This window comes from Pecten maximus, chromosome 2, assembly GCF_902652985.1.
Source record: "Pecten maximus chromosome 2, xPecMax1.1, whole genome shotgun sequence".
NCBI lineage: Eukaryota > Metazoa > Mollusca > Bivalvia > Pectinida > Pectinidae > Pecten > Pecten maximus.
In genome coordinates, this window is record NC_047016.1 from 22,766,510 (window position 1) to 23,054,867 (window position 288,358).

The following is a 288,358-nucleotide window of genomic DNA, read 5'->3' on the forward strand; positions in this document are numbered from 1 at the left end:
GGGAGTTTACATGTCACAGTTGGTTCACTACTCCAGAGTCTGTTCTAAGTATCGGGAGTTTACATGTCACAGTTGGTTCACTATTTCAGAGTCTGTTCTAAGTATCAGGAGTTTACATGTCACAGTTGGTTCACTACTCCAGAGTCTGTTCTAAGTATCAGGAGTTTACATGTCACAGTTGGTTCACTATTTCAGAGTCTGTTCTAAGTATCAGGAGTTTACATGTCACAGTTGGTTCACTACTCCAGAGTCTGTTCTAAGTATCGGGAGTTTACATGTCACAGTTGGTTCACTATTTCAGAGTCTGTTCTAAGTATCAGGAGTTTACATGTCACAGTTGGTTCACTACTCCAGAGTCTGTTCTAAGTATCGGGAGTTTACATGTCACAGTTGGTTCACTATTTCACAGTCTGGTCTAAGTATCAGGAGTTTACATGTCACAGTTGGTTCACTACTCCAGAGTCAGTTCTAAGTATCAGGAGTTTACATGTCACAGTTGGTTCACTACTCCAGGGTTTGTTCTAAGTATTGGGAGTTGGTTCACTACTCCAGAGTCTGTTATAAGTATCAGGACTATGTACGTAACGGTTGAATACCTATTCCATGACATGTTTTAATTGTGAAGTGTTTGTGGCTCCCTTTTTCACTGACTAAGTTGGAGTTAAGCCACCCAACTGTTCCTCAATGTCTGGTAGGTATTTTCTAATAAATAACAATAAGACATGCCTGTTGTTGGTTGCACATAATATATTTACATTTTTATGACACCTAAAACAATGTTATTCATTTCTATGATGTACTTGGTACCAGAACATTATGTGGTACAAAAATATGTTTGTCTTTGCAAAATATAACATATAGTAGATATGAAATAATGTGTAGATATGAGTAAATGTTGGTTAAGTACGTATGAATCACAAAGCCTACTTGCATAGCTCTTCTAATTTGCATAGATTTGCAAAGGGCAAGCTATATCTGTCTAGGACATCACACTTAGGTAGCACACCAATAAATTGGTTTCTACTTTCTTTAACAGTATAGCTACTTTGATACTTAATGTTTTTCTCAACTAAGAAATAAATCAATTTCATCAACTTATAATTGTTACATAAACTGTCATTGTACATATGTAGTGAAAATGTAAAAAAAAACAACATCAAATGTTTCTTTTGAAGTATCATTAAATGATGAAATAATTCAACACTGGCATGCTCTACTATCACATTTAGTGATGTGCTACCTATTACATATCAATTGTAGTTATCTCCCCTAGAGGCAGTTGCTATAGCAACCGCACCATACTGAACCCCATTTCTTGTTAACCCAGGGTAGGAAGCACCTTTGAACAAAGGGCACAAACAAATACAGGATAAATACTACACTATACATACACTTACAGACTTATACAGTACTCCTTATTTCCAGTTTCCAGACAAGATCTTATTGTCCAATTTGAAGACAAATGACATTGTAGAGTTTCCTCTAGCCCCAACACAATGTTACCCGACATCTGTCAGAATGTCTAAAGGCAGTGGTGTTGGATATGACATTACGGTCTGGTTAGCATGTTTACCTTATAACATCAAAAGTAGATATGGGAAAGACATTGTTGAACTGACAGAAAAATCAGTGGGTTTTTTGTTTTTTTTTTAGTTTATTTTGTAAGTACTCTTAGTACATTGATTACCTTTGATAACCACACAATGTTTAATAGCAATGAATGACCATATTGATGTCAGAACTCCAAAATAAACTGTCACTGACAGAACGATTTGATGTTTGAAAGGCTATTATGATACCTGTATGAACATTCTCAGAGATCCATATCAAAAAATAATTATTGAAATTGTATCTGCAAAATCAAGTATTTTCTTAACGAAAATTCAGTGAAATCCCAAATGTGCATGGCTTTCTCTAGGCCTCCTAAATGCTAAATTTATCCACAAATAAGCCCCCTTCAGTCAGCAATTTTTGAAAATTTTTTGAATACATGTAGTAAGCTAAAAACGATTTACAAAAAAATAAGCTCTCCCCAAAATTTAACACTTAACTTTTACACTAGGCGGAGGCTTGTTTGAGGATAAATATGGTACTAAACTTTTACACTATGGGTGGGGCTTCTTTGAGGAAAAAACTGTACAATGAATATCTAATTCCATTTCGTAAAGTGACAAAACATTTATGGGTACTGATCTCCCACAGTTATGTCACAAACGTATGACTTCCATAACTGTGACTACTTGTCCGACAATGATTTGAAAAATTTTACCCAGGTAGATAAATGACTTTTATTATCCGAGTACTACACTGGCCACAATGTCTTATTATACCTGGTCTGATATGTAAGTTACTTCAGAGACTTCCATTAAAACATGTCCATTAGATCGAAAGAATGTGCTGGAGAGGAACAAAAAAACGAGATAAAACAAAGGAAGAAAGTAGGTTTTGAATTTAAAATCATTTTAAAATGAAACAGTATATGTCTAAACACTAAAATAGTCCAATGTCTGAAAGGCTGGAAATGTGGACGGATACGTAACAGTAGCTCACATGTAGGATGGAAATCTTTTTATATTTACAATGGACATGCAGTTGAAGATGAACAATATATTCTAAAATATTAGTTTATAATTCTTATTCAGTGAAAATAAAAATATGACAAGTATTCTACAGTACACATAAAACATGGTTTCTCCTAAAAAAAAGAAAAAAAGAAACATGAGTGAAATTTTATTTCTTACTTGATTAGGCTGTAATATTGGTTATCATTACAAGTTCTATAGATACACTTGTCAAACTTTACGGAGGCTGCCTTCACTGCTTAAGAGCATTGTTACCATTAATATTTCCTATGGCTTGGCAGCTACAGCCAGTCCATAAGGAAACTGAAATCATGCAAAGAACATGCACTGCATTGCAGTTTACACCAACAACAGTTTAGGGGTAATATCAGAAATGTTTTTCTCTGCATTGTGTAAACATACAACGATTAGCTGCAATATTTTAGAATATTTCACCTCATGAAATTCAAGTGCTAAATTAACAGTAAATTTTCATGAAGCCTGTAGGTTCTAGGGCTACACATTTCCACATTTCATAAACATTATTACTAATAAAATTTCTAAACATAAAAAATACCCTCATAAAAGTCAGTCAAATAAGAAAAATAAGATAAAACTGAATGAATGACAACTTTCTGTCAAAAAATACCATTGAGTAATGTTGCGAGGTCAAAAAATTCCTCTGTAATGATTATTGGTCAAAGGGAAAAAACTCTAAAAAGGCATACATTTGTATTTCTCTAGCTAAACGGAGTATTAGAATGTTCAGTAAAAACACTGAACATCAATAACAATCTCAGAGAATTTAATGATCAAAATAAAACAGTAAAAATTAATTCTCGTTTCTTCAATAAAATCTCATCCTATTGCTAATTGTGTTGTGCACCAACTCAAATATGTTTTCCCTCTCATCTGGAGGAATTGGGGATTTATAAAGTATTATAGATCCCTGGAGAAACTATCACTTCCATTTATAACAGAAGAATAGCACTTTCATGATGCCTAAGGCATATTGTAAAAATGTGACAAAAAATAAAATTATGATAACATTTCCATTTAATTTTGTTTTGAAACACAATCCAGAATAGCACATTTTGTATATTGCTTAAATAAGGCACATTAGATGGGAACTAAGTAAAATATACGAAAAAAATATATGTAAAGCACCAATAATACCAGAGCTATTATATATTTCATCAATACTATCGACTTTGATTAGACTGCAATACTCATTACACGTCTTGTATCTGGTTTGTGTACGAGTAGTCTCCCCTTTCTTATGGATTCAGAAAAAAACAGGTGTCACGACTCATCAACCTGTAAATCTATCTAGTTTATATAGACTGATCATCTCTCATCAAGGTGAACAGCTAGAACTCTTATGGAGCAGAAAATGCATAATACTAGGTAGCTTGTATCCTTAATTCAGTCTTGTGATATTGCTAATCTCTGAAGGTTTCTAAATAAAAGTTCATATTTAGGAGTAAGAGTATTTCATAATGATGTTACGTACAAAAAACAATTTATACAAATTTGTAAATGGCACAATAAATGAGGAAGAAACCACAATTTAACAGATACGAATATGGGATCTGTAACGGAGATCATCGTTAAATCAGAAAAGTCATGTCTACAAACGTTCATCCTCTATTAATTCTCACAAGATTGACATTGTCTCCAAAGGTTCCTACGTTTATAAAAAATAAAGCAACATGTTCTGTTTTAATAGCCCACAATTATACTATAATTATTCTAGAATCTTAAGATGTCTATATTAAAAGATAAAAATACTGTCTCTACTCAAAATGTCGTAATCACTTTAACATTAACAGATAAAAGTGTTGGGGTATGTTTATAACTACCAATCCCGCTTTCTTCTTAATTAATGTTTTTCCTTTCAGGCTAGGTAATTACTTCATTCAGACATGTCTTGTTTAAAAATTTGATAATATTTTTTTTTTCATTTTAACCAACAAAAACAATACACAAGAGTTATATAATACTTCATTAACAAATATAAGTCACTGTACATTATGTCACTGTTAACATACAAATCACGATGCTAGCACTGAGCAAAACAACTGAGATTATTTTCTCCTCCAGAGTATAAACAAAACCTGTTTATACCTGACACATAATAACTTCACAGATGATAAAAATGTCCTCACTTCTGGTAAGTAATATGAGAATATACATGCATGAGTTTTAGCACTTTACAGTTTCTCAATTCACATAATATATATATATATTCACCAATTCATTCACCTATCAATCATTCTTTTTCATTCGTCCTTGAATTCACAGAAATCCTCCACAACTGTTAAATTCACTAGTCCATGCACAATTGTAATGAGATAAAAAATGAACAATCAAATATTGAAACCTCAGGAGGAAATATATAACATTCTCCAAGTTCACGGTTTTTTGTATTAAAGAAGATATGAAGTGATGTCGACACAGCTACAGTAATTTTAGCTATATCTAATTAGTCTTTGGAAAAAAAAGAATGAATCCTCTTTCACACAAATTATTCCATAATTATTATCAATGACGCATACTTAGGAATTTATTTTCCTCTGCTAACTGTGTTAACACTGAACTCATATCGTTCACTACCATGTTATTGGCGGGCAGTGACTGCGGATTATAGCGTGATGATGTCTGCGATGCTGACCGCTGATTTCCACCAGTGTACATGTTATTGTTTATGTTCTCCGTGGATATGGAACTGATATTATCCAGGAGGTTTTCTGAGGATATGGAATTAATGTTCTCCATGAATTCTTCGATGGGTGGAGCTGTGATTTCCTTTCGATCTGTTGAGCTGGTAACTTGATTGCACCCTGGGGACATTTCGAGGGGGTTGGGGTAAGTAGCCCCGGATGTCGGGGGTGGCTGGTTTTGTTGTTGATAAATGTTTGGTTTCAGTTGCTGATTGTGCTGCTGTTGGGACATCGGAGGGGGTTGTGGACCCCCAGGCTTGTGTGGGGGTCCTGGTGGGGGATGGGGGGCCATGTTCATGTTCTGTTGGGGGTACATAGGCACATTCATGTTACTTTGACCCATGTTGTTGTACATGTTGCCCCCATACCCCTCTACCATGTTGCCTGGGGCTGGGTACATCTGATTGTTGTTATTATATGTGTTATGATTGACCATCATTTGTTGTTGATGTTGACGCATGATCATTTGATTACGACTGGCTGCCTTGTTTTTAGATGGTATTTGTGATGTACTGATATGAGGAACTTGAACTTGCGGACTGTCGCGCTCCTGCTTACTAGATGGTGGTGGCCGTGGCACATGCTGCAGGTTGGGTGGCATTGGCTGCATGTTCGGAGACATGTTGGACTGTGGCATGTTCGGAGACATGTTGGACTGTTGCATGTTCGGAGACATGTTGGACTGCATGCTTTGCTGTTTGTTCATGTTGGGTGGATGAGGCATGTACTGCTGCTGTGGCATCGGCCCTTGCGGCATCGGCCCTTGTGGCATCGGCCCTTGTGGCATTGGCCCTTGTGGCATCCGTCCCTGAGGCATAGAGTTCATGTCACCCTGTCCATTATTACCCATCATCTGCCATTGGTTCATGTTGCCACCATTCATGTTGTTCATTATTCGATTACCCTGCTGCATATTTGGTATAGATCCCATATTTGATTGGTTCATACGTTGTTGTGGTGGCATTGGCACACCCTGTGGCATCTGCTGGTTGCTAGGAGGATGTGGCATGTGATTACCCATCATTGACATTCCTGTCTGGGCTTGGTGAGATTGCATCATCTGCCCACCCTTTGATGGTGGTTGCATGCCACCACTCACAGGTGGGTGCATCATGTTGCCACTTGTATGTGGTGGTGGTGGCATGTTTTGTGGCATCATGTTGCCACTTTGTCCCTGAGGTAACTGTGAAGGGTTGTTACCTTGCATCCCTTGTGGCATGTTATAATTAGGTGGACCACCTTGAGGCCACATCTGATTCACCTGCATATTTGGTGGCAGCCCCTGCTGATTGGGCATGCCACCTTGACCCATACTGGGTGGCACTGGTTGCTGCATGTTTTGTGGCATTGAACTACCACTACACATTTGTCCCTGATTGAATTGTTGTGTGCTCCCTCCATTATTGAATGTCATGCCTGGTTGCTGTGATTGGTTCATCCCTCCTTGGTTACCATAGTAACCAGGAGAGTGCTGCATGTCATTCAGATTATCTGGCATGGGTGTAGGTTGATTGGAGTATGAGTCCATTGACCCAACATCTTGATTTGAACTTGGAACATTGTTGCCCCTTGTCATAGGCTGTTCATCATTTTCAGGTACCACAGAATCTACTCCTAACAGATTTCCGTATCTTTCGTTTAAGAATCTCCTCATATCATCAGGAATAATCATATCCTCATTGTCCTCCAACATTTTCTCCATAAGTGCTGCCTCAATGTCAGTGTCCATACTTCCGTCATTTTGCCCACCAGGTGACCATTCCTCGTTTTCTGCAAGACTATGATCTGTCATAATACTACTCCTTGATGAATGGAACGTATTGTTAGATCCAGTCTTACTTAGCAGACTTTTCATGGACTGAGGAACAGGAAGGGGTTTCATCATATTTAGGCTGTGGAACCTTTGTAGTCTTTTTAGCACACTGAAGTTGGGGTCTAGTGTTCGTACGGGATCACTATACCTGCGCACATCCCTGTTGGGGATTTCGTGAGGTAGTGGAGTGCGACATGGAGTACTCGTTCGCGCACCATCCAGTTCGTTACGAGCAGCTAAGAAACGAGCCAGACGCTCGCTGGAATATTTACTTGAGGGACTACGTAGTGGCATGGCTTGGGACTGAACTATGAGGCTGGGGTTGCTTCCAAGATGTGCTTTCTGCAGCTGTGCAGCTACATTACTGATGTTACTGGCCTCGCTGGACCGTCGACTAGAACCACAATGTGGGCCATGGTGTGGCATATTCCCTGTAATATCATACTCATAAGGAGAGTTTGTAATGCTGAGACGTTCACTGAACTGGGATGCTTCACTAGATCGCCGACTTGAGAATTTGCTGCCGAAAGGAAAACACGGACTGGCCTCAGACCTCATACTACTGAGATAGGAGCTGATTGTACTAGTATTGCTGTCACGACGACTTCCTCCCAGGTAACCAGGCAACGGCTTGTCTCCATGACCTTTAACAAACAGAAACAGTGTCAAAGAAAACAATTCAAACTTTGAATTTTATACATCAACTATGGCAGAATTCTTCATGTGTTATGTTTTTCATTAAAATGTCTGCAAATTTGTAACAAGCATTTAATTGTGATGATCTCAGCAAATACTGGCTCCTAATTTATTCAGTCAAGGAATATATTTGATGTATTCTGGATTCAGTGTACACTTTAAACTCAATGATATAACAGTAATCTTGCTATAGATATTATTGATGGAAATGACTGTGATGTCAGGCTCCAGTAATTATGTGAAAAGGTCACTAAATGGAGTGAATGAATCACAAACATTTAAAACAAATTTTACTTTAGAGATGACCTTTGAAATTAAGAATATTAAAATAAACAGGAAGGTTATAAGAATTTTTTGTTATACCCACCATTGAGATCCATAATTCTTTTGAGTTGAGGATTTTTGACTTGTGAGGTCTTGTTGGACAGATCCGTCAGAGATGTCTGACTGTTTATACGATTATCTGGGGGGAAAATATTATAATAATTAATCAAAATTAAAATTACATTCAAATACATGTAAATACAATCAACTAGGACAAAATACTTTTTTATAGCATTATATAAACTTCTGTGGTAAAAAATAATCTGACTAATAATTTAAATAATTAAGATACAACTAATTTCTATGACATTATCAAGGGAATGCATGAATCCTCCTAAGATGTCCTTCACTAAAATACCTCCCCTGAATGTTGGTACTGATTTTTACTGCTGGGCAGACTAGAGATGATATATTTCCATTTGGATACCCAACAGAGATGACATAGCAGTGACAACAGGGTACTTACTGCCATTACCTGGAAGCTGAGGTAACGTAGAATTGTTTTTCCCCACCATTTTCCCTTTGATACGGTTCTGGTGGATCACATTGAGACGGTTGTTTCGGGCTATCACTGTCCCCGTCCCACCACCGGGCACCTGTAAACACACGTCTCAATATACAGTATCTGAGGCAAAAGCAGACAGAATTTCAAAGACCAGATTCTCAATATAGAATATAAGGCCAAAATAAAAATTTAATCGGTTTGGCGTAACCTGCCGACGAAGAAAAAATGTGCCTACTCAGAAAATTTCATTGTGAAAAATAAAATGTTTTTTTTTTTTGAATGACTTGACCATTTCGGATATTTATGTTTGGAAGTTGCTTTGCAAGTTTGAAAATAACCCAAAACCCAAATTAGCTTGGTGTGTGTTTCTTTTGTTTAAGATCGCAAAATAAATAATGATTTCTGAACAGTTTATATTCAGGTTTTTTTTTGTATTGAAGGTTGAAAATCTGTTTTCCGAGCTGTATAAAAAAAAAGTTCAGCACTACCTACCTACCCATATGTAAAACTCCCTGGTTGGGTTACAGCAAACCAAGATATTTTTAAAGATGGCCTAAGAGAACAAAAGGCACAGAACAATAGAAAGTGAGTATATGGTATATACTGTAAACCTACATCAGCCTCCTCAGGTTCAGGGATATCCACCTCCTCCTCCAGAGTAACCTGAGTTCCAGACCCCACATGTTCCTCTATTATCTCCGGCTGTATGGAGTTAGTAACATTCACCTCGGGACTACTCTGGGGTGAAGGCTGCTGCTGGGATAAAGCGTTACCAACATTGTCCTGTCAACAGAAATACATTTTACAGAATTTCTTATCTCAAAGTAAACCCTAAATATCACTATCAAATACAGTTACATTGATAACTTTATAAACCTTGTACGTTTTTACCTGTAATCTCCCCTTTAGCTTCAACCAATAAATTGTCAACTATGATCTCTCACCTCCTATTCCCCACCCCACCTATTCTCACCTGTGATCGCCTCCTCTTCCCCACCCCACCTATTCTCACCTGTGATCGCCTCCTCTTCCCCACCCCACCTATTCTCACCTGTGATCGCCTCCTATTCCCCACCCCACCTATTCTCACCTGTGATCGCCTCCTATTCCCCACCCCACCTATTCTCACCTGTGATCGCCTCCTATTCCCCACCCGACCTATTCTCACCTGTGATCGCCTCCTATTCCCCACCCGACCTATTCTCACCTGTGATCGCCTCCTCTTCCCCACCCCACATATTCTCACATTGATCACATCTTCTTCCCCACCCCACATATTCTCACATGTGATCGCCTCCTCTTCCCCACCCCACCTATTCTCACCTGTGATCGTCTCCTCTTCCCCACCCCACCTATTCTCACATTGATCACATCTTCTTCCCCACCCCACATATTCTCACATGTGATCGCCTCCTCTTCCCCACCCCACCTATTCTCACCTGTGATCGCCTCCTCTTCCCCACCCCACATATTCTCACATTGATCACATCTTCTTCCCCAACCCCACCTATTCTCACCTGTGATCGCCTCCTCTTCCCCACCCCACCTATTCTCACCTGTGATCGCCTCCTCTTCCCCACCCCACCTATTCTCACCTGTGATCGCCTCCTCTCCTCCACACCACCTATTCTCACCTGTGATCGCCTCCTCTTCCCCACCCCACCTATTCTCACCTGTGATCGCCTCCTGTCCCCCACCCCACCTATTCTCACCTGTGATCGCCTCCTCTCCTCCACACCACCTATTCTCACCTGTGATCGCCTCCTCTTCCCCACCCCACCTATTCTCACCTGTGATCGCCTCCTCTTCCCCACCCCACCTATTCTCACCTGTGATCGCCTCCTCTTCCCCACCCCACCTATTCTCACCTGTGATCGCCTCCTCTTCCCCACCCCACCTATTCTCACCTGTGATCGCCTCCTGTCCCCCACCCCACCTATTCTCACCTGTGATCGCCTCCTCTCCTCCACACCACCTATTCTCACCTGTGATCGCCTCCTGTCCCCCACCCCACCTATTCTCACCTGTGATCGCCTCCTCTCCCCCACCCCACCTATTCTCACCTGTGATCGCCTCCTCTCTCCAGACATGGCAGCGTGAAGTGGTGTGACAGTCAGACACTCCTCCATCTTCTTTGTGCTGCTGTCATCCTTTTTGTCTTGATCCTACATAAGAAAAATATATTTAGAGTTATCTCCCTTACACCACTTTTTCAATAAGAATAGAGAATAGATCTTTATGATAATATATTCGTACCATGAGACAAATAAACAGATCTTTACCTGATCAGATTCCATGTTTCTCTCCAGTTTACAGCTGTCTCCTTTGTGTTTCTTGTTTGCATAAAAGTCTGGACCATGAACAGTTTTCACATGTTTCCGTAGAGAGCTGGGGTCTGTGTAACGTTTTGTACATCCCATAGCTTTACACACATAGGGTTTCTGATGGTGAAAAATGAAAACCATTTAGATTTTCACAAAATATTTCAGTCTATATAAACATTTGAAAAGAAAAAGAAATAAATATCAAATGAATACAGTAGAAATACTGTAAGAATCCTGCTTTATCAAACAAAACTCTTAGTCCAAAGCTCTGACAACCTTTTTTCATCTTAATCCAACCAATTATTTAGAGGTGTTTACTATTTCTGAATCTTTGCTTTAAGATACTAATTTAAATCTTGCAGAAGAATTTGTGTCTAGAATCTCTGCAGGAGAAGGAATACTTACAGCATTTGAGTGAGTACGATTCTGATGCTTGGCACGGTCAGAGGCGTTACTGAAAGCTTTTGTACAACCTGGGTATTCACACATGTATGGCTTTTCTCCCGTGTGTGACCGTAGATGTGTCTTTAAGTTTTCTAACCGAGAATAAGCTTTATTGCATCCCTCAAACTGTGAAGAAAGTAAAAAGTTTTAACAGATAAAAATCACTAAAAAAATATCAAAAGAATGAAAATCATCCATTTCTGGCTTCAAGATTAATTCAATAAGAGATACTTAATCCATAGGCGTCTGTATCAGGTTAGTATTGATAGAAAACAAATATTAGCCCCTACTCCTACTATATCAACAAGGTGTAACACTCGAAGATGAAGATCGGACGAAGCATCAACTGTTGAGTGGAAGTAGGCTTTAAAATACAGCCTACTTCTGTTACGATGCATCGTCGGCTATCATGAAAGCTTTTGGTCAATTTTCTCATCTTTAAATCATTGTATTACAGCAACGAAGAACATGCATTGCTATTTAAGGATTCTAAACCAAGATACGTTACTGAAAATTGTGTGCATTTGATATTTCAGTTGGATTAAACTTAAATTCGAAGTGAATTGAAGCCCACCTCCCACTTTTGATTAAGTGTTTCACCTTGCTGATATAGTAGGAGCTAATGTTTTCTTTTTTTTTCTATTAATACTAACCAGATGCAGATGCCTGTGCTTGATAAAAAAATTAAAATGTTTCACTGAAATGTGTACAATTATGCAGTAAAAGGGCATGTGTGTCCATTACAGGGTACTAAGTGTACACTGGTATGTCCATTATGAGTACCATTATGTGGTACTTACTGTACACTTGTGGGGTTTTTCTCCTGTATGTCTGCGCATATGTACCACCAACATGTACTGAGCTTTGAACGGTTTGGACTCTCTTGTGCACTCCACCCAACGGCACACAAATGACTTTTTATTAGCTTGGATATGATCGATGTTGATATGCTGTAATGAAAAAATAAAAATTTCTTTTTGAATATATTTAGAACAAATGACCCCAGAAATATCTGTATCTGATATTAAATAAGGAGATTTCTGGCATATATTTGAACATGACTAATTGAATCAAAATACAGGCCGATTGAATTGAAATAATGATAACTACCTTGACTAGTTCATCCTGAGTTTCATACTCGCAGTTACAGCCTTCCCAATGACAGTTGGTTTCTATGAAGTCTGGCTCCCCCTCCACAGGAATATGACCGGCCTTCTCCATCCCCTCCCCATTGTGTTTCTCATCATCCTCATCATGTAGATCATCTGCTGAAACGTTTAATAAATACATGAACTTTACTTATTTTACAAAAATCACTAAATAAGTTGTATCAACTTCTATCAATTACATTTGTTGTTTTGTTTGGATGGAAACACAGGGTCTTAATGTTGGAGGAAACCGGAGAAACTGGGGGACACCGAGGTGGTGGGGCAGGAGTCCCCATACCTTTTCATATCCGATCTGGGAATCAAATCTTACCACTGAACCAAGTACCCTGCCACCATGTATTGGATATAAAATATAAGAAAATTAAATTTTTACAAATAGAAATTTATTGGGAGGTTACAGACAGAAAATTAGTTGGTGGTAGGTTACCGTTAGATACTTCATTGGTAGGTTACCGATAGAAACTTCATTGGGAGGTTACCGATAGAAACTTCATTGGGAGGTTACCGATAGAAACTTCATTGGGAGGTTACCGATAGAAACTTCATTGGTGGGAGGTTACCGATAGAAACTTCATTGGGAGGTTACCGATAGAAACTTCATTGGGAGGCTACCGATAGAAACTTCATTGGGAGGTTACCGATAGAAACTTCATTGGTGGGAGGTTACCGATAGAAACTTCATTGGGAGGCTTACCGATAGAAACTTCATTGGGAGGTTACCGATAGAAACTTCATTGGGAGGTTACCGATAGAAACTTCATTGGGAGGTTACCGTTAGATACTTCATTGGGAGGTTACCGATAGAAACTTCATTGGGAGGTTACCGATAGAGACTTCATTGGGAGGTTACCGATAGAAACTTCATTGGGAGGTTATCGATAGAAACTTCATTGGGAGGCTTACCGATAGAAACTTCATTGGGAGGTTACCGATAGAAACTTCATTGGGAGGTTACCGATAGAAACTTCATTGGGAGGTTACCGATAGAAACTTCATTGGGAGGTTACCGATAGAAACTTCATTGGGAGGTTACCGATAGAAACTTCATTGGGAGGTTACCGATAGAAACTTCATTGGGAGGTTACCGATAGAAACTTCATTGGGAGGTTACCGATAGAAACTTCATTGGGAGGTTACCGATAGAAACTTCATTGGGAGGCTACCGATAGAAACTTCATTGGGAGGCTACCGATAGAAACTTCATTGGGAGGTTACCGATAGAAACTTCATTGGGAGGCTACCGATAGAAACTTCATTGGGAGGCTACCGATAGAAACTTCATTGGGAGGTTACCGATAGAAACTTCATTGGGAGGTTACCGATAGAAACTTCATTGGGAGGTTACCGATAGAAACTTCATTGGGAGGTTACCGATAGAAACTTCATTGGGAGGTTACCGATAGAAACTTCATTGGGAGGTTACCGATAGAAACTTCATTGGGAGGTTACCGATAGAAACTTCATTGGGAGGTTACCGATAGAAACTTCATTGGGAGGTTAACGATAGAAACTTCATTGGGAGGTTACTGATAGAAACTTCATTGGGAGGCTACCGATAGAAACTTCATTGGGAGGTTACCGATAGAAACTTCATTGGGAGGTTACCGATAGAAACTTCATTGGGAGGTTACCGATAGAAACTTCATTGGGAGGTTACCGATAGAAACTTCATTGGGAGGTTACCGATAGAAACTTCATTGGGAGGTTACCGATAGAAACTTCATTGGGAGGCTACCGATAGAAACTTCATTGGGAGGCTACCGATAGAAACTTCATTGGGAGGTTACCGATAGAAACTTCATTGGTGGGAGGCTACCGATAGAAACTTCATTGGGAGGTTACCGATAGAAACTTCATTGGTGGGAGGCTACCGATAGAAACTTCATTGGGAGGCTACCGATAGAAACTTCATTGGGAGGTTACCGATAGAAACTTCATTGGGAGGTTACCGATAGAAACTTCATTGGTGGGAGGTTACCGATAGAAACTTCATTGGGAGGTTAACGATAGAAACTTCATTGGGAGGTTACCGATAGAAACTTCATTGGGAGGTTACCGATAGAAACTTCATTGGGAGGTTACCGATAGAAACTTCATTGGGAGGTTAACGATAGAAACTTCATTGGGAGGTTACTGATAGAAACTTCATTGGGAGGCTACCGATAGAAACTTCATTGGGAGGTTACCGATAGAAACTTCATTGGGAGGTTACCGATAGAAACTTCATTGGGAGGTTACCGATAGAAACTTCATTGGGAGGTTACCGATAGAAACTTCATTGGGAGGTTACCGATAGAAACTTCATTGGGAGGTTACCGATAGAAACTTCATTGGGAGGTTACCGATAGAAACCTCATTGGGAGGCTACCGATAGAAACTTCATTGGGAGGCTACCGATAGAAACTTCATTGGGAGGTTACCGATAGAAACTTCATTGGTGGGAGGCTACTGATAGAAACTTCATAAGTGGGATGTTACCGATAAAAACTTCATTGGTGGGAAGTTACCTATAGAAACTTCATTGGTAGAAGGTTACCGATAAAATTATCGGGAAGTTAACAATAGAAAATTCATTCGGAGGTTACAGATGGAAATTTATTTGGAGGTTATCGAAAAAAATTCTTTGGGAGGTAACCGTTGAAAATTCTTTTGGATGTTACCAATAAAAACTTCATTATGAGGTTACCGATGGAAATCTTTGGGAGGTTGCTGAAAGATCCACATTGAATAACATGGGATCATTGATGTATTTATTGTGTGTTGAAGTTATAGATTCATTTGATAAAACTGCTAAAATGCTAGGAATATGTGACGTTGCTGTCTAATGATGCAAAACAAGTGTAGCTCTCAGTTTCATCAAGCGATAAACAGAATACGAGACTTGTTAACATGATGATAGTACAGATCCATGTTTTCACATAGGAAAGGTAATGTTGCCTCTTACTATCAGTGATAAGCTCACTGTAAAAAAGATTCATGTTTTCAGAAACATATCATATTTGGTTCTTCTCTACAGCAGGAAATCAGCTCCTCACTGACAGGAGAGCTCTAATCAGATAGGTACATGTTTTCGAGAATTTGATCGACATGAAAGCAGGTGGAAATTCATGGGGAGCCATTAACAGTGGTGTTGGGAAATCTATCGGAGTGTGTATCTTACAACGATATAATTTAAAACATATTCATCATTTCGTGCCAGCAAGCTCTGAATTATTTTATCTAGAATTACATTGGATGCTAGACATAGAATGTAGTGCACCTCGTAGGCTTCTTTGTATACCCCAATGATTGTACCAAACTCATTTTACACGTTAACATAGTACAGGTGATACTTTTTCATGCTAGTAAACAACCTTTCAATTTGCTTAATAGCTATATATATTTCTTTATCACAGATATCGTGTTTTATAGACCATCACATTTCATTATTGTTGTATTTGATAAAAAAGGGACATTTTTATATATGACAAATACCAGTAAGTTGATGACATCAAGAAAGCGTCTATAACATTGTGTGAGCTATCACATTAATGTTCTGAAAATATTCCCCTCCTAAGTAAAATCTCCTCAGCATTAAACAGGATCATTCCATTCTGCACAAGGGGGAACAAGCTCATATCATAAATCATAGTCATAAATTTTAGGAAAAAAATTCCTTGCCAATGAGCTGACTTGAAATTTTCACTCCTTTCCATCAAACTAATCAGCCAATCAAGTGTCTTGTTACACAGACCTGGGCCATCAAGCCTGCCAATGAAGTATTCAGTTTCAGACAAGTGTTTGAATTTGCCTGGAGGCAGCCTTTTTAGTCTTGATCTTTCTTTGATTATTTTGACATAAAATTCACTTCAATCCTCATTTCTCATTCATCTTTTAAAATTCCTGAACAACACATAGGATGCTAGGATGGGTTCTGTGTCAGAAAACGCCTGCTATTTACATGTAACTGAAACAGATTTAACTGACTAGTGTTACTGACTTTAATAATGACTTTGATAAATATCTATCACATGTATATATTCACTTCTTAGAAACAAGGCGATAACATTATTGTATGCATGCTTGTTTAAACATCTAATTTGGTAAATTTAATTCATTTGTTGAAAAATATGTAAATTAATCAAGGTTTATGTTTGGAAAATAACATTTTTTCTCATCCGTCTTGTGATATGTACAAACAAATCCCACAATGGAGATTATCAGACGCATTTTATATACTAGGTATTCGCGTCCCCTGGTTTGGTGATCTTTATCGGGCTAATGAAAACCAGGTAGTAAATAATTCACTCAACATTCTCACTGCATTAGCTACAAACAATATCAGGAAAAGAGAACTTTACATTTTTGTCTTCATTGCATACTACGATAATCCGCTAAAATTAATTTTTTTTAATTTTTTTTTTTATCATGCACATAGTAAGAGAAATGAATTGATGAATATGTCTCTTGCCAATTATATTGATTATCATATACACAAATTATATCATAGTCACATTTTGATTTACCTAGACTCGGCATGTCTGCCTCCTTTTTAATTTTCGACCGCTTGCTCTCCCCCATAGCATTGTCTATGGTACTACTGCTCACCACACTACTGCCAGCCTCTTTGGTGGTGGTGGAGATTTGGGGCTAAAACAAAACCACCTAAAGGTCATTTCATTTAAACAAAACTAAAATCTTAAGATTAAAGTTTATTCTGATAATATCATATCTTCATCCGATACCTGTGTTTCAATTGTAGAAATTTGGTCCCTTCGTACACATTTTGGGTTCAATTTAAAAAAAAGAAATATTTGTAGAAAGGAATGGCCATGGAGACTGGCTTATTAACAGCAGACATTTTATTTCTGACATCCTAATGCTGTTGTTTATGAGTTGGATTAATTGTTATGTACAGAATGTTGGTGCTTACTGGTGGGTTGTGTTTAGGTTGTGGATGAATAGGTTGTGAATGTGAGGTAGGCGGTATGAGGGTCCCTGGCGGAATTCTCCCTGCTCCCATCATTGGAGGCATCATGGGATAGATGAAGGGAGAAGCGGCCATACTGCTGGGTCCTGATCGCATGTAAGGATTCATGGGATGTCCCATCTGCTGCATGGCGGGGCTGGCAGTTCCAAGGGAGGCTAAAAAGGATGTAACATGTTAAGGGTTAAAAGGCTGTTAAATAGGCACCACAGGAGCTCTAGCTTACTCAGTTACTTAAAACCAACAGATGTAATTTATATAGTAACTTACAATTAAATGAACATTTACTACACTACCTACAAAACAAAGGGGTAATTTACTGTGAAACTCCTCAAGTATAACTGACATACTTTTATGATATACACCAGTATGCGTAGACAATAGAGAGAGAATTTGGCATTGTAGTTATTCTCCAGATAACCTTGTACTCCCTTAGACTACTAACCATAGTCTCTAGTGTCTGCCAGAGATATAATTCTTACAAATGTTTGCTTTACTTAGGATGAACTTAACCTGATATAAACATATCATCCACTTATCAAGTATACTTTCCTTCCTCCATACATCAAAGAGTTCTGGTTACAGATCCAGACACAAGAATTTATCATAATTGTACAAATCAGCAAATTATCTGTTTGGATTTCTGACAAACAAATTGGGAGACTCAAATTGTCTAGATCCCATAAAAGCAACTTTTATGTAGAACTGACTGATTAGTTTGTAAACAAGATCTGACAGGCTTGTTTGTCTGTAAATAAGATCTGACAGACTTGCTTGTCTGTAACTAAGATCTGACAGACGTGTTTGTCTGTAACTAAGATCTGACATGTCTGTAAATAAGATCTGACAGACTTGTCCGTCTGAAAATAAGATCTGGCAGATGTGTTTGTCTATAAATAAGATATGACAAACTTGTTTGTCTGTAAATAAGATCTGACAGACTTGTTTGTCTGTAAATAAGATCTGACAGACTTGTTCGTCTGTAAATAAGATCTGACAAACTTGTTTGTCTGTAAATAAGATCTGACAGACTTGTTTGTCTGTAAATAAGATCTGACAGACTTGTTTGTCTATAAATAAGATCTGACAGACTTGTTTGTCTGTAAATAAGATCTGACAGACATGTTTGTCTGTAAATAAGATCTGACAAAACTTGTTTGTCTATAAATAAGATCTGACAGACTTGTTTGTCTGTAAATAAGATCTGACAGACATGTTTGTCTGTAAATAAGATCTGACAGACTTGTTTGTCTATAAATAAGATCTGACAGACTTGTTTGTCTGTAAATAAGATCTGACAGACTTGTTTCATGTCTGTAAATAAGATCTGACAGACTTGTTTGTCTGTAAATAAGATCTGACAGACTTGTTTCATGTCTGTAAATAAGATCTCACAGACTTGTTTGTCTATAAATAAGATCTGACAGACTTGTTTGTCTGTAAATAAGATCTGACAGACTTGTTTGTCTGTAAATAAGATCTAGCAGATGTGTTTGTCTATAAATAAGATCTGACAGACTTGTTTGTCTGTAAATAAGATCTGACAGACATGTTTGTCTGTAAATAAGATCTGACAAAACTTGTTTGTTTTAAATAAGATCTGCCACACTTTTTTGTAAATAAGGTTGATCATGTAACTATCCTTCGAAGCGATTTTGATCACAACTACCCCGTAGAGTGACTTGTACCACTACTGTAAGTGGGTACGTCGCCATCCCCAACAGTGACTTGAACCACTACTGTAAGTGGGTATGTCCCCATTCCCTACAGTGACTTGGACCACTACTGTAAGTGGGTACGTCGCCATCCCCAACAGTGACTTGGACCACTACTGTAAGTGGGTACGTCCCCATTCCCTACAGTGACTTGGACCACTACTGTAAGTGGGTATGTCCCCATCCCCTACAGTGACTTGGACCACTACTGTAAGTGGGTACGTCCCCATCCCCTACAGTGACTTGGACCACTACTGTAAATCGGTACGTCCCCATCCCCTACAGTGACTTGGACCACTACTGTAAGTGGGTACGTCCCCATCCCCTACAGTGACTTGGACCACTACTGTAAGTGGGTACGTCCCCATCCCCTACAGTGACTTGGACCACTACTGTAAGTGGGAATGTTCCCATCCCCTACAGTGACTGGAACCCCTTCTGTAAGTGGGTACATCCCCATCCCCTACAGTGACTTGGACCACTACTGTAAGTCGGTACGTCCCCATCCCCTACAGTGACTTGGACCACTACAGTAAGTCGGTACGTCCCCATCCCCTACAGTGACTTGGACCACTACAGTAAGTCGGTACGTCCCCATCCCCTACAGTGACTTGGACCACTACTGTAAGTGGGTACGTCCCCATCCCCTACAGTGACTTGGACCACTACTGTAAGTCGGTACGTCCCCATCCCCTACAGTGACTTGGACCACTACTATAAGTCGGTACGTCCCCATCCCCTACAGTGACTTGGACCACTACTATAAGTCGATACCCCCTTCCCCTACAGTGACTTGGACCACTACCGTAAGTCGGTATGTCCCCATCCCCTACAGTGACTTGGACCACGACTGTAAGTCTGTACGTCCCCATCCCCTACAGTGACTTGGACCACTACCGTAAGTCGGTACGTCCCCATCCCCTCCAGTGACTTGGACCACTACTGTAAGTGGGTATGTTCCCATCCCCTACAGTGACTGGGACCCCTTCTGTAAGTGGGTACGTCCCCATCCCCTACAGTGACTTGGACCACTACCGTAAGTCGGTACGTCCCCATCCCCTACAGTGACTTGGACCACTACTATAAGTCGGTACGTCCCCATCCCCTACAGTGACTTGGACCACTACTGTAAGTCGGTACGTCCCCATCCCCTACAGTGACTTGGACCACTACCGTAAGTCGGTACGTCCCCATCCCCTACAGTGACTTGGACCACTACCGTAAGTCGGTACGTCCCCATCCCCTACAGTGACTTGGACCACTACCGTAAGTCGGTACGTCCCCATCCCCTACAGTGACTTGGACCACTACCGTAAGTCGGTACGTCCCCATCCCCTACAGTGACTTGGACCACTACGTCCCCATCCCCTACAGTGACTTGGACCACGACTGTAAGTCTGTTCGTCCCCATCCCCTACAGTGACTTGGACCACTACTGTAAGTGGGTATGTCCCCATCCCCTACAGTGAATTGGACCACTACTGTAAGTCAGAATGTCCCCATCCCCTACAGTGACTTGGACTACTACTGTAAGCCGGTACGTCCCCATCCCCTACAGTGACTCCCATGAAGCCACATCAATTGAGACACTCCAGTTCCGCTAGTGTTATGTACAACCTCCATTTTTTTTCTGACTCCCTTAGCTACATCTGCATCACTTATGCATTTTTATTTCTGATTTTTGCTGTATGTTTCTGTCTTCTCTTTCTGGTTGGTTTGTTTGTGTACATGAAGCTCAGCAACTTCTAATGTGGATGGTATCGCCAAAACTGTTGTACAATTCATAACACCACGGGGGAGAGGGATATCTGAATGTGCAGTCTGTAATTTTTGGTTATTAGTCTTTATGGATATCAACCCATCTGATATTTTGCGTAGGTATTTTTGCCCCATGCGTCAACCTATTAGGTAATCTCCAACACGGGAGAGTTCTAAGGTTATTGGTGAAGTGTTATCAGTGTTTTGATGGGAGCTGAGTAGGTATCTGTTGCGGGTAAGAATCAGCATGGGTGGTATATCATGATAGATTGGTCTATTTATAGATAAAATTACCAAAAATAACACAATTATTGAAAGGTAATGGTCCCTGGAAACAGTGAATGAAAACCTGATACATGAGACTATTTTACAAGGAGAATTACATATAGCCTGTGTTACAGTATATCTCCAGGAATCTCATTATAACACTTGGCCAATTTCCTTCCTCCAATTATTTACAGAATGTAAATGATACTTGATTTATAGGCTACAACCTGTATATCAGTTTAGATTGTACGTCTGGGGTATCATTGTTCTTATTTTCAAAAACTGACAAAGAAGATATTTTACACATTATTTGGATTAAGATATCAGTCATCATACATTCATCTAGTACATTTCAGTTTAGTCTTCTGTTGTCAGAGTAACAACACACAACATTTGGTAAAAAAATAATAAAAAAAAAGTCTACTTAAATTCAAATTCCTTTTCTCTCAGGTCTTAATAGAGTTTAAGATTTAAATTACTAATTTATTTAATGAATACAAGATTTTACAACCTTTCTTACTCTTATGAAAATATAAGTACCCAGGAAGTGTCAATTAGGTCAAGGTGATTTAACAAAATTATCATCAAAGACATCATAATTATACTGTATATATTTCATTATTTACTAAATAAGCAGAATTTGAAAGTTATCCTTTGATACTACTATATAATTATATACCAAGTGCATCAAGTTTTTTTTAATTAATTATATAAATTATCTCAGAATATTATGTATAAAAAAAAGAGCTCCGAGCGAATAATTAATGGAATGAAAGTAATTAATTCAGCGAAGATTGTTTTAATGAGAGAAGATGACATGTAACTGTACAGTATTGGATAGCTAGCAGTTCTATATAAACAGGCTTACTCTAAAGGTGAAGCAGTGATTGGAATCAATCATCAAACTTGGAGTCTAGAATTACATATATATCTTTTTTAATTTATTTAATTACTAGAAGTAGTTTGATACAGGAAGTAGGGAGATGTGTGCCTCCTTGTAGGTACTCCTACCTCTGGCTGTAAAGAATCAATGACTACAGACAACCTTAGACATCAAGTGGTGAGAGGCACATTCAGGATCTCTCCGTGTAAATCATCTGTCCCTTAGGTTAGTGATCCCAGTAAGATCTGGCACGCTATTGTAAGCCTACCTGATGCACTAGACATAAATTTTCATTGAATCAATTGAATTTTTTTTTTCTAATTATTTCAATTTGCTTTTTAACATGAATAAGAAAATGTAAATATAATGTGAGTGCCTTTTTCATTCAAGTAATTGTAATTGACAAAATCAAATTTTTATAAAGAGTATTGATGGCCTGTGGTTCCAGAGTAGCCATGGCCTTGACCTTTGTATAAAAAAACTTTGTTAGTTAGCTTGTTCACTTTATAATCCTGTACACAGGCAGTGTCATTTTGACAGTGTCTCTTTTTAGTAGCTGGTGACTACCTCACTGAACATACATGAGGCCCACCAAATGGTAACCATAGCAACTGGGGTTAAGTATGTTGATGTCTAAGGGGAGGACAGTCCCTGATCACGACATCCAGAGAAACACTACAGGACATCCCGAGAAACACTACAGGACATCCCGAGAAACACTGCAGGACATCCCGAGAAACACTGCAGGACATCCCGAGGACATCCCGAGGACATCCCGAGAAACACTGCAGGACATCCCGAGAAACACTACAGGACATCCCGAGGACATCCCGAGGAACACTACACGACATCCCGAGAAACACTACAGGACATCCCGAGAAACACTACAGGACGTCCCGAGAAACACTACAGGACATCCCGAGAAACACTGCAGGACATCCCGAGAAACACTACAGGACATCCCGAGAAACACTACAGGACATCCCGAGAAACACTGCAGGACATCCCGAGAAACACTACAGGACATCCCGAGGACATCCCGAGAAACACTGCAGGACATCCCGAGAAACACTACAGGACATCCCGAGAAACACTACAGGACATCCCGAGGACATCCCGAGAAACACTACAGGACATCCCGAGGACATCCCGAGAAACACTACAGGACATCCCGAGAAACACTACAGGACATCCCGAGAAACACTAAAGGTCATCCCGAGAAACACTACAGGACATCCCGAGAAACACTACAGGACATCCGGAGAAACACTACAGGACATCCTGAGAAACACTACAGGACATCCCGAGGACATCCCGAGAAACACTACAGGACATCCCGAGAAACACTACAGGACATCCCGAGAAACACTACAGGACATCCCGAGAAACACTACAGGACATCCCGAGAAACACTACAGGACATCCCGAGAAACACTACAGGACATCTCGAGAAACACTACAGGACATCCCGAGGACATCCCGAGAAACACTACAGGACATCCGGAGAAACACTACAGGACATCCGGAGAAACACTACAGGACATCCCGAGAAACACTACAGGACGTCCCGAGGACATCCCGAGAAACACTACAGGACATCCCGAGAAACACTACAGGACATCCCGAGAAACACTACAGGACATCCCGAGAAACACTGCAGGACATCCCGAGAAACACTGCAGTATGAATCAAACCTACTATGGAAGAAAGCTGCTGATGTCACAGAAATGGTTCACAAATTTCTATAAATAGTAATGTCCTTGACCTTGTTATAATTTCCGATGATGACGTTATTAGATTTTGTTATTTGCAAAGAAATGACTAGAAGTAGTTATAACATGATTGTTTTTGTTATCTAAACCAAATATACAATTTATAAACTGTTTAATGTTGGGTTTCCTTTGTTCTAATTGAATCATTGTTGTCTTTGTATTGTTAGCCTGTTTCAGTTTCACAATAATTGGAGGCAATCCTCACCTGCAGATAAATGACCATATGATCCACTTGCCGCACTGGAACTCCTAGAGTTTGTACTATGTAAAAATGGAGTGAACTGTAGCGACCCTTCGGAACTCCTTGTGAGGCTTTGTATGTCCAAATAGTCGGAGATGGGAGAATGAGACAATGCCCGTTTGCGACTTTTACATATAATACTTGGGCGCGGACTTGTAAGACGGGAACCTGAAACATCATACATGTAATTTAATTAATAATCCATTTTTATACTATATCTATTATTTATGTTTATTCTATCATTGAGATAACAATTTTATGCGGAAGGTTTTGTCTGGTTCTTTTGCATTTGCAATAGAATTTGTTGAAATGAAATTAGAGGATATTTTTTTAAGAAATCTACATTTGGTTTTTGTTGGGATGTTTTAAATCATAAACCTACATCACTTCATAACATTTTATCGATTCATCTGTCTGCTTCTAAATATTTTGTTTTAAACAACAGAAATCTACAATAGATTTGTCTGAACAGCTCTAATCCATATACACATATATGGGCATTGATGAACATGCATTCCTTGACAAGCATAAATTCCTAACAAACATTCCATAATTGAAAAAAAAAAAAAAAATAAAGAAAAAAACCCTAAAAAAATGTATGTATGACTCAGCATATCAAAAGAAGAAAATGTTCCCATCTTTGTTTTCCGGACTACAATAACAGATATTTGTTTCAAGTATTATTCCTAGCTTTCATCAAAAGAGCATCAGAATTACATCTAGTTCCCAGGAGAAAATAAAGGCAACATTTATACAGAATAATATACTGTAAGGAAGTGTACAATATGCACCGAAATCCAGCAGCCGTGCTGCCTTGACTACAGGCCGTCAGTCTTTGATGTGTTGCTGTATGTTATCTGCACAAATCCTATCACCAGTACTTCGTTCCTTCAAACATTAGGCTAATGATTTAACAGTTTTCAATATCACAACTTTGTACGGGTTGCTAAATATTGCACAGTAAGCATTCCAAATATTTCACCTTATTTCAGGGAATGTTCACCACGCTTGGACTATTTTTAGTGTTGAGAGAGATTATACATCTGAAATATTCACCCTTCTAATAATCTTATACTTATGATGTTTTTTAAGCACTTCAAACAATCTCATGAAATTCTGCTCTTTGTTCAGTAAGTGTCCATTACAAACTACAGACAATATTTGGTGAGTCCAGTACCATTTTTTTTTTTAAATTTTTTTAATTTTATCATCAGAGACTGCTTTTCAAAATTAAAAGATTATACACAAAAATTCTTAATTTTAATCAATATTTTTGCATAATCCATGAAAAACACTTAAACAATCATTGAAAATACCAGAACATCTCAGATCTGATTTAGTATACAATGTCACTTGGCCAAAATACAGAAGACCTTGTTAATGAATTTTAATTTTTAATGACTGAAACACATTAAGATAAATTTTGATCTATAATAGCTTTTTTTTTCTCTCCCAGTTTTGAAATATTTGTTATTCATCCTTTGCATACGAAGTATATACACCAATTGTACTGTATATAATTTGACAATCAATGTGTACTCTCATTACCATTTGGCCTTCTGTAGTGATTTTCTTTCCTGAATTAAATTTTGATTTATTTCATACCTTTTTTATTATTTTTTTCATGGTTGTCTGTGTTAAAATTTAATGTAAGAAGCTCTATTCATTCATCAATATTACAATGATTAGAGATAATTTCTTCAAGAAAATGTATACTGCCAGGGAGATTAACATAAATGGTAAAATCATCCAATAAAATTATAAATTTGAAACTTTGATTCTGATGGTTAAAAATCTCCAATAATCTCCTAATTGGTAACGGTTTAACAGTACTAATTACTGGAGATGTGTGATTGTTGCTTACTTTCTAACGAGCCGGGAAGGGTGATGCTACCACTCCCCGGAGTGGGCGGGATGTCCCCAAACATACTCCGCCCACTATATGACACATGACTGGGGTAATCACTGTATACAGATCCAGGGCCACCAAGGGGTAGACCTAAAATAGGAACAAAAATAGGAACAAAATATGTTACTATGTCAAGGAACAACGAGAGGTAGACATAAAATAGGAACAAAATATGTTACTAGTCAAGGAACAACGAGAGGTAGACATAAAATAGGAACAAAATATGTTACTAGTCAAGGAACAACGAGAGGTAGACATAAAATAGGAACAAAATATGTTACTAGTCAAGGAACAACGAGAGGTAGACATAAAATAGGAACAAAATATGTTACTAGTCAAGGAACAATGAGAAGTAGACATAAAATAGGAACAAAATATGTTACTATGTCAAGGGATGTTGAGGGGTAGACCTAAAATAGGAACAAAATATGTTACAATGTCGAGGGCCATTGAGGGGTAGACCTAAAATAGGAACAAAATATGTTACTATGTCGAGGGCCATTGAGGGGTAGACCTAAAGAAGGAACAAAATATGTTACTATGTCGAGGGCCACTGAGGGGTAGACCTAAAGAAGGAACAAAATATGTTACTATGTCGAGGGCCATTGAGGGGTAGACCTAAAGAAGGAACAAAATATGTTACTATGTCGAGGGCCATTGAGGGGTAGACCTAAAGAAGGAACAAAATATGTTACTATGTCGAGGGCCACTGAGGGGTAGACCTAAAGAAGGAACAAAATATGTTACTATGTCGAGGGCCATTGAGGGGTAGACCTAAAGAAGGAACAAAATATGTTACTATGTCGAGGGATGTTGAGGGGTAGACCTAAAATAGGAACAAAATATGTTACTATGTCAAGGGCAACTGAGGGGTAGACCTAAAGAAAGAACAAAATATGTTACTATGTCGAGGGATGTTGAGGAGTAGACCTCAAAGAGAAACAAATTATGTAACTATGTCAAAATTTCAGAAAAAAACCTGTTACTATGTTAACAGTGATTTGTAGTTTAATTATATATCAAGTTATCATATCTATGATTAACAAGAGGCCAATAAGACCTGTATTGTTCAGGTGGTGACTTATTTCTATTCTGGGCTCGATTATTATTCCGAAATGAGAAACAACAGTACTAATATTTGAGTCAGCTTATAGTGTGTGTCAGTGACAGATATTTTGTCCACACAGATGATTAGGAGGGTGTCATTCAGCCATACCTGGTAGTGAGGAGGGACTGAACCGTCGCCCTGACAACGGACTCTGATAAAGGTAGTTCCGTTGGAGCTGTTCCCAGTGTATTCGTGCTGCGAGGCTCGTGACAGGCTCTCCTGGTGCTATCGGACTACGCATACTAAGCACCGAAACATCAGAGTGGGAGGGACTTGCAGCAAGTCTAACCAATGAAAAGCATTAATATGAGGTGAATTTACCTGACTGGATTAATTTCCTCCCTTTTCGTTTTTGTGCGAGAGGAAGTCCATATAATATCAAAAAACTTTAAAAAAAATCAATTCGACATGTGGAATTAAAGAAAGGAGGGGATGACCCTCAGACAGACCTAATGTGTGATCTCCAGACTTACTGTACCCTCAGACAGACCTAATGTGTGATCTCCAGACTTACTGTACCCTCAGACAGACCTAATGTGTGATCTCCAGACTTACTGTACCCTCAGACAGACCTAATGTGTGATCTATAGACTTACTGTACCCTCAGACAGACCTAATGTGTGATCTCCAGACTTACTGTACCCTCAGACAGACCTATAGTGTCTGATCTCCAGACTTACTGTACCCTCAGACAGACCTAATGTGTGATCTCCAGACTTACTGTACCCTCAGACAGACCTAATGTGTGATCTCCAGACTTACTGTACCCTCAGACAGTCCTAATGTGTGATCTCCAGACTTACCGTGTACCCTCAGACAGACCTAATGTGTGATCTCCAGACTTACTGTACCCTCAGACAGACCTAATGTGTGATCTCCAGACTCACTGAACCCTCAGACAGACCTAATGTGTGATCTCCAGACTTACTGTACCCTCAGACAGACCTAATGTGTGATCTCCAGACTTACTGTACCCTCAGACAGACCTAATGTGTAATCTATAGACTTACTGTACCCTCAGACAGACCTAATGTGTGATCTCCAGACTTACTGTACCCTCAGACAGACCTATAGTGTCTGATCTCCAGACTTACTGTACCCTCAGACAGACCTAATGTGTGATCTCCAGACTTACTGTACCCTCAGACAGACCTAATGTGTGATCTCCAGACTTACTGTACCCTCAGACAGACCTAATGTGTGATCTATAGACTTACTGTACCCTCAGACAGACCTAATGTGTGATCTCCAGACTTACTGTACCCTCAGACAGACCTAATGTGTGATCTCCAGACTTACTGTACCCTCAGACAGACCTAATGTGTGATCTCCAGACTTACTGTACCCTCAGACAGACCTAATGTGTGATCTCCAGACTTACTGTACCCTCAGACAGACCTAATGTGTGATCTCCAGACTCACTGAACCCTCAGACAGACCTAATGTGTGATCTCCAGACTTACTGTACCCTCAGACAGACCTAATGTGTGATCTCCAGACTTACTGTACCCTCAGACAGACCTAATGTCTGATCTCCAGACTTACTGTACCCTCAGACAGACCTAATGTGTGATCTCCAGACTTACTGTACCCTCAGACAGACCTAATGTGTGATCTCCAGACTTACTGTACCCTCAGACAGACCTATAATGTCTGATCTCCAGACTTACTGTACCCTCAGACAGACCTAATGTGTGATCTCCAGACTTACTGTACCCTCAGACAGACCTAATGTGTGATCTATAGACTTACTGTACCCTCAGACAGACCTATAGTGTCTGATCTCCAGACTTACTGTACCCTCAGACAGACCTAATGTGTGATCTCCAGACTTACTGAACCCTCAGACAGAACTAATGTGTGATCTCCAGACTTACTGAACCCTCAGACAGACCTAATGTGTGATCTCCAGACTTACTGTACCCTCAGACAGACCTAATGTGTGATCTCCAGACTTACTGTACCCTCAGACAGACCTAATGTGTGATCTCCAGACTTACTGTACCCTCAGACAGACCTAATGTGTGATCTCCAGACTTACTGTACCCTCAGACAGACCTAATGTGTGATCTATAGACTTACTGTACCCTCAGACAGACCTATAGTGTCTGATCTCCAGACTTACTGTACCCTCAGACAGACCTAATGTGTGATCTCCAGACTTACTGAACCCTCAGACAGAACTAATGTGTGATCTCCAGACTTACTGAACCCTCAGACAGACCTAATGTGTGATCTCCAGACTTACTGTACCCTCAGACAGACCTAATGTGTGATCTCCAGACTTACTGTACCCTCAGACAGACCTAATGTGTGATCTCCTGACTTACTGTACCCTCAGACAGACCTATAATGTCTGATCTCCAGACTTACTGTACCCTCAGACAGACCTAATGTGTGATCTCCAGACTTACTGTACCCTCACACAGACCTAATGTGTGATCTCCAGACTTACTGTACCTTCAGACAGACCTACTGTGTGATCTATAGACTCACTGTACCCTCAGACAGACCTAATGTGTGATCTCCAGACTTACTGTACCCTCAGACAGACCTAATGTGTGATCTCCAGACTTACTGTACCCTCAGACAGACCTAATGTGTGATCTCCAGACTTACTGTACCCTCAGACAGACCTAATGTGTGATCTACAGACTTACTGTACCCTCAGACAGACCTAATGTGTGATCTCCAGACTTACTGTACCCTCAGAACGACCTAATGTGTGATCTATAGACTCACTGTACCCTCAGACAGACCTAATGTGTGATCTTTAGACTTACTGTACCCTCAGACAGACCTAATGTGTGATCTATAGACTCACTGTACCCTCAGACAGACCTAATGTGTGATCTCCAGACCTACTGTACCCTCAGACAGACCTAATGTGTGATCTCCAGACCTACTGTACCCTCAGACAGACCTAATGTGTGATCTATAGACTTACTGTACCCTCAGACAGACCTAATGTGTGATCTCCAGACTTACTGTACCCTCAGACAGACCTAATGTGTGATCTCCAGACTTACTGTACCCTCAGACAGACCTAATGTGTGATCTCCAGACTCACTGAACCCTCAGACAGACCTAATGTGTGATCTATAGACTTACTGTACCCTCAGACAGACCTAATGTGTGATCTCCAGACTCACTGAACCCTCAGACAGACCTAATGTGTGATCTATAGACTTACTGTACCCTCAGACAGACCTAATGTGTGATCTCCAGACTCACTGAACCCTCAGACAGACCTAATGTGTGATCTATAGACTTACTGTACCCTCAGACAGACCTAATGTGTGATCTCCAGACTTACTGTACCCTCAGACAGACCTAATGTGTGATCTCCAGACTTACTGTACCCTCAGACAGACCTACTGTGTGATCTATAGACTTACTGTACCCTCAGACAGACCTAATGTGTGATCTCCAGACTCACTGTACCTTAACACTGGATATCATTTGACAGGTATACTTACCCTGGCATGGGCTGGTGATATGGACTAGATGGTGGCCAGTGGTATCGCCCCTCCAGTGTGTGGGAGTCGAGAGGGAGGGGCTGGTTTATGGGGTATGGGAAGTGACCATACGGAAATCCGTAACCTGGCGACAAGGAAATAGAAGTTTTACTATCTATGAACTGCCATAGCTCAGTTTCAAAACAACGAGGAGATAAAAACACATTAATTGAAGATGAATACGGCCAAGCTTCTATCTATCATTTACAAAGTTTTGGACATAATCTAAAATGATTATTCTCAAACCAAATATAATAATCACTTTATTACAAAATATGCATTTTTCAATAAATATCCACCATAACCACAAAGGAATATAATTTTAAACTTTGAAACATTTGTTGTATAAATTTTCCAACATAAGATACACATACTAAAGGTCCTACCATTACCGTATCCATGTTCGAGGAGTCCATTCCGGGGGTCTAGGAGCGGGTTGACAAAATATCCTGGGGCTGGAATGCGTGGCTCCCGTACATGGGGGTCCACATGAGGTGGGTGTGGTGTGGGTCCAACTCCACGGTCAACAGTCTCAACCTGTGATGCACGCCCCTTGTCGTCCTGAGTGGTCGTTGGTTCCTCGTCAACACGGGTCAGGTGACAGCTCGGGGGCCGGCTGACCACGAGGCCTCTACGAGACTTCTGTAGCGGGTCCGCTACAAATACAGCAAAACAACAGGTAAATAACACGGTCAAATTTGGGTCTAATATTATCATCCAGTACTTTATGGTTATACAGAAAACATACTTTAAGATTATAGCACATTTGAGCTATGTGACTTTGAATGTAGGTCAAGGTAATTTCTTTTCACAAATTTCATTTGACTTTATCCCCATAAGATACTAGCCACACATCAGAAGCTGTTTGAGTGTTGATGCAGCAAAGCTGAACCCTGTGACCTTGAATATGAGTCAAGGTTACCTCTTTTCAAAAAACTTTATTTTGAGCTTCATTCCAAGAAAGCTACAATGCCTCCTGGCACCAATGCAAAAACCAGATTGGTCCTTTGGGCCAATGAGCTTAAATGTCCTGTGATTTGAGTGGTTTACAAAACAAACTTCTTGAAATGGATTGAATCTGGATATCACATACTTTGTCTGCTTTCAAATTGTTTAATGAAGTATTCAATTTGTAGGGATGACAAGATTTGAACAATATTAGTATATAGGGAGAGGATTTGTACACTATTGAGATGATTTGTACAATAGTGCGATGATTTGTACAAAAGGGAGAGGATTTGTACAATACTAGTCTGTAGGGAGAGGATTTGTACAATACTAGTCTGTAGGGAGAGGATTTGTACAATATTAGCCTGTAGGGAAAAGATTTGTACAATACTAGCCTGTAGGAAAAGATTTGTACAATATTAGCCTGTAGGGGGAGGATGTGTACAATACTAGTCTGTAGGAAGAGGATTTGTACAATACTAGCCTGTAGGGAGAGGATTTGTACAATACTAGTCTGTAGGGAGAGGATTTGTACAATATTAGTCTGTAGGGAGAGGATTTGTACAATATTAGCCTTTAGGGATAGGATTTGTACAATATTAGTCTGTAGGGAGAGGATTTGTACAATACTAGTCTGTAGGGTGAGGATTTGTACAATACTAGTCTGTAGGGAGAGGAATTTGTACAATATTAGCCTGTTGGGAGAGGATTTGTACAATACTAGTCTATAGGGAGAGGATTTGTACAATACTAGTCTATAGGGAGAGGATTTGTACAATATTAGCCTGTTGGGAGAGGATTTGTACAATATTAGCCTGTAGGGAGAAGATTTGTACAATACTAGCATGTAGGGAAAAGATTTGTACAATACTTGCCTGTAGGGAGAGGATTTGTACAATATTAGCCTGTAGGGAGAGGATTTGTACAATATTAGCCTGTAGAGAGATGATTTGTACAAAAGGGAGAGGATTTATACAATAATAGCCTGTAGGGATAGGATTTGTACAATAATAGTCTGTAGGGATAGGATTTGTATAATATTAGCCTTTAGGGAGAGAATTTGTACAATAATAGTCTGTAGGGATAGGATTTGTACAATATTAGCCTTTAGGGATAGGATTTGTACAATACTAGTCTGTAGGGATAGGATGTGTACAATACTATCCTGTAGGGAGAGGATTTGTACAATATTTGCCTTTAGGGATAGGATTTGTACAATATTAGTCTGTAGGGAGAGGATTTGTACAATACTATCCTGTAGGGAGAGGATTTGTACAATATTAGCCTGTAGGGAGAGGATTTGTACAATATTAGCCTGTAGGGAGAGGATTTGTACAATATTAGCCTGTAGGGGGAGGATTTGTACAAGACTAGTCTGTAGGGAGAGAATTTGTACAATACTATCCTGTAGGGAGAGGATTTGTACAATATTAACCTGTAGGGAGAGAATTTGTACAATACTAGTCTGTAGGGATAGGATTTGTACAATATTAGCCTGTAGGGAGAGAATCTGTACAATACTAGTCTGTAGGGAGAGGATTTGTACAATACTAGTCTATAGGGAGAGGATTTGTACAATATTAGCCTGTTGGGAGAGGATTTGTACAATATTAGCCTGTAGGGAGAAGATTTGTACAATACTAGCATGTAGGGAAAAGATTTGTACAATACTTGCCTGTAGGGAGAGGATTTGTACAATATTAGCCTGTAGGGAGATAAATCAATGTTTGTTTCAAGAAAAGCATACTTATTGAACCTTGGGAGGCCCACCACTGATGTGAATCGGACACCAATGTATAGACAGTGCCATAACCATACACCATACCACACATACAAATATACTCAATAAATCACACTCCAGAACTATCATCACTAACCAAAAACAGGCTATTTAAGGCAACAGTCTGTATACTGATTACCAGCCGTAATGAAATCCTATTTACCTTGCCGCATAAAATGTAATGTCATTGATTAAATCCTTCAGTCATTTTCAATAAAGGATGGCCCCTGACAACTATTTCTATTTTTCTCATCTGTGACAATGACAAACTTTCTTTGTGGTATCAAATATCTTTAAACAAAATCCAACAAATTTTCTGACATAAAATTGACAAGGAACACATACACATTTGTGGGTCAAAAAGTGTGAAACAGAATTGATACCAGCAGCCATATTTAATGGCCTGCCATCTCGGTAACTACTGAGGTATAACAGGAGACAACATTTACTGCTACACAAATAGCTATTGTGTGAATGTGTGTCTGTGTTCACTGCTGTTTAATAATATTTGTCATCAACAAAACAGCTATTGAATGGAACCGACTTCCTGTCAGTAATGGTAAGGTCGGTAAGGTCGTGGACGGCTGTTGCCTGACATGACAACATAATACAACATAGTGTTATTTATTGTACGTTTCCTCCTCGTCAAACTTCAGTAGCTTCAATGATAGCCACAACTGTCAAGTCATTCGCAAACAGAGCAAAACATATTTCAACGTTATCCAATTTCACTTGCCACAAAATTGTTAAATTAGTCAAACTAATCAAAACTGTTGCAAAGGTCACGCCTCGTTTGTATATTGTAAGATTTTGTAAATGGTGTTAAGATTCATTTGACCGAAGTTTATGATCATGTATTTTTGTGAGATAACATTCACCTATAAGATACCTTTTAACTTTGATGTGCTTTAAAACTTTTCAACTTTCTAAATGTGATAGCCTTGTTTACCAACAAGTTTAAATACAGATAAGATAGTAAATTTCACTAAACCATGCCACTAATCCTGATCTTCCTTACTCTTGTTCAAATTCTTACTAGATTATATTTCTTCTTTAAATAAAGCTTCATTTTGATTCTGATTTGAAGCACGAAAGGTCAAAATTTTTGTTCTTAAGGACATCTTGTTAAAACAGATTTGATAGGCTAACTGAATCTTGATAACCTTCATCTACTTCCTGTGCAGAAAAACAACACTTAATAGTATAGCTACAAGGTACAGCATCTCTTTAACCAGATCCATACTGCATTTTTTTATCACAATTAAATACCTGCATCTGAAAATGACTCTCTGACAAAGGTTATTTTTACAGAAAAGAGAAAAAAAGAAGCATTTCACTAAATGGATATCATTACAACCAACACTTGTCTGACTTAATGGCTATTATAGTACTACTGCTTCTGCAAAATAATGTCATATTTTTTTTTTTGTAACTAAATGGCAAAATAGGCCTTTCATATCAGAAAAAAACACAAGTTTTTTGACGGCCTGTTGGGCACAAACTATAACCAGTGCTTCACAAATAGCATTATGATTTTCAAAGAAATATATCTTTTAAAAAATGATTGCAAAAGGCAGAAATCATTGCTATATATTTATTTTAAGATGTGATTTTTCAGAAGACACAAATGTTACAATATTGTATAGCATAATTCACTGGAAGTATTACGTCTCAAATTCTAAATAGTTATGAATTAATTATCTGGCATGCTGCTCTTACTTCTACTTGTAACTTAATAATATTGATGTCAACAGAAATGAAAAGAAACTGTTTAAGATGCCATTGAAAATCTGCATGGCTGACTATTGAAAAGGAACCTTCCATCATTATATAGTCAAGGACTGATCCTGTATAATACATTGTGATCGTGTATAATACATTGTGATGGTGTATAATACTATGTGATGGTGTTTATACTGGCTTTGATGTGAGTACTAGATAAAATAAGATCTGACAATGGGAGATCTATCAGTCAATCTCTCATATATATATATTACTTATATCCCATAACATTGCTACATATATCACAGCCACATCAAAGTATCCAGCTAACATTGGTGTATCTTGGGTCTGTCTTGGAAAAACATGTTCAATGAAATAAAAACCTTTTTATTTCCATCTCCCCTTTCTTTCTTTACACATATTTGTGAATTTATATGTTTGGGTGTTGGTGGCTTGGGGTGTTTGTCAGGGCTGGGGGTGGGGGTAGCTGAGGTTGTGGGGTGGGGGTAGAGTGGTTGTAGTTGTGGGGTGGGGGTGGGGGTGGGGGTAGAGTGGTTGTAGTTGTGGGGGTGGGGGTAGAGTGGTTGTAGTTGTGGGGGTGGGGGTAGAGTGGTTGTAGTTGTGGGGGTGGGGGTAGAGTGGTTGTAGTTGTGGGGGTGGGGGTAGAGTGGTTGTAGTTGTGGGGTTGGGGGTAGAGTGGTTGTAGTTGTGGGGTTGGGGGTGGGGGTAGAGTGGTTGTAGTTGTGGGGGTGGGGGTGGGGGTAGAGTGGTTGTAGTTGTGGGGGTGGGGGTAGAGTGGTTGTAGTTGTGGGGGTGGGGGTAGCTGAGGTTGTGGGGGTGGGGGTAGAGTGATTGTAGTTGTGGGGGTGGGGGTGGGGGTAGAGTGATTGTAGTTGTGGGGGTGGGGGTGGAGTTGAGTGTAAATAGGAGGATATCATACACAGAGAGCTACAACAACATGGTATATAACATACATTAAAAACTATATAAAACCACTTCAGCCTGTGTTTGCTGTATTTGTGTATCTGGCCATCATTAAGTACCTGAACACATGAACTACCTGTGAGCACAACCTCATGACCTGATGGTCTCCTATTTGATGGTGGTGTAGATTATCTACAAGCAATGCGCCCCCTGTGCCCCAGAGCTAGTTTAACACACAAGGCGAGACAACATTTTATTTTTCTGTAATGCTCCATAGTATCTAAAAGTTTACAAAGAAATCCAGTCTCTCACAAAAAATCTATAAAGTTGGTGAACCAGATACAGAATGGCTAGGTTATATATTTTAACACATACCAACCATAACACCTTTTCTACATTACATGTTGTAGCTATAAAAGACAACATTTCTTTTTTTCAAAATTCTTTAATTTTTCAAAGGTATATAGAACACATTCTAAAACTGCCTTTCATTTCCTCGATTAAATAAATAACAAAACCCTACAGCATCCTAAACATTCAGCGTACACAGCACGTTCTCTCCTGAGGATGTCATCAAATCATTTCTGGGGTCAGTCCTGTCATAAAAATATTCCTCCTTATCCAGGTGTTTTACTATACCTTGGTAAGTAATTTTACCTGTGGGTGTCGGGTCCCCGGTCCCCTGTGGGTGTCGAGTCCCCGGTCCCCTGTGAGTGTCGGGTCCCTGGTCCCCTGTGAGTGTCGGGTCCCCTGTGGGTGTCGAGTCCCCTGTGGGTGTCGGGTCCCCGGTCCCCTGTGAGTGTCGGGTCCCCTGTGGGTGTCGAGTCCCCTGTGGGTGTCGAGTCCCCTGTGGGTGTCGGGTCCCTGGTCCCCTGTGAGTGTCGGGTCCCCTGTGGGTGTCGAGTCCCCGGTCCCCTGTGGGTGTCGGGTCCCTGGTCCCCTGTGGGTGTCGAGTCCCCTGTGGGTGTCGGGTCCCCTGTGGGTGTAGAGTCCCCTGTGGGTGTCGGGGCCCCTGTGGGTGTCGAGTCCCCTGTGAGTGTCGGGTCCCCTGTGGGTGTCGGGGTCCCCTGTGGGTGTCGAGTCCCCTGTGAGTGTCGGGTCCCCGGTCCCCTGTGGGTGTCGAGTCTCCTGTGGGTGTCGAGTCCCCTGTGGGTGTCGGGTCCCCTGTGGGTGTCGAGTCCCCTGTGAGTGTCGGGTCCCCGGTCCCCTGTTGGTGTCGGGTCCCCTGTGGGTGTCGAGTCCCCTGTGGGTGTCGGGTCCCCTGTGGGTGTCGAGTCCCCTGTGAGTGTCGGGTCCCCTGTGGGTGTCGAGTCTCCTGTGGGTGTCGAGTCCCCTGTGGGTGTCGGGTCCCCTGTGAGTGTCGGGTCCCCGGTCTCCTGTGGGTGTCGAGTCTCCTGTGGGTGTCGAGTCCCCTGTGGGTGTCGAGTCCCCTGTGGGTGTCGGGTCCCCTGTGGGTGTCGAGTCCCCTGTGAGTGTCGGGTCCCCGGTCTCCTGTGGGTGTCGAGTCCCCTGTGGGTGTCGAGTCCCCTGTGGGTGTCGGGTCCCCTGTGGGTGTCGAGTCCCCTGTGGGTGTCGAGTCTTCTGTGGGTGTCGGATGTCCCCCCTGTCTATCCCACATCCCCAGGTCACCTGCCTGACCTTCAGTCTAACATACATCACCAGTTTCAGTCAGAGTCGGCTTGTTTATAGTCTGCTTTGTCATCTAAGAAATGTTTACTTATATTTATGACCCATTCAGCAGCTTACATGTTTCTTTACTAGATCTATTCTGCTGAAAAAAAAAATTTCATTTCTCAAGCCAAAATGTTATCGTTTTTCATACCCCAATTAAAATTGTTGATAAATATGGATGAGACCACCATGACCGAGTAAATGTTTTGTGCAATAAATTTTAATTATTTTCTGACCTGAGATCCATTCAGACCTGGAAATCTACCAGCATGGTTTGTTTTTGACACTAGGAATTTGTAACATTTCAGACAGAAATGTCATAATAAACCAAGTTTACAACGTTACCCTGATTACATGGTGTCACATTGTGTAACTCTATCTACATGTTTGTTTGTACAAACACTCCACCCAATTCCTGTACAACACATGCTGTACTCTGCCATTATAGGTCAGCAACAAAAAACTGGCTAAAATGTACAACTTAGAATCAAAACAAGAGAAAACATTTCAAGGGAGATAACTCTATACACATATTAATTCTGTGTAAAGTCAAATGGGTTTTTAAGTGGAATGTTGTAGATTTAGATCAATTCACCTTTTACATATATGATATTTTAAAAGTTCTCATCTAGGTACATGGATATTTGATACAATTGCAGGTGTATACATGACATTACAATTACACGTTAACAGTACAAATGTACTATCAGGCCTTAAGGACTGATGACAAAGGAAATACAATCCATTATAAACACTCCGACCAGCTCAGTAGTACTTTACAACTTTGTAAAGAAATAGCAGAAATAACTTCATTATTCCTAAACAGAGGCGAAATCCTTTGATTTAGAGAGGAATAAAATTCAGGAAATTGATGGGTGTCCTGTGACAGCTAATGACAGAGTTTAACACCGTTTTTATAATCCAGTCCAATAAAACGGGACAAACAGGTCATTATAATGTTATTGTGTCCAACCCCTGGGGAACCACCCACAATAGACCCACATCAGTTACCATGTAAACCAGTCCCCTTAGCGACAGTCAGACTTTCCATCAAACATGTCTAGAAATATACCTCAAGTCTGAAGGTAAGAAGGAGTAAAAGATTGATGAGAACATCTTATATACCACCGACATTTCAAGGTAAAGGCATAAAAAAAGTGTTTTTATCACTTAATGCCTTAGGCTGTTTAGACATGACTACACCCAGTCATATCCCCAACAGTGGCTGAAGTGATGACCATCAACTTGACCCAGTCTCAGGCCACTGGACAGTATGAATGGACCTGTCACAAAAGGACACAGGAATAGTTTTAGTCACCTACTTCAGAGTCCATGGATACCAGAGATCAAAATTGACCTCTAACAGTGTCCATTTACTATCCAGGTAGAGGTCAGTATTGTGTCTTAACAATGCCTTTTGACCGCCAAGTGTGAATTATGGCATGGTGGTCAGTATTAAAATGATTCCACCTCAGGGATGGGCGACCATGAACACTACAAACATCAGGGTAGAGGATACCACTCGCATTTTACATATAGGATAGGCCAACATCAAATTATAAAGAAATTCTAATTTTGTTACATTTATTCATTTTCATGTAAATTTTCATTAACTAACAAATTAGCAAATAAAAGTTGGACATCTGTGATAAAATGGCCATACACAAAGATCATAAACTTGTTCCCAGTTTCATGTTTTTAATATTAGCTATCTCACCCAGAGACCTATATACTAGGGATTCGCAACAAGCTCATTGGCTTACCAAACGTCACCGCCGAGCGGAAGTTCGGGTGATTTATCCCAGAGTGCATTGCTGCTCCTACTGTTTAGACGCCATATTGAAAGTACGCCTGAAACACGGTCAGCTTTATCACAGCTCATAGAAGACTATTGTCCGATAACCAATCACGGGAATCAAACGTAAGTGTAATTTTTTTATGTAAACTGGTGTTTCAAACGTATTCCGTCGTACTTTATGTTCGGAAGACTGCACATGTGACCGTTCAACTTCTTTTCACGGCGATTACCGTGCTGGTTAGCTTATGTCGGGCCGCTTATGTCTGGGGTTAAGGACAGTGCTACATGGTTTCAGTTTAACTCCTTTTTTATTTATTGACCAATTTCAAAATGGTTTTCAAATAAGTGTTGCTCGATAGTTACTGTATCGCGTTTAGTCAAATTTGTTGTGTAATTCATTGTGAACATTTAGTTATTGCCCAGTGAAAATAAGTAAACAAAACAAATGATGGTTATACTGTGAATGTCTGGTGTTAAGGACATGTACAGTGCTACATGGTTTCAGTTAAACTCCTTTTTTATTTATTGACCAATTTCAAAATGGTTTTCAAATAAGTGTTGCTCGATAGTTACTGTATCGCGTTTAGTCAAATTTGTTGTGTAATTCATTGTGAATATTTAGTTATTGCCCAGTGAAAATAAGTAAACAAAACAAATGATGGTTATACTGTGAATGTCTGGTGTTAAGGACATGTACAGTGCTACATGGTTTCAGTTAAACTCCTTTTTTATTTATTGACCAATTTCAAAATGGTTTTCAAATAAGTGTTGCTCGATAGTTACTGTATCGCGTTTAGTCAAATTTGTTGTGTAATTCATTGTGAATATTTAGTTATTGCCCAGTGAAAATAAGTAAACAAAACAAATGATGGTTATACTGTGAATGTCTGGTGTTAAGGACATGTACAGTGCTACATGGTTTCAGTTAAACTCCTTTTTTATTTATTGACCAATTTCAAAATGGTTTTCAAATAAGTGTTGCTCGATAGTTACTGTATCGCGTTTAGTCAAATTTGTTGTGTAATTCATTGTGAATATTTAGTTATTGCCCAGTGAAAATAAGTAAACAAAACAAATGATGGTTATACTGTGAATGTCTGGTGTTAAGGACATGTACAGTGCTACATGGTTTCAGTTAAACTCCTTTTTTATTTATTGACCAATTTCAAAATGGTTTTCAAATAAGTGTTGCTCGATAGTTACTGTATCGCGTTTAGTCAAATTTGTTGTGTAATTCATTGTGAATATTTAGTTATTGCCCGGTGAAAATTAGTAAACAAAACAAGAGAAAAAGATGGCTGGTATATATATATATACTATCGTCTATTTTGTTTTTAACTGGAAGGTGTATATAATTCAAACTATCCATTAATTATATTCAATTCAACTTTAATATCATATTTATGATTAGATTAGTGATTTGATAGCTATAATCTGTAGAATTTTATATAGTATAATCATGACTTCTGTTAACACTGATCTCATGAATAATAAAGCCATTTTTGAAAGAAATGCATTAATTGAAACTAATTGATAAAAGCATAAATCAGTCTAATGTAAATTAAATTAAATATTATACTTTTTGTAAATTATTTAGTGTTTCAACACAGATATTTGATACAGAATTGCAGGGATTGATCGAGGAATGAGTGTGTTGGGATATAATAGCTATATCTTTTGCACATAGCAAAACATTAAATACTGCGGTATATATTTTATTGTATTGTGTGGGAAATTAATAAAATCAAAATGTTATATATTTTTTTCCCCATTATGACCGATATATAACACAACACCCCCCCCCCCCCCCCCCCCCCCCCCCAAACCTTTGGGGCATTGATCACACCTCACCTTTGATAAAGACATTAACACCTAGTCATGGGGCATCTCCTAATAAACTCAAAGGGGGTCCATTCAGACTGTAGAGTATATACCTGTATGTACCTGTACTTCTGGGTCTACAGGAAAAAATATTGTCATGGTGATCACCCGGGCTGCCCCACTCCATCCAAACCATAAGGACATTGGCCACACCTTTATTACCTTTGAGATATACATCAATCAACAGGTGTGTCTCATTGTCAACACCTGTCCTGAGGCTGGCCATGTCCATCTCCCCAAAATACCAGAGTTCACTAAAGGCATACTGTGCAGTATACAATCTAAATATTTACCTGTACTCTGGAAGACAAAAATCCCTCAGGTGTGTCCTCATTCCCTAATTAAACTTTAATGTGTCCATTCATATTTAGATATATATGTTTTAGGTTAATTTTGAATTTACGAATCTGTTTAATCAACATTTGGGGTATATGAATTATCTGCAGGGTATTTGAAATTTGAATGTTTCAAATTTAAATCTTATAGAAGCTTCTCTGCCTATTCTATACCATAATGTATCAATACTTATTAAACTTGATTTTTTTTTCAGAAAGCCAAAGAAGAAAAGATCTACCATTGGCACATGACCTATCAAAGTTTTCAATACTAAATAATAAAATATTATCAATCATCAAACATGACGGTGTTTTTGTTTGTTTTTGTTTTTCATTTTACTTAAGACTTTTGCTATAGCATTTGTCTAATAAACAAGAAATATCTCTAAAAAAAGATAAAAGGCATAGTTTTATTGCTGGTTTTTATACTGTAAAACTGCTGGTGAAATAAATCAACGAATCACTGGTCTAGTGGTGGGTGCAGATGAGCTCTAAGGCCTATAGGTATATAAGATATATAACATTAAACAACTACAGATGTGTACAGGAGAGTGTTACATACATGTACATGAAAACTGTTCAATATAAAATTATCTACACTAATAAATTTTGTCTTTTGCAAGCCAAGTATAGATATTAACCTAAATTTGACAACTCTCTAACATTATTAACAGATAATAGTTGGATTAATTTAAAACAGAATGTCTTTTGTAGTAATATTGTTTTATACATTTTACCCTCAGACCTGTATATAATGGACACATCAAAATAAAATGAAACTCGCCCTCGATGTCACCCAAATCACAATTGTTACAGGTTCTATTTCTTTGGGTAATATTATTATGTCTACCTATTTCTATATTTAATTTATGTGAGGATGCTCCACATACATTTATATTTAGTTTCTATAGGTTTAAAACTGTACACAGTGGCTATCTATCAGATATCGATATATAATCTACCTTTCGAAGAACTAGATGTCTGTTAACATGTTTTGTTTTGTAACATCGGTCAATCTCTGCTCAATGCTTTTAAAAGCATAGTCTACTGGTGAATAAGAATAAAACATGTACTCAATACCTAAAGCGGCTAATTCATTCTTAATGTCACATATCCACACGTCATTCTCATTTACCATTTCATCAAGACATGTTTTCAATACCAGATTACCCGACTGTTTCACCAATATTTGAACACTCTTAATTTTCTCATAATAGTTAATGGTAATCTACCCAATTCACAGTAAACAAAGTCATTGCAAGTTGATTTAGGCACCTTATTAAGTTCAGTATTTTTTTTTTACAGAATTTCTAATGTACGCTTTCGACATCTGGTGCTTTATGAAATCCCTATATTTCCGATGCATAACGTAAAATACTGTTTACATACGAATCAAATATAGAACAATGAGTTTCTACATTCAAGCAATGATTTCTAAGAGAAGTTGTCAGAGAAAATAAAGCTTTTCTGCCTTGTTCTGCAAAATGTTTTTGTGTTTTGTAAAACTTCCCATTGTAGTTGAACAGCATACCCAATAATTTAAAACTGTCAACAATTTCTATATTGTCATTATTATTCATTATTATATTTCCATGGCTCATTATTTCTTATTTGTCCACAATTTCTAAACACCATGATTTTAGTTATATCAACATTGACCACCAGATTCCATTTTATGATATATGCATATAAAAGAATCCAACATAATTTGTAAATCTTCTGGGCAGTTAACAAATAAAGCCATGTCGTCGGTATACATTAGCAAGAAAAGATCAAGCATCTGTAATTCAATCACAGGGGCATGTCTAGTTTTATATTACAGAAATAGTCATAAATACCTATATATATTGTCAATATATATAGGTATTTATGACTATTTCTGTAATATAAAACTAGACATGCCCCTGTGATTCAATACTTGGACAGTTGTCATTAATAAAGTGTATTTAGATACAAAGAAAATAACACAGGTGATTATATTTCCCCTTGTAAGAGTCCGGTATAATTAGGGAAGCACTGACTGAAGTCAGTATCACTATCGAAAATATAAAAATCGTCGTCAGTATATTTCTCTATACATCTAAATTTAGATCATCGTCTAATGGCAGAAAATCGGACGACATTTTCCATGTTTTTCTATATAAATCTTTAACGGAAAAATGGTGCTTTTTTCGGTAAGACACTACTTAAATATCGTTGTTCACATCTGCCGATATACATTACAGTGCAAAGGTATAACTATCGCCAGTATGAAGTTATCTCGGCCAAACGCGGTGACACTCTTGGCACGGCACATATGTCACTAATATAAACAACTCTGATATCCACCTATTGCGCAGCCGCAGCGCTTGGTCTCGCTAGATCTCGTGCTAAATATACTTCCGGTCATGAGAACAAAAGGTGAGGTCGTGACTCTGCGAGAAAAGCGGTTGTCGCGAATCCCTAGTATATAGGTCTCTGTCTCACCTGAGTTTAAAACTTAGACAAAGACATATCCAAGATGTCAAAATTTTAAGTCTCAATATTATTTGGATTTTGAATAAAGTAAAGTCGACTGACAAATAAATTGTCTATAACAACAATGATCTGCTATAAATAATGTTTGGTTGACTTCCAAGAGCCAAGTTTGTACTTATATTCCTCTAGGTTCCATTATCTATACTCATTAAATCAGAAAAAGCCAAAACTTTCAGAAATTTATGGCCTTTTTTTTTGGTTCACAGGTGTTTGACAGCCACAATGGATTAGTTACTTGATCAGTGCAAACATGTGCAGTTGTCACTTTTGATATAAATTTTTATGATATATCCGTTTCACCTAACAGGTATGAATTACCAGATGGGGACTGCTATAGGTATTCACATATTAAATACAACACTGTTATTAACAGGTGGATGTTTATACATACATACAGGATTATTCCATTACATCAGGTGTATGTGTACAGGATTATTCCATTACATCAGGTGTATACAGGATTATTCCATTACATCAGGTGTATACAGGATTATTCCATTACATCAGGTGAATACAGGATTATTCCATTACATCAGGTGTATGTGTACAGGATTATTCCATTACATCAGGTGTATACTGGATTATTCCATTACATCAGGTGTATGTGTACAGGATTATTCCATTACATCAGGTGTATACTGGATTATTCCATTACATCAGGTGTATGTGTACAGGATTATTCCATTACATCAGGTGTATGTGTACAGGATTATTCCATTACATCAGGTGTATGTGTATAGGATTATTCCATTACATCAGATGTATACAGGATTATTCCATTACATCAAATGTGTACGGAATTATTCCATTACATCAGGTAAATACTGGATTATTCCATTACATCATGTGTATACAGGATTATTCCATTACATCAGGTTTTTACAGGATCATTCCATTACATCAGATGTATACTGGATTATTCCATTACATCAGGTGTATGTGTACAGGATTATTCCATTACATCAGGTGTGTACAGGATTATTCATTACATCAGGTGTATGTGGACAGGGTTATTCCATTACATCAGGTGTATGTGTACAGGATTATTCCATTACATCAGGTGTATGTGTACAGGATTATTCATTACATCAGGTGTATGTGGACAGGATTATTCATTACATCAGGTGTATGTGGACAGGATTATTCCATTACATCAGATGTATACAGGATTATTCCATTACATCAGATGTATACAGGATTATTCCATTACATCAGGTGTATACTGGATTATTCCATTACATCAAGTGTATACAGGATTATTCCATTACATCAGGTTATGTGTACAGGATTATTCCATTATATCAGGTGTATACTGGATTATTCCATTACATCAGGTGTATACAGGACTATTCCATTACATCAGGTGTATACAGGATTAATCCATTACATCAGGTGTATACAGCATTATTCCATTACATCAGGTGTATATTGGATTATTCCATTACATCAGGTGAATACAGGATTATTCCATTACATCAGGTGTATACTGGATTATTCCATTACATCAGGTGTATACTGGATTATTCCATTACATCAGATGTATGTTTCTTTTCCATGATGATTAATGTGAATTATATTTACTCAATAATGTTGAATAATTAGATTTAATAGTATGATGATAGAATTGAGAAATATATCAAATTAAGGTGTTTTGTCTGGTTTAAAAATGGATTCCTGTAATAAATATGATACATATATATGAAATGTGATTCGAAGGAAACCAACAATGAAATAAATCTAGCCCATAAATTCAACAATTCTTTAAAGAAATCTTTTCATCTGTGACATATCTGAAATCTCTCAATGATTACATTCTACAATCTCAATAAATTGATATCAGTATCATCAGGGCAGACAAGGAATTCAGAGGGATACTAACAGTACAGGTGATCAGGAAAGTTGTCAATAGACACGACAAATTATCACCGGACTACCAAATGATCAAAATGATACAAACATGTAAAACTCAAAATAGAACTGAATGTGAAATTAGTCAGGTGATGTTAGACTTTACTGATAAGATTTCAGCGTTCTGAATCTTGACTAGGTACAGCATTTTTCTGGAGTTTGTTAGACCTAGGTTAAAATCTAATCTGTGCTGTAGGCATTTCCATTTTCTAAACTAAAGTGGTCCCTATGACCAACCCTAGTTTCCAGATTATTCAATCATAGGTTTTTTTTTGTAGTGTTTTTTTTTTGTGGCCGTGAAGAGCGAGCAAAGGAGAGATCTATGTAAAGCTAGACAAAGGGTGACTACCAGTAAATAGGAAGTTCAGTTGTTCAGAGTATATGTACCTAGAGAGTCCATTTCAAATATCACATCAAATCTGTTAATATCTAATAATAGATTGAATCATAATATACATAATTATATCTATATTAGAGACATAGGGGATATTGAATGGTTCCCTGTTGGATATGTATATTTGTCATGAGTGTGAAGCAAGAGTGAAAAATAGTTTGTTACATTTTACAGAAATCCACTCAATTTTCTATCTATCTCATTTTTAAAGATGAAAAAATAAGAGAAAAAATGTATGCATCAAAAAATCTTTACAACATGAGAGCGTCATTTTGAATGGGCTGTTCAACGCTATTTCAGTGTTTTCTGCCTTTATCAGAAAAATCAGCAGGTATCAATGCAGTGAATAGAAAGCTCTGTTCCAATTGGTCGAAAACAAAAGTTATATCATTCACACTGATGATATAAAATTCTTTAGTGATGATAATAGTTTTGATCAAGTTGCTAATTTCTTATATTTCACTGGTAAAATGTAATAAATGTTGATATCTAATAATATCAGCTTAGAGACGTGTCAGTATCTGTTGTTCAACATGTAGCCACTTAAATATGGTAGAGGAACAATATAGTCATGAAGAAAACAGTCGATATAACAACATAAATCATCTGTACATATCTCAAGTCATAATTTTCCTGTCTGTGTGAGGAATTCTTAAAACTCAAATCCTATTAATAGACAATGATTGGGTAGTATATACATTTCTAATTTCTGACTATATTTCTGATTCTATCGTTGATGGTATCTACATCTCCATTGTAATATGAACAGAAGGTTTGTATCCTCCCACCGAACGTTTTGTACCACCTCGACTTTCACCCGCTAGTTGTGTAATAGGCTGTAGGAGCCCTGTATTTAATTATGGGTAATCGCAGTACAAACTCCAGGAGTGAGCTGATTATACCTGTAAGTTACACACAATTTACTGGGGTATAATAGGGCTGGTTATGATTAATATTTCTGGGGGGTACAAATCTACAGCATTTCTCTTCTCCATACATCTAACATGGAAATCTATCCCCAGTCTGGAACTAACACAGACTCGTTTCTTCATTAACTGTTTTTTCTAGATTAAGGTAATGTAATAAGATAAATTATCTATCAGTAGAGCACTTTTCATTGGCATATTCTTACCAGCCACTGGTTAAATCAACACACAAAAAATAATAATATCAAAAAAGAGATTAATGGTATATACCAGATGGGTTACTGAACATACAAAACTAAATCATATTTCTCTCATGTTGAATTATGTATCCAATGTTTTGTAAATTCTTCTTGAAGAAAACTACTATAAAGACATTTTTAATCTTTATTTGTGCAGCACGGTGGTCCAGTGCTAGGACTAGTCATAAGACACAGGTTCTGTATGGACATTGTATTGTATCCCTCAACAAGATTCTTCCTCCCTTGAAGGTGTTCCAGTCGACTCAGCTGCCCAAAAAATGTTATGTGTTAGCTGTTAGCCTTGAAATGGCAGCTTGGCTTAATGCTCCCCAGAGAGTTCAGAAAGACAATCACGGATAATAATTTGTGAACCAATTTGAGACGGCTATATTGCTGTGATTAATGGCACTATAAAGAACCTCAAATTATCAATATATTAATAAAATGTTTGTCTGAACGTTTTGCAATTACTACATTTTGATGAAAACTTGTGAGAGCTTATATTCGTCCATCTATGTGACATAATGATTCTTGTATGTTATTGGGGAGAACAAGATGGCGTGCCCTTACGTCATTAACAGTAATGTCATGCTTCACCACAACGCATGGAACTCGATACTTATTTGTTATAAATTATTGGTGCATTTTTCCTTTGAGCAGCCAAGCATACTAAATCGATAGTTATCGATGACATAGATATTCCCCCGATAAAAATGAGATATTTTACGGGTGAAGAGATATATTATACTACTGCTAAGGCTTTGTTTTTATCATAAATTGTATTCAGGCCTTCGTTGTGCTGTTGTATCAAAGTTTCCAGGAACTTAACCAGTTCAATTCCTTCACTTCACTGATTGTTCATGGATCATAGTTCATCTCTTTTCAAGCTCTTATTACTCAGAGAAATCCTGTCTTTTCCAAGATGGCAGACATCCCTAATCAATGATCTTTTATCAGTAACAAAAAAATACTTCAAAACATTTAAAGCTATGTGATTTGTGCAGAATAAACTTCAAACTTTATTTCAGCACTAAGTAAACTGTACAAATTACACAGATTTTTACATCCTACATTTTTGTATCTGAGCTATGTGACAGTGATGTAGTTTAAGATGTACCACTCCTAACTATACACAACAATATAATATCTAAATTTTATTTTACAATATTTGTTATATCAACTTATATTAATCTCACTTGTTGTCCTGAACAAACATTTCTATTTCTGATTTTGATGGTAAACCTGAGCATCAAATCACTTATTTTAGTAAGCTAAATGATATAAATTATTTTGATATTAAAATTGCATTTAATATGTCTTTCCTAAGTTTTGAAAGTCAGAAAAACTGGAACCGTATAAAAAGAATAAATTAGATTAAATGAGATGTTTTGATGAAATAAACTAAAACTGGAAAGTAAAAATAAAAATAACCACTGTCTACTGAAAACATGTTTCTTTCTAACAAGGAGATATTACCGATTCAAATGAGACAGAAATACCAGCATGGCTGGCCACCATCCAAACAGGTTCCCTTGGTGGGGCAGGATCTCAAATTATACCAGAGTCTCGAGGTGGGAAAGAGGTTGGATAATCAGTGCTGTGAGAGGAAGTTGAACCATTAAATCAGTAGTATCAAATCTAGACACACACACACACACCAATACATATGGCCCACCTCACATGCTAAACTCCTGTGCCTTTCCTACTTCCGTTTTTTAAGCAAAAAAATAATAAAAAGTAAACCACAACACACGTAAAAACCATTATATCACATGGTTCTTGTTAAAAAACAAATTCCTTTTGTAACTAAGGTATAAAGAAACCTAGCAACTCTGGCCTTTTAACCACATATTTCATGGACATATATATGCCAACCATGTTTTGATTTGTGTGAATCTTACGTCAAAAACAATCTCGCCCAGAATGTCAAAATGGTCTTGCTTAGAATGCTCACTTTGAAGACCGACACGACATACACACTTCATAACTCTTGGAGACTAGCTGTTTACTCACAAGTATCTCTATAAACATCAAAGACTTATATGAAATGATACCATCCCTGCCAATGCTGGCCCGAATACCAAATTTGATTAAGAGATGTACATACCATTTGTTCTGAAATGATGTTGATTAAGTTTATATGACTAAACATATTTTTTCATCTTTTCTATTTTTTTCCTATTTACTGTGTTTCAAGCTGCTGCATGGTTTCATTAAGACCATCACTGTTTTCTATCTGTATCATTCCTAAAACCACACAAAAACACACAGAAATTTTACAATCAAACACGTTTTGATGGATAATGGAGTAGATTTTTCATGTAAAGATGCGTCCATTAGAATCCTGTACCCCTGTGATGTACTCTTGCTGTGAGGGGTTTTCTCTGTGGACGCTTCCAAAAACAACAATAAATCTTGATTAAGAATATGGATGTTTGTGTCATGTAAATTATTCCACTCTCACGATAAAATGATCCAGACCTATTTCTGCTCAATGTAAGGAATCCAACACTTTTTCTTAGTGATACGGTAGTTTTAGGTCAAGGCCAATTGTTCATTATAATTCTTTGTTTTGTTGTCAGGTAACATGTCCAGTTATTACCTAATGTTTGGTATAAAGACCTAATACCCTGTACCTGGTATCCTCCATCCCTAGCCAAACCATAGCAGACTATTTATCCTCCATCCCTAGCCAAACCATAGCAGACTATTTATCCTCCATCCCTAGCCAAACCATAGCAGACTATTTATCCTCCATCCCTAGCCAAACCATAGCAGACTATTTATCCTCCATCCCTAGCCAAACCATAGCAGACTATTTATTGCCACCTCCTGCTCCTGCACATTTAAAATGATCCTTCAAAACCATGCTCCTCAGTCATCATTAACCCACTTGAGGTTTTCAGCAATCTAAGTATTGAGAATGATGACTTTAAGAAGTGGATATGACATCAATGAACTTTGTATGATTTTTTCCCCAGTTTTGTTGTCTGGCAGACAAAATTACACTTGTAATAAATTCTACATCAGCTTTACTGGAAGATATATGTGATATTTCACTGTAGTCATGAATTATTGCATTTACTTATAAGAATTCCTAAAATTTCTCAGAATCCTACATTAAGAATTAAATACATAAATGTTTTCCGACACTTTTAAATAATTAAAAGCTTGTCACCTGAAATATATTATACACACATGAAAAAAAAACAAAAATAGAAATAAATGAAAGTGATGGATTTGATCTGCATATAGCAGCATAGGTATGTGAATTATGTTTATTTGCGTGTAAAACTATTTTTTAATTGTTTTCCATTAAAAAGGATTTTACAAGGTTCAGAGCATTTGATGGACCAATTTTTTTTAGTACCTTACGAATCAAATCTTTGTGTATTTCTGGGATCAAATCTTAGGAGTATTATATATAATATTGGAACAACTGAGTACTTGAGTGACAATAATGTAGGTACACAAACGACCTTGAGTATTTTAGGGACCATAATGTAGGGCCACAAATGACCTTGAGTACTTTAGGGACCACAATGTAGTGACACAAATGACCTTGAGTATACTTCAGGGACCATAATGTAGGGCCACAAATGACCTTGAGTACTTTAGGGACCACAATGTAGGGCCACAAATGACCTTGAGAACTTTAGGGACCACAATGTAGTGACACAAACGACTTGGGTACTTCAGGGACCATAATGAAATGTAGGGACAGAAATGACCTTGAGTACTTCAGGGACCATAATGAAATGTAGGGACAGAAATGACCTTGAGTACTTCAGGGACCATAATGAAATGTAGGGACAGAAATGACCTTGAGTACTTCAGGGACCATAATGAAATGTAGGGACAGAAATGACCTTGAGTACTTCAGGGACCATAATGAAATGTAGGGACAGAAATGACCTTGAGGAATTTGTTTATTCATTATTATTGTTCAAAGCAAATCTGACAAATTCTTGTGTATGTTTTTTTGTGCAACTAAGATTAAGAAAAAGACCGATATTCTTTATTAGGCTGATTTTCCTTATTAGAATATTGTATGCCTCCAGCTGAACCCTTAGATATATATATATATAGTGATCGGTACAAATAATGTAGGTGCCAAAGGAGCCTAGTCTTCCTCCATAGGTTATCATTATCTTTACTGTTGTTCAAATATTGAACATCCAGAATTATTTAAGCGATCTGGACAGTCACTTGTTAAATTCTTACTACATCACTCCTTATTTTGTCACTTCCCTTAAATTTGAAAACAAAAAGAAACTTCTGGGAAGTATGTCATATATCAATCATGCAGGTAAAAGTATTGGACCAGTCCATTGCCAGTCAGTCTGAGGTGTGATGAATATGGAGACGTGATGAACTTGTGACATTGTAAAATGGACTGGAGACGTGATGAACTTGTGACAATGTACAATGGACAGGTCCGTTACTGGTCAGAGGTGTGATGAAGATGAACTTGTGACAAGGTGAATAGGACCAGTCCATTACCAGTCAGAGGTGTGATGAATTTATGACACTGTAAATAGGACCAGTCCATTACTAGACATTGGTATGTGCCTGTCTACTCACCTCTAATTTACTGAGCGACTAGTCATGTCACAGATGTGTAATTATTCTAAAACAGACACTTAATCCAGAATACTAATATGCATATAAGCAGTAAAATGACACTGAATACCAAAGGTTATACACCTCATATCTAAAACAAAACCCACCTACAAATGTATATCACACAGGTGGCCTACTAGTCCACTGTAGACATCTCCTATACTGTAACTAGTTATGTAAGACATGAATCCACACTTATATGCAAAGAACTTGGTGTTATGATTCTACTACAGTGAAAATATGAACAGATCTGTTTAGGGTTTCTCAAGGTATGACACTGATTCTGAACAAGACAGCTAGGACATAATGTCTCCAATTCAGAAAGGGTCAAAGGTGATCTTTGACCTTTAAACCTTGACCAATAACCACCAGAATATGATCAGGTGAAGAGTTTGATGTTGTGATATTATGTTGTAAATATGCCCCCCCCCCTAAAATGGCACTGGACAAGACAAAAAGGGTGTCTTATTCTCCACAACAACACTAGTCATTGTCTAAGTGTTACAATATGTCTAGCATATTCAGTAACCTTGGTAACAGATACCTAACCTTGACAATACTGTAACCATGGTTGCATCACCTTGACAATAATCCTAACAACTGACCGAAGTCTACCCTCGACAGGTCCTATAGAATATCATATTGAGGTAGTTGACTATAGGGAAGGTTTGCCCAGAACGGTGTGGCACACCTGTGTGGGGGCCCAGTATGGCATGGCACACCTGTATGGGGGCCCAGTACGGCATGGCACACCTGTACGGGGCCCAGTACGGCGTGGCACACCTGTGTACGGGGCCCCAGTACGGCGTGGCACACCTGTGTGGGGGCCCAGTACGGCATGGCACACCTGTATGGGGGCCCAGTACGGCGTGGCACACCTGTGTGGGGGCCCAGTACGGCGTGGCACACCTGTGTGGGGGCCCAGTACGGCGTGGCACACCTGTGTGGGGGCCCAGTACGGCGTGGCACACCTGTGTGGGGGCCCAGTACGGCGTGGCACACCTGTGTGGGGGCATGACAGGCACGTGCAGCAGGTTCAGTTCAGGGCAACTCACTGGTCGGGTCAAAGATGATGGAATGTTTGTATAAATGTTGTTGCAGGACTGTGTGTTGTGTGAGGCTAGAGTGCTGTGAAGAGCCCATGGGTGTTTGTTGTTGTCACCTAGGGGTGGGTCATTGGAGCCCATGGGTGTTTGTTGTTGTCACCTAGGGGTGGGTCATTGGAGCCCATGGGTGTTTTTTTGTTGTCACCTAGGGGTGGGTCATTGCTTCATCAGGAACATTTCAATTCTAACATTTGCTGTCTATCAATTCATAGTGTATCTAATCTGTCAATCCTCGAGTCGGACACAAGCTCAGCATTGTCACGGTAACAGATAACAGACAAGTTTATACACTTGGATCATTAATAGCAATTATAGCTACATTGTTCCAAATTATAATAACTCAGGCTATCAACAGGTTCCTCTCAAGAAATGTCAGGCGGCCATGTCTTGGTTCTCTGGAGTACCTGCTAACCTCACGCCAGACTTTTCTGATATACAGCCTGCCATAATCCTTATATTTATAAATCTTGGACAGAGGAGGAAGGGATAGTAACATTATATAACTTATAAACAGATGGATAAAATAGGGTTTGTTGTGTATATACAGAAAATGTCTGTTAGATGTCCTCATCAGGTCATTCTGTCTACCAACTCTGGGTGAGGACATCAGGTCATTCTGTCTACCAACTCTGGGTGATTAGGTGAGGACATCGTGTCATTCTGTCTACCAACTCTGGGTGATTAGATGAGGACATCGTGTCATTCTGTCTACCAACTCTGGGTGATTAGGTGAGGACATTGTGTCATTCTGTGTACCAACTCTGGGTGATTAGATGAGGACATTGTGTCATTCTGTGTACCAACTTGGGTGAGAACATCGTGTCATTCTGTCTACCAACTCTGGGTGATTAGATGAGGACATCGTGTCATTCTGTCTACCAACTCTGGGTGATTAGGTGAGGACATCAGGTCATTCTGTCTACCAACTCTGGGTGATTAGGTGAGGACATCAGGTCATTCTGTCTACCAACTCTGGGTGATTAGGTGAAGACATCAGGTCGTTCTGTCTACCAACTCTGGGTGATTAGATGAAGACATCGTGTCATTCTGTCTACCAACTCTGGGTGATTAGATGAAGACATCGTGTCATTCTGTCTACCAACTCTGGGTGAGGACATCAGGTCATTCTGTCTACCAACTCTGGGTGATTAGGTGAAGACATCGTGTCATTCTGTCTACCAACTCTGGGTGAGGACATCAGGTCATTCTGTCTACCAACTCTGGGTGATTAGGTGAGGACATCAGGTCATTCTGTCTACCAACTCTGGGTGAGGACATCGGGTCATTCTGTCTACCAACTCTGGGTGAGGACATCGTGTCATTCTGACTACCAACTCTGGGTGATTAGGTGAGGACATCAGGTCGTTCTGTCTACCAACTCTGGGTGAGGACATCAGGTCATTCTGTCTACCAACTCTGGGTGAGGACATCGGGTCATTCTGTCTACCAACTCTGGGTGATTAGATGAGGACATCGGGTCATTCTGTCTACCAACTCTGGGTGATTAGGTGAGGACATCGTGTCATTCTGTCTACCAACTCTGGGTGATTAGATGAGGACATCGGGTCATTCTGTCTACCAACTCTGGGTGAGGACATCAGGTCGTTCTGTCTACCAACTCTGGGTGAGGACATCGGGTCATTCTGTCTACCAACTCTGGGTGATTAGGTGAAGACATCAGGTCATTTTGTCTACCAACTCTGGGTGATTAGGTGAAGACATCAGGTCATTTTGTCTACCAACTCTGGGTGATTAGGTGAGGACATCAGGTCATTCTGTCTACCAACTCTGGGTGATTAGGTGAGGACATCGTGTCATTCTGTCTACCAACTCTGGGTGATTAGATGAGGACATCGGGTCATTCTGTCTACCAACTCTGGGTGATTAGATGAGGACATCAGATCATTCTGTCTACCAACTCTGGGTGATTAGGTGAGGACATCGGGTCATTCTGTCTACCAACTCTGGGTGATTAGGTGAGGACATCAGGTCATTCTGTCTACCAACTCTGGGTGATTAGGTGAGGACATCAGGTCATTCTGTCTACCAACTCTGGGTGATTAGGTGAGGACATCAGGTCATTCTGTCTACCAACTCTGGGTGATTAGATGAGGACATCGGGTCATTCTGTCTACCAACTCTGGGTGATTAGGTGAGGACATCAGGTCATTCTGTCTACCAACTCTGGGTGATTAGATGAGGACATCAGGTCGTTCTGTCTACCAACTCTGGGTGATTAGGTGAGGACATCAGGTCATTCTGTCTACCAACTCTGGGTGATTAGATGAGGACATCGGGTCATTCTGTCTACCAACTCTGGGTGATTAGGTGAGGACATCAGGTCATTCTGTCTACCAACTCTGGGTGAGGACATCGGGTCATTCTGTCTACCAACTCTGGGTGATTAGGTGAAGACATCAGGTCATTTTGTCTACCAACTCTGGGTGATTAGGTGAGGACATCAGGTCATTCTGTCTACCAACTCTGGGTGATTAGGTGAGGACATCAGGTCATTCTGTCTACCAACTCTGGGTGAGGACATCAGGTCATTCTGTCTACCAACTCTGGGTGAAGCAGTATCATTTAACGTTAGAGAAGGAGTTATGAGTTGTTCCCAAACAAACGAAAACAACCAATGAGAAAGCTTTGTATTCATTAAGACTTCTTAAAGCTAGTCCAAAGTTTGTTGTCTAGACTCAACTTCTATGTTTTTCTTAAGTTCATTATAGCTTCGAAAATAAATTCACTCACCTAATATCAACATCTTTTGTTTAACTTTTTTTGTGAAGACTGACAAGAAAAACCATTGTCATGAATACATTTATATGGCATTTTGTATTTCTCTTGAAAAGTCATCTTACCAGAATACATTACGAACTGTGACTTGTTTATATGATGCCATAACTATACTTGTTCTTAAAATAACTAATGTAAGTGCTACCCGACTAGGAAGATTTCAGAACATGTGTACTCAGTGAGCTAGAAATGTCTGTTCAATTGTGTAATTGTCACAATTTGAAAAATAAAAATGAATAAAACAAAAGATTTTATGAAAAAAAATGAAGTGGCCTTCCATGACTTGATCAGAGCCTCAGGAGGAAGTTACGGCCATCACCAGTCAGTTTCTGACAAAAAACAAAGCACTACCTTTGACAAATAAGTATTTCATTACATAAATCACACAGCCCGTGTAACATATATATCTGTGCTTACTGATATCCTGGCTCTTATTTCAGTATATCTTAGTCACATTATTATTTTTTTTAGATGCTATAAATGACAGTTTGTAACACTTCAGAAGACATTGTGAAGACTATCAGCCGATACCTCAATCACGGAACACTAATCTGTAGCGGTGGATTTCATAACACAATGTCATATCTATTTCAGTTAAACTTTGATTGAAATTTTCTGATTCAAATTCTTCTTAACTTAGTCATTTTATATTTAAAAATTTTACTTTAATTGTCAAATTTTTGTTTTTTACAGGACCATGAAACAAAGATTTTGCATTTTACATGAACATGAACCGAAGATACCTGCATGAACCAAAGATACCTGTATTTTACAGCACGATAAACCAAAGATACCTATATTTTACATGACCATGAACTGAAGATACGTGTATTTTACATGACCATGAACCAAAAATACATGTACAGTGGAACTTCGTTAACTCGAACTCGGATAACTCGAATACCCCGCTTAACTCGAAGTACCTCGCCGGTCCCGGCCGAATTCTCTCTTTATCTTAGTAAAAAAAACTCGGAAAATTCGAATTCGGATAACTCGAAAAACTCGGATAATACGAAGTAAAAATTTGGTCCCAACAATAAAAATCCTACTTGAAATGTTCGAATAACTCGAAGTATAATTTTCGACGATCGGTGGCAAACGCCGACATTTTTTAAGAGCTAAATTCCGTTTGTAATACTGAACATATCGGCACTACTAACCTACATGCTATTATAAGTGTTTCATAAATTCATAAAAGAAATTGTCGGTTGAATCTTATAACAACAAGTCTTGGTGATAAAAAGTACTGCTTTACTTACATCAGGTAATTTCCCAAGGCGGTCGCCGATATCAGTACACACGATAGTCAACAACTCATCTACCCGTTCGCTCAAGCGGAACTAATCTCTGACACACCGGTAGATCTACCCGGCTGATGTTTTTACAGGTGTCGAAATGAAACAGTCACCGGCACCTATTAAATCTTTAAACTGCTGAAACAATAGCGTAATTATTGCCGAGGTGTTCAGAGTACAACTGTAACGGTCAGTGCTGTCTATTAAATCGGATAAAACGCCAACTCAGTTACAGTAACATTTTATACGCACATGCGCAGCCCAACTTCCGGTGCTAATACACATGGAAATGGCGTGGTTATCAATAAAAAGTAAGTAGGCCGATCAAACAGTATTTTATATATGTCCAATAAAAGGTAATGGTTCTGTTACGTTTTGTATGCAATCTGTGTTAAACTTAAACGGTTATTTGTTTTGACATTAATAACTTGTTATTTTGTTGAATTCCGTTTTATCGTTTACCTTTTGCAAACATGACTTGCACATCAGATCGTTACTGAAGTGACTAAGTGAAAGAAACTTTATCGTGACTGTATATCGGCAAAACTACACCAAATTACAAGTGACATAACGAAACATTACATATATATTTACATGTATTGACCAGTCTTCACACTAAACTGATGAGCGACAGAGCGAAGTTATAATGATTATATAATGTTGACAAATATTGACCAACCTTTTCACCAAAAACGATAACTCGCTTAATTCGAACACTCGGATAACTCGAAGTTTTTTCGTGGTCCCGTCGACTTCGAGTTAACGAAGTTCCACTGTATTTTCTACAATCATGAATCAAACATACCTGTATTTTACTGAACCACGAACCAAAATACCTGTATTTTACAGGATAAGGAATAAAAAATATTTGTATTTTGAACTTTATCCATGATCATATTACTTGCATTTCACAGGACCATGAACCCAAGAGACCTGCAATTTCCAGGATCATGACCAAAAGATACCTGTATTCTACAGGACCATGAACCAAAGATACCTGTATTCTACAGGACCATGAACCAAAGATACCTGTATTCTACAGGACCATGAACCAAAGATACCTGTATTCTACATGACCATGAACCAAGGACACCTGTATTCTACAAGACCATGAACCAAAGATACCTGTATTCTACATGACCATGAACCAAAGATACCTGTATTCTACAAGACCATGAACAAAAGATACCTGTATTCCACAGGACCATAAACAAAAGATACCTGTATTTCACAGGACCATGAACTAAAGATACATGTATTTTCCACAATCATGAACCAAAGATACCTGTATTTTACTGAATCACAAAACAAAATACCTGTATTTTGCAGGATCAGGAATAAAAAATACTTGTATTTTGAACTTTATCCATGATCATAATACCTGCATTTCACAGGACCATGAACCAAAGATACCTACAATTTCCAGGATCATGACCTGGAAAAGATACCTGTATTATACAGGATCATGACCAAAAGATACCTGTATTCTACATGATCATGACCAAATGATACCTGTATTCTACAGGATCATGACCAAAAGATACCTGTATTCTACAGGATCATGAACCAAAGACACCTGCATTTCACAGGATCATGAATCAGGTATACTTGTATGAGAAATGATCTCGTTAATGTAAAACTAAGCAAGAACAGTCCCTTGGGAATGAACTGTTACAAGTTAATTAGTCGATAGTATGAGGGGTATGAATAATTGATGAGCTACTAAAGTATGTAATGAGACATTTGGAGACATCAGTATCAATGTCTAAATGAAAAGCCTTTATTGGCTGACTGTTATATCTTCAAAAATTAAATTAACATAATGAGAGCGAGATCTACAATGAGGGGTACTGTTCTGGAGAAGTCTATAGAATGTCTAGTTTACTGATATCATTCTACAAATCGTGAAAGTAAAAAATCTTAAACGTGTCAACTTAGTCCAAGATGAAATATTGAGTAACATATAAGATGAAAGGGTCTAATTAAGATATTCACAATGCATGAATTTAAAATTACGATATTATCCAGAAGATCGATATATCATCCACTTTCTTTAAACCTAAAAGAAATGGGATATTGTTCAAATTTTTCTTTCATGTGTATTTTGATAAATATGAATTTTGAAAATGGAATATTTTAATCCTCATGTCTGATTTGTTCAGGGTAAAAATATCCAAAAACAAGTGAAAAGAAGTGAATTTGTAATTTATTTACTATCTTATTTAAATCTTCGTTTATTTACAATTTGTCCAGCAAGAACCCAATGGATACACAATTAATTTTAAGCATTGATGTCATTTTTTTTTAGTTTCATCGGGGTATGAAACAAATTTTGTTTGCAAACTGTATGAATCCGCGTAGCGGATTCTTACAGAAGTTTGCAAACAAAATTTGTTTCACATCCCGATGAAACTAAAAAAAAATTGACATCAACGCTTATAATTAATTTTTGAAAATGATTTTCTAATTTAAAACATGTTTTATGTACAATTTTAGTGGTTTTAAATAGGATTCTTTTTCTCAAATCAATACGCAACGTCAATTGTCGTATTGTGACGTCACATTTTTCGCGCCATTCTCGGAATTTCTTTAGAATGAAAAGAATTTTTTCGACCAATCACATTTGAGTATTTACCATGAAAACAAAGAAAAATTAATTATAAAATATTATCCAGGTGAGGGGTTGAAGTGGCATGATAATATATCTTAATGTAAAAAACAATTTTTCTTAATTTTGGATTAAGAAAAGCAATAGTGTCATTTATCTTAGAAGAACCTCAAATACACAGACTGTTGTCGATAGAAGCATTTTCTGATTCTGGGTGAGGATATATATAAAACAAGTGCAAACCTATTTTACATACCAAATAAGGTTTATTGAAACATATTGATAGTTATTTCTGTTGACAGATTTATAAGAATTAGATAAAATGCAAGAAATGATAAATAAACAATATTCTTCATTACACAATGGTTCTTACAATAGCTATGATTTGTTTATAAATACATCAGGAAAGGACAAAATGCAAGAAAAGAAAACAGAATAAAATTCTCAAGATCTATAGGATTCCTTACACATCCTCCTCACAAGTGTTTTAACATATCTGTTGTTAATTTATTTCGTTGAAAATGTTAATATTTCTAGCTATTCTATATCTGTATAGATGATTCCGAACACAATTTATACAAATTATAACTTTTCTTACTAAAATAATTTTTGAAACAATGTGATAGCCATATTTAATTAATAACCATTAAGTAAAATGATTTATAAACCTTCCATTGTATACAATTTAAGAGAAATTAATATCCATTAAATTTGAAAATCTATTTAAATGTAAGAATTGTTTGCTAACCCCAGAAATCATAATTGGAAATTAAGCATAAAATATCTCACAATTAAATCTACATATTGTTAAAAATTTTACAATGGGTAGGAAAACAATTATGTTCAGGTAACAGTTTCCACATACCTGAGAAGATACGTGTTGACAGAGTTTAGGTACAAAAACCTAATGAGGATAATTTTCCATATGTTGCATTTTTGCAGTAATTTAATTACAAATTTTACAATTAACCAGCCGTTAAAATGATTATTTACAAACATCACAACCTCCTAAATATAATAATTATCACTTTTTCCAGCACATAATTTTACTTTAGTTTAAATTATAAGCATGTTTTTTATGGTAATTTGTGAATCGCTATGAAATTTATTGTCAAGATTTTCATTAAAATCTTCGTTATCAAATTTAGTTTCCTGAAAAATGAACATTTATGTTGGATAAATATACCTGGAGGAAATTTGGACAACTTTTAACACAGAACCTGTGAACATTCTTACCACGAACTTCAAATTTAACCTTGTCATGAAATTTAAAATTATCACTGTCAACATTTCTTACTTCAAAATTGACATTTCTTACATTTCAAGGCTAATTAATATGCAAAGGACTTGAACTTACCTAGGCTCAGAAACCGGCCCACCTCGGCTGTCGCAATTACTACGTTTACAAAACTAATCCAATGCTTAAAAACACAAAAAATCACCACAAAAGTAACTGAAATACGGAACCAACTCCTATCCTCACGTTGTTTTTAATTCGGCACTAACATTCTGCAGTATTTTCTGGAGAGAAAATATGTCGCACTTTGTGTGTAAAAGTAAGCATCATTCGGAGAAGGAAAATTATTTAGCTGGTTATAGACACAAAATCATATTCCTTTCAATCAAATGGAGGAATTTCTTAATAAACTAATCCACAACTTTCACTGAAAAATTCCTACCAGCTCCACCATCAGGTAGAATACCTTCCTTGCACAGGGGAAAGATATCTCCAGCCCTGCCACTCATCCAACAAATACACCAGGTAGGTCTTTTGTTGTATCCTGTCTGGAAATCAATCCGATCAGTCCAGATACTCCAGTTTACAGTCCTAATTATAACATTGTTCTTCAATTAACGATAACAAATTTGACACCAAATTTGAAGATGATTAGATAAGTGTTGTTTGTAAATTTTCTATGTGTATACCACCTAGACTGTGTCAGTCTGCAGCTCTCCCACATATGGAGGATACTCACTTAAAAATTCTTTTAAAAAATTAATCTTGGCTTAATCCAACTGGTAGGTTCCAAACATCCACACACTTGGTAATTAGCAATAATGTCCCTCAATTTGTAGATAAGACATGTCACAGAAATTTGGAGATATTTGATCTAAAACTATGGGTCTAAAGTAGATATTTGCCTTCGCCACCTTCAATGTAGACGTAGCTGACTGGTTGTGAGGGCTGTACGGTGTAGGAACACCAGCGGTGTGTAAATGCTGGGTGGTCCCAGCCAGCCCTTAGTACTATAATGTGTAGCAGGCAGTGTGTGAACCGTTGTTATCTCTATAAGGCATCCAGCAGATCGCTTTTTTAGACATTTTTCTATCACCCTACCTTAAGTATTTGATCAGCCATGCCACCTTAGGTTTCTTTTTCTTTTTTCTTCAAATGGAGAAACTAGTGGATTTAATCTCATTGCTGATGGATACAAATAATTTGTGAGTAAATTCAACAAGATCAGCTTCCTTTCCTAGTGATGATACCCGTCGGCACTCGAAGATCGGCCATTTTACACCTTATTCAATCATACATATTGCTATGCTTTTGGTTCCTGATACAGACATTAACATTTTTAAATGCCCAATTATCTCTGAAAAGTTGTTTTCATCATCTTCCTGTATCCAGGGAAGATTGACATCTCTTACCTATTGTGTGTATGTGAATAAATCAAAGGAGTTATGATCCATTCAGAAAGATGCAAAATGTGTTTTTTGTTGAACAATTTGTTTACATAATACAAGTTTATATAATATTCAACTCCAATTTCTTTTGAAAATTAAGTTTTGCATTAAATATGTTAATTTACTAATTTACTTAAGATAGTTGAAATGATAAATTTATATTCATAACTCATTGGTATGACAAATATTTATTACAAACACTCTTCTCTGTTTTTTTCCATTGTTTCTACAAACAATATTTGTCAGAGAAATTTTCCTTACATCTACAAACAATATTTAACAGAAATTTTCCTTATATCTACAAACAATATTTAACAGAAATTTTCCTTATATCTACGAACATTTAACTTGATTCCCTCCTCCCCAAACTTTACATATGGTAACACCCCCCCCCCCCCCCCTACTTTACCCCCCCCCCCTACTTTACAGGTGATACACCATCCCCCCCACCCTGACTTTACAGGTGATGCCCCCCCCCCCCCCCCCCCCTACTTTACAGGCGATACCCCCCCCCTACGTTACAGGTGATGTGACCCCCACTTACCTGTGTCCTTATAAGGATGTGCCCTGTACAGACAGGTGAGGTTAGTAACAATGTAAATACTGACATAAACACGTACTGACCATCAACTATCACTTTAGCTGTCAATATTAATAGCACACATCTTCACAGTAGATGTCTGCCATTTTATGCCATGTCATATCTGGGAATAGAACAATTAGGCTTACATATAGTTCCATTTGTTTTTGTGTTTTCACCTCTCTGTAAGTTCCTCTTTCCTATTATATATCATAAATACTGTTATATGTCTTTACACCAAACACAAGTTGCTTAAATGTTCCCCGTGTTTTTGGACACCTACTTTTAGGGCAAATTTTGGTTGATGTAGAACAAAACTTCCTGAGAAACTTGAGTTAATTTATCAAGTGATACCTGTGGCAAAGTAACCAGAAAAGTACCACATTAATGTTATTCTGCTTCTTTGTTGTATAATACAGCTAGAAAGATATATATCAAATAGTCACCACAAAATAATATATTACAGAGAGAGAACTGTTACCACATGTGGTACAAATAGTCACCACAACAAAAGATATTACAGAGAGAACTGGTACCACATGTGGTACAAATAGTCACCACAACAAAATATATTACAGAGAGGAAATTGGTTCCACATGTGGTACAAATAGTCACCACAACAAAAGATATTACAAAGAGAGAACTGGTACCACATGTGCTACAAATAGCTGCCACAACAAGATATTACAGAGAGGAATTGGTGCCACATGTGGTACAAATAGTCACCACAACAAAATATATTACAAAGAGGAAACTGGTACCACATGTGCTACAAATAGTTGCCACAACAAGATATTACAGAGAGGAATTGGTGCCACATGTGGTACAAATAGTCAAATAGTCACCACAACAAGATATTACAGTGAGGAACTGGTGCCACATGTAGTACAAATAGTCACCACAACTGGTACCACATGTGGAACAAAGAGTCACCACAACAAAATATATTACAGAGGAAATTGGTACCACATGTGGTACAAATAGCTGCCACAACAAAAGATATTACAGAGAGGAAACAGGTACCACATGTGGTACAAATAGTCACCACAACAAAAGATATTACAGAGAGAACTGGTACCACATGTGGAACAAAGAGTCACCACAACAAAATATATTACAGAGAGGAAACTGGTGCCACATGTGGTACAAATAGTCACCACAACAAAAGATATTACAGAAAGAACTGGTACCACATGTGGAACAAATAGTCACCACAACAAAATATATTACAGAGAGGAAACTGGTGCCACATGTGGAACAAATAGTCACCACAACAAAAGATATTACAGAAAGAACTGGTACCACATGTGGAACAAATAGTCACCACAACAAAATATATTACAGAGAGGAAACTGGTGCCACATGTGGAATAAATAGTCACCACAACAAAACATATTACAGAGAGGAAACTGGTACCACATGTGGAACAAATAGTCACCACAACAAAATATATTACAGAGAGGAAACTGGTGCCACATGTGGAACAAATAGTCACCACAACAAAACATATTACAGAGAGGAAACTGGTACCAAGTATCGTGTTTCCATCAAATCTAAGAATGGAAGTTACCAACAATCTTTAAGACAATGAATAAATCTTATTTTTCTCTGAATTTGTTGTTTTTTTCATGTTACTAAGAAGTAGTTGAAGAATACATGTAATGATTACAAGGCAACAAAATACATTTTCTATCTGTAGTCACCTCATAGAAACCTTTTTTTAGAACCATCCTATCCTCGGAATGTAGGCTGTACAGAAAGAGGAGACTAGGATGTAGTGTCAACAGATCTATTTTTAGAAGCTGGCAGCATACTTTGACATCTGAGGTCAACTCCATCACTGGATAGACATACACTAGGACATCAGTTTCCAGTAATCAGACACTCTACAGATTTACTTTTCATTCAGACTTTTGGCCAAGTCTGATTCAGAAGGAGAAAGCTGGCATTTGTTTACATTATAAACCTACCATAAAGTTTCAGATTTCAGAAAAGAGGAAAAAATATTCTTAGATATAATTCTCTCTTTTAATTCTTTATTTTACATGACTTTTAGAAATACCACAACCATGAACTGATGAAATAGGCTATTGGCCTGTGTTACAACAAAGTATCCCCATAAAAGAAGGTTTGTCCTATCAAAATGCTACTTAGGTAAAAGGCTCCAGGAATGGACATTGGCAGGCAGTCTGGTACTGGAGCTACCCGTGTTCCTTATACAGAGGGACATAAGCCTATCTCTACCCGTGTTCCTGATACAGAGGGACATAAGCCTATCTCTACCCAAGCTTTTCTCTACCCGTGTTCCTGATACAGAGGGACATAAGCCTATCTCTACCCGTGTTCCTGATACAGAGGGATATAAGCCTATCTCTACCCAAGCCTATCTCTACCCGTGTTCCTGATACAGAGGGACATAAGCCTATCTCTACCCAAGCCTATCTCTACCCGTGTTCCTGATACAGAGGGACATAAGCCTATCTCTACCTGTGTTCCTTATACAGAGGGATATAAGCCTACCTCTACCCGTGTTCCTTATACAGAGGGACATAAGCCTATCTCTACCCGTGTTCCTTATACAGAGGGACATAAGCCTATCTCTACCCAAGCCTATCTCTACCCAAGCCTATCTCTATCATGTCGTCATATACCTTCAGTTCATGTTGTCATATACCTTCCGTTCATGGCGTCATACTTTAAGTGTAGACATCATATACCTTCAGTACATGTCGTCATATACTTTCAGTGCATGTCCTGAAAGTGCAAAATACAGTGTCCACTTTGTAATATGGAGACAGAAAATACAAGTAAAAACAAGTGTCACGTAGAGCAATCCTTGTTTTAACCCATTAACATTAGAATATAATGTAACACTATTTTCAAACAAGTTCTATCCAATTCAATAGACTTGCAGTCTTAATCTGCTTTTTTTAAAAAGAAATTTGGAAGACCTACCTCTTTAAAATAGCAAAATGAAGACATTTTAATAAATAATTCTTCTGTATTACAGTGACCTTTTTTAAAAAAACTTTTTGTATCTAACAACAAGTGAAATGTTTATATTGTTTTCTGTTAAATACTTCAGATTTCCCCATAAACTTGCGGAACATTGTATGTTATATAGAATTGCTATTATACCTATAGTTCCCTGTAAACTTAATACACTGATTTACACCCTTGTATGATGTAGTGATTAAGTAAATGGTCTCTCTACAAATGTGCTATAAAAAGTGAGCTGTTTTTCACTGGTCCTGTCCATGGTAATATATAGGTCCCTTAGCTGAAGTCAGTGAGGTACAAAGCTTAACACAACACTTTGTCATCATTCATCAAATCTTCGTTTGATCAGGAAAGAATATAATTATCATGACACATTTTATTTATCTCTGTGTATGCGACTAAACTTTTGATTATTTTTTCCAGACACAGTGTCGTTTTTCTCTTTAGAAAGTCCATCTCATGGCTGGTTAGGTTCATGTTTGTGAATCAGTTATTAGACTGGTTTAAAATTGTAGACCTACTGCTACTCACACCTCACAGATTGATAATGGGATGCTCCAGTATGGATGCATAACTACTTAAACCTAAAATCTGAATTGTAAAATATTACTTGGACAGCCCCTGAAATACATAAATAGACTGTCTCCTTCAATGTATCTTCAGGTCCATTATGAATTACAAGGGATGGAAGGTATAATTTTGCATTAGGTTAAAGTCACTGTCATCTCACCAGTTTTGATATGTCGCCAACTTCTATAACTTATAGGTAGAGTGTTTATTGGCCTATATCCCACACCTTAGCCATACTTTTATAGACATGGTTACTGCCTGGCAGGCATTACTTGGGATCCATCATACTTTATGACTTTTATTGACATTTACAATACCAGAAAATAATGCAATAATGATTGCTAACTTTCCAGGGAAACAGTATGAGGTCTCCAGGGTAACAGTAGGAGGTCTCCAGGGTAACAGTTGTATGTCTCCAGGGTAACAGTAGGAGGTCTCCAGGGTAACAGTTGTAGGTCTCCAGGGTAACAGTTGTATATCTCCAGGGTAACAGTTGTAGGTCTCCAGGGTAACAGTTGTAGGTCTCCAGGGTAACAGTTGTAGGTCTCCATGGTAACAGTTGTATATCTCCAGGGTAACAGTTGTAGGTCTCCAGGGTAACAGTTGTAGGTCTCCATGGTAACAGTTGTATATCTCCAGGGTAACAGTAGGAGGTCTCCAGGGTAACAGTTGTATATCTCCATGGTAACAGTTGTACGTCTCCAGGGTAACAGTTGTATATCTCCAGGGTAACAGTTGTATATCTCCAGGGTAACAGTTGTATATCTCCAGGGTAACAGTTGTAGGTCTCCAGGGTAACAGTTGTAGGTCTCCAAGGTAACAGTTGTAGGTCTCCAAGGTAACAGTTGTATATCTCCAGGGTAACAGTTGTAGGTCTCCAGGGTAACAGTTGTAGGTCTCCAGGGTAGCAGTTGTAGATCTCCAGGGTAACAGTTGTAGATCTCCAGGGTAACAGTTGTAGATCTCCAGGGTAACAGTTGTATATCTCCAGGGTAACAGTTGTAGATCTCCAGGGTAACAGTATGAGGTCTCCAGGGTAACAGTTGTATGTCTCCATGGTAACAGTTGTAGGTCTCCAGGGTAACAGTTGTAGGTCTCCAGGGTAACAGTTGTAGGTCTCCATGGTAACAGTTGTATATCTCCATGGTAACAGTTGTAGGTCTCCATGGTAACAGTTGTATGTCTCCAGGGTAACAGTTGTAGGTCTCCAGGGTAACAGTTGTATATCTCCAGGGTAACAGTAGGTGGTCTCTAGGGTAACAGTTGTAGATCTCCAGGGTAACAGTTGTATGTCTCCAGGGTAACAGTTGTATGTCTCGAGGGTAACAGTTGTAGGTCTCCAAGGGTAACAGTTGTAGGTCTCCAGGGTAACAGTTGTAGGTCTCCAGGGTAACAGTTGTAGGTCTCCAGGGTAACAGTTGTAGGTCTCCAGGTAACAGTTGTAGGTCTCCAGGGTAATTAATAATATGAATAATATTATTTCACCTACCAAGTTTTGTTCTGTTAAAATGATGGAGACCTTTTTCTGTTCAGACCTGTCATCATTGTATAATCAACAATGTTGCAAATGATTTTTTATTCAAAAGAGATAAATAAATAACTAAATATAAATAAATGTGTGTTACATGTATAGCTAAATTTCAGTGTTACAAGTTTCTGTACAAAACATAAAAGTGGATTGTGTCGTGTATTAGTCCTATACAATGCTGTGTTTCTGTAAGGGATGGCGTACACAACATCTACATGCAATACCTTTATACAAGCTGCCTTTGATAAAACATTTTGACGCAAAGAAATTGATTTTAGAAACAAACAAACCTGTTTTCAACAATATGATACGATTTCACATGTGCCATACTAAAACGATATCTTGCAGATCATCAATCCCAAAACCTTTCATGTTTTGGTCTAGTTCACACTTTAAGTCAGACACAATTTCATAAGTACGTAGTTGATCGATCGGATCAGGTTCTTAACTTTCCAATCTTTCTCAGTTGTGTAATTGTGAATAAACATACAGGAACGCTTTTTAATACAAAATGCTAATTAGACAACAACACAATACTCTTGAAATGTAAACTTAAAATTGAATCAATATTTATTTGAAAGAACTTCCAGTGAAAGATTGTGGCTGAATTATAATACTGTGTTACTGTGAATACCACTATTCAGATTTGTATAAATGACAATGGCGAGAAGACTTACTCCGTATTTATACAGAGTGATCTTGACACAATGATGACATCAGGATGTCGGCTCAATTAAGTTCCCGGACCCGACGATGTCGTCAATGCTGACTCCACCCCATTCTGCGATTGAAACACGGCAGCTTGGGTGTTTACAAAACAAGTGTATCTCTCCCGGTGGGTCACGAACACACAGGCGAACACACAGGCCGTCACTCTCTAGGATACTGTCATCAAAAATATCTCGGAATAATGCTACACCTTTAATAGTCTTTAATCCTGGACGAGTCAGTGTCTTCAACAAGGTTCTAATGATTCACTGATCATGTGATAGTGTCAGATTGACTCAGTCTTAAGGGGGAGTAAACGATTGAAATTTATCTTAACATAACTGATAGAGGTTACTACTTGCCAACAGAAATAACTACCATCTAAAATTTTGATGATACAATATAACAACAATGTACAACAAAAACAACTACCATCCAATACTCTGACGATACAATTTAAACAACTACCATCCAATACCCTGACAAAACAATATAACAACACTGTTTACCAAAAGCAACTACTATCCAATACTCTGACAAAACAATACAGTTAAACAACATTGTATATCGCATGTTTGAGATCTACTATTGAACCTTGATCGTTACCTGACAAGGAAAAACACTGATCAGCTAAGAAACACTGTCTACTTGGGTCTTTATCCTACAGAAGAACCGCTCATGTCATAAATTACCATTAAGTACTTGTTAAAAGTCTTCTTTTCAACTCTTCAATAAAATGCTCTTATTTTTGAGAAATCGTTGTACACCGTTGACTGCGGTGATACTTGTCAGCACAAAGAGCAGGTAGATTTACCCAAATCAACCCAGTCATTATCCACAGAAACGCCACCAAAAAGTAATGACAGTCGTCAGCCAGCGATTCCCACTAATTCCATTTCTTGCTTCATGGGCTAGCCCAATATGTTGAAAGCCATCTCGACCCTACTTACGGGACGAAACGTGTAATCTTTAGCTAATAATGGGTATGACATGATGGCTTCACCGCAGGACACAGAATGGTGACACTATGCCACAAGTAGGGCGAGGAACAAATACAAGGTTTCATACGAGAAAATAATATCCTTTTGATGACTTTTGGAATGTTGAAATACATTTTTATTTTCCTGTAAGACGCCCATTAATTTCAAGTACCGAAAAACACTTTCAACAAAATTCTTTGAATTGCTTGGGAGAATATTTAAGTGAATCATGATTATATATTGGTACCTTATTAATTTCACTGAGTGTTAATTTACCAGGAAATAAAAGCAACTACATTCAAACCTTGAAGTCAGTGGGATCATGACAAAACTAAACCCAAGTACTGAATGTAACCAAGTATATATATATTTTTTTCTTCGAGTTAAGCAGGTCTTCCAGTTATCAGAGTTCAAGATTACAGAGTTTGACTTTATCAAGAAGAAATTATAATTATGTAGAACAATGGCTGATTGTATTATGATATCAATTAAAAAAATAAACCATCATAAATATGCAGGAATCAATTCCCATCAATGTTACTTTGTAAGGTCAACACCACACACGATATATACCACACGCATATACAAAATGTAGACTCCCATACCACAACTCCAGTACACAATATCAGATATATAATATAGACCGTCTCCCAAACCAGAACTCCAGTACACAATATCAGATACTCAGATATATAATATAGGTACATGTATAGCATTTCCTTTCATTATTCCTAATGCAGTTGAAATATCATTAGGTTTTCCAGCCCCACAGCGATTTTTGAAACTCTAATTATGATTTGTAATTTTACTAAAGATTCAGGTCATTGATTTCAATTTAGAATTGGATTATATTTAAAATGTTCTGTCTCAACTTCATATACCCAACTTTTGATATACATACATAAGACTGTATTGGTACAATTTGTTGCTATAAAACTATTACCTGTTTGAGAGCTAATTCTAATTACTGATGAACTCTGACCTTAACATATAGCTATATTGAAATCACATGCGTTAGCATCACAATAATCTTAATAACATTTATATGTAACATTTAAACTTCTTTATTATATAATGTGTATTTATCCATATTCTCATTGGCTAAATCGCTAACACGTGACTTTTGATAAATAGCGATATTAACTGGTTTCAAAAGCAAAACTAGTTAATATCAAAAAACCAGTTAATAATACCGGCGCTAAAAATAGATTATGAAAAACCAGTTAATAACACCTCAGCTAAAAATAGATTCTGGAAATACCCTACCGGAAGTTACGTAATACCATAGCAACGCATAGGCAATGTCTGCGTCTGCTGTTTCGCCGGATTCGAGTCCTAAAAAAATGCGGTTTGCGTCTCTAAACGATGAGAACATTAGCAAGTTAATGACAGAAAAGGATTCCATAAACACAAGAACAGCGACAGACTCGGCTGTAAAAAAAATTAAGGAATATTTAAAAGAAAAGAACGTGGCAGAGGACGTTGAGACTTTGGACTTTGAGTTGAGTACGTTTATCATTTCATCATATATACTTTGATTATATAATAAAACAGTTATAGACTTTTTACTTGGTTAATATGCTCTGATATTAACCAGAATGTAACCATATTGACCTCGGCTTCGCCTTGGTCAATATTATAGCTCCATTCTGGTTAATATCAGAGCATATTAACCAAGTAAAAAGTCCATAATTGTATAATATTGGACAACAAAATTCAAAGTTGTCAGTATATATTTAAACTTCTGTATTGGACAATGAAATTTAAAGTTGTCAAACTGCAACAACCAAGAAGGATTTTTTTTTTACATCTATACAGGTAGAGAAGGAGAAATTGTTTACATCTATACAGGTAGAGAAGGGGAAATTGTTTACATCAATGTAGGTAGAGAAGGAGAAATTGTTTACATCTTTTTAGGTAAAGACACAGGGAATTGTTTGGAACCTATGTCGGCATCTAACAAGTTAATATCTTGCCATCTATTATTACTTCCCAACAGTTGCTGCTACCCATTTATGTAGCTGGGAATAAAAGCAGTTCTGATGCATGTGGGCCATATTTCAAATCATATCATTTGTACATAAACTGAAGGATGTTCCTTCCTATGTAGGTCATATATGAATTTTATGAATTATCTAAGTGAAAAAAAAATACTGTTCTCATTATTAAGTTTACTGAAAAGAAAAAGGTAACATGTGTGATTTTATTTCCAAAAATAACTCAACAGGTAAGTATTAAATGCATACTTTGAAAAGAAAAAACTAATGGTTTTGCTGAGATTTGAAAAGATGTACATGTACATGTGAAGTATATTGTAAGCTGGTGATAGGTGCTTCAGATCAACAGTGTACAGAAAGATGGATGACACTTCAGTTCTTCTCATATCATATTACCTATACAAATCTGATCATCTACACTAAAATATATAGCCTGTATGAACACCTCAACAAAATATATATCACCTGTATGACCACCTCAACAAAATATATCACCTGTATGACCACCTCAAAATATATCACCTGCATGACCACCTCAACAAAATATATTACCTGTATGACCACCTCAACAAAATATATCACCTGTATGACCACCTCAAAATATATCACCTGTATGACAACTTCAACCTATTATATCACTTGTATGAACACCTCAACAAAATTTATCACCTGTATGACCGCCTCAACAAAATATATCACATGTATGACCACCTCAACAAAATATATCACCTGTATGACAACCTCAAAATATATCACCTGTATGACAACTTCAATAAAATATATCACGTGTATGACAACCTCAAAATATATCACCTGTATGACCACCTCAACGAAATATATTACCTGTATGACCACCTCAACAAAATATATCACGTGTATGACAACCTCAAAACATATCACCTGTATGACAACCTCAAAATATATCACCTGTATGACCACCTCAACAAAATATATCACCTGTATGACCACCTCAACAAAATATATCACCTGTATGACCACCTCAACAAAATCTAGCACCTGTATGACCACCTCAACAAAATATATCACCTGTATGACAACCTCAAAATATATCACCTGTATGACAACCTCAAAATATATCACCTGTATGACCGCCTCAATAAAATATATCACCTGTATGACCACCTCAACAAAATATATCACCTGTATGACAACCTCAAAATATATTACCTGTATGACCACCTCAATAAAATATATCACCTGTATGACCACCTCAACAAAATATATCACCTGTATGACAACCTCAAAATATATTACCTGTATGACCACCTCAATAAAATATATCACCTGTATGACCACCTCAACAAAATATATCACCTGTATGACCGCCTCAGTATAAAAAATGTAAACATAATTAGACAAGACACCTCTGTAACAGTTGGTAGTTTGATGTTAGCTATACTCAATTAACAATTAAAACTACATCTCAATATGAAGGAACCCAAAGTTACAATTACAGTTTATATATAGACGCCATTTTGTCAATTAAAAATATTTCCTAAAAATGAAAACAAGCATTTTCAAAATAGCTTTGCTTGATTTCAATAGCATGAAACACAGACACTAATATGAAATGGTGTTGAATACCTGTTGACGAGGTCTAAAGCTATTTATAGTCTGTACCTTTCACACACTAAAACCCCATCAGTGCCTTGCACACAATTCAACTGATCTTTAGAAAAGACTCTAAACCAAACAAAACTCTGTCTTCAGAAAGAAATCTAAATTAAAACTAATTCCATCTTGCTTTTCCATCAGCTCAACTTGAACACACCAGAAACAGGGATTATTACAGTTAAATATTCACAAGCCATTTGTTTGTTTTTCTGACAACCCCTATCCTCTCGAGTGGTCTGACCTTAAAAGGGCTGGTACGCCTAAACAGGATCCTAGAGGGATTTGTAAAAGATTCCGATACAAAGGAGCTCTTTAGTATTGGAGGAACAAACAGTGTTAAAACATTTTGTTTCCATGGTTGTTGGGATTGACAACTCTTGAGATAGCACAGTAGCATGTGATGTTTGATTGGGACTAGTTTTCCGATTCACCGATCACAAAGAACACCTAAGGTTTTATTTGCCTCGGCATTGTGGGATTTAATTGGGAAAAGGAAAAAATTGTGAATATTTGTCAATTGAAAATCGTAATTTGAAGGTGAACCATACCATAAAGTATTCTACACCAATGGTCACTTTATACTTGTGGTAAGATTTTGTCTGAATATTGCAGAAATTTTTCATCAATATCATATGATGTAACATATTTAAAATTGTTATTAGATTTCAAAGAGAGCTATAATTCACAGCTTGTTTTTTTTTTTATAAATAAAATTTCAAACGAACAACAGCAAAACAGTTGTACATTAAACAATAAAATATTTCTATAAACTTTAGCAAAGTGTTGCAGTATAAATTCCCTATAGATTTTGTCTTAAATGCTTGACTGTCCATAGTACAAAGTACTTTTCCATCATCCTTCATCAACATGTCACAACATCCGTACCAAATGTGTTCTATATGCATATTTTCATATGAAAATGTTCAGAACATTAAAAACATCCTTATTAGGCGGATAAAGGAGTGTAAGGGGAGACTGAAACCCATCACTAAACAAGTGGTTTGGGAAGATCTGTGGTCTATTATGGCCATATTCAAGCCCATTTTTCTTATCTGTTCAGAGACCATGTAAGTTAAATACTTTTGCTTTAAGCATTAAACCTATAATGTATTATCCAAAGTACAGTTAATGGTCAAATTTAAGGAACTATCCGTTTATAAATCTTATATCAAAATGCAAATAGGGTGATAGGAGATCGGTAATGTCCTATTTATATATAATATACAAGGTATATATATTCAGTTTTGCATAGTTTTACTTTTTTATTTTGTAATTAACATCATTCTGGGTCAGCAAAGGTCATTATGCTTAAAATTTTGAGTTTTTAGAGTAATAAATAATTTTGAAATATTAGAATACCCCTGACTAAATATGTTACATGTTTACCCTGTTCTGAAAATATAACCTGATCTCACAGCTTTTTCAATTAACATTCAATTAGGTCAGATTAATTATTTCACAGAAATTAAATATAATAAATAAAACGAATCTGTTCTGTAATGTTATGCTGCTTCTGACATTCACTTTGACAAAGTATTGCCTTAAAATGCCTAAGTGGAAGTCTGGAAGCCATTTTCTCCCCAAGGAGCTGTTTCCAAAGTGGCCTAAAAAGCAAATATGATATTGTTTCCTACATTTGAAAATATCCATTAAATTCCAACAATGTGTTTAAGCTAGGATGTAGCACCATTTTTGTTAGATTATAGTGAAGTGTATGTCTGAAGGCATGAACTTCGATAATACAAAGGCATTGAAGGAACGGATCGCTTGAATCAAAAGGGAAACAAATCTTTCCACCAACCCCTATGGAAAAAAATAACAAAGCTTTTAAATACCTAGTAACAAGAATCCATCTTCATACAGGTTCATACCTACATTATATACTCTGCCATCCACAGGTTCATACCTACATTATATACTCTGCCATCCACAGGTTCATACCTACATTATATACTCTGCCATCCACAAGTTCATACCTACATTATATACTCTGCCATCCACAGGTTCATACCTACATTATATACTCTGCCATCCACACTATACACTCTGCTGACAATATTTTTAAATTCAGTAAATATGATTTCATAATCAGATTTACTGAATATAAAAATATTGTCTGCAGAGTGTGTTTATTGTGTATTTTAATTTTTTGATGATAATTTCCTATCATAATGTTTTTATAGTCTATAATTTCCTATCATAATGTTTTTATAGTCTATGAATGGTCAATAGGGTTATTGATGATCTACAAATCCTAAAAAGCATCATTTTTGCAATATTATGTCTTTTCAGAAATTTTGTTAAATTGAGAGCATATTTTCACAGAAGAAATTTTTTTGGAAGGGATCATTCATAGAGTGTAATGTTATGTTACATTTTTGAAGATTTAAGTAGGAAATCTGACTTCTGTGGGGAATTTAATGGCCAAAACTTTTTATATTATAAAGAAAGAAATTTGAAAGGAAACAATTTAATTTGACCCAGTAGATGATATGCCTCACACAATGTGACGCATGTTTTACAAAGGGCAATAACTCTTCATATAGTGGTGCAGGAGACCTAATAATGTAGTAAGACATTTGAATTGCAATCTTAGGTTGCCATTCTTATCTAATAATTAATTTGGATGAATTATGCTGTATAAGCATGGACTATTTTAATTATATGCTTAATGAACTGTCAAAAAAAAAAAAGTACATTTGTAGATGCCCAACCAAAATTCAGACTGTCAATAATTATAAATCTATCGAATAATATCAAAGGGAAGCTCCTTTGATTTGTCTACATATTGAATACATCATGTCAAATTGGGTGAAAAGTTACCAAACAGTGTTTTAGTCTGTATACCAAGCAGAGTTCAATATGATAGAATTATCTATACACATATATACACTATAGGACAAATTGTTTCATGAATTAAGTGTGCTTCACTAATAGAGTGATCAGCCCAGAAATTAAGCATGTAGATAATATATCCACAATATAAAAGTAAATCTACTGTAAAAAATACCAAACAAGGTTATTGTAATTGTGACATATCATTGATCAAATGTAGATAATTAAAAAATAAAAAATAAAAAAATAAATAATTCCCCATTTCTTTCAAAAATAAGTAAATATCCAATTCTTACCTTGTTGAGTTAGAACTTCCAGGATTGACAAATATAATCCTATATCTTCACAAAGATTTGCCACTAAATGTTGCAATATATTCTATAATCTGGGCAATACAGACCAGGCAGCACAAAATCAATCACAGTGCATTACTCCAATGGGCAACAAACTGATCCAAATATCCAGATCGTTCACAAAAACAATACCAAAAAAGCCAAAATAAAAATTTAAACAAATTTGGTCTCCATGCTTCTACATCAGGATTACAGTTCCGGATCTGAATTGTCTGAATCTTGTAACTTTTTATCAGAACACATGTTTTTTTGAGAATATTTTAATTTTGTTCACTAATATTAATTTTAATGTTTAATTGTACCACATGTATATGGAATATATACTTTGTTTGCGAATAGTGAAGAATCTCTCATTGAATCGTTTCCTAAATTTCCAAAGTTGAAATGTTGACATGCGAGATGCAGGAATTTTTAAAGATTTTGATCAGCTATTGATTTAAGCAGATAATAGTTGTAATTATGAACCTTTAAACAGATTGATTCACAAATATCTTCAGGTAAATCCAAAAATCCATTAAGCAGCCATCTTTAGCACAAATCTGACTTGTTAGCAACACAAATCGACTCTTCTTTCAGACCATCACACTTGGAAGTTGGAGAAATAACACCATGAAAATGTTCCACCCAAAAAACATACATCCGAGGTATCAGACTTTCTTGGTTCCATCTAAACTCCATGTGAGTCACAAGCTTTGAAACCACTACGACCAGAATAAAGGGGAATCAAATGGGGAAGTGACTGAGATCTTCTAAATCCATTTAACGGGACCACCCACATGTAACTACAAAATATTTCCACCATTGAATTATACCATATTTAAATTGTCTTTTAAAAGCCTAAAATGTCAAGGTCTGCAGAATGTTTTGTGTATTTTTTAATGAAAATGTTTTTTTGAAATATGACTGTTTCCTCAGAGACCCCATCACAACCCCCATTCTGTCAGTTTGTAGATTCTTGTATATGACGTCTTATCTTTGCCCTCCTTGTATTTTTTAGCTGTGTACGTAGACCACCCAAGCTTGCAGAGATCCCTGCTTGGTAACTGGTATAGGTGTATGTCAGCACCCTAGCACTACTGTACAGGACCGACTACCCCCATGTTTAAGGTCAACCCAGAGTCATATACCCAAACCATTCATTACACCAAACAATTTTCAAAAAAATCTTTTTAATGGAAGAGGTTAATTTTTTTTAAAAAGATCACAAGTCTATTCTTCAAAACTATACGAGTGTAGAGTCGGGTTTTCTCAATGACTTGATTCCATTATCTGTGGTTAATGGTAGGAATCATTCGGATAAAGTCAGACATACCCAACGATTTCACAATATACCATAAATGATTGTCGCTTGCACGCAATGATCACAAGCTGATGTTGAGTGACAAGACGAAGGGTACACGTAAAATGTTATAATAAGTCTTCAGTTTCAAAAGTAATGTTCTCAAAGCAATTTCTACTTAATTTTTGGTAAAAATTATAGTAAACTTAATGACTAAAGGAAATTTAAGTTTTCCAAAAAGAAAGAAATATTTCTTACAGATTGTAACATGCTGGTATAGGTCATCGGGAATAAAAAGATTTTGCTGAATAAGTTGAATATATTTGCGTTTTAATTGTACCATATTTCATAATTGTGACAGAACACCAGCAAAATGTGAAACTATTTTGTTCAAATGTACGATATACATGTATACACAGGAGACCTCATTTGTCAAACCATCTTATAATCTATCTCAATGTGAAACCATTATATATTCTACCTCATTTGTCAAACCATATTATATTCTAACCTCTTTGTCAAACCATCTTATTTTCTACATCATTGTGAAACCATTATATATTCTACATCATTGTGAAACCATTATATATTCTACATCATTGTGAAACCATATTATATTCTACCTCAATGTGAAACCATCTTATATTCTACCTCAATGTGAAACCATCTTATATTCTACCTCAATGTGAAACCATTTTATATTTTACATCATTGTAAAACCATTATATATTCTACCTCATTTGTCAAACCATCTTATATTCTACATCATTGTGAAACCATTATATATTCTACATCATTGTGAAACCATTATATATTCTACATCATTGTGAAACCATTATATATTCTACCTCATTTGTCAAACCATCTTATATTCTACATCATTGTGAAACCATTATATATTCTACATCATTGTGAAACCATTATATATTCTACATCATTGTGAAACCATTTTATATTTTACATCATTGTTAAACCATCTTATATTCTACATCATTTTGAAACCATCTTATATTCTACATCATTGTGAAACCATTATATATTCTACATCATTGTGAAACCATTATATATTCTACATCAATGTGAAACCATCTTATATTCTACCTCACTGTGAAACCATCTTATATTTTACCTCATTGTGAAACCATCTTACATTCTACCTCATTGTGAAACCATCTTATATTCTATCAGACATTTTTTTTGCTCAAAAATCACTTTTTGCTGAGAAAACAAAAAGTCTTTTCTCTACTCTTTTGGCTAGTCAATAAAATTGAGTGACTTTTCTACTGCAACATTTCTGGTCAAATTAGATTTCATATTTCAAGATTCTAAGGCTGTAAATCATGAATCTGCCACAATTTGAAATTTACCACTTGATCAAATGAACAAATTCTTATCTATCTCACAGCTATTTCGTTTATGCATGGTAACATGTAATATTAGGTTAAGAAAATTATGTTTACATTTTGTAGTACACAGTGATTAAGTATTGAACTGGATACCTAAACAATTTAGAGAAAATTATAAATATGGTTCCACTAATGCATAAACAGTTTAGCTTTTAAGTTACATCTGCGTGCTGTACAAAGTTTACAATTTAGCGAGAAGTCGATTGAGAGGTTACTAACACGCAGACGGCTCCATTACCTCTTGCTTATCACTTCCATTATTTCACGTTAAACACCCTGAAATCTCATCCTTTTTACTTTATACAAAGAGAATATGTTTTTTAATATCTTAATTGTACAATATGCAGGTTTTCCTAATAAATGTTCTACTTAACTTTTCGCTTGATAACACGTAAATTAAAACAGATTTGTTCCAGTTTCGTCAATGTTACTAAATTCAAAAGAAATTCTCCTAACTGAAAGTGTCTGATGGGAAAGCATTATAGGTAGGAAAGATTTAAGTTAAGGACTTGTCTCAAGTTAAAGAGTATTGATGAAACTTGGTCCAGGTTAAGAAAACTTGGTCCAGGTTAAGTATGAGCTTTCAATCAAAAACTTGGTCCAGGTTAAGAATGAGTTTTCAGTCAAAAACTCGGTCCAGATTAAGAATGAGTTTTCAATCAAAACTTGGTCCAGGTTAAGAATGAGTTTTCAATCAAAACTTGGTCCAGGTTAAGAAGGAGTTTTCAATCAAAACTTGGTCCATGTTAAGAATGAGTTTTCAATTAAAAATCAAATAGTGATGAATTGATTAAATCACCAGCATTTATTTTGACTTTATTTTGATATCTTGACCATCAGCATTTATTTGGACTTAATTTTGATATCTGAAGTTTTTTCATTGCAAAAAACTAAAAAGCTGCAGAGGACATTAATCTTCACTGATTTAATGGAAATTACTGTGAAAACTCGGGGAATATCTTGTAATAGGCTTTCTTCTGTTGTTAAGATGCTTTGTCTGACCAGATCGACATCAACACCTTCCACTCCATGTTTTTCATTACTATGTGCTACACGTTACTCACTGTTCTTAGATTGATCCGTCTGAGATTTAAATTTCATCTGTTCTTTTTTTATACAATTGATGCCCACTGGGTCTATATGAGGAATAACAGTCCTTTGTTTTCCAGCGGAGGTTACCCAGTCAGGGTTCATGCAGGGTAAAGTCATTGACTGGAATACAGCATATGTTACTGTTGTGACCTTTGACCCTGTGTTGTGGTTTTCCTCCAGATTGGTCTGGTTTTATCATCTCCGAAGTCAGCTGCCGTAACAACATCCAGTGTCTGTATTAACACAGTATCTGTTTGCCTCTACATCAGCACTTCTATCATTCCCATTTACATTGTTATCTTCATCTACCTACACATCTACCTCCTCATCAACCCTAAACTGTTCTACCGGTCTGTAGACAGAACATGTGAGGACAAGTCTAATGACAGACACTCAGAAAGTATTTACAACAGTTTAGTACCTATGGTACCTACGTCATCAAACCTTTCTTAATCAGCTTCGTCATGAATACATCATCATCATCATCATCATCATCAGCATCATCATCATCAGCATCATCATCATCATTTTGTTTACAGAATATCCTTAAAGTCCCAGAATTACCACGTAATTAGCAGATGTGAACATCGATGAACATTAGACCTATCCTTATGTATATTTCCGTGTTAACTGTTTGTGTTTATTGTTATCATGATAATTAATCTCTGTCAACAACATTATACCAAACTATTCAAGAAAGCAGCATACAAAATAATTTGAATGGCACTAAATAGGAAATCTGAACAAAACATGACACGATGAAGGTTGAATTTGATTCTGTTGAATACGGTTACAACTGGCTGCCTGGTAGCGTGAGCAGCGGTGTCCCCCGTAATTAACCCTCCCATTACCAACAAGTGGAACCTTTGATCTCCACCTGTAAGGGTCATATCTTTGATTAAATGGCCATTTTTGTTCCACCAAGCATGACGGCCTTGAATATTGAAATGTTGACCTTTGACTTTAACAGGAGAAAGTCATGTCTTCAAATGGTTAATGCTTGAAATGTTCTTTTTTTAATACCAGAATTACAAAGCAGCATGTAGAAGTTTTTATCTGGTGGTGAGCCTTTATCATGGATCATGGCTGCTAAACTACGGCAGGTAATTGCTGTCTAGAAGAATGCACAAATAAGACCCAAGGCTTGAAGCAAATCCAACAGAAATGATCATTCAATGAAGATGACTCAACAACGACGATAATTAATTGTGACTTTGTCTTGACTTCGCAAAATATCAACGTGATCATTTCTCCGAAGTTTCATTTCTCCGAAGTTAATATGCTTAAATATCCACTCGCACTAATTTTCTAATCAGAATTTTACATTTTAATCTTTAGTAGATGGAACAATTTGCCATTTATAGAAATGTGGCTTTAACAGTTTAATTTCATCTAATGTAAACAAGCATGCTGGGTATTGCTTTACAATAAATCTCGCCTACCGGCCTCCACTAATAAGTGACTTTGACCTTGACCTTGAACCAAAAACCATGAAACTTGAATTGTCCAAGATATTATGGTCCTTTATATTGTATGAGGTTTGATCCAAATCCATCAAGGAATGAAGCTGTTAGAGTGCTGACGAACTTTGGCGTTACCTACATATGTACAAGATGGACGGATAAGAAACCAATAATCTCCTGGTTTCACTGGTAGACGACTCATTATAGCTATAAAACAACTCACACTTAAACATGATTAACATATATAACATTAAAAACTGCTTCAGAGAATATCCTCTTATATATACAAACTTCTCATTCAGAACACATTTAATACCTTTTCAAATATCAAAGCTGACTGTATCAAATATGTCTATTTTATATTCGAGAATTAACTGATGCAAACATTCGTGCCAGTTGAAGCATGGCTCCAACAAACTTGTACTTTTGTCAGATCCAGGTGTGCTGGTATCTCACCTTAAATTGCGTACCCCTTATAACCTCCACCAATACAGGTGAGATACAGGGGTCTCTCCGGAGGGGGGTCTGGGCACTTTTCATTTTCATAAAAACATATCACATAATAAACCTACAGAATCTCACCTAGATCTCCGAAAAAAACAACCATTTTCATTATTGTATTTATACAAATTCACTTTTAGATATCTTAAATATTGTAATCATCATTCTAACGAACAAAGAATTAGAAACTATTAGAAGTAATATTTGAAATCCAGAAGTATTTAAGGTTCACATTGATGCAAAAAACTTTCTGCTAAAATTCCTGAATTGAGGTTCCTTTGCTGAAAACAGGACTGAAACGTTTTTGCATTAAAGCAAGTTTAAAAAACAAAACCATGTATCTTGTTCCTTCCCCCTTTAGAGACCCAGCAAAAAGTCCCTACAAGGTTTGTGCCCAGAGATCCATCTTTCTCCATTTACAAAACCTCGACAGCCAACTGACATCTACAGCTGTGATTTCATTCCATCTGCTTTTGTTAATAATTTTTCAATTTCATTCTATGTATATATTTTTCTTCACTTGTGTATAGAAAGAGGTTGAAAGAAACGCACCCCTATCAGAATAAAAGTGAAAAGAGATGGGTAGCTCATCAAGAAATATTTACCCATTTTGAAAAGAAATTGCCTTCATTTTATGCAACATTCCATGGCAACTGAGTTGCTCTTTGTGGTGACGTGAAGACCAAAATACCCTTGACAGGAGTAACATGAAGCTGGGTCTACATGTGTCATACTTGGGAATGATTTCAACCCAGGCCAGGAAAAGTGTGGCCATAATTAGTGAAATTTTAAAAACTGTCATCAGCAAAAACAGCATTTAGTTTCCGCAAACATTTCTGGAGAGAAATCATAAAAACGTTAAGATTTTACCTCATAGAATTGTTTTTATAAACCAGTCTGATCTAAATATGATTCATTATTTTATAACTCCTCTCAATGACATTAAATGGTTATCAATCATAGAGTTTTTTTTTAGGATATGAATCAAAAGCTAAAATAAGCATGCCAGTCAAAACTCACCAGTGGTTCTCAGGGAAATAACATCAGAGTGCTATTATTATCATCACTCAATCATTATAAGTTAAAGTCTGACCACAAACATTTCTGTACACCAATAGGGTATAACTTGATCTTTTTGTTTTTAAAGTGTCAGACCTATTGTAACAATGGCTAATCATAACAACATACAAACTTTATCTGCTCTTGTTGGTCATAGACGTTTGCCAAAATTTTATTCATTCATTCATTTTCATCTAATTAGACAGACATATTGTTAAAATCTGACGTCTCGGAAGACAGACACAGCGCTAGTGTCACGAAGGTAAGTATTGTGCACGAAGCTGGTAGCAGACGCAGAGAAAACAGTGTAATCTAGGGTAGCAAGGAGTGCAGGAAACAGGTGACCTGAACAAGAACTCCACCACCAAAGTCATTACGCCCTGTACATAATATATCTGTCTTAGATCTAGTGTCTTGGAGGCCAAACGAGGGGAAGATTATCTGTCCATGTATAAAATAGTTATACAGAGATCACAAATGCTGACTAAAAACAAAATAAAATTTGGAGATTTTTAAATGTGCAAGCCAATTAAATTTTGGTTATAAATTAATATCCTGAACGTAATATTTTAAATGAAACTTTTATTTCATTTTTGGCAATATAATCTATGTAATGTTCACAAGTATTTTTACCACTTCTTACTGCAGTATTGGAATATCAGAAATTTTACAATTAATATGGACTAAATTTCATCCACAAACATGTGCTACAACTTAAAATCAGAAATATTTCCCGACAATATCTAATTGCTTTCTAATCAGATGTAAATTCACCTCCAGCCTGATACAGCAGTATCGGAATCTATAATTTTGCATTCCTTTGTATTCCCAGAGTTGTGCCCCACCGACAATGACTGACAGTTGTGATGGGATTGAGGCTTGCCATCACCCGTCAGATCATGGGTGAATGATGTCCAAACACCCCAGTATAACATGTCAGTCGACACATAATACCCCACAAGGGTACTGTTGACATCTCGTCACTGTCAGGTATGCGTCCCTAACACTAAAACGGGTTGATTTCCACGATCAAACTTTAACCCATGAGTCACCAGACATTGATCTTGGTTTTGTAAATGCTAACTTGTCTATTTAAATTTTGTCCTTGATGAGCAATGCATTAAATATCTTATCCAGTAGCAATGACGATCATATGTATCTCGTTTATCTCATATCGCATTGTCTTATGGTATGAAGAATCTTTGCCAATGAGATCCCATGGAGTGCTTTTTGAGTTAAAATGGACAAGTGACCTCCAAAAAAATGTGTCAAAAACCGCAAAGAGTTAATTCACCCCTTGGGAAGTTTACGTGGGCTGAAAAAACCCATCTGTTTTGTCATTTCATTTCCGATAATCAACATTAGTCTGATTAGATCTACCAAACTTAACATGAGTAAGATATAGTACCAGCTATAGAGTGCTTTAATATCCCTGCTCTCTTCTCCCCAAACTTTACATGAGTAAGATATAGTACCAGCTATAGAGTGCTTTAATATCCCTGCTCTCTTCTCCCCAAACTTTTATCTACCATTTGTATTGGGAGATTTAGGTCTGACCCTTGCCTATATTACCCTTCTGGAAGAAAACTGTAACAAACATATAATTTATACAGACACCCCTGTTTAAAACAAATCTAATGGGAAAATTCATATCCAATAACATGCAATCATAATCACATTTAAAGCCAACTTGGCATTATTTTGAAAGATTTTTTAATTTTTATTTTTTTATTTTTATTAATTCTCAAGTAAACAGAAGTTTTATTCTAAGCTGATCAGGTAAATCTATTCATAAGGAACTAATACACAATTTTTGACCTAAATTTCAGAGTAATAATTTAACATATCGTTTCACTTATAATTTAAAGAACAGTATCAAATACAAAATCAAATCATACATTAAAAGTTACCAGGATTTAAATCTCAGACATTTTAGTATCGATTACATGTGATCATGAAATGACATATTGAATTTTTTTTATGAAGTGCACGCCTTATCAAGAAAATACAAGTATGCCAAGCAACAACGTTAAGTTTAATTGGGAATTTAAACTTGGGTAAGAGCGTTGTAATTGTATATCCCAGTCAGAATTGTAATTATAGGTCATTGGACAAGAAAGGCCACAAAGACTCAGGGTCATTTAAACCAAATACCCTCACACAGTAGAATCAAATGTTTATACCCAGAACTGCTACCCGCATTGCATTTCAGAATTGAAATTCGGGTGGTTGAGATTTATGCGATAATTTAAGCGATAAAATGGAAAATAACTTTTGACTCATAACAACGCTTTGCATGGATCATACATTTTCCTGTAGTGAAAGGTGAGAATACAAGGAAAGGTAAAATCTTAAGATGGCTATCGATATCTGTTTTAATGACCATACATATAAATACTGCTTCATTATGATATGACCTTGGCACGTTTTCACATTTACCACTAGTCTGAAAATATCCAAATATCCGAGTACTGGCCAACACCTCATTTAAGGTCCATATCTACCAATAGTTATTTTAACACTTTTGTCCGACATATGTCCACATCTACCACTAGTTAACACTATTGTCTGACACATGTCACATCTACCACTAGTTAACACTATTGTCTGACACATGTCCACATCTACCACTAGTTAACACTATTGTCTGACACATGTCACATCTACCACTAGTTAACACTATTGTCTGACACACGTCCACATCTACCACTAGTTAACACTATTGTCTGACATATGTCCACATCTACCACTAGTTAACACTATTGTCTGACACATGTCACATCTACCACTAGTTAACACTATTGTCTGACATATGTCACATCTACCACTAGTTAACACTATTGTCTGACACATGTCCACATCTACCACTAGTTAACACTATTGTCTGACACACGTCCACATCTACCGCTAGTTAACACTATTGTCTGACATATGTCCACATCTACCACTAGTTAACACTATTGTCTGACACACGTCCACATCTACCACTAGTTAACACTATTGTCTGACACATGTCACATCTACCACTAGTTAACACTATTGTCTGACACATGTCCACATCTACCACTAGTTAACACTATTGTCTGACACATGTCACATCTACCACTAGTTAACACTATTGTCTGACACATGTCCACATCTACCACTAGTTAACACTATTGTCTGACACACGTCCACATCTACCACTAGTTAACACTATTGTCTGACACATGTCCACATCTACCACTAGTTAACACTATTGTCTGACACATGTCCACATCTACCACTAGTTAACACTATTGTCTGACACATGTCCACATCTACCACTAGTTAACACTATTGTCTGACACATGTCCACATCTACCACTAGTTAACACTATTGTCTGACACATGTCCACATCTACCACTAGTTAACACTATTGTCTGACACATGTCACATCTACCACTAGTTAACACTATTGTCTGACACATGTCACATCTACCACTAGTTAACACTATTGTCTGACACATGTCACATCTACCACTAGTTAACACTATTGTCTGACACATGTCCACATCTACCACTAGTTAACACTATTGTCTGACACATGTCCACATCTACCACTAGTTAACACTATTGTCTGACACATGTCCACATCTACCTCTAGTTAACACTATTGTCTGACACATGTCACATCTACCACTAGTTAACACTATTGTCTGACACATGTCACATCTACCACTAGTTAACACTATTGTCTGACACATGTCCACATCTACCACTAGTTAACACTATTGTCTGACACATGTCCACATCTACCACTAGTTAACACTATTGTCTGACACATGTCCACATCTACCACTAGTTAACACTATTGTCTGACACATGTCCACATCTACCACTAGTTAACACTATTGTCTGACACATGTCACATCTACCACTAGTTAACACTATTGTCTGACACATGTCACATCTACCACTAGTTAACACTATTGTCTGACACATGTCCACATCTACCACTAGTTAACACTATTGTCTGACACATGTCCACATCTACCACTAGTTAACACTATTGTCTTACACATGTCACATCTACCACTAGTTAACACTATTGTCTGACACACGTCACATCTAGCACTAGTTAACACTATTGTCTGACACATGTCCACATCTACCACTAGTTAACACTATTGTCTGACACATGTCACATCTACCACTAGTTAACACTATTGTCTGACACATGTCACATCTACCACTAGTTAACACTATTGTCTGACACATGTCCACATCTACCACTAGTTAACACTATTGTCTGACACATGTCACATCTACCACTAGTTAACACTATTGTCTGACATATGTCACATCTACCACTAGTTAACACTATTGTCTGACACATGTCCACATCTACCACTAGTTAACACTATTGTCTGACACATGTCACATCTACCACTAGTTAACACTATTGTCTGACACATGTCACATCTACCACTAGTTAACACTATTGTCTGACACATGTCACATCTACCACTAGTTAACACTATTGTCTGACATATGTCCACATCTACCACTAGTTAACACTATTGTCTGACACATGTCCACATCTACCACTAGTTAACACTATTGTCTGACACATGTCACATCTACCTCTAGTTAACACTATTGTCTGACACATGTCCACATCTACCACTAGTTAACACTATTGTCTGACACATGTCCACATCTACCACTAGTTAACACTATTGTCTGACACATGTCCACATCTACCACTAGTTAACACTATTGTCTGACACATGTCACATCTACCACTAGTTAACACTATTGTCTGACACATGTCCACATCTACCACTAGTTAACACTATTGTCTGACACATGTCCACATCTACCACTAGTTAACACTATTGTCTGACACATGTCACATCTACCACTAGTTAACACTATTGTCTGACACATGTCCACATCTACCACTAGTTAACACTATTGTCTGACACATGTCACATCTACCACTAGTTAACACTATTGTCTGACATATGTCACATCTACCACTAGTTAACACTATTGTCTGACACATGTCCACATCTACCACTAGTTAACACTATTGTCTGACACATGTCACATCTACCACTAGTTAACACTATTGTCTGACACATGTCACATCTACCACTAGTTAACACTATTGTCTGACACATGTCCACATCTACCACTAGTTAACACTATTGTCTGACACATGTCACATCTACCACTAGTTAACACTATTGTCTGACACATGTCACATCTACCACTAGTTAACACTATTGTCTGACACATGTCCACATCTACCACTAGTTAACACTATTGTCTGACACATGTCACATCTACCACTAGTTAACACTATTGTCTGACACATGTCACATCTACCACTAGTTAACACTATTGTCTGACACATGTCCACATCTACCACTAGTTAACACTATTGTCTGACACATGTCCACATCTACCACTAGTTAACACTATTGTCTGACACATGTCACATCTACCACTAGTTAACACTATTGTCTGACACATGTCCACATCTACCACTAGTTAACACTATTGTCTGACACATGTCCACATCTACCACTAGTTAACACTATTGTCTGACACATGTCACATCTACCACTAGTTAACACTATTGTCTGACACATGTCACATCTACCACTAGTTAACACTATTGTCTGACACATGTCCACATCTACCACTAGTTAACACTATTGTCTGACACATGTCCACATCTACCACTAGTTAACACTATTGTCTGACACACGTCACATCTACCACTAGTTAACACTATTGTCTGACACATGTCACATCTACCACTAGTTAACACTATTGTCTGACACATGTCCACATCTACCTCTAGTTAACACTATTGTCTGACACATGTCACATCTACCTCTAGTTAACACTATTGTCTGACACATGTCCACATCTACCACTAGTTAACACTATTGTCTGACACATGTCCACATCTACCACTAGTTAACACTATTGTCTGACACATGTCCACATCTACCACTAGTTAACACTATTGTCTGACACATGTCCACATCTACCACTAGTTAACACTATTGTCTGACACATGTCCACATCTACCACTAGTTAACACTATTGTCTGACACATGTCACATCTACCACTAGTTAACACTATTGTCTGACACATGTCACATCTACCTCTAGTTAACACTATTGTCTGACACATGTCACATCTACCACTAGTTAACACTATTGTCTGACACATGTCCACATCTACCACTAGTTAACACTATTGTCTGACACATGTCCACATCTACCTCTAGTTAACACTATTGTCTGACACATGTCACATCTACCACTAGTTAACACTATTGTCTGACACATGTCCACATCTACCACTAGTTAACACTATTGTCTGACACACGTCCACATCTACCACTAGTTAACACTATTGTCTGACACATGTCCACATCTACCTCTAGTTAACACTATTGTCTGACACATGTCACATCTACCTCTAGTTAACACTATTGTCTGACACATGTCCACATCTACCTCTAGTTAACACTATTGTCTGACACATGTCCACATCTACCACTAGTTAACACTATTGTCTGACACATGTCACATCTACCTCTAGTTAACACTATTGTCTGACACATGTCACATCTACCACTAGTTAACACTATTGTCTGACACACGTCCACATCTACCTCTAGTTAACACTATTGTCTGACACATGTCACATCTACCACTAGTTAACACTATTGTCTGACACACGTCCACATCTACCACTACTTAACACTATTGTCTGACACATGTCACATCTACCACTAGTTAACACTATTGTCTGACACACGTCCACATCTACCTCTAGTTAACACTATTGTCTGACACATGTCACATCTACCACTAGTTAACACTATTGTCTGACACACGTCCACATCTACCACTACTTAACACTATTGTCTGACACACGTCCACATCTACCTCTAGTTAACACTATTGTCTGACACATGTCCACATCTACCTCTAGTTAACACTATTGTCTGACACATGTCACATCTACCTCTAGTTAACACTATTGTCTGACACATGTCCACATCTACCTCTAGTTAACACTATTGTCTGACACATGTCACATCTACCTCTAGTTAACACTATTGTCTGACACATGTCACATCTACCACTAGTTAACACTATTGTCTGACACATGTCACATCTACCACTAGTTAACACTATTGTCTGACACATGTCACATCTACCTCTAGTTAACACTATTGTCTGACACATGTCACATCTACCACTAGTTAACACTATTGTCTGACACATGTCACATCTACCTCTAGTTAACACTATTGTCTGACACACGTCCACATCTACCTCTAGTTAACACTATTGTCTGACACACGTCCACATCTACCTCTAGTTAACACTATTGTCTGACACATGTCACATCTACCTCTAGTTAACACTATTGTCTGACACATGTCCACATCTACCTCTAGTTAACACTATTGTCTGACACATGTCCACATCTACCACTAGTTAACACTATTGTCTGACACATGTCCACATCTACCTCTAGTTAACACTATTGTCTGACACATGTCCACATCTACCACTAGTTAACACTATTGTCTGACACATGTCACATCTACCACTAGTTAACACTATTGTCTGACACATGTCCACATCTACCACTAGTTAACACTATTGTCTGACACATGTCCACATCTACCACTAGTTAACACTATTGTCTGACACACGTCCACATCTACCACTAGTTAACACTATTGTCTGACACATGTCACATCTACCACTAGTTAACACTATTGTCTGACACATGTCACATCTACCTCTAGTTAACACTATTGTCTGACACATGTCACATCTACCACTAGTTAACACTATTGTCTGACACATGTCACATCTACCACTAGTTAACACTATTGTCTGACACATGTCCACATCTACCACTAGTTAACACTATTGTCTGACACATGTCACATCTACCACTAGTTAACACTATTGTCTGACACACGTCCACATCTACCACTAGTTAACACTATTGTCTGACACATGTCACATCTACCACTAGTTAACACTATTGTCTGACACACGTCCACATCTACCACTAGTTAACACTATTGTCTGACACATGTCACATCTACCACTAGTTAACACTATTGTCTGACACATGTCACATCTACCTCTAGTTAACACTATTGTCTGACACATGTCCACATCTACCACTAGTTAACACTATTGTCTGACACATGTCACATCTACCACTAGTTAACACTATTGTCTGACACACGTCCACATCTACCACTAGTTAACACTATTGTCTGACACATGTCACATCTACCACTAGTTAACACTATTGTCTGACACATGTCACATCTACCACTAGTTAACACTATTGTCTGACACACGTCCACATCTACCACTAGTTAACACTATTGTCTGACACATGTCACATCTACCTCTAGTTAACACTATTGTCTGACACATGTCACATCTACCTCTAGTTAACACTATTGTCTGACACACGTCCACATCTACCACTAGTTAACACTATTATCTGACACATGTAACATCTACCTCTAGTTAACACTATTGTCTGACACATGTCACATCTACCACTAGTTAACACTATTGTCTGACACACGTCCACATCTACCTCTAGTTAACACTATTGTCTGACACATGTCACATCTACCACTAGTTAACACTATTGTCTGACACATGTCACATCTACCACTAGTTAACACTATTGTCTGACACATGTCACATCTACCTCTAGTTAACACTATTGTCTGACACATGTCACATCTACCACTAGTTAACACTATTGTCTGACACATGTCACATCTACCACTAGTTAACACTATTGTCTGACATATGTCACATCTACCACTAGTTAACACTATTGTCTGACACATGTCCACATCTACCACTAGTTAACACTATTGTCTGACACATGTCACATCTACCACTAGTTAACACTATTGTCTGACACATGTCCACATCTACCACTAGTTAACACTATTGTCTGACACATGTCACATCTACCTCTAGTTAACACTATTGTCTGACACATGTCCACATCTACCACTAGTTAACACTATTGTCTGACACATGTCACATCTACCACTAGTTAACACTATTGTCTGACACATGTCACATCTACCACTAGTTAACACTATTGTCTGACACACGTCCACATCTACCACTAGTTAACACTATTGTCTGACACATGTCACATCTACCACTAGTTAACACTATTGTCTGACACACGTCCACATCTACCACTAGTTAACACTATTGTCTGACACATGTCACATCTACCACTAGTTAACACTATTGTCTGACACACGTCCACATCTAGCTAATACTCATTCATACACCAATGGACCTAAATGTTTTATACAGTTTTCACAGTATCCTTTTACTGATTCAAATCAGAAAATGTATTTTGTAGCTCTATCATTCCAAAGATTGGTTTTTCATAATATTGGTGGCTGTTTTCAATTAAATGTCTATTTGTTTATTTCCGATGTAAACAATGTGTCATATTATTCTACTCAATGTAACACTGCCTCCTGTGTCTTTCAATTTACTAAACTGGAAAAAATAACAGCATTAAAAAATTAAGCACCACATTTTAAACGGTGGCTTGGGTCATTTAAATCTATGCTCCCCTGTGTGCAAGATGCATACATGAAATGAGTGTGTTTTGGGAGGCTGTGGTATATTCATGTGTTTCCTTGTGATAGCACAGAGCTGATGTCAACTTTATAGTGCTACCTCACTGAATCAACATTACTGCCAAAGACATCCAGCAGGACAACCCATCCGTTCACATTAAACTGACAACAGGCAAACAAGTCATTCCATTCCCAAAATACTGAGTGTTAGGCCAAAGTAGCAACTACCATTTTTATAGACTCTGGTATGTCTTGACCTGGGGACAGAACCCAAAGCCTTCCTCACAGGGGCGAACCCTCAACTAAAGTCCAAAAAGAAAAAAATTGTTTAGAAAGAAGAGATAATGTAAGATCCCAATTTAGTCGCCTCTTACTATCATGTAGTGGGGCAGCAGGTAGAGCTCGTACGCCCAACCTGCAGGACACTGAGATAAATGAATTAGGTTTGCTATCAAATTCAACAACAAATGAAAAACAGAAAGTTCTTCTTTTCCTTTTCTTTTTAAACAGAATAGTTCTTTATTGTCTGAATATCAAATAGGACAATTGTAAACATACAATTCAAGGATATACCTACATTTAGTGTAGAGGATCCTTCTACAACTTTTTAAACAATAAACGTAGTTAATTAGAATCGAATACTAAAAAGAGTTTGAATGAGGAGGGTTTGGTACTGATGAGCTGGATATAAGCTAGATAGAAAATCCATCCAGATTGGTGAAGAATTCAAAAGACCAGGCTATGAATCCTTGTCTGACCATTTTCCTTCCAGGGTATGCCAGGGTTCTTATGTACATCACCCTGTATCCAGGTAATAAAGACATCATCATTCAGATAGAAGTACATGGGATAGATAAGACTTCTAAACAAGCATGAAAATTAGCACATTTAGTCGACAAGTTAAAACATTTACTGAGAAAATTAGCTAAACTAATCTATCGACTGGTGCACCCCTCTGCTGGGACAACAGATACACCTGCAAACAGGTTTTTTCTTACACAAGTCTATAACCCAACCAAAGCTTTGTGTCTTGTTCTTTTATCAATCCAACAGCTTCTATACATACAACCCTCTAACCATAACACCAAGTGCCCTTCACACTTCGACCTTAGGTCCCAGTAATTACCAAACCCTCTAACCATAACACTAAGTGCCCTTCACACTTTGACTTTAGATCGTAGTAATCACCAAACCTCTCACTATAACACCAAATGGCCTTTGCACTCTGACCTTAGGTCTCAGTAATCACCTAACCTCTGACTATAACACCAAATGGCTTTTGCACTTTGACCTTAGGTCCCAGTAATCACCAAACCTCTAACTATAACACCAAATGGCCTTTGCAGTCTGACCTTAGGTCTCAGTAATCACCTAACCTCTGACTATAACACCAAATGGATTTGCACTTTGACCTTAGGTCCCAGTAATCACCCAACCTCTGACTATAACATCAAATGGCAATTGCACTTTGACCTTAGGTCCTAGTAATCAAATAGCCTTTGCACTTTGACCTTAGGTCCCAGTAATCACCCAACCTCTGACTATAACACCAAATAGCCTTTGCACTTTGACCTTAGGTCCCAGTAATCACCCAACCTCTGACTATAACACCAAATAGCCTTTGCACTTTGACCTTAGGTCCCAGTAATCACCAAACCTCTGACTATAACATCAAATAGCCTTTGTACTTTGACTTTGGGTCCCAGTAATCACCCAACCTCTGACTATAACACCAAATGGCAATTGCACTTTGACCTTAGGTCCTAGTAATCAAATAGCCTTTGCACTTTGACCTTAGGTCCCAGTAATCACCCAACCTCTGACTATAACACCAAATAGCCTTTGCACTTTGACCTTAGGTCCCAGTAATCACCCAACCTCTGACTATAACACCAAATAGCCTTTGCACTTTGACCTTAGGTCCCAGTAATCACCCAACCTCTGACTATAACACCAAATAGCCTTTGCACTTTGACCTTAGGTCCTAGTAATCACCCAACCTCTGACTATAACACCAAATAGCCTTTGCACTTTGACCTTAGGTCCCAGTAATCACCAAACCTCTGACTATAACACCAAATGGCCTTTGCACTTTGACTTTGTGTCCCAGTAATCAACCAAATGCTTTTCGTTACACATGGAGAGATATCAGAATCCAAGCAGATTCCAGAAGTCTAGATTAACACTTACACAGTACATGTACATGTGTGTCCAGACATCAGGTAATCTCTCATTTGTACTGTTAACTGTACTGTATGAAATTTGAACAAAATATACTTAAAAAACAACAACAACAAAACAAAACCTATTTGCCTGAAATCAACATTATCAATAATTTAATGATAATCAGATTTGTGGGTGGTATTTTCAATAAATGCCTTCGATAACTAGACAACAAATAAATGGCAGAAAAACTGTTTCTAAAGCTAATGTTCCTTTTTAAACTGGGGACCCTGCCAAAACGGAACTTGATCTACAAGCCTAACCAGTGATTAGTATAGATACACCCACATCAACACAGACAACATGCTATCATTAGCGCCATAATTGAATTTTTCATAACTTATTAGCCTCTGGTTGTTTCCTCGTTTTCTACAGTGATAGACCACGCTGCCAGGATTGTACTCCACACCTAAAATCTGGTAAAATCTTACTAAATCACCAGGGGTAGATATGTGCATTTGTTTTCCAAGATAACATCTGAATTTTTTAAATTGATACAAGAAAATGCCACAAGCCTAAGATATAGGATTCATGTTGCTATGGCAATGGACATTCCGTCTGTATCCTCAGCAAATTCGATCAAAATTAACCAATTACGTTAAGTTTATTTTCATTCAATATTGTACACTCAGAAGGTTTCAATTTTAAACCTTGTTTACGAGATCCAATTACAGATGCTGAACTAGTTCTGCTTTCCTACTTTTCAATAATGGGCTATCTAAGCCATTGATCTGGGCTAGTCTACTGTGTGGGGAGGGGGGTGTTCCATAAGTGGTATTCTTTCCTTTTTAGCAATGATATTTGCCTAAAACTAGACTGAGTAAAATTATCTGAGTGTTTGATATGAATTCCTTTAATAGGTTTTTATGAAGAACTACATGAAAGCTATGAAATATGATTGAAACATGTGCTGGGGATTGAGTTTATTGTGTATGACTGTTAGAATGCTTCATATTGTTTTTGTTCAGCTAAACAGACATTTATGGAAGCTTTTCAGCAGTTATCACAGAACAAAATCAGGTAAATTCACAGACAACAGGCAAATACACTTTAAAACACCATTCAATGAAATGTCAGAAAAATCTGATACCAACTGCAGGCATTTTAAAGAACTTCACCAATGATTTAAAAGTCAAACATTTATATGCAATCAAAAACAGATACAACTTAATTTGTCTTCAATAAAATTAAGTTATAGTTTTAATTTGAAAAGTGAAATTGTCATTTCTATTCCAGTTCTTTGTGATGCTATGCTGAGCTGTCCTCTCTGTACACAAGGTTTTGTGAGGTAGATGAATCCATTTGTGAACAAAACTATAGTAATTCGTACTGATTAAGAGAATTTCACACAGCTAACATGTACATTTCTTGTATATAGATATAAAATATCTACATAATCAGTCTCCTGTACAGACATCTATGACCATCATGTGTAGATATACAAGGACTTATGAGAAAATTACCCTAATGTCTTATTGAAAATTAAGTCACATCTTTTTCCTATTACAACAAACTTTATACAGAACAAGCTAAGTATAGACTGGATTTCTAACGTTTCTTCACCTTGAACGAGGAAATTCAGCATGTTAAACACCTGCTCTGATCTAAATTGTCCTGTAACAATATAAAACAAGCATACTGAGTATTGCTTAAGCAATTCATGTACCCTACCACCCCCACCAGCTATGTATACACACTGTAATGATTTATGAAGATGGCACCTTTGGTGTTAATTTGGGAAAATGAAAAGTGTGTAATCAGCTTGTAACTGATTTTAATGCAATAACAATAGAAATTGTAATGTTATCATCATGACAGAGGAATTATATGAAACTTGAATTTTCAAAATGTAGTAATGGTGACCTTGACCTTACAACCTGGAAACTCAAAGTTGTTCTGGCAATTACGGTCATTTACAAGTGTCTGAAGTCTGACTAAGCCTCTAAAGTGCTGACAAGGATTTTCTAAAAATAGTAACATTGACCTTAACCCAACAACTATAAAACTGATCTTGTCTGAGATATTATGGTTGTTAAGTTAATGTGTGAAGTTTGATGAGAATCCTTCAGGGAAAGAAGCTGGTAGAGTGCTGACATTAGGTTTTTAAAAAACAAGAATTTCACGGAAGTGGATGTGTTGTCTGAGCAGAAAGCTGGGTGATTACATGAGTTATTGCACGGAAACAATTTTTCTGTTTTTAGTAACAGTGACCTTGACCTTTGGCCTTCATACCTGAACATTTTCTATTTTGAGGTTACAGTGACCTTAATCTTTGACCTTTGGACCTGAAAAGCAATCCAAAGCAAGCACTTATGATTCCAGTATTCTTCTCAACTTCACCCCTCAGAACTCTCGGCTTCAGACTTACCTTCATGGCCAGTCTGGACACCCGTCGTTTCCTTGCCCACCTCGGAACTCTCGGCTTAAGTCTTACCTTCATGGCCAGTCTGGACACCCGTCGTTTGATTGCCCCCTCTGAACTTTCAGCTTAAAACTTACCGTCATGGCCAGTCTGGACACCCGTCGTTTCCTTGCCCCCCTCGGAACTCTCGGCTTCAGACTTGACATGGTTAGACTCTCCCTCCATTGACATCCTGTCGCTCACTCAACATTCCTCCTGTGACAAGATATCAAATTCTGATTATAAAATTACCGTTAATTCATGTTGTGTTTTCCTTATAGAAATAAGGGTTTTCCATACTGTCTGTAAATATAATCAAGGTAATATCAATTATATGAGAATCTCCTTACTATATATACTCTGGTGTAAATATAAGAACCACTTATTTTACAATATCGGGTAATGTTTTAAATGGAAGAACTTCTTACTCTTATCTGGTGTAAATATAAGAACTTCTCACTCTGATCAGGTGTAAATATAAGAACTTCTCACTCTGATCAGGTGTAAATATAAGAACTTCTCAATTTGATCAGGTGTAAATATGAGACCTTCTTACTGTACTCTCGTGTAAATATAAGTGACTTTCTCATAAGGTAATACCAATTATGAATATGAATAATATCATAAAATATCAGTCATCATAAACTTTCTGGGTTCTATTTATTGTTGATCTTTACTTTCATACAAAAATCCCAACAGCAAACAGTCTCAGCTTCATCTATATATATACATATATGTCTACGAAATATTCATTTCCATTTTTTGCAGATATTGGCATATGGAGATCTAATGTAAAATTTACATTATCTTATCTGAATGCACTTAACACTATGTAATTAAAAAACCTCATTATATAATCGTGAATATGACAGAACATAAACCAATCTATTGTGTAATATTGTTATATACCTGTCAGCTCTCCATCTTGTACCACAATTTTTACACAATTTTTACATATATTATCATAGTAAAACTTTAATAGCGATACATTTTCAAGATTCCAATTTATGTCCACCAGAAAAAGCAATTATAAACTTTAAAGTATTAATAATTTGTCAAATGGAAGCATATAAATGTACTTTTCTAAGGCTTCAATGTAAAAAATATCTCACCCATAGAAATTCCAAAAAGTTTGCTGTTGTCATATGAAATTCAGAATCATATTCAACAACTGGACTTTTTGTCCGCAAGTTTAGAGTTAGTTCCCTTTATGGAGGGTTAAGCATGTCCACACCAGAAAATTCCTTGACATTGTCAATTTTATTAGACAAAGAGCTGTCAATCATGATGACACCTATGGGCAAATTTGTCCTCTGAAGACATTAAGCTTGGGAGATGGTGTTGGATAAAAGCTAGTAAAATGTGTGTACTTGATGGTAACCCTTCGACATGCAGACACCTTGTGGCATTAGCAATACACACACTCAATGTTATTCTGACATAGTATATCTGACCAGGGCCCACTCTGAGATCTAAGATCAGGAGTCATTATGTGTAGGAATACATGTACATTATGATCAGTTCATTTGCTCTCAAACATGACAGCATTAATTAACTTCTATATTTTTGGAAGATCATTTCAAAAGAAGTTTCAATTCTAATATATTAAAATATTCATATGTAAACATTAACTTTCCATTACTGCATATATACGATAAATATGTTTATTTCACAAGTCCATATAGGATAAATATGTTTATTTCACATGTCCCTTGACAATGAATATGTTTATTTCACAAGTCCCTGTACGACAAATATGTTTATTTCACATGTCCCGGGCCTATATGATAAATATGCTTATTCACATTTCCCTAGACAATGAATATGCTAATTTCACATGTCCCTAGACAATGAATATGTTTATTTCACATGTCCCTGTACAACAAATATGTTTATTTCACATGTCCCTTGACAATAAATATGTTTATTTCACATGTCCCTGTATGATAAATATGTTTATTTCATGTGTCCATATACAATAAATATGCTTATTTTAAATGTAGAACAAGAGAATGCTGAATCAATGTTATTCTAACTCAAAATAATACACAAGAGCAAAACACAAGAGATGTACATGGAGATCAGGAGTCCCTTGTAAAACTATAAGGAAAGTCAGACCAGGTGTTCCACAAGAGTAAGCAGCTTCTGCTTCATCAATAACCCCCACCATGTCAATCTAGGTCAAATCCAGGTTTTGTCAGGTTTTCAACATGATAACCAAGGTGATGACAATGGAATCACCAGGCACATTAAAGAGCATCAACCAAGTCAAAACTTATATCTCACCACAAGGAAGTCAGATCTATAATAAGCTGTACTTATTTTCTATGTTAGACACATGTCTCACATTACGATCTACTTATTTTCTATGTTAGACACATGTCTCACCTTACGATCTTCTTATTTTCTATGTTAGACACATGTCTCACCTAACGATATACTTATTTTCTATGTTAGACACATGTCTCACCTTACGGTGTACTTATTTTCCATGTTAGACACATGTCTCACCTTACGATATACTTATTTTCTATGTTAGACACGTCTCACCTTACGATCTACTTATTTTCTGTTAGACACATGTCTCACCTTACGGTGTACTTATTTTCTATGTTAGACACATGTCTCACCTTACGATCTACTTATTTTATATGTTAGACACATGTCTCCCCTTACAATCTACTTATTTTCTGTTAGACGCATGTCTCACCTTACGATCTACTTATTTTCTGTTAGACACATGTCTCACCTTACGATCTACTTATTTTCTATGTTAGACACATGTCTCACCTAACGATCTACTTATTTTCCATGTTAGACACATGTCTCACCTTACGATATACTTATTTTCTATGTTAGACACATGTCTCACCTTACGATATACTTATTTTCTATGTTAGACACGTCTCACCTTACGATCTACTTATTTTCCATGTTAGACACATGTCTCACTGTACGATATACTTATTTTCCATGTTAGACACAATTATTTTTCAAAATTTGGTACTAACTAATTGCATTAGACTAAATGTATAAAGACAGATCGTGGTAAGTTGATATCACCAGTAGTCCCTGTGAATTCCTTAGTGTGGCTGGCCACAGGACACATTACATTTGTGATGAAGTAATAGATTATTTCATGTTTTTTTGGGGAGTGTTATGTAAACGACAAAGAAGTTTTAATGGGACAACTATAAACAAAAGTTTACATAATGGCATTTAAAAAGTGTATATCTTATTCATCACAGCAATGTACAACCTTAATTATCCTGAACAAAACAGCACAAATATATTATGCTAGTGTGCAATTATAGTAAATGTTTATCATGTCAAAAATGTTTTCCTCTGTTCTTCCCCTTCCTCATATTCTTTCTTGTCTATTCCATTTTCCCTCTCTCGTTCTACCTTTGCATTTCTCTCCCTTCTCATATTATCACTTTCTTGTCTCCGATGTGAAATCTTGCTGTCCTAAATGCAATTTCTGATATCCAAATTCCAAGATGTTGTCTCTCCTACCTCTGTCTGCTTGTCCCTTGTTTCCTTTCCCTTTGTCTGCTTGTCCCTTGTTTCCTCTCCCTTTGTCTGCCTGTCCCTCATTTCCCCTCCCTCTGTCTGCCTGTCCCTCATTTCCTCTCCCTCTCTGTCTGCCTGTCCCTCATTTCCCCTCCCTCTGTCTGCCTGTCCCTCATTTCCTCTCCCTGTCTGTCTGTCTGTCCCTCATTTCCTCTCCTTCCTCTGCCTTTGCCTTGTTTCCCCTCCCTGTCTGCCTATCCCTCATTTTCTCTCCTTCCCTCTGCCTGTCCCTCAATTCCTCTCCATCTGCCTCGTGTCCAATCCCTCTCCTTAGCCCTTCCCTCACACTACATTTGAACTTAGCCCTCCTTCCCTCTGCCTGTCCCTCATTTCCTCTCCCTCCCTCTGCCTATCCCACATTTCCTCTCCGTCTGTCTGCCTGTCCCTCACCCCACATTTGAGTTTAGCCCTTATAAGTCCCTGTTGCAGTGTGTTGTTCAGGCCTATTTAACAAAGGAGTATACATGCTTGAACACTTATGGAGGCCATTTGTCACTGTCTGTGTGACCCCCAGGCCAGGAGTCCTGTCATCTCATGCTCCACACACAAGACATCACCTCTTACTCCGGGGAATCCAACTACGTCTTCCTTATAAACTATCTACCTTAGCCCTGTTCATTGGTCATAAGGAACAATACATTGACACAGAAACTTCTGACTCAATTAACATACCGTAGTATGTACTGTAGGGACATGCATATGTAGAGTAGGAAAACGGATTTCTAATTATACTTTGAAAACACTGAGGTTACACAGTGTACCTAAAAACCCTACAGATGCAACACATTGGTTCCTGGAGAATAAGTTCAGGCCCCAGTGTCATCAACTTAAGGAAATACCTAATTATATAACTGAAATTTTTCCTTAGGAAAGCATTACAGAAAAAAAAAGTTCCTTCATTAAAGATGGGAATTCCATTGTATTTATGCTCAATTTTTGTTCTATTTTCAAAATAACTTCTATTTATCTGCGATTGCCCAGGACATGAACTTTGCGTTAATACCAAATTTCTAGTATAACTTGCAGAATAAGTAATAAAATTAAAACCTCAGATTTGATAGGTTCCCACCTTACATACACCTACTTGGTGTATTAGGTCAAGAAAAAAGGAATTTTCCAGATCTTACCATTTGGACCAACACAAGTTTTTTTTTATAAATCTACCTCCAAAGAGCCTCATAAACTACAGCAAAGTCCAGTAGAAAGGCCATTCTGTCTGGACTTTCTAATGAACTGTCCAAACATATTAGGTGGACTTTCTAATGAACTGTCCAAACATATTAGGTGGACTTTCTAATGAACTGTCCAAACATATTTGGTGGACTTTCTAATGAACTGTCCAAACATATCAGGTGGACTTTCTAATGAACTGTCCAAACATATTAGGAACTGCAATAATACAATTGAAAATTGTGTTTTTTTTCTGTACTATATAGGCTTGTAACATCGGGCATGTGCAAGACATTAATATGGATTCGCAAACTCTCAATTTTCACCTTTTGTATGATGTGCCACGGAGAGTTATAGCCCTGTGTTCAGTAGTAATTGTATGCTATGTACATGAATATATTATAGAACACGTGCACATTTTTTTCAATTGATTTAAAACAACACCTGGAGACTTATGCAAATTGTTAATTTAGTTTTAAAAATATACTTTATGGAGTTCACTTAAATGCCAAAACAAGAACGTCATATGAAGGCTCAGTACATGGATGGATGTACCCATATTTTACAGATGTCAATTTGATGTCTGACCTCTCAATCAAAATCATGTCCTGCAGGAAGTTTTGCGATTTCAATATGTAAACTCTATGCATGGGGATAATTTCGCCATTGATCCACCCATTTGTAGTTTGATATTAGGCAAACTTATACGGAGGGGAAATTTCCGCAATCAAAAGGGCTCTGCGTAATTAGCGTAAATTTCCCCCTCACGTAAATATCCACATTTACAGTATCATTTTTCTCACATGATTGTCAGTTAAGTTCCATATACATGGTTTTTGTAATTAGACGGTTCAACACGAAATCAGGGAAAACAGTTTTTCATTTTTTTTTTACTCATACAGTGAGTTACAGCTCATAACTTTGACAATCCAAGAAAAATACACAATTTTTTTCATGCAGAACACAGGTTTTAAGCTAATACACTTATAAATCACCAAATGATATAGTGAGTGTTTGGATTGTAACCTTTTAACTGATTAAACAAGCTAAACATTCTCATATTTATGTTGATCTTGACTTTTGACCCTGATAATCTCAAATCTAATCCTCTTGGTCTAATACTACACAAATTCAACTTCTGTGACCTAGAAATTGTGTCAAGGTCATTTACTTGAACAATTTTGATATTCCAGAGCAAACTACAGAGGAAATATCATGATGCTCAACCTTCTAGTAATGTACAGGTTCATACCCGAGGCTGTTGGTCACATCTGGCTTCTGTCAACTCTTAAGTAAGATATGGCGTTCAATCCATATCTTACCACTGGTGTGATGGACAACATTTTTAGTGGACAATTCACATCTCATCACTGGTATAATGGACAACATTTTTAGTGGACAATCCACATCTTACCACTGGTGTAATGGACAACATTTATAGTGGACACTCCAAATCTTACCACTGGTGTAATGGACAACATTTATAGTGGAAAATACACATTCTTACCACTGCCATTAGGGTTTTTTCTAGACTTTTTGGGGCTGTTAATGGGCCCCACCATTCCAAATTGGAATTATTTCATTTTCAAACCAAATTTCGCAAATTTGCAGTTTACTCACATTTGTCTCACACATTGTCACAGGAGACATTTTTCTCACACACAGACTGGAGGCTGTCACCGGAGACATTTGTCTCACACACAGACTGGAGATTGTCACAAGGAGACACTTGTCTCACACACAGACTGGAGATTGTCACAAGGAGACATTTGTCTCACATACAGACTGGAGATTGTCACAAGGAGACATTTGTCTCACACACAGACTGGAGATTGTCACAAGGAGACATTTGTCTCACACACAGACTGGAGATTATCACAATGAGACATTTGTCTCACACACAGACTGGAGATTGTCACAAGGAGACACTTGTCTCACACACAACTGGAGATTGTCACAAGGAGACATTTGTCTCACACACAGACTGGAGATTGTCACAAGGAGACACTTGTCTCACACACAGACTGGAGATTGTCACAAGGAGACATTTGTCTCACACACAGACTGGAAATTGTCACAAGGAGACACTTGTCTCACATACAGACTGGAGATTGTCACAGGAGACATTTGTCTCACATACAGACTGGATATTGTCACAGGAGACATTTGTCTCACACACAGACTGGAGATTGTCACAAGGAGACATTTGTCTCACATACAGACTGGAGATTGTCACAAGGAGACATTTGTCTCACAAACAGACTGGAGATTGTCACAAGGAGACATTTGTCTCACAAACAGACTGGAGATTGTCACAAGGAGACATTTGTCTCACATACAGACTGGAGATTGTCACAAGGAGACACTTGTCTCACACACAGACTGGAGATTGTCACAAGGAGACATTTGTCTCACATACAGACTGGAGATTGTCACAAGGAGACATTTGTCTCACATACAGACTGGATATTGTCACAGGAGACATTTGTCTCACATACAGACTGGAGATTGTCACAAGGAGACATTTGTCTCACATACAGACTGGAGATTGTCACAAGGAGACATTTGTCTCACATACAGACTGGATATTGTCACAGGAGACATTTGTCTCACACACAGACTGGAGATTGTCACAAGGAGACATTTGTCTCACATACAGACTGGAGATTGTCACAAGGAGACATTTGTCTCACATACAGACTGGAGATTGTCACAAGGAGACATTTGTCTCTCACACAGACTTGAGACATTGACAAGGAGACATTAAGTACAATGTATTAACAACTTTATCAACCTTTCACCAGGGTTCAATGATGTGTTTATCAGTTCAGGTTTTTTTCACATGTGTTGAAATCTATTTGAATATGTATGGATATCATCATGATATACCATGAGTAAATTTACATATTCATGTCTGTCAGGTAAATAAATCTACTTGCAAGTTATTTATTAATGAATGTTCTACAGGTATATAAAACTTCATCCAGAGTTATGCTGATGTAATTTTGAGGCAGTCTGGCCCCAGTGGACCATAAAGTCTACAGTATTTAACACCAGTGTGATTCTGGTATACTTGTCTCTTTGACCATGAAGTTTTGACAGTTCGACACCATACATTAAATTCTAGACTATGTACTTGTATGGGTACAGATACACAACTCTTGATATCAGGGGAACTGGATATGTAAAGGTCAAATCAATATCAGTCATATAAGTATTATATATGAAATTTTGGAAAGATAATGTCAGGGAGTCACTTGACCATTTGATAAATCAATACTGTAAAACTCTGAGACAACCAGTGGAAGATTCTGAGTGTTGATATTTTTATTTGAATATAAGCTATTTTGTCTCAATATTTCTTTCGAGTACAAGCCATTGTATCTTTATGTAATATTAGTTTCTAGATAAATTAACATAAACTGAAAAGGGCACTCCAGTATCCGGTGGGGCTTCATGTGACCTGACTTCCCTTGACAAAATGATGCATTGTGTGAAACAAAGGGCAACAACTCCAGAGGGGCATCATGTGACCTGACTTCCCCTGACAAAATGATGCATTGTGTGAAACAGAGGGCCACAACTCCAGAGGGGCATCATGTGACCTGACTTCCCCTGACAAAATGATGCATTGTGTGAAACAAAGGGCAACAACTCCAGAGGGGCATCATGTGACCTGACTTCCCTTGACAAAATGATGCATACAAAGGGCAATAACTCTATATACTCAGTGTAGGGTAAGATATCTGACTTCTAAAGATAGTAACACATTGTATACAAAGGGCCAGAACTCTGTATAACATGGGGCATTAGAAATCTTACATCCTACAAGGAAATTAAAATATATAGATATTGAGGTATGAAGTTGAAGCTTGTGTTGCTCATTTTTGCAAGGTTACATTTTCTGACGTTTGCAAAAGTAGACTGTGTCATCATTACATTACGGATTCAGCAATAACAGTCTTTTCAAACAAAAATGAATATGTAAGACATTGTACATATTGTACTAGGTACAAGACACATCTGATGGTACATAAGGTATTCTCATTAACTCAACTCCGGTGACTTCTTTTGTAGTTTAAATTACAAACTTTTCAAAGTATAATCAACTTCACATACAACTGTTAATGTGCAATGTGACACCCTCTACAATGTGATTCCCAGTGTTATGGTATAGCTAGTAAGTAACACAATATCAGTTGTCACTGTGTAATGTGACACCCTCTACAATGTGATTCCCAGTGTTATGGTATAGCTAGTAAGTAACACAACATCAGCTGTCACTGTGTAATGTGACACCCTCTACAATGTGATTACCAGTGTTATGGTATAGCTACTAAGTAACACAACATCAGCTGTCACTGTGTAATGTGACACCCTCTACAATGTGATTCCCAGTGTTATGGTATAGCTAGTAAGTAACACAACATCAGCTGTCACTGTGTAATGTGACACCCTCTACAATGTGATTACCAGTGTTATGGTATAGCTACTAAGTAACACAACATCAGCTGTCACTGTGTAATGTGACACCCTCTACAATGTGATTACCAGTGTTATGGTATAGCTACTAAGTAACACAACATCAGCTGTCACTGTGTAATGTGACACCCTCTACAATGTGATTCCCAGTGTTATGGTATAGCTACTAAGTAACACAACATCAGCTGTCACTGTGTAATGTGACACCCTCTACAATGTGATTCCCAGTGTTATGGTATAGCTAGTAAGTAACACAACATCAGCTGTCACTGTGTAATGTGACACCCTCTACAATGTGATTACCAGTGTTATGGTATAGCTACTAAGTAACACAACATCAGCTGTCACTGTGTAATGTGGCTCATTGTGTATTTTGACATCCTGTTTAATGGGATATTTTGTTGATTAAACCAGTAATACAGTTACTGTAATGGGACTTTCTGTGTAGTGTGTCATCTTGTGTTGTGTGAGCCCCTGCGTGTGTGAGACCTTGTGTTGTGTGAGACCTTGTGTGGTGTGAGACCCTGTGTGGTGTGAGACCCTGTGTTGTGTGACTCTGTGTTGTGAGACCGTGTTGTGAGTGACCCTGTGTTGTGTGAGACCCTGTGTTGTGTGACTCTGTGTTGTGAGACCCTGTGTTGTGTGAGACCTTGTGTTGTGTGAGACCTTGTGTTGTGAGTGACTTTGTGTTGTGTGAGACCTTGTGTTGTGTGAGACCTTGTGTTGTGTGAGACCCTGTGTTGTGTGAGACCCTGTGTTGTGTGAGACCCTGTGTTGTGTGAGACCTTGTGTTGTGTGAGACCTTGCGTTGTGTGAGACCCTGTGTTGTGTGAGACCTTGCGTTGTGTGAGACCCTGTGATGTGAGTGACTCTGTGTTGTGTGAGACTCTGTGTTGTACGAGACCCTGTGTGGTGTGAGACCCTGTGTGGTGTGAGACCCTGTGTTGTGTGAGGCCCTGTGTTGTGTGAGACCCTGTGTTGTGAGTGACTCTGTGTTGTGCGAGACCTTGTGTTGTGAGACCCTGTGTTGTGAGTGACCCTGTGTTGTGTGACTCTGTGTTGTGAGACCCTGTGTTGTGTGAGACCCTGTGTTGTGTGAGACCCTGTGTTGTGTGAGACCCTGTGTTGTGAGTGACCCTGTGTTGTGTGACTCTGTGTTGTGAGACCCTGTGTTGTGTGAGACCCTGTGATATGAGTGACTCTGTGTTGTGTGAGACCTTGTGTTGTGAGTGACTCTGTGTTGTGCGAGACCTTGTGTTGTGTGAGACCTTGTGTTGTGAGTGACTTTGTGTTGTGTGAGACCTTGTGTTGTGTGAGACCTTGTGTTGTGAGTGACTTTGTGTTGTGTGAGACCCTGTGATGTGAGACCCTGTGTTGTGAGTGACCCTGTGTTGTGAGTGACCCTGTGTTGTGTGAGACCCTGTGTTGTGTGAGACCTTGTGTTGTGTGAGACCCTGTGTTGTGTGAGACCCTGTGTTGTGTGAGACCCTGTGTTGTGTGAGACCCTGTGTTGTGTGAGACCCTGTGTTGTGTGAGACCTTGTGTTGTGTGAGACCTTGCGTTGTGTGAGACCCTGTGTTGTGTGAGACCTTGCTTTGTGTGAGACCCTGTGATGTGAGTGACTCTGTGTTGTGTGAGACTCTGTGTTGTACGAGACCCTGTGTGGTGTGAGACCCTGTGTGGTGTGAGACCCTGTGTTGTGTGAGGCCCTGTGTTGTGTGAGACCCTGTGTTGTGAGTGACTCTGTGTTGTGCGAGACCTTGTGTTGTGAGACCCTGTGTTGTGAGTGACCCTGTGTTGTGTGACTCTGTGTTGTGAGACCCTGTGTTGTGTGAGACCCTGTGTTGTGTGAGACCCTGTGTTGTGTGAGACCCTGTGTTGTGAGTGACCCTGTGTTGTGTGACTCTGTGTTGTGAGACCCTGTGTTGTGTGAGACCCTGTGATATGAGTGACTCTGTGTTGTGTGAGACCTTGTGTTGTGAGTGACTCTGTGTTGTGCGAGACCTTGTGTTGTGAGACCCTGTGTTGTGAGTGACCCTGTGTTGTGTGACTCTGTGTTGTGAGACCCTGTGTTGTGTGAGACCCTGTGTTGTGTGAGACCCTGTGTTGTGTGAGACCCTGTGTTGTGAGTGACCCTGTGTTGTGTGACTCTGTGTTGTGAGACCCTGTGTTGTGTGAGACCCTGTGATGTGAGTGACTCTGTGTTGTGTGAGACCTTGTGTTGTGAGTGACTCTGTGTTGTGCGAGACCTTGTGTTGTGAGACCCTGTGTTGTGAGTGACCCTGTGTTGTGTGACTCTGTGTTGTGAGACCCTATGTTGTGTGAGACTGCGTTGTGTGAGACCCTGTGTTGTGTGAGACCCTGTGTTGTGTAAGACCTTGTGTTGTGAGTGACTCTGTGTTGTGGGACCCTGTGTTGTGTGAGACCTTGCGTTGTGTGAGACCTTGTGTTGTGAGTGACTTTGTGTTGTGTGAGACCTTGTGTTGTGAGTGACTTTGTGTTGTGTGAGACCTTGTGTTGTGAGTGACTTTGTGTTGTGTGAGACCTTGTGTTGTGAGTGACTTTGTGTTGTGAGTGACCCTGTGTTGTGTGAAACCCTGTGTTGTGTGAGACTCTGATGTGAGACCCTGTGTTGTGTGAGACCTTGCGTTGTGTGAAACCCTGTGTTGTGTGAGACTCTGTGATGTGAGACCCTGTGTTGTGTGAGACCTTGCGTTGTGTGAGACCTTGCGTTGTGAGTGACTGTGTTGTGAGACTGTGTAGTGTGAGACCCTGTGATGTGAGACTCTGTGTTGTGAGACCCTGTGTTGTGAGACCCTGTGTTGTGAGTGACTCTGTGTTGTGAAACCCTGTGTTGTGAGACTCTGTGTTGTGAGACCCTGTGTTGTGAGACCTTGTGTTGTGAGTGACTGTGGTGTGAGACCCTGTGTTGTGTGAGACCCTGTGTTGTGTGAGACCCTGTGTTGTGTGAGACCCTGTGTTGTGTGAGACCTTGCGTTGTGTGAGACCTTGTGTTGTGAGTGACTTTGTGTTGTGTGAGACCTTGTGTTGTGAGTGACTTTGTGTTGTGTGAGACCTTGTGTTGTGAGTGACTTTGTGTTGTGTGAGACCTTGTGTTGTGAGTGACTTTGTGTTGTGAGTGACCCTGTGTTGTGTGAAACCCTGTGTTGTGTGAGACTCTGATGTGAGACCCTGTGTTGTGTGAGACCTTGCGTTGTGTGAAACCCTGTGTTGTGTGAGACTCTGTGATGTGAGACCCTGTGTTGTGTGAGACCTTGCGTTGTGTGAGACCTTGCGTTGTGAGTGACTGTGTTGTGAGACTGTGTTGTGTGAGACCCTGTGATGTGAGACTCTGTGTTGTGAGACCCTGTGTTGTGAGACCCTGTGTTGTGAGTGACTCTGTGTTGTGAAACCCTGTGTTGTGAGACTCTGTGTTGTGAGTGACTGTGGTGTGAGACCCTGTGTTGTGAGACCCTGTGTTGTGTGACTCTGTGTTGTGAGACCCTGTGTTGTGTGAGACCCTGTGTTGTGTGAGACCCTGTGTTGTGTGACTCTGTGTTGTGAGACCCTGTGTTGTGTGAGACCCTGTGTTGTGTGAGACCCTGTGTTGTGTGAGACCCTGTGTTGTGTGAGCCCCTGTGTTGTGTGAGACCCTGTGTTGTGTGAGACCCTGTGTTGTGAGACCATGTGTTGTGTGAGCCCCTGTGTTGTGTGAGACCCTGTATTGTGAGACCCTGTGTTGTGTGAGACCCTGTGTTGTGAGACCCTGTGTGGTGTGAGACCCTGTGTTGTGAGTGACTGTGTTGTGAGACCCTGTGTTGTGTGACTCTGTGTTGTGAGACCCTGTGTTGTGTGAGACCCTGTGTTGTGTGAGACCCTGTGTTGTGAGACCCTGTGTTGTGTGAGACCCTGTGTTGTGAGACCCTGTGTTGTGTGAGACCCTGTGTTGTGTGAGACCCTGTATTGTGAGTGACTCTGTGTTGCGTGAGACCCTGTGTTGTGAGTGACTCTGTGTTGCGTGAGACCCTGTGTTGTGTGAGGCCATATGTAAAGACACCCTGTGTAATGGTTGTTACACTTTTTGTAAAATATGCTGTGGTTTATTTACCTATGCCATGGTAGAAGATAATACTAATGCTAAGGTCAAAATGAAAGATGAATACCTAAAATCACATTGCAAGGGGAAGTAATTCTAAGCCAGAATTGCTCCATCTATTTTGCTCTTCTACATACTCCAAATAGAAAGTTAAAAATTAATTCTTCTTTGTCACCACGACTGGCACAGTGATACCATTTACCTGAATGACTTTAATCACCAACACCTACTAACTCTAAGCATCATTTTTTAACATTTGTTTTTGTTTAACATCAAGCTGACTTGTTTTCATGAAGGTAACAAAAGGGCCGAGTACACCTATCTCCATACATTAGAGATATAAACCTTTACTGTGATGTTCCATGAACCATGTAAATTCTTTGCTATGTTTACGGCCCTTTATTTGGACATTAAAATCATAACTGTGTCACCCACACCTGCCTCGCGGTCATTAGAGTGACTTAGGTACTTAATATCCCACCACAAGTTAAAGCCCTTCCTCAAAACACTTTAAAGATCAAGATCACAAGTATTAAAACTGTACACCCCATCATCCTTTAACTACGCATTTAAACAAATCAACCATAACAGTAAAATCAGAAGAATTCTGTTACTTCATACAGTATCAAACTCCCTGGTGCAGAAATTGATAATTTAAATCCTTGTTGTAACTGGTGTTTAACATTTAACCCTTTCAAAAAAAATTGAATCCTTGACTGACTTACTGCCAAATGGCTGTTGGTCCATCTTTTAGCTTCCAGAAGTTTAACTGACTGTGTTAGGTCTGTTGGTGATGTGTATATCCCGAACCCCCACTAACTAGTCCTGTTATGTCTGTTGGTGATGTGTATATCCCGAACCCCCACTAACTAGTCCTGTTAGGTCTGTTGGTGATGTGTATATCCCGAACCCCCACTAACTAGTCCTGTTAGGTCTGTTGGTGATGTGTATATCCCAAACCCCCACTAACTAGTCCTGTTAGATCTGTTGGTGATGTGTATATCCCCAACCCCCACTAACTAGTCCTGTTATGTCTGTTGGTGATGTGTATATCCCAAACCCCCACTAACTAGTCCTGTTAGATCTGTTGGTGATGTGTATATCCCGAACCCCCACTAACTAGTCCTGTTAGGTCTGTTGGTGATGTGTATATCCCGAACCCCCACTAACTAGTCCTGTTAGATCTGTTGGTGATGTGTATATCCCCAACCCCCACTAACTAGTCCTGTTAGGTCTGTTGGTGATGTGTATATCCTGAACCCCCACTAACTAGTCCTGTTAGGTCTCTTGGTGATGTGTATATCCCAAACCCCCACTAACTAGTCCTGTTAGGTTTCTTGGTGATGTGTATATCCCGAACCCCCACTAACTAGTCCTGTTATGTCTCTTGGTGATGTGTATATCCCGAACCCCCACTAACTAGTCCTGTTAGGTCTGTTGGTGATGTGTATATCCCGAACCCCCACTAACTAGTCCTGTTAGGTCTGTTGGTGATGTGTATATCCCGAACCCCCACTAACTAGTCCTGTTAGGTTTCTTGGTGATGTGTATATCCCGAACCCCCACAAACTAGTCCTGTTAGGTCTGTTGGTGACGTGTATATCCCAACCCCCACTAACTAGTCCTGTTAGGTCTGTTGGTGATGTGTATATCCCGAACCCCCACTAACTAGTCCTGTTAGGTCTGTTGGTGATGTGTATATCCCGAACCCCCACTAACTAGTCCTGTTAGGTCTCTTGGTGATGTGTATATCCCGAACCCCCACTAACTAGTCCTGTTATGTCTCTTGGTGATGTGTATATCCCGAACCCCCACTAACTAGTCCTGTTAGGTCTGTTGGTGATGTGTATATCCCGAACCCCCACTAACTAGTCCTGTTATGTCTCTTGGTGATGTGTATATCCCGAACCCCCACTAACTAGTCCTGTTAGGTCTCTTGGTGATGTGTATATCCTGAACCCCCACTAACTAGTCCTGTTAGGTCTCTTGGTGATGTGTATATCCCGAACCCCCACTAACTAGTCCCTGTTAGGTCTCTTGGTGATGTGTATATCCCGAACCCCCACTAACTAGTCCTGTTAGGTCTCTTGGTGACGTGTAAATCCTGAACCCCCACTAACTAGTCCTGTTAGGTCTCTTGGTGATGTGTATATCCCAAACCCCCACTAACTAGTCCTGTTAGGTCTCTTGGTGATGTGTATATCCCGAACCCCCACTAACTAGTCCTGTTAGGTCTGTTGGTGATGTGTATATCCCGAACCCCCACTAACTAGTCCTGTTAGGTCTCTTGGTGGTATTTTTTTACCTGGAGGGAAACTACCTCCCCTACAAATATCTTACTGTATATATGCTCAACATATTGTCAATAATAAATCACAGTTAAGACTTACATTGCCAGTTTAATGTCTAGTGCACGTCATCACCCAAATTATGGACTGTCAATTTGAGTATTGTATAATGTATACCACCTTACAGGCGCTCTGTATACACATACCTATTTCCCCACATCACTTACTGCACAAACTAGGCTTTCATAATTGTCCTTATATATAGCTTACCTATAATTCGACCTCAGTGTGAGAAAACAAACACCTAATGATTTCTATTGTATTTATCCTGAAATATTGAAGCTTCTTGTTCCAAGGGAATTGATTATTGGTTGAAACAGGATCTTAGATCTATTCTGTCTATACATAAATGTAGGAACCATGGTTTGTGTACAGGTTCTAGTGTTAAATGCTGCTTTTATCAAATATATCAAACAAAAATACCAGTCAGCCATTTGATAAGGTTACTGTTCAATTCATCTCTAAGCCTGATAAAACGAGGTACTTATGACAGTCTTTACCTTCAATTCTTTATTTATCAATAACATTTTAACCAAAAATGTCTATATTTAAATTTAACTCCCAATATACCTTTATACCCTTAATATTTTAATCTTCAATGATTTACCCACAATGCCTTTTTAATCCATAATGCCTTTACCCACAATGCCTTCACACAAAATGCTGTTACCCACAATGCCTTTACACAAAATGCCTTCACACAAAATGCGGTTACCCTAATGCCTTTACAAAAAATGCTGTTACCCACAATGCCTTTACACAAAATGCTATTACCCACAATGCCTTTACACAAAATGCTGTTACCCTAATGCCTTTACACAAAATGATGTTTCCCACAATGCCTTCATTTACAAAGAATGCTGTTATCCACAATGCCATTACACAAAATGATGTTAACCATAATGCCTTTTAACAGACTGCTGTTTCACACAATGCCTTTATACCGAATACTGTCACCCACAATGCCTTTACACAGAATGCTGTAATTACCCACAACGCCTTTACACAGAATGCTGTAATTACCCACAACGCCTTTACACAGAATGCTGTAATTACCCACAATGCCTTTACATAGAATGCTGTAATTACCCACAATGCCTTTACACAGAATGCTGTAATTACCCACAATGCCTTTACATAGAATGCTGTAATTACCCACAATGCCTTTACATAGAATGCTGTAATTACCCACAATGCCTTTACATAGAATGCTGTAATTACCCACAATGCCTTTACATAGAATGTCATTATCCACAGTATCTTTACCCATAACACCTTTGCCAGCAATGCTTTTACCCACAATGCCTTAATGCACAATGTCTTTTCCTCCAATATCTCTTCTTGAAATGTCATTATACATGGATTTTCTATGCCAGTTTTACAGTTTTATACAGGTAAAACCAATTTTAGTTTTATACAGGTAAAAACAACACAGATAAATCTTCTATACTTAAAAAGCTCCCGCCCTTTATCATCTTGATTGTTGTGATCTCTAACTGAAGTGCATTTCAATAGGTCATCAAAATCCATTTTGATATCTGGTACCACATATTATACCAAGAGAAACTATCATTCAATGTGCCATAATGCTCTCAAAACACAAACTCAGTTTGATGTCTGCAATTATGTGATATTGAATTAAAAAATGAAGGCTTGTATTTCATACCAGGTATGTTCCATTCATTTATCTTGATCAAGATCAATTTAACACAAGAATTAAGTTTCAGCATTGTTGAAAGGCATCCTGAAGTTTCCTACCTTGATCTATGACACCAATCTTAGCTTCCTTTACTTCCTTTTGACTTTATTTCTACTAAATGAAAATATGATCTTTATCAATACGGTATCTAGTCTCACTGACAGGTAACTTATATAACTGCTTACATGACCTTGATATAATTTATCCTCAATCTCCAATCACTAACTGTAAGAGGGAGGAAACACTTAAAACTACCAAACATTCCCCTACAGCCGTTACTGTGTATTGAGCTCTCAATTTTGATATTAATATCTTTCTCTAACCTTGACTATACATGTAATCTGCACAATCTGGATTTAACTCTCCCAAACAGAGATTTTCTCGAGTGGAGATAGATTCTCAATAACCTGTCTGATCAGATTTCAATTAACCCTCCTGAGCTGACATTGACTTTCCAAGTATGATCCAAACCTGTCTAATCTGACATCAATTATATGATCTGATCCAAACCTGTCTAATCTGACATCAATTATATGATCTGATCCAAACCTGTCTAATCCAACATAATTATATGATCTGATCCAAACCTGTCTAATCCAACATAATTATATGGCCTGATCCAAACCTGTCTAATCCGACATCAATTATATGGCCTGATCCAAACCTGTCTAATCTGACATCAATTATATGGCCTGATCCAAACCTGTCTAATCTGACATCAATTATATGATCTGATCCAAACCTGTCTAATCCAACATAATTATATGATCTGATCCAAACCTGTCTAATCAAACATAATTATATGGCCTGATCCAAACCTGTCTAATCCGACATCAATTATATGGCCTGATCCAAACTTGTCTAATCCAACATAATTATATGGCCTGATCCAAACCTGTCTAATCTGACATCAATTATATGGCCTGATCCAAACCTGTCTAATCTGACATCAATTATATGATCTGATCCAAACCTGTCTAATCTGACATCAATTATATGGCCTGATCCAAACCTGTCTAATCTGACATCAATTATATGGCCTGATCCAAACCTGTCTAATCTGACATCAATTATATGGCCTGATCCAAACCTGTCTAATCTGACATCAATTATATGGCCTGATCCAAACCTGTCTAATCCGACATCAATTACATGGCCTGATCCAAACCTGTCTAATCCGACATCAACTATATGGCCTGATCCAAACCTGTCTAATCTGACATCAATTATATGGCCTGATCCAAACCTGTCTAATCCGACATCAATTATATGGTCTGATCCAAACCTGTCTAATCCGACATCAATTATATGGCCTGATCCAAACCTGTCTAATCTGACGTTAGCTCTCCCAAGCTGACAATTTGACTTCCATGTATGATCCTAGTCTGATCCTAACCTGACAATTTTGAAATTGAGTCAATTTGACTCTCTAGCCTGATCCTAACCTTTTTAATGAGTCAATCTGACTCTCTATCCTGCTTGTAACCTTTATAATGGGTCAATTTGACTCTCCATATTCTGATCCTAACCTTTATGATACGTCAATTTGACTCTCTATTCTGATCCTAATCTTTATAATGAGTCAATTTGACTCTCTATACTGATCCTAACGTTTATAATGAGTCAATTTGACTCTCTATGCTGATCCTAACCTTTATAATGAGTCAATTTGACTCTCTATGCTGATCCTAACCTTTGTAATGAGTCAATTTGACTCTCTATATTCTGATCTTAACCTTTTTAATGAGTCAATTTGACTCTCTATGCTGATCCTAACCTTTATAATGAGTCAATTTGACTCTCTATATTCTGATCTTAACCTTTATAATGAGTCAATCTGACTCTCTATAGCCTGATCATAGCCTTTATAATGATCGAGTCAATAACACTCTCTAGCCATTACTGAATTGTAAATGTTATCATTCTCTAGTTCAAAATTGTTAGATATCATTATTTCGGTATCGATGCCTGGTTTACTACATAGATAACATGTCTTGGTAGACAATTTTTTTACAAAAATAATGAGAACCACATGGCTATAGAAATTCAAGATTATGATATATCTTTTCAGAGTAAAAACGTTATCATAAGATTTGGAATAAATATCTTTCAAAAGAAATATACATAATGTATCCAGATGTTGATCAGTCCTAGTTTCATTAATGAGTCATTAACTTCCATAAGCGACCTTGAAACACAAATTAAAGGACAGAAAAACGTGTAAATCTTAATTAGAGCACCTTTTCCATCACACAACTCTCATAAACTGAAGCCTTAAAACACAGCTCGACAGTAACTCACAAATCTACCACACCACTTTTAATGGTTGTTATAGCTTGTGCTTCTGGGTTACAAGGTTTTAGTGCAGAATTTATGTTAGTACAGGCAGATCGACCACAACCGAGACCTTCAGATCTCTAAACACCTTGCAGGAAAATGTATCCATGCTTATCTCAAAGTTCTTACAAAATTTATTGGTATACACTCCACAGTGTTGCAAAATTCTAGATTTTTTTTCCTGTTTTTATGTATTCAACTGTGTAATCCTATCACCAGTCCAGTCATATGGTAAATTCTCACAGACTTGTGTCAGACACTTTCCTCTAGATCTATCTACCCTTTTCTCACTAGGACCTGCCTTTATCGCTCTCTCAGACCTGAACCAGACAGTCCTCTATTTACCCTTTTTCTTTCACATACACAGACCTGAACCTCTCCTTGTTCAAATGCTGCTTTCCTCGGGTGAAATACAATGAATGCATCAGTTACCACAAGGGTGAAATTTCAATTTTCTTCTTTCTTGGGCAAAATGTCAGTGATCTCTTTTCCAGGGTGAAATATCAGTTATCACTTTACCAGGAAGAAATATCAGTTATCACTTTACCAGGGAGAAATGTCAGTGATCTCTTTTCCAGGGTGAAATATCAGTTATCACTTTACCAGGGAGAAATATCAGTTATCACTTTTCCAGGGAGAAATGTCAGTTATCACTTTACCAGGGAGAAATATCAGCTATCACTTTACCAGGGAGAAATGTCACTGAGCAGTTTCCTAGAGCGAAATATCAGAGACCACTTTCCTAGCATGAAATGTCGGTGATCACTTTACCAGGGTGAAATGTCAGTTATCAGTTTCCTAAGGTGAAATGTCAATGATCACTTTCCTGGGGTGAAACATCAGTGATCATTCTCCTAGCATGAAATGTCAGTTATCGCTTTCCCAGTGTGAATTATCAGTTGCACTTTCCTATTGTGAAATATCAGTCATCACTTTCCTCAGGTGACATATCAGTGTCCTTTTTCCTAGCATGAAATGTCAGTGATCACTTTCCTAGGGTGAAATGTCAATGATCACTTTCATAAGGTGAAATATCAGTGATCACTTTCCTAGCATGAAATATCAGTGATCACTTTCCTAGCATGAAATATCAGTGATCACATTCCTAGCATGAAATATCAGTGATCACTTTCCTAAGGTGAAATGTCAGTGATCACATTCCTAAGGTGAAATGTCAGTGATCACATTCGTAAGGTGAAATGTCAGTGATCACATTCCTAAGGTGAAATGTCTGATCACTTTCCTAGGGCAAAATATCAGTGATCACCTTCCTAGGGCAAAATATCAGTGATCACTTTCCTAGGGCAAAATATCAGTGATCACATTCCTAGCATGAAATGTCAGTGATCACTTTCCTAGGGTAAAATGTCAGTGATCACTTTCATAAGGTGAAATATCAGTGATCACATTCCTAAGGTGAAATGTCAGTGATCACTTTCCTAGGGTGAAATATCAGTGATCACTTTCCTTCGGTGAAATGTCAATTATCAATTCCCTAGGATGAAATGTCAATTATCAATTCCCTAGGATGAAATGTCAATTATCAATTTCCTATGGTGAAATGTCAATTATCAATTTCCTATGGTGAAATGTCAACTATCACTTTCTAAGGTTGAACTTTCATTTCATTAAATGTTAAAATTATTCATTAGGCTATCAGGAATCAGAACAGAAATTAATACCAGATGCAATTCATTGTAATCTATTGTCATTGCCATATACCTGTTAGATTATACAGTATACCTCTCAGATAAATCTTATACAGTATACCTCCCAGATAAATATAATACAGTATACCTCTCAGATAAATCAAATATAGTATACTTCCCACATAAATCAAATACAGTATACCTCTCAGATAAATCAAATATAGTATACCTCCCACATAAATCAAATACAGTATACCTCTCAGATAAATCAAATATAGTATACCTCCCACATAAATCAAATACAGTATACCTCTCAGATAAATCTTATACAGTATACCTATCGGATAAATATATTACAGTATACCTCCCAGATAAATCTAATACAGTATACCTCCCAGATAAATCTAATATAGTATACCTCCCAGATAAATCTAATATAGTATACCTCCCAGATAAATCTAATACAGTATACCTCCCAGATAAATCTAATACAGTATACCTCCCAGATAAATCAAATACAGTATACCTCTCAGATAAATCTAATACAGTATACCTCCCAGATAAATCAAATACAGTATACCTCCCAGATAAATCTAATACAGTATACCTCCCAGATAAATCAAATATAGTATACCACTCAGATAAATCCAATACAGTATACCTCCCAGATAAATCTAATATAGTATACCTCCCAGATAAATCAAATACAGTATACCTCCCAGATAAATCTAATACAGTGTACCTCCCAGATAAATCTAATATAGTATACCTCCCAGATAAATCAAATACAGTAAACATACCAGATAAATCTAATACAGTATACCTCCCAGATAAATCTAATACAGTATACCTCCCAGATAAATCAAATACAGTATACCTCCCAGATAAATCAAATACAGTATACCTCCCAGATAAATCTAATACAATATACCTCCCAGATAAATCTAATATAGTATACCTCCCAGATAAATATAATACAGTATACCTCTCAGATAAATCTAATACAGTATACCTCCCAGATAAATCTAATATAGTATACCTCCCAGATAAATCAAATACAGTATACCTCCCAGATAAATCTAATACAGTATACCTCCCAGATAAATCAAATACAGTATACCTCCCAGATAAATCTAATACAGTATACCTATCAGATTATCTATTACAGTATACTTCCCAGATAGATCTAATACAATATACCTATCGGATAAATATAATACAGTATACCTCTCAGATAAATCTAATACAGTATACCTCCCAGATAAATCTAATATAGTATACCTCTCAGATAAATCTAATACAGTATACCTCCCAGATAAATCGAATATAGTATACCTCCCAGATAAATCTAATACAGTATACCTCACAGATAAATCTAATACAGTATACCTCCCAGATAAATCTTATACAGTATACCTCCCAGATAAATCTAATATAGTATACCTCCCCAATAAATCTAATACAGTATACCTCCCAGATAAATCTAATACAGTATACCTCTCAGATAAATCTAATACAGTATACCTCCCAGATAAATCTAATATAGTATACCTCTCAGATAAATCTAATATAGTATACCTCTCAGATAAATCTAATACAATATATTTCCCAGATAAATCTAATACAGTATACCTCCCAGATAAATCTAATATAGTATACCTCCCAGATAAATCTAATACAGTATACCTCCCAGATAAATCTAATACAGTATACCTCTCAGATAAATCAAATACAGTATACCTCCTAGATAAATCTAATACAGTATACCTATCAGATAAATCTAAAACAGTATACCTCCCAGATAAATCTTATACAGTATACCTCCCAGATAAATCTAATATAGTATACCTCCCCGATAAATCTAATACAGTATACCTCCCAGATAAATCTAATACAGTATACCTCCCAGATAAATCTAAAACAGTATACCTATCAGATAAATCTAAAACAGTATACCTATCAGATAAATCTAATGTAGTATACCTCCCAGATAAATCAAATACAGTATACCTATTAGATTATCTAATACAGTATACCTCCCAGATAAATCAAATACAGTATACCTCCCAGATAAATCTAAAACAGTATACCTATCAGATAAATCTAAAACAGTATACCTCCCAGATAAATCAAATACAGTATGCTTCCCAGATAAATCTTATACAGTATACCTCTGTTTATCTAATAAAGTATATACCTCAGATAAATCTAATACAGTATACCTCCCAGATAAATATATTACACCTATCAGATATTAATCTACTATACATATCAGATAAATCTACTATACCTATATACTCTATATATACTCTAACAATCAGACAAACCTTCTATTAATATCAGACAAATCTACTATACTACAGTATCAGATTAACCTATTATGCCAATCAGAAAAATCTACTTTTCCTTATCTAATAAATCAATTATACCTATCAGATAAAAATCTACTGTACTTTCCAAATAAATCTATTACACCTATCAGGTATATATATATATAGACACATGCCATATAAATCTACTTCTCAGATAAATCAGTTTATCTTATCTTATCTTATGTATCTCTGATATTTATTCTATTAGAAATTGATCATCCAATTGGATATATATACTATATAAAATCAGTCTTTTTATCATATCTACTCATTAGATAAATCTACTGTCCATCAAAAATATATATCTATTGAATGTTTACTCCATCAGATAAATAAATCATCCGATCAGATCAATCTACTATACTTTTTATGAAAATATATTGAATCATTTTTTGTACTATCTTTTCTGGTTTTTTTTTAGAATAAGTCTATAGTAGGCTGAATAAAGAGAGGAATCAATCAACAATTGTTGGCTCTAGTTACATCAATTGTTGTTTTTAATTACATCAATTGTTCTTTTTAATTACATCATGTCCTTTTTAATTACATCAATTGTCCTTTTCATTACATAAATTGTTCTTTTCATTACATCAATTGTTGTTTTTTATTACATCAAATCTTTTTAATTACATTGTTTATGTTAATTTAATTATAAAAAGTTCTGCAATGAAAGGAGGTGCAGTATTAAATAGTTGTTTAAGTTCCGTCTTCAATAAAAATTGATGAAAAACGATATATTATATCGGTTCATTTCCTAGGTTTTTTTTTAATATAGTATAAGTACTAAATTGTTTGAAGCAACAGTATTTATTTTAAAATGATGCATTGATGGACAATTTTCTTGTTTATCAGGCTTTGGATATTAACCGAGTAAATTTGATAAGGAAGAAATATTAGTAAATTTCGGAACCCTTTCGACCACCACATGCTACATATTTCCTACTTACTTAGGATATTCCATCTGAGCTTACAGGGGGTGAAAGGCTCACATTTTTTACTGCAATTTTTTTTTTTTGCCATATGAAATAGAAAACTGTATCTATTACTTCAACATGTATATGGGTCAGATTTTGTTCTTTTCCCACTCAGAGAAGCCCCCCCCCCCCCCCCCCCCCCCCCTCAGTGCATTTACAACTCTTTCATATAGTGTCAATACCAGTACAACCCTTTTCATATTGAAAACAAATATTTTAATCCAATCCAATCTAATATGTATTTCTGAGGAAAACAATTCATCTGGTTGTAATTTTACAGGAGAATGAAATCGTATTTTTTTTCATTTCATATATAGCAAATCTTTGTCCTTCGATTTGTTTAAACCAAATAACAGTGATATTTTTCCCTTATTTAAAAAAAAGCAAAATTTTGCCATTTTTCTTGAACTGCAAGTAACATTCAAAGGCTCAAAATACACAATATAATATTTGATAAATGCAGATGGTGAAATTTGACCAAGAATAAATGTGTGAAATCTGATGCAGAATTTTCTAGACTTCAATTGTCTATATATATCCAATTAAATTAATGATGATTACATTGAGGGTATGTGGTATTTTTTGTATTTAATACCAATGAATGTCTGATCTACACACAAAATAATTCTTAATTTTTTTTGAAGTTTTAGAAATATAGGATAGAATTGAATTGTATTTAAGACTTACATGTAACAATGGTAACGTGGTATGAACACCTGTCCCAATGACATTAGTTAGTGCTATCAAACAGATTAGAATCTTTAAACCTTTCGATTTACCTGTGTATATAACATGATATGCTATTTTACTGTTGCTGGAATACCTTTGGCTGAAGTTAATGGCCTTAGATGAGAATTAAACCCCCCCAAACCAGCAATGTGTTTTAAACATTTAATGGGATTAAGAACAAGGTTTACATTTCTAAGTTTACTGCTAAACCTTGTTCCAGTGTAAAACACCTTTTTAGAATATTGTGTGAAAATGGAAGCAGAAAACACTGCCACGCTGGAAAATATTTGTCAGCAACTTGATATTTATTTCAAATTGTGTTATTTGTAAAAAAAACATTGAAGGGTCTCTTCTCAAAATACAGGAAACATTTAGTATTTTTTTTTTTTTTGCAAAAAGGATGAACTGACATACAATTTATTGTGAAAGAAAAACTAATTTTTAAACATATTCTAGGCTGGCTACCACACAGGACTTTCAGAATTTGAATAAAATAAATAAAAGAAAATGTTTCAATTTGAATGAATTGCAAGAGTGAAATTGTATTTTAAATGCGATAGCAGAATATCGAATCAGACCAGTCTATCAATTTTATCACAAATATATTTGATTAATTCAATATAGATAGATATTATCAAAATGTCATGCGTAAGTTATAATCCTGATGATAGGATATCAAAGGTCTGATCTTGTATGATATAAAAATATACATGTATCTTCAAATATCGTGATAATTTCAGGAAAATTACAGTAGATATTTACACATGAGTTGGTTTGTGAAACAAAACTTCCACACGTTTAATTTCCTCCAAATAAGCATGGCATAATTTTGCCAGTTTGCTAAATATAGAGGTGTACAATAAAATCGTCGGGCGTAACTCCATAAACTTAAACACTTCTCACCTCCTGAAGGATTGTCGTCGCTCGTCAATGCCGACAACTTTTTCTTCGTTTTAGATGCAATAAGGGGCTAGCACATTCCAGAAGTCGCATGAATAAAATTCCATGAGAGGAACAAAATAACTGATAATGACACACATTGGGGTTTACAGGTACACCATGGTACACATATTTATCCCTCGGACAAGCTATCCCCTTCTGTCTTCTGCACCATACACATGGAAGTTGATATCACACAACACACCGTGGAGATAAATTTCCTAAACTTTGGAATGGCCAGTGTAGTAAAGTTGGTAGTGGTTCTCTATAGTAGTAGTCATCTACATTAACACATGGCCGAGTTACAGCACTAAAGAAAACCGCCAGAAATTCCCACTCAAGGGGAAGCAATACATACCTATTCCCTGAACTCAGTCTATCGCATTACATAGGCAGTATACACACACAACACAGCACCTAGCCGCCTAGCCATGATGCCCCGAGGTATACATACACCTAGCTTTCACTTAGACTGTTCATCAGAGCATGACTGTATCACTTCTTTTGTTCCTTCCTTTTGTTTGCAGAATTCAATACACTCTGTCCATCCAGTTCACCTTTCGACTGTAATCTTTGAGATTAGGACAACGGAACCTAAATTACATCAGCAGCTAAAATTTGAAAAATATGTTTTAAAAAATCAAAATTCCTTGTGCCAATTCACTTGCATACCAGTTCATCAATGAGATTTGTTAGCTTGCTTAGTTTTAAATAAAATTTTCTGTTTTCGAAATAGTCAACGATCTTGTTCTATGCGAGGTGCACTGCATCTCATCGCATGTCACATAGGAATTCATCCTTTTTAAAGCAAAGTTTTAAAACTTTTAAAAATTTCCTGTGTGACACACATTTTTACCTGTTGTATCAGCCACTAAAACACACATACACAAATTCTAACCATCAACCCTTTTGAAAATCTGAAAGCCTTTCAACAGCAAAAATTCTGGGGATAGTCCAGACACACACAATTTTTTCAATAGGTGAATGGAAATTTGGTCGGAGGTTTCTGCTTGAGTGGGTGTTTAAAGCCAAGCTGTATCAATGGTAACAATTACTGACAATTGTAGTGTACTCAGACCCTGTAAGGAGACAAGATTGGCCGTCTTACCATTGAAATCCAAGAATGCCGAGTGCTGTTGTTGAAGGGAAGATGGTGTTTTCTCTCTCATTTGTCGAAAATTATCCTTTCAGGGATAAGCAACACATGAAATATTGTTAGGTTATTCAATAATTATTCTTTTTAATCAGCAAGAAACTATTTTTAGAAACAAAAAAAATAATTTATTGCTTCTTTTTGAAAATGAGCAAATATATCGTTCATTTTTATCTTATTTAAAAACTATTCAATTAAAAATTCCCTGAAGAAAAGAGGGCATTCAACATGAGGTAATAATGACTTCAATATAATGTTCAAAACTGCAGTCAATAGTTAAATTCACAGGGTTGAATATAATCTAAACAGAACAACAGGTGTCCAATAGAATGCCTCTTCAGGAAAATTAAAAGTAAATTTGTTTTTGTCAACAAAATGTACACTTATGAACCGAAACACCGGCCACACAAAATTAACTTCTGTAACAACCCTTGATAATTTTCATTAATTTCTTTTAAATAAATAACTTGCCAGAATAAATGCATTGTCCTAAATTGATCAAGTTCAGCAAAAATCAAACTACATCATTTTCCAGTTATTCTAGTCAGTTTAAAAATTAAAATGATATTTTTCATTTCCTGATATCGTATTTTCCATTTCCTGTTACAGCGGTGCTGTGACCAGGATTTGAACCTGTGAACAAGGAACTCTAGCTTAATCCAACACAATCAATCAATTACACAAGTACCCAATCCTTATAGCAGAAGCTAACACATATCTTGTTGTCATTGCTTTCTGATCAAATTAAATCACTTGACAAACTTTCTGAACAAAACTGAAATCCTTTCTTGATTTTCTGCATTTCAGGCTAAGAATTGCAAGCAATATACACAGTTGAATTGAACAAAGGTCTATAACTTTGTATCGACTACAGTGTATAGTAGGTACAACCCTAAATCAAGGATGACAGAACTATGTGATTGGCTCTGGACAAGGTAACTTACTGAAAACAAAGGGCTACAACTCTGTATATTTTTTTGACAGATGACCTAAATTTAGCCTGCGTTTGATGGTCATATATTCACTAGGTAGGTAACATTAGGTCTTCGAGTGCATGGTGCAGAGAGCGACAGATTGTTGGTAACTGATACAACATAATTTTTAAGATAAATTATATCGGAAGCAGCATATATGGTACCATTCACAATGAATGAATGAATGAATGAGTTTGTTGAATTATTGGTTGGACAAGGACTTGTTGTACCTTGATATGAAGGAGGAGGAGTCCATGCCTAATAATAAGGGAATGTTTTACTTTTCACAGGACTGTAAACCATAATGGATTTTGTATGACAGTGAGGGAAAGAATATGAGATGCCTTTATGAAAAAATCCTTCAACAGTTAGTCACACAAACTAATGAATAAGGTTATTGGAATAAAAACTAATAAATCTGATGGAAAAAACCCAAGGGCAGGGTTTCATAGCTTTATACCATAAAACCCATACCGATACAGCATTGCATTGTATAACTGAGAATAATTTGGTTTTCTTATATGAATGATTTTATTGTGAATGCTATAGGAGATGGTGGGGTTGAGGTGGGGTGGGTGTTGGTGGTGGTCATGGTAGGAAAAGGACAGCTAGGAGAGATACTGTTACGAAGGAGAGGGGGTCAAGATAAAGGGTGGGGGACATTAAAGCAGGGATAACACATATATGTGGCAGGGACATTGTTATAAGTGAGAGGGAAATTGTTATAAGTGGGAGGGACATGGTTATAGGTGGGAATGACATTTTTATATGTGTGAGGGGCATGGTTATAGGTGGGAAGGACATTGTTATATGTGTGAGGGACAAGGTTATAAAGGAGAGGGTCACGATAAGGGGGGAAGGACATTGTTATATGTGTGAGGGACATCGGTCTAAGTGGGAGGGACAAGGTTATAAAGGAGAGGGTCACGATAAGGGGGGAAGGACATTGTTATATGTGTGAGGGACATCGGTATAAGTGGGAGGGACAAGGTTATAAAGGAGAGGGTCACGATAAGGGGGGAAGGACATTGTTATATGTGTGAGGGACATCGGTATAAGTGGGAGGGACAAGGTTATAAAGGAGAGGGGATGGTCACGATAAGGGGGGAAGGACATTGTTATATGTGTGAGGGACATCAGTATAAGTGGGAGGGACAAGGTTATAAAGGAGAGGGTCACGATAAGGGGGGGAAGGACATTGTTATATAACTATGTCCCTACTGCCTTATAGGTGGAAGGGACACAGTTATATAGGAGAAAGGGACATTGTTATATAGATGGGAGGGACATTGTTATATAGATGGGAGGGACATTGTTATATAGATGGGAGGGACATTATTATATAGATGGGAGGGACATTGTTATATAGATGGGAGGGACATTGTTATATAGATGGGAGGGACATTGTTATATAGATGGGAGGGACATTGTTATATAGATGGGAGGGACATTGTTGTATAGGCTTGAGGGACATTATTATATAGACATGAGGGACATTGTATAGGTTTGAGGGATATGGTTATATAGACATGAGGGACATTGTTGTATAGGTTTGAGGGATATGGTTATATAGACAGGAGGACATTGTATAGGCTTGAGGGATATGGTTATATAGACATGAGGGACATTGTATAGGCTTGAGGGACATGGTTATATAGACAGGAGGGACATTGTATAGGCTTGAGGGATATGGTTATATAGACATGAGGGACATTGTATAGGTTTGAGGGATATGGTTATATAGACAGGAGGGACATTGTATAGGCTTGAGGGATATGGTTATATAGACATGAGGGACATTGTATAGGTTTGAGGGATATGGTTATATAGACAGGAGGGACATTGTATAGGCTTGAGGGATATGGTTATATAGACAGGAGGGACATTGTATAGGTTTGAGGGACATGGTTATATAGACATGAGGGACATTGATATAGACAGGAGGGATATTGTTGTATAGGTTTGAGGGACATTGATATAGACAGGAGGGATATTGTTGTATAGGTTTGAGGGACATGGTTATATAGACAGGAGGGACATTGTTATAGACAGGAGGGATATTGTTGTATAGGCTTGAGGGACACGGTTATATAGACAGGAGGGACATTGTTATAGACAGGAGGGACATTGTATAGGCTTGAGGGACATTGTTGTATAGGCTTGAGGGACAGGGTCATAAAGGAGAGAATGACAATTAAAGGAGGGTGGTCAAGGTGAGGGAGGGTGGTCAAGGTGAGGGATTTAACTACCATAAGTGTTATGCATCATGTTTCTACAAGAAAACATAATACATCGACTTCATACAACCCGATCTCCAAACAAATAAATAATAAATCATTATTTTTCAAATGGGTTTTCTTTCATGATATGCTATATCAGGTATTTCCTGAGAGTGACACCTATGTGAGAAATATGATGAATGTACTTTTAACATACTAATGGCTTTATATTATAACGATGACTGGTAGCCATGTTTAATGACCAAAACTCCACAGCCTTGCCCATTAAATATTCGGCATGGCCGACATTATGACTTCTCTCAACTTGAAAATTTCAAACAAGATAAAAAGGTTTTACCCATTAATTTTATGATTAATGTCCTTTTTTCACAAAATATTAAATCCAACAGCCCCCAGAATGACTACCGTGTATGCTAATTTGATTTATAATTCAAACCGTCATTATAATGTCTAAAATCCAGAAAATAACAGGATAATTCTCTCTTTAATTAAACCTGCAATAGATTTAAAGATGACTTTTATTTCACAACATTCAATAACGAGAAGAAATCATAAATTATGTTAATGTGTTGCAGAATATTAATGTGTGAAATTGTAGAAAAGGAAATGTAGAAGTACAGAAGTTCTTTGATGACAGCAAATCTAAAGTTAAATGATTGTTTCACATCTTTTTTATCAATTAATTTTTAATTTACACAATAATGTCATCAATTTTTCATGTCTACTCTAGTAGCTAGCATTCTCCTTTATCATTCATGCTAAAGTCAATATAGGAGTTTTTGCTAGGCTTTTTACATTTGACATTTTGGTCTGACTGGAAAGATTGTTCACAGGGCGATAAACCCAGCAAAAAAAAAAAAACGGAAGGAACAAAAGATAGTTTAAGATCTACGCGATAACGGTGATACAAACAAAATTCTAATTATTTACTGTTGATAGGTAAATTTCATTTTGACAAAATAAACCCCAGGTTTCTCCTCTCTGGGTATGAAATTAATCTGCATTCATAAAAAATATTTTGTTCTTTGATTGAAACTTTCATACTCCAAATTAAAAACCATTTGTAGATAAACAAAATCACAAACTATTATATGAAGTTTTATCATGGAAAGTTCGAAAAGAATACTTCAGCCAATCAGAGGTCAGATTGCCAGTTTGAGACAGATCTCAGCTGCTCCTAAGGATTAAACACCTCAGAAAATCAAGTCACATCAAATTAACATGTTATATGAGGCCTCTGTACAGTGAGTGGATCGAGATAATTAGTGCAGCCGTTGCCGGAGAAAAGTAGAATATATCAGCCAATTTTGAAATGACAAGGTGGCCATCTTTGATAACAATTCAGCATGAAAAGGATTTAGAATGGTCAGGCACAACCAATTAGCACACTTGTTCAGTACACTTGGTAAGCACACTCGGTCAGCCCATTTGGTCAGCACACTCTGTCAGCACACTCGGTAAGCATACTCAGTAAGCACACTCAGTAAACACACTTGATGAGCATACTCAGTAAGCACACTCAGTAAACACACTTGATGAGCACACTCAGTAAGCACACTCAGTAAACACACTTGATGAGCACACTCGGTAAGCATACTCAGTAAGCACACTCAGTCAGCACACTCAGTAAGCATACTCAGTAAGCACACTCAGTAAATACACTTGATGAGCACACTCAGTAAGCACACTCTGTCAGCACACTCGGTAAGCATACTCAGTAAGCACACTCAGTAAGCATACTCAGTAAGCACACTCAGTAAACACACTTGATGAGCACACTCTGTCAGCACACTTGATGAGCACACTCTGTCAGCACACTCGGTAAGCATACTCAGTCAGCACACTTGATGAGCACACTCAGTCAGCACACTTGATGAGCACACTCAGTAAGCACCTTATATAAAATATGTCTAAGTCTGAAGACAATACCTTCAGCTTCTTGAGAAGATTTTCAAAACAAGAAAAAATCAAAGAGGGATGAAAGGACAGATGGCAGACAAATGCAGATCCAAAAAGCTCACCTGAGATTAGACTTCTGCTCAGGTGAGCTACCGTAATAATTAGGAAATATAAGGTAACCCTAATAGGTGATATCAGGTAAGATATGTACACACAGAAGTGATGGGATTACAACATCACATTAACACAACCTAGAATTTCTAATGACTATAAATTATGATATGGTGGCTCCACGTCTGATGGATAGTGCACGACATAAATCATTATGTTTCTCACCTGAGGACCAAAATGTTCTCCCAAACCTAGACATTTCATTCAACAAACACAATGTGATAGAAGGTCAAAAGGTCACATGGTGTTAACAGATTGGTTATATAGGGTAATGAGACAATGTTTACTACAGGTCAATTACCTGAGTTTGTCAATAGTTGATAAGTGTCACAGTATAGTCAGTTTAAAAACACTCCGCCCTTCGTTACACAATTTTTCTTGTCATTGTCATTTCCGTATAATGTATGAGGCATTTTAATATAATAGTGCAAATCAGAATTTATATAAAGTCAACTGATTTCAGGAACGTGTTACAGGGAAATTGTCAGTAATTAATGTTGATGAGTTTCTGTAAATATAGTGACAATGTCCTTGACCTTGGCATTGGAGCAATGAAAAACAAACACATCCATGCCATGGACTGTTGTTCCTACAAAATGTAGTTTGATCAAAATTGCAAAGGAAATAAAGATGTTATAAAGTGCTAACAATGATTTTGGATCGGACATGATTGGATGGAAATGCCTTATGTTACTTTTTGCATATGTTCTGAATTTACTCTTAGTAATAAAAACAAGAGGCCCAATGGTCCTGTATTACTCCTCCTTTTAAGGCACCTTTGAAGTTAATGCAGATGCTTAGCTGATAACCACTTGATTCCAATATAAGAGTAGACTAGGTTCATTTAATTACATCCTTTAGGTCCAACATCAGAGAAGACATTTAAAAAATTCAGTCTATTTGACACCTGTGACCTTGAATGTAGGTTGAGGTCATGTATTTGAACAAACTTAATTGGTAGCCCTTCACCCCAGCATGCTACAGGCCAATGTCCTGTTTGGTTTATTTTGTTTAATGTTCTATTAACAGCCAGGGTCATTTAAGGATGTGACAGGTTTTGGTTTGGAGGCGGTACCCAGAGAAAAAGCACAGATCTTTGTGCATCTTGGTTATTGAGAAGAAGTTGCTTGAAGATTTTAACTTATTTGACTCTTCTTTGCAAGCATAACTGATGTACTGTGGTACATGCAGTTGTACTGTAAAACTGGAGAGTATTTTTCTTGAGATTTGGATGATGGGAATTTCCTTTTAGCCTAGTGAAAGAATGTATGGTCAGAGAGGGAGAAATAGCTAGTTTGATTATTGAGGCTGGATGTTTTTCATTACTCCTTCCTCGGACAGAGCACTCGACTTGTTCTCTACTCCAATTGTAAGCTATATAGGAGATTAAGGGGGTTTGTTGATGCCCAAAAACTACAAAAGTATAATTTAAATTGCAAGATTATGTACGTGTGTTTAAAACAATGTAATCCTGTGAATACTCTTATTCTTCTTCTGTATATTTAGAGACAGTGAGAGATTATCAGAGTACCAACAAGGACAGGATATATCACTCCCTCCTATTAGAGTACTCGATCTTTAACTTTATTCACCCAATGAAATGAAAAACAAAAATAACACAAATAAAGAGTGAAGATCTCATTGACCTGTTTTAAAACATGATGAGTCACTATATATTTTCATTATATCATTGAAAATCCTAGATACTACAAACAGCAGTGTGGTTACATGTATGGAAATTGATCACACAATAATGATGCAGTTTTATATTATACTGTGTATTTATCACCAAAAGTGACAACAGACGTACATTGAAGAAGATGGAGAGTAAACACACATCATTTATATATGTACAATCAATTGGCTAATGTTGTTTTTCCCTACATATAGAACATTTTGACTTTGTCCTCTACCAAGGTCATATTAAGATTATACATGGTGGAAGTGCCTGGTGGCGATCAAGTTAGCTAGACCTACACACCTGACCAGGTCAGACAAGTCAACTGTTAAAAGTGCTGTAGATATCCTCAAATACGATGGTGCTGGTGCGTATAGAGGAGTCAGTCCCCAGAGTATATAAAAGTATTGAGAGATTCATAAGTCACTAGATTTGTATCTATTGCCATGGACAAAAACTGCCAATTTATAATGATCCCATCTGAACTAGACATACCAGCATAATATAATCACACGTTTTTGTGGACAGTTTTACGACTATAACATAGATAGTGTACATTTCTAGAATCATCTGTATGCTAATACACATATTTGCATGTCATAGTCCAGTGAATCGCTAGAGGTCAGCAGACATTTGGCCATAGGTGCCTTATCGACTGGTTAAGGTGTGAATTAAAGGAAAGTCTTAGCAATACACACAGACAGGTAGTGATCATCAATGTCAATCAAAGTGTGATCTGTCCACTGCCATACCTGTCTGTACTGGACATGCAGTACTGGCCAAATAGGTGATTTAGGAGTATCTGCCTCATTAATAAACATCCCCATACATAGTCTGATATTAACACAAAACATGACATATTATTGAAGTTACAACAACAAATGTTGTTGGAGTACAGCTTAGGGAATGGTTTGGTCCAAACACAAGATATAAAATCAGTGGACCAATAAAAAAACAACTGAAAAATCTGAAATGCCGCACAATCTTGAAACAACTGAAAAATCTGAAGTACCACACAATCCAAAAACAGCTGAAAAGTGCCACACAATCCAAAAACAGCCGAAAAATCAGTAGGTCAGATCCAAAATAGGTAGAATATGATAACTTATCTTCAAAATCTAATGCAACTTTCTGTCGGTCATATGTTAGCCACAACATAAGCTCACCTACCCTTCCGGCAGTTGAGCTAAAACAAATGTTGGAAATGTAAAGTTGGAAATATTCAGGAATGGCTGACTTAATTTGAAATCTGATGCCATGACAGAAGTCCACATACAAAAGAAATTTGGACCCATTAAACTTTCCCGTTAAAAAAAACTTCCAGATATACTAGTTTTCGCTGCAGTAACAACATTTCTGGGTTACTGTAATGGGCTAAACAAAGGACATGTAAATATTTTATAACATAAATATGATAAAATCAGTTTTTAACATGTTTTAATAGCTCTCATATGTAACTTTTTAACATCTGTTTTATGAATGAGTGACATCAAGTGTATGTATGGTTTATCACAAAATAAATGTGATCACTTACAATCAGCCAAGTTTTGATATTGTGATTTAGTTTGCAAAATAGTAATTCAAAACAGAAGTCAGGGCTCCAAATTCCTTCTTTAGCAATTACTAGATACTGAATCAATACAGCCTTTATTTTTGGTGATGTTACTCTATAAATGATTACAAGTTCAATCATACACTGACACTCATCACTATCAAATCTTTCATTTTTGGACACAAGTATTTTGAGACAAATCACTCAATTAAGAATTAACAATATTTTTTTTATGGTCAAAATCATGTTTACATATCATTCCTAATTATATATCTGAGATCCAATTTTAAACATAAATCCTGAAGAAAAGGAAAGCATTCACCTTTAATCTTCTAGTCTGGAAAAAGCTTAACTATTTCGTGTGATTTCCTGTTGACTTTCAAACGCTCAGGTGAACAAGGTAAACATAGCTGAATACCTGCACTTTTGTGAAGAGTGGGGTTGTTGCGATGTATCTATACAGGAGCAGGATCATCCAATAAAGCAGCTATTGAACGACAAGTGTTCAGTAAACATGGCCGTGCCGCTTTTATTCAATTCCACATCAGAATTTCTTTGGAATTCTTTAGAAAGTTTTTAGACAACGATTTGTGAATACTTAATGTCTTGTTACACATGGGTTTGAAATGTTTGCTAGATGTTTGATGCTGAACAAAGCTCACTGTCAATTAAATTTTTCTCTATTTACATAATACTTTTTTTTCAATTCCCTAATTTGTTTGAAAACAAGATTTTTAGCATACAAATGGAGTACAATGTATTAAAAAGACATTAAGGTGATATAAATTGTGTCTGAACTGCTAGGTTGTTAAATGAGTTTTAGTAGGTGAAATAATTTCAGACTTATTCATTATTATACACTTTTGAAGGAAAACAAAATCTAAGCATAAAATATATTAATAGAGAGTTTGTTTTATGTAGTTGTCTGGGGCCAGTTTCATCAATGTTCCTTAAAATTTACTAAAGGAAATTCTTAATTTTGAATCCTAAACTAAGAGTTTTTCCTTAAATTCTATAATGCTTTCATATGGAAAATTTAAGTTAATGGGATGAAGTTCAGAAATTTCCTTAAGTTTAAAGGAACATTGATGAAATTGGAATCAATGTAATGAGAGTGCATATACTTTCATGATAAATTGTAAGTATATTCATTTGAAGCAATAATTCCACTGAAGTGGATGTCTTGCCTGCACAGAAAGTTGGATGATTACAAGAGTTATCACAAGAAAATTTTTTTTCTTTTCTAGTAACAGTGACCTTGACTTTTGACCTTTGGACCTGAAAAGCAATCCCAAGCAAGCACTTTTGGTACCGAAGATCTGCATTAAGTCTGAATTTAATAGGCTCAAGGGAACTTCGAGTTATCGCATGCAAAAAACTTCTATTTCTAATAACAATGACCTTGATCTTTGACCTTCCCAACACAGAAAGATATTATAGTCTTTAACTATATATGTAACTGACTACATCATAGTTAGCCTTGGACTGGATATATTACTGATTACATCATAGTAGGCCTTGGACTGGATATATTACTGATTACATCATAGTTAGCCTTGGACTGGATATATTACTGATTACATCATAGTAAGCCTTGGGCTGGATATATTACTGATTACATCATAGTAAGCCTTGGACTGGATATATTACTGATTACATCATAGTAAGCCAAGGATTGGATATATTTGTATGTTGATTTCCTATTGCAAAATCATTTTATCTAGGTCATGTCGTCATAATTTTGTGGTTTAAATTGTGTGAAAGCTTTGCTAGTCTGTTAAAACATTTATTCAGTGTATGAAACTATTTAAAAATTATTACATTGAAATCTAGTCCTATAGAATTCCTTGTCTATGGTTTTTTTCTCTTATGTAGGTCAAACAATTATTGATTGAGGAGAAGTTACAGGACATTTAAAAGTTGTGTACAGCATTGTATTCACCTTGAAGACCTAAAACTTGGTTTACAGTCGATATCTACACCCAGGAACCCAAATTTATTTCTTAATTGAAACTGCTCAGTGTACAACGTACATACATATACTTCAATTCTGAATGTTGATTAAAAAAATCATGATCACACCTCTCACCACATAACAATGATTTGATGACACTTAACAGATTGGTTAGTTTCTCAGATACATGTAAATTCTGTCCCTATACAAGTACCCAAATCATCACTAAAAGGTACAAGTACCCAAATCATCACTAAAAGGTACAAGTACCCAAATCCTCACTTAGAGGTACATGTACCCAAATAATCACTTAAAGGTACATGTACCCAAATCCTCACTTAAATGTACAAGTACCCATATTCTCACTTAAATGTACATATACCCAAATCCTCACTTAAAGGTACAAGTACCCAAATCATCACTACAAGGTACATGTACCCAAATCATCACTACAAGGTACAAGTACCCAAATCCTCACTAAAATGTACATGTACCCAAATCATCACTACAAGGTACATGTACCCAAATCATCACTTAAAGGTACATGTACCCAAATCCTCACTTAAAGGCACAAGTACCCAAATCATCACTACAAGGTACATGTACCCAAATCATCACTTAAAGGTACATGTACCCAAATCCTCACTTAAAGGTACATGTACCCAAATCATCACTTAAACGTACAAGTACCTAAATCCTCACTTAAACGTACAAGTACCCAAATCCTCACTTAAAGGTACAAGTACCCAAATCATCACTAAAAGGTACATGTACCCAAATCATCACTTAAAGGTACATGTACCCAAATCATCACTTAAAGGTACATGTACCCAAATCCTTACTTAAAGGTACAAGTACCCAAATCCTTACTTAAAGGTTCATGTACCCAAATCCTCACTTAAAGGTACATGTTCCCAAATCCTCACTTAAAGGTACATGTACCCAAATCCTTACTTAAAGGTACATGTACCCAAATCATCACTTAAAGGTACAAGTACCCAAATCCTGACTTAAAGGTTCATGTACCCAAATCCTCACTTAAAGTTACATGTACCCAAATCATCACTTAAAGGTACATGTACCCAAATCATCACTTAAAGGTACATGTACCCAATTCCTCACTTAAAGGTACAAGTACCCAAATCCTTACTTAAAGGTTCAAGTACCCAAATCGTCACTTAAAGGTACATGTACCCAAATCGTCACTTAAATGTACAAGTACCCAAATCCTCACTTAAATGTACATGTACCCAAATCCTCACTTAAAGGTACATATAGCTTAGTGGTATGATGTCCACTTTGAGACTGGAGATGCTGCTTGTTAGAACCCTTGGTATTTTTCATTATTTCTCGATATGATATCTGTCTCAATTATACCTAACATTACAATTACCCAAGATCTTCTTCATACCTTTAAGTCCTACCTGATGAATTAAATTACACTTGATTACTTTAACATTGATTTTTTTAAGTCTTAATGAAAAATAATTTATACATGTACTATACTTGCTAGATAGAAATTTCAATATCATTTTTTTTGTTTTGTTTTTTGTTTTGCTGGGTTTATTGACCCATGAACAGCCAAGATCATTCTGAGGTGGAGTTTCCTTGTAGTAGTTGGTGACTACCTCATCATAAGAAAACAGACCAATACTTTATGACATGACCTTTGCCTTCCTCATGCTGATTCCTATTCTTTTTGACCTTATCCTTCCTTATTCTGTCAATATTGTTACTTTACAGAGTCAAGTGCTAGCAAGGCCATTGTATCCGACAGGTGTTCCAATTATCCTGTTGTAATATTGTATTCAAATTCATCTTTGACATTTACAGATTTTTGAGTTTTGTCTTTTAATATAAATGTAAAGTTTGGACAAAGGTTGGTGCCGTCAGTTTCCTGTTATACAATATCGAGTGTCATTATGGTCAAGAAAACTGACCACACACCAAACATCTATAAGCTAAATATTGATACCCAAACAGGAATAAATGGAGGTCTTCCTCACCTTGAATTCACAATCTTACAAACTTGGTCTTCTTAGGTCCTTAATCTTTTGATCCCCTACCACAATATTGACGTCATTATGGTGCCCTATAGCTGCCACAGGGCCGACTTTACACAGATTATAAAGACCACCCTTCCGCGGTCATGAGTACCCTCGACACTACCACACCAATCATATATTGTACTTGGATAAAAAGAATCCATTTCCATTAAATCAGTTATTGATACTTACCAAGTCTTCATTTGATTTAGATGTTCGGTCCTCTTGGTAGAAGTTAACGTATTCTATACTTAATGTCGCCATGGTAAAAAACTCTGAAGTAGAATAACTGCTGAACAACTCCTGATAATCTCACTACGGAGTTAGATCCCTTGAATTTTAGATTGGTACCGATCACTTTCAGAACATTTCTTCACTAGCACCAGCTGCAAGTAGAAATTAATGTGATATTGTATTTCTTTTTTTGTAGCTTATATGTTAAAAATACAAACAGGAACTGTTCTTTTTTTCATGCTATCTTGCTTGAAAATCAAAACTTTTCAGATAAGCTAATGGTTATGTTCTTTGAAACTGTTTCAAACATGCATCATCCGTTGTAAGTGTGATAAAACATCATATCAATTGCTAAATATATCAAGATTATAGATATATCAAATAGCTAGAGAATATACCAATACACTAGATGAGTACAGATATATACCAGGTCTGGGTACAGATATATATACCAGGTCTGGGTACAGATATATATACCAGGTCTGGGTACAGATATATATACCAGGTCTGGGTACAGATATATATACCAGGTCTGGGTACAGATATATACCTGGTCTGGGTACAGATATATACACCAGGTCTGGGTACAGATATATACCAGGTCTGGGTACACATATATACCTGGTCTGGGTACAGATATATACACCAGGTCTGGGTACAGATATATACCAGGTCTGGGTACAGATATATATACCTGGTCTGGGTACAGATATATATACCTGGTCTGGGTACAGATATATATACCAGGTCTGGGTACAGATATATACCTGGTCTGGGTACAGATATATATACCAGGTCTGGGTACAGATATATACCAGGTCTGGGTACAGATATATATACCTGGTCTGGGTACAGATATATACCAAGTCTGGGTACAGATATATACCAGGTCTGGGTACAGATATATATACCAGGTCTGGGTACAGATATATATACCAGGTCTGGGTACAGATATATATACCAGGTCTGGGTACAGATATATATACCAGGTCTGGGTACAGATATATATACCAGGTCTGGGTACAGATATATACCAGGTCTGGGTACAGATATATACCAGGTCTGGGTACAGATATATACCAGGTCTGGGTACAGATATATACCAGGTCTGGGTACAGATATATATACCTGGTCTGGGTACAGATATATATACCAGGTCTGGGTACAGATATATATACCAGGTCTGGGTACAGATATATACCTGGTCTGGGTACAGATATATATACCAGGTCTGGGTACAGATATATACCAGGTCTGGGTACAGATATATACCAGGTCTGGGTACAGATATATACCAGGTCTGGGTACAGATATATACCTGGTCTGGGTACAGATATATACCAGGTCTGGGTACAGATATATACCAGGTCTGGGTACAGATATATACCAGGTCTGGGTACAGATATATATACCAGGTCTGGGTACAGATATATATACCAGGTCTGGGTACAGATATATACCAGGTCTGGGTACAGATATATATACCAGGTCTGGGTACAGATATATATACCAGGTCTGGGTACAGATATATATACCAGGTCTGGGTACAGATATATACCTGGTCTGGGTAGAGATATATACACCAGGTCTGGGTACAGATATATACCAGGTCTGGGTACACATATATACCTGGTCTGGGTACAGATATATACACCAGGTCTGGGTACAGATATATACCAGGTCTGGGTACATATATATATACCTGGTCTGGGTACAGATATATATACCTGGTCTGGGTACAGATATATATACCAGGTCTGGGTACAGATATATACCTGGTCTGGGTACAGATATATATACCAGGTCTGGGTACAGATATATACCAGGTCTGGGTACAGATATATATACCTGGTCTGGGTACAGATATATACCAAGTCTGGGTACAGATATATACCAGGTCTGGGTACAGATATATATATACCAGGTCTGGGTACAGATATATATACCAGGTCTGGGTACAGATATATATACTAGGTCTGGGTACAGATATATATACCAGGTCTGGGTACAGATATATACCAGGTCTGGGTACAGATATATACCAGGTCTGGGTACAGATATATATACCTGGTCTGGGTACAGATATATATACCAGGTCTGGGTACAGATATATACCAGGTCTGGGTACAGATATATACCAGGTCTGGGTACAGATATATATACATGGTCTGGGTACAGATATATATACCAGGTCTGGGTACAGATATATACCTGGTCTGGGTACAGATATATATACCAGGTCTGGGTACAGATATATACCAGGTCTGGGTACAGATATATACCAGGTCTGGGTACAGATATATATACCAGGTCTGGGTACAGATATATACCAGGTCTGGGTACAGATATATATACCAGGTCTGGTTACAGATATATATACCAGGTCTGGGTACAGATATATATACCAGGTCTGGGTACAGATATATACCAGGTCTGGGTACAGATATATATACCTGGTCTGGGTACAGATATATATACCAGGTCTGGGTACAGATATATACCTGGTCTGGGTACAGATATATATACCAGGTCTGGGTACAGATATATACCAGGTCTGGGTACAGATATATATACCAGGTCTGGGTACAGATATATACCTGGTCTGGGTACAGATATATACCAGGTCTTGGTACAGATATATATACCAGGTCTGGGTACAGATATATACCTGGTCTGGGTACAGATATATACACCAGGTCTGGGTACAGATATACACCAGGTCTGGGTACAGATATATATACCAGGTCTGGGTACAGATATATACCAGGTCTGGGTACAGATATATATACCAGGTCTGGGTACAGATATATATACCAGGTCTGGGTACAGATATATACCTGGTCTGGGTACAGATATATATACCAGGTCTGGGTACAGATATATACCAGGTCTGGGTACAGATATATACCAGGTCTGGGTACAGGGTCTGGGTAGATATGTAGACCAGGTCTGGGTATTTTACTATGGATCTTGTACTGAGATACATATAGTATCACATCATGCTATATATATATATATAGTCCTTTTGATGCAGGTTCTTTTGTAATTTTTTATAATTAAAAAAAAGACATCAGATGAAATCCAATCAAAACTGATGGAAACAGTTGTTAGATACAGTCAAGTGCTCTTTGAGCAGGTTTGATTGAATAAAAATGTCATTTATATAAAATCTTTCTGTAGAAATAAGGGAATAGGATACTGACTTCTGTACAGGTTCAGTTAAACTCACACAAATAACAAAAAACTCTACACTTCCTGCTATTTCTTCAGTTTTCCTCAAAGATAAATAACGAAAACCAGAGTCTTTTTTCTGTAGAAAGATAAAAGGAGGTGAACGTCTGTTTTAGTTGTCAAGTGGTGTCTATAATCACTTAAACCTCCAGTGTGGAATGATATGTAACATTAAAGAAGTGGTTTTCAACACCAGAGACATTCAGTACAAACCCATCTATATCACACCCCTCTCAGAGCCACAAATCTCAACACCCTCTCCGCTCTCCCTGGGTTTTTGTTGTTAAATCATTTTCACAACAACTTCCTGTAAATTCTTATTTTTTAATTATTTTACCATTTTTGAGGCCTTGTATTTAATTCTAAGCTTCTGTTATCAGTATTATCCCCTTCTTATCCACCAAAAAGGAATATTTGATTTGCAGTTTTTAACATACACTACAAAGCTGGACGTTTTTGTCAGTCTGTTTGTACAATTAATGACAACAATTTTTTTTTCTTTATATATAGTACAATGTACATCACTTCAGAGATTAATCACCATTGAGATCTGTATTTACAATTAACAGAATAATATTTATTTATTTTCATTTCTATAAGAAATTCACTTCGCATTCTTCAACCCTTGTGGTGTTTTAATCCCTCACAAAATAAAACATGTTTTTTTAGACTCAACTATAGTGAAGCTGAAATAAAACATAACAAACTAGGTAGCCTCCAACTCTATATATGTATGGGGAATAACATTGGATTATCCAAACATTCTATTATTCATTCTTTTGTGAGAAAAAAAATATAGTTCCATTTATCTTATCGCCGAGATGGAAAGATGATCACCAGGACAGTTCAACTTCATACCTAAAGTAATCTAATTATCTAATTAAACCTGGACTCTGGAGTTGCTGCTCTTCTATCATACCTTGATTAATCTAATAATCAGTTTATCCAAGTCAGTAGAAAACAATAATAAATAGTCCAAAATTTGATTTCATACAATTTTCAGCTCTGGAGTAGTATCTTCATGTTTCAACTTTCATGTAGAGGTGTTGTCAGACCATTAACTAAACCTAAGAAAATCATAGATATTTTGGTTTCTGGTGGACAGAATATTGTACAATTTTGGTTGATAGAATGTTGTACAATTTTGTTGGACTTTGTACAATTTGGTGGACAAAATTTTGTACAATTTTGCTGGACAGAATATTGTACAATTTTGGTTGATAGAATATTGTAAAATTTTGTTGGACAGAATATTGTACAATTTTGCTGGACAGAATATTGTACAATTTTGGTTAATAATGTTGTACAATTTTGTTGGACTTTGTACAATTTGGTGGATGAAATTTTGTACAATTTTGCTGGACAGAATGTAGTACAATTTTGATGGACAGACTGTTGTACTATTTTGTTGGACAGAATGCTGTTTACATCTGGACAATTTGGAACAGACTATAAGACTTCTTTTGGGCCTGGGAGAGCTATCTATACTTTGTGTCTATGATAGGTCTATGAGGATAAATACGGTATATAGACTCTATACTTTGGGTCTATGATAGCTAGGTCTATGAGGATAAATACGGTATAGACTCTAAATTTTGGGTCTATGATAGGTCTGTAAGGATAAATACGGTATAGACTCTAAATTTTGGGTCTATGATAGGTCTGTAAGGATAAATACGGTATAGACTCTAAATTTTGGGTCTATGAGGATAAATGTGGTATAGACACTAAACTCTGGATCTATGATAGCTAGGTCTATGAGGATAAATACAGGCTAGACTCTAAACATTGGGTCTATGATAGGTCTATAAGGATAAATACAGTATAGACTCTTAACTTTGGGTCTATGATAGATCTATAAGGATAAATAGGTATAGACTCTTAATTCTGGGTCTGTGATAGGTCTATAAGGATAAATACAGTGTAGACTCTAAACATTGGGTCTATGATAGGTCTATGAGGATAAATACGGTATAGACTCTAAGCTTTGGGTCTATGATAGGTCTATAAGGATAAATATCTAACAATGATTTCCTCATCCGTTTAAGGGAGGGGTAATAATATGATACCTAACACATAAAGCTGTACTTCCTCTGAGCAAATCAAGCATACAGCTATTGACGTGATTACAAAACCATGTGGTATATTAAACCATTTTAGAAAATGTTGGATAACATTATGTGTCTAAGCTACGATGTATTAGGCTGTAATAACCAAACTCCTGCTACATTTACATTACCAGATGAATTATCAAGTCACTAATCCATAAAAATATGTGCATAATTTATACATTTTGTGTATATTTAGGTATATTTGTCTAGGTTTTTTTTTTTTACATTACTTAAATATTTATTAAACATTTGATATATATGTATGAAATTCTAAAGCATAGATCTAAAAAAACTGCATTAAATGTAAAAATAACTAGTTTGTACTACTTATAATGCTGTAAATGTAACAAAGCTAGCAGAGTGATAACGATCACCTTCTTTTTATAGTAGTAATGGCCTTGATCTATTCAATATAGTTTATTATAACATAATCAAAATGAAACCAATGATGTTAACATGTACAAGAGAGGTGCATGAAATGAGGCTCTGCAGGGAGTTTGGAGTGGGGGGGGGGGGGGGGGGGGGGGGGGGAGCAAATAAATGGGTATGAATTGAGGCTCTATAGATAAATGGGTATGAATTGAGGCTCTATAGATAAATGGGTATGAATTGAGGCTCTATAGATAAATGGGCATGGATTGAGGCTCTATAAGAGATCAGAGTTGATATGAGCTAATGCCTAGAATCCAGGGAAGATCAAGCAATGAACATCAAGTGAAGCCCTCCAGGGCACAGAAAAGTGGATATGAAAAGTCTCGTCACTGGAGATTGGGGTAGATTTGAACTGAGGCCCTCCATTGGAGATTGGGCAGATATGAACTGAGGCCCTCCAATGGTGATGGGGAAGATATGAACTGAGGCCCTCCAATGGTGATGGGAAGATATGAACTGGGGCCCTCCAATGGAGACAGGGAAGATATGAACTGAGGCCCTCCAATGGTGATGGGGAAGATATGAACTGGGGCCCTCCAATGGAGATGGGGAAGATATGAACTGGGGCCCTCCAATGGTGATGGGGAAGATATGAACTGAGGCCCTCCAATAGAGTTGTGGGGCAGATATGAACTGAGGCCCTCCAATGGAGATGAGGCAAAGATAAACTGAGGCCCTCCAATGGTGATGGAGAAGATATGAACTGAGGCCCTCCAATGGTGATGGGGAAGATATGAACTGGGGCCCTCCAATGATGATGGGGAAGATATGAACTGAGGCCCTTCAATGGTGATGGGGCAGATATGAACTGGGGCCCTCCAATGGTGATGGGGAAGATATGAACTGAGGCCCTCCAATGGTGATGGGGCAGATATGAACTGAGGCCCTCCAATGGTGATGGGGCAGATATGAACTGAGGCCCTCCAATGGTGATGGGGCAGATATGAACTGAGGCCCTCCAATGGTGATGGGGAAGATATGAACTGAGGCCCTCCAATGATGATGGGGAAGATACGAACTGAGGCCCTCCAATGGTGATGGGGCAGATATGAACTGGGGCCCTCCAATGGTGATGGAGAAGATATGAACTGAGGCCCTCCAATGGTGATGGGGAAGATATGAACTGAGGCCCTCCAATGGTGATGGGGCAGATATGAACTGAGGCCCTCCAATGGTGATGGGGAAAATATGAACTGAGGCCCTCCAATGGTGATGGGGAAGATATGAACTGAGGCCCTCCAATGGTGATGGGGAAGATATGAACTGAGGCCCTCCAATGGTGATGGAGAAGATATGAACTGAGGCCCTCCAATGGAGATGGGGAACATATGAACTGAGGTCCTCCAATGGTGATGGGGAAGATATGAACTGAGGCCCTCCAATGATGATGGGGAAGATATGAACTGAGGCCCTTCAATGGTGATGGGGCAGATATGAACTGGGGCCCTCCAATGGTGATGGGGAAGATATGAACTGAGGCCCTCCAATGGAGATGAGGCAAAGATAAACTGAGGCCCTCCAATGGTGATGGGGCAGATATGAACTGGGGCCCTCCAATGGTGATGGGGAAGATATGAACTTGGGCCCTCCAATGGTGATGGGGAAGATATGAACTGGGGTCCTCCAATGGTGATGGGGAAGATATGAACTGAGGCCCTCCAATGGAGATGGGGAAGATATGAACTGGGGCCCTCCAATGGAGATGAGGCAAAGATAAACTGAGGCCCTCCAATGGTGATGGGGAAGATATGAACTGGGGCCCTCCAATGGTGATGGGGAAGATATGAACTGAGGCCCTCCAATGGAGATGAGGTAAAGATAAACTGAGGCCCTCCAATGGAGATTGGGCAGATATGAACTGAGGCCCTCCAATGGTGATGAGGCAAAGATAAACTGGGGCCCTCCAATGGAGATGGGTAAGATATGAACTGAGGCCCTCCAATGGAGATGAGGTAAAGATAAACTGAGGCCCTCCAAAGGAGATGAGGCAAAGATAAACTGAGGCCCTCCAATGATGATGGGGAAGATATGAACTGAGGCCCTCCCATGGAGTTGTGGGGCAGATATGAACTGAGGCCCTCCAATGGAGATGAGGCAAAGATAAACTGAGGCCCTCCAATGGAGATGGGTAAGATATGAACTGAGGCCCTCCAATGGAGATGAGGTAAAGATAAACTGAGGCCCTCCAAAGGAGATGAGGCAAAGATAAACTGAGGCCCTCCAATGATGATGGGGAAGATATGAACTGAGGCCCTCCAATGGAGATGAGGCAGATATGAACTGAGGCCCTCCAATGGAGTTGGGGTAGATATTAACTGAGGCCCTCCAATGGAGATGAGGCAGATATGAACTGAGGCCCTCCAATGGAGATGGGTAAGATATGAACTGAGGCCCTCCAATGGAGATGAGGCAGATATGAACTGAGGCCCTCCAATGATGATGGGGTAGATATAAACTGGGGCCCTCCAATGGAGCCAGAGGTAGATATGAACTGCAGTCTGGCTGTCGCAGTGATTTGTGTCTGTTTGTAAACCATTATATAATCATAATGGCTAACTAAGTCATGTCTACTCCAGTGATATATACCCCATACAAATTACCATATGTAAAGTAAAAACTACATAGCATGACAAATTGTGTTCACATGACAAATACAAATATCCCAATAAACGATATAAATAAAACTTATAACCGTCCTATCATGTGAATTGTTGATGTATAGGTAACACAGATTTCACATAAATTTAGGCTTTTTTACCATAATCTATAATGTCCTTTACCTACAGCAATGCCACGTACATACAATTAAATATCGACAAGCAGCCAGTTACCATAGCAAATTACTCAAAGAAAAACTCAACTGAGAATTATTTATTTCACAAAATCTCAAATAAATGTCATTTTCATTTGTAAACTGTAAAGAAGAGAAAACTTGTAAATGTAATAGACTTTTATTAAATCCTTATGTAATAGTTCTGTTGACAGTAAAGGCCTACCACCACACAGGTTACTAACAATGTAAGTACTGGAATACCAATACATCAATCATAACTACAGAGGGAGAAACTGGACAATGTCAACAGATTTAAGGGAAAATAATTTGGCTAAAATTCTATGAAAAAAACGGCTGCAACATCAGCAGGCACATTTACTGATTCATAAAATAGGTACATAACACGTAACCAAACTATAGGTATACAACACGTAACCAAATCATAGGTACACAACACGTAACCAAACCACAGGTACAAAACACGTAACCAAACCACAGGTACACAACACGTAACCAAACCATAGGTACACAACATGTAACCAAACCATAGGTACACAACACGTAATCAAACCACAGGTACACAACACGTAACCAAACCATAGGTACACAACACGTAACCAAATCATAGGTACACAACACTTAACCAAACTATAGGTACATAACACGTAACCAAACTATAGGTATACAACACGTAACCAAATCATAGGTACACAACACGTAACCAAATCACAGGTACAAAACACGTAACCAAACCATAGGTACACAACACGTAACCAAACCACAGGTACACAACACGTAACCAAACCATAGGTATACAACACGTAACCAAACCACAGGTATACAACACGTAACCAAACCATAGGTACACAACATGTAACCAAACCACAGGTACACAACACGTAACCAAACTATAGGTACATAACACGTAACCAAACCATAGGTACACAACACGTAACCAAACCATAGGTATACAACACGTAACCAAACCATAGGTACACAACACGTAACCAAACCATAGGTACACAACACGTAACCAAACTATAGGTACACAACACGTAACCAAACCATAGGTACACAACACGTAACCAAACCACAGGTATACAACACGTAACCAAACTATAGGTACATAACACTTAACCATACCATAGGTACATAACATGTAACCAAACCATAGGTATACAACACGTAACCAAACCATAGGTATACAACACGTAACCAAACCACAGGTATACAACACGTAACCAAATCATAGGTACACAACACGTAACCAAACCACAGGTACACAACACGTAACCAAACCATAGGTATACAACACGTAACCAAACCACAGGTATACAACACGTAACCAAACCACAGGTATACAACACGTAACCAAACCATAGGTATACAACACGTAACCAAACCACAGGTATACAACACGTAACCAAACCACAGGTATACAACACGTAACCCAAACCACAGGTATACAACACGTAACCAAACCACTAGGTACACAACCACGTAACCAAACCACTAGGTATACACCACGTAACCAAAACCATAGGTATACAACACGTAACCAAACCACAGGTATACAACACGTAACCAAACCACAGGTACAACACGTAACCAACACAGGTACAAAACACGTAACCAAACCACAGGTACACAACACGTAACCAAACCATAGGTACACAACACGTAACCAAATCATAGGTACACAACACTTAACCAAACTATAGGTACATAACACGTAACCAAACTATAGGTATACAACACGTAACCAAATCATAGGTACACAACACGTAACCAAACCACAGGTACAAAACACGTAACCAAACCATAGGTACACAACACGTAACCAAACCATAGGTATACAACACGTAACCAAACCACAGGTACACAACACGTAACCAAACCACAGGTATACAACACGTAACCAAACCACAGGTATACAACACGTAACCAAACCATAGGTATACAACACGTAACCAAACCACAGGTACACAACACGTAACCAAACTATAGGTACACAACACGTAACCAAACCACAGGTATACAACACGTAACCAAACTATAGGTACATAACACGTAACCAAACCACAGGTATACAACACGTAACCAAACCATAGGTACACAACACGTAACCAAACCACAGGTATACAACACGTAACCAAACCACAGGTACACAACACGTAACCAAACTATAGGTACACAACACGTAACCAAACCATAGGTACACAACACGTAACCAAACCACAGGTATACAACACGTAACCAAACCACAGGTATACAACATGAGGGAGGGGGTGTTATCAATGAGGGAGGGGGTGTTATCAATGAAGGAGGGGGTGTTATCAATGAAGGGGGTGTTATCAATGAGGGAGGGGGTGTTATCAATGAGGGAGGAGGTGTTATCAATGAGGGAGGGGGTGTTATCAATGAGGGTGGGGGTGTTATCAATGAGGGAGGGGGTGGTATCAATGAGGTAGGGGTGATATCAATGAGGAAGGGGGTGATATCAATGAGGGATGGGGCGATATCAATGAGGGAGGGGTCTGTATCAATGAGGGAGGGGGCGGTATCAATGAGGGAGGGGGTGATATCAATGAGGAAGGGGGTGATATCAATGAGGGAGGGGTCTGTATCAATGAGGGAGGGGTCTGTATCAATGAGGGAGGGGGTTATATCAATGAGGGAAGGGGGTGTTACAATGAGGGAGGGGGTGTTATCAATGAGGGAGGGGGTGGTTATCATTGAGGGAGGGGGTGGTATCAATGAGGGAGGGGGTGTTATCAATGAGGGAGGGGTGATATCAATGAGGGAGGGTTGGTATCAATGAGGGAGGGGGTGATATCAATGAGGGAGGGGGTGATATCAATGAGGGAGGGGTGATATCAATGAGGGAGGGGTGGTATCAATGAGGGAGGGGGTGATATCAATGAGGGAGGGGGTGATATCAATGAGGGAGGGGTTTGTATCTATGAGGGAGGGGGTTATATCAATGAGGGAAGGGGCTGTTACAATGAAAGAGGGGGTAAAATTAATGAGGGAGGGGGTTATATCAATGAGGGAAGGGGGTGGTATCAATGAGGGAGGGGGCGGTTATCATTAAGGGAGGGGCGATATCAATGAGGGAGGGGGTGTTATCAATGAGGGAGGGGCTGGTATCAATGAGGGAGGGGGCGGTTATCATTAAGGGAGGGGCGATATCAATGAGGGAGGGGGTGTTATCAATGAGGGAGGGGGTTATATCAATGAGGGAGGGAGTTATATCAATGAGGGAGGGGATGATATCAATGAGGGAGGGGGTGATATCAATGAGGGAGGGGTTTGTATCTATGAGGGAGGGGGCGGCTATCATTGAGGGAGGGGTGGTATCAATGAGGGAGGGGGTTATATCAATGAGGGAAGGGGGTGTTACAATGAAAGAGGGGGTGTTATCAATGAGGGAGGGGGTTATATCAATGAGGGAGGGGGTTATATCATTGAGGGAGGGGTGTTATCAATGAGGGAGGGGGTGTTACAATGAAAGAGGGGATAAAATCAATGAGGGAGGGGGTTATATCATTGAGGGAGGGGTGTTATCAATGAGGGAGGGGCTAAAATCAATGAGGGAGGGGTGTTATCAATGAGGGAGGGGTGTTATCAATGAGGGAGGGGTTATATCAATGAGGGAAGGGGGTGGTATCAATGAGGGAGGGGGCGGTTATCATTAAGGGAGGGGCGATATCAATGAGGGAGGGGGTGTTATCAATGAGGGAGGGGATGATATCTATGAGGGAGGAGATGATATCTATGAGGGAGGGGGTGGTGTCAATGAGGGAGGGGTTTGTATCAATGAGGGAGGGGCTGGTATCAATGAGGGAGGGGCTGGTATCAATGAGGGAGGGGGCGGTTATCATTAAGGGAGGGGCGATATCAATGAGGGAGGGGGTGTTATCAATGAGGGAGGGGATGATATCTATGAGGGAGGGGATGATATCTATGAGGGAGGGGGTGATATCAATGAGGGAGGGGGTGATATCAATGAGGGAGGGGTGATATCAATGAGGGAGGGGGTGATATCAATGAGGGAGGGGTTTGTATCTATGAGGGAGGGGGCGGCTATCATTGAGGGAGGGGTGGTATCAATGAGGGAGGGGGTTATATCAATGAGGGAAGGGGGTGTTACAATGAAAGAGGGGGTGTTATCAATGAGGGAGGGGGTTATATCAATGAGGGAGGGGGTTATATCATTGAGGGAGGTGGTGATATCAATGAGGGAGGGGGTGTTACAATGAAAGAGGGGATAAAATCAATGAGGGAGGGGGTTATATCAATGAGGGTGGGGGTTATATCATTGAGGGAGGGGTGTTATCAATGAGGGAGGGGGTGTTACAATGAAAGAGGGGATAAAATCAATGAGGGAGGGGGTTATATCATTGAGGGAGGGGTGTTATCAATGAGGGAGGGGGTAAAATCAATGCGGGAGGGATGTTATCAATGAGGGAGGGGTGTTATCAATGAGGGAGGGGTGTTATCAATGAGGGAGGGGTGTTATCAATGAGGGAAGGGGGTGGTATCAATGAGGGAGGGGATGATATCTATGAGGGAGGGGATGATATCTATGAGGGAGGGGGTGGTGTCAATGAGGGAGGGGTTTGTATCAATGAGGGAGGGGCTGGTATCAATGAGGGAGGGGCTGGTATCAATGAGGGAGGGCTGGTATCAATGAGGGAGGGGATGGTATCAATGAGGGAGGGGCTGGTATCAATGAGGGAGGGGATGGTATCAATAACTTGTCAGTGTGGGGACACATTCCCTCTCCCCTTAAGTTACTGAGTATGGTGTAGATACAGACTACTTAAGAACCTGTTTTACTTAGGGGATAGTATGTTGTTTTGAGTGGCTATACTGGCGATTAGAACATGAAATTTGGTTTGAAAATAGCCACGAAAAACAACGTACTATCCCCATTCTAACACGTTTACTATCGCATATATTTAGATACATTGTTTTACATCGCTACAAGTACGCTGTTATGTACTCTGTGACCTCCGCTAGTTACGTGTCATACTGTGGCAGATTGACCAATCAGAGAGAAGCTTTAAAAGTCGGTCAATTGGCCACGCCCATACTGGCGAGAGTTCGATCTGTATGTTGACGAAGCGGTGTATTTGGATTGTTGTGAAAGTCCTGTTACAGAAGATTTAACGACATATTTGGATTTATGCAGTATGCATAACGACATGGGCGTTTTGACAAAGTCAGAGTTGATGTGTTTCTATAGGCTCAATCGTTATGTGAAAGTTATGTGCACTTGTTCCATTTCATTTCGGATTTTACTTGACCTTAGATGCTTATACACGGACGAAATGAACGTTTCAATCAATAAATGACGGTAAGAATGAAGTTAACGATTTTTGTTAAATTTATTAAGTTAATTCATTCTATTCGATTTCCTCACTTTCGATTCCAATATCACGGGTCATCAATCATAAATGGTGCAGAGTGTTGAATTTCGCTACGAGTCGAACTTGACGCCATATTGTTTTGATTAGAAACGGGGCGTGGCTTAACACGATATGTCATGGTTCTATCGCAGATTAGAAGTCGGTCCGCAACCAATCAAAACACGCGTTGCAAACGAATCGTGTTAGAATGTACATTATAATGCACCCGATTCCTGTTAGCATGCAGAGTTTACCACCTGATATATATACACCAGACATGTGTTAAGACTTACTACAAAGTGTTAACAACTGTCTCCTAATGAAGGACATTTTTGATGTACAGCACACCAACAGTAACTTTTGTAGAGGGTCTCTAAAAACATGGCAGCATGAAAATATTGATCAAATGTATCATATTCCTTTTTTTTGTATTATGATACAACAGTAAATTCCCCTTGTTACCAGTTGAAAACTTTATACAACGTTAGGGGCAAGTCTAACAAAATGACAGTTTCAGAAAGAGAGAGATGGCAAAATTTAATAAATGGCTTGCCTTTCACCTAGGGCCTAGGGTTCAATTCCCCGATCAGACATGAAAAGGTAGGATCACATGCCTGACCATGTGTTTTTTTTTTTTGGTACTACAGTTTCCTCTCGCAGTAAGACCCCTCGTGCACTTCCATCCTGGCCAACAAGCATGATTGATTTAAATTGGTATAACTTGTTTCGCAATTATTGTAGAACAAATACGAAAGGCACCCACAAAAGCATCACTAAAGGCAGAAACTCCACGACACCAGGCCTATTGGTTCTGTAGTAAAATGTGTAAAGTAAATCTGAAGATAAGACAGATACTTGACACTGCATTATTGGAAAATCTCCCCAATCTACAGAAAATATCACAACATGCAACAAAAAAAGAAAAAGAAGGGAGATAACTTATGAGTGTACCTTTCAGGAAGTGGAGAATGACTGCTGTTTTTGGATGGGGCCTGTAATTGAAATAGCTGTAGCTAATTCATTTCCAATTTCTGTCGGTTAGCCAAACTATCCCCGTCATTTCTAATGTGTTGGATGTCAATCTACAAATAGCTTAAGAGAAACTCTACCCCAACTTTTTTATCCATTAATGAATGTACGACCCCCAACAGGTTACCATCAACGGAAGCCTAACTCTTAGCCTCGAAAACCCATAACTGTAGATGTTGTGTAAGATGTTTAAGTACAGACGCTTTCCTACCTCATTACCTTTCATATCACACCATCTTTCACTATCGGCTGTATGCATTTCTACACCATATGTGTTTCAAATGTTATGCGTTTTTCCGATAATTAGTTTTTTTCCAGCTTGATCACCAATTTGTGATTGGTTGATAATGAGAAACAAGCTCAGTGATTGGTTGATAATGGGAAACAAGCTCGGAAAAACGATTTACTCCATGTCGAGTCGGAATTATGTAAATTCATCTCACTTTGTCAGAGGGTAGCCTAATCCCTGTGATCACAGCAGGCTCCACAGAATATAAGCCTAATGGCAAAATAATGGCATGTCATATTGATGGATGTGAAATGAAGCTTGAAATTCAAGAAAGCGGGTGAATAAATGTCAAAGGTCACTGACGAATTTTCTGAAAGAAAACAGAGAACAGTATTCCCAACAGTACATCTAAACCGGAAAAGTAACAGACAACCAGTATTAACAGCTGTTTTAGCCCCAAATCATACAACTGGTCAATTTCTACCAATACATTTTTGCAGCAGAATCCTCTCACTTGCTTTTTCGAACATTATTGATGTATTTTTTTCTGAAACCAAATGTCAAAATTATTTTGCATTCTTTAATATGTGATATAGGAAACTTCTAAATGCAGAACTGTCTTCACAATTGTGACCATTTCCTACAGCACTTCTGTATGGATATTTTGCAATCACCTTAATTCTAGTGATATATCCCTCATAATGTATTTCTCTTTGATGTATTTCTTTGATGTATTCTTGTGATGCATTTCTCTTTGATGAAATTTTGTGATGTATTTTTGCAATGTATTTTTTTTTTATCTATTTTTGCAATGTATTTCTTTTTTATGTATTTCTGTCTGTGATGTATTTGTCTGTGACGTTTTTGTCTGTGATGTATTTGTCTGTGACGTTTTTGTCTGTGATGTATTTGTCTGTGATGTCTGTGATGTATTTGTCTGTGATGTATTTGTCTGTGATGTATTTGTCTGTGACGTATTTGTGATGTATTTGTCTGTGATGTATTTGTCTGTGACGTATTTGTTTGTGATATATTTGTCTGTGATGTATTTGTCTGTGACGTTTTTGTCTGTGATGTATTTGTGACGTATTTGTCTGATGTATTTGTCTGTGATGTATTTGTCTGTGACGTATTTGTCTGTGACGTATTTGTCTGTGATGTATTTGTCTGTGACATATTTGTCTGTGATGTATTTGTCTGTAATGTATTGTCTGTGATGTATTTGTCTGTAATGTATTGTCTGTGATGTATTTGTCTGTGACGTATTTGTCTGTGATTTATTTGTCTGTGATGTTTTTGTCTGTGATGTATTGTCTGTGAAGTATTTGTCTGTGATGTATTTGTCTGTGACGTATTTGTCTGTGATGTATTCATCTGTGATGTATTTGTCTGTGATGTATTTGTCTGTGACGTTATTGTCTGTGATGTATTTGTCTGTGATGTATTTGTCTGTGACGTTATTGTCTGTGACGTTATTGTCTGTGATGTATTTTCTGACGTTATTATCTGTGACGTTATTGTCTGTGATGTATTTGTCTGTGACGTATTTGTCTGTGACTTGTCTGTGATGTATTTGTCTGTGACGTATTTGTCTGTGACGTATTTGTCTGTAATGTTTTTGTCTGTGATGTATTGTCTGTGATGTTTTTGATGTTTTTGTCTGTGATGTATTGTCTGTGATGTTTTTGATGTTTTTGTCTGTGATGTATTGTCTGTGATGTTTTTGTCTGTAATGTATTGTCTGTGACGTATTTGTCTGTGATGTTTTTGTCTGTGATGTTTTTGTCTGTGATGTATTGTCTGTGAAGTATTTGTCTGTGATTTATTTGTCTGTGATGTATTTGTCTGTGACGTATTTGTCTGTAATGTATTTGTCTGTGACGTATTTGTCTGTGATGTATTTGTCTGCGATGTATTTGTCTGTGATGTAATCGTCTGTGACGTATTTGTCTGTGATGTAATCGTCTGTGATGTATTTGTCTGCGATGTATTTGTGATGTTTTTGTCTCTGATGTATTTGTCTGTGACGTATTTGTCTGTGATTTATTTGTCTGCGATGTATTTGTCTGTGATGTATTTTTGTGATGTATTTTTCTGTGATGTATTTGTCTGTGATGTTTTTGTCTGTGATGTATTGTCTGTGATGTTTTTGTCTGTGATGTATTGTCTGTGATGTTTTTGTCTGTAATGTATTGTCTGTGATGTATTTGTCTGTGACGTTTTTGTCTGTGATGTATTTGTCTGTAATGTATTGTCTGTGATGTATTTGTCTGTGACGTATTTGTCTGTGATGTAATTGTCTGTGATGTATTTGTCTGTGATGTAATTGTCTGTGATGTATTTGTCTGTGATGTATTTGTCTGTGACGTATTTGTCTGTGATGTATTGTCTGTGATGTATTTGTCTGTGATTTATTTGTCTGCGATGTATTTGTCTGCGATTTGTAATTGTTAATATCGATTTTTTGGTAACTTCAAATTTCCACAAACAAAAGTATGATCCAGGTATAGATGAGACTTACTTGTGTCTCTTTCATTGACAAGAATACTTTTACATGACAGAAATATGCAGGTAAAACAAAGTCCGCACACCTGATCTAGAGGAATTTTTGTCACAGTATCATCTTAAACTGTAAGCCTTGGTGAACATATAAATACACACCTGTCAGTATAAAGTTGGTGACCTATGAACACTTGAGTCCCTATAACAATGTCGTAATCCCCAATAGCAGTCATCCTATCATACTGTCGGCCTGTATCTGGGAGAACCCTTATACATAAACATGTGCAGGTTTGTGTTTGCTCACCCATACTTAAATACAATGTATCTGATCACATTATCAAGAATTCCAGCAGACAAGATACGTACATCACAACAGACAGACTTAAAAACATTCCAGGTGTTAAACAAGAGTTGTCAGAAAACAACATAGCTGATCGAGTGGGATGAAATTTGGAAATAGTTTTTTCGAAGTAGGTCAAAATTCACGGTCAAGATCAGCAGGTCCGCAAATGTAGTAGCAATGAAAAGGTCTTGTCACAAGGAACAAACATGTCAAATATGAAAGCCCTACACTGTGACTAAGGTTGAAGTTTTTAAAAGTAGGTCAAGGTCATGGTCAAGGTCAACACGTCTGCAAATTAAGTACCAATGGAAAGGTCTTGTCACAAGAAGTACACATATGTCAATTACCTGAGGTGTATTCTCGCTGTAGTATTGACACAAAATTATTTTATCAAAACTTTAACCAAGATTTCTACCGATGCCAATGTCAACAGGGGTATAGCAAGAGCTTTCCAGGACTTTGTCCAGCAAGTTAAAAAACATGACATTAATTGTGGTATTTGTCAGTAAATAGATCTACAATATGACAACACAAAGAAAATACTGAGAGTATTGCTTTATTTCACCATGACCCAAAAACCCTGAAACTTGAACTTAATCTGTAGCTACTCATACTGAAGTTACATATCAACATTTACCAATATACCTTGAACTGAGTGGACAGTGACAGACAGAAATGAAACCTAAAGTTCCTCTCAGTTTCACCAGGAGGGGACTAATTAGAGTAGCGATCATCCTAAACATTGTTACCAAATCACGTATCTATGTCCTCCAATCCTACAGTTTCTGAAATTAAATCTACAGGTATTTCTGGATTTTAATTTTCTTTGTAATGATCAAACATGAAAACCAGCAAATTGATACAAATCGTAACTTTCTTTCTGCATATTGAGTTTGACCCTAACCCTGGTCTGAGAGACATACCATATGGAGAATAGAACTACACAATGATGCAGAACTTTACGAGCCAAGAGACCTCTTCTGCCCATGGACAGTGTTATTTTATGTTGCTTTCTATATGCTCCACTTGCTTTCTCCAAAACCTCATGTCATGAACACCCATGAGTTCACTTTTCAAAAAAATAAAACTGTTTTTTTATTACAGTTTTATAACCATTAAAAGATTCATGGAATCAAAATGTCTGCACGGGGCCTATTCATGCTGTTTTGTGGGTGTTTAAAATGGACATTGGTGACAACAGGGTTGCAGCTCTAACTGTCGAGGAGAGACTAATGATGAAGGCTACCTGTAAATTTACCCCGTCTGGGAATATGTTTAAAATTTCCACTGTCACTACATTCAAAAGACACATATCTAAATGAAACATCATTGTAAACATAATTTGAGGTTTGGGTATCTGAACTCTATTATTCAAATATGCATTGGTAAGAAAGCGTATCAAAATTAAAAAAATATTCTAATCACATTCCATTTAATCAGACTGATCATCTAGACATTCAGTAAACCTTACTAAGCACAAAAAATTCTTTACTATGTATTTTCAATCATAGAAATATTTTTCGACATTATGCACAGCTTAAACACCTACAGAATAGAAAACTTGTATCCCCTTGGCTATAATGTTAAATTAAGGAGAGTGAGTTTGGTGTATGAAGCTAGAATTGATATCAGATGTTCTACTATGGCAAAAAATCAAAACTTCATAAAAACAAGAATACCATTGTCATCGGTACCAAGCTTGCCATATTTTATATAACTATACCTCACACTATCATTAGGGGGAGAGTTCACATACTAAAAACTTAATTGTATATTACTATACCTCAAACTAGCATTAGGGGAAAAGTATATCACTATACCTCACACATTAGTGCCATTGTTTGACAATTTAAAACAACAACCTTGACTTTAGCCTTGGAACCATGGAAAATGAAATCATTCAAGCTTATTATTCTCATACTTGACTTTTGTATAAAGATTGATAACAAGAGATCTCAGAGGGATCTTGGTACCCACCATTGAATGGTACATGTCATGGTTCTTTGTAAGACTGATCATCTCAAAGCACAATTTTTGAAGTTTGAAGTAGTAATGACAAGCTTCACCTGTCAAAATCCAAGATGGCTGTCTGTCAGCCATTTTGTTTTCTAATCAACTCAAAAACTGGACATGCTCAACTACGGACCAAGAAGAACCTATACACATAATGTTTAAGAAATATTCTTCAAGAACTTTTCAAGAAATAGTGATAACAATATCTGTTAACTGATGGACAGACAGAGAAACATACCACTGATAATGGATGAAGGGCAATTTGAAAAGCCCCCCATTCTGACGATAGTCATAAACTTGGGATGATACTCACACTACTGAGGTGATACTCACACTACAGAGGTGATACTCACACTACAGAGGTGATACTGACACTAAAGAGGTGATACTCACACTACAGAGGTGATACTGACACTACAGAGGTGATACTGACACTACAGAGGTGAAAGAACAACATCGTGCTGATACTCACACCATCGAGATGATACTCACACTACAGAGGTGATACTCACACTACGGAGGTGATACTGACACTACGGAGGTGATACTGACACTACAAAGGTGATACTCACACCACCAAAGTGATACTCACACCATAGAGTTGATACTCACACTACAGAGGTGATACTCACACAACAGAGGTGATACTCACACTACAGAGGTGATACTCACACCACGGAGGTGATACTCGCACTACAGAGGTACAGAGGTGATACTCACACTACAGAGGTGATACTCACACCACCGAGGTGATACTCACACTACAGAGGTCATACTCACACTACTGAGGTGATACTGGACACACCACTGAGGTGATACTCACACCACTACAGAGGTGATACTCACACTACAGAGGTGATACTCACACTACCGAGGTGATACTCACACCACTACAGAGGTGATACTCACACTACAGAGGTGATACTCACACTACCGAGGTGATACTCACACTACAGAGGTCATACTCACACTACTGAGGTGATACTGGACACACCACTGAGGTGATACTCACACCACTACAGAGGTGATACTCACACTACAGAGGTACAGAGTTTATACTCACACCACTGAGGTGATACTCACACCACCGAGGTGATATTCACACCAATGAGGTGATACTCACACTACTGAGGTGATACTGGACACACCACTGAGGTGATACTCACACCACCGAGGTGATACTGGACACACCACTGAGGTGATACTGGACACACCACTGAGGTGATACTCACACCACCGAGGTGATACTCACACTACTGAGGTGATACTCACACCACTACCGAGGTGATACTCACACCACCGAGGTGATACTCACACCACCAAGGTGATACTCACACTACAGAGGTGATACTCACCTAAGCACGAGTATAATCACACACTAAGTGATAACTCCATCCACTGCCAGGTGATACTCCACCTACAGAGGTGAATAACCCTCATCCCACTCCAGAGGTGATACTCACACCTACAGATCCCGTATACTCACAACCAGGTATACTCACACTACCGAGGTGATACTACACTACAGGTGATACTCAACCTATCCACCGAGTGATACTCACACCACCTGATGGTACATAACCTCACACACTGAGTACATGATAACAACCCTGAGTTGATATCCACCAGAGTGATACAATAACCTCTCCATCCCTGCATGATACAATACCCTAACCCATCTGCAATGATACAATAACCCTTCATCCCATCCCTGTCAATGATACAGTAACCCTTCATCCCATCCCTGTCAATGATACAATAACCCTTCATCCCAACCCTGTCAATGATACAATAACCCTTCATCCCATCCCTGTCAATGATACAGTAACCCTTCATCCCATCCCTGTCAATGATACAATAACCCTTTCCCAACCCTGTCAATGATACAATAACCCTTCATCCCATCCCTGTCAATGATACAATAACTCTTCATCCCATCCCTGTCAATGATACAATAACCCTTCATCCCATCCTTGTCAATGATACAATAACCCTTCACCCCATTCCTGTCAATGATACAATAACCCTTCATCCCATCCTTGTCAATGATACAATAACCCTTCATCCCATCCCTGTCAATGATACAGTAACCCTTCACCCCATTCCTGTCAATGATACAATAACCCTTCATCCCATTCCTGTCAATGATACAATAATCCTTCATCCCATCCCTGTCAATGATAAAATAACCCTTCATCCCATCCCTGTCAATGATACAGTGACCCTTCATCCCATCCCTGTCAATGATAAAATAACCCTTCAGCCCATCCCTGTCAATTATACAATAACCCTTCATCCCATCCTTGTCAATGATACAATAACCCTTCACCCCAACTCTGTCAATGATACAATAACCCTTCGTCCCATCCCTGTCAATGATACAATAACCCTTCATCCCATTCTTGTCAATTATACAATAACCCTTCATCCCATCCCTGTCAATGATACAATAACCCTTCACCCCATCTCTGTTCATTATACAATAACCCTTCATCCCATCCTTGTCAATGATACAATAACCCTTCATCCCATCCTTGTCAATGATACAATAACCCTTCATCCCATCCTTGTCAATTATACAATAACCCTTCGTCCCATCCCTGTCAATTATACAATAACCCTTCATCCCATCCCTGTCAATGATACAGTAACCCTTCGTCCCATCCCTGTCAATGATAAAATAACCCTTCATCCCATCCCTGTCAATGATACAATAACCCTTCATCCCATCCCTGTCAATGATACAATAACCCTTCACCCCATTCTTGTCAATTATACAATAACCCTTCATCCCATCCTTGTCACTGATACAATAACCCTTCATCCCATCTCTGTCAATGATACAATAACCCTTCACCCCATCTCTGTCAATGATACAATAACCCTTCTTCCCATCCCTGTCAATGATACAATAACCCTTCATCCCATCCCTGTCAATGATACAATAACTCTTCATCCCATCCTTGTCAATTATACAATAACCCTTCATTCCATTCTTGTCAATTATACAATAACCCTTCATCCCATCCTTGTCAATGATACAATAACCCTTCACCCCATCTCTGTCAATGATACAATAACCCTTCGTCCCATCCCTGTCAATGATACAATAACCCTTCATCCCATTCTTGTCAATTATACAATAACCCTTCACCCCATCTCCGTTCATTATACAATAACCCTTCGTCCCATCCCTGTCAATGATACAATAACCCTTCATCCCATCCCTGTCAATGATACAATAACCCTTCACCCCATCTCCGTTCATTATACAATAACCCTTCATCCCATCCTTGTCAATGATACAATAACCCTTCATCCCATCCTTGTCAATGATACAATAACCCTTCATCCCATCCCTGTCAATGATACAATAGTCCTTCATCCCATCTCTGTCAATGATACAATAACCCTTCATCCCATCCCTGTCAATGATACAATAACCCTTCATCCCATCCTTGTCAATGATACAATAACCCTTCATCCCATCCTTGTCAATGATACAATAACCCTTCATCCCATCCCTGTCAATGATACAATAACCCTTCATCCCATCCTTGTCAATGATACAATAACCCTTCATCCCATCCTTGTCAATGATACAATAACCCTTCATCCCATCCTTGTCAATTATACAATAACCCTTCATCCCATCCTTGTCAATGATACAATAACCCTTCATCCCATCCTTGTCAATTATACAATAACCCTTCATCCCATCCTTGTCAATGATACAATAACCTTCATCCCATCCTTGTCAATTATACAATAACCCTTCATCCCATCCTTGTCAATTATACAATAACCCTTCATCCCATCCTTGTCAATGATACAATAACCTTCATCCCATCCTTGTCAATTATACAATAACCCTTCATCCCATCCTTGTCAATGATACAATAACCCTTCATCCCATCCTTGTCAATTATACAATAGTCCTTCATCCCATCCCTGTCAATGATACAATAACCCTTCACGCCATCTCTGGCAATGATACAATAGTCCTTCATCCCATCCCTGACAATGATACAATAACCCTTCACGCCATCTCTGGCAATGATACAGTAACCCTTCATCCCACCCCTGTCAATGATACAGTAACCCTTCATCCCACCCCTGTCAATGATACAGTAACCCTTCATCCCATCCCTGACAAAGTTTAATACAGTAACCCTTCATCCCATCCTTGTCAATGATACAATAACCCTTCACGCCATCTCTGTCAATGATACAATAACCCTTCATCCCATCCTTGTCAATGATACAATAACCCTTCACGCCATCTCTGTCAATGATACAATAACCCTTCATCCCATCCTTGTCAATGATACAATAACCCTTCATCCCATCCCTTGTCAATGATACAATAACCCTTCATCCCATCTCTGTCAATGATACAGTAACCCTTCATCCCATCCCTGTCAATGATACAATAACCCTTCATCCCATCCCTGTCAATGATACAATAACCCTTCATCCCATCCCTGTCAATGATACAGTAACCCTTCATCCCATCCCTGTCAATGATACAATAACCCTTCATCCCATCCCTTGTCAATTATACAATAACCCTTCATCCCATCCCTGACAAAGTTTAATACAGTAACCCTTCATCCCACCCCTTGCAGTGTTTCATACAATAAGGCTCCTCCCATCTCAGTAAGTGACACACATCCCATTCTTGTCCATGTTTTAAGGTTTTAGGACAAATTATCCTCTCATGTACATTGGGATTTAACTTAAGACACAGGTAAACCAGCTAAAAAAATATATCAATTGACAAAACATTCATTTATTGAAAGTTCATGCATGCAGATTAATTCAAATTTTCTGTATGAGCACATTTTTACATTTGTCATATCTTTAAAAAGGGGACAAACTGTCTGCTATATAGGAATTTAAAAACTCATCAGTTTCCAACGTTTAAATATGCTTCCCATTTAATCTTTGTTGAACATCTTATCACTAAGACTTGTCTCTTTAAACACTCCCCGGTTCACATTTCCAAAACAAGTAAACATATCCATGTGGGACCAGTCTGTAGAGCCTCCATTGTCCACGGGCTTACAACCTATTGTAGCTGGTCCCATATCTTCCAAGATATCACACATCTTTCCTGTCTCAAGAATTTTGGATAACAGATTTATTTTTTCAATATACTCAATTTTATATTAGATGGTAAATGTTATCAATTTTGCCTCCCTTTATTCAGCAATAATTTTAGTCTGTACTTTTATGTTGGTGAAATTGACTTCAATCAAGTCTAAAGATTCCCTAACTATAATTAATACAAAATCCATAACATAATTGGGCTTTAAATATTGTCTTACTTGAAGACCTAAACAATTTTTTCTTTTAAATTGAAATTTATTTGATCAACTAATCTCAACATTTACCATTTGATATTGCTATAGTAATTACAGTATTCGCTTGGCTGACTTTTTCACAGACCAGGTTGTTCACGAAGGAAAAGCTATTTTCATAAATCAGAGTAAGTTTTAGGGATTGGCTGATTTGTGAGACAGGTACGGCTATTACTAGGTACACAATACCTGTATATTTCCAGCAAGACAACCATAATTGCCTCCCTTTGCAAGATTGTCACATATCTTGAGATGACACATCACACTGTCTTCCAACAACTGATGTATACAATATACTCCTAAAACACTTCCAATAACCATTCCCTTTTTTTTGAACAAAACAATATGTCCACTGGTATGGTTTCAACTGAATATACAGTTATGTTTTTTTTTAATGCATATAAATGAAGTGATATTTTTTAATTGGTTGTACTATAATGTGTTTTAATTGGGCATACTGACATGTGTTTTAATTGGGGGTACAGATATATGTTTAACAGGGTGTACTAGTATGTATTTTAATTGGTTGTACTAGTATGTCTTTAACAGGATGCATTGGTATGTGCTTTAATTGGGTGCACTGGTATTTGTTTTAACTGGGTGCACTGGTATTTGTTTTAATTGGGTGCACTGATATGTGTTTTAATTGTGTGCACTGGCATTTGTTTTAATTTGGTGCACCAGTATGTAGTTTAATTGGGTGCACTGATATGTGTTTTAATTGGGTGCACTGGCATTTGTTTTAATTTGGTGCACCAGTATGTAGTTTAATTGGGTGCACTGGTATTTGTTTTATTGGGGTGCACTGGTATGTTTCCAATTCCAGGTATATATCTATAAGGTCACCATGTAAAATGTTTGTGATTGAGAATATTTTGGTATTTCCTGTGAGACCTTCCATTTCTATATAATCTTATAACAAATATACATTATAAACACACCAAGACAGAGCACAAAGTACATACAGTATCTAAGATCATTCTCTGCCCCTAGAAAGATTTATGTAGTTTTTTTAGGAACGCTAACTAGCTGACAGTTTTATTTCCAGATTTTTTTATTTTTTTTACCCTGTTAGGATTTGGCCTAGAGGGCTCCAAAGCCACAAAATAGTAAGGGGATTATACACTGCCATCTGGTATATATCACGTAGGATAACTCTCTTTGTCTGCCCACTCCTTCTCTTCCTCCCCCTCTCTATGATAAATGACAAAATCTGGCACATCTTGACCCAGAATTTTTGGATCTGATGTTCTGAATTCTTTAACTGAGACGGTATTAAATGAAAATTGTTCAGCTCTCACTGGTGGAAATAAACAACCTTTTGCACTAAAACTTACATAAACAAATACAGATTCTCTGAATTACACAAGTTACAGAATGACAGTTGTTTTCAGAAGTGATCTAAATGAATTTGGAAGTCTGAGGAGATGTTTGAAAAGTAAATCTTGTGCATGGTGTATAAAAAGTTGAAACCCAAGAGAAATATAAAAGCAAACCTGAAATGGTGGATTTTCTGATATTAATGTATAAACCTCTTTCTTCAGGTGAAGCATGCAAGATTTATAAACACCCATACATAAAACATTATGAGGGACACCAAGTCTACACAGTGAAACAAGCTTGTGTTGGCTTCATTTGGCAAACTGCATGATGTAAATCTTTAGAGCATATTTAAAAAAAAAAACAAGATTTTGAAAATTACAGCTTACATGAGAAATATACTGGGTAAGTGAAAATTCTACATAGTGTACTACAGACAGGTAACTTGGTAGGTAAAATTCTACACGACTTACAGCAGACAGGTAACTTGGTAGGTAAAATTCTACACAACTTACAGCAGACAGGCAACTTGGTAAGGTAAAATTCTACATAGCGTACTACAGACAGGTAACTTGGTAGGTAAAATTCTACACAACTTACAACAGACAGGCAACTTGGTAGGTAAAATTCTACATGACTTACAACAGACAGGCAACTTGGTAGGTAAAATTCTACACAACTTACAACAGACAGGTAACTTGGTAAGGTAAAATTCTACATAGCGTACTACAGACAGGTAACTTGGTAGGTAAAATTCTACACGACTTACAGCAGACAGGTAACTTGGTAGGTAAAATTCTACACGACTTACAACAGACAGGCAACTTGGTAGGTAAAATTCTACACGACTTACAACAGATAGGTAACTTGGTTAGGTAAAATTCTACACAACTTACAGCAGACAGGTAACTTGGTAGGTAAAATTCTACACAACTTACAGCAGACAGGTAACTTGGTAGGTAAAATTCTACATAGCGTACTACAGACAGGTAACTTGGTAGGTAAAATTCTACACGACTTACAACAGACAATTAACTTGGTTAGGTAAAATTCTACACAACTTACAGCAGACAGGTAACTTGGTAGGTAAAATTCTACACAACTTACAGCAGACAGGTAACTTGGTAGGAAAAATTCTACATATGATAGCGTACTACAGACAGGTAACTTGGTAGGTAAAATTCTACACAACTTACAGCAGACAGGTAACTTGGTAGGTAAAATTCTACACAACTTACAACAGACAGGTAACTTGGTAAGGTATAATTCTACACAACTTACAGCAGACAGGTAACTTGGTAGGTAAAATTCTACACGACTTACAACAGACAGGTAACTTGGTAGGTAAAATTCTACACAACTTACAGCAGACAGGTAACTTGGTAGGTAAAATTCTACACGACTTACAGCAGACAGGTAATTTGGTAGGTAAAATTCTACACAACTTACAACAGACAGGTAATTTGGTAGGTAAAATTCTACACAACTAGCGATTGAGTTGTTTTGGCAAGCAAGGTAAAGTACATTGACTCCCCCTCCCAGTATACGGAGATATGAATGACACTTCTGATAGTGGTCCCAGATCCTCCACACTCTACATCACATTCCCCAGGCCAGTTAAAGATAAAAATGGAGCCTTCCTTGTAAGTAGAAATGCTTCATGCAAAAATACCTGTGAGGAATATGCATCTACGTGCTGTTGATGTGAAGTCGAACAAAATCTACTGATATGTCCAATGCTTGTTTTTATGCATAATTGAATTAACATAAAGCCTTACCTTTCGTGATAAATGCCCCATCGTCCACAGACAGTTAACATAATGTACACGTTTTGGCATTAATACAACATATCCAATTGCAACTTCACTATTTTTTTCCAACACCTTGTCTGGTGAAAAGTTTCCCATTTCAGATGTAGAACATTAACAGAACACATGATTACTGAAACCCAACCGGTAATTACACAAATTGAAAGAACAAATTCGGTACCAATTGCAATTTGTTTGAACCATAATTGGACTTATCAACAAATCATGGATTAGTAATGGACTCTAACTAGGCAGCAACTAGATACAGGAGTCATGCGTGAAATTCCTTTGGTCATGCATGTTGCAGGTTAGACTATAGATCACAAGAGTATCAGTGACCCTGACTTTGGGGTGAGAATCAGTACCAACACAATGCGGCCTACCAGTCGACCAAGAACCTGTGTATGGCTAGCTATAATGCTTGGGTATTGTTCAACAGATCATTTGGTACTTATCTATTCTGATGAGCAGTGTCTTACAATTATGATATCACTGTACATGTCGCACAATAATGAACACTAGAGAGTTCATAATGAGGGCAAACACTGGTTAGACCACACACAATACAGAGAGGACATTTAACGGAATGGTGATGAATGTTTGGTATGTGCAGACATTTCCACAGAGGCCTCCCAAAGTCATTGACTGACTCCCACAGGTGGAATCATAAATAGCTCACAGAAAACTTTAATATACTGTTGACGGAAAAATGCAAAAAGCAGCCTTACAAAGAGTTTGGAAAAAACGTTCAAAATAGATGATTTTATACAGAATTGTGTTCTGAAACCTAAAAACTGTTTTGATTTACAAAACCTCCCCAAAAGAACCCCAACATGTCCACACCATAGGTATATGCAGTCACTTTCAAAAAAAAGTTTTAAACAAAGTGACATTCCCAGTTGTCTCCCTTCCAGAGCCTCACATTATGTGCATGTAATTACAGAGTACTGACATATCCCTCCCATTAAAAACATTAACTTCTCAACAGGTAAGACATTTCAAAGACAAACTAGAACAATGAAAAATACCAAAACATACCTTTAAAAGAACAAGACTATCACCTTGCTATTTATACATGGTTGAGATAATGATAGTACTTTTAAGGTATATCACAATTAATAATGTCAGGTGTTTGTTTTATAACTCCACAACCACGGCCACTACCATCCACCTCTACCACCTGGAACTACCATCGGCTGCTACCACCAGATTCTATCACCAGCCTTTACCATCAGTTTCTACCACTGGCCTCTACCACTGGCCACTACCACTGGCCACTACCACTGGCCTCTACCACAGGCCTCTACCACTGGCCTCTACCACTGGCCACTAACACTAGCCTCTACCACTGGCCACTACCACTGGCCACTACCAAAGGCCTCTACCACTGGCCACTACCACTGGCCACTACCAAAGGCCTCTACCACTGGCCTCTACCACTGGCCTCTACCACTGGCCACTACCACTGGCCACTACCAAAGGCCTCTACCACTGGCCTCTACCACTGGCCTCTACCACTGGCCACTACCACTGGCCTCTACCACTGGCCTCTACCACTGGCCACTATCACTGGCCACCAGCAAAGGCCTCTACCACTGGCCACTACCACTGGCCTCTACCACTAGCCACTACCACTGGCCTCTACCACTGGCCTCTACCACTGGCCACCAGCAAAGGCCTCTACCACTGGCCACTACCACTGGCCTCTACCACTGGCCACTAACACTGGCCACTACCAACAGCCTCTACCACTGGCCACTACCACTGGCCTCTACCACTGGCCTCTACCACTGGCCACTACCACAGCCTCTACCACTGGCCACTACCACTGGCCACTACCACTGGCCTCTACCACTGGCCACTACTACTGGCCTCTACCACTGGCCACTACCACAGCCTCTACCACTGGCCACTACCAACGGCCTCTACCACTGGCCACTACCAACGGCCTCTACCACTGGCCACTACCACTATAGCCACTACCACTGGCCACTACCACTATAGCCACTACCGCTGGCCTCTACCACTGGCCTCTACCACTGGCCACTACCACTGGCCTCTACCACTGGCCACTACCACTGGCCTCTACCACTGGCCACTACCACTGGCCTCTACCACTGGCCTCTACCACAGCCTCTACCACTGGCCTCTACCACTGGCCACTACCACTATAGCCACTACTGCTGGCCTCTACCACTGGCCACTACCACTATAGCCACTACCACCAGCTGGTTTTCTGTCTTTGCCCTCTACCACCAGCCTCTGTTGCACTAGGAAGATTATGGTCATATAATTTGAATGTATAGTTGTTATCTGTTACTGGTTAATGATTTTATGGGTGAGTTTTGGAATGCATATTACATCAATGGTATACACACCCCAACAATACAATATAAATGTACATTACATCCTTTAGATGATAGAGCCCCTCCCTCATCACCCATACATCCTCCATCTTAATTACTCTACTTCTCCCTTTTACTTATCATTGTCTTTAATTCATCTAACCAACACATTAGTCTTAATCCCTTCATCCAAAAAAAGACATTACTCCAAAAATTTGTGATTTTTGTTTTTTAATCTTAGGAAATAATTTATTTTGAAGATATACAAGGTTGCTTCAACAAATTTGATGTTTCAATGGTTTAAATATCTACTTGTCCTCAGCTTGAAAACTTTAGAGTGAAGGAAACCAAAAGTGTAAACATAAAGAAGTTGTTATTTGTAAGCAGTTTGTTTAGTTAAGTTACAAAGCAGGAATAATTACTCTGAAGATGAGTGCCAAATCACCAATTGTAAAACCAGATAGGAGAGGGTTTAAGTAGGTAACAGGTCTGTTCTCCGAGATCAAGGTATCATATTTCCTGTTGGATATCCTATAGCAGTGCACATGTACACGAAAATAAACTATGTCAATCAAAATCTAATCTGGGATACAAAATATACACAGCATTAAGAAATAGCTGCTTTCTCAATTTAGTACAGTAGTGTCTGTCACTAACAGGCCTGAATTCTCGGGCATATGTTGTCATTTTTTTCCTTTACAATTGGGAGACAAATTATCAACAGCTGAGGGGAGAGAACGGGGCAAAAAGTTGGACGGAGAAGAAGGAAAGCAGTGAAAAGTGCAGAGAATGCACAGGACATTGAGGAACATCATAGAAATTAACATAAAGTTGGCAAGTAACTACTCAAACAAGCCTTCCCATCAAGAATCTATGATCCACAGAGAATCTAAGGGCGACTTAATTCAGAAACCTGCCATTTTAATGTTTACAGGTGAAATAAAAATGAGTTTTTGTAATATCACCATTAAGTAAAATCAAAACCAAAGATGCCCACTTCAATAGAAAGTCCTTGACAAATTCACTTAATAGACAAATCAGATCAGTAATAGATATAGTAGTTAAGAAAATGGATGTGGCGCAGTATCAGCTGCAGGTATTTCTGACTTGGTGATTAGGTGACGTAGATCCTTAGTAAATAAAGCAAAGTCGAAAGAGATACAAAATGAATTTTGTTGTGAGTTTGAGGTCTGGTCAGGGCACAAGTCTTGAAAATATGTGATTTTTATAACAGTTAAGAACATAGATGTGCAGGTGCAGTGGTATAAGCTGCAGGTATTTCTGACTAGATGATTAGGTGCCGTAGATCCTTAGTTTGAGGCCCGATAAGTGCAAGAGTCTTCAAAGTATGTAATGTATATATATACAGTGCATTCCACTTAATCGGGTAACGCTTAATCGGGTATTTCGTTTAATTGGGTAAAATTTCAAAAACCAAAACCATTTTCTCTTAAATCATGTTAAAAAAATTCGTTTAATTGGGTTGGAAAAGTCGTATTTTTCGGTTATTCGAATAGAACAATCGGGACAAAAAATTGAAATGCTCCGATTTTCACGAAAGTCATCGCGTATTTCTTTAAGTTTTAGACTTTTATCAACAAATAGTGTAATTTTGATGGTTAAAATGTCAAAAAACGGTTAAATATTACCTTAAACGGTAATGTTATGTCGGGGTTTTGTCATGTTCAGAACTGTGTTGTTGTTGATTCTGCCTCGTGTGGTTTTTCCCCAACAGGAAGTCGACTAATTGTGAGAATTGTGGGTAAAATTAAATGTTATTTTTAGAGTCAGCAGCAGGCAAAACGTAATGGGGTTTTAAAAGCATAATTAAGCGACTAGACAATTAAACTTTTACGTCTGGGATGTAAAATCTTCGAAGCAGAAACCAAAACAATAGGTTTTGACCTGGGTCTGACGTGGCTACAGATCGATTGATATCACCGCTTACTGTATGTGGCGAATCCAAAGAGAGGGGTTCGCCACGGGGAAATGTGACGACACCGGTACACAGGTGAGTTAAAAATCGGTAGCGAGCAGTAAAAGGACAGACGCCCGACGTTAGCTCATAATTCTTATTCAGGTAAGGATTAGAACTGGTTAATAAAAAACATTACATTGGATTTCGTGTTGTTTTATCAGTGACTCCCAGTGTCAAGTTCGTATAAATTTATACCACAGGAAACGACCTAAATAAACTCGGTTTCTCCGATCTCTGTGCTTTGGTAATTGGAAATAATATGGAATATTTTAAACTTCAAAGCGAACATAAGAATGTCTCTATGATAAACATAAATGATTTTAGCTGTAATTGTCGGCGAGTCCTTAGATCGTATGTCAAATTAGGAACACATGGATGAAATAGGGATGTATGACCCCCTGATTTGAGGTGCTACGATTGTACTGTGCCGCGAATAAGAAAATCATTAAGGTTTTGTTATTTTAATACACACATTTTTATACAATTAGTAATAGTAATCTGACAATTTGACATCAGTAAAAGCACAAACAAAAACACCGTTTATTAACAATAATAACGCAAATATTTTCATCCAAAATCGACCCAAGTCTAACAACCATTACGGACCAAATCCAAGATGGCGACGTGCATTTCGGCTTATCGGGTAAGTCGGTTAATCGGGTAAAAAGCCCCCGCAAATAGGCAACCCGATTAAGCGGAATGCACTGTATATATATATCAATAGTTACTTGTCTGTACTGTCGTTATTACTACTTGACATATATCAATAGGTTTAAATATAAAAAATGAAACAAAGTTGAAATAGATACAAAATGAATTTAGTTGCAGGAATCCATGATAAAATGGATACCTCTGTATTACCAGAGGATACTAGAATCTGAAGCATAAAGAACATATGCCAGAAAGAGGTAAGAATTGCCAGTAAAGTGTGGCCAGAGGGAAGGACTTGAAAATGATGGAGGACTGTGGATTGGGAGACTGATGTCATTACCCAGCAAGTTATGGGCCTACACAACCCCATGTCACTTCACCCTACCAATACTAACAAGTACCCCACTCTACACAACAACGGTACAACCCTACTACAAAGTAATGCTGCTAGTTATAAGTACCCAACTGGAGAACAACGTGCTGGAGGGCCCGCGGCCTCACAGCTATAAAAGCTTTTTGCTATTTTAAGGCTATGAATCTTGCAGTTTGCCATGTTACCAGATCAATTCCCCCAAGCATTCCTCAAGCAAATGAGAATTCCACAAACAAAAGACATAATTTTGATGTAAAAGCATAATCAGTAGGGAGTTAGAAGCAATGAGTTTTTTTTTTACATTGCCTCATCAATTTCCTGTATATCTTCAAAAGATGATATTGCTGTCATACAGAAAGGACTACTGTGATGTTTGGGAGGTAAGACCTATATTGTTTGTGTAAAGAATGATAGATGGGTGTACTTGTATTGGAGAGGTGGCACGGCGTCAGGAACCTACAGTGTTATGACATAGGACCGAAATTAGTGCACATGTTTTGCCAACACATGCAGACACACCCGATACTAATGCCAGCATCACTTAGGTACCACTAAGGATCCCTATCTTACACCTTACGTACATACTATATCATAAGCTAGCTCCTAAAAAGAATCTCACTATAGCCCCCCCCCTTTTACCACTGGGGGCCCCCCCATTTTACCACGGGGCCCCCCCCCTTTACCACTCCCAAACCCCCCCCCCGGGGCCTTTCCCCCCCCCCCCCCCCGGGGCCACTACCACTGGGCCCTCCTAACCACTGGCCTCTACCACTGGTCCCCCCACCCCCCCCCCCCCCCCCCCCCCCCCCCCCCCCCCTTTTTTTTTTTTTTTGGCCTCTCCATGGTTCCCCCCAAATCACCCTGGCCCCCCCTTTCCCCCCCACTCCCCCCTTTCATACCACTGGCCTCTAACCCCAACCCCCCCAATTTTACCATCCCCCTTACCACGGCCCAAAACTTTACCAAACCCCCCCTGGCCACTACCGCTGGCCTCTACCACTGGCCACTACCGCTGGCCTCTACCACTGGCCACTACCACTATAGCCACTACCACCAGCTGGTTTTCTGCCTTTGCCCTCTACCACCAGCCTCTGTTGCACTAGGAAGGAGATTATGGTCATATAATTTGAATGTATAGTTGTTATCTGTTACTGGTTAATGATTTTATGGGTGTGTTTTGGAATGCATATTACATCAATGGTATACACACCCCAACAATACAATATAAATGTACATTACATCCTTTAGATGATAGAGCCCCTCCCTCCTCACCCATACATCCTCCATCTTGATTATTCTACTTCTCCCTTTTACCTATCATTGTCTTTAATTCATCTAACCAACACATTAGTCTTAATCCCTTCATCCAAAAAAAGACATTACTCCAAAAATTTGTGAATTTTGTTTTTTAATCTTAGGAAATAATTTATTTTGAAGATATACAAGGTTGCTTCAACAAATTTGATGTTTCAATGGTTTAAATATCTACTTGTCCTCAGCTTGAAAACTTTAGAGTGAAGGAAACCAAAAGTGTAAACATAAAGAAGTTGTTATTTGTAAGCAGTTTGTTTAGTTAAGTTACAAAGCAGGAATAATTACTGTGAAGATGAGTGCCAAATCACCAATTGTAAAACCAGATAGGAGAGGGTTTAAGTAGGTAACAGGTCTGTTCTCCGAGATCAAGGTATCATATTTCCTGTTGGATATCCTATAGCAGTGCACATGTACACGAAAATAAACTATGTCAATCAAAATCTAATCTGGGATACAAAATATACACAGCATTAAGAAATAGCTGCTTTCTCAATTTAGTACAGTAGTGTCTGTCACTAACAGGCCTGAATTCTCGGGCATATGTTGTCATTTTTTTCCTTTACAATTGGGAGACAAATTATCAACAGCTGAGGGGAGAGAACGGGGCAAAAAGTTGGACGGAGAAGAAGGAAACCAGTGAAAAGTGCAGAGAATGCACAGGACATTGAGGAACATCATAGAAATTAACATAAAGTTGGCAAGTAACTACTCAAACAAGCCTACCCATCAAGAATCTATGATCCACAAAGAATCTAAGGGCGACTTAATTCAGAAACCTGCCATTTTAATGTTTACAGGTGAAATAAAAATGAGTTTTTGTAATATCACCATTAAGTAAAATCAAAACCAAAGATGCCCACTTCAATAGAAAGTCCTTGACAAATTCACTTAATAGACAAATCAGATCAGTAATAGATATAGTAGTTAAGAAAATGGATGTGGCGCAGTATCAGCTGCAGGTATTTCTGACTTGGTGATTAGGTGACGTAGATCCTTAGTAAATAAAGCAAAGTCGAAAGAGATACAAAATGAATTTTGTTGTGAGTTTGAGGTCTGGTCAGGGCACAAGTCTTGAAAATAGGTGATTTTTATAACAGTTAAGAACATAGATGTGCAGGTGCAGTGGTATAAGCTGCAGGTATTTCTGACTAGATGATTAGGTGCCGTAGATCCTGAGTTTGAGGCCCGATAAGTGCAAGAGTCTTCAAAGTATGTAATGTATATATATATATATATATATCAATAGTTACTTGTCTGTACTGTTGTTATTACTACTTGACATATATCAATAGGTTTAAATATAAAAAATAAAACAAAGTTGAAATAGATACAAAATGAATTTAGTTGCGGGAATCCATGATAAAATGGATACCTCTGTATTACCAGAGGATACTAGAATCTGAAGCATAAAGAACATATGCCAGAAAGAGGTAAGAATTGCCAGTAAAGTGTGGCCAGAGGGAAGGACTTGAAAATGATGGAGGACTGTGGATTGGGAGACTGATGTCATTACCCAGCAAGTTATGGGCCTACACAACCCCATGTCACTTCACCCTACCAATACTAACAAGTACCCCACTCTACACAACAACGGTACAACCCTACTACAAAGTAATGCTGCTAGTTATAAGTACCCAACTGGAGAACAACGTGCTGGAGGGCCCGCGGCCTCACAGCTATAAAAGCTTTTTGCTATTTTAAGGCTATGAATCTTGCAGTTTGCCATGTTACCAGATCAATTCCCCCAAGCATTCCTCAAGCAAATGAGAATTCCACAAACAAAAGACATAATTTTGATGTAAAAGCATAATCAGTAGGGAGTTAGAAGCAATGAGTTTTTTTTTTACATTGCCTCATCAATTTCCTGTATATCTTCAAAAGATGATATTGCTGTCATACAGAAAGGACTACTGTGATGTTTGGGAGGTAAGACCTATATTGTTTGTGTAAAGAATGATAGATGGGTGTACTTGTATTGGAGAGGTGGCACGGCGTCAGGAACCTACAGTGTTATGACATAGGACCGAAATTAGTGCACATGTTTTGCCAACACATGCAGACACACCCGATACTAATGCCAGCATCACTTAGGTACCACTAAGGATCCCTATCTTACACCTTACGTACATACTATATCATAAGCTAGCTCCTAAAAAGAATCTCACTATACAACATTCTGCTTGGTTCTAAGTGAAAACAATTTCATTGTACAATCTTGTATACTGAATAATTAGCTAGCTTTAAGTACTAGTTTTGAGTTGAGTCACATTAAAGGACATTTCAAAATGGTATACAAGTATGTTTTACTCAGTCCAGCTATTACAATATACAGTGCCTTCCAATCCACATGACAATGACTGCCCAAATGTACCAAGAACTTGTGCCCTCTGACCCACAGAGAATGTTGCCCAAATGTGCCAAGAACTTTGATAGAATGTCGCTCTTCGCATGGCGTATTGTTGCGCGCTTTTCGCATGGTGGGGGCACCAATGCGACAGCGCAACATTGTAAATTAGTGATCATAGACGTCCAATGATCATAATCCATCATGAACATTTATAGCCAAGAGAACAAATTGTTAGGATACGGACGATCAGTTTGTTGTAAAGTCTTGTTATGTAATGTATGATACTGCGTATTAACGATTCAGTTTGTTGTAAAGTCTTGTTATGTAATGTATGATACTTAGGGGATAGTAAGTTGTTTTGAGTGGCTATACTGGCGATTAGAACATGAAATTTGGTTTGAACTCGAGACCGATAGGTCGAGAGTTTAAACCAAATTTCATGTTCTAATCACCAGTATAGCCACGAAAAACAACGTACTATCCCCATTCTAACACGTTTACTATCGCATATATATTTAGAAACATTGTTTTACAGTGCTACAAGTACGCTGTTTAGTACTCTGTGACCTCCGTTAGTGACGTGTCATACTGTGGCGGATTGACCAATCAGAGAGAAGCTATCAAAGTCGGTCAATTGGCCACGCCCATACTGGCGAGAGCTCGGTCTGTATGTTAACGAAGCGGGGTATTTGGATTGTTGTGAAAGTCCTGTTACCGAAGATTTAAAGACATATTTGGATTTACGCATAACGACATGTGCATTTCAACAAAGTCAGAGTTGATGTGTTTCTACAGGCTCAACCGTTATGTGAAGTTGTGTGCACTTGTTCCATTTCATTTCAGATTTTACTTGACCTTAGATGCTTACACACGGACGAAATGAACGTTTCAATCAATAAATGACGGTAAGAATGATGTTAACGATTTTTGTTAAATTTATTTAGTTAATTCATTCTAATCGATTTCTTCACTTTCGATTCCAATATCACGGGTCATCAATCATAAATGGTGCAGAGTGTTGATTTTCGCTACGAGTCGAACTTGACGCCATATTGTTTTGATTAGAAACGGGGCATGGCTTAACACGATAGATCATGGTTCTATCGCAGATTAGAAGTCGGTCCACAACCAATCAAAACACGCATTGCAAACGAATCGTGTTAGAATGCGTATTATCGATACAGTTTGTTGTAAAGTCTTGTTATGTAATGTATGATACTGCGTATTAACGATTCAGTTACACGACAAGGAAGAATGGTTTAATCTTCTTGGGGACGATGGAAATAGTGTTGTTTATGGTTATCAACTTAGAACCTATCTTACTTTTAAATATGATTTGCAGACATGTCATTATGTCAAAAACATAATCGGAAAATTGTATTCAGTGTAAGGTGTGGTTATCTCCCTTTAGTCATTAAAACGGGTAGGCACACACGACAAGTGATCCCCTGGAACAACGTATGTGTAAATATTATAATATATTAAATTTTAAAGAAGAAAAAAAAAAAAAAAGAACTTGTGCCCTCTGACCCACAGAGAATTTTGCCCAAATCCACAAAGAACTTGTGCCCTTGGAGAGTATAATATCAAAATAAAATTGAGCAAAATTTACAATGTCAGATCATTGTATTGTTTATATTGTTAACAAGCCACTGTACTCGTAACTGTTTTACTAGGTGTAAGATACACTATGTTACATACATGTATTATCATCACTATAGGATCAGTGTTCTCATATTCAAGAGAAATAGTTTCTTCAACATCCAGGGAAAAATAGCCCACTCATAAACAAATAACACAATCACACTGCATATGTGACCAAATCCACAATGAGTTAGTGACCAAATCCACAATGAATTAGTGACCAGATCCACAATGAATTAGTGACCAAATCCACAATGAGTTAGTGACCAAATCCACAATGAATTAGTGACCAGATCCACAATAAATAAGCATCCAGATCCACAATGAATTAGTGACCAGATCCACAATGAATTAGTGACCAGATCCACAATGAATTAGTGACCACAGATCCACAATGAATTAGTGACCACAGATCCACAATGAATTAGTGATAAGATCCACAATGAATAAGTGACCACAAATCCACAATGAATTAGTGACCAGATCCACAATGAATTAGTGACCAGATCCACAATGAATTAGTGACCAGATCCACAATAAATTAGTGACCACAAATCCACAATGAATTAGTGACCAGATCCACAATGAATTAGTGACCAGATCCACAATGAATTAGTGACCACAAATCCATAATGAATTAGTGATAAGATCCACAATGAATTAGTGACAAGATCCACAATAAATTAGTGACCACAGATCCACAATGAATTAGTGACCAGATCCACCATGAATTAGTGACCAGATCCACAATGAATTAGTGACCAGATCCACAATAAATTAGTGACCACAGATCCACAATGAATTAGTGACCAGATCCACAATGAATTAGTGACCAGATCCACAATGAATTAGTGACCACAGATCCACAATGAATTAGTGACCAGATGCACAATTATCAATTAATGTGAAATATTCACTTCTTACGATTATACCTATTAAATTATCTGATGAGGTAGGTTTCAATAAATTAGTGTTTTTCATCAGCACCTATTTCCATTAAATATTCCATTAAATAGTTTTATAACAAAACTTTCATAAACATATTCAAAACTGTGACAGTACTTACCTGTAGTCTGTCAATCACTGTCAGGTAGAGGTCTACATAAATCTTAAAACATATCAAAAACCATTTTTTGTTATGTATCAAAACTCATATTAAGGTTAACTTGCAGAATGGCAATGTTTTGTGTCATCATTTTTTTTTAATTTTGGCACGTTTCAGGTAACATTCAACTCTGGTTAGGTTTAAAAATCTGACAAAGAGACAATGAATAAAATTTAAATGATTTGTAACGAAATAACAAAGTTGATTTGATAACACAGTAAATTACAACTAAATACCTTAACCAGACAATTTAGATTAGAGCTGTTTTATCTAATGGTTGCAAAACATGTTTAGTCTTTATTCCATTTGTCAATACCTCAATATATTATAACTGGTTATATACCCATTAAAATACCTCAAAGGGTCAAAGGTCAATATGGATGTGTATATTTGACCTTTAGCTGTGGGTCGTCCTGACCTCGGTGGAGATACCTGATTGTAGATCACTAAGTTGGTTGACATAAAGCTTAATAAACACACCCACAGGGGTGTAACTGAGGGTATCAAAATTTTAACAGATCTTAACCTTAATCAGGAAATGTATAATTCAATATAACCTTATTTTGAAAAATTAGAAATAGAACCCTTGAATATAAAAAGGACTTGTATGAGATTTCAAATGTTTAATCCCTGACTTGATAAAAATAATCGTGCTAAAATTCTCAGTACAATATTTGATCTTATTTTTGTAAAACGACATAGGAGGTGATACCACACACTGTATATCAACTAGTACATACCATAATTCTATACAGACAACTAGTACATACCATAATTCTATACAGACAACTAGTACATACCATAATTCTATACAGACAACTAGTACATACCATAATTCTATACAGACAACTAGTACATACCATAATTCTATACAGGTAACTAGTACATACCATAATTCTATACAGACAACTAGTACATACCATAATTCTATACAGACAACTAGTACATACCATAATTCTATACAGACAACTAGTACGTCATACCATAATTCTATACAGACAACTAGTACATACCATAATTCTATACAGACAACTAGTACATACCATAATTCTATACAGACAACTAGTACATACCATAATTCTATACAGACAACTAGTACATACCATAATTTTATATAGGTAACTAGTACATACCATAATTCTATACAGACAACTAGTACATACCATAATTCTATACAGACAACTAGTACATACCATAATTCTATACAGACAACTAGTACATACCATAATTCTATACAGGTAACTAGTACATACCATAATTCTATACAGGTAACTAGTACATACCATAATTCTATACAGGTAACTGGTAAGTAATCTAAAATAAACCAGAAACTTTGATAATTCCAGAAGCCAGGTAAATGAAATATCATCTGAAATTACTAAGTTTGATGATTTATTTCTTTACTTTGAGTACAGACCTATTCTGTATACCATATGGTCAGGAGATTCAGAACTGTCTCCAAAACATGTACCAACTCTTACAGAAACCATGATTCTAACAAATCACCAGCATAAAGCAACCTTCCTTTCTACGTCTGGACAGAACCAGATTGTTAGCTTTCTATAAACTCCTTGGCTACTAATCTCAATACAAATTGTTGATGTAACACAAAAGATCGCTGTGGTAACTGACTGTTATAACCACAACATATCTCCATGGTAACTGACTGTTATAACCACAACATATCTCCATGGTAACAGACTGTTATAACCACAACATATCTCCATGGTAACAGACTGTTATAACCACAACAAATCTCCATGGTAACTGACTGTTATAACCACAACATATCTCCATGGTAACAGACTGTTATAACCACAACATATCTCCATGGTAACTGACTGTTATAACCACAACATATCTCCATGGTAACTGACTGTTATAACCACAACATATCTCCATGGTAACAGACTGTTATAACCACAACATATCTCCATGGTAACTGACTGTTATAACCACAACATATCTCCATGGTAACTAACCACAACATATCTCCATGGTAACTGACTGTTATAACCACAACATATCTCCATGGTAACTGACTGTTATAACCACAACATATCTCCATGGTAACTGACCGTTATAACCACAACATATCTCCATGGTAACAGACTGTTATAACTACAACAGATTTCTATGGTAACTGTTATAACCACAATAGATCTCAATGGTATTTGTGACTGTGGTCAGACATAATCAAGATCAATGAACATTTCAAATCTAGCCAACAGATCACTCTAGGATGTAGTGATATCAGCAATAATCATTGGACACCTGGGCCATCTGTCCTAAATAGTAATATCAGTAGTAATTATTGGACACCTTGACCATCTGTCCTAAATAGTAATATCAGTAGTAATCATTGGACACCTGTCCTAAATAGTAATATCAGTAGTTATCATTGGACACCTGTCCTAAGTAGTAATATCAGTAGTAATCATTGGACACCTTGACCATCTGTCCTAAATAGTAATATCAGTAGTAATCATTGGACACCTGTCCTAAATAGTAATATCAGTAGTAATCATTGGACACATAGACCACCTGTCCTAAATAGTAATATCAGTAGTAATCATTGGACACCTGTCCTAAATAGTAATATCAGTAGTAATCATTGGACACATAGACCACCTGTCCTAAATAGTAATATCAGTAGTAATCATTGGACACCTGTCCTAAATAGTAATATCAGTAGTAATCATTGGACACCTGTCCTAAATAGTAATATCAGTAGTAATCATTGGACACCTAGACCACCTGTCCTAAGTAGTAATATCAGTAGTAATCATTGGACACCTTGACCACCGGTCCTAAGTAGTAATATCAGTAGTAATCATTGGACACCTTGACCACCGGTCCTAAGTAGTAATATCAGTAGTAATCATTGGACACCTGTCCTAAGTAGTAATATCAGTAGTAATCATTGGACACATAGACCATCTGTCCTAAGCAGTAATATCAGTAGTAATCATTGGACACCTTGACCACTGGTCCTAAGTAGTAATATCAGTAGTAATCATTGACACCTTGAAGGCCTGTCCTATTTAGTAATATAATAGAACTAGAGTAATTCTGATTGGATAACTTTTCTGTTAAGGCCATTTGTCAGCTAAAATTTGACCACATTGAAAAATATGACTGGTTATTAACATCTAAAACTTGACTACAGTGAGAATTATGACTGGTCACTAACACCTAAAATCTGACCAGTGAGAATTATGACTGGTCACTAACACCTAAAACCTGACCACAGTGAGAATTATGACTGGTCACTAATGCCTAAAATTTGACCACTGTGAGAATTATGACTGGTCACTAATGCCTAAAATTTGACCACAATGAGAATAATTATTGATAATAAACATTTATACTTACTCTACATTTACCACTGGAAAAACTAGGGACTCACTTTTGACCACTGTTGGGGGTCACTTATTTAAAGAAACATATGAGCACTGACCAGCTTATGTATATAAACACAAGTTCTGATCATTCAGAAGGATTTCTATGTTATCATTTCCTAAAACTTCTGAAGTGTGAAGGAAGAGAGCAATCTGCTATCACCAATCTCAGTGGAGATGGGGGTAGGGATGGAGATGGGGGGGCATTGGGATTGAGGAAATGTTTGAGGGAGGTGGTACAGTATGTAGGATGGACTAATTTCTACACAAACTGTAGAGAACGGATGGAAAAGAGCAAAAGGGCAGGTGGGGAAGGGGAGAAAGGAGGGGGTGTAAGAGGTTGGACAGGGAGAACATGTGGAACATATTCAAGCTGTGTGTACAGGCAAAAAAAAAACCCATATTCTCACTAACCAGGGGCAGGGTATGTGGGTCCAGTCAAACTTCCACTTTATAGATGAAACTCAACACCTGATGATGTGGTATTAATCATTTTACTGAAACAAGTCACTCATGTAGGGATTTACAGCATGCTGTAATGTTAGAAGATATAAAGTAGTTGTTTTATTAATTTATTCAGAAGAACTAATTTTCAAGCTGTAAAGCAGTTTGTACTTCTGAACCTATTAGATATCCTGTAGCATACCTAAGATATGTGTGCAAGGGGCAAACCTGTGAGCCCTGGAGGGGGGTCCCAAAAACGGGGTCATAAATACCAAAACACTGACAGGTCGGAAATTGGAAAAGCTATATAGTACTAGGCTGAGTCAAAGGTTCATGGATTTTTAATTTAAATGATGTTAGTTTTGTTGCTAGTTTTCTGTTTAATAATAATAAATATGTTTTTCTGACTTGCTACAAGTGGTTATCATTATAGTGACCTTTTGATAAAGGAAGCAAATTGATCATATTTATGATAAAAGTTCATAACACTGAAAAGTTGCATGCTGACATGTCATCCAGTAAGTGAACTTTGACCTCCAACATTTTTAGTGGAGAATAAACACACATGTTATGTGGCTTACTTTATTGAGAAAATTCCTAGATTTTTTTTTCATTTCGAAAATATTCAACTTCCACTTTTCTTTCTGAAAACTTCAAAGAAGACAACTCTCACAAGGGAATGGGAGGGTGCCATATAGAAAGTCAATATGTCAATAAGGAAACTATTTAGCAAACCATCTTATCTAGAATGAATTGACCAATCCTCCATGTAATGGCTGCCTCCCACACCATGGTACATTCCTAAGGCGGTACTAAAACAACATCCCCTCTCATCAATCTCCTTCCCTGCTGATCTGTATACACTAAACAGGAAATGGTCATCTTGACCACTGAATGGCCAGAGCTTCCAGACTCTCCCTGGCTGTGATTGACCAGTTAACTGACCATTAAATGACCATAATATGCGATTCATCTGTCTGTTAACCATTACTTTATGACCACAAATTACTGGCTAAATTCTGTTCCTAATCGCCTGAAATTACCCCTGGTCACTGACCAAACCACCAGTAACTGAATTAGGAATAAAGATTGCTGAGTATTACAACTGCTTGGTTCCAGTATAGCCTGTAGATTCTTTAGATATCAACATTCAACTGTTTAAGGGACACAACTAGTTTTCATATCAAAACATATATCTCAATAAATGTGGTCTGCTAAGTTCAATCAGGTGTTGAAAATCATCATACTTACATTTTTCCAAAAGCATTTTTTCTGATTTTTCATATTTATATGTTTTTATTTTTACATCTTTTGTTTGTGGGGCAACAAAGATGGGTGTAGGTAAGGTATTAGCATACAAAAATTCTTTTTTTAATTCAATAAAATCCTGCACCAAACAATTCAATACCATAAAAGCAATGTTTTTACCAAACATCTCGAGCCAAATGATGTGTTTTACACAAAAGTTTTTTCTCCTGTTAATTCTATTTTCACTATACCATGATTTTCACAATTTGATTTAATTCTTCAAAATAGCGAAAAACAGATCACCTTAGATTTCATTATGACACATATGGGCAATGCCATTTGTGGGCAAGACTTTAATGGGAAACTTGGTAAGGATACAGTTGATTACAGAAATTAGCCAATCATTACACTAATGATCCGTCAAGTGTCTATATCAGGTTTGGGATTATCTGACCGTGACGGATTACATATAGCCAGAGATCGAAGCACAATGGTGCGTGTCACCACACCTGCATCAGGTGGTCACGGTAACAAGTTATACTAAACGACCTTCATGTTACATACCACACACAGTCATACTTTAATTTATATCCATATCAATGAAATATTTCATAAAATTTGTAAAATTTCCTAATTCTATCTGCTCAACTTTCAAAAGACTTTTTTATTTTGATCTTCTAACTAAATTGTAATTACATTTTTTTTAAATCATTGAATAACTAAATGTTGAAAAACATATTTTATGCATTTTAAAACTTAATTATACTGATGTAGTAGGTGGGATTACATGGAATTTAAAGTGTTATGTTGGGCATCAAGGCTCAACTTAAGATATGTGTTAATGGTTACACTGACCTGAAAAACTCCCCGACACCATCCTGCACCGAATGCTAAGATTCACCTTATGTTTTATGATTTCTGCAAGAACATTCCATTATAATCTTTCAAAATTTAATATTCTAGAAACAATAATCTTTGAAAATCTGGGTGTTATCCACTATTTCATCCATCAACCATCAGAACGATTCTTTGTTGAAATTTTTATTTTCAGATTTTAAAACCTGATATTCAAATTTTTTTCTAGCAGTAAATTATGGAGACTTTGATAATACAACACACACTGTCTGAAAATATGTATATCTGTCAAGTTTCTATCCTGGTATATATTATAACACTTTTCAAATGTTATGAAACGTTATTTATGTGCAACAAATAGCATTATAAGAAGTAAGAACAGGTTTTTTTTTTGTAAATTCTACCCGAAACATCCATATCTAGAACATATGAACCAAGTAAACCCTGTCCTTCCAATACAGGTGAATGGGTACACGAACACTAGATTAAAAAAAAAATGTTATCGAAACATCTTATCCTAACTTTTCTTTTAAGACTCCTGGATGCAAAATTACAAAGTATGCATTACAACTGCCTAATCAAGCTATTATCATCCTCAAACATGATGGTATCATAAGATACCCTCACCTTCTGATATTGAGGATGATAATCACAAATAAAATAGCTATCAACAGTAATATTCAGATAGACGTTTTTTCTTCAGTTTTCCTTTACCTCTAGTCTAATGCTTACTAAGAAGGATATTGTTTATCATAATAAGAAATGATGTCTTTTTAATTTTGACTGAAACAATTGGATTTATTAAACATTTGAGAAGAGGCGAAATGACATTGGTAAATCTTCACGTTATTGTTGGGCTATGTGTTTCACACAGAACACCAACACCTAAAATCAAAATACTCTTCATAAAACACTAAAAGTCGGGGCAAACCCTTTGTTTTTGGTTCTGTTTGACATCCCACTACAGCCATCAATTTGTAGGTTTACACCTTGAGAAATATCTCTGCAGTACTATATATAGGTAGTTACAGGTATTAGAATTATGTACAACCTTGTATCATTACCAGCTTTAGTGCAGTCATGAACTTAACACTTCTGAAAATGAAATTAAAATGAAATTAAAATGATGAGCAACAACACCACTGAAACCAATGAAATGTTAGAGTTAATTAACACCTGTGAGGGTGGGATACTGAATTTTTGACGATAAGCGTGACGGCTGCAATAATGTAGATATTTCAATTATCCTGTATACATCAATCCACATCAAAACTTTAAGTTTAACTTAAAATCATCTAAGGGCTTATATTCCTATATAAAATCAGCCAATTTAATTATGCTCATATAGTAGAAAATCAGCCAATTTAGTCCCTTATGGGTGATCTATCAGTCCATAGATACATTAGCCTTATTTAGTTTATCTAAAAGTCCATAGATATGTTAGCCTTATTTAGTTTATCTAAAAGTCCATAGATATGTTAGCCTTATTTAGTTTATCTAAAAGTCCATCGATATGTTAGCCTTATTTAGTTTATCTAAAAGTCCATAGATATGTTAGCCTTATTTAGTTGATCTAAAAGTCCATAGATACATTAGCCTCATTTAGTTGACCTATCAGTCCACAGATACATCGATCAGCCTCATTTAGTAGATCTTTCAGTCCATAGATACATTAGCCTCATTTAGTTGAGCTTTCAGTCCATAGATACATTAGCCTCATTTAGTTGATCTTTCAGTCCATAGATACATCAGCCTCATTTAGTTGATCTTTCAGTCCATAGATAGCTCCTGCTTAGCGCTCAGCATATTAGGAGTGGGACGACTGGTTCGCCCGTTGTCAGTATAATGTGACCGGGTGGGGTGTACTGCTGGGTGTCTTCGGCAGTATGCTTCAGTGAGGTAGCACTATAAATCGGCAAAAGTTCCGGTCTATCACAAGGAGACTTAACACGAACATACCGCAGCCTCCCAAAACACACATACGCACTCGCTACACGCATGCATGTCGCATGCACGGGAGGCCGTCCTTAAATGACCTTAGCTGTTAATAGGACGTTAAACAAAATAAACCAAACAAGAGGCCCATGGGGCCTGTATCGCTCACCTGGTTGGATTTGACCAAATGTCAAAATAATGTTCATGTTCAATTTATTCATACGCATACTCTCTAAGGGACTGAAAGACCCTATGGATTATTTTTACAACCTAATTGTGTTTGAAGAAACTAAGTCCCTTAGGCTGGGGAAAGACCCTTGGGCCTCTTAGACTCCGCCCCTCAGGCCCCTGGGTGTTCAGAGTAAAATTTATACAAACTCTGTTCCCCTCCCCCCAAGGATGTTCCTGACCAAATATGGTTCTAATTCATTCATAACTTTATGACTTGTAGCAATTTAAAGACTAATCTCTATTCCCCTATTTGGCCCCGCCCCTCAGGCCCCTGGGGGTTCAGAGTAAAAATTTATACAAACTCTGTTCCCCCTTCTCCCAAGGATGTTCCTGTTCAAATTCATCCATAACTTTATGACTAGTAGCGATTTAAATGATTAACCCTATTTCCTCTATTTGGCCCCGCCCCTCAGGCCCCTGGGGATTCAGAGTAAAAATTTATACAAACTCTGTTCCCCTTCTCCCAATGATGTTCCTGACCAAATTTGGTTCAAATTCATTTATAACTTTATGACTAGTAGCGATTTAAAGGATTAACCCTATTTCCCCTATTGGGCCCCACCCCTAAGGCCCCTGGGGGCCAGACCAACCATTTATACAAAATTGGTTTCCCTTCACGCAAGGATGTTTCAGACCAAATATGGATCAAATCCCTTTATTCCTACGGAAGAAGAAGGATTTCAAAGAATTTGCTATATTTCCCCTATTGGGCCCCGCCCCTAAGGCCCCTGGGAGGCCGACCCACCGTTTATACAAAATTGGTTCCCCTTCACCCAAGGATGCTTCAGACCAAACATGGATCAAATCCCTTTATTCCTGCAGAAGAAGAAGGATTTTAAAGAATATGCTATATTCCCCTATTGGGCCCCATCCCCCAGGCCCCTGGGAGGCCAGACCCACCGTTTATACAAAATTGGTTCCCCTTCACCCAAGGATGCTTCAGACCAAACATGGATCAAATCCCTTTATTCCTGCAGAAGAAGAAGGATTTTAAAAAATATGCTATATTCCCCTATTGGGCCCCACCCCTCAGGTCCCTGGGAGGCTAGACCCACCGTTTATACAAAATTGGTTCCCCTTCACCCAAGGATGCTTCAGAACAAACATGGATCAAATCCTTTTATTCCTGCAGAAGAAGAAGGATTTTAAAGAATTTGCTATATTTCTCCTATCGGGCCCCGCCCCTAAGGCCCCTGGGGGGCCAGACCCACTGTTTATACAAAATTGGTTCCCCTTCACCCAAGGAGGCTTCAGACCAAATATGAATCAAATCCCTTCATTTCTACAGAAGAAGAAGGATTTTGAAGAATTTGCTATATTTCCCCTATTGGGCCCCGCCCCTAAGGCCCCTGGGGGACCAGACTCACCGTTTATACAAAATTGGTTCCCCTTCACCCAAGGATGCTTCAGACCAAATATGAATCAAATCCCTTCATTTCTACAGAAGAAGAAGGATTTTAAAGAATTTGCTATATTTCCCCTATTGGGCCCCGCCCCTAAGACCCCTGGGGGGCCAGACCCACCGTTTATACAAAATTGGTTCCCCTTCACCCAAGGATGCTTCAGACCAAATATGAATCAAATCCCTTCATTTCTACAGAAGAAGAAGGATTTTAAAGAATTTGCTATATTTCCCCTATTGGGCCCCGCCCCTAAGGCCCCTGGGGGCCAGACCCACCGTTTATACAAAATTGGTTCCCCTTCACCCAAGGATGCTTCAGACCAAATTTGGTCAAAATCCACTGAGTAGTTTAGGACTAGTAGCGATTTAAAGGAAAAGTTGACGGACGGACGACGGACGACGGACGGACGACGGACGCTGCGCCATGCCATAAGCTCACCGGCCCTTCGGGCCAGGTGAGCTAATAAACCAGTCCATAGATACATCAGCCTCATTTAGTTGATCTTTCAGTCCATAGATACATCAGCCTCATTTAGTTGATCTTTCAGTCCATAGATACATTAGCCTTATTTAGTTGATCTGTCAGTCCATAGATACATAGCCTTATTTAGTTGATCTTTCAGTCCATAGATACATCAGCCTCATTTAGTTGATCTTTCAGTCCATAGATACATCAGCCTCATTTAGTTTATCTTTCAGTCCATAGATATATCAGCCTCATTTAGTTTATCTTTCAGTCCATAGATACATTAGCCTCATTAGTTGATCTTTCAGTCCATAAACACATTAGCCTCATTTAGTTGATCTTTCAGTCCATAGATACATCAGCCTAATTTAGTTGATCTTTCAGTCCATAGATACATTAGCCTCATTAGTTGATCTTTCAGTCCATAAACACATTAGCGTCATTAGTTGATCTTTCAGTCCATAAACACATTAGCCTAATTTAGTTGATCTTTCAGTCCATAGATACATATATAGACTCATTTAGTAGATCTTTCAGTCCATAGATACATCAGCCTCATTTAGTTGATCTTTCAGTCCATAGATACATAGCCTTATTTAGTTGATCTTTCAGTCCATAGATACATAGCCTCATTTAGTTGATCTTTCAGTCCATAGATACATCAGCCTCATTTAGTTGATCTTTCAGTCCATAGATACATAGCCTTATTTAGTTGATCTTTCAGTCCATAGATAAATTAGCCTCATTTAGTTGATCTTTCAGTCCATAGATACATTAGCCTTATTTAGTTGATCTTTCAGTCCTTAGATACATCAGCCTCATTTAGTTGATCTTTCAGTCCATAGATACATAGCCTTATTTAGTTGATCTTTTAGTCCATAGATACATCAGCCTTATTTCGTTGATCTGTAAGTCCATAGATACATTAGCCTCATTTAGTTGATCTGTCAGTCCATAGATACATAGCCTCATTTAGTCTATCAGTCCATAGATAGAAACACAGAAGCTTTGATTTCTTTTGTTTTCTGTTTTTGTGTGGAATGCTAAATATGCTACAGTGTATATCTATAACAATATATGTACCACAGACCCACTATCATACAGAGATCAGATCCCCCTCCTATACAACAATGTAACATAATCAATAGCCTAGGTCTTACTTCGTACACAAGTACCTAAAAAACAGGACAATATCATGTTTGAATTTAATCTGGATTTACAACACTGCCCATTAATTTCTAACAATAGTGATATGACTCTATGGGGTTTGAAATTACAATTTAAGTCACTTTACAGAAAAAAAACACACAAGAAAGCATTTACTTTATATGATATGCAAATTATTAGTTCATAGAAGATATTCTCAGGAGTACAATTTCTCAAAAGTTTAAACTTTTAGATTGGCTTCTTAAGAAATCTGTTCAGGAACACCTGCAAACTGCCAGTAATTCATACCAAGGGAAGCAACTCTCTTATCCTACAGACCCACCTAACTATCTCAAGTTTAAAAAGACCATGCTCTGTTTCATGCTCATAAAATCTCAACCAGATGTAGCTCTTCAATTTCGAGTTAAGTGTTTTTGACCTCCAGGTAAGGTTACCCAATAATCCTGTAACCTGTTTTAGAAGCAGATATATAATGGGCTATTTATACCAGTAACATTGATATCTAGTTCTCTTGAATCAATTAGGATTGCTCCTTATTTTAAATTAAGCCTATGGGAAGTATGGTTTGTTTGATTCCATCACGGTAGTGTCTGATAGCACAAAACTAGTCTAATGGGTGAAAATCTGTTGGGAAAGTCTAAAATATATCTGACTGCTTTTAACAAATAATTCATGTAAATTGTTTGTATATCTGGGACTGTTTAGAATTATACTTGGAGAATGAATGAACAGTGGGTAGAAATTAAAGTGAAAATTATAAATTCAAAAATCAAAGCAGATTGCCAGGGACTAGAGTGTATATATATATAAGTCCAAATTAAAGTACAGCAAAATGTTAGACCACAACTGAACTGCTGACACCTCTAAACACTAAACCAGCTATCATTTCTAATATACTAAACATCCACTTTCCTTATTTGTGGTGTATTAATTTGATTCATTATCAGATTATTTCTATTTAATCAAAGACTCATATCCAAACACAAAGTTTAAGACAAAATTATCAATAATTTCCAAATTAGTAGATTACAAGATATTTATCAAAACCAAAGCTGTTTAGCTTCATTCATGAACAAGATGATAGGAAAATCCAGATGGACCACAACAACGCCAACAATTACTTCCAGACATCACAAGCAGCACAGATACTTAATTCTCTACAGGAATAAAACCCTCAATAATGATATTGACTAGATAGCCAATGACCAGGTTACTCACCAAAGACTTGCAGTGTCTGATACACAGATGGTGAAATATAGTAAATAGCTACCACAGTCCTCACCACATGTGGATTCCATCATTTCTCCTATATCTTGATATCATTGTATATAACATTCAAATTTGAAGATAAAATGACTGGAATTAAATCAAGTCGTCTCACTTAACCAACTGGTTATCTTCATGTTTGAGAATACTCACTTTTTGCTTTAGTGTTTTTACTTATTTTTTTTTTATTCTGTGTTTTTATTTTTTTTATTCTTAGTACTTTACACATGTGTTAGTATTTATAGCCCCAATATATTTTTCATATTCTAGTAATTTATTTATATTTTACACATGTGTTTGTTTTTAAAGAATTGATGTTATGATTTATCTATATCTTATACATATGTTAAGATTTTAAGCACCGATTATACATTTTTATCTTAATATTTCAGTATTTTATTTATATACCACACATGGCAAGTTTTAAAACACTGATTCAACATTTTTATCTTTTATATTTTAGCATTTTTTAATATTCTACTCAAGTGTTAGTTTTTACAGCACAGATTTATAATTTTATCTTCATATTTTAGTAATTTGTTTTTATATTTTATATGTGCTAGTTTTTACAGCTCAGATTTATAGTTTTATCTTTATATTTAATTTTCTTTTATTTAACACTTGTGGTAGTTTTTACAGCTCAGATTTAAATTCATATTTTAGTATTTCTTTTTTTTTTTACATTTTACACATGTGTTAGTATTTATAGCACTGATTTTACATTTTTATATTTATATTTTAGTATTTTTTTTTTATATTTTACTAATGTGTAAGTTTTTACAGCTCAGATTTATGTTATCTTTATATTTTAGTAATTTATACATATTGTACATGTGTTAGTTTTTATAGCCTTGATTTGTTATGTAAGATTTTATCGTTCATGTCATTTTCCTATTATACTACTATGTTTGTCAGATACATTATTATTTTATCCTAATTTATTGAACATGTAAATTTTGTAAAATATCTTAATGTGTATGCCATTAATTAATTTAACGTTTATATTTGTGTTACTGTTTATAATATTCTGAATTCATGTTTTATGTAATATTTTTGTTAGGATTTAAAATCCTTTAAATTTATTGTATGTCTATTATAACATTTGTGTTACCATTTTGATATTTGCAATCTATTGTGTGCATATAATATTTGTGTTTTAAACTGGTCAGAAATCTGCAAATGGGACTTAAAAGGGAAGTAAATAGTCATTATATTGCCAGGAAATGTTTATTGTATAGTTCTAATAACATAAGTTAATTGATGACAATACATATACAATCGTAAATAATGGTTTAACAATGTAAGCAGAGTATTAGATTATATTTAGGCCCACTCTCCTCAGGTCTAAGGACTGTTTTATGAAAAGACAAGTTCTTTGTATAATCTCAGAGTTATTACAGCTGACAAATTGGTAATTTTCGTTTTCTGACATTTTAATTTCATTCTATCGCGATAGCATAACAAGTATTACTCCTGACCATATTCTTTATCAGTTGTAATTAACCAAGGTGGCAATATAAATTGTTTATTAAATTCCAGACTTAATTAACATTAGATACATTGCCTAACTAACAATGTGACATTTAAATGATCTTTATTACATCGAGGACTTATGAGTTTAAACATGGCATAAATGATTAGTAATTGTTTACAGAAACGGTAAAAAGTGTCCCAAAAATGGTTCAAATAACCTCAAAATGTGAAATTAAGACTAAAACTGTAAATTATGTGAAAGACTTAACTGTCATGATTATTCCAGATAGGATTTTTTTTTTTTTGTTATACATAAATGATCATAAAGTTGTCTTTACTTTGACCTGAATGACAAGAGATATGTTATACATTACATAATGTGATCCCTCGGTTTGTAAGCATGTATAGTTGTACCACCATTGTCAGAGGGCAGAGGATTTCAATCTAGATCAATTCATTGTGACTTTAAACCTGGTGTGAACAATGAATGAAGAACCATACCTACCACAACAAACAGGACTAACACAATGACCTACGAACAATAGATATGTTACAGTCCTTCAACGCACATCAAAAACATGCCACACACATATGCCACACACATGTATTAGGAACTTAATAAACCTGTCTTGTCAATCAATATACTGTCTTAGTTATTTACTTAAATGATATGTTTTACTGTCACATTTTGCTGAAGAACACTGTCTAGTGTTATACAACACCATAACACGTAATCTATATATCTTTACTGTAATGGGGCCGCAGTGGCCGAGTGGTTAAGGTGTCCCGACACTTTATCACTAGCCCTCCACCTCTGGGCTACGAGTTCGAAACCTACGTGGGGCAGTTGCCAGGTACTGACCGTAAGCCAGTGGTTTTTCTCCGGGTACTCCAGCTTTCCTCCACCTTCAAAACCCAATTTTTTTTATTGCACGAATGAAGAGCGATTTGAGTCATAGCCTCTGCAAGACTCCTGTGTTATGTTTATCGATAGCTTCACAACAATCCAAAGATGTAATTTTCATACAAATAATCATGAAGGATTTGAAATCGCGATTGACCCTCCTCATTTATTAACGTGAAGATTAATTCCGAGCGAAATATAAGTGATTTACAGTACAGTACATTTTCAATGTATAATATTTATATTGAAGATATAAGTAAGATCTGGACTGGGCTGAACACAGGTGGTGAAGTCACTCAAATAGTTACAGAAGCTAAGCTGGTTAGATAAGTTTAGCTGGTTAGATAAGTTTAGCTGGTTAGAGGAGTTTAAAGCTGGTTAGATAAGTTTAGCTGGTTAGAGGAGTTAAATTGGTTAGAGGAGTTAAGTTGGTTTGAGGAGTTAAGCTGGTTAAAGAAGTGAAGCTCAATTGGTTAGAGAAGTAAAGCTCAAATGGTCAGAGAAGTTAAGTTGGTTAGAGAAGTTAAGTTGGTTAGAGAAGTTAAGCGCAAATGGTCAGAGAAGTTAAGTTGGTTAGAGAAGTTAAGTGCAAATGGTAAGGGGTGGAGTTATTATGTCAAGCGTGTACAATACAGAAAACTAGTCTTGTACAACTTTGATGAGTTTAAGATCATCCAAATAAGTACTATCCATCTGATCCCTTTAGCTCTCCTAGACATACTTATATCTCTCTTCTGCCCAGATTCTACCCATAGCAGAAAACATGATGCCTATTTCAATCTTGCTGTTTAATTGAAACTGAATATGATGTCTTCATTTTTCAACCATCTGTCTATTCACTTACAAATTATGGTGTATATTGAATCAGAAAGCTGCACCCTTCCTAAATGGGGCCTCTGCTCTCTGATGTGATATCTGGCACAGATTTATACTACGGAGGTTTTACTCTGAGGTGTGCAACACCACGCTGCTAAACTCTCCATTAACAGTCAGAGATCAACCATTATAGCTGCTCTACCACATAACTCCCCAACAACACAGCTCGCACAGGAAGTACAAGTCTACAAGCTCGCACAGGAAGTATCTAGTCTACAAGCTCGCACAGGAAGTATATAGTCTACAAGCTCGCACAGGAAGTATAAAGTCTACAAGCTCTCACAGGAAGTACAAAGTCTACAAGCTCGCACAGGCAGTACAAAGTCTACAAGCTCGCACAGGAAGTAAAAGGTCTACAAGCTCTCCCAGGAAGTACAAAGTCTACAAGCTCACACCAGAAGTCAAAGCTTGTACTCGCTCTCACAGGAAGTCACAGCGTACTAGCTCTCACAGGAAGTCACAGCTTGTACTAGCTCTCACAGGAAGTCACAGCGTACTAGCTCTCACAGGAAGTCACAGTGTACCAGCTCTTACAGGAAGGCACAGTGTACTAGCTCTCACAGGAAGTCACAGTGTACCAGCTCTCACAGGAAGTCACAGTTTACTAGCTCTCACAGGAAGTCACAGTGTACCAGCTCTCGCAGGAAGTCACAGCGTACTAGCTCTCACAGGAAGTCAGAGTGTACCAGCTTTCACAGGAAGTCACAGTGTACTAGCTCTCACAGGAAGTTACTGCTTGTACTAGCTCTCACAGGAAGTCACAGTGTACCAGCTCTCGGAGGAAGTCACAGCGTACTAGCTCTCACAGGAAGTCACAGTGTACAAGCTTTCACAGGAAGTCACAGTGTACTAGCTCTCACAGGAATTTACTGCTTATACTAGCTCTCACAGGAAGTCACAGAGTACCAGCTCTTACAGGAAGTCACAGTGTACCAGCTCTCACAGGAAGTCAGTGTACTAGCTCTCACAGGAAGTTACTGCTTGTACTAGCTCTCACAGGAAGTCACAGTGTACCAGCTCTTACAGGAAGTCACAGTGTACCAGCTCTCGAAGGAAGTCACAGTGTACCAGCTCTCACAGGAAGTCACAGTGTACCAGCTCTCACAGGAAGTCACAGTTTACTAGCTCTCACAGGAAGTCAGTGTACCAGATCTCGCAGGATGTCACAGTGTACCAGTTTTCACAGGAAGTCACAGTGTACTAGCTCTATCAGGAAGTTACTGCTTGTACTAGTTCTCACAAGACGTCACAGTGTACCAGCTCTCACAGGAAGTCACAGTGTACCAGCTCTCACAGGAAGTCACAGTGTACCAGCTCTCACAGGAAGTCACAGTGTACTAGCTCTCACAGGAAGTCACAGTGTACTAGCTCTCACAGGAAGTCACAGTGTACCAGCTCTAGAAGGAAGTCACAGTGTACCAGCTCTCACAGGAAGTCACAGTTTACTAGCTCTCACAGGAAGTCACAGTGTACCAGCTCTCGCAGGAAGTCACAGCGTACTAGCTCTCACAGGAAGTCACAGTGTACCAGCTTTCACAGGAAGTCACAGTGTACTAGCTCTCACAGGAATTTACTGCTTATACTAGCTCTCACAGGAAGTCACAGAGTACCAGCTCTTACAGGAAGTCACAGTGTACCAGCTCTCACAGGAAGTCACAGTGTACTAGCTCTCACAGGAAGTTACTGCTTGTACTAGCTCTCACAGGAAGTCACAGTGTACCAGCTCTTACAGGAAGTCACAGTGTACCAGCTCTCGAAGGAAGTCACAGTGTACCAGCTCTCACAGGAAGTCACAGTGTACCAGCTCTCACAGGAAGTCACAGTTTACTAGCTCTCACAGGAAGTCACAGTGTACCAGATCTTGCAGGATGTCACAGTGTACCAGCTTTCACAGGAAGTCACAGTGTACTAGCTCTATCAGGAAGTTACTGCTTGTACTAGTTCTCACAGGAAGTCACAGTGTACCAGCTCTCACAGGAAGTCACAGTGTACCAGCTCTCACAGGAAGTCACAGTGTACTAGCTCTCACAGGAAGTCACAGTGTACTAGCTCTCACAGGAAGTCACAGTGTACCAGCTCTAGAAGGAAGTCACAGTGTACCAGCTCTCACAGGAAGTCACAGTGTACTAGCTCTCACAGGAAGTCACATTGTACTACCACATGTAGCTCTCATAGGAAGTCAATATTAACTAGCTCTCATAGGAGGTCATAATGTATAGGTATTATAACTCTGACAGAAACTCAGCTATACCAGTCAGTTCTCACAGGAAGTCAGGGTGCACTATTGCTTTCAATCACAAAAAGTGAGTGTTCTAAATATCAGAAGAAACCACAGCCTATTGGCTCTCACATGACTATCTCAGTGTACTAGCTCTCACAGGAAGTCTCATTGTACAAGTTCTCACGGGGAGTCATAGCTTGTACTAGCTCTCACAGGAAGTCATAGCTTGTACTAGTTCTCACAGGAAGTCATAGCTTGTACTAGTTCTCACAGGAAGTCATAGCTTGTACTAGTTCTCACAGGAAGTCATAGCTTGTACTAGCTCTCACAGGAAGTCACAGCTTGTACCAGCTCTCACAGGAAGTCACAGCTTTTACTAGCTCTCACATGAAGTCACATTCTACCAGCTCTCACAGGAAGGCACAGTGTACTAGCTCTCACAGGAAGTCACAGTGTACCAGCTCTCACAGGAAGTCACAGTTTACTAGCTCTCACAGGAAGTCACAGTGTACCAGCTCTCACAGGAAGTCACAGTGTACTAGCTCTCACAGGAAGTCACAGCTTGTACCAGCTCTCACAGGAAGTCACAGCTTTTACTAGCTCTCACAGGAAGTCACATTCTGCCAGCTCTCACAGGAAGTCACAGTGTACTAGCTCTCACAGGAAGTCACATTGTACTAGCTCTCACAGGAAGTCACAGCATACGAGCTCTCACAGGAAGTCACAGCTTTTACCAGCTCTCACAGCAAGTTACATTCTACCAAATCTCAAAGGAAGTCACAGTGTACCAGCTCTCACAGGAAGTCGCATTCTACCAACTCTCACAGGAAGTCACAGTGTACTAGCTCTCACAGGAAATAGCAATGTATAAGGTCTCACAGGAAGTCAAAAAACACAAGTTGATAAACTCATGCACATTTCTTAGAGCTTTCAATTAGCTTACTGTATCATTTCAAGCAATTTTCTATGTTAATACAAGTAGAAATATATGATATGATAAAACAATGAAAATAAAATTATTCATAAAGATAAACCAAAATGCTTAAATAGTAAAAATTGTTTCAAAAAACTTATGGCAAAAAGAAAGATAGATGATAACAATGAAGTAAGGGTTACTGGTATTTAGCCAGAGTCTATCCCTTCAGGTAGATACCTCCTCCACACAGGTATATACTGTCAGCATGGGGCGGTGGTCAGTCTAACCCTTTAGGTAGATATCTCCTCCACACAGGTATATACTGTCAGTATGGGGTGGTGGTGAGTCTACCCTTTTAGGTAGATATCTCCTCCACACAGGTATATACTGTCAGTATGGGGTGGTGGTGAGTCTACCCTTTTAGGTAGATATCTCCTCCACACAGGTATATACTGTCAGCATGGGGCGGTGGTCAGTCTAACCCTTTAGGTAGATACCTCCTCCACACAGGTATATACTGTCAGTATGGGGTGGTGGTCAATCTACCCCTTTAGGTAGATATCTCCTCCACACAGGTATATACTGTCAGTATGGGGTGGTGGTGAGTCTACCCTTTTAGGTAGATATCTCCTCCACACAGGTATATACTGTCAGTATGGGGTGGTGGTCAATCTACCCCTTTAGGTAGATACCTCCTCCACACAGGTATATACTGTCAGTATGGGGTGGTGGTGAGTCTACCCTTTTAGGTAGATATCTCCTCCACACAGGTATATACTGTCAGTATGGGGTGGTGGTCAGTCTAACCCTTTAGGTAGATATCTCCTCCACACAGGTATATACTGTCAGTATGGGGTGGTGGTCAATCTACCCCTTTAGGTAGATACCTCCTCAACACAGGTATATACTGTCAGTATGGGGTGGTGGTCAGTTTACCCCTTTAGGTAGATACCTCCTCCACACAGGTATATATTGTCAGTATGGGGCAGTGGTCAGTCTACCCCTTTAGGTAGATACCTCCTCCACACAGGTATATACTGTCAGTATGGGGTGGTGGTGAGTCTACCCTTTTAGGTAGATACCTCCTCCACACAGGTATATACTGTCAGTATGGGGCGGTGGTCAGTCTTACCCTTTAGGTAGATATCTCCTCCACACAGGTATATACTGTCAGTATGGGGCGGTGGTCAGTCTTACCCTTTAGGTAGATACCTCCTCCACACAGGTATATACTGTCAGTATGGGGCAGTGGTCAATCTACCCTTTTAGGTAGATACCTCCTCCACACAGGTATATACTGTCAGTATAGGGTGGTGGTCAGTCTAACCCTTTAGGTAGATACCTCCTCCACACAGGTATATACTGTCAGTATGGGGTGGTGGTGAGTCTACCCTTTAGGTAGATATCTCCTCCACACAGGTATATACTGTCAGTATGGGGCGGTGGTCAATCTACCCTTTTAGGTAGATACCTCCTCCACACAGGTATATACTGTCAGTATGGGGCGGTGGTCAGTCTACCCCTTTAGGTAGATACCTCCTCCACACAGGTATATACTGTCAGTATGGGTTGGTGGTCAGTCTACCCCTTTAGGTAGATACCTCCTCCACACAGGTATATACTGTCAGTATGGGGTGGTGGTCAGTCTAACCCTTTAGGTAGATACCTCCTCTACACAGGTATATACTGTCAGTATGGGGTGGTGGTGAGTCTACCCCTTTAGGTAGATATCTCCTCTACACAGGTATATACTGTCAGTATGGGGTGGTGGTCAGTCTACCCCTTTAGGTAGATACCTCCTCCACACAGGTATATACTGTCAGTATGGGGTGGTGGTCAGTCTACCCCTTTAGGTAGATACCTCCTCCACACAGGTATATACTGTCAGTATGGGGCGGTGGTCAGTTTACCCCTTTAGGTAGATACCTCCTCCACACAGGTATATACTGTCAGTATGGGGTGGTGGTCAGTCTAACCCTTTAGGTAGATACCTCCTCCACACAGGTATATACTGTCAGTATGGGGTGGTGGTCAGTTTACCCCTTTAGGTAGATACCTCCTCCACACAGGTATATACTGTCAGTATGGGGTGGTGGTGAGTCTACCCCTTTAGGTAGATACCTCCTCCACACAGGTATATACTGTCAGTATGGGGTGGTGGTGAGTCTACCCCTTTAGGTAGATATCTCCTCCACACAGGTATATACTGTCAGTATGGGGTGGTGGTCAATCTACCCCTTTAGGTAGATATCTCCTCCACACAGGTATATACTGTCAGTATGGGGTGGTGGTCAATCTACCCCTTTAGGTAGATACCTCCTCCACACAGGTATATACTGTCAGTATGGGGTGGTGGTGAGTCTACCCTTTTAGGTAGATATCTCCTCCACACAGGTATATTGTTGGTGTTGGGTGGTGGTCAGAGCGACAGGTACAGGGGTGGGTCTGATACAATAGGGATCTATTGGTCCCCCACCTCTCTAATCCAGCTGATGACATATTTCATTTTGTCATCTATCATGTCACATTTACTCAACAAAATGCTGTCAAATATACATGGCCCTAAACTGTCAGTACAATATATGATAATCAAATAGACCAGAGTTCGTGTCACAATACATACACCATGTAGTATGTATTAATAGTGTTATTGTACCTGTTCACCCACCTGGCTTATACACACATGTATATATAACACACTCCATCCTTCTCTGTTACAGCCAAGTACAAACTCATTCAGTAAAATAACACATCACTTCTTGTGTGAACCTTACTCGCATTTTGCAATCCTCAGCCCTCCTCACTCACTATCTTTGAATTCCTTTAAAACCCTTTGTGCCCGTCCCTATCCCTTTTCACCTACTCAGCACAGCTTAATCCCTTAGCATTATTTACCTATTTTAACCTAATTTACACACTCTGTATCCAACTAAACCCAACAGACCAAACTCAAACCCTCATGTACCCAACTAAACCCAACTGACCAAACTCAAACCCTCATGTACCCAACTAAACCCAACTGATCAAACTCAAACCCTCATTTACCCACATAAACCCTACTGCACCAAACTCTTACCCCATTGCATCTACCTAAACCCCATTGCATCAATCTCTTACACCTATGTAGCCTCCTAAACCCGCCTGTATTGACCCTAACCACCATATACCCTCATAAACCCCACTGCATTCACCCTAACAACCATATACCCTCCTAAACCCAATTGCATTCACCCTAACCCCATATACCCTCCTGAGCCCAACTGCATTGACCCTAACCCCTATATACCCCCCTGAATCCTTCTGCATTGACCCTAACCCCTATATACCCTCCTGAAACCAACTGCATTCAACCTAACCCCATATACCCTCCTATACCCCACTGCATTCACCCTAACCCCCATATACCCTTCTGAACCCCACTGCATTGACCCTAACCCCCATGTACCCTCCTAAACCCCCCACTACATTCACCCTAACCCCATATACCCTCCTAAACCCCACTGTATTCACCCTAACACCCATATACCCTCCTTAACTCCACTGCATTCACCCTAGCCCCATATTCCCTCCTGAATCCTTCTGCATTCACCCTAATCCCCATATACCCTCCTAAACCCCACTTCATTAACCCTAATCCCCATATACCCTCCTGAACCCAACTGCATTGACCCTAATCCCTATATACCCTCCTGAACCCAACTGCATTGACCCTAACCCCGATATACCCTCCTGAACCCAACTGCATTTACCCTAGCCCCTATATACCCTCCTAAACCCCACTTCATTGACCCTAATCCCCATATACCCTCCTGAACCCAACTGCATTGACCCTAATCCCTATATACCCTCCTGAACCCACTGCATTGACCCTAACCCCGATATACCCTCCTTAACCCCTACTGTATTGACCCTAGCCCCTATATATCCTCATGAACCCTACTGCATTGATCATAACCCCTATATATCCTCATGAACCCCACTGCGTCGACCCGTATCCCCATATACCCTCGTGAACTCCCACTGCATCGACCCGTATCCCCATATACCCTCCTAAACCCTAACCGCTATATACCCTCATGAACCCCACTGCATTGACCCTAACCCCCTATTGACCCCCTCCTGTTCCCTGTGCAATCCTGACTTCCATTACAGTGATCTCCAAAAAACCCTACGATTCCCCACACTTCCTACCACTGTGATCTGTACCCTAGATTGAGTGAAGTTTAGACAATCAGCTGTTCATTGTGACCCCCTACCCTAATGTGTTTACCACTCCTCCCTACCTCACAGCCTATCTGTACATTCTACAGCAAAACAACACTTACCTGTTAAATTAGGATATATTCAGCAGCATGTCCGATACACATCCATTCATGTAAAACTATCCAGTTTTCAACAATGAAGTTACAACACAGAGACTGTCGTTGGGACCCTGCTGTGGGGGTACACGTAAATCAGGAACTGACAGGCACCACCATTGTAAGTAAGCCACAGAGCTATGATGGGGGATGTTTTTTGGTGGGGTGTGTATAGTGGGCCCACACTAGTGTAACACATGGTTTGTTGTACCCCCTCTCGAGTTACACACTCACACACATACAGTGGAAGCAACTCCCGTAGTGGAGGCATGTAGGCTATCACAGAACTATGGCTTGATCCTGCCAATTTTATACTTCTAAAATTTACAGCTCATAAATCTGTTAACAAGTAATTAGAATGCATATTATCTAAGGTATACATAGTAAACATTAGGCCTTTAATGTACATCGAGAAGTTTGTTTTTTTCTCAATATTAATCTGATACATTTTTGAAGAATGGTTTTTGAAAATAATCCAATATAAAAACAGTATGTCTTAATACAGTCATTTCTTTAAAGAAGACAAAATACAAACTCATTTTCTCTACCACATTTTTTTATCTAATTTTAAACATATTAAACTGATAAAACTGATCCACCTAAAGCAAATGAAATTTTCCGTTTTTTTAACAGACTATCTATTATATAAAATTAATTCATACTTTTAAGTAACAAAAAAAACCTTTTCTATTTTTAACAATATTATGTTCTATTTATATTCCTCTCACAAAGATTCACATGGCTTTCTAGGTTTAAAATTATTTCAATAGTTTCAATATAGTTAAATAACATTTGATATCTGGGATAAAGTATAAGCAGGACATATGTTTTAAACAAAATAACAGAAATATGACTTAAATGACGTAAATACGATTTTACTGACATAAATAGGATTTTAATGATGTATATATGATTTCAATGAAATAAATAGGATTTTAATGATGTATATTATGATTTTAATGAAATAAATAGGATTTTAATGACATGAATATGATTTTAATGACAACCTTTAAAATGATACATCTGTATGCTTTGAATATAATTTGAATTTAAAACATTTTTACATCACAATTTAGCGATACTTTCATATCTATTAGATATTTAGGCTTTATTTCAATCATCTCAGATAATTGGAGATGTTTTGATGTTGTAAATACATGTACCCGATCTGCTTGTTAAATTACTGAAACAAAATATAACAAGAGGCCCATGGGCTTTAACTGTTACCGGAGATTTGAATTATTTCAGTTAATTTAATTGACCCTTTTTGGCCCCATTCATCAGTCCAAGGGGTCAGTCAGGGCCAACGTGTGCATATCATTAAGCTGTCATCCAATGCTGATAATGTTAACAAAGTTAGAATGAATTCCAATAGAAATCAAACAAGTGATAGTCAAAAATGTGATTTCCCTATGTAAACTAAAGTAAAGTTTACCCCCTCTCCAGGGGCAAACGTGTAACCCCAGGGTCATGAAATTCACAATTTAAGTAAAGCACCTTAAGACCCTTCCATCTATGAAGAGTATTTGAATCTTCCTTATATGGGTCTTGAGAAGATTTTTGAAATTTCAGTCAATCCGACGCCTATCAGCCCCTGAGGGTCAGTCAGGGCCAACATGTGCATACCATCACACTGCCATCCCATGTTGATAATGTTAACCAAATAAGAATGAAGATTTTTGAAATTTTAGTCAATTTGACCATTTTTGGCCCCTCTCCTCAGGCCCCTGTGGGATGGGGACCATATAATTCACAATGTTGGTTGACCTTTAGCCATAGAAACTTTCTGCTAAATTTCAATGAATTTGGTTAAGTGGGTTTGGAGAAGAAGTCAAAAATGTAAATTGTTTACAGACGAACAACAGATGAAAGGCGATTAGAATAGGTCACTTTAGATTTTGTCTCAGATGACCTAAAAATCAAGTCAACTTCGGTAGAAAATAATTAGAAGTAAGTAAATGTAAACCCATTGAAACCCTATGTAAACTAAACCCAAAGAAGTCCTGTCTATGTAAACCCAGTGAAATCATGTCTATGTAAACCCAGTGAAATCATGTCTATGTAAACCCAGTGAAATCATGTCTATGTAAACCCAGTGAAATCATGTCTGTGTTAACCCAGTGAAATCTATGTAATCCCTAAAAAATCATGTCTATGTAAACCCAGTCAAATCATGTCTATGTTAACCCAGTAAAATCCTGTCTGTGTTAACCCAGTGAAATCATGTCTATGTAAACCCAGTGAAAACCTGTCTGTGTAAACCCAGTGAAATCATGTTTATGTAAACCCAGTGAAATCATGTCTATGTAAACCCAGTGAAATCATGTCTATGTTAACCCAGTAAAATCCTGTCTGTGTTAACCCAGTGAAATCATGTCTATGTAAACCCAGTGAAATCCTGTCTGTGTTAACCCAGTGAAATCATGTCTATGTAAACCCAGTGAAATCCTATCTGTGAAAACCCAATGAAATCATGTTTATGTAAACCCAGTGAAATCCTGTCTATGTAAACCCTATAAAATCCTGTCTTTGTAAACCCAGTGAAATCATGTCTATGTTAACCCAGTGAAATTCTGTCTGTGTTAACCCAGTGAAATCATGTCTATGTAAACCCAGTGAAATCCTGTCAGTGTTAACCAAGTGAAATCATGTCTATGTAAACCCAGTGAAATCATGTTTATGTAAACCCAGTGAAATCATGTCTTTGTAAACCCAGTGAAATCATGTCTATGTAAACCCTATAAAATCCTGTCTTTGTAAACCCAGTGAAATCCTGTCTATGTTAACCCAGTGAAATCCTGTCAGTGTTCACCCAGTGAAATCATGTCTATGTAAACCCAGTGAAATTCTATCAACGTAAACCCAGTGAAATCATGTCAATGTAAACCCTATAAAATCCTGTCTTTGTAAACCCAGTGAAATCCTGTCTGTTAACCCAGTGAAATCATGTCTATGTAAACCCAGTGAAATCATGTCTATGTAAACCCAGTGAAATCATGTCTGTGTAAACCCAGTGAAATCATGTCTGTGTTAACCCAGTGAAATCATGTTTATATAAACCCAGTGAAATCATGTCTATGTAAACCCAGTGAAATCCTGTCTATGAAAACCCAGTGAAATCATGTCTATGTAAACCCAGTGAAATCATGTCTGTGTAAACCCAGTGAAATCATGTCTATGTAAACCCAGTGAAATCATGTCTATGTAAACCCAGTGAAATCATGTCTGTGTTAACCCAGTGAAATCATGTTTATGTGAAATCATGTCTATGTAAACCCTATAAAATCCTGTCTTTGTAAACCCAGTGAAATCCTGTCTGTGTTAACCCAGTGAAATCATGTCTATGTAAACCCAGTGAAATCATGTCTATGTAAACCCAGTGAAATCCTGTCTGTGTTAACCCAGTGAAATCCTGTCTTTATAAACACTGTGAAATCCTGTCTTTATAAACACTGTGAAATCCTGTCTGTGTAAACTCAGTGAAATATACTGTCTATGTAAACCCAGTGAAATCATGTCTATGTAAACCCTATAAAATCCTGTCTTTGTAAACCCAAAGAAGTCCTGTCTGTGTTAACCCAGTGAAATCCTGTCTATGTAAACCCAGTGAAATCATGTCTATGTAAACCCTATAAAATCCTGTCTTTGTAAACCCAAAGAAGTCCTGTTTATGTTAACCCAGTGAAATCATGTCTATGTAAACCCAGTGAAATCATGTCTATGTAAACCCAGTGAAATCCTGTCTATGTAAACCCAGTGAAATCATGTCTATGTAAACCCTATAAAATCCTGTCTTTGTAAACCCAAAGAAGTCCTGTCTATGTAAACCCAGTGAAATCCTGTCTATGTAAACCCAGTGAAATCATGTCTATGTAAACCCAGTGAAATCATGTCTATGTAAACCCAGTGAAATCATGTCTATGTAAACCCTATAAAATCATGTCCATGTAAACCCAGTGAAATCCTGTCTGTGTAAACTCAATGAAATCCTGTCTATGTTAACCCAGTGAAATCCTGTCTTTATAAACACTGTGAAATCATGTCTATGTAAACTCAGTGAAATATACTGTCTATGTAAACCCAGTGAAATCCTGTCTATGTAAACTCGGTGAAATACTGTAAATGTAAACTCAGTGAAATCATGTCTATGTAAACTCGGTGAAATACTGTAAATGTTAACCCAGCGAAATCCTGATATCTTTAAACTATATTTAAGGTACAGTAAAACTCGGATAAGTCGAGGTCGACGGGACCGAGCAAAATATTCGACTTATCCGATGGTTCGACTTATCCGTGTCTGTTTGTATACGGAGACAAAATACCCTGCTATCATCGGTTGTATGCAGAACAAGTGCTTGATAACATAGTCGAAAATAAGCAATAAATAATAACAAAGAAATTAATTAATTGTACATGATAACAATTATTCCTTTATCTAATAAACAATATTGTGCACAGTTACAGATCAAAACAAAGTTCATGCGTAAAATCATCTTTGATATAGACACTCGATTTACACACGGGAGTCGTACAATGTCAGCATAATATTCTATGAAAACGATACATACATTATAAGAATATAAATGTATATATTGTACTCCTATTATTTATCTTAAAATCCGTTTATATTGTTCTACAATTTAATAATATGAAATAATAAACAGTTCAGGAAAATTTGATCAACCGTACATGTGCTGAATTTGTATCAAAGGTGAAGGCCGCGGTCAGTGTTTATCGGCTGCATGATCATGCATTGCTACGATCTTTTGAACAGAGTAAAAACATCCCGCATATCATTGTTACTATTGCATCGTCGTATGCAGAATTTAGGCATATATAAATAAATCAATGACAGACAAGTATTTTTTCTGTTCATTTTTCGATGGAAGATATGTAATTTATCGTTTACTTTTTCCTTATTTTTTTTCGGCAGCCATGTGTATCAAAACAGTAAACAGAACACATAGGCCTATTGGTTTCTAGACTAAAACGTGCACATTTTATTCTTAGTTATGTATACCTGTATAAACAATGGGATGATGTGCGACCGACAGCTGGAACCTAACAATAGGCTCTGGTAACACCGTTACAGCTGATCGGTTATATTACACTCTGTCAATCGGGCGAGGTCAGCAAATTTTACCTGAGACAGCATGATGCCTCGATGTTCGACATAAAAATGGAAATTTTGGTATAGTTTAGAAGGGAGGGACCACAAAATATATTCGACACAACCGCAGTATTCGATTCAACAGTGTTCGAATTATCCATGCTTAATTTACTAAGATAAAGAAGGGAAAAAATCAGGACCGAACGAAACGTTCGACTCATCCGATGTATTCGATTCAACCGCGTTCGACACAAAAGAGTTTTACTGTACTCTGAAATCAATTACATTTTTTTTTTTTTTTTTTAGTCTGGAAGCAAGATGAATTCTCGTCAACTTTTTGTAACTATCAAATGCTTATTCCTCCAAAGGAGTTGAATTTTACCCGAATAAAAAGTGACCCCAAAATATTTACTTTTCATTTTTCAAAACTTCCCGATACCTATCATTATTTTAAAAATGCGTAACATCACAAAAAAATATACCAGTGAAAACCACACATACTCTTGGTATATATACAGAACATAAATTTTTAAAAGATTAAAATGCTTCATCTTAACAATGAAGTACTTTAAAATGAGTTATTGCTATCATACAAATGCAAATATAAAGTACTTATCTTAAAAAGTGAGAGCAATAAAAAGCTACGGCAGATAAAGCTGACTTTAATGCAGTGTCACTGATTGTACATCAATCTGCCTTTAAAAAGCTAGAAACTTCTGCGATGATTTATGTAGAATTTGTGTCAGAAATCAAGTGAAGCCATCATGCACCTAAATTTGAAAATGTATCCTATTTCAAAATACCTGCATAGATATAGATATATACATATATCATAGGTAAAAAGTGTTTTAAATGCATACATCCTACATAAACTTTCTGAAAGGTCAAAAGGTCATTTCAACCACATTATATATATATATGAAACTGTCCCTGAAATGTTATATTTAACGGGAAATCTATTACCAGACAAGGTAGGTTGCTCTCTGCATATATATGTTATTATTCATAATATTTTTTTCTCTTGCATATTATTAATGTGTCAAGAATTGAGTATGCTTTTCAAAAAATAATTATAGTCATTTAAAAACCTACTTCAGTGCAATAAATCAAGTAAATATCATTGAAAGCACTACTATAGTACTGTATCATCCAAGTTTTGGTAGTTAAATTAACATGAAATAATTGATAGCTATGGTATTCTCTAAGTTTTGGTAGTTAAATTAACATGAAATAATTGATAGCTATGGTATTTTCTAAGTTTTGGTAGTTAAATTAACATGAAATAATTGATAGCTATGGTATTTTCTAAGTTTTGGTAGTTAAATTCACATGAAATAATTGATAGCTATGGTATTTTCTAAGTTTTGGTAGTTAAATTAACATGAAATAATTGATAGCTATGGTATTTTCTAAGTTTTGGTAGTTAAATTAACATGTAATAATTGATAAAAATGGTATTTTCCAAGTTTTGGTAGTTAAATAACATATGTCATAATTGCATTGTATATATATACGAATCTCATTCTCTATGAACACAGTGTGTTGTATTCTGTATCATATTTAATTTCTATGTAACTGATTGGCCATAAGGCCAGAGGTAATGAAAGAACTGAATTAAATAATGTTATTTTCCAAATTTAGGTAACTTGATTAATAACTGTACTAGTAAAGCTATTTTTCAAATTTTATTATTTCAATAAATGTCTTGTACTATTTTCAAATTCATGGACACATTTTTCAAAAGATCAGACCTATTTCAAAATGATACTGAAATCTATTTACAGCTTCAACTGTTTATCTAACTCATTAATTCTAAGAAAATGTTCTGATTTATGCTTGTTTCAAGACTTTAAATCTATTTTAGATGGGAATAAAATTATCTCCATGTATTCTGCAATCAATACGAATATATAATGAAAATCATCAATTATTTCCAAAATCACAAGAATTTGTTACTTTTTACTCTTAATAATATCAGTCTTAAATCCTTTTTCGGTCAGAGATTTATCGATGAATGAGAAAAATTTAATAAGTCATGATATCAACAAGTGTGTACTAATTATATTTAAGATTAGTTGAGACAGTTTTCAACAATGGTCTTTCTTACCTTCACACAGAAGAGTTATTATCATGGACTTCTTTTCTGATGAAATGTGTTTTATACACATCTACATGGCGATGCAGACATAAAATGAACAATTATGACCGTGGTAAATGAACTTCTTAAAACATTAGCTTTTAATATTTTAAATTATGTATAACTATCAAACAATATTGCTGTTGAATAAAAAAAACCAACAACAAACATCCTATTCATCAAAGATATCTTGAATCCTATGCAGACTTATGATGCTTCCTTTCTCTTGATGTTCACTTCATTACACTTTAACACTTAGTTATGGTAGAAATTAACAATTATAGTGAATTACAAGATAATGTTTAAGCTTGTTAAATTAATTATTGATTATACCTTCCTTTAAAGTCATTCAATCTATCACATGGCAAGCACATATCTATTAAAACCACTATGACAGAAAAAACATTTAATATTCACAAAACACTTTACCAAGTTTATTTGAAAACCTTCAAGTTGACCTTGTGTTTAAACAAAGAAGACATGCAGATGCTCAATTTACACCTAGCAAATGAATTAGAAGACAAACATCTTTAAAATTTCAAGTATTTATGGAATGTTATGTCATTTCTTTAAAAGTAATATCAACAAATGGATGAATTTAATATTTATGAATTTCACTTATCATGTTTTATCAAACAAATATACCCTTTTAAGCTAAAATGCAATTTTGGAGAGGCAAACGATTGCTGTAAAAATTTGCTTATGGTTTTTCAAGTCATTTCAATCTTAAACAGCATGTAAGAAAATTCAATTCTTCTACCTTACTGAAAAGCTCAAATTTTATGAAAGGGAATCCATGAAAAAATTCAGATATTTTTTTTTAATTTAAAACTGTAGATCTAAATTATTTTATAAACATTTTTACAATGTTTATCACCATTTCAGAGAAATCCCTTTTATCAATAATTAGTCTTCTACTTCAAAAATGCAACAATTTCTCTTATCCCTTTTAATTCTAATTTTAAGAAGATATATTTTACACATGTTGAAATGTATTTTCTTACAAGGTAATTCTTATGTATTTTTCTTACAAGGTAATTCTTGTGAAAGTGTTATCATCGATATATGCTGTGTATGATACAATCAAATTTATAAACAGTAAATGCAAGCTGAGAACAGAAAGTTAATTCACAAAGATGAAAAAAGGAATGATTCAAATCAAAAAACTGAATTCAATCTTTTTTGTTTTTTTCTTTAGTTCAGTTAAGTAATAATTGAGATATTGAGAACATGTTTCGATGACAACATACACAGTCAGAGTACAATATACATTCCCAAAAACTAGATGAAGCTTTTAGTAGAGCTGAATTGATGTCTGCTCTTTTGCTTCAATTTCGCATATAGTTTGCGATAGCTAGAGAAAGGGACACCAAACTGCCACACCATGTCCCATGGATATACTTAACCTAGGCACCAACCTAAGAGATGAGAGCAGACCCAACAAACATCATCTTTCCTAATGTAGTGCATACCATACTCTGATATCGTGATATGGTCACAGCAGAGTGCCAGAAGATCATCTTCGTGGAACTGAATGTTCAATATAGGAAGAAGGACGCAAAGAAGCACACAAGCAGAAAACTGCCCAATACTAAGAGCAGTGTAATGCGAAGAAGCACACAAGCAGAAAACTGCCCAATACTAAGAGCAGTGTAATGCGAAGAAGCACACAAGCAGAAAACTGCCCAATACTAAGAGCAGTGTAAACCGAAGGGATGGAGCACTTGTCTGTTCCTGGTAGAGGTCAGTCAAATACCAAGGGCTTACAGAGCATTAGACAGGAAGGATGGAGCACTTGTTTGTTCCTGGTAGAGGTCAGCCGAATACCAAGGGCTTGTAGAGCATTAGACAGAAAGAATGAAGCATTTTGGTGTTCCCAGTAGAGGTTAGTACCAGAAAACAAAAGGCAGCTATCAAGAACATTCCAGAAAAGACAGACAGGGATTCATGTTGGTTATGGTGCATACGAGATCAGCCAAACTGGAGACCAGACAAAAGCGAATAGTGATCGCACCATTACTGACCTGCCAACCAGAGGACATCATGGAATAGGGATCAAAATGGCAGATGATGGTTGTAATCCACCTGTTATCAATTGTCTCCGGACCTACATCTCACAAATGTCTGACCAAAGGGGACCTACATCTCACAAATGTCTGACCAAAGGTAGTGGTTGTGTTCATCAACAGCAGAAAATCTGTAAGTTCTTATTGCATTCCTGGAAAACCAGTGACTTCCAGTAAAGTATGCTACATGGAAATGGGGGAAGACCTATGATGCCAGAGAGGCAACAGAGAGGAGGAATAAACATGTACTTTGACATGTTTGAGCTAGTCCCCACCATACTGTCCTTGTGAAGGACACCAATATACTGCCTAACACAAAGACATGATCAGCACCCCCAGAGGGGAGGAGGAGGAGGAAGAGGAGAGGCTCACTCAGACAGATTGATCAGAAATGGACATAGCACAAACACAAACAAGATCCAAAAGTGAATGGTTCAGTTGAAACTTACTGGAAGTGTCTCCACTACATTATGCCTTGTGAGAGAGTATGAAATATTTGTGGACTTAGAATTCACCATGTAAGGTCAAGCAGGTGCTCTGTAGTTACCCAGTAGTGACGCACAGTAGATTCTTCTAATGAGACGGTGGAGTTTACCAGTCAGAATTCAAACCACAGTACTAGAAATCACCTTGGGTAGCAGTGTACAGTAAAAATGCCAAATTCTGAAAAATATGGCACATGTTTTAGATATGTAAACATTGCCAGTTAACCTTACATATGACCTCTAATAAAGTATATATATTTGAAATCTGTACAACATTTGCAATTTTAATAGAGCTCTGAAGGATAAGTAAACTGATATTTTCTGTGATTTTTAGAGCTGTGAATACCATGGTAACAGCTTAAAAAATTCTCAAAAATTGCAAAATATTATGATATTTGACCCAAAATGGCACAATTCTCTACACAATTTTTTTTCTGAAACCTATTTAAAATTAAATATCTCTATCCCAAAGACAGAATTAATCTTGTTTGGACATATGTTGTAAATTAAGTTTTTCCGCTATCTTACCTTTTCTGTGGGCTTCCATTTTGCGCTGCAGGCAAAACTAAATTTCCCGTGTAAACACACGTTCGGAAAATCCGGATATTCAAAATCCGGAACCAATTTATTGATTTTTGTTTTAATAAATGTGAAGCCTGTATGTACTACTTCATACTGAATATACCAATTATAGTGTACATTTATTTTTTCATTTTTTATGCATATCATAATACAGGAGTTATTTGCTTAACAAAAAAATTGCCCATGGCCAGGCTGTCCTACTGTAGTGTGCTACCTTGCTGATGAGTCGCTTCATACTGGCGGCCCTGTCTTAAACGAGGAAGTAGGAGCTCAGGAAACAGCAGCTAATTCACAGCGAGTCAACTGGTCCAGAAATCTGATCAGCAGGAATGGAAGGTATTTGAAGACATTTGGTGCATATTGGAAGCAATTCATGATATTGGAAAGTGTAGAGAAGTCGGCCACCTTTGAACTAGGGGAGATAGAGGATTGAGATAGAGAAACAAAGAATGCGGAAGATGCTACAGACAGTACAGAAGACATATTCCCGAAAAAAAATCATAGACACACTAACACACACAGGCAGACTTTATCAATACTATGTTCTCAACTTCTTCATATGTTGATGAACATGGTTAAGATTATTTCTCTTTTATTTCAATCAAATTGTAAGAGATTGTGTGCAGCTGACAAGGTTCTATAATGACTGCAAATGATTTAGTCTTTCAGAGTTAGAGTTAATGATATTCTCAAATAACACCTCTTTTAGCTGTTTACTCAAACATTGCCTTATTGATAATTACCACCAATCTCTCCTAAACATTGTCTTGTGGAAATTTACCACAAATAAATCTCTCCTAAACATTGTCTTGTGGAAATTTACCACAAATAAATCTCTCCTAAGCATTGTCTTGTGGTCATTTACCCCATTATTCTCCCTAACACTATCTTCTGGACATTTCAGGGCTTTTTCTCACTGGTTTGGTTTGGGGCAATTTTGTCTCATTTTTTGAGGAGTTAACTCCAAATTTTGGGAATTTGACTTGAATATGAAATAAATTCAATTAGGAATATTAATGGCCACAAAAAGCCACAAGAAAAAGCCCTGCATTTACCACATACTTCTCCCAAAGAGCTGTCTTGCAGACATTTACCACATAATTCTTCTTAACACTGTCTTCTGGACATTTACCACCACAGAATTTCTCATGGGAATCCAAGTCACCAAACTTGATGTTGTAATAGGATGATTTTAGCACAATGTCATTTATTTTGTTTTTGAAAATGTAATGATATACCATAACAGGCCAGCTGTTATCTTCTTTCCATAGTTCTGAATATACAGATGTCATTTATATCACTATATATTTTAAGTGGTAAACATGTTTATCCTAAATGCCCATATATGGTAGATAAAGTGATGAAAACTATGTGAAAAAAATGCTATTTGCATTTGGTGTTTTTCATTCAATGTAGCAAAAGTAAACTTTTTAATATTTTTAGTAAAATTAATTATATTAATTAATTCAAACATTATTTATATTAATTACAACAATTATTAAACATGTGTCAAATTATAAACTAAATTAACTTTGAATGTTAACTTGACCGGTATAATTAATTTAAGTTAAGGCAATGACAGTTTACAAAATGATGTAAGTAACACTATAGCAATTAGGAAATAAGAAATGATATTGAGGCTCTGATTAGGGCTGTGTGTTGAAATCTTTGGATGTCTTAAAATTAAATTCCCAAAAAAGACTTTTGTGATGGAGTACTTCTTTGGTTTACTCTCCAAATGTGTTTAACGGAAATTATTTAGGAATATTTGTGGTTATACAAAGGTAATGAATAGTTTATCAATGACATCTGATATTTTATAACACAGAAAAAAAAAAAACCCACAAAGTACAGTTTTATGGACAAAGTTAACGACAAAATGAAATATTGCCTGTTCCCTTGGTTACACGTCCTAGACTCCTAAACATAAACTTCTAGCAATCTATAATTATGGGGAAAACTGTAGAGATATCAGTATTTTCTACGAAAGGAAATTTGTAGAATTCGCCATCAATATATACATCAATGGTACAGATCCATTGTTTAGCTTAATGTCACATTGAAACTTTATTTAGGATAGGGACACTTAAAAAAATATTACACCAAATGTTCTGTAAATAATAGCATGACTGACCAATTTCTACAGACTGTTTTGTGTACCTTCTATCCAATATATATCTCTTCATTGAAATATTGAATTGTAATACCTTCCTTATCTTAAACATTGTAGGAAACAATATACAACATTAAACACAAAAACAGAACAGACAGTCCCCTTATATTTATATTTATTGAATCATTTGTATGGTTTTCCTTTCGTAAGAGATAAAACATTTATCAATTTTAAGATTATATTAAATGTAAATTAAAAGATAAATTTTGATGAATATAGAAATAATAAGTGTAATTGTGTCTATCTATAGTATCTTAAGATGTATCATAATATGCAAGATTTTTCAGCAATGCAAACTTTTCCTTAATTGTAAATTTTCAGGATTTTCTATATTGGACCATACTATTTAAGACCTTATGATAAAATTTGTACTCTAAATTGTTTACATAAACAGACTGTCAATCACACTTCCTCACTGATACCAGCACTTGGAATTCTTAAATAAAATTCAGTAGTATTTCTAGGGATTTGGTAATGTATGATTTATGATATTTTATAAAGCTTTAAACACTCAACCACAACACCTCCTCCAGAACATTATATCTGTTGCAAAAATCGGCCTATAATAATAGCCTTCCCCTTAAAATAGAAATATGTCATACCACAAAAATTTGGAAAGTGAAAGCTACACCAAAGTGAATAAGAAATGGGTTAATTACTTCAATTTACTGATCTGAGTAAAGTTTAATATTTTGTATAATTCTTTAAAATGAAACAAAACTATAACAGAATCGAAAATAAAAGAAATAGACTAAATGTATATTTTACAGTACAAAAAGAACTGGACGGATGATTTAAATTGATATAAATAACAACAATGATATGATATTTATCCTAAAATATATTATGTAAAATACAACATTTATTTGTTCAACTTTGAAATCAATTATTTTGTTCAAATTTATAGAAAAGTAATATTTATAACCATGGATTTTTTTACATATTAAATTTACATTAGTTACTTACATTAAACTTACTTAGTTTAATGTACCATTAAACTGAAAAATATTTAACAAGGCAGCATAAGTGTAAGAAAAATAACTGTTAAACTAATTCAATTTTGTTTGTTCTGGTGATGAAGTGATATAACAACACTATGTTTAATCTTATAAAAAGACAGACAAACAGCACATGTTTGAAACTTTAAACATTTCTATTTATACATAAAACCATATTTAAAAGCTCTAACAAGAAAAGATACATATGAAAATTTCATGAAATCTATAAACACGAGTAATTCATAAAGCTTATGAAGTTGATAATATGTAATTGTAATTTAAGTAATATTAAATTTGGAAAAGTAACAGAGAAAAAAATAACAGAAAAGTAAAAGAAGTTTCATTTAAAAAATGTAAAACTAATTTCGAAAAAAAAATAGTTCTAAGTACTTCTTAATAAAATTCCTAAAAAGGTATTCCTTCATATATAGAAGAAAACAGATGCTTAAAACATTAATCAATTTCTTAACAATTTGTATGAAGCTAGCGGGTAAATGAAATAACTTTCCAAGTTAAGTTTTACAGAATCTGCATTGACCAAAATTATTTTTGGCTCTTTCTTAATTGAGAATTGATTTATAATTATCTTTCAAAACCAAACAAAATTACTATCAAATATTTTGAGTTTCTTAAATTGTGTTGTTTATTTTCAAAATAGTTCTTCTGGTGTGATTAAAAAGATTACTTTTGACTTATAATATTTTATGAAAATCTTGGTTTTAATTAAAAAAGACAAAACAATTAGCTCTCTATCATCAAACATATACATGTATTAATGATTTAAAAGGAAAATGTGTACTTAATTGTCGTGACTTTATGTTGATTATATCAGTTATTCAATAGAATTGTCATGATTCCTAAAAATCGGTGAGAGGGTGTGTATTCCAGTTATGTTAAGTACCAGTAAGGCTACGGAATATTTTAACCTTATATCAACATTATTTAAAACAGATTTATTTCCTAAACAAAGTGCTAAAGCAAAGATTTTTTTTAAAGATTCAATCGCTTATTATTCAAATCATTTTGAAATCTCTTACATTTAGATTTCTATATCAAAATTTTTGTACATTTGAATACCTAATTTTTCTTAAATTGGAATTACTTTACCATAGATTATTGTAAATTTAAATTTTTCGTGTGCTTAAGATTTTTTTACATTAGTTTTTTCATACAGTAGATTCACCTACAAATGCACATTAGATTTCCTTTACATTAGTTTTTTTCAAAAAGCTGATTTTTCATACATTACATTTTTTTTGTACAGTAAATTTTATGTTAATTAGATTTTTTACTACAGTAGATTTCATTTGCATTAGATTTCCTGTAAGTGCTGTTTTTCATAGAGTAGATTTTTGTTATAGTAACATTTTGTGTTTATCATAAGATTTTTTGTATGTTAGATTTTTCATACAGTAGATTTAATTTCATCTACATTAGAATTCTCATCATTAGATTTCTTGTACATAAGATTTCTTGTACATTAGATTTCTTGTACATAAGATTTCTTGTACATTAGATTTCTTGTGCATAAGATTTCTTGTAAATCAGAATTCTTGTACATCAGCTTTCTTGTACATTAAATTTCCAGTACATCAGCTTTCTTGTACATTAGAATTCCTGTACATCAGCTTTCTTGTACATCAGCTTCTTGTACATTAGAAATGTCCAGAACATTATTGTTCATTAACAAATGTAATCATAGATTTTGAGTAAGGTATCAACAATTAACAAATATAACATTAAACAGAAAGTTGAAATAAACATGATCTTTTAATTTATCTTATTGTAAAATAAAAATGATGCACTAGAAATTCTTGTTTTCTTTCTTCAATGTGACAGTTAAAATTAATAAACACCACAAATTATGCCACGTAATTCTGTCATATTAAATACAAAAATTCTGAATGGAAAGAAAATATTAAAAGAATTTTGTGACTGTCAGTTTAAATCAATTTAGTTGCTAAAAACAACATTTTGGATTTTTCTCCAATGGAATATATTGTATATATGTTCAATTGTTTTGCATGAAAATATTTTCAGTAATATAGAATATAAGTCCCTACCCAATTGTTTGAGCTAAGCCATATGTACGACATTCAGAATAATGTGAGGATGAAAAAACAATTATTTCAAATACTGACATTACCTCCTTCATTTCCCTGTAAGTACCAGGTACAATGTTTGGTGTTGAGGATATATACCTCAACCACACCTCATACTAGATAATAAATAATTCAACACAGAGGCATTTCAATATGGCTGACTTCCGAGTTTCAGTCAACATATATACCAACCACGACGTTATCTGCAAAAATATGACGAAAGAGTCAAAAACGAATTTTCAAAAAATTCATTATCACTATAAGTATTAAAACAGCAAACAATCGTTGTCACTTTCACATATATACAAAATGTACGTACCTTAATCCCATGAGAGTCGGCCATCATATTATGTTAAATATCCGAGAACACAGTTATCTCCCTTAGAAAAGATGCACTAAGATCACAAAATCAATGAAATTCACTAATTATCACAAATTGCTATGTTCTGTAACAATGAAATCAGAAAGTTTGACTGGCAAAATGAGAGAAAAGACATTAAATCCGCCATTATATGATGGAAACATACCATACAGACCTACATAATATAAAAATCGGCAGTTAAAAATGGCCAGGTTTCGCAGATGACATTTTCAAAATAAAAGGCCTTCAATCAAGCAAGAAAGATTTTTTTGGGCATAAGTTGTAATTATTTTGGTCACGTGATACAAGAGATGAGCCTATCAACATTCAGTTTGTATCACAGGACCGACCTACAGATGAATTATCAAAATATTGTCTGTGGAAATATCAAAGGAGTGCTGATCACAATCAGTGTAAGTGACATGTCCTTCTGCAGTTTGCCTCCTAATCACCATAAGAAATTGTAAATATCTTGGTGCAGTGTTGCCATTAGTCAGTGGAGATCACAATCATAACTCCTCCACCTTTATCCCGAATTTGATGGATAATATATAAATTACTCTGTCAATCTTTTGAAGATTTTGTGTTATCGTCTTTTCATGAAACTCAGTCAATCAGCCTCACTGTTGCCACATACACAAAAGCATAGTGAAACATCATCAGTTTGTCCCCAACAGATGCTATAAATGTAGGAACTGATTCAGTGATAGTTAGTAACACTTTATTTACAGATTAGGATGTCAATAGATTTATATTTTATCTCAACTTTCAATACATGCAAACATTTTTAACCAAAACATTTTTTATCAAAAATAATTTCTAATGTCCATTAAATCTGCTTGTTTCTCAACCTGTTCTTTTCTAAAACAGGGTAGGTAGCTATACACTCACCATGACCACCACAGCCTTCACCACAACCATCACCACCACTAACTCAGCCTTCACCACAACCATCACCATCACCAACTCAGCCTTCACCACAACTACCACCACCACCACCAACACCAACTCAGCCTTCACAACAACCACCACCATCACCAACTCAGCCTTCACAACAACTACCACCATCACCAACTCAGCCTTCACCACAATTACCACCACCACCACCATCACCACCACTAACTCAGCCTTCACCACAACCACCACCATCACCAACTCAGCCTTCACCACAACACCACCACCACCACCAACTCAGCCTTCACAACAACCACCACCATCACCAACTCAGCCTTCACAACAACCACCACCATCACCAACTCAGCCTTCACAACAACCACCACCATCACCAACTCAGCCTTCACAACAACCACCACCATCACCAACTCAGCCTTCACAACAACCACCACCACACCAACTCAGCCTTCACACAACCACCACCACACCAACTCAGCCTTCACACAACCACCACCATACCACTCACCTTCACAACACCACCACCATCACCAACTCAGCCTCACACCACCACTCACCTTCACTACCACCACACTCAGCCTTCACCACCCCAACACTACCACCTCATAAACGCCTTCACCCACCACACTAGCTTACTACCACATCCTTACACACACGCCTCACCACCTCACACCACCTCACCCAATTTACACCACAACTCGCTCACACCCACTCAGCTTCAACACCAACTCAGTACCTCACTACCACCACACTCAGCCTTCACACCAAACTCGCTTCACCCACCAACTCGCCTTCCCAAACCACAGCCTTCACACCACACTCAGCCTTCACACCACCACAACCACCTTCACTACCACCAACAGCTCACACACCACCATCAGCCTTCACTACCACAAACATCCTTCACCACCAACACTCACCTCACACACATCACCCACCACACACACATACAACAGCTCACACACCACCAGCCTTACACCACACCCACCTCCTACACGCCTTCACCACCACCAACTCAGCTTCACCACCACAACTAGCCTTCACACACCAACTCACCTTCACAAACACCCACTTCAACCACAGCCTCCCCACCAACCATCACTCCACCACAACCACCCACACAATCAGCCTTCACACCCACACTCCTTACACCACCAACTCAGCCTTCACACCACCAACACTCAGCCTTCAACCACCAACCTACCACTTCATACCACCCACAACCACTTCACCAACCACCACTTCACACCACAACTAGCTCACCACCACACCCACAACCAACTCACCTTCACACCACCACTCAGCCTACTACACCCCATCACCTCAACCACACTCAGCTTCACACCCACTCCATCCACCAACCCACCCACACCCCCTCACTCTCACCCGCTTCACCCTACTCCCTTACCACCACCACACAACTCAGCTTCACACCCACCCCACACTACTCACCTTCACACCCAACTCAGCCTTCACACACCAACTATCCTCATACCACACTCACCTCACCACTACTCACCTTCACCACACACACTCAGCCTTCACACCACCACTCAGCCTTCACTACCACCAACTCACCCTCTCACACCACCAAATCGCCTCACTCAACTCTCATACCACATACCAGCCTTCACACACACTCACCTTCACCACAATCAGCTTCACCACTACCACCTCACTACCTTCACTACCACCACCACCCTTCACACCACCACACTCAGCTCACACCACCAACTCAGCCTTCACCCACACTACACCCTTCACACACCACACTCAGCCTTCATACCACCAACTCTCACCTTCACTACCACCAACTCACCTATACACCAATCAGCCTTCACACACCAACACTACTCAGCCTTCACCACACTACCTCACCACCACTCAGCCTCACCACCACCAACTCAGCCTTCACTACCACCAAATCAGCCTTCACCACCACCAACTCAGCCTTCACAACAACCACCACCAACACCAACTCAGCCTTCACCACCACCAACTCAGCCTTCACTACCACCAACTCAGCCTTCACTACCACCAACTCAGCCTTCACCACCACCAACTCAGCCTTCACCACCACCGCCTCAACCACCAATAGCCTTCACACCACCAACTCAGCCTTCACCACCACCACTACCAGCCTTCACACCACCAACTCAGCCTTCACTACACCACCACCACCACAACTCAGCCTTCACTAACCACCAATACTCAGCCTTCACACCACAACTCAGCCTTCACAACAACTCAGCTTCACCACCACACTCAGCCTTCACCTACACACCAACTCAGCCTTCACCACCATCCACAGCTACACACATCACCTTCACACCACAACTCACTCACCCACACTCAGCCTCACACCACCAACTACCATCAGCCTCTACACAACCCTCATACCAAACTCAGCCTTCACCACCAACTCAGCCTTCACTACCACCAACTACTCAGCCTTCACCACCAACTACTCAGCCTTCACCACCAACTACTCAGCCTTCACTACCACCAACTCAGCCTTCACTACCAACCAGCCTCACTACACTCACCTTCACTACCACCAACTCAGCCTTCACTACCCCAACCACCACCTTCACTACCAAACTCAGCCTTCACACCACCAACTCAGCCTTCACTACACCTCACCACACCACCAACTCAGCCTTCACTACCACCACTCACTTCAACCTTCAGCTACACACCAAACTCAGCCTTCAACCACCACCAACTCAGCCTTCACTACCACCAACTCAGCCTTCACTACACCAACTACTCAGCCTACACCCAACTCAGCCTTCACCCACCTCCCTCACCAACACTCAGCCTCACTTCACACCACCAACAAACTCAGCCTTCACCTACCACTCACACCAGCCTAGCCTTCACACAACTACCCACCAACTACTCAGCCTTCACCCCACACTCAGCCTCACCACCAAATACTCAGCCTTCACTAACTCACTCACCACACTCACTTTACCCCAACTCAGCCTTCAACCACCACCAACAACTCAGCCTTCACACCACCAACTCAGTCACTACATCACTACCACTCACCAACTACTCAGCCTTCACCCCCACCAACTCAGCCTTCACTACCACCAACTCCGCCTTCACTACCGCCAACTACTCAGCCTTCACCACCACCAACTCAGCCTTCACTACCACCAACTACTCAGCCTTCACTACCACCAACTCAGCCTTCACTACCACCAACTCAGCCTTCACAACAACTACCTTCACCACCTACTCAGCCTTCACCACCACCACACCAACTCAGCCTTATCACTACCATCACCTTCATACACTACTCTCAGTCCTTCACCACACTCAGCCTCACCCACTAACTCAGCCTTCACTACCAACTCCTAACCAAACAGCCTTCACACCACCAATCCCCACACAACTCTCAGCCTTCACCACCACAACTCAGCCTTCACTACCACCAACCTCACCTTCACTACCCCACCACTCAGCCTTCACCACCCAAACTCAGCCTCAACCACCACACTCAGCCTTCACTACCACCAAACTCAGCTTCACTACCACAATCAGCCTTCACCTACCACCAACTCAGCCTCACTACCACCAACTCAGCCTTCACTACACCACTACTCAGCCTTCACTACCACAAATCAGCCTTCACACCACCACCACTCAACACAATCAGCCTTCACACACACCAGCCTCACCCCACCATCAACCACTCAGCCTTCACCACCACCACCACCACCAACTCAGCCTTCACTACCACCAACTCAGCCTTCACTACCACCAACTCAGCCTTCACTACCACCAACTACTCAGCCTTCACCACCACCAACTCAGCCTTCACTACCACCATACTCGCTTCACACCACAAGTACACACTCAGCCTATACACCACACTCACCTTCACACCACCACTACTCAGCCTTCACTCACCACCAACTCAGCCTTCACTAACCACCAACTACTCAGCCTTCACTACCACCACAACTCAGCCTCATACCAACCTCAGCCTCACACCACAACTACTCCAGCCTTCACACTCACAACTAAGCTTCACACCACCACTACTCAGCCTTCACTACCACCAACTCAGCCTTCACCAACCAACTCAGCCTTCACCACCACCAACTCAGCCTTCACTACCACCAACTCAGCCTTCACTACCACCAACTCAGCCTTCACTACCACCAACTCAGCCTTCACCACCAACTCAGCCTTCACTACCACCAACTATTCAGCCTTCACCACCAACTATTCAGCCTTCACTACCACCAACTCAGCCTTCACCACCATCAACTCAGCCTTCACTACCACCAACTCAGCCTTCACTACCACCAACTACTCAGCCTTCACCACCAACTACTCAGCCTTCACTACCACCAACTATTCAGCCTTCACTACCACCAACTCAGCCTTCACTACCACCAACTACTCAGCCTTCACCACCAACTACTCAGCCTTCACTACCGCCACAACCACCTCCAACTCAGCCTTCACCACCACCAACTCAGCCTTCACCACCACCAACTCAGCCTTCACTACCAACTACTCAGCCTTCACCACCACCAACTCAGCCTTCACTACCACCAACTACTCAGCCTTCACTACCACCAACTCAGCCTTCACCACCACCAACTCAGCCTTCACTACCACCAACTACTCAGCCTTCACTACCATCACCAACTCAGCCTTCACTACCACCAACTCAGCCTTCACCACCAACTACTCAGCCTTCACCACCACCAACTCAGCCTTCACTACCACCAACTACTCATCCTTCACTACCACCAACTAGTCAGCCTTCACTACCGCCACAACCATCACCAACTCAGCCTTCACTACCTCAAACTCAGCCTTCACCACCACCAACTCAGCCTTCACCACCACCAACTCAGCCTTCACCACCACCAACTACTCAGCCTTCACTACCATCACCAACTCAGCCTTCACCACCACCAACTCAGCCTTCACCACCACCAACTCAGCCTTCACCACCAACTACTCAGCCTTCACCACCACCAACTCAGCCTTCACCACCACCAACTCAGCCTTCACTCCCACCAACTACTCAGCCTTCACTACCACCAACTCAACCTTCACTATCACTAACTCAGCCTTCACCACCACCAACTCAGCCTTCACCACCACCAACTACTCAGCCTTCACTATCACTAACTCAGCCTTCACTACCACCAACTACTCAGCCTTCACTACCACTAACTCAGCCTTCACCACCTCCAACTCAGCCTTCACTACCACCAACTACTCAGCCTTCACTACCACCAACTACTCAGCCTTCACTACCACCAACTCAGCCTTCACCACCAAATCAGCCTTCACCACCACCAACTCAGCCTTCACCACCACCAACTACTCAGCCTTCACTACCAACTACTCAGCCTTCACTACCACCAACTCAGCCTTCACAACAACCAACTACTCAGCCTTCACCACCACCAAATCAGCCTTCACTATCACTAACTCAGCCTTCACCACCACCAACTCAGCCTTCACCACCACCAACTCAGCCTTCACTACCACCAACTCAGCCTTCACTACCACCAACTACTCAGCCTTCACTACCACTAACTCAGCCTTCACCACCTCCAACTCAGCCTTCACTACCGCCAACTACTCAGTCTTCACCATCACTAACTCAGTCTTCACCACCACCAACTCAGCCTTCACTACCACCAACTCAGCCTTCACTACCACCAACTCAGCCTTCACTACCATCAACTCAGCCTTCACCACCACCAACTCAGCCTTCACCATCACCAACTCAGCCTTCACTACCATCAACTCAGCCTTCACTACCATCAACTCAGCCTTCACTACCATCAACTCAGCCTTCACCACCACCAACTCAGCCTTCACCATCACCAACTCAGCCTTCACTACCACCAACTCAGCCTTCACTACCACCAACTCAGCCTTCACCATCACCAACTCAGCCTTCACTACCACCAACTCAGCCTTCACTACCACCAACTCAGCCTTCACTACCACCAACTCAGCCTTCACCACCACCAACTCAGCCTTCACCATCACCAACTCAGCCTTCACTACCACCAACTCAGCCTTCACCATCACCAACTCAGCCTTCACTACCACCAACTCAGCCTTCACTACCACCAACTCAGCCTTCACCATCACCAACTCAGCCTTCACTACCATCAACTCAGCCTTCACCACCTTTGACTCGACCACCATCATTGACTAAAAACATTTGAATCAATTATGAATGTTATTATCATTGTTATTATCGTCAACTTCATCGTCTGAGCTACTCATCTACTTAATCTATTCCATCACCATAGTCATCAAACAGAACGATCGGTAAGACTTGCGTCACCACTGCACATGACTTACTTTGATAACATTTGGAGAATTTACGTCTCTTTGTCATCTAATTCAGTCAGCATAATCTTTGACCAAATCATTAATGTCGATGTCACTACTGAATGGTGTCAAGTTACAGAAATATTTCACATACTTTCATCCACAACATCAATGTCAGTTTCTGTTCATCATCATGTTTATCGCTGACAAGCATTTCTTCTCCAATTTCATCTACCTTTCATTGTCACAATCTCTCATCTTTAAACAACCTTGAAGATAAACATATGTTTCTACTCCCAGACAATGACAGTTGCCTCAGATTTCAAAACATCTCCATTTAACTTCATCTATTTTTCATTTACAAATCATACTGCATTTAATTTCATTATAAAGCTCCTTTACAAATCACCTCCCTAACCTAAAATGACTTCAGGAAAAACTTGTATTGCAATGTTATTTCCTTTTTTAACCTAACGAAAGAAGGTGAGGACTTTAAAAAAAAAAAATAATTGAACTAAAATTCACTAAACTTTATTTGAATAATTGATGAACAGCAAACTGTTTTGACAAAATAAATGCAATTCAATGAAAAAAGAGAAATTCCTGAATAATAATGGTATATATTAAATCATATTTGTCGGGTCTGAAATAAATACTGACCTGATACTGCATAAATAATATATAAATAGATATTCAATAATGATATCTAACAAGAGTCTATAGGCTACAACTTAATATTGTAAAAATAAAATTGATAAGTCAAGAAGCAAAGAAGATGACTTTTGGTCACACAAGTTTTATCCAAAAAACAAAAAACAAAAAATAATAACCTGACATCTATGACCTTAACCTGTGAGGAGGTCACAATGACTTTTGGTCAAATGTCTTCTTGTGTTTATTCAGAATAACTCATATATTATTCGAAAACAATTCAAATCATAAAAGCATTTCTAGTCAAGGTCAACAAAGACCTTGGTGTCTCTGTGCTTTGACTCTTATCTTTAAAATTTTGACCTCTGACTTTGACCTTTGCCCTTTGATCCTATGATTTCCAGGAGCCTAATCAACTCAACTTCCTCATGTTAGAACAAGATAATGACTAGACCTTACAGCTGTAACATCAATATTTAACTTACACATGTTGCTGTAGTATTGATAAAGTTTTTACTCATCAAATCCTCAGTTCACCCCATCGTTTTTCATAACAATTTATTTACAGACACAATTATCAGTGAATTTTAATTTCCCCTACGTACATTGACATCACTGTTAATGACACTAAATGACGCTAATCTCCGTAATCCATGCCAATTTCTTTCAAATTTTCCCTTTAATGCTGCAATTAGACTTTTTATTGTACCTGGAATCTACGACCCTGAGAATATAATCATGTTAATCATGACGCGGGAAATTCTATATCAACCAATCAGAAACCTCTATGTCCTAACTGCTAATATATTATACAGTGGAATATGTTGCATGTCAGTTTCATCTCCGAAACGACCTCAATGACACGTGGATGCTTTTAAGCCAGGAGACTACAAAGAAACCGTTTTCTTTTTCAAAAAAAAATAGAAGTTGAAAATAAATCTATGGAAGAATAGATTTTAATGAGTATGCGCACAAGATGATGTCACAAAATTGCTGCCCGACCAATTGCTTGATGTACTTGATAAAGCTGGTTAGCAACAAAACCGTTCTCACTTTAACACCTTGTTGTCAGGTTGAACTGGTTGGCTTGCTAGGCGGCTATAAAGGGAGAAAACATTATGTTAATATCTCTTCCAGTTAAATATTCCGCAATGTACCATAAAATAACCCGATCCACAGATATCAGATTGTAGACGAATTACAACACAGGAATTTCTTGATGTTTAAAAAATTTTCAACTGTTATTTTTAAATATTATCAAAATCTAATCAATTAGTCTAAATATGCACTAGAAACTGAAATATTATCAGACTTCCATATGGAGCCTCAGATATATAATCTTGTTTAGCGGAAAAGTTCTGAAGAAATGGATAAAACTCCTAGTAATCTTATGATGTCATTATTTTTTATTAAAAAGAAAATTTATTTTCTTGCTGTGTCAAATAAGTACAATAATAAAATACCTGGATTTGTTTAAGGGTGCACTCAAAAACATAAATTACACATTTTGTGATCTTTTATTTTCTTCACTGAATTCATTCTTCAATGTTTTCCTGCTTTAAATAAGAATGTCATTAATTCAATTTTGCCATGAGGTGACATTTTCCTACTGTGTTAGAGATGGAATAAAAGAAGGAAACAGGACGCCCATGGGCTTTAACGATCACCTGAGTTTCAAAATATTTCAGTTAATTTGACCCTTTTTTGCTGCACCCATCAGTGCCTTTGGGTCATGGGAGATCTGTAGGGTCATGAAATTCACAATTTTGGTAATTAAGCAACTGAAGACCCATCCACCAAAATAGAACATTTGATTCTACCTTAGTTGGGTCTTAAGAAGAAGACCTTTGAAATTTAAGTCAATTTGACCTTTTTTGGCCTCACCCATCAGCCCCTGGGAGGGTCAGGATCAACATGTGCATACCATCGAACTGCCATCCCATTTTAATAATTCTAACCAAGTTTATATAATTTCCAATGGAAATTAAACAAATCATGCTCAAAAATGTTATTTCTCTATATAAACTATAGAACCTTCCATCTATCAATGAAGATACCTGCATGATGACACTTTGGTCTGGATAAAAAGATTTTTGCAATTTCGGTCAATTTTATCTTTTTTTCCCCACCCCTTAGTCTGAAATATTGGTTGACATTTAGCCATGAAAGGTGTCTGCAAAATTTTACCGAAATTGGTTCTGAGTTTCTGAGTAGGTGGAGAATGTGAATTGTTTACAGATGCACGGTGTACTATGACAGACAAAAAGGCAATTAGAATAGACTTCATCTCGGGTGACCTTAAACTGATGCATTGAAAACTATATTATTTTCTCTGCAAAGTTCAGGTAAAACCATAAAGAAGGTAAATAAACTGACTGCTTATTATACAATCAAGCACTCAAGATCATCAATTAAGACTTACCAGAAGTAAGTTTGTTATCAAACTTTCTCACAAAAATTGCAAAATTGTTGAAAATGTAAATTTTAGTGACTTTCATCTTAAAAAAAAGGAATGTAGTAATAAAATGTGTATATCTTTTATATGGGTTTATAAAATTCTGTAGGAACTTTAATGTTGTACATCTAAATTGACAGCTTTGCTGAATATAACACACTAAAACCTACCCCCTTTGTTATCACCTCCGTAACGTGCCATAAAATCTTCACTTATAAAAGATAGAAATTTACTACAGTTTTACTTCTTTAATTTCTTAAAATTTCTATTTTTTTCCAAGGTATCAAGTAACATACTTGATCAGCTTTCATCAAAACTGTATTTTGTTAACAGTATAACCCCTACATTAATACACACAGTCCCTACATTAATACACACAGTCCCTAAATTAATATACACAGTCCCTACATTATAACACACAGTCCCTACATTAATACACAGTCCCTACATTAATACACACAGTCCCTACATTAATACACAGTCCCTACATTAATACACAGTCCCTACATTAATACACAGTCCCTACATTAACACACAGTCCCTACATTATAACACACAGTCCCTACATTAATATACACAGTCCCTACATTAATACACACAGTCCCTACATTAATATACACAGTCCCTACATTAATATACACAGTCCCTACATTAATATACACAGTCCCTACATTAATATACACAGTCCCTACATTAATACACACAGTCCCTACATTAATATACACAGTCCCTACATTAATACACACAGTCCCTACATTAATATACACAGTCCCTACATTAATACACACAGTCCCTACATTAATATACACAGTCCCTACATTAATACACACAGTCCCTACATTAATACACACAGTCCCTACATTAATATACACAGTCCCTACATTAATATACACAGTCCCTACATTAATACACAGTCCCTACATTAATATACACAGTCCCTACATTAATATACACAGTCCCTACATTAATACACAGTCCCTACATTAATATACACAGTCCCTACATTAATACACAGTCCCTACATTAATACACAGTCCCTACATTAATATACACAGTCCCTACATTATAACACACAGTCCCTACATTAATATACACAGTCCCTACATTAATACACACAGTCCCTACATTAATATACACAGTCCCTACATTAATATACACAGTCCCTACATTAATATACAGTCCCTACATTAATACACACAGTCCCTACATTAATATACACAGTCCCTACATTAATATACACAGTCCCTACATTAATATACACAGTCCCTACATTAATATACACAGTCCCTACATTAATACACACAGTCCCTACATTATAACACACAGTCCCTACATTAATATACACAGTCCCTACATTAATACACAGTCCCTACATTAATATACACAGTCCCTACATTAATACACAGTCCCTACATTAATACACAGTCCCTACATTAATACACAGTCCCTACATTAATACACACAGTCCCTACATTAATACACAGTCCCTACATTAATACACAGTCCCTACATTAATACACAGTCCCTACATTATAACACAGTCCCTACATTAATACACAGTCCCTACATTATAACACAGTCCCTACATTAATACACACAGTCCCTACATTAATACACAGTCCCTACATTAATACACAGTCCCTACATTATAACACAGTCCCTACATTAATATACAGTCCCTACATTAATACACAGTCCCTACATTAATACACACAGTCCCTACATTAATACACAGTCCCTACATTAATACACAGTCCCTACATTAATATACACAGTCCCTACATTAATATACACAGTCCCTACATTAATACACAGTCCCTACATTAATATACACAGTCCCTACATTAATACACAGTCCCTACATTAATACACAGTCCCTACATTAATACACAGTCCCTACATTATAACACACAGTCCCTACATTATAACACACAGTCCCTACATTAATATACACAGTCCCTACATTAATACACACAGTCCCTACATTAATATACACAGTCCCTACATTAATACACAGTCCCTACATTAATACACAGTCCCTACATTAATACACAGTCCCTACATTATACACAGTCCCTACATTAATATACACAGTCCCTACATTAATATACACAGTCCCTACATTAATATACACAGTCCCTACATTAATATACACAGTCCCTACATTAATATACACAGTCCCTACATTAATACACAGTCCCTACATTAATACACAGTCCCTACATTAATACACAGTCCCTACATTAATACACACAGTCCCTACATTAATACACAGTCCCTACATTAATATACACAGTCCCTACATTAATACACACAGTCCCTACATTATATACACAGTCCCTACATTAATACACACAGTCCCTACATTAATACACACAGTCCCTACATTAATATACACAGTCCCTACATTAATACACACAGTCCCTACATTAATATACACAGTCCCTACATTAATATACACAGTCCCTACATTAATATACACAGTCCCTACATTAATATACACAGTCCCTACATTAATACACAGTCCCTACATTATAACACAGTCCCTACATTAATATACACAGTCCCTACATTAATACATCTACAGTCCCTACATTAATAACACAGTCCCTACATTATATACACAGTCCCTAATTAATATACACAGTCCCTACATTAATACACACAGTCCCTACATTAATACACACAGTCCCTACATTAATATACACAGTCCCTACATTAATACACACAGTCCCTACATTAATACACAGTCCCTACATTAATACACAGTCCCTACATTAATATACACAGTCCCTACATTAATATACACAGTCCCTACATTAATATACACAGTCCCTACATTAATATACACAGTCCCTACATTATAACACACAGTCCCTACATTAATACACACAGTCCCTACATTAATACACAGTCCCTACATTATAACACAGTCCCTACATTAATATACACAGTCCCTACATTAATACACAGTCCCTACATTAATATACACAGTCCCTACATTAATATACACAGTCCCTACATTAATATACACAGTCCCTACATTATATACACAGTCCCTTACATTATAACCAGTCCCTACATACACATCCCTACATTAATACACACAGTCCCTTACATTAATATACACAGTCCCTACATTAATACATCCTACATTATACACAGTCCCCTACATTACAGTCCTACATTATACACACAGTCCCTACATTAATACACAGTCCCTACATTATAACACAGTCCCTACATTAATACACAGTCCCTACATTAATACACAGTCCCTACATTAATACACACAGTCCCTACATTAATACACAGTCCCTACATTAATACACAGTCCCTACATTAATATACACAGTCCCTACATTAATATACACAGTCCCTACATTAATACACACAGTCCCTACATTAATACACAGTCCCTACATTAATACACAGTCCCTACATTAATATACACAGTCCCTACATTATATACACAGTCCCTTAATAACATCTACATATAACACCAGTCCCTACATTAATACACAGTCACTACATTAATACACACAGTCCCTACATTAATACACAGTCCCTACATTAATACACAGTCCCTACATTAATATACACAGTCCCTACATTATATACACAGTCCCTACATTAATACACAGTCCCTACATTAATACACACAGTCCCTACATTAATATACACAGTCCCTACATTAATACACACAGTCCCTACATTAATATACACAGTCCCTACATTAATATACACAGTCCCTACATTAATACACACAGTCCCTACATTAATATACACAGTCCCTACATTAATACACACAGTCCCTACATTAATATACACAGTCCCTACATTAATACACACAGTCCCTACATTAATACACACAGTCCCTACATTATATACACAGTCCCTACATTAATACACACAGTCCCTACATTAATATACACAGTCCCTACATTAATATACACAGTCCCTACATTAATACACACAGTCCCTACATTAATATACACAGTCCCTACATTAATACACACAGTCCCTACATTAATATACACAGTCCCTACATTATATCACACAGTCCCTACATTAATACACACAGTCCCTACATTATATACACACAGTCCCTACATTAATACACACAGTCCCTACATTATATACACAGTCCCTACATTAATACACACAGTCCCTACATATACTACACAGTCCCTTACATTAATATACACAGTCCCTACATTAATATACACAGTCCCTACATTAATATACACAGTCCCTACATTAATACACACAGTCCCTACATTAATACACACAGTCCCTACATTAATACACACAGTCCCTACATTATATACACAGTCCCTACATTAATATACACAGTCCCTACATTAATATACACAGTCCCTACATTAATATACAGTCCCTACATTAATATACACAGTCCCTACATTAATATACACAGTCCCTACATTAATATACACAGTCCCTACATTAATATACACAGTCCCTACATTAATACACACAGTCCCTACATTAATATACACAGTCCCTACATTAATATACACAGTCCCTACATTAATATACACAGTCCCTACATTAATACACAAAGTCCCTACATTAATATACACAGTCCCTACATTAATATACACAGTCCCTACATTAATATACACAGGTCCTACATTAATATACACAGTCCCTACAATAATACACACAGTCCCTACATTATAACACACAGTCCCTACATTAATACACACAGTCCCTACATTAATATACACAGTCCCTACATTAATATACACAGTCCCTACATTATAACACACAGTCCCTACATTAATACACACAGTCCCTACATTAATATACACAGTCCCTACATTAATACACACAGTCCCTACATTAATATACACAGTCTCTACATTATATCACACAGTCCCTACATTAATACACACAGTCCCTACATTAATATACACGGTCCCTACATTAATACACACAGTCCCTACATTAATACACACAGTCCCTACATTAATATACACAGTCACTACATTAATATACACAGTCCCTATACTATTTGCTTTATCATGGCAACAACGCCTACAGAGGGATGTTTTGCATCTCAGAATACCCCTGCATGCACACTGCAAATTTGATCAGAATCGGCCCATGATTTAATTTCCACCAATCAAAGTCACTTTGTGCTTCAGCTCGGTTGCCATGGCAACAAAACATAGATAGCGATGTTCAGCATTCCCTAATACCTCTGTATAACAAAGTTGGTCGAAATCGGCAAATATCTAAATTTTGACCAATCAAAAACAAAGATTACATTGTCATAGTAATAGTTTTGGAAACTGCTATTATGTCATTGACTAAGAGGCCAAGAGAGTTGACATATGGTTTGTAACATGCTGGAGGTAAAGGGCTACCAAGTATGTTCAAATGAATTACTTTGACCTATATTCAAGGTCACAAGAGTTGAATAGGCCGAAATTTTTAAAGGACTTTTTAATAGCTGAGATGCCCCCGGACTTGATATTAGGCATTTGTAGCATGCTTGGGTGAAATGCTACAAATTAAGTTTATTCAAATGAATGACATTGACCTATATTCAAGGTCACAGGGGTCAAACAGACTAAAATATTTCTAGGGCTAGAAAGTTTGTTCAAATGAATGACCTTGACCATGATTTAAGCTTGTTTATAACGAGCTTTTTGAAAAATGATCAAGTACATGTCTTGCTAACAAAACTTACAAAGTTTCAAAGAGATTGGTCAAAAAGTTACAAAAACTCTTGATCTCCAAATGAAAGATGGGCATGCTGGACAAACCGAAGATGGAAAAAACTTTAATATAAAACATCCCTATTGAATTTAAAGGGCTTATATCAATGGATTTAATTTGATTATTAGACTGAAAGATACTGCTAAAATAAAACTTAATGAAACGTACGTGTTATGGAAGTTCCATGACAGCACATGTGCAGAATCAATATCATAAGTATGTTACATTCATTCCTGTACAAGTAAATCTCTGGACAATATAAAACTAAAACTTACTAAATTGAATTTTAAAGATATTCATCACTGTATGAAATATAATCAAATGGTCTGTAGACTGAACTATACCACAACTGATGCTGTAATTGTTTTATATTAAGTTGCATCGTAAATATGGATATTTTTATGTAAATTCTGATATCTTATTATATGAAGACATCACATTACTATTTTAATGTTCGGATTATGGCTGTGTTTTCTTTAATCTAATTGTATGTGCTGATGTACAGGAAACTTTGAATATTTTATCTTTCATTTCAGGAGGAAACTTAAGGGTACTGTGGCTTGTCTACACCAGGTCACAGTAAAATACTGGCTAACACGGCTCTCAGCATATGGTAACACATTTTTTTGCATTAAATAAAGATAATAATTAATTGCAGTAAGCAAAAATAATTTTTCATTTAATTGAGTAAGAATTTAATGTATGACTACAGAAATGATATCAACGTAATGGAGTTAAGAATTTACCATATGCATGCTGATATAAATAATTTCACTATCAATGGGGTAAAGAGTTTAATGTATGAATGGTTTTAAAGAATTTAAGGATTCATAGAATGAAGAATTTTACATATGGTGAAGTAACTTCTTGAATTTGATTGGAAAAAGAAATACAAGATATACACTCACCATGCAATGGACCATTTTAGTTCAATTTTGTTAAAACTTTTTTCTGAAATTATCATGATGATTGCTATCCATGAAAAAGCTGTTTTCAGCTTCTGCAGTATACATCTACCAGAATACTACGCTTTATTCATCCTTTCCCTGGATGCACAATTTGCACTCAATGCCCACAAATGTTAATGCTTTGTTGCATATTTACTTAGAAAGCCACACTGTTAATGAGTTAGCCAGCTCTGAAGCTGTAATGGTTTGATGTTACAGATAGACTTCTCTGATCTATCTTCATGTTTCATCTTTCCGGGCTAATGAGCAGGAAAAGTAGAAACGCATGTACCTCTAATGTGTTTGTTTGAAATGTTTTGAAATTTATGATACTATGAACTCACAACAAAAGTTACGTTCATTGATTAGATGACTACAATTATTCCAATACAGGAAATGCAAACTATTTATATTTTTGATAAACAACCAACTTAATGCAATAAATATATGTATAACAATCAAAATCAAGCCTTTAGAAAATCAGACATTCCTTAACAAACCAAGGAAGGATATAATAGGCCCAGTCTTCTGAAAAAAGGTTGAAAAGGTTTCAGCCATTGCTTTGGATAAGACATTGTACTCCACAGTAACACAACCATCAGTTAGGGCGTGGTTGGACACTCCCTACCCGTGTTGTTTGTGTTTCTTGGGAAGCTGAGTAACAGGCTGCTCTGTGCTGTTATAGTTGTATCCCTGGGCAAGACATGTAAGCCTAATTGCATGCTCTCGATGGCATGTGACAGGCCTCCTGTATGTTGTTCAGTGAGGAAGTCACCAACTACTACAAGGAGATCCTGCCTCAAAATGACCCTGGGTGTTCACAGGGTGATAAACCCAACCAAACACAAACAATCCTAACTCCAATATATACTAATCTAATATTGATAATGGATTACAATTTTAGGTATGTATGTATTTCTCAGTTACATCAGTGATATCATTTCTAACTAACATATGTAATCTATTCCACATGGTGTTCTTGTCGCAATCAGATAAACATTCCCGAAAATTTAAAAACTAATAAGTTCAGATTAAATTCATTACAACAAGAGAATGTTTATGAACATGAATGACTTTGACGGAGCATTACACTGTACGTTGATCCATAGAACCTATATCGAAAATTATCAGCAGCCTTAAAGCAACTGTAATTTTAAAAATCACTAGAAAATAAAAGATATAAAATGTATATTTTCAAAGAGTTTGTTACAAAACGAACACTTCCTAATTATTGCTAAAATTAGGTTTGACTGCAACAATACTTGGCTGATATCTAAAAAATAAAAATGTAAACAGAATGGTCTTGATCCGATTCATATATGTATTATCAATCTTAATCCAATCCGAAAACCACGAGTCTTTCCTTCATATCTTCACCGTTTTAACCCCCCAAAAAAGCAGCAAATTTGACGGTATAGGTTGGTGTATTGTTTTTATATGGGTATATTTAATTACTTATAGACTGAACTCACTGTCTCCTGAGAGCGAAATCTAATGTTATAGTCACCTTTAATAATTATTAGTCAACAAAGAAACAGAACTTACATAATTTTAACAAGCCATTTTTACTCTCCAGACTGACAAGGTTCTACTGTCCAGACTGACAAGGTTCCACTGTCCAGACTGACAAGGTTCTACTGTCCAGACAGACAAGGTTCTACTGTCCAGACAGACAAGGTTCTACTGTCCAGACTGACAAGGTTCTACTGTCCAGACTGACAAGGTTCCACTGTCCAGACTGACAAGGTTCTACTGTCCAGACAGACAAGGTTCTACTGTCCAGACTGACAAGGTTCCACTGTCCAGACAGACAAGGTTCCACTGTCCAGACTGACAAGGTTCCACTGTCCAGACAGACACGGTTCCACTGTCCAGACAGACAAGGTTCCACTGTCCAGACAGACAAGGTTCTACTGTCCAGACTGACAAGGTTCCACTGTCCAGACAGACAAGGTTCCACTGTCCAGACTGACAAGGTTCCACTGTCCAGACTGACAAGGTTCCACTGTCCAGACTGACAAGGTTACACTGTCCAGACTGACAAGGTTCTACTGTCCAGACAGACAAGGTCCTACTGTCCAGACTGACAAGGTTACACTGTCCAGACAGACAAGGTTACACTGTCCAGACAGACAAGGTCCTACTGTCCAGACAGACACGGTTCCACTGTCCAGACAGACAAGGTTCTACTGTCCAGACAGACAAGGTTCCACTGTCCAGACAGACAAGGTTCTACTGTCCAGACAGACAAGGTCCTACTGTCCAGACAGACAAGGTCCTACTGTCCAGACTGACAAGGTTACACTGTCCAGACAGACAAGGTTACACTGTCCAGACAGACAAGGTCCTACTGTCCAGACAGACAAGGTTCTACTGTCCAGACAGGCAAGGTCCTACTGTCCAGACAGACAAGGTTACACTGTCCAGACAGACAAGGTTACACTGTCCAGACAGACAAGGTCCTACTGTCCAGACAGACAAGGTTCCACTCTCCAGACAGACAAGGTCCTACTGTCCAGACAGACAAGGTTACACTGTCCAGACAGACAAGGTTCCACTGTCCAGACAGACAAGGTCCTACTGTCCAGACAGACAAGGTTACACTGTCCAGACAGACAAGGTTCCACTGTCCAGACAGACAAGGTTCTACTGTCCAGACAGACAAGGTTCCACTGTCCAGACAGACAAGGTTCCACTGTCCAGACAGACAAGGTTCCACTGTCCAGACTGACAAGGTTCCACTGTCCAGACAGACAAGGTTCCACTGTCTAGACAGACAAGGTTCCACTGTCCAGACAGACAAGGTTCTACTGTCCAGACAGACAAGGTTCCACTCTCCACACAGACAAGGTTCCACTCTCCAGACAGACAAGGTTCCACTGTCCAGACAGACAAGGTTCCACTGTCCAGACAGACAAGGTTCCACTGTCCAGACTAACAAGGTTCCACTCTCCACACAGAAAAGGTTCCACTCTCCACACAGACAAGGTTCCACTGTCTATAACAAGATTAAACCAGACAGGCTAATTTAATTCCCACCCACAATAGCCCTTTCAACATATAAATAAAATTATATCAATGTTCATGAAGTCAAAATGATATATTTCCAAAATATCACCCGGAAATTCCTCCTTTCCCAATAGGAAGACACCTGGCAGTATTAAGTTTACTGTCACTACCTTTGTATCAACTGACTTCTCATCAACAACATCTGTTAAATTAAAGTGATTTTATTTAATCATCATATCTGTGTTAAGATTCCCTATTTGTACTTACATTATTGTATTAACAGGCAGGCCTAGTCTCATGTGCTATCTATTAGACAGATTTTTTGTTTATGAGAAATACATTTTTTTTTTTACAAATATGTAACAATCTATGGAGAGATTTGTTGTTTCTAGTTCAATATTGTAACTTTTACTCTGTTGGCTTATATTGAATCATAAGTAAAGATGAAAAATTTAGTCATTAATTAATTTTTTTAAGATGATATGGTCTCCTCATTAAAACCAACCTATTCATATATATAAATATTCACAGCCATAAAAGATATATCCATATGCCTGAAATTAAATTAATAAATATAAATCCTTTATACTGTACCAGGAACATAATCAAAATTTAATATTGATAAAATACATAACTCAAAACTTATTAATTCCTTGATAAATTAACTACAACTACAAATTTTACAAATTACTAATCATCATTACTATGGTTATTCACTAATTATATAAAGGAGCATTATAATAACTGTTTTATTACCTGACTGTAAATAGAACAGCATGCAATCTTATGTAACATTACAGGTATTATTACAACAGATACACCGTTATTTGCTTCTATAAATGCCTCTTCTGATTCATTAAGTATAAAACAAAAAATTTTCTCTTTTCACAAAATAACGAACTCAATACAATTTGATTTAGATAACCTGAAAACTGTTTTATAATTTCCTCTTTAGATATGCCAAAATTATTTCTTCTTTTGTTTCCTTCAAATAAAAGAATGATATATAAATCTACAATATTGTCCGTCTCTCGTAAGTTGTCATATAAATGTATATAGATTTGGATAAAGGTATGTCGTCTGTGACTTGTATCTTATATTATATTATATTATATTATATTATATCAGGAACTAAGTAGAATAGTCAATCAACACAAGCTCAAGATACGTAGATTTTCTTCGGTATGAAACCACTACTAAAGGAACAACATCGGTTCTACTCCTGGATTTATTTTAAGTATTGTACATTGATTTTTAAACAGGTATTCCATTTAGTTGCATCAAACATTTAATTAAAATACAAATTTAATATTATAAAGGAGACCTTGGAATATATCAAATAGAGTTGCAGACTGTCCGGATATACAAGTTAAACATGACAGCTACACATATATCTTGAGTAGAGTATATATGCATCAGTTTCCGTTTCCTTATCATCATTAATTTGTATGCATGTTTAAAAATGTACACATTCCATTTACCATACCTGAATAAAACACACTTTAAACTAAACATGGAATACCTAACATACAAAATCCTTTTGAAGGAAACCTTTTTATTTATGTTTTGAACAAAGACAGATCAGGTATAATTTGATTATCCACTCCAAAAATTAGATTATTAATATTCGAAACTTATCTTTAATTTGATAGTGAAATATTTCTTTAAAAAATATTAAAATTTTATCTATTTTGCTTCACAAGCGAAACGCTAATGCATGAAAATCAGATTCAAGTTTTGTATCAAAAATCAAGAATATTCCACAAAAAAGCAAACAACACATTTATGATATTTGTTTTAATATTCGATACTAAAACATTATTTAAATCCTTATATACCATTGAAGAAAAAACAAATCTTTCACATCAATAAATGTTCATGGTGAAGAATTTACATATTTTTGTTTTATCAATAACTTGTTTAATACTTCATCTGTGTTTTTGCTTACAACGACATGTACATGTAATTTGAAAAATATTCTGAATATTGATTTTATTTCTTGTCAATGAATCAATTACCAGTGTCCTTATGGTATTATTTTCCCAATTACTATATACCTACATATCTAATAGTGTAAACATCACCATGATATTCTGAGCTTTACTTTAATTTGATGAATTATAGTTTTATTTAAAATATAATTTCAATCTATGAATTTTCTAACAGGATTTAAATCTGTCGTATTTATTAAAATGGTTAAATTGAATTTTACTTTTTACAATTTTGATTCTTATATATTGAGTGTAAAACATTTGTCAAATTATATATATGGAACATATTTTCCTGATACTCAAAAATTCTTGTAAATTATATTTTTGTTTTATTGTTCACTATGAAAGTATATTTATCATGCTAATACAGAAAGTACAAAATATGAAAACAATAAAGAGAAAGGCATATCATCTAGATAGTTATAGTAACCAACTAAATAGCTAGAGTAACAGATGGGGAACACCAGAATTAGTGGAGAAAAATAAACTAAAGACGGATATATTCAAGCATTCTGCCGATTCTGAGTCCTCATACCTCATGTCGAATATTTAAAACATATTATTCACATATTATTAACTCATGAAAACAGCTATGTAGATTTTGTGTACAAAAATATTTAAATAAGAAATTTTAACCTATAAGTTTTAATTTTATGTAAGCAAATAGATTTTTTTCTTTAAAAAAATGATAAAATCCTGATGCATACATATGAATGTGACATTACAGAGATTTAAACTTCGGGTACAAATGGTTTCTCTGTGTGTTATTCTAATTTTATGTTGAGCAGTTTTCTAAAAGGAGTTCAAAATAAATCGTAATCATAATTTCAGATATGTATAGCATTTTTCTAACGGCTAATTCAACAAAAAACTATGATATAGCTTAATGAAATACAGATTTCGTCTGATAGCTGGCCACAGCCTAAATATCAATTTCACACAAGAGTGAATTCTTTGACATTAACTGTAAAAGCATAAGAATCCACACTGTAATATTTATTCATTAAATTAATGAAAACTTACCAGAAACTGTAATCTAGCTGTATCAAAATGACTTTGACAGGTCCCTGTGTCACCAGCTCTCTTTCATTCAGCAGTTTGTCATCGTTCAATGTCTATCTTAGCCAATCAAATAGGCTGTTACATCTTAGCTGAAGCAAGATGAATTCTTCAAATGCAGGATTCTGTAAAAGAAAGATCGGGTTTCATGCATCAGCTGGACTAGAATGTTTTATCCCTTGTCCATGTTAAATCTTTTACCTGTCACCAGTAAACATATCATATTTACATAATACATATGCTTTTTATCCGACAAATTCTTAATGTGATCAAGATTGATGATTACCAATGCACTAAGTTATCCCGTAGTAAACAACTGTGCTCAAGTCGATGGGATGATGGTAATGACGGATCAAGTCAGCAATCTGCAGGGATATGTGCTGCGCACGCATATCATTATGTCGCGATTATATAATGCCAATTACGAGAAGTTCTCTTTGGATCGAATCTGCACCAAAATGCCGTCTGATGTTTGTATCAGACAGCAACTAGTAGCAATATAGAAACACCATTAAATGTAAAAATTTGAACATTTATCTAATCTTGTTTAAAATTATGATGGACAAAATGCTTGAAATTACAAGTAATTATCAAAAAACAACATCCGCATATCAGACCAATCGTGCATCATGAAGGAGGAGTCATCACGTGACTTATAACTGTCACCAGATTCCGCATACATTTGTCCTCAACACCATGTCGGAACCGAATTCAATATTCGTAAAAAATATCATTTAAATAACCTTCAATACAAAACACCATTTATATCGTAATGCCAAATTGCTTATTTGATTAGCTTTTCCATCAAGTTTTGGACAGAACCTTTCTTCATTATATTTTACGTTGAATGATCAAAGCCGAGACAATTTGTCCCTGATTTTTCATGAAATACAAAAATAAAAAGAATATTCAACTATTTTGATAATGAAAAACGTTGCCATGATGTACATACCTAAAATGATGTGTCTCGAGATCCAGGTGTTGCAACTTTACGTGTCCCAGAAATACCAGATGATTTCTCCGTCTTTTTGCTGACAGAATAATTCCGAGTCCATGACTCTGAAGATTGGAAGAGTCCATTGTTGTGGACATTCCAAATACAGCCATGGTATCTGGCTGTGGTGTAATTCCATGACTGTAAGAACATCAAAACATTTGATGCTTATAAATTTGTAAATTTCGGCAGTTTTGTTTTGTTTTCCCTGCATTTTATTTCTTGAATGGATGGTGATTCACTTAAGAGGTAAGATTACCCTTGTTTTGTTCCATCAATAGTTTTGTTTTCTGTTCCCAGTTGTTCAAAATGTGATTAGGCTAATCATGGTTTAACAACAATTTTAAAATCCTGATCATTTCTGGTAAAACTAACTTGACAAAATTTCATGAAACTACAACACTCGTCAGTCTCTTCCTACCTGCCTATTTCAAGGAATATACACACATAGATTTTGAAGTACATGTGATCGAGAAATAAGATTTTCATTTTTTAAGTCAAGTGATTAAGCTCATCACCTTTTGAACAACTGGGCCCTGAAAATCAACATAACATAGCTTTGTCTGCCTGCTAAGAAGTGATTAAAAAAATTGCTCATACCTTTTTATGACAATCATTTTGATAGATTTGTACCTCATTTTTCTGACAATCTTTCTCAATCAATTTAAATCTGAGAGTATATTAATAGATTTGCATTTGTAACTCATTTTTGTGACAATCATTCCAAATATATTCAGATTTGAGAGTATTTTGACAGATTTGTACCCCATTTTTGTGACAATCTTTGCTTTTTAACTTGATCGACTTATACTTGAGAGAACTTTTTGTATTTTGATAGATTTGTACCTCGTTTTTGTGACAATCTTTCTCACTCGATTTATATTTGAGAGTATAATTTTGATAGATTTGTACCTCGTTTTTGTGACAATCTTTCTCACTCGATTTAGATTTGAGAGTACTTTTTGTATTTTGATAGATTTGTACCTCGTTTTTGTGACAATCTTTCTCACTCGATTTATATTTGAGAGTAAAATTTTGATAGATTTGTACCTCGTTTTTGTGACAATCTTTCTCACTCGATTTATATTTGAGAGTATAATTTTGATAGATTTGTACCTCGTTTTTGTGACAATCTTTCTCACTCGATTTATATTTGAGAGTACTTTTTGTATTTTGATAGATTTGTACCTCGTTTTTGTGACAATCTTCCTCACTCGATTTATATTTGAGAGTACTTTTTGTATTTTGATAGATTTGTACCTCGTTTTTGTGACAATCTTCCTCACTCGATTTATATTTGAGAGTATAATTTTGATAGATTTGTACCTCGTTTTTGTGGCAACCTTTCCCACCAGATTTTGATTTGAGAGTATTTTGATAGATTTGTACCTCGTTTTTGTGACAACCATTCTCATTTGACTAGATTTGTTCCAACTGGATAAAATTTGAAAGTATTTCGATAGATTTGTATACCTCAAAAACATCAATTATTGATACGATATACCATTACCGCTTTATTTTCTATTAACATCTGCAATCTCTCATCATTGGAAAAAAAGTTTTATGAATTACATACTTTTCAGAAAAAAGAAAGTTCTACTAACTTTGACAATGAATTGTGAATTCTTCTTTGTTAATAAACTGTAAATTAAAAACCCTGAAAGTTTTTAATTTGTATATTATTTAATCGATTTACATTGATTTTTAACTTGATGAAAAATCTTGACAATTGAGAGAGGCAGGGATATGGTAAATACAAAGATGATCATACCACTATTATGTCTGACCATTATATGTATACCCTGTCAATATATTTCTAGAACTACTTTACGTCAGGGTTTTGGTGATGACGTTTGGTGAATTTCCCCTGGGGTAAATCCCTCTGTAGTTGTCCTTTGTGTGGAGTTCTAACCAGAGACATTCTGTTTTATTCTAAAACAAGAAATACATGTAATTTGCAAGTCTCATCTGTCCCGCTTTGTCAGTTTACTAAGTTACAAGTAACTCCAGTATTAGAGAAAATTTCATTACTTTTTTCCAAAAGTAACCAAACACCTGTATTTGAGAGTATAGAAGCGACTGTATATATCATAGACATGAATATTGATAATTTGCAAAACAAATACAAAAATTTCAAGTCCTCATTCCCAGCATCTGAAATTTCCAGAGGCACTGGGCCATAAATTCTAGATGATATTCTGTAAATGAAGGCTGTTTTGAGATGTCCATAATGTGATCGAACTATGTACCAAGTTTGGTTAAAGTTGGACTTTTACTTTTTGAGTGACAGATCTCAACAAATTACACAAATTACATGTTTACATGGGTGCTCAGATATATATTTGAGGAGACTAATAAAATTCATTGAAATTTCAGTTTTTTTCTCTAAAAAATACAAAAATCGTAGAAATGCTAGCAAAGAGAGTCATGCATTCAGCTATACATCCCATGATACACCCATAACCCGTGTTTGGTTGCTCTAGATATTATATTTTGCCAGAAACAGCCTAATATGCAAGAGCTTAACCTTACAGTTTTTTTCCAAAGTCCAGAAATTTAAGATTTTTATCAAAAAAATGAAGAAATCCATGCAAAATATTTTGTGTAGTAGGTTCTTCTACCCATGCTACATCTAATATGACTGAGGTTTTGTTGTCAGAAACAGAGCTAATTAAACGCAAAACCTAAACATTGTTGATGCTGCCGTCATTGCTATCAGAAAAGCAACACCTATGTTCCGCATTTCTAACATATTAGGCGACACAAATACTTTAAAATGAAATTTTGACGACGCTAGGGCTGTTGCCATCACCATTACTGCTAGAAAGGTAACACCATAGTCTTGTTTCGTGACTTCCTTCGCAGGCGAGACAAATAGTGAAAAAAACAAACCGTCGTAAACCTTATTGCGGAATTGTTTCGTTTAAAAATAAATAAAATAATAAATAAATAGATAAATTTCATTGTATATATGTAATATGTTGTCTACAGATACTGAAATCATCTGTTTTTCTGAATTTCTCAAAATAATTTCTTTGTTCTGAAATCCTTGTCCTAGATAAATATTCACACGTTGTTGATTACATGGCGCTGTGTCCATTAATATCATTAACAAAATAACCTGGGGTTTTACTTGCATAACATTACTGATTGATAGTTATATATTTTTTTCTTTTCAAAAAATAGAAAGTTTATCATTTTATCACTTTTCAGACCTGCTGTGAATCTCAGTAACTCCTAACATTTCCATGTTGTAGACTATGAGGCCTTCTGACTCGAGTATAGCCACCTTTAAACTAAGAGCAATTTCATGGAAATATCTAAAAATTAATCTACAATCAGTGACAGAAACCTGGTGTGGGCTCCATAATTCTCCTTCATGCATTATGAAAAACAATTAGTCTGTGCTGGTTTGCTTTTAAAAGAATGCATAACTTTTCTACAAAACTTTTACCACACGATATGCCTATGGCTGTCAATTAATAAGACTGTTACCTGACAACATGCTGCATCTGCATCACAACCTCTAATTCAATAACCATGATACCACAATTATACTTTCAATTACCACCATACCACACTGTATTCTTTTCAAAAATATAACAATTTAGCGACTTTATCGGTATGGTAAAAACCTGTATGATTGAAATCAAGCTACAGGTGTACAGTACTTCTTGGTTACTCCGTAATGTTACCAGCATGAACTCTAAAAAGGAAATTATTGTAATTTATTCACTATACTTAAATCGTAAAGGTGTACATGCTTGCACCAAGCCATTATACACACATTTATTCTCAACATTAGAAAATGAAAAAAAAAAATGAACAAGAGTTCTAGACAGAACAGATGCTCTAGCTACTGGTGTTTGACTTTAAAGTGTTGTCTCCAAATAGATTGGACAGTTGGCAGACAGGACACCACTACTAAACAAAGAACATCTAAATAACTATTCATTTCCCTGATTATTTGTTCAATTTTAAGTAAATGCTTTATATATCTAAGTATTAAATCATAATCCTACTGTCGAGGGAAACCATTACAAACCTTGCAACAACACTCATGACATCCATGTATCTGACGACAAGGCTTGTAATTGCATATGGAAGCACAGTGGAATTTTTCACTTGACAAATTTTGAAAAAAAAAGTGTGCACTATGCGAAAATATTTACGGTATTATTACATGAATGTTAATGTCCAATTCTTGGTGGCTAGGGTGACCGATTACTGAATATGACACAGGTCCATAGATGAGGACCTGCCATGGACTAGGTGGGTTGGTCTAGCCTACAAGTTTCCATGTGCTAGGGTTGTACCTATGTCATCATCATGGATCTAAAGGATAACTAAAAATGGGAATTATTGATAGATTGATAGACAGACAACACACCATGACAAATATATTTTAGCAAGAAACGGGTACAAAGAAGTAAAAAGAATGTTTAATTTTCAAACTTAATAAGAGATATACAAAATGAATTGGAATTCTCCCAATTATCTTTATAAATTAAACTTCATGGAGTTTTCTTCTTAAGCAAGTTGTATGATATAGTAGAGGTAACACACCATGTCAACAAAATCCAATAGTTGATACAATAATCTCTTTGATTTCAAATTTCACGGGAGAACAATATTAGCAACAAAATTAACCTGACCGGCTCCATTTGGTACTCACAATTAACCTGACTGGCTCTATTTGGTACTCACAATTAACCTGATTGGCTCTATTTGGTACTCACAATTAACCTGATTGGCTCTATTTGGTACTCACAATTAACCTGACCGGCTCCATTTGGTACTCACAATTAACCTGACTGCCTCTATTTGGTACTCACAATTAACCTGACTGGCTCTATTTGGTACTCACAATTAACCTGACCGGCTCTATTTGGTACTCACAATTAACCTGATTGGCTCTATTTGGTACTCACAATTAACCTGACTGGCTCTATTTGGTACTCACAATTAACCTGATTGGCTCTATTTGGTACTCACAATTAACCTGACCGGCTCTATTTGGTACTCACAATTAACCTGACTGGCTCTATTTGGTACTCACAATTAACCTGACCGGCTCTATTTGGTACTCACAATTAACCTGACTGCCTCTATTTGGTACTCACAATTAACCTGACTGGCTCTATTTGGTACTCACAATTAACCTGATTGGCTCCATTTGGTACTCACAATTAACCTGATTGGCTCTATTTGGTACTCACAATTAACCTGACTGGCTCTATTTGGTACTCACAATTAACCTGACTGGCTCTATTTGGTACTCACAATTAACCTGACTGGCTCTATTTGGTACTCACAATTAACCTGACTGGCTCCATTTGGTACTCACAATTAACCTGACTGGCTCCATTTGGTACTCACAATTAACCTGACTGCCTCTATTTGGTACTCACAATTAACCTGATTGGCTCTATTTGGTACTCACAATTAACCTGACTGGCTCTATTTGGTACTCACAATTAACCTGACTGGCTCTATTTGGTACTCACAATTAACCTGATTGGCTCTATTTGGTACTCACAATTAACCTGACCGGCTCTATTTGGTACTCACAATTAACCTGACTGCCTCTATTTGGTACTCACAATTAACCTGACTGGCTCTATTTGGTACTCACAATTAACCTGATTGGCTCCATTTGGTACTCACAATTAACCTGATTGGCTCTATTTGGTACTCACAATTAACCTGACTGGCTCTATTTGGTACTCACAATTAACCTGACTGGCTCTATTTGGTACTCACAATTAACCTGACTGGCTCTATTTGGTACTCACAATTAACCTGACTGGCTCCATTTGGTACTCACAATTAACCTGACTGGCTCCATTTGGTACTCACAATTAACCTGACTGCCTCTATTTGGTACTCACAATTAACCTGACCGGCTCCATTTGGTACTCACAATTAACCTGATTGGCTCTATTTGGTACTCACAATTAACCTGACTGGCTCTATTTGGTACTCACAATTAACCTGACTGGCTCTATTTGGTACTCACAATTAACCTGATTGGCTCTATTTGGTACTCACAATTAACCTGACTGGCTCCATTTGGTACTCACAATTAACCTGACTGGCTCCATTTGGTACTCACAATTAACCTGACTGCCTCTATTTGGTACTCACAATTAACCTGACCGGCTCCATTTGGTACTCACAATTAATCTGATTGGCTCTATTTGGTACTCACAATTAACCTGACTGGCTCTATTTGGTACTCACAATTAACCTGACTGGCTCTATTTGGTACTCACAATTAACCTGATTGGCTCTATTTGGTACTCACAATTAACCTGTGGGGAGCCCCCACTATCTAGGGTTACTCACCCCTGCTTCGATATTATACAGTTATCAAATGGGTATGAGGGCGATAGTAATTTTGTCAGCCCCTCATCAACAACTGTTGCACGAGGGCTTTAGCCCGAGGGCAACCGTTGTTGATGAGGGGCTGACAAAATTACTATTGCAGAATTACCCCATTTGATAACTGTTTTATTATACCTTTACGTTTTTTTCTCTATATAGATGTTTGTGCTGGTATGAGAATCTGCTATATAGTCCTCCACTAACTTGACAGACGTTTATATGACCCTTATAGTGTTTTGGCTATCTCTGTCCGTTGATAATGACTCGATCTCTACGTCTGTAGCGTTTTAAAAACGTGTGTGTTGATCCGTGTTTGACAGTTTCGTGAGAGAAAACAAAATGTTAGACTACCGTCTGCAACAACAAACAATCTGTGTCAATTAAGCGCTTGCATGTCTTTTTGTCTTTCAAACGTTCTGACGATGTATTACAGCAGGGGTGTGACAGTTCGCCGTGTGACAGTTTTTTTTCGAACTGTCACACGGTGTGATAGTCCTGGAAACACATGCGCAATCCTCCCGAGGCTGATAGTCAAATTATCACATTACTTTTATATAGAGAAAAAAACGTAAAGGTATAATAACACTTCCCATCACATGGCCGCAGATTTGGGGAAAAACAAAACAGAAACAAGAACAATTACATATAAATTTCACAGACAGTTCTTACGTTTATTCTTAATTGTGTCAAATAATTTTGTATAACTTCATACTGATCTCCAGTGTCCAGTAATGCCATGGTTCCCTACATGTAATTAACCAAGCTTATTAGTACTTCAATTATCATTGGGGTCTGCCTCCACCCTGACACAGAGCACCAACTCAGTAGATATTGCTATATGGGTCCGTTTCTTCTCTAACACAGGAGACACACACAGTAGATATTGTTAGAGGGGTATGTCTCCTCCTTTAAACAAATTGATTCCATTTACATACTTAGCTATAAAGATTTCCTTGTCCATCATCCATTCCAAAAAAAGACAGATTAATAGGAGAGATGTCTCTAAGTGAAGAGAGAGATGAACAGGAGAGATCTTCCAAGTGGTGGAACAGATTAGTAGGAGAGATATCTCCCAGAGAAGAGACAGATAAAAAGAAGAGATTTTTCTCAGGGAAGAAATAAATTAATAAAAGAGAAATTCTCCTAATGATATGAGACAGATGAACAAGAAGGATCTCCTCAGTGATAGGACAGATGAAAAGAAGAGCTATCTCCTGGTGAAGAGACAGATGAAAAGAGATTTCTTTAAGGATGAGATAGATTACTTATTGAAGAAAAAAATCTCCTAGTGATGAGACGGATGAACAGAAGAGATTCCCCCCAGGCAAGAGACCGATCAATCTGACAGGAATCCCTTAGCGATGAAACGAATAAACAAGAAGGATTCTCTTGATGGTGAGACAGATGAAAAGGAGAGATATCTCCCGGTTAAGAGACATATGAAAGGGAAATATCTCGCATAGAAAAGTAACATCTAAGGAATACAGATCGAAGAGATCCTCACAGTGCAGATGGTAAATGGTACAGTCAAATTAAGCAACATGTAAAGCTGAGGAATCTCTCCTAAGAGATGTTACAGGGCCTCCCTGAATGAAGCAAAATGATAGACATGTTTGTATAACTGAAAATCTTAAATGACATTCACTTTATTTTAACACAACTTATTCTTTTTTATAATTAATATAAATTATTGAAATATCAAGAACCTGCAAGCATACTTTATTTTAACAAAATCTCCTTGGTATTCTAGCTATCAAAATGAGCAGCAGACAAACCACAATATCTTGGCAGTAGACGTGTTCTATGATTTAATGGTTGTAACCTCTGTCCTATCAGTAATACATGTATGTAGACCAAGGACAACACACGCATTGTGTATAACATAGGGACCTGACTCGATCCTTTTTATCACAGGTATCTATAGTATCTGGCACCTATGTTGTTCTCAACCTTCCCTTGCCTCAAGGTGCCACAGTACACTTGTCTCTAACCCCATCCTGAACTCACCAGGTATTGTCCCTGAATGTAGATTCCCCGAGGAGTTACGGATGGACATAAAATTATTTTAATTAGATTAAATGACCTAGTTAATAATTGGTATATACACACAATTAGAAACTATAGAATTTAGAGAGCATAATTATATCTAAAACCATATAAACTGTCTAATTTCAAATGCAAGCTTTATCATATTTTTTTGTAACAGTTTCCCGAAAATATATTTTTTTATCTAAGCTCTCTGAATTCTTAAGTTTTACATTACACCCAAAAATGTAAGTTAACCAGACATAGGTAAGGGTGTGGCCAACCCGTGTAGACTTATTCCAGGTGTGTGTCATGACACAGACGACCTGTAGGTTACACATGCGTTGACATTCAGACCAAACCGTTCGTCTGGTGAACTTTTCTCAAATTTTCACACAAAAGTTTTTCGTCAATTACTGATCAACACCGGCCATTTATTGATATCAACTAGTTGACATGAATATAATAATTATATACTCTTTTAGGATTCCGTTATTATATTTGATGATACTGAATTATTCTGGCGTAATATGGGGAGTTCAACCATAAGACCTGTCAAAAATCAGGGATTGGGAAGATATTGGTATATTGGCACCTGCTTTAAAACTACTTTTGGGATTTCTATTCTTCAGTCCCCAGAATCTCCGAGATAATATCCACATGCTTAGAGAATCTTTTGTAACCGCATCTTACCTTCGCCATCGTCTCGGGTCAGTACTTCAGAGTCGCGTTAGATATATCGCGCACGTCACGTGATTGTCAGGTAGTGCACGTGAAAAATGGCGGAACATTTTCTTTCTTTTTTTCCCCCAGCAGATGACACTTTTTTTTTTATCTAATCGTATGTCAATATCACATTTACCAAGTTACTGCCGGAATTACACCGAAATCGTTAATAAATTAAACCCGAGGCATTGTATAATTTATTGCTAGAATTTATAAATTATGAGAAAAAAATGCGTCTCATTTACTATCGGAGAATGTTAAAATTTTGTGTTGTTTTAATCGGAGAAAACAGGGGCTGCAGTTCAGTGTAAATAAACAGTTGTATCTAAATATTACTTAAATGTCTTTCTGCTATTGTTCAAAGCTGTGAAATATATGTTTCCCTCCTACGCCTTCAAACCAAAAATGAGTATTCAAACGTTCTCCTAATAAAAAGCGTTTAAACCTAAGTACTATATATATATGCGAAATCACAGCGGTGTTGCTAATCAGTTTATCTGAAATCGGTTTATAATCCTCCCTACATCTCAATCGGTAAATAATATTTTCTGAGCCACGCCTCTTTTTTTATGTTTTTTTTTCGATGGCCATGTAAATGATAAGGCGATTATTCGATTTATAAAGTATATATCCACAAGGTCCCAGTAAACTTTTTATATCGCAAAAATCACAAAAAAAAAAAAAAAAAAAAAAAAATTATAGGGCGTAAACTATCCGATAACTGATTCCAATCTCTAAAACAAAAGTTTTCAAATGTTTCTCTTTATCTTCGTATTTTGAACAGCGGTTTGATTTTAGAAATATAATTACACGTATTCTATATTATCGAAATATAATTTCACTGAAATATATATTCTCCAGGTTTTATTTTGAAACCGAAATTTTCTCAAAACTGAAATTCTGTATGTCTTAAATTCACAGTTGCAACAAAATATGATATGATATTGAAAATGTGAAGAATGTGAAAAATTAAAGAAAAGAAATCGTATCGTTATTGTTGGACACTAGCGAATGATATATCGCTATGGTTCAGTGGTTGAAGAAGGATAACTCTCTAGCTGTACCTTGTCTTTAGAAGCCTACCAAACGGTACACACACAAGTGAGAAAAACAGCATGCTTAACGGTAAACACAAGAAATCATTTTAAAAATGATTTTTTTCTTAACATGCACTAGATATACTCTAGAAACTGTTATTTAGCAGTGGAAGTCACTCGAGAAAGGAAGAGCAAGAATTTCTGGTTCAACTACATGTAGGTTATAATTTTCCACTTCCAATGCCCTCTCTCATATTGGTGATGTTTTCCGGCGGCATGGACGGTACAACCTAACGAATATTTCGAGGAAGACGGGAATGGAAAGAAGAACGACCACAAGGCACGGGATGTGATGAACAAAAGAATAGTTGTAAACTATGTAAAGAGGTCCATTGTGTCAATTGTGACGTATTTGCCTGAAAAGATCTACCACATGATCTGACCGACCATAAAAAATGGTGATTTATGTGTGATTGCGTGTATATGTGCGAGTAAGTAGATTCAAATGTATATGTATAATATATGTGTGTGGGTTAGTTTGAGTACTATGTACATTTATATGTAAATTTATTTGATGATGATGATGATATAAGATAATAGAAGCTATAATAGTACCGTGTGTTGGTCTTTCTTTACCTGGTCCAGTAATGCCTCCTCCTCAATGAGAGAACATGGGCAGTGATATGTGTATGTTATAGTTTCCGGCAGTATGACGACTAAGTATACAGACATTTACTACTGAGCCACTACTATATAGTAGGACTTCCTCGTACCAAAACGTGTTGAGTAGTTTGAGGAGATGTGTCTCACAATATCCTTGCTAACTGCCATAAAATTGACATATAATTCAGGAAAATGGGGGAGAACAAATGTTGGCAATTATTGAATAGATAATAAAACTCATAAATAAAACTCATAGTCATGTTAGTTTGAGGTTGCATCATTTACTTCCTGGTAACAAACAGAAAACGTTGATAGACGTCTATGCCCGATGTTAGTACTTATCGGTGAATCTGTATTAATACTTGAATAGCTATTCATCAGAATCGGGCACGCTGTATGACAATGTGGCGACCACTGGATGTGCTCTGTAGCATGACTACTCTCATCTCCCCTCGGCGATATCAGAAACAGAAATGATAATATTCCGCAAACTAAACGGGGCGAATTGGAATGAAAATCGATTTATAACGGGAAATAATCATACATGTGTGTAAATGAGATTTCTTGTATGTATTCGAAATAGTGCTGTGGAAACAATGGTGTTGCTGTCAAGAAAAGGAAAATTCACGATCTAATCGCAACGATTTTCATACAACTTAGTGGTGGTAGGGCATCCTTATTTGATTTACTGCAAATGATATTGAGTTAAGTGGATGATGTTTAAGAGTTAAAGTCATTGGCTTCATGTTAAAGAGTTAAAGTAATTGGCTTCATGTTTAAGGGTTTTCCCGATAAAGTACACACCAGTAGATGTCCTGACCACAGTCACTTAACTTTAGAAAAAATCTTAGCTTAAAAAATAATCTTGCTAAGGGTGTCAGAGTTGTCGCGCTTAGTGTTCCAACACACGACAAACATGAGAGTTATTTCCCCTGCCCCATCATATCGACACTCGTTGCCCTACTAGTATTGCTATATATAGAAAACATGTGCAAAATGCGTATATTTGATGACTGTTGCATGATAAATAGAATACATGGTCAGCGTCTTAAAATATAAGCTATAGTTTTGGATCGGGACAGAAAGACAAAAGTGGCTCGCCAAGGCGAGCCTGAGCTCACCACGGTGAGCCACTTTTGTCTGTTTTACCCTCGCCAAAATAAAGCTCATATTTTACACTAACCATGTATTCTCTATACAATTTTGTACCAGTTTATCTCTCAGAAGAGAAACCCTCGTACCCATATCATCACTTCCAACCTCCATTCCATTTGAGTTTGTACCTGACCAAAAGCTTATTAATTGAGAAGCATGTAGAACCTGTTGTCCTTGAACCAGAACAAGGTGAAGAGGAACTTCTTTATTTTGTGTTGTCGTCTTCTATTGCGGATGACACGAAAGTGGTACAGGAATTTGACTTGGATCTTCTAAGCTTTATTTGTCGATTTGTCGCTAAACAAGGCATAAATGTAGCGAGAACCTGTTGCGGACATGTCACAAACGTAGTAAACGCCACCTGAATTGACAACCTAACAAGGTGACGACGTAGCCAAAACCTTATGGGGACTCTAACAAGGTGACGACGTAGTCAAAACCTTATGGGGACTCTAACAAGGTGACGACGTAGTCAAAACCTTATGGGGACTCTAACAAGGTGACGACGTAGTCAAAACCTTATGGGGACTCTAACAAGGTGTCGACGTAGTCAAAACCTTATGGGGACTCTAACAAGGTGACGACGTAGTCAAAACCTTATGGGGACTCTAACAAGGTGACGACGTAGTCAAAACCTTATGGGGACTCTAACAAGGTGACGACGTAGTCAAAACCTTATGGGGACTCTAACAAGGTGACGACGTAGTCAAAACCTTATGGGGACTCTAACAAGGTGACGACGTAGTCAAAACCTTATGGGGACTACAACAAGGTGACGACGTAGTCAAAACCTTATGGGGACTTCAACAAGGTGACGACGTAGTCAAAACCTTATGGGGACTTCAACAAGGTGACGACGTAGTCAAAACCTTATGGGGACTCTAACAAGGTGACGACGTAGTCAAAACCTTATGGGGACTTCAACAAGGTGACGACGTAGTCAATACCTTATGGGGACTTCAACAAGGTGACGACGTAGTCAAAACCTTATGGGGACTCCTAACAATGTGACGACGTAGTCAATACCTTATGGGGACTTTAACAAGGTGACGACGTAGTCAAAACCTTATGGGGACTCTAACAAGGTGACGACGTAGTCAAAACCTCATAGGGACTTCGACAAGGTGACGACGTGGCCAAAACCTTATGGGGATTCTAACAAGGTGTCGACGTAGTCAAAACCTTATGGGGACTTCAACAAGGTGACGACGTAGTCAAAACCTTATGGGGACTTTAACAAGGTGACGACGTAGTCAAAACCTTACGGGGACTTCAACAAGGTGACGACGAAGTCAAAACCTTACGGGGACTTCGACAAGGTGACGACGTAGTCAAAACCTTATGGGGACTTATTGACGCAGTAGAAGCGAAGCTCAGACGGAAAGGATTGTAATTGCGTTAATTGCGTGCTACATGTATGTCAATGCGGTTCTTAGACGTTCAGGCGGGGATTACCGCGTTTATGACACGTCCGTAGTAGACTCTCGCTGCGTCTATGCGACGCTCAGATGATCGACAATAAAAAATACGGTGAGAAGTCAAATCCTTGTATCACTTTTGATCCAACCACTACAAAAGATGACAACACAAAATCAAGAAGTTGTTCCGTACCTTGGTCTGATTCAAGACAAGAGGTTCTGCGTAAAGCTAAATTTTACTTTTCTTGATTAGAAGAAGAAAATTACCAAGACCTTGTTGAATTCGCTCTTGGCTCTTCGTCTGAATGTGATGGAGATTTAGGTAAATTAAGGTTACATATACATGTACATATAAGGAATTAACTGATGTTCGGGTTGCAAAGTGGTAACACACTTGCTTTTCGCCAACGTTACCGGGTTTGACTCCCGGTTCGGATGTAAAAAGGTATGGGATCACCTGTCCAATCGCGTGGGATTTCTCCATGGAATAGTCTGGTTTATTCCCACAAGTAGACTTCTCATTCGTCCCAGCCGGACAATCCTCCATTTAGTCAGTTGGATTATCCACCAACGCCAAAAGATAAGGCTGCTGTTCAATTCGATAATTTGTATGCATTTATTTCCAGTGCATTTCATCCTAGCCTCGGTTGCGTTTTTCATGAAACATTATTTTCTCTGGCTCACAGCCATACCATGGTATCGGCGTGAGAAATGGGCGTTACTAAGTATGAGGTGACGTCAGGAAACAAACAGTGGAGTGTTCTAATAGTTCCTAAATTACTAACAGCTGACGGAGTTTCTATACCTATATTCCATTAATAGTATTACAGAGTTAATATTCTCCTGTCATTTGCATTTTTCTTTCAACAATTTGGTGCAATTATGTAAATCAAGCTCGTTTAGTTCTTGCATTTTAAACTTATTTAAGCTTTACTTTAGGTAGATAAGAGTTGATTACATCTATTGCATGTACTCCTCGATGTCATAACGTTATCCAATTTAACTGAAAACAAACCTAATGATCGGAAATGACATTTCAATATTTTACGATATTGTGTAATCAAGCTATATATGGGACTGAACCATTCTGTATTATAAACACCTCGGGTGTATCTTTTCAACTATTACTCGGTATTCCTTGCTTTGTGGATCACATTTCACATGATACATCAAACCCCTAAATAACTCGCACAATTAATTTTATGGGAACTTGACTTGAAAATATACATGTAATGCTTGCATGAAATTTTTTTTTTATTTAGTTTATTTATTTATGTTCATTTATTTAGTGATGAGCGTTTCCTGAAATAGAAATAGAAATTTAAAATTAAGGTATATAATCAAATTCCTATTGTAATTGATGTGTGTTTGTGTGTGTGGTTTTTATGTATTTAAGTATTAAAATGTCTTTAAAAATAATAATAAAAAAAAAATAAAAGTCCTTTGAAATTAACAACATTTTGAAAGCGTGAGTTTTTATGTAGTTCTTACATGTTTATTGAATTATCTCTGGAAATATTATCAACAACACCCGACGTAATCGAATTTCTCCAATCGACATAATCAAACACAGCCGTGCTCATATTACACAGGGAGCTGTTTTACATTTCCGTAAAAAGTGGTATCATCCAGTACACTTTATAAAAATTCAAAGGAAAACTAGACAAATACTGGTTAAACCAGCCCATAAAATCCATACCAGACTGTTACCCGGATATGTACCTGTGCTTGGTCGCCGATAAAAATATATCTCGACGACAGCTGACAGGTACATGTAACAGGATATCTGTTTTCTCATCATCCAATGAAACTTATTATACTTGTGCGATATGAAATTAGTTCTCAATTATTATCTTGTCATAAAGATCAGTGTCTTTATTCTAACAGATGTTCTTTTTCGTGTACTACAGGTACCCTTGAAGAAACGCCCCCACATGGGAATGATTGAATTACACGTTATCAATAGTCGGCTCACATTTGTTTCTATATTTGGATGCTTGACGAGTTAATGAAATCAAGAAAATAACATGTTTTCTTATTTCATTTAAATGATGTAAATCTGTATAAAGTACACAAATGATCCCGAAACAGGCTAGTGACCAATGGGTATACCACGTGGCTTTTAAACACAGGTTCAATACGAGCGCATTTGTTCAACGTTGAATATGTATATCTTCATATCCTTAGGAAAGGAATAAAATTAAATAACCGCTACAGATAATAGCATAGATAGCTTGGTTCTATGCTGTCGTAAAATAAATGATATTCAGCAGAGATTTCAGGATTTGGACCAATTCAATTCTGTCGGAGTGTATTTTCGTGCAATAATCATAGCTTTATGTCAGCGTTGCTTGGTAATATGAATAGGCGTGTGAATTTAATCATTTAATGATTTACACTTTCATCAAATAACTATGTTATATGGTAAATTATAATGTCTCGCGGAGTTTTTTTCTAAACAGTGGACATTATGTCCTTTTTCGAAAATTCATATCCTAACGAGTAAATAAATTGAAGCTTAATTTTGGTACTTAATTAGCATGACAATGGACGTATGTTTGGGAAAACAGTACGCGTATAATCCACGTGAGTTTGATCATGTGTAATTCATATTCCTACTTAAATAGTGAATCCATTGTTTGTCTCTCAAATAGACTTTTTCTCGAATCATCAAACTTCTTAACATCATTTTTCTCTAAGTTCTTTCTGCTATTGATATCTAAATCAGGCACATCTTTTCTTAGATATAATGTTTCTTTCCTGAATCAGAATTATTATCAATACCATGATGAGGTCTGTATACTTTGATATTTAATAAGATTTTCAGTTCTCTTGTAGATCTATATGAGTAATGTTGACACTATACACGTAGCCTGGATCTTCTTGTCAGTTATGTTCAACAGAAATAAAATAAACAACATTGTCTGTGTCTACATTTAATAAAACATGAAATATAGGTAATCAATATTTATAAATCAATTACCGATACCAAATGTAACAAATAGGAGGCTTAAACCACGTCGTACAGTTCAAAACTCCAACGGTCTTTGTCACAAAGATTTCGTATCGGAGTTGAAGTGGTGGACATTTCATTTATTTACACGAGTTGTCTCCCTTCACACCTTTATAAAATGTTTCATCAGCACCAGAGAAAAATAAACAACAATACAACATCAACACTTAGAATGTTTTGGTTCACAGGATTTCTCAAACTTATAGTTATAATCCGCGAATTTGTCTTCGAGATCTGATAGAGTCTGTGGGTAGCTGTCCCCAAATGGTTCCGTCATGGCGCCATTTTCAGAAACGTGTGGGTTTATCATAGGTTTCATTTGTCCTGTGATTTTGTCCTTTCCGAGTTGTGCGCCTTTCACTCGCTTCCACTTCATCCTTCGATTTTGAAACCAAACTTTTACCTGAAGATAAACAAAATATTTTTTCAATGACAAAACCATTTATCTAAAACAATTATTTCAACCGACTTAAAACATTGTATCATATACTCTATTTCGGTTCTTTAGTATATTTTATTATACGACACCTTTTTCAATTTCACTGTAGTAATTATATATGTTACTACATTATGCTAAATATATACCTAACATACATTATATGTGACGTCGTGACGAGACGGATTGGACATTATCTAATATTGTTTAATAAATGATTACATAAACATATTTCAGCCGAAGACGATATTTGATGAATAGGAAATGAGAGGTCTACGCCATCTCATTTCCTATTCATCAGATATCCCTTATACTTTGGAATCTAATTATATCGGAACATAAAGTAAACCAAAACGATTTCTGGGGCATTCAGGATTTTCGACCATTAATAATATGATTGGCGGTGTGTTTGCCTTTTTGAGTTTTGTCTGTTTGTTTGTTTTTTTTTTTTTTTATTGTTTTATTTGTTTTTCGTGATTTATTTATTTATTCATTTATTTATCCATAACATGGACGGTTTTATCCCATTTCAACGACAGAACACTAATCATGTTATGATACAAACTATAATTAATGCGTCAAAATACCACTTGTACATAGCCCTGACATTTACTGTCTGACGGACACCTATAACAGGGTACATCATTGTACTTTACATTTTATTAATTGTTTTATCTACTAACTACTTCAACCACCAGATACGGTATTCGAAATACCCACCATAAGTATCTTAATGACGCTACATTGTCGCCACAAATATGCATAAAAAGGTACCCTCGATATAGAAATATATCTTATTAACAAAAATAAATGAAAGAGAAATGACAAAAGCTTCCTATAAACGATCGCTTTCAAGACCGAAAGATACATTCAAAATATACAGACGGAACACATAATAATCTATTCGAGAGGCAATTGAATATTCATCCGCTTAAAAGCAAAAGATGAAATTAGAAGTTTAGATTTTGGGAGGATGTTGATAGCGTAAAGTTATCTGGTGATAGCATAAAGTATGTAATTTCTTTAAAAAAAATATTCAGGTTGGAAAGTATGGTTAATGCAAGGATTTTTGTTACACAACCATACATGTGCGTTGGTTGAGTAACAGAAATCTTTTAGAGGGAGATGGTAACGTAAAACATCTAAATTCTGGAAGGTGGTAATAGTGTAAGGTATTTAAAACAACTATCACGATAATATGTATTGATAGTAAATTCCAGCGAAGGTGTGTGAGGGGGCGGGGGCATCTGTTTTCATTGATGACAGATGAATTTAATACATGTTTAAATGCCGTACAAAATGTTTAATCAATGCACTACTGCCATTACTGACATTATAGAACAAGGACATTGATGACACTATACCGCTGTTTAAGTCATGATGCTACCCGAATTAAGCAGAAAACCTCTATATCCACTAAAGGCGTTTTTTTTTGCAATTGGACAGTTTTACATGTAGGTTTAGGATCAAGGGCGACTTGGTGGCATCGTACCAGAATATGAACTTCATGTGTAAATATATTCTATGGCCCTGAAATACAGTTCCATAATGTTTAAGTATTGTACATGTAACACATTAGTACACCTAGTAAGGATGTACCTCACGGAACAGGAAGTGACAGACTCCTTTGATTAGTACCATCACATAGTGCACATATCACTTAACATTTCAACAGTGTTGTTGTCGCCGCCGACATTCATATAAACAAGAGAAACCTAATTTATTGATTCCATACATAACGTTGGTAAATAAAAGAATAGACAATGCTTACAAGTTACAATAATTCATAAAGTGAAAATTAATATGTCTATATGTCTCAATATGTATTACATGTATATGATATTTATAGAAGTCAGTTAAGCCAAATGATATGAGAACACTTTTCTTTGTGGCAAATGTTGAAGTTAATTCCAAACGATAAGATGTTATTTTATAAGTTGGCAGTTAAATATTCTGTGGCCAGCTGGCGATGGTAAACTTAATACAGTGTTTTAATCAGGAGAATTGTCTACATTATCAGTAGGAGGAGTTATAAGCAGTACGCTTCGGACAATATATCTATGTTTTATGGAAAATGTCGGTGTTTCAAGTATTAAAAGAAGAAACTCACTTCTATTATTGACCGTTTTCATCACACTGTATCTAACGGATATAAACACGACGATACAATGTATAGGTAAGTGTTGTTATGGCATTCATTATGGTAATTAAGATAAGGCGTGTCCTTATACCTTAAAGATGATGTGCAGAATTTTAAACACCTTGATTTATATTTTTAAAACAATATATTTATATTTTTACAAGATCAATTTATATGAAATTTTTTGATACATTAAAAACAAATATGTTTCAAGAATCTATGTACGTTAGTCATCATTGGATAACTGACCTAAGGGGGGTAAGTTGGGGTACATGGGGTATGGGGTAGTTGCATATCAAGTATTTTCAAACTTCAAAAGAAAGAAAACACTTCTTGCATATCAATATCGGAGAAATACTCAGTATTTCAGATATCCAGTACATTCTATAATTTTAAAACATAATGAAGTTATACTCTATCATCCAAATATTGCAGTCATCATCACTCTGTGAGTCGGTCTAAAAATGGGTTCATATGTTGTTTAGCATGTAACTATTTTTGGACAGACGAACATCGATGACAAACAAATGGTTACGCAAGACCATGCACTTCACTTCGTTTTTTCTGCATTTTAAAATGGAATTAATAATAAAAAAAATTATAAGTGTTTTCAATTTTATTTCAATTCAACATACCCTTATGTCTAATAATGGCATTGATAACAACAGGTAGATTAATGATTATAATAATAATAATAAATAAAAAATAACAATATAGTTATGAAGATAGAAAAACAATAACAACATAAAAGTAGCAATGAATTGCTTAAAACAGTACTTCTTTCAGCTGTTTATCAAAAGTTGACAGAGAATGACACAGAATATCTACATTGTAAGTGTCCATGAGATCATTAAACTATTTTTGACTTCTCATAAGAAAGCTGGACTCTTCCTAAGATGTCGACTATAGGTGCATGGTAAGATACAAAATTTATCGGATAAGAGCAGTCGAAGAGGCTATGGACACCTTTATAAAGGAAAACAGTGTCTAAGTATTTCCGTCGACATTCGAGACTTGCTAAATCAAAATGCTTACAAACATCTGTATAAGATTGGTCATCATGTCTTATTTTAATGCTTTATAACATAAAAATCTTATTTTTCTAGTTTTGTTTATATGATACAACATAGTATGAATGGTTATTCATATACATTTTTAAATAATTTGAAGTAAACCATTCACAATGACCAAAACAATTACCATGTTTATGTGATCTAAAGGCCAAATTGTATTGACACCGATTTACCACAGAAAGTATAATCCTAGACAATGCACTACCAGGGTAATAGTTAACTTTTAATAGTTTTTGTGTGTTTAATTATCATCAGAGTGTTGTGCAGTTTTGCTAACGAAGAGTTGGTCCCTCTGGAATAAATGGAGAATAAGGTAAAGATTGACTTCATGTCTACCTGTCCCGAGTTGTAGAGGTAAGATCTGTTCAGATTATCTGTTTCTACATCAATAATGGTTATTATGGTAAAACAGACTAAACTACAATAAATCAAACATCATTGTACTTCCGTCGTGACTAGATTGAAACGATTCATCAAACAATTCTCTTATTAGATACTAATTACCTTAAAAAAATACTCAAATCCACAAACACTTTAAACTGAGAGTTATTCCTTAAAGGTTTGATTGACCTACCTGTCGCTGTCTACAGATATTTAAACACTTTAAATTGAGAGTTCCGGTTAAAGGTTTAATTGACCTACCTGTCGTTCTGTGAGATCCAATGCCACTGCTATTTCGTACCGCCTTAGTCTGGTCAGGTAGTTATGGATACCAAACTCTTTCTCTAGTTCCCGTATTTGGTTTTTAGAGAAAGCCGTCCTCTCTTTCCTGGGCTTTGACGATAGATCTAACTTGAACGCCGAGTTATCTCCATCTAAACCAAAACAGATTGGCACATGAAATGGATTGAATTTGTTTTCGTGAACTCGAGAAACAAACAAACATCCGTCGTGATTATCATTTTCTCTCTACGACGGATTCTATCCAGAAGGACGCTTAACTGTTTAAGATCTGATTATTGGCGATAGAAATACGTTAGAGCTAGATTTGAGTTTACAGTTACCGAGGTTAACTACAGGTGATGATGGAATTATAGACTCTACACAATTTCATAGACTCATAACTTGTACACAAAACACGCTTTATCTTATAATATGAGGCTTGTTTTGGAACTAAACATCACCAATATCTAATATTTACGATCTAGGTTTTATTATAAAGCAAATAATCGAGAAGGGCCAATTAGTGAGTCTCTGTGAAGTATAGGGAACAGGTATTTCATCGTTTAAAAATGTTTGAAAAGGTTTGCTTCATAACAGCGTTCGATCACAGACAGAAGGTGTAGCTATCATGGTATCTAGGAAAACGAAGTTTATCAGGGATTGCAATATTGCAATATTGGTAAAATGTGTTTACTATTGGGATGGGCTTTGAAATAGTTTAGGAAATGACACTTTCCGGTAGGTATCTCCTACAGATATACATAAACCGTGGATCTAATAATTTAATAATCATTAATCGTCTAACTAGCCAAACTATCACTGATCCAGTACGTAGGCCAATCAACCCCCGGAGCTAATTCATTCCGGCGCTGGTCCGTCTGCGGTTTTGTCTTTTACAATTGCATGTCTGGCGAGGCACCTTATGGGGAAAAATCATTTGTCGAAAAGCTAACTCTTTTTGGTAAATGTGGAAAAAACTGTTTTTGGTATTGGTACTGTTAACAATGATAAATGGTTAATTCAAAAACATCTTGGATAAAACTAATAAAGTGATTACTAAACAAACAAATCTGTGACGTATATTTCTCCTGTATTTACCTCACGAAAGTCCCTGATACAGAACTAAATAGCTAAAATTCGAGAATTAAACAGATAGCACGAATCTCTTGAAATGTGGCGAAAGGTTAATTGTAGAAATTCAGCACAGGTATTCGATGGAGTGATAACGACGGATAGAGTAAATTAAGTAATTTCTAAGCTCTTAAACCAATCACCGGTCCGTCAGATCCGACAACGAGTCAAAACCGCTTCATTGAATTTGTTTACGCAAAGTAGTTAAGGGAACATTACATGTATCTACCGGGCTAATTAGAGGTAACCATTCATTTAAGTATAATTTGAAGTGAATGTGTGGGTTAAATCAGTGATTCTACTATCAAGACCTCGGGGTCAGAAAGCAAGTATATACGTTTGATTTGGGTGTTCTGTGGCGATGTTCGGTCACGTGTACACTCTCACAAAACCACAATCTACACAACACGTATTGTTTTTTTGTACGGCTGGATTTCAAATTAGATTTAACCGAGACGACAAATGAGGTATTATTGTTCTGTGTGTAATTATACAAGTTTGAATGCATCATCGTCACATATATAATAACACGTTACATGTATAAACACCAACAATGACATGGTTTGAACAAAACTATGAAAAACAATGGAAGGAAACCAGGACCAGGAGTTTCAGAAGAAAAACCGTCGAATCTGTTGTTTACCATATGTAAATTGATAATTAAAACAATACTTTTTCATCCTTCTACGTTTATATCTTTGCTCAATCAACAGAAAACTTGAAAATCTTTGTCTATTTTTTCTCTCTTTATTTTATTTATTCACTTTTGCTTTGTTTCTATTTTATTTGTTATCCGCGATAATTTTAAACAAGTTGTTTTACCAAGTTGTGTTGAAGCCTTTTTTAATGAAAATGTAGCTATTTATATGATAACTAGCTTTGTAAGGAGACACAAGGCTGTTGGGATCCGAACGGAAATACCCGTCGGAATCTACTGACGTTACGTCATAACCAGTGCCAAAAAGTACGACAGAAATATCCCAATAGCTCCCGATGGAAAACATCCAGGCGTAGAAGGTTTCCTATCGTCGGACTCATTTTACTGATATCTTAATCTAGAGATTATGAAATAGAATTGAAAATACATGTCAAATACTATATTTGAATAAGTTTCGGATAAGCTTTATTTATTATAGATACTAGATACTATATAGAAGCCCACTTAAACAATAAAAAAGAGTGAAATGTGCTAATTATTCCAGAGCATTTTGATTGATGATATATAAACCATAAATATTGGAAATACTCGACATGAATATATCATTGAGACTAGAAAACTTCGGTAAAATATATTTTAATGATATCTAGTTAATTCGACGGACAAGCTAATAACCACATTTTTATGTTTTCATTTTTGAATAAATGTAAAACAACGAACCCGATAAGAATGCTGTTGATGAACCTTCTTGTAGTGGTGGCCACCATTGGAGATTTTCGTTATGGATATCTGGTTAAATATATGGTTGGCTAACACTCCCAAAGACTTAGAAACTTTACTATGTTAAAATAGTTCTTGAAAAAGAAAGAAAAAAACCCCCAAAAACTCAACAAAAAACAATGGACAGATTTTCCTTGTGATAGAGCAGAATGTATTGTATGGTACATATTGTGTGTAAGGTATATATTATCAATAGACCCAGGATGACTTACAAAGTAACATTCATTGATAACATTCATATGTGTTAAAGATATACGTAAGCCGGTCAAAAACTATCTCTTTAATGCAAAGGCTTCCATCCTTTCAAATGCCTATTATAACAAATGGTTTATTTCCACAAATCTTCAAAGGCAGTCTTAGATGAAACAAATATATATATTTAATGCCTTTTGCACACTTGTCATAATGCATAAGAAAAATCACAACGTCACAGCAGGTTTTACTACAAGGTCTCTAACAAACAAGCTTTTGTTCCTTATCACACAATTCAACAGGAAAATCCAGCCAAGTCGATAGTAGGTGTAGTACACAACCACTAACAAACTAGTACAAACCATTCCTTATAACAAGGATATAACCCTCTCTTTGACTTTCCTGTCGAACCAATGATTAAACAACAATTTGTGTTATGAGAATAACAATGTAACAGGTAACACAATAGTGATAAATACAATGGAGGATTCTGATGATAACCCGAAATAAAACCTCATTATAATCTAGCCTTTCTTAGGTAAAATCATAACATTTCCGTCAGTGCATAAATTGACTCTCTCCTATAATATTATAATGTATCCCTCAGTATATAATCAAACTTTCCCCTGTAATATTATAATGTATACCTCGGTATATAATCAAACTTTCCCCTGTAATATTATAATACATTCTTCAGTATATAATCCAACTCTCTCCTGTAATATTATAATGTTTCCCTCAGTATATAATCCAACTCTCTCCTGTAATATTATAATACATTCTTCAGTATATAATCCAACTCTCTCCTGTAATATTATAATGTATCCCTCAGTATATAATCAAACTTTCCCCTGTAATATTATAATGTATACCTCGGTATATAATCAAACTTTCCCCTGTAATATTATAATACATTCTTCAGTATATAATCCAACTCTCTCCTGTAATATTATAATACATCCTTCAGTATATAATCCAACTCTCTCCTGTAATATTATAATGCATCCTTCAGTATATAATCCAACTTTCCCATGTAACCCACCTGTAAATATCTATAGTATTATTCCCCAGAAAAATGTCTCAATGATTTGCCATGGTTTCATAATATGAAATTTTCCCTGTAAAAGAATTATTCACCATTACCGAAGTTTTTCTAACAAAGAATCTTGTTATTGTTGTGTGTACAATTGTGCTATATGACAATAGTTGTTATGACTTATAATTTGTATGCACCATATTGTATATGCAATGTATCCTTATTTACGCCAAGCCAAACATATACAGTTATGATAACCCGCTAATTAAAATCTTGGTCGATGACATTAGAAAGTGAAACCTTTGACCAAAACCACATTTACCTCATAATGTCTTATTTTTCCAAACATTATGGTCATGATAAAACATGATATTAAACAATTTGGCAATGATATAAATCCAAAATTATATAATTTTACAAAAAAAAAGTATATCATATATTATTTCCTATCCATTTTTAATGCCTTATCAAGATATGAAAATTGTTCATGAATTCTGCATCGCTAATTGTCATTTACTACACTTGTTACAAAATACAAGAACATTTACTTTTCATTAAATCAATTACATTGTTTACTCAATTCAGCGTCTTTAAGCCTGGTGTATTACTGGTACGAGGCACCGTTCTAACTTGTCGGTTTATTGTTATTCCCGGTGCTATTCAGAGTATATTTGAGAGATCGTGTTGATTATCTACGTGACATCATTATATATACAAAACCATGGAAACATATCTTTATACCTTACCTTCGGTTTTTGTACACGAGACCGGTGATGATGACGTCGACGGCGGTGAATCTGTCCGCAATGACGTCAGCTGTGAGTACGATGATGACGTTATGTTCCTATCGTGGGAAGGAAGCTTTTCCAGTCCGGAATTAGATAAAATGTCTTTATTAGAAACTGGAGAAAATTTAAAGTCTGATGTTGAATCTCTTGACGACAAGGATCTGGTAAAGTAGTCCGAGTGATTTGAGGGAAACCCCCCTCCAAACCCGAAGTATCCTCCAGAAGGTCCATTCCGGGGATACCGGTAGTCCGTCCCGGGGTGAGGATACGTATAACCCCCGGAGGAGCCGGGTAAAGCACTAGAAGGTCCTCTATACACTTTAGCAGCGAGACTAGCCTGGTTTTGGAAGGGCTGGGTAAAACCGTACGGAAATCCGGAACCATAATGATGGACGCCTGGAGAATTGACGCCGTAGATAGTCTGGTGAGCCATGGAATTTAATTATCCAGCAAGGAAGTCATTACCACACACCAAATACTCAGGGACAAAATAAAACAATCTTCATCAAAAGTCTACACTCAATATAAATATATTTGTATTGTAAATAACTTTCATGATGATGATGATGATGATGATTGCTATGAGTATAATGACTGAAGCAATGATGATGATGATGATGATGGTGGTGGCGGCTTTGGATCTTTATCGCTTTCTGCTGCATTTGTTTTACTTTTAAGTCTGCAGATGTTTTAGTTATGCCTCCGACATCGAAAGGCGGTATAAACCATTTTTACTGGAGGGAATATTTTCTCCATGTGGAATCAGAGTTATTCGGAAGACAGTGTAGTAATCTGGCACAGGAATATCGATTTCCTTGTTAATACTCTGGTCAACGTGGTTGGTCCAGTAACACAAGGAGGGGCGAAATCATTCAGAACTGCCTGATTGACAGGAGGGGCGGGATTTATGCTATTTTTATATACATCTCATTTCTCTTATCTCCAGATGGTAGGCACCTAAGATAAGTTGAGTGATAAATCGTTTAATTTACTATGTACAGGTTTTTTTTACAAAGTTTACCATACCAAACAAGCGTTACAAACCGCTGTAATGCAGATTAGGTGAAAACGAAGATGGTTATATAACCGAGAGCCAGAAATAATATCTAATTATTTTCAATATAAAATTGTCATGTCCATCGTCGTGCTCCCCCACATCGCGTTTAGGAAAAATATATCACAATATATATGTTTATTTATAATTAGTACTTGTAAATTTAATTCAAGCTACATCAAAATGTCGATAAAGGGAACTGTTATCAAATAATGTAGAACGTCTGCTTTTCAGTTTCCACGTGGACAAGAGATTGAAAATGGAATCATTATAATCATCACATGAGGTTAATGTTTGAATATGAATATTTTGATACAATGTAGATACATTAACTTCCAACTAATTAACAAAATTATATCATATGGTTTTATAATGGTGTTAGGGGCCAGTGTAGAACTCCAGAAGTAAAGGGAAGGGACGTTTATCTCATAGAACGAATCAAGAACATATACAACACATCTGTACTAATTATAATGACAATTTATACCGTCAGTACAGCTTGGCATTTATAATATCTGGTTTGTAAATACGTAAAAGAAAGTGATTACATTTCAGTGAGCACTAATACTTAACACAAGTGTATGATAAACAAATCAGAGAACAGTATATTGTTAAATAGGTTGTGGAATCGACAACACATCCACATCGCCAAACCAAGGATGTAAAAAACATACAGATCCAGGGGCATAGACAGTTAATTGGAGTAAAAACTGGACTATTCTTATGTAAGAAAATATGAAAAATTAAATAAATGATATAACATCTCAAATCTGAAAAATAGGTACCCCAAATATTACAAAATAATAATAAATAAGTACCTCCCAATATTACAATATAATAATAAATAGGTACCTCCAAATATTACAAAATAATAATAAATAAGTACCTCCCAATATTACAATATAATAATAAATAGGTACCTCCAAATATTACAAAATAATAATAAATAGGTACCCCCAAATATTACAAAATAATAATAAATAGGTACCTCCAAATATTACAAAATAATAATAAATAGGTACCTCCAAATACTGTAAAACAATGATCAATAGGTACCCCAAATACTGTAAAACAATAATCAATAGGTACCTCCAAATATTACAAAATAATAATAAATAGGTACCCCCAAATATTACAAAATAATAATAAATAGGTACCTCCAAATACTGTAAAACAATGATCAATAGGTACCTCCAAATACTGTAAAACAATGATCAATAGGTACCTCAAATATTACAAAATAATAATAAATAAGTACCCCCAAATATTACAAAATAATAATAAATAGGTACCTCCAAATATTACAAAATAATAATAAATAGGTACCCCCAAATATTACAAAATAATAATAAATAGGTACCTCCAAATATTACAAAATGATAATTAATAGGTACCTCCAAATATTACAAAATAATAATAAATAGGTACCACCAAATATTACAAAATAATAATAAATAGGTACCTCCAAATATTACAAAATAATAATAAATAGGTACCTCCAAATATTACAAAATAATAATAAATAGGTACCTCCAAATATTACACAATAATAATAAATAGGTACCACCAAATATTACAAAATAATAATAAATAGGTACCTCCAAATATTACAAAATGATAATTAATAGGTACCCCAAATATTACAAAATGATAATTAATAGGTACCTCCAAATATTACAAAATGATAATTAATAGGTACCTCCAAATATTACAAAATAATAATAAATAGGTACCCCCAAATACTGTAAAACAATGATCAATAGGTACCTCCAAATACTGTAAAACAATGATCAATAGGTACCTCCAAATATTACAAAATAATAATAAATAGGTACCCCAAATATTACAAAATAATAATAAATAGGTACCTCCAAATATTACACAATAATAATAAATAGGTACCACCAAATATTACAAAATAATAATAAATAGGTACCACCAAATATTACAAAATAATAATAAATAGGTACCTCCAAATATTACAAAATAATAATAAATAGGTACCCCCAAATATTACAAAATGATAATTAATAGGTACCCCAAATATTACAAAATAATAATAAATAGGTACCTCCAAATATTACAAAATAATAATAAATAGGTACCCCCAAATATTACAAAATAATAATAAATAGGTACCTCCAAATATTACACAATAATAATAAATAGGTACCACCAAATATTACAAATTAATAATAAATAGGTACCTCCAAATATTACAAAATAATAATAAATAGGTACCTCCCAATATTACAAAATAATAATAAATAGGTACCTCCAAATATTACAAAATAATAATAAATAGGTACCTCCAAATATTACAAAATAATAATAAATAGGTACCCCCAAATACTGTAAAACAATGATCAATAGGTACCTCCAAATACTGTAAAACAATGATCAATAGGTACCCCAAATACTGTAAAACAATGATCAATAGGTACCCCCAAATATTACAAAATGATAACAGATATTTACCCAAATATTAAAAACTAATAATAAAAGCTGCGAATCATTATTAAGTGTCTCTCAAATGATGTACAGTGTATATTTTGTAGGTTGCGGTTTGAAGAAATATTTAAAGACTATATTAAGAAAGGAGTAGTTAATATTGACACCACCGTATTGAACAGCTTGAGTGAAGAAAAACGTACGAATAACAATAATAATGGATAAAAGGCCGTCATACAGCTGTTTTTGCCTTTATCTGACCATCTGACCAAACGAGTGGAAATCTAGAAATCTAGGAAATTTTGAGAAATTGAATCGGTTTTAACATACATACGAGTGCAACTCTTTCCACAGTTCAATATTTATTATATATACAAGTATGTCAGCCTTAACTAGGTCTCACAGCCATCCCCTGGTATGTCAGCCTTAACTAGGTCTCACAGCCATCCCCTGGTATGTCAGCCTTAACTAGGTCTCACAGCCATTCCCTGGTATGTCAGCCTTAACTAGGTCTCACAGCCATTCCCTGGTATGTCAGCCTTAACTAGGTCTCACAGCCATTCCCTGGTATGTCAGCCTTAACTAGGTCTCACAGCCATCCCCTGGTATGTCAGCCTTAACTAGGTCTCACAGCCATCCCCTGGTATGTCAGCCTTAACTAGGTCTCACAGCCATCCCCTGGTATGTCAGCCTTAACTAGGTCTCACAGCCATCCCCTGGTATGTCAGCCTTAACTAGGTCTCACAGCCATCCCCTGGTATGTCAGCCTTAACTAGGTCTCACAGCCATCCCCTGGTATGTCAGCCTTAACTAGGTCTCACAGCCATTCCCTGGTATGTCAGCCTTAACTAGGTCTCACAGCCATTCCCTGGTATGTCAGCCTTAACTAGGTCTCACAGCCATCCCCTGGTATGTCAGCCTTAACTAGGTCTCACAGCCATCCCCTGGGTTTAGGACCAACTCTGGTGGTCATTTATAACACCCGCAGTTCTCAAGTACATCCTAGGTATACGTGTATTTGAGGAAGCAAATTAGCGCCCCAGATTAATTACTCAGCAGCTCGTTGATCAGGTTCCTTTGGGAGAAGGAAACATCTGTGGACCTGGCAGCCTCGCTGGAGATCAGATTTTAATTTGAAGAATCACAAAAATTGACTTTATTGCCGCTTGTCACCAGATGTGTGACGTCATAAACGGGCAATCGTCGGGAGTACATCGCCCTAAACACTTCGAAACCCATCAGTTTGTTTCAACTCGATAGAGTTCATTTAAATTATGTAGCATATACAATTGTATACAGGTATTGTATTTCGAAAGATGTGAGCATACGAAATGGTACCAAAACAATGAAAACAATGCTGTATTCCTCACTATATCTTGTGGTACATGTTTAACTCACACACAACAAATTGAGGATGTTATAACAGGTAAAGTGATAATGCTCACGATCACTGTGTAAGTTCTGATCTGAGAGATTGGTGACTTTCACACTTACACGTTATTACCTATTGTATTGGTGTTTGCCAACTTTCTTTTCAGCAAAACTCAACGATCTCGGAATACGTTGGAAAGTGGTATGGACGGTACAGTGGAGATCCTGTCGACTGCCTCTGACGTCCTTGTAATGTACCAGTGGGAACATGAACGGCTCTTTTGTTTTGTTTCCTATGAGGATGAATTAAGCAAAGATAAAAACGGGTAATTGACATTGTGAATTCCTTCAATTATGTTTTTTTTATAAATCGATGACGTGGTGTCTTTTATTGATCGTATCGATCGTATCGCGGACATAACTAACACCCCCTCGTCAGTTGTTTACCTCGACCTTTATTAAATTACTAACAAGGACAGTTTACTACTAAGCTTTACTGTTAACAAGATGTATTCAATTTTCTCTGCTTCGAATTTTCCTTTTCTCGATGGTATCATCCATGCTTCCCACAACTAATATGTTTATATGTGAGAGTTGAAGACCAATATGACATGACATTTTCGTGATAGATCTAATCCACTGCTGACTGAAACACTTACAACACGGGTTTTCGAGAGGTAAAAAATACAAAGACTATATATATATATATCTATGGAAACGTTTTATGTTTGCCATAGGGATCTCATTAGGAAATGTTTTACATTTTAGTATTTCTTTGTGCGATTAAGCTGATTTAATTTGAAACCTGCTCGATTCCAGTTAGTGCACAGGTCCTAGCTTCGTCTGTCAATACACCCAATATATAATCTATATTGGGTGTATTGACAGACGAGGCTAGGACCTGTGGTTAGTGTGTCTGTGTGTTACATTGTCAGTACCCGGATAAGACACGGTGGGTGTCATCATGCGGTATAAAATGCTTACCCTTCATAAACGCCTGGTCTTATCCTCCTTGTATCGTTAAATGTTTCGCCCTGGAACTCTATCATGTCATTGTGTTAAGATTATGAGTTTGAAGTATTGCGTCGTTGACAGAGCGGTTTGTGTTTTGTCTTGCTATTTTCATTTGCGGCTGTTAATAGTTTTATCTATGAATTGGCCGTTCTTACTACGACCTAATTCGTGATCATTAGAGAGATCCAAAATACGTGTAACCTCGATGTAACCTCGACGATGTAACAGAGGAACACACCTTCCTTATATGCCAAATGATTTCACCAATCAAAAACTTAACTCAGACATTTTGATATAAGAATTATATAAGAGTTATGAATGTGATGCAAAAACAAACAAATGTTTGATACAAGATATTTCAGAGGGGTGTAAGGGCTTAAATAGTATGTGGCCGTTTCTTTATGTTTCTGTTTCTTTGGCGAAAGTTTTAAGACGAAAAAAAAAAACAACAACAACAAAACACAGAATACATAAGTGCTATATTTTGTTTAAGCATTAAGACATTGTTTGGTGGGGCTAGGATTTTGAATCATTAACATGACTGTTACACATCTTACTTTAACAGAGATAGACTAGGCTGTACCTGTTTCTTGATCCTTCTGCTTTTTTTTGCAATATTTTTAGGCGTAAAAAAACCCTTGATGTTTTGTTTAGAAGGATGAGGACTATGTAACCTTATATAAATGTTAGGAAAGAGTACAGAGAATATCAATATTAGTCACGTGTCGTCTCATTAGTATGTAGTATAATCCACATGTCACTATATTAGATATAGTACATTAGATGCACTGTTTGTGGCACTATTTCTCCAATACACGGGACATCACTTTAAGACACGTGCGCTTGCCCGTGTGTACGAGTGGATTACAGCTGTAAAGCACCTGTGTCACGTTGTACTGCTGTGAGGTGGGAATCCCATAAACCATATTTAACTTCCTCCTCTCATGACAGGAAATGGAATAGATCGTTTTAAGATTTTTTTTATTTATTTTTGAAAAGTTCTTTATTACCGATTGTTAGCACATGTACGTCGAAAACGTCCAGTGATAAATGTGCTATATGTACATATGGTTGGCAGACTAGGCCGTTCTTCATATGTGAATCTCCGGTACTCAGAATTGACGATTAAATTCCATGTCTTCCCTACTTGGTGTTAATGATATAGCGAAATTTTCTTTACTCATGATTGGTGATTTAACAGCTAATATTCCCTACTCGGGGTTAATGATAGCGAAATCTCAGGATTGGTGATTAAGTAGAAAATCTTTTATACTGAGAATTAAGAATTAAAAAAAAAATCTCCTTTTCTCATAATCGGCGACTAAATAGCGAAATTCCATATACTCAGAATTTAGGCTTAAATCTTTTCAGTCAGTGGTGAATTGATGGTATTGATTTCAACCAAACGCTGAGCTTTAGTTTTCGTTAAAATTAGTATGTCACGCGCTGTTTGACATATAGAAATAAGCTTCGCAAACATATATGCACAGTTCATATCCATCCCTTTGCTCAAAGCAGATTGTTGCAATTTGGCAACGTCGAAGACGCAGTTTTGTCACTATTGAAACCTATAAGCTACCAAGAATAACCAAATATGTTCTGCACGAATACAGCATGTCTATGGAAAATATCTTATAATTAAATAAAATACTGATATGATTAATTATATTCGTGTGTACCTGTGTTAGGACAAGGCCTACTGCAGTAGTCAACATGTTTCTCATACGTACTGCTGTCACCGTTGTGCCATATCCGTCTAGAAAAAAAACACTCGTAGTCGACAATGATGTCATCATCTCATATCGAATGCTTATAAAATCAAAGTTTTTCGAAAATGCGTTTAATCTTAACAGATAAACGGAGAACATAAGTTAGATAGGCTCACAACTACGTTTAAAACAATGCTGCGTGATGTTTACAACAGTAAGAAAAGTTTCGGTGTCGTAATGTACAAAAGCTTAAAATTGATATAATTAACGCTATATCAAATTGGCAAATACAGTGCGAAAGCAATTTCAATAGGCTGTAGGGAATCTGCTGTACTCAGAATTTATGATTACATAGCGAATCTGCTGTACTCAGAATATAATACATAACACTGACCCCTTTACTATCGCAGAATGCTGAATCTCAATTGTTAATTATTTAATTATGTACTTAACTATATTTACAATACTGAATCTCCCATACTAAAATCTAATGATATACAATACTGTATCTCCTACACTAAAATCTAATGATATACAATACTGTATCTCCTACACTAAAATCTAATGATATACAATACTGTATCTCCTACACTAAAATCTAATGATATACAATACTGTATCTCCCATACTAAAATCTAATGATATACAATACTGTATCTCCCACACTAAAATCTAATGATATACAATACTGTATCTCCAACACTAAAATCTAATGATATACAATACTGTATCTCCTACACTAAACTCTAATGATATACAATACTGTATCTCCAACACTAAAATCTAATGATATACAATACTGTATCTCCCATACTAAAATCTAATGATATACAATACTAGATCTTCCATACTAAAATCTAATAATATACAATACTGTATCTCCTACACTAAAATCTAATAATATACAATACTGTATCTCCTACACTAAAATCTAATGATATACAATACTGTATCTCCAACACTATTGCCCTGCAGGTAGGGCGTAAGAATTGTACCTGCTGCCCCCATTGTATGATCGTAAGAGGCGACTGAATTTGGGATCTTATATTTTCTCTTCTTTCTTAACAACTTTCTTCTTCTTAATGTCTCCCTTGACAATGCCTCACTTTTGGCCTTTAGTTGAGCGTTCGCCGCTGTGAGGAAGGTTTTGGGTTCTGTCCCCTAGCCGAGACATACCAGAGTCTTTAAAAATGGTAGTTGCTACTCCTGCTTAGCGCTCAGCATATTTGGAGTGGGACGACTGGTTGGCCCGTTGTCAGTATAATGTGACTGGGTTTGGTGTGCTGCTGGATGTCTTCGGCAGTATGCTTCAGTGAGATAGCACTTTAAATCGGCAAAAGTTCCGGCCTATCACAAGGAGACCTAACACGAACATACCGCAGCCTCCCAAAACACACATACGCACTCACCACACGCATACATGTCGCACGCATGGGAGGCCGTCCTTAAATGACCTTAGATGTTAATAGGACGTGATAATAACCCCATTGAAATAGCTCAAAGTCTCACTAATGATCTAATTAATATCAAACAATGGGCTAATAAATGGGATATTAAATTTAATCCTGCTAAGACAGAATTAGTTATATTTTCTAGAAAAAATAATAAAGATCACCCTGCTGTAAATTTTTATGATAAACCAGTTACTGAAAATAAATTACATACACACCTTGGTCTAACACTCAGTGATGATGCCAAGTGGAACCAACACATTTCTAATATATATGATAAAGCTTCAAAAAGAATAAACATTTTAAGATTATTAAAAACTAAAATTGATAGGAAGTCTCTAACAACCATATATACATCCTACATTAGGCCAATTATTGAATATGCCGATGTTGTTTGGGATAACTGTTCACAAATACAAAAAAAATCTCTTAGAATCAATCCAATTAGATGCTGCTAGATTAATTACTGGTTTACGCAAAGGTACTTCACATGAAAAACTATATACAGAATTAGGGTGGGAATCATTGAGTTGCAGAAGGCAAAAACACAAACTTATCTTAATGTTCAAAATATTAAATAATGAAACCCCAGATTACTTAAGAGAAATTATTGAACCATATATTCATGATGAAACCTTAGTTAGATATCCACTCCGTACAGTTCGATTATTTGACCCCCCCTTTATGTCGTACAGTAACTTATTTTGAAAGTTTTTTCCCATCTGTGTTAAATGAAATGAATAGACTCGCTCCTGAAATCAGTAATATTCACTCCACTAATCAATTAAAAAAACTTTAAATAACAATCACCATATTATATCCACTACAACTGATGTATTTAAATATTCTGGCCGGCGTGATATAAACATTATTCTATGCCAATTAAGAAACAACGTAAGTAAGCTAAATTACGACCGTTTTAATGATCATCTAATTGAATCTCCAATGTGTCAATGCAATCAATCTGTTGAAACTATATCACATTATTTCTTTGAATGTAATTTATATCAAAATCCTCGTCTAGTACTTATACAACATTTAAATCATCCACATCGTAATCATTTATGTACCAATGTCATTGTCAATGGATGTACTCTTTGTAATAATATTCAAAATTTTAGCATCTTGACACATGTCTCAAATTTCATCCTGCAATCAAAGAGATTTTGAAATCATGTCTGATGTATAATGATCTAATATTTTTAATATTTCTTTTTAACCCCTGGTGACTCCAATTATACAGCAATATAATTAAATAGACATCTAAATACATGTTTAGAATATGTAATATGAAATTGAGTGAACAATATCTATTTATTCTTGATTACCAAATATACTTGATTAATGTAATAATGAACTCTGGGCAGTCTATTAACAATTTATCTTCTGTTAATCTATTTTATCTATAACCTTATTTGTTTGTGCTTATATGTAAGTGAGGTAATTCCTATAAAGGTCTTTTTGAAACAATCATTTTATTTTCAAGAGTTGGTGTAACTCTACTAACTTAATATGTTTCTATGGGATGAAATTGAATTTTGATCCTCTTCAGTGGATGGCTTGTGTGTTAAACATATGGACTTTATGGCCTGTATCTGTTGGGAGATCTTCCATACTAAAATCTAATGATATACAATACTGTATCTCCCCCACTAAAATCTAATGATATACAATACTGTATCTCCCCAACTAAAATCTAATGATATACAATACTAGATCTTCCATACTAAAATCTAATGATATACAATACTGTTTTTAATGACTGTTAATGATGACATTCTAGACCTTGAATGTGATGAGACAACACTATAACAAATTACCACGTGTGATGAATGTATCTGTAAACATTAACATGTAGGTAATTATATGTATATAAAAACTATATATTTTTTCTATTGTCAATGCTTTAAACTATCTTTATTACCGTATATTTACTTTGATCAAGATGTGAAAATAATTTAACTGGATATTATGGTTGTAAAAGATTTTATTCTCGGATTAAACACGACAGAAGAAGTGTACGTGAGAATCACGTGCAGCAGCTCAACTGTATGTCTGGGACAGTGCACGTCCATTACCGCATCAACGACAAGGCAGTCTGACGTTATCGACGTTTCGTGTTCTCTTCTTCTCTTTGACAATTTAAAATGTCTTTTTACCACTTAAAGCATAAACTTAAACAGCAGTTTTGTATTTAGAATTCGAACCCCACTACGTCTATGAATTAACCATCATTCCGCCGGTGGTACTTGGGATGACGGACGTTCATTTCTCTGCACGGCTTTTTCCAATTAGTTTCAAAAGGCATGCCTGGCTGGGCTCGCCGTTAATGTCAGAAAGGCAAGAACAACAAATATGATTAAGGGATCGTGAAATGATAGGCGAGAATTAAACATGGCTGGTTTACACAGGTGTGATGGCCAACACATGACCACACATCCATCGTCTCAACACCATAGTTTTCACGTTTCATGTAAAACAAATCATTTCCCTCGTGGCTTTCATGGCTTTTTAAAAATCTTATTTACTGAAGATAAGTTGAATTTTCGGAATAAACTTGGTTTTATGTCGCTATGACTTATGATTTAGGAGGCTCGCTGACCAATTAGACTATTACACTTATTATTTAAACACGAAAAAAATGGAAGAAAGTCGTGTACTGTTTGTGATGTATGACAACGTTTTATTTCTAACAGAAACGTGGATTTGTTTGTTTGTTTGTTTTTTGTTTTTGTATTTTGCTGGATAATGAACGTTAAGATGAACGTCGTTATTACTGAGATATTTTATGATTAAAGCACTGAATTACGACGAGACATTGGAACTTTTAATTACTACATAAGAGAGATCTGTATACGGTAGTACCACCATTATTATGTTACCATGAACTACGAGTGATAGAGATCTGTATACGGTAGTACCACCATTATTATGTTACCATGAACTACGAGTGATAATACATATCAAAGTTATACCCTACTTTTGTTAATGTGGTGAAGGACCAGAAATGTCTACTCTGATCTCAGATTAGACTGGCCGCCAGCCCCGAAGTTTTTTTGTTAGAATTGCTCCACTAAATTCGAATACTAAATTATCTCCCCCTAGTTTGAAACTTAAAATCAGACATATCCTCAAGACCAAAATCATACACCTCAATTTAATGTATAATTTTAATATTCTAGAGACAGGTGGCCAGTCTAATCTCAGATTTGCCATATCATTATTTTATCCGACTCCTTTAGATTGATGTAACCTGGGACATTTCCAACAAAACCTGAATTCTTTGTTTTCAGGCAGTGCTAAAGAGGATCAACTAGGAAACATACAACACAATCAACATTAGAGGAGAAAGGCTGCCATCTTTACTATCCTTGATGGCAAGCCGAGTTGTCATTTATTCACGGAGCAACATTTATCCAGGATTTTACCAAATTATATCAAATATCTTATAAACTTTATCAGATATCTCATAAAGGAAAGCTTATGATATCTTATAAAGAAAGTTTAAAAGATATCTCTTAAAAGACATAAGATATCTTATATATTTAATGATACATCTTAAATATTATATAAGATATCTTACAAATAAATAAGATATCTCATAAACATCTAATATATCCCATAAACATATAAGATATTTTATAAAAGATATAAGATATCTTATATAATTTGGTAAAATACTGGATCAACATTGCTCCACGAATAAATGACACCTTGGCTTGCCATAATCCTTGGACATGACATCTCACAATACTGCTCCTGTAGCTTCTCTCACAGACTTCCTACCTATACTTTACTACGAAAGCCGGTTGGGACCATTTTCGTAGAAGAAAATAATTTTTTTTTCGCGTTATTACGCGAAACTTACGCGTTATATCGCGAAACTTTCGCGTAATTACGCGAAACTAACGCGTTATATCGCGAAACTTTCGCGTAATTACGCGAAACTAACGCGTTATATCGCGAAACTTTCGCGTTATTACGCGAAACTAACGCGTTATTACGCGAAACTAACGCGATATATCGCGAAACTTTCGCGTAATTACCCGAAACTAACGCGTTATTACGCGAAACTAACGCGATATATCGCGAAACTTTCGCGTAATTACGCGAAACTAACGCGTTATATCGCGAAACTTTCGCGTAATTACGCGAAACTAACGCGTATTAGGCTATGATATGACTGTGATATTCCCCCTTTCCTGATTAGCCAATTCTAAACATTCTCACTTTGCACAAATATTATTATCAACCCCGAAGCCGTGCTACAGTGTAGGACAAAACACCCCGACCCCAACCCCCGGACTTTAGCCCCCCACCCACGGACAAAAGCCCCGTCTATATAAATTTAGTTGGTATACTTTATATACTATTAGTAAATCTGTATTTTTAATAGTAAATAGTGATGTTATAATACAAGTAGTATTTCATCAATAATCGCCGATTACATGGTGCCAGCAGGTTCCTAAAACATCTCCTTTTTCAGTATCTGTGTCTCAAATTATAATATAATTATTGTAATTTTAGGAAATCATAGAAATAATATAAAAATAAATTAATACAACAGTTCAATAAGTTGTTGTTTGAAGCGGTTGTTTATATTGCAGAAGCCACTGGTGACTGAAGTCACTTTTACATATTTGTATATATAGCACTTAATTTAACTCAATATAACCATTGCTAAAATCAGACAATGAATTTTTTTTTCAAATCAATAAAAAATATTTATTTTTATAAAGGGGCTTTTGTCTACTTTTTGGTTAGTGTGAAGGGGCTTTTGTCCTAGAGGCTAATGTCCACGGGGGCTTTTGTCCGTGCCCCCTCTCGCTACAGAGTGATATGATCACCAAATAGTAAAGTACGTACCCAAATATAATAACAGGGCCTATTCCGCAATCCTTGACGTCAAATCCAGGGTGACATAACAATCCAACAACTCGATTACGCACCCAAATATAGTAACAAGGGAATTTCCAACTATCCATGTCGTCAAAAATGTATGCTTACATGTACATGTAGGTACGTGCTCCCGGACAGAGTTTAATAGACTGAATTCTTAAATGTTTTAGTTTTTACATTTTGCTGAATTTTAAGTAACAATAAACAATATAGTTAAAATTCATTGTTGACTTTGACTTATTAATTGTCATTTTGAACTTTTCTCCGGTCGATCACTATTATTTTTTCAATCCTATGACAGGTAATGATAATCATTCTGTAATATGAAAATGTATCAGTTTTGTCATATAATAAAGCAGTTATCGACCTGTTTTCAGGTGAACACGATGAACTTCGGCCTCGGGAAATATCATTTTCTTGAGTTTATAAATCATAATATTCACCTGAAAACAGGTCGATAATTGTATAATATCACGAAAGTTTTGCTTTATTATGCGCAGCAGGTTCTATAAGACTATGAAATGGTTTCAGAGAATCAGATAATGACTCTAAAGATGGAGGGCGAGAACGAAGTTGTTTTTCTGTCCAGAATTTTGTAATTCATTGAGAATGAATAATGCAACATCGGATATATCCGAGAACTAATTTCCCTATTGTTAAACACTATCGTTTCAAATATCGTTTAAGTGTTGAATTGCTGAAAACAACACTATCCACTTTTGTTAAAAAAAACCTCAAAATTTCAGCTTGGGATAGGCCAAGCTCAAAATAAAATCTCACTAAACTGTCGTGCCTCATGTCAATACTCTTCAAAAGTAGTCGATACTTCTTATAGCTATCTATATATATTCGTGATATAACACGTTAGTTTCGCGTAATAACGCGTTAGTTTCGCGTAATTACGCGAAAGTTTCGCGATATAACGCGTTAGTTTCGCGTTATTACGCGATAGTTTCGCGATATAACGCGTTAGTTTCGCGTAATTACGCGAAAGTTTCGCGATATAACGCGTTAGTTTCGCGTAATTACGCGAAAGTTTCGCGATATAACGCGTTAGTTTCGCGTAATAACGCGTTAGTTTCGCGTAATTACGCGAAAGTTTCGCGATATAACGCGTTAGTTTCGCGTAATAACGCGAAAAATTTTTTATTTTCTTCTACGAAAATGGTCTCAACCGGCTTTCGTACTTTACAGTATCCTGCTAACAAAAAAAAGTGTTTTAAAGCATTTAAGAAAAAAAGTGATATTGCTGTACGTCCCTAGAATGGTCGCCATCATGTTTGCTTTCTTATTTTTTTTGGGGCAGTAATGTTTATTATTTTTCGTTACATAAATTGTTAATTAGACTGATTTCCGGTATTTTGATTGATTGGTCTGTCCTTTTTTGTATTTGAGCATTAACGTTTATTATTTTTCGTTCTATTATAGGTAAATATGACAGATTTGCGGTATTTTGATTAATTGCCAAGATATACTTCTTCTTATCTGAATGGTTACCGTGGTTACCATGCCTAATTTTAGTAAGTAGTTAGTTAGTAGGCTTAGCTTCCTGACCTGGTTACGAAACCTAATTTGCTTTGAGTGGTTAACCTGACTAATTACCTGTTAATTGAGTGGTTAACCTGACTAATTAACTTTTAATTGAGTGGTTAATATGACTAATTACCTTTTAATTGAGTGGTTAACATGATTAATTACCTTTTAATTGAGTGGTTAACCTGACTAATTACCTGTTAATAGAATGGTTACCCCGACTCCTGACCTGTTAATTGAGTGGTTACCTTGACTAATTACCTGTTAATTGAGTGGTTAACATGACTAATGACCTTTTAATTGAGTGGTTAACTTGACTAGTATCCAGTTCAATGAGTGGTTTCCCTGACTACTGACCTGTTAATTGAGTGGTTACCTTGACTACTGACCTGTTAACTGAGTGGTTACCTTGACTACTGACCTGTTAATTGAGTGGTTACCTTGACTACTGACCTGTTAATTGATAAGTTACTCTGACTAATCACTTTTAATTGAGTTTTTACCTTGACTATTAATCTATTAATTGAGTGGCTACCCTGACTTATCACTTTTAATTGAGTGGCTACCCTGACTTATCACTTTTAATTGAGTTGTTACTCTGACTTATTACCTTTTAATTGAGTTGTTACCCTGACTAATCACTTTTAATTGAGTTGTTACTCTGACTAATAATCTTTTAATTGAGTTGTTACTCTGACTAATAACCTTTTAATTGAGTTGGTACTCTGACTAATTTCCTGTTGTCGGAGTAGTTATCATAAATGACTTCCTATTAAGTTAGTATTTAAAATGATTGATTGTAGAAATTGTATCATTGTATCATCATGTCATTGTGTCATCATGTCATTGTGTCATCATGTCATTGTATCATCATGCCATTGTGTCATCATGTCATTGTGTCATCATGTCATTGTATCATCATGTCATTGTGTCATCATGCCATTGTGTCATCATGTCATTGTGTCACCATGTCATTGTGCCATCATGTCATTGTATCATCATGTCATTGTGTCATCATGTCATTGTGTCATCATGTCATTGTATCATCATGCCATTGTGTCATCATGTCATTGTATCATCATGTCATTGTATCATCATGTCATTGTCATCATGTCATTGTGTCATGTGATACAGGGAACGCTTACTTGTACATTCTATGATGTACCCTGTATCAACTCCAAGCCAAGATGTTTTTTGATGATGAGGAAAGGAACAATAAACGGTCAGTAATAAATTACGTTTTTTACACGATTTATTGATGGAGACGGCCTTATTGTGTCATGATTTAAAAGTTCTGCATATTACCAATTACTCAATATACGCAATATACATATTTTGTACTGTGATTTTTCCGCTTGGAAGAAAATGGTTTGTTAATTTTTATGGAAATGAAATCTCAATACTTGTAATCTCCATGTTTTATCATTAATGTTACATGTGTAGACACAGTAGGTTGTTTCTCCTCACAACAAAACACCCCCATTCGGGTTAATGAGTATTAATAAATAAAACAAAATGCTTCTAAAAACAAATTTCTGTTAGAGTCAGAAATTTTACCATGGATATCAATGTCGAAAATACATGAATAAACATTTAAAAAATAAACATCATCAGACAGCTTCCTTCCGACCGGCAACACTTCTGTCACATCAATAGTTGGGAGCGTGCGAAGAAAAACATTGTGGTAAAAAGCGTGGAGTCCCGCCCTCGAGCACATGGCTTGAGGGTCAGATTCCCGCCAAACCTGCCGACCACGTGTGTTCCCCCGAGTCTGTCAACAATCTTCTCCCCTAGTACTCCCCGGAGGTGATTTATCGGGGTACACCAGTCTCAGGTGAAGCGAGAAATCTCTCCGGCATCCCAGAAATCATGGCGGGTCTCTCCGATGCCTCATCTGGTCATGAGTCTGCTCACATTGCTGTAGTTAACGATATATACTGTTTGTATTTAGTTTCCGACTGGAATCAGAGGAGTACCACTCCGGTACTAGAAGTGGAGCAATTGAATATACTGGATTGTATGGCCATCAGAACCTTCTAAAATATCAATACAAACACTTCTCTTTAACTCTATAAAACGTACATAAACTATGTTAGAACAGCAAAACTGACGTGAACGTTGATGGTTTATGAAGATACTCCAAAAGTATAGAATTACAGACGAGTGTTTAATCCTAATGACAGCATAACATTAACGTTTAAATTCTACTTCCGTAATGTAATGATAAGATGCCTGATTACCAAAGTATAAGAAAGTTTCGAACTCAAAGATGAAGAGTAACTAAAGGTTTTAAGATCGCCTTTATAAAAATATAATGTACCTCAATATGCTATTACATGTGCGATATGAATATTGATATTTTTCATTACACTCTTTAATGTACCTTGTATGTGTGATTCGGTGTCCTTGCACCTGGATGTCAAACATCGAGTTACCTGAAGGGGTGTTGTTGCAGCCCTAGCCTAAGAGTTAAAGGAGTAAGTCAAGCTACACCTGGTAACACTTTGAGGACCTTGCATTACGAGGATCTGACCTCGAGATTGTGGGAGTCATCGACGACAGAGAATATGGAGTCGTAGTGTGAACATTTAATCGTCCTTGAGTTTGATATGACACTTTGATATACTCAGACAGTATTCATTATAAATTGGAGGATTATTCCATAATAAATGAAAAAGTTTAACAATGCCACTCAACAAATACGTTCTATTCACAGGGATATTTTAATTTTCTTTTCTACAACACTCCCTGTATTTTGGAATGTAAGGATGACCTACAGGTACAGCCGATATTTCGGTTTTTCGAGTATGCCACGTGAGTAAAAGTTTGTATTTTTGGCAAAGGCGATCCGTGAATCTGTGAATCTCATCGCCGTTCCGCCTTCCTATCGCCCGTGATTTGTGAAACATCTGTACAACAAACGTTTTTTTGCCATATTTCCGTTCCGGCATCCGTACAGCTGCTCTCACTGAGCAGTATCCCATGGTAGCCACAGGGAGGAGGGGTGGCTGGTAGCGATACCGCTAGGCATGACCTTTGATCAGCTAACTATAACTAGCTTTGTAGTTGGTACCCATTTGTGAAATCTACAATCAAATTGAATATTCTAATTATTTGGATTTTTTTTTATTGGAATTGTATTGACTGTTTTAAATACTCATTCGCGCCAACTGTAACACTTTAATGAAATACATTCCCCTGTGCATAAATATTAAAACCGAATTAGATAGTGTGCTTGTTTCAGAGATTAAATATAATATATATTTATATTTTAGATATATATTTTCTAACAATTTTGACACTTACTGTTTCTCCAGATGTAGGCGTGAAGTTGGTTTGTATTGAGTATAATGGCCAAAGTACCACATACAGGATAAAAGATATACTTATATGTTATATTACAATAAACACGTACAGGATTACAGATATACTTATATGTTATATTACAATAAACACGTACAGGATAAAAGATATACTTATATGTTATATTACAATAAACACGTACAGGATTACAGATATACTTATATGTTATATTACAATAAACACGTACAGGATTAAAGATATACTTATATGTTATATTACAATAAACACGTACAGGATTACAGATATACTTATATGTTATATTACAATAAACACATACAGGATAAAAGATATACCTATATGTTATATTACAATAAACACGTACAGGATAAAAGATATACTTATATGTTATATTACAATAAACACGTACAGGATAAAAGATATACTTATATGTTATATTACAATAAACACGTACAGGATAACAGATATACTTATATGTTATATTACAATAAACACATACAGGATAAAAGATATACCTATATGTTATATTACAATAAAGATCAATAAAAGAGGAATCTATTCTCCGACAATAACCTTAACCCCAGCAACATGTTTCGGAGTATAATTAGAATCGTACAAATATGAGATATATCATGAATGTTCAACAAACACGTCTGTTGGAGTGTTGTTACATATGTGTTAAGTGAAGTAGAATTTCGTCATTTTTAAGTAAACCGCCAACCAGCATTATCTCCATTAGTAACGATATCCCCGGTAATAGTAGGTATGTTGGGGCACACATTGCTTCACAATACATCAATGTTTCCACAAAGACGCTTCTCACCATCCACAGGAGAAGACGATAAAGGATGACTACGAACTAATATATACATAGGGTGACACTCAAGAGAATCACATTTCTATTGTTCCCATAACAAATATTAACGATAATGAAAATGTCAAAAACACAACAGAGCTTTGGTTCCAAAACTGACATATGGAACATTTCAAATAAAAAAATAAAATAAATACAAAGAAAGAAAGAAAAACAACAACTCCAGAACCATAGCCAATTTTCAATGAACAGTAAAGAAACCGATTAAATAGCATATTTATGAAAATGTTAAAGCAGTATTAAGATTTTACCATAGACTTGATCTTGACTCAAGATTACAACCAACGTGATACAGTTCTCAGACCCACACCACAATGTCGGGCTGTAGTTAGTGTACCTAACAGTGGTTTATAGGTAGGTATCGCCTACAATATCTAACCTACGATCGGAATATCGAGATATATGTCAGGAATTAAATGGCAATGTCCAATTTGTCAGACAACTTTAATAACTGGTTTCTAGGGTGAAAATGACATCAACACTTACATGGAGAACACGTGTTCTCTTATCTAAACGTCTGTCAACACGTTGGATCGAATTGCAGAAAACGACAAAACCTATTAATATTAGTGGATAATGACTCTCTTGGAGATGAGCGTCAGTCAGACCTGTGTGATATAGTGTTGTAAAGACGGACCTTCAGTCAGACCTGTATAATATAGTGTTGTAAAGACCTTCAGTCAGACCTGTATACTATAGTGTTGTAAAGACCTTCAGTCAGACCTGTATGATATAGTGTTGTAAAGACCTTCAGTCAGACCTGTAGAATATAGTGTTGTAAAGACGGACCTTCAGTCAGACCTGTATACTATAGTGTTGTAAAGACCATCAGTCAGACCTGTATAATATAGTGTTGTAAAGACGGACCTTCAGTCAGACCTGTGTGATATAGTGTTGTAAAGACCTTAAGTCAGACCTGTATGATGTAGTGTTGTAAAGACGGACCTTCAGTCAGACCTGTATAATATAGTGTTGTAAAGACCTTCAGTCAGACCTGTATAATATAGTGTTGTAAAGACGGACCTTCAGTCAGACCTGTATGATATAGTGTTGTAAAGACCTTCAGTCAGACCTGTATATATAGTGTTGTAAAGACCTTCAGTCAGACCTGTATAATATAGTGTTGTAAAGACCTTCAGTCAGACCTGTATAATATAGTGTTGTAAAGACGGACCTTCAGTCAGACCTGTATAATATAGTGTTGTAAAGACCTTCAGTCAGACCTGTATAATATAGTGTTGTAAAGACCTTCAGTCAGACCTGTATAATATAGTGTTGTAAAGACCTTCAGTCAGACCTGTATGATATAGTGTTGTAAAGACGGACCTTCAGTCAGACCTGTATGATATAGTGTTGTAAAGACCTTCAG

The 288,358-nt window shown here is 37.1% G+C and overlaps 4 protein-coding genes across 9 annotated transcripts; 2 read left to right on the top strand and 2 right to left on the bottom strand.

Moving 5' to 3' along the window:
* Positions 1–727: 727 nt before the first annotated feature.
* On the bottom strand, positions 728–138,535 carry LOC117321534 (zinc finger protein GLI3-like). 6 transcript variants are annotated; one of them, XM_033875972.1, is made up of 18 exons: positions 138,352–138,535; positions 98,224–98,341; positions 31,083–31,352; positions 30,658–30,781; positions 27,287–27,462; positions 26,026–26,160; positions 24,126–24,329; positions 17,472–17,683; positions 17,065–17,188; positions 12,501–12,658; positions 12,191–12,340; positions 11,352–11,516; positions 10,905–11,063; positions 10,686–10,787; positions 9,238–9,405; positions 8,584–8,713; positions 8,161–8,256; positions 728–7,741 (listed from the first exon to the last, which is right to left on the bottom strand). In XM_033875972.1, the coding sequence occupies exons 2-18, from the start codon at positions 98,315–98,317 to the stop codon at positions 5,106–5,108; spliced, it is 5,103 nt and encodes a 1,700-aa protein (XP_033731863.1). In that variant the 5' UTR covers positions 98,318–98,341; positions 138,352–138,535; the 3' UTR covers positions 728–5,105. The 6 variants fall into 6 exon arrangements, with proteins under 6 accessions (XP_033731863.1, XP_033731867.1, XP_033731868.1 ...); XM_033875976.1 differs by lacking the exon at positions 138,352–138,535 and adding an exon at positions 124,458–124,895 and having other exon boundaries at positions 31,089–31,352; XM_033875977.1 differs by lacking the exon at positions 138,352–138,535 and adding an exon at positions 124,458–124,895 and having other exon boundaries at positions 8,593–8,713.
* A 57,719-nt stretch (positions 138,536–196,254) lies between these two features.
* On the top strand, positions 196,255–197,478 carry LOC117342127. The gene is made up of 2 exons (XM_033904140.1): positions 196,255–196,564; positions 197,015–197,478. The coding sequence occupies exons 1-2, from the start codon at positions 196,255–196,257 to the stop codon at positions 197,476–197,478; spliced, it is 774 nt and encodes a 257-aa protein (XP_033760031.1).
* A 26,112-nt stretch (positions 197,479–223,590) lies between these two features.
* On the top strand, positions 223,591–225,018 carry LOC117342138 (serine/threonine-rich protein adg2-like; the record flags this gene model as incomplete). Its single annotated transcript, XM_033904152.1, has 1 exon — positions 223,591–225,018. A coding segment is annotated over one exon (1,428 nt), but the record flags the coding sequence as incomplete, so codon positions are not given.
* Positions 225,019–258,325: 33,307 nt separating this feature from the next.
* On the bottom strand, positions 258,326–268,056 carry LOC117321535 (homeobox protein Hox-A7-like). Its single transcript, XM_033875978.1, has 3 exons — positions 267,271–268,056; positions 262,707–262,879; positions 258,326–258,818 (listed from the first exon to the last, which is right to left on the bottom strand). The coding sequence occupies exons 1-3, from the start codon at positions 267,743–267,745 to the stop codon at positions 258,576–258,578; spliced, it is 891 nt and encodes a 296-aa protein (XP_033731869.1). The 5' UTR covers positions 267,746–268,056; the 3' UTR covers positions 258,326–258,575.
* Positions 268,057–288,358: the final 20,302 nt, after the last annotated feature.

What these genes read in the sequence shown, in the direction of transcription:
- LOC117321534 (XM_033875972.1), bottom strand. Translation starts at nt 98,317, where the DNA reads ATGTCAATGGAGGGAGAGTCTAACCATGTCAAGTCTGAAGCCGAGAGT. An exon ending in ATATGGTCATTTATCTGCAG is followed by an intron (nt 17,684 to 24,125) that starts GTGAGGATTGCC and finishes CATCCTTTTTAG; the next exon opens with CCTCCCTTGGAACTGCCAGC. An exon ending in CTCAGGATGAACTAGTCAAG is followed by an intron (nt 12,341 to 12,500) that starts GTAGTTATCATT and finishes TTTTCATTACAG; the next exon opens with CATATCAACATCGATCATAT.
- LOC117342127 (XM_033904140.1), top strand. Translation starts at nt 196,255, where the DNA reads ATGTCACAGTGTACCAGCTTTCACAGGAAGTCACAGTGTACTAGCTCT. An exon ending in ACATGTAGCTCTCATAGGAA is followed by an intron (nt 196,565 to 197,014) that starts GTCAATATTAAC and finishes ACATTCTACCAG; the next exon opens with CTCTCACAGGAAGGCACAGT.
- LOC117321535 (XM_033875978.1), bottom strand. Translation starts at nt 267,745, where the DNA reads ATGGCTCACCAGACTATCTACGGCGTCAATTCTCCAGGCGTCCATCAT. An exon ending in CTCGTGTACAAAAACCGAAG is followed by an intron (nt 262,880 to 267,270) that starts GTAAGGTATAAA and finishes GTTTTGGTTTAG; the next exon opens with ATGGAGATAACTCGGCGTTC. An exon ending in TGGATCTCACAGAACGACAG is followed by an intron (nt 258,819 to 262,706) that starts GTAGGTCAATTA and finishes GTTTATCTTCAG; the next exon opens with GTAAAAGTTTGGTTTCAAAA.